This window comes from Drosophila nasuta, chromosome X (genome assembly GCF_023558535.2).
Source record: "Drosophila nasuta strain 15112-1781.00 chromosome X, ASM2355853v1, whole genome shotgun sequence".
In the NCBI taxonomy this organism is placed as follows: domain Eukaryota; kingdom Metazoa; phylum Arthropoda; class Insecta; order Diptera; family Drosophilidae; genus Drosophila; species Drosophila nasuta.
Window position 1 is genome coordinate 19,035,557 of NC_083459.1, and position 252,821 is coordinate 19,288,377.

Below are 252,821 nucleotides of genomic sequence, written 5' to 3' on the forward strand. Positions count from 1 at the left end.
GAGGATGCTTTTTAAAGGATAGAAGGGGAAGGGGGGGAGTGTACTCTGTAACTGGGTGAATGTTTTGCATGACAACTTTTTGCTACTTACCGCATCGCGAGGCATGAAGGCAGAAGGCAACGACGACGACGACAGTCAACCAACTAACTACATAACTGCAGACAGAATATGTCGCGGTTAAGGTGAGCGAGTGACAGCCTGACAGGTGAGGTGTGTGCGGAGTGTTCGCCTTCCCCTTCTTCTTCTTCTTCATTTTCTTCTTCTTCGCTGCTCATCATCATTATCATTATCAACATCATCATCAGCGTCAGCGTCAGCGACAGCGACAGAGTTAGCAACATCATCAGAGTCATAGTCGTAGTCATCATCAGTGTCAGCGTCGTGTGCTCATTCCAAGTACTTAGGAAACTTTGCACTATATAAGCTTAACTTTTTTAACCACAACAGCGACGTGGAACGCAGCAAAAGCAAAAGCGAGGACGACGAAGAGTCACAGTCGCAGCTCTTTATAAGGCAATAATATGACAATAATGACGCTGTTGACAGTGCGACAACATGACGCACTGCCCGTCCCAAAAAAAAAGCAAAAAAATAAGAATAACTAAATGTGCTAACAAGCTAAGAACAGCGCGTGAGGACTTTGCTAAAAAAATAAGAGAAGAGAAGATAGAAAACTGTTGCATACTTTTGTGCGCATTTGAATAATTCGCAGTTGAAGTTGCAGTAAATGCAAATTGTTAAATAGCCGAGTTGAGTTGAGTTGAATTTAACATTTGGAGAGCTTAAGCAATGGACTCGATAGCTGACCAACAGGCCAAAGCAGCAACGGCAACGGCAAACAGTCTTATCAAAAGGAAATGAGAAAATTTTTGTTCATTTCCTTCAAATGTCACTACACCTACACTTTGACTTGTTGCCCTGAGACTGCTCTCGACTCTGACGCTGACTCTGACTCTCGACTCTCGACTCTTAGGCAAATCTCAGAGGACTAAACTCGACCCACTGGGGACGAGCACCCGAAAAAGCAAAGCAAACTAAACGAAACCAAACAAACCAAAACCAAAGACATGGCAAAACCAAACTAAACCAAACCAAACCAGACTAGACTAGACTAAACCAAACTAAACCAGAGTCAGAGAAAGAGAGAGAGAGTGCAAAAAAAAATAGAAGTGATAGAGACAGAGTGCAAGCCTCAATAGTTGGCATCATTTTGCTGTCACTTTGTTGGATTGTTTGTGGAAATACTTGTGCCAAGCATAAGCACTACTTATCTACTTAGTTATTAATCAATTTGACAGCTGCTTATGCATCGTGCATCCACACTCCACAACTCCAAGCACTCTACAAATATATGTATATAGTATGTACTTGTTAAGCAAAGTGAAGTTGTAACTATTTGCTTAGCAATGACACAGACACGATTAAATTAATTCGCACAGCATATTTGGTGGTACATTTTTTTATGCCCACTTTATACATCAGATATTTGTCTGAAGATACAAGATACTTCGAAGAAGGTAGATGATTATTTTTGTAGACCAGTATGAAGATACTTTGTATTCAATTGTGGTCTGCTGGTTCTTGGTTCAAATGAATCTTGACCAGCCGAGAATCGTTCAACTTGAAGCAGACATCATCTTATTTTAATTAGAATTTGAGTACTAATTCGAAATAAAAGATCTACTTTTGTTCTTTTTAAATTACAAAACAAAAATTGTGAGTTAAAGGCCTCGGTTAGAGATTGTTATAAAATATAATTTAGAAAATATATCAAAAGTGTTTGATTTTCTTGTTGATCAGCTCTTAAACTAACAAGTAAGAAAGCTCTAGTCAACTATACTCGACTGTGACTGATTTTGAATAGAAGCAAAATAAACCAAATAAAATATCACAAAAATCCTCAGCACATTTTTGGTGTATCGATGAAGTACTACATTCCAAATATATATATACCATAAAGGTCAATATAAACCAGATTGGGAAGGAAAGCAACTATGACCTGTATTAAGTAGGCGTAATTTACAATAAAAAAATAACTAAAATTATCATCCTTATTAACTCAGGAATCATAAATACTATAGCTATTATTGTTTTTAGCTTAAGGCGGGCATAAAAAGTGATGAATTTTTAAACAACTATGTTGATCGTGGCAACAAGTAAAGGCACCAAGTAGATTGTGTCTACCACAACGTCTGTGCTGCTCAGTTGCCAAATGGCCGTGGTAATAAGGAGACATCAGCTTAACAGCCTTAAAAGCTTTGCTCATGTTGGCCTTTTTTCCTCTCTTCTTTCTCTTTCTTATTGTTGGTTTTGTTTGATTCATTTTTAGGCAATCGCTAACTCAATTTTTCAATGCTATTTTCGATTTGTTTTTAGGGAGCAAATCTCCCCATATCATGCCCCAACCCCGTTCAGTTCAGTTCAGTTCGGTTCAGTTCGGTTGCGGCTCACTGATGAACGTACTGTGTTAGGCTGTGAAAATCCACATTATCTGATTTTCGTTTTCGCTTTGTTGTGCGACATTTTGTAATGCGTCGCAAATCGAAAGAAAATGAAAGCGACGTTGCGCAAACAGAAATCCTTTGTTAATTAGTAAAACGAGAACAAAAATGAACGAGAGGCAGAAGAACAAGACAAGACAAGACAACGAGAGGAGTAGGCGGCGTGTGGGCGTGGCCACCATTGTTATGGGCGTGACATTAGCATGTACTTATTTTTGGCAATTGTAAAAATTGCCACGACGCCGGCTTAACACAAGCCAAAGAACAAACAGACAGACAAACACACAAAATTTCAAGTTCGAGATGTAGATGAAGAACACGCCGCACACAAAAGCCAAAGAAGAGGGTTGAAAGGGGATGCAGGGAGGGGTGGAGGGATGGCAAGGGCGAACGGAAGAGGCAGACAAGAAAATGTTAGCTTGGCTTAGAATGTAATTAAAAATGGAGCACAAAAAAACAAAAAAAAAGAATATGAAAAAAGTTCAGCTGATTATTTGGTACAAATCTCCTGTCAACCCAGTGGATCCTCCTCCCTTCCCCCTAACCACGCCCCTTCAGTGCCTACCACATGTATTTAAAGCTATTTAGGTAAACGTTAGACACTCGCGCGTTGCACATCGAGAAGGTGCGATTTTGGAATTTTTACATGCGCTGCCTGCACGTGACATGGCTGCCAGGATACCGAGCTAAAAGGATACAAGAATATTTGGTACAGCCTCGCAATGAGCTGCGAGAATAAAATAACAAGCCCAAAGCGTTGCTAACCCAAAATTATCGACCAAAAGATATCTCTCAAAATGAAACAACAGATGCATTACATGGAAGCACATAGAGCTTAGATAAAGTATATACATTTATAAACATGATGTACTCTTAAATAGAAATAGCAATATTACAGATTTTTGTCATACAATTAAAATTAATTAGAATATATATTTTAATTGCTAATTATCTTATCAAAAAAAAAGAATTTGTGAAAAGCATTTCCAGCCTTAAAAGTATATTAAACAATAAACTTTAAAAAAATATGTTACTTCTCTAGTAAATCGAATTGATATATACGTTTCTTCAAATAATTTTGAGTGCAACTGAATGCAACTAATAATAATAAATCAATAAAACTCTGAATTAAACAAATTACTTCAATTACTTCAATTTACCATAAATTAAGCATTCCATAAAAAATAAAAACAAACAATGAAGATAATATTTTATGACAATTTAAAAAAGTCTGTTTTATTCATGACGTGTTTTGAAAATAAAATTGAAAATTAATAAACAAGCTAATGCGTATCTATTAGTAGAGAAAAGAAAAGTTTGAATGAAATACATTTCATATAAAATTGTTTTAAGAAATAATCTAGCTTCTGAGTATAAAATTTAAAGATTTATTAAAATGTTAAATTTATATTTATTTTTAAAAAGAGAAAACTATACTTTAAATTCTAAAAAAAATGAATAACCAAGTAGTTACATTTATTATTAAAAAGTTAAAGAAATTGAATTCATATTTAATATGAGTATCATAATTGAAAATTAATTAAAACACTGATATATTTATTTTTAATAGACAAAACAATACATAAAAAAATACTTAAGATAGAATACTTAAATAAAAATTGAAAACTTATGAAAGCTAAATTGACATTAGGATTTGTCTTCCCACTTCTTCAGCCCTTAAGCCAAGTCGTGCATACCCTATTTGAGTGCATTTAAATGGGAGGAAACAGAATGGGGATTTACATTCATGTACCGCGCAGCACGTTGTGCAGGACGTGAGCACGAATAGCCAAAAGGAATTGTGGTTGGGGCTCAAAAAGGGGAAAGCATATGTGGACCTACATATGTATGTGCTTGCCGTTTACATGTGTAGTTATGTGTGTGTGTGTGTGAGTGTGGCAATGCAAACACAAAAGCAAATCATTAAAGAAAAACTTGCAGAAAATTATGTTTATTCCTTGTTTGTCTTTCCATATGTATTTTTCATACACTACACAAAAGTCGATGACGTCGTCGATGCCGCAAGTCAAGTAAAATATTCGCAAATGAAAATAATAATTAAATGTTGACAAATCATTTCAATAGAGAAGATATTTACATACGCAAATCAAAATATTTGATTCTCTAATTTGAATTTGCAATTCCTAACAAATCGGATTAATATTTAACAATCATTTAAAGAGTATATATTATGTGAGCTTGCACAGCGCAAGTTTTCTATCTTGTTTGTTTTCTGTTTTTTTTCTTTCTCTTCTTTTCATTTTTTTTTTTGCTTGCTTTTTTTTGTTTTTTGGCTCGTCCCATTTTTCCGAGCCTTTTCAACTCTTGCGATTTTCGGTGTGTTCCGTGTTTTGTCTGCCTTTCGTCGTGTCTCATATTCTGAATTTTATGCGTTCTGTTTGTCGTCATTGCGTTTGTAGACAGAGGGGATCGAGGATAGATGAAAAGAGAATGTGAATACACTCATATGGCCGGATCTATGAGTGTATGAGTGTATGAGTGTGTGGGTGAGAACATGCTGCAAAGTCAACTAATTAAACATTTTAGACGAAATGAAAATTTTTCGTCTATGCGACGCAAGTTAAATATTATTTTTATGTTTCTGTTGAATTTTGGTGGTAAGAAGCTCTTAAATTTCATTTCGACGCATTTTCACTTGCCATTTCCATTCAACTCTTGTTCCCGTTATCCTTCGTTGTCCTTGCTGCGTGTTTATTTTGCACCAAGGCAAAGAAAATGATGCGCGTATTTCGCGTCGCGCCAACTTTTCAGCCATATCAAAGGGTTTTTATTTCTTTAGATTCTCCTCCGTCGACAGCAAAACATAAACACAAAACTTGCCATACTTTTGCCTTCGCTAAGGACACTCGTAAAGGTAATCGACTTGCCCACAGCAAACTTGTCAAAAGTTATTCAAATAATTATTTCATTTTAACTTTGACAGGTGCAAAAAAAAAGTACAAAAACAACAAATTGATTTCAACTTGAAGTAAATGTGAGTATTTAAAAGTATATAATTAAATACGAAATGTAAATATTTAAACTAAGTCTAAACAAGATATGTGAATTATGTTTTATTTGCTATAAAAAAATTCCTAGAAATATCTCGAAATTATCATAATATAAAAATGTATCTCAAGAGTCTAATGAAAATATTCACTGGGCGTAACAAAGTTACTTCTAGGAAACGGAAAAGAATACGTGCTAATGCTAATGTCGATAAAAATTGAAGAAAGCCGATTGCTAATGAATTCAGCAATGAATTTCAGCAAATAATTAAACGCTAAAAGTGTCAAATGAAATAAAATGCCCAAGTGACAAATGTAAACGCGAGTTGTTTGAGACACATACATACATACAACCTCGACACTCACACACACACACACACACACACACATTCATCTGGTAATTCAGCTGTCACGTGTAGGCCAAATAAAATTGAAATATTCAAGACGTTTCCCGCGACGCGATAAACTGCCAAGTGATTCTGTGTATTCGGTGCACTTCGCCGCATCGCATCGCATCGCTTCGCACCGTGACACGCCCTCTTCTCTTGCCGCCCACAGCTGACCTGGCTGCCTCTTTGCTTCCTTGGCAGCACAGCAACAACAAAAGGAAAAAAGAGCCGCTTAGCTGAAGCGGCGTTTCCGAGAGTTGATTCTTTCATGTTTACTCATCGTAGCTGCTGCATACACAACAAGCCGGAACGATACCGCCGAGCGTGCTCGTCTAGCGAATACCCTATGTAAATGACTGTCAGAACAAACGATAGATGGCGCCAGCCATTTAGCAATTCTCTTTGCTGTCTTTATGCTTGCTGCTGACTTATGTTCGCCTGCTACTTTATCGACTACCTTGGAACTTTTTAAGTATCTTCAAGTGGTTTAACAACATAAGTGTATTTTATCAGGAGGGGATTACTTTGAAGGGGATGAAATTGAATTATACATTTTATTTACAAACAAATTCTTATTATCTCTTGCAAATAGTAGTACAAAAACCTATTCGATACTGACCAGAAATTATGAATGCCGTGATAATGGTTTTCATTTAGTTCTGATCCAATCAAAAACTGAAAAGATACTTAAAAAGCATACCTCACATAAGTCAAAATTCTTATCTAATATTCCGTACAATGTTATTGCAAGTAAGCTCTTCCTTCAGTTGGAATAGTAAATGGAATAGAAACGTTCATATTACTTAAAAATTAGAGTGCTGTTCAATAATTGCACTAAATATTAAAATGTGGCCATTAAATTAAAATATCGTAGCTCAGCAACCGTGTGAATAGATATTTTATACATATGTGATTACTTTTCAGATGTTATCTTTCTATGCAAAGTAATAACACGCTTTGTGGTCTTTGGATGTATTGTAGAGTATACAAAATGAAGCCAAAAGAAATGATAAAATGAAACTGGGGTCGCTCTATTGACAAGGCTCGACGCTTGACGCGACTTTAAATTCAACAGCAACTGCGACAATGCAGAATACTTCGACTAAGATTGTGAAAATGGTGGAAGGGAAGGGAGGTTCACTGGCAGTGCATATTTAAAAATGTTTAAGTAGGAAGAAGACAGAGCAGAAGAGAGTGTGAAGCGATAACTGTGACGAACTCGTGCGCTAACTGATTAAAGTTAATATGCACTCATATTGGATTATGAGTGCTGTCAAATGGTTCTGCCAGGAGGTGAGGAGAGTGAGAGTGAGAGGGGAGCAACAATGTTAGGCACTCAACTTGAAAGCCAACGAAATAGACCAACAACAACAGCAAATGTGTCTCAAGTGTTAATGTTGTTGTTGTTGTTCTTGTTCATGTTCTCAGCGCTTCTTGTTGTTGGCAATGTTTTTCGTGGTTGACGCTGCTGCTTTGGCGCGCTTTGGTCTCATAATAGGCCTGGCCATGTGGCACACTCAAGCTGGGATGTCAAGTCAAGTTGCCACCCATTCCACTCGAAAGCTTAGACACTTCTTGTCGCTTAATCGGCGTACGTAGGGCGTATACGTAATATAAAGTACGTAGTGCGTAAAGAGCGTGAATGCGACTTTCGCATGTATTCTATATGTATTTATATTTATCTTTGTATAGTACACATATCAAACAACTCGTTAAAGACACATTTGCATAATGAGCGACGATCGAGGGCTGCTTTATTTTTATTATTACATCATATGCACGCTTTTAGGCTATTTCAATTGCTAACAGATGGAGGCAATAAAAGCACTAAGATAATACTATTTTTCATAAATGTTATAACACTTGAGAACCTAATGAAAAGTAATAAAAGTAGTAATAAAATGCAGGAAGATCTTGTCTTTTGTGCAACCAGAGCACAATCTTCTCTCCCCTTTTGAATTCATAGGAAGTAAAGTAAAACTTGTTAAAACTTTACAGTTTAGGCAAACCATAAACGTTTAAACTTTAAACGTTTTTGGCAAACACAACTTACAACAAACAAAAGGAAATTGATAATAGAAAATAATCGATATGCAAGTTTCTCTCTTTAAATTGTGCTGTGTAGAAACTTTAGGCGCATTTTATTTAAATTGATTTTCAATGTTAGTATGCAAAGTTTGTTAAAAAGACTGCTCGAAATATATTAAATAGAATTTTAAAATATTCAGCTGATCGACTGACTTTATCTTATTAGCCAAACAATTGTGGCCAAAAAAAGAAGCTGTTCTAAATTTGCAAGAGTTTGGCATGTGGTTGTGGCTAAAAGAGAGAGAGAGAGAGAGAGAGAGGGAGAAAGAGCGACAGCGCTGCGCTTTGGTCGAGACATCTTAAAGGCTTTGTGGCAATATTTGATTAAGCAAGTTGAAGATCAATATTTGCTATTGTCGGCAGCAGCAGCAGTTGGGATAAAGTAATTATTGATGTGGTTGATGGCTGTGGCTGCCATGCGCTTGTTTTAATTACAGCAACTTTTTGGCTCTCTGGCCAAAAGGCAATAAGCCAGTTTCAATGCCACATGCAGAGGCAAAGGCAGAGACAGAGACAGAAGCAGAGAAAGAGACAGAGAGAGAATGAGAATGAGAATGAGAATAAAGGAGCATAGTGGAAACTATGGTAAATGTCGTTTGTTTGGCTTGCACTCGACTGCAAGTTAAGTGAAATTGTTGCCACATGACGCTGGCAGCTGGCAGCTGCTTGCTTCCTCTTTTCTGTCAGCATTCAGCTGACTGTCGCCTGCCATTAGCCATTAGCTTTGCATTTAGTTATTTGCATATTTACGCTCACACACACGACGTGCGACGGTGATTAGAATAGCGAAAGAGAAGTGCGCTGCTTCCTTCTCCCAAAAAAAAACATTAGTCAGACTATAGAGAAAATTGCTGGCTCCTTGAGTGGCTGGCTGGCTGGTTGGCTGGCTGGCAACCTTGACCCAGGTGCGCTTAATAAACATCGCGCCTTTGGCCTTTGCCAGCTGCAAATTTCAGTTGTTTACCGTACTCGAGTATGTTGCACGTATGTATGTTGTGTGTGTTCTCGTGTTGCTTAACTCACCTTGTTGCACGCTAACCCAAAGCAAAGGCTAACTACTGTAACCCTGAGACGAAGACGAAGACGAAGACTGAGCGTCGTGTACAATGTTCGCCTAATGAGCGGCATAAATCAACGAGTCAGAGTTGCTTTCCCTTTCTTCTTGCCCCGCGAAAACTTCAGTTCCAATTCCAATGCCAACTCTGACCCCGACCCAGACTGAGACTGAGACCGAGACCTAAACCGAAACTGAAACCGAGACAGAGACAGAGACGAAGGCGGAGGCAGAGACGGTGCATCAGGCACGCATATGTCTGACTTCACTTTATCCTCACTCCTTGCCTCGTTCGTTCGCTGCATAACTGTGTGCTGTTAACAAAATACTATTTGATCGCGTGATGCGTCAAATGGCGAATAGCGAATGGCGGGCGCCAAAGTGTCGGACGTCGTCTACTAATCTCCATATTGAATTGCTTTAAATATTTCAAATGCGAGGGCACAACGCGGCGTATACGTAACGCAAACGTAACGTGACTTGTAATGAAAAATGAAAACTATTTGCATAGTTTAAGCGTACTTGTTGGTTCCCCTGCTTATTTATCGAGTTGTTGTTGCTGTTGTTGCGCCAAAGCAAGAATTAATATGGAAGCCAAAAGTCTGACAAGCGCGTAATGAGCCCAGCACTAAACTCAGACTGGGGAGCGCTTTCAGCGCTTTGGGAATTGCACACAGGTTAAACGCGTGTACAGTGGATAGAAGAGAAAGCGGGGGGCAGGGGTCAGGGGGCAGGGGCAAAAGGCAGCTAACAGGTAGCTGGTTCAATAAATTTATGGCATTCATTTCGTGATCAATCGCTTGTCATGGTTGCACAGCAAATGGGAATTTGCGGTTTGCAACACAGCACAACTGCAACTGCGTTATATAGTAAATGCAACATGCAGGCCCCTTTTTGGTAAATTGCTGTGGGCGTGGCCAGCCACACAGCCCCCTATGATGCCCCTATTCGCTTTGACAGCAACGTCGCGCCATTCGCATTTCAGTAACTTTTTGCCACTGACGCCTTATCTGTTTGAACTATTGTTAAAAACATGCTAGGCATTGTTCCTATTGTTGTTGTTGTTGTTGTTGTTGTTGTTGTTGTTGCTATGACATTTTAACCTGTGAAGTCAGCCACACACACACACACGCAGACAGAGACAATACACACGCATAAAACACTCTTGTGCATGCGTTGTGGCAGCTGTAAAAACGGCGGCTAATTGCTTTTTTTTACAGTTCAGAGATTTGCATAAAGCGCAGAACGTGTGTGTGCGTCTGTCTGTGTAATTTATATTTGTTTATATGCATATGAATACATTAAACGGACAGCCAGAATACACAAATTACATCCAAGCACACACACACACTGGCAATATACCTTTTGCATTTTGTGCCTTTTAATAAACCTGACAGCGGCAAACAGAGAACGTTGGCTCAACACATTCTACTACTATCTGCTTCTATTTGTATTTCAGCAGACACTCTCTCTCTCTCTGCCTCTCTCTCTCTCTCTCTCTCGCTGTCTCTCTTTCCCTCATCTTAACTGCAACACTATGGCACAACATTCATATCTACATACTTGCACTCACTCAACTTTTGTTGCTCTTGTTGTTTCGTGTTTGGCTGCCCGCAGGAGCCATAATAAATTTGTCAAACTCATACAGTTCCCTACAACAACAACAACAATAATCAACAAAACAAAACAACAACAACAACAAATGACGTCTGACTGCATTTGAATCATTGCCAGTTATTAGGATCAAAATCTCGCGTTTCATTCATTTATTTAAAACAAAATAGTTAAGGCCAATTCATACATATTTTATTTTTACGAAAAAGGGAATATTAATTCAGCAACTTAACAATATTTTTTCATTTTCTCATTTTCATTAGTTTTAAATGTGAAAAGATCTTATAAAATTATGCAAATAGTTTTTATGCATTTGTTTTTCTAGCTTAACATTCCCCAAAAGTACTTTCCACCTGCATTATTGTTTTTCAACAACTGCATTTGCTGGATGAAAATGTTTGCATGATTTATGTGACAAAAACAAAACATAAAAGTACATAAAATATATATTCGTATGTGTGGCTTAATTTTTAGCCAGTTGAGCTGCAAACTAAATAAATTGCTAGCTTTCATTCGATTTCGTATTTAAATGTGAATAATCTTCATATTTTATACGCATTGTGTGTGTTTATTCTTTTTTGTTTAGTAATCGACTTATTAATAATATAAATGTTATACTGAGCTGAAAGCAATTGTCATTACTTTAATAAATGCAACTTGGGTGCAAAACTATCCATGATATTTATCGATCAATACTTTAATATATTCTTTCGATAATTAAGTTATTGAATGAAAACTCAATTATTTATTTTATTAAAAAATACAACTAACTTAAGGAACATTTCTTACTTCAATGAAATGAAATTAATGGAATTTTAAAGTATTTAATGTTTAGAAGTCAGTTTATTTTTACAGAGTTAAGACTAATTGCCATCACTAAAATAGTACTAATGCCCATCTCTATAAATACAACTCCAGTTGAAAACTATCGATAGTCTTCATCAATATTTCGATAGTTAATTTTGAGCCACCGATAGTGTCGATTGTTTTTGACCCTTATTACAAATTATTTCATTGCATCCTTCGACATTCAAACAATTGATTTAAAAGTGAGGGAGCATAGCTTTTATGTCATGAATGTTTGCTTATTTTGAAAAATACCACCAACAATTTTTTGTGGACTTGCTTTTACCATATGACTAATAGTGTTTACTTTGCTCTCTGCAGTCTGGCAATTTGATAAACTAATTCAACTAATCAAATGGCCATCATCAGTCGGAGGCATTTGGCAAATTTTGTGGCGCAGTTTGAACCTCATGAACAGCAGAAGAGCAGAGGTAAGGTATAGTGCTTAATTCGCATGTGGTTTACTACTGATTAAATATGCTGGCTGTCAACGACAAAGCTGACTGGCTGGCTGGCTGGCTGGCAACACTTGCTGCTGTGGCAAGTGAAGTCGCTGCCACTTAGATGGCCAGTCAGCTGCCACAACAGCAGCAAAGTATGACTGACAAAGTACAAGGCTGACCAGTTTACCCTGATGTTGCGTTGTATTATATGTTGTCCGGCCTTGTCGACCTCAATGTGTGGGCACTTTGGGGCCTGTCCTTTGGCTCCTTTTGTCATGCAGACATCATGCAATGTTGGCACATGAATGCGAGCTAGTATTATGACTACAAATCTGAGTGCTAGTCACTGTGTGATTGCCTTAGCCTCAGCCTCAGCCTCAACCTCAGCTTCAGCCTCAGACTCAGCATAACAGTATATAGAGCACTTGTGGAGTGCTGCATAAAGTGCATAAAACATGTGCAGACGAGCATAATAAGTTTGTTGAGTCCAACTCAGTTCAGTCGAGTTCAGTTCAGCTGAGTTTTGGCGTCGAGAGAGAGAGAGAGATGAATGTCTGACAAATCATCCCAACACATTCAGTTGTGCTCAACTCTCAGTTTTCTGTGAGTGTGTGTGTGTGTGTGCATTCACAAAATAAATCTTGTTACCATTTCTTTCAACAGTTTAGCCTCAATGAGCCCTTTTATATAGTATTGCCATTGGCTTGTATCTCTTTTGAATTTGCAGTCCAATGATAGTTTAGCTCAACAATTTACTATCGATTGACGTCTTCCAATTGCATTTAATTGTAAATTAACCGAAATTACCAATGCAAGTTCCCTCATGTTTAGCATATTGTGTTGCATTCCGGCCAAAGGCTCCTCGACACAAATGCCCAAGGCATAAATTTATTTAATTGCTCGATGCAGCCTCGCATATAACAGCAACATTACAAATTACAATGGCAATTTGATATGCCAGATGCAATTACTTGCAACTGTCGCTCGTCCATATCTCTCTCTCTCTCTCTCTCTCTTTCTCTCTCTTTCTCTCTTGCTCTCGCTCCTGTTCTTAACTCGCAACTCTCATTACCCAACACAACATTCGATCCCAGTTGACGAAACTCGAAGGCATCATTAAACAGCAGCAATTTCGACTCCCATCCTGAAGTTCCAGTGAAAAATTTGCTATCGAAGGGAAAACAATTCCTTTATATATATAAACAAAAATTGTATTTAATATTAAAAAAGGTTAAATAAATAAAGCTGTCAAGTATTTGAAATAAACTTTTTTAATAGGAAACGTAAATTTGCGCTTGAATGCGACTCAACGAAAAAAGGAAAAATTATGTTTACAAATTTAGTTAAAAAGGATTAAATATTGTAATATAACATACATATGTATACTATATAATTTGTTCAAAAGGTATATAAAACTTGATCTATAATTTGAATAAAATAATGACAATAATAATAAATAATAAAACAAATGTAAATGTTCTACAGTTTGATTAAATTAATAAACATAATATATAAAGATAGATTTCACATTAAATAATTATTAAAACTGATTTTATAATGTGATTTCTTCAAAATGTAATTTTAGATTATTCTAAAATCGATATCAAATATTATATTAATAGTGCATTAACTTATAAAGCTGTAGAATATTTTAGACAAAAGAGTTTAAATGTGGATTGGCGAAAAGTAAATATCTGCATGAATTGAACTTAATGAAAAGTGGAAAATTTATGTTTTAAAAATGTATTTAAAATGATTTTAGAATGTATTTTTAAATGTTAAGAACATTACATTACAATTAACAAAAGTATCTTATATTGATTTTAGTATTAATTTTTAACATGAAATAAATGAAATAAAATGTTGGCAATAAAACAACATTCTGTTCACTTTACAACAATATGTAACTTCACTTATAGAGGACTACAATTTATATATTCTTCAGTTATGAATGTGTGTATTTTGAAACAGTTTGAATAGTCAGCAAAGGAGAAGCCATTGAATGTGTGTGCACATAAGTCTGCACTTATTATTAAAAGCATTGCGTTTCGACTGCTTAAAATTATAATTAAGCGGTAACCTGATTCGATGTGCTTCTCGTGCTGAAGGATTTGTGCATTTCTCTATTTCTCTGCACTTGTACATTTTCGGCAAGAGGCAAGAGTAGTGTGGCAAGTGGCATGAGGCATGAGGCATGAGGCACCAAGAGTCTGACTTTGTATAATTAAATGGAATTTCATAATGAATAGGCAGTCGAAAGCTGATGCTGCCACTGCCGCTGCTGTTGCAGTTGCAGCTGCTGCTGCTGTGGTGATGCAACTACGAGTTGCAATTGCTTTTGTCGAGTATCGCAGACAACAACTTAACCAGAACAGAACGTACTAATTCATTAAATTAATGAAATTGCAATGCATACACAATGCTGCTGCTTACACACACACACACACACACACATAACACACATTCTAGCCAAGAATATAGAGTAAGTCGACTGACAGTTTAGACTACATTCGTACATGGATAGTTTGGCTCAATCCAAATGAGATCTACTTTCCAGTTGCACTATTTGCCATGAGCCTTAAATCCCACTGCCAAAGCACACGGCAAACACACACACACACACACACACACACACACACACACACACACACACACACACACACACACACACACACACACACACACACACACACACACACACACACACACACACACACACACACACACACATTTAATAGTCTAATGCAGCTGGTGGAACAAATATTGCTTGTGCTGGGCATTTAATATATCACTCTTTGCCTTGTCAAATTAGATATGGCGATTGAATTTGAGCTTGAGCATTTGTTCGGCATCTTTCACCAAAATGTCTGCATTTCATTTTCAACTTGAATTTAAATTCAAATTCCTTAATTTTTTACACTAAAACATGCATGTTGATTTATTTTTCCTATGTATGTTTGATAATGAAAAAGTGTAAACTTAAGTTGAACATTTGAAGGTTTTCTTGGCTTGTGCATAGTTTTAAAAGGTTGGCAACGCATGAGAAAATTTGTTATTATTCTAATCATATTATAATCTATAGTATTGGCTGAAAATACGATTATAATGTTGTGTTAAGAAAAGTATATCGCACTTTAAGTCTTAAGTTGTTGCATTTCCATGAACAGCAACTTGGAACATACAGCAGCTACTGCAAGCAAATTGAAGTTCTCTCTAAATGGATTTGGCTTTAAAAATATATATCTTATATAAATATCTTATTACTTATTAGATATGCTTCTGGCAACCCTGCAATATTTATTGATAGTTCGATACACGTCTTTAAAGTTGTGCGAAGCAACATACAAAATTAATTGCAACTACTTTATATTCTTTGTGTTACATCAATAAAACTCTGAATTAACAAATTACATTAATACTATATGTACATATATAATCACTGGCATTTTCTTCTTCGCAGATATCGATATTGACTAGCTTTTGGAAAACCTTTTACGACACTTCGAATGCCATGCCGCACAGTCGCTTCAATTGCTTTGCGAATGTGATTGACATGTGACTTTCATTACTTGGCGACATCATCAAGTGCATCCTGAATGACATCCATATTTCTTGCTCTGTAGCCAAACTGCTGAATCCAAGATGTGCGCTTGCTTTTGGAAGATTTGGGCTAAGAAACTGTTGATTATTGGGAAACGCTTGACTAGCAATGACCTCATCAATTATTAACTGCAGCTGCATCATCATTTGCCCTAGATAAAGAAGCTTGCAACCTGGCATCAAATATGCGCTTAGCTTTGATATAGTGCCAGCTTAAACACCTTTGATGTGATCTTCGCGTGCTTTGAACTCCACAGTGACCTGGACTTTAAGAAGAATCTGCTGCCCGCTGATGCAATCTCAAATGGTGTTGCAGCTACGATTTCTGAAGCTGGTGCGATTAATCAGCGTGCATTGATGAATGAAAGTCAACTATGCTTTCATCTCAATGCATTCTTAAAAGTTCTTCGTAATTGGTTGTCATTTAATATGATTTAAATTAGGTACAGTGTGACACATTTTTTGTGTCTTTCACATTGTTCCAACAAGCTGCAAGGAGAATGCAATTGAACACTGAAGAAGTATTTGCTTGATTGTCCCTCTTTAATTTAACAAAGTTGAAAAACTCGAATTTAGTTATTACATTATTATGTTGAAGCTTAAATAGAAAGCTGCTTTAATAAGCTATTTGAATATTCTTGGCATTCTCGCTGCTGCTGGCAAATTCTAGTGAAAATAATATTATTTTTTTTGTGCCTTGGCACAGTTAATGAAATGATGAAATGAGCCGACAATTTTCATGGAACTGCGGCGAAATGTTGTTTAATGTTTATCCTGTTTTGCGGTTGAGATGTTGTCATGGCAAATGTGGCATAATGCAGATATAACTAACAATTAATTACTAATGAGTCATAATGCGTAAATTGACTTGGCAACTCGATTGCTTTTCCTCCCTGTCTTTCTACTCCCCCCCCATACACACACTAATCGGTCTAATTGTTTTCCCGAAAACAATGATAAATAAATAATTGGATTTGTGTGAGTGTGTGTATGTGTGTGTGTGTGTGTGTGACCGATGGCAGGTGTGGTTGCAAGTTTTTACTCAGTGTTGCACGCAAGTTGCACGCATCATCTGCTGCCGTTTGCTGCAATTCCATTCAATCGAACAGTCAATCAAACAAATTGCATTCGTTATGCTCAGAATTCAATATGTTCTCTGTGTGTGCCACAAGGGCATTGCAGCATGTTGCGTGGCAAGGGGCCATTGCTGCTGCTTGCCACACGTTGCGATGAATGTGAGTGCGAGTGAGTGAGAGTGCGGAGAGTGAGTCTAACCAAATTATCAGCAAACACGCGTTGTTGCAGTTGCACATGTTCAGTTTACCCTCTGCCCCTCTGCCTCTTCCCCTCTTCCCTCTTCCCTCCACAGCCAACAGTCTGGCAACTGCTTGCTCTCCCTTGTCTGTCTTGCTGTTTTGGCAAGCTTGCTTGCTGTAAAAGACGCCATTTGTTTTGCAACACCATTTTGTTTGAGTTTTGCGGGCAGCTTGCTTCTCTCTCTCTCTCTCTCTCTCTCTCTCTCTCCAGCAACTATCAAAATAAAATTGTTGGCAATAAAAATGTATACAAATGCGGATAGACAGGTGAGCAGCAGCGAAAGGTGCTTGAATACTCCCTCCGGCCTGCCCGCCTGCTCCATGTCTCCTGCCACCTGCTTGTCAGCAGCATCTGTCGGTAACCGGAAGAGTGGCAAGTGGCAAGTGGAAAGTGGCAGGCGGCTGATGCGAAGGGGATTTTCTTCTTTTTTTTTGGTTTTTCGGGTGGCAGCATGAAGTTTTGTATCTGCAAGTTTGCTATTCGTTTCATCGTTTCACTGCTAACATTATTTATTGGCTTTGCATGTGTGTGTTTGTGTTTGTGTGTGTGAATTGGAATTTATTTAAATATGTTTTTGTGCAACCCATACGTCGCCACCCCTTCTCCCCTTCCCTCGCTTTCCCTCGCCTTGTTGCTGTTTCTATTTCTGTTTTCCACCTTTTGCACCTTTTTCGCAAACATTTTTATGGCCTGCCATTTGCAGCTGCTGTAACGCAGCCTCCGCCTCAGCAAAGTGGCAACTGTCAAGCAGCCCGAGTGGCACTGCCCACAACGCAAACGCAACGCCAGGCAACGCCAGGCAACGCATCGACATTTTGTTTATGCGCTCGAGCATTTTATTGTCGTTGTTAAACAGCGGTAATAGATTTCGTTGGCAATCCTCTCCATTCCCCCCGCCAACAACCATCATGGACAGCCCAGCAAAACTCTCAGGATAAACACGTTCGACCTGCAACTGAAACTGGCAACTGGCAACTGAAAACTGAAAACAGCGACAGCAGCAACTTGTTCTAAGCAGGTGTGCAATGGATGCTGCCAAATGTATCACCTGGCACAAGTTGCAGCTTCTTCTGTGTTCTAAACTTGCTGCCCCGCAAGTGTCACGCTCCAATTTTTGAAGTACTCGCAAAACGTTTGCCTAAGTAGCATACAAGGAGTGTCGCTGCCAACTAAAAGGCTGGCTTAATGTGCTTCAATTTCGAGAAGCACTTTCTGAGGCACGAAAAAACATTTAAACAGAGTACTTAAAGTTGAAACTATTTAGCAGCGAAAGTTATCGAATATCAATAGGAAACATTGGCATTCTTTTAATAACTATAGTGCCAATGATTCATGAATTTGCTTCCGATTTAAAGAATAATTTTATTACACAAAAAAAACAGCTACTGCAGTTGAGTTGCTTTGGTTATAGAATATGCTCCATAGTATATTTTGAATGTAGTAGTTTATCGATTTACCAAAGAGAATCTTTGGTTTAATTTGGTATTTGTTCGGTATATTGGTATAGTTTAAATGTAGTAGTCTCTCAATATACCAAACATTACCTTCGGTATATTTAAGTATTCTCAGTCGAGTTTAAGTTTCTTTGGATGACAATCTGGTATATTTTATGCTCTATAGTATATTTTTAATGTAGTAGTATATCGATATACCAAATAGAACTGTTGATATATTTTAGTATTCTATTTATTCGGGATATTATTTTGGTGTGATAGTAGTATATTGATATACCAATTATAGCCTTTGGTATTCCTTAGTATTTGTTCGGTTAACTTGTTAACTTGGCGTGGTATATTTTGAATGTACAAGTCTATCAATATACCAAATATACCTTTTGGTATATTTGAGTAGGGTATAATAATTTGGTATATTTTAAGAATGATACCACATTGCTTAACATTTATTGAAAATCATTAGAAGGTTTCATCTACAAATTGAAGCCTTAAGCCTACAAAATGAAACTTTCCAGGTTTCATGAGTTAGTAGTATATATGTACAGTATATACAAATACAGTATTTGGTATATTTTAGTATTTATACGGTCTATGAATTTGGTATGTTTTGAAAATAATACCGCATTGCTTTGCATTTTTTTGAAAATGGCTAACGGATATCTCCTAGTCGAGCACACTCTACAAATTGAAGACTTCAAAAATGTATTGGCTTTCGTCAGTCATTCATTCAGTCAGTGCAAAGACTTGTGCTTAATATAAATTATAGATACACATGCTAGAAAATATGTATGTATGCAGGCAAGGCTATAAAAAGTTGAATTCAAGTTGAAGGCAAAGTTGTAGACGTCGCTTAAAGTGATGGCGTTAACTGCTGCTGCGCTTTTATGCTAACCGAGCTGTAGTCGAAATCGTAGTTAGGGTTGCCATCTTTGTGCACGAGTAGATAATGAGCGAAAGATAGAGTTTGTACTTAATGCTATACCTTTCTCTCATTCTCTCTCTCTCTCTTTTGCTCTGTCTCGTGACTCTAGTAGTGAGCAGAAGTGCTGCGGCTGCCGTTAGTCATTTTACATTTTATGACTTAACTGTCACTTTTAGTTTTAGGGTTGAACAGCAGCTGCTTTTGGCTTTGGCTTCCGCTTCCGCTTTCAGCTTTCTGCTTTCAGTTTTCAGTTTAGCTAGAGCTTCGTTCGGCCCATGGCCAAGTTTGATAATCGCTCATTTGATTACAAAAGTAGTGCGCTTAAAGTTTGTAATTGAGGTATTTTTCTTTTGAGTTATTTATCTTCATTATCGCTTAATACTTAACCAACTTGCTGCCACTGCTGCTGCTTTACACTGCGAGAAACTGTGGGCAGTTTAGCAACAATTCAATTTGCTATTCTTGCATAGAGCAAATCATTTTTTGTTGCAGTGCATGCAGCAAGTGGTGTCACATCCTTCTTTGCCTTGTTTTTTGTGCTTTGCACAACAAGTTTTGCACAGTTTTTGCTTGCTGTGTGTGTGTGTGTGTGTGTGTGTGTGTGTGTGTGTGGCACACAAATCATGCCCCAGCAAGTCAACAGCAGCAACAGCAACATCAGCAGCAGCCATCAGCGTCAGCGTCATCGTCACAAGCGGCAATCAAACGCAACAGCCAAAGAATGAACAGAAGAGACAGAGTGTAGAGCGAAGGTCCTGTCAGTGTCCTGACTACTGACTGGATCGCGGACTCGGACCCAAAAACTCCTCACACATAGTATATGTCTGTGTGTGTGTTTGTGTGTGTTTTCATAGGTTTGTTGTAATCAAGGCATGTCGCGAGCGTCAACTAGACAAAAGAAACTCAGCAGCAGCAGTGGCAAAAAGTTGAAAAGTTATTAAAGTTAAGCCAAACACGATTGGAATATCAACTAAGTTTCCTTCCTCTTCTTCATTTGCTGATTTCATTTTATTTGTTTTTTTTTTTTTACTGACCCAACAAAAACTGGCGACAACCGAAGTTGCCATTAATGAAATTTTTAACTTTTGGCCAGCAAGTGAAAACAGCAGTCGAGAGTGAACTAGACACTGAGACACTTGAAGAATATTGCTGGCTAATTTGCTGGCACAAGCTTTTAATACTCACTGAGCACAGCACAGCAGACAATAGCAAAGATCATGTGACAATTTATATGATTTGTATTTCTCCGATCTGCATTGAGAGCATCTAAAGTCCATTAAAAGTAGTTCTCTTTTCGCAGTGATGGAAATACCTAAGTTTATAACATCGATAATGCTTTCAAGTACATTATTTAGCTGCCTGGTAATAAGGCTGATTAATTTAAACAATTTTCAAAATCTAACACTTCATTTCACTAGTCAATTGGCGTTTGTCTGATTTTGGGCTGGAAAAGTGCTGCAAATGATTGCAGAAGGTATCTTTAGTGTGTCTTAAAGCCAGTTGCAAAAATTTCCATTTCGAAATGATGCATAAACTATGCCCAGATGGCAACTTATTCAATTCAATATACTTGGGGATTACAGCCGCACACGCACACTCACACACACACACACACACACACACGCACACAGACATACATACAGTGAGCCCTCCCACAAAACATATTATAAAATGGTGTGCCTAATGAAGTGTGCAAGTTTTTCGAAAGTTTTCTATGCTTTTGCAATTGATACGCATTTGAAGTCCTCTCCATGGCCATGGCCACACACACACACACTCACACACACAGACAGAGCAGGCAAGAGTGGGAGTGTGTGTGTGTGTGTGAGGCAAATGGTGACTTTGAAGTGCTCTTTTCGGCCGTTGATGCCTCTGCACCGAGCATGAAATATTGAAAAGCTAAGCTTGGGACCACAGGACACAGCCAGCTAGCCTCTCTCTCTCTCTCTCTCTCTCTCTCTCTCTCTCTCTCTCTCTCTCTCTCTGTATGTGAACTGAGACAGCAGACCGTCGCTCGCACATTTCGAAATCTTTAATCCCAAAATAATTGGCTGGACATTTTATGGCCACGTGTGTGTGGGTGTTTGTGTGTGTGTGCAGTGTCCATAGTCCACTTTAGTAGCCTAAGGACGAAGTGAAAGGAGACGACAGTCAGTCCCTAGTCCTACTCTTGTGTGTATGAGTTCAATTTCATTTTATTACATTGCGTATACGCCATATTAATTTCGGTGTAATAAAATCAACAACAAACTGCACAAACTTTAAACTATGCCCGTCCAATGCAAGCGACCAACATTTGAAAACTGTAACAAACTAAAACGCAAAACTGTGAACCCCCAAAAAAAAAAAAAACTGAAACTTCTCCAAGATTTTATTCGGTTTTTACTTTTGTTTTTGCGCCTGTAAACTGTAAACTTAGTTAGGCCATTCAGCATTGACTTTTACATCCGAAACCGAATGCGAATCCTCATCCAAAATTCGAATCTACATCTGGTACAACATCTGCAGCGTAAGCTTCGCTTTTCACATTTTTTGTTTTTGGTTTTACTCTATGGAAACTTTTTGGCCAAAGTGCAAATCTTTTTCCAATGTCTGCACAGAGTGTGCACATGTATGTGTGAAAGTGTGTGTGTGTGTGTGTATGTGTGAGATATGTTTGTATCTCTATCTCGACTCTTGGGTGCGTCTAATATTTGTTGAATTTAATTACTCAATGCCACAAATTTTCATTTCATTTCATTGCACACACTCTCTCTCTCTTACTCGCTCTCTCTCTCTCTCTCTCTCTCTCTCTCTCTCTCTCTCGCTCTTTCTCTCTCAGGTCTGACCTTTGGCCATGCGAAGTTAAAACTGCTTTAGCTCTAATGTGTGTGTGTTTATGAGTTTTATGCAATTTGTGGCATTGACACTTATTAGGGTTCAGCTACAACTTTCACCAAAAAAAAGGCTAGCAACCTCTGCTATAACTATAACAATAATCTGCCAATATTTACGAAGCATTTGCTTTTGACTCTTAAAGCAATTTACAGCATCGCATTGATGTTTATAGGACTTAAGCTAAACTACTTTAAGTAGAAACTGCTAAAAGGCTGGGTTTAGTATACAATAAAATATAATATTTCAAACAGATTCAAATGAAAACTTGTTTAAATTTTAGTTCGTTCTCTCGACAATTTGTTTTGTTTGTGAAGCGTTTTTAAGTAAAGTAGTTTTTAGTTCCAGTTTTTAATAATAATAAGAAAGAAAGAGCTTTGACCAAATAAAAACTTGTTAAATTTTAGTTCGTTTTTTTACGGCATTTTATGAAGCAGCTATTTAAGCAGCTCGTTTGTTTATAATACATTTTTAAATGGAGGTAACTTTAATTGCCTTTCTGTTTACTATAATGAAAACTATAATCAATTTCTTTAATATAAATTTAAATAGTCTAAAAAACTATTTTTAAATTTTAGTTGGTTTTTTTGGACATTTTCTTAAGCAGCTCTTTAAGCAAATGCCGCCGGACATCGAACAACTTGCCGGCTGATATCTTTGAACTTTTGTGGACATTGTCAAAGTAGAAGTCTGCTATCTGCTATCGAGATGCTGCCATGTAATGTAATGTGTGTGTGATCAGCTGTCCGACTGCTTGACCAGAGTTTGGCATTTGTTTTCTCGTCCCTTTTGTTTTCATTCCTTTACAGCGTTCTTTCAAGCCATTTGGACATCCGCTGATTGGGTTGCGTTCTCAAACAAACTACTTCTTATTGTTATTGCTTGAAATTTGCTGCAATTCAAACAAACAGATTCCCCAGATAATAATTGCATTTTCACTAAGAAAATAATAAAATGTGTCTAAAATTTGTATTTTTTAAACACTTAAACAGCCGCAAATTGATTATACCCATTTATATTCGAACTCGCACACATTTCTAATTTAAATCGATCTGAGTTAGTGAAAAGAGTTGTCTAAAGATATGTCTCAAAGCGTGTCACTATTAATCAATCCGCATTTAATTAATTACTTTATTACAGAAGTAAAACTAAAATAGATAGAAGTAAACAGTTGGCTTTGTGACTTTGACAGCTCGACTAGCGAACCACAAAAGTATGCTACACATAAAGTTTGTGTTACTTTTGCAAACGCATTCAGACTATGGTCCAGCCGACCACTTTTGTTGGCATTAATCCATTTTTTAAAAGTTAATATATCATCGAGGTTTTGATCGCATTCTACAAGAAACAGACTGACCATCAATGTTGCATACCAAGAATTTGCATAGATAGCGCCACTTTCGCGAAATCAGCTGTTGAAGTAAGCGGTTTGTCAACAAAAGCACGTGCAGTGGAAAAGTGCATTTCTACGTGCAATTTTCAATATTCAATAATTTCAAAGAAAACATTAATTTGACTAAAATTTGTGATGAATTCAAATAATTGGGGTTTGTACTACGTGTTTTGTAATGTGAAATGTCTCAAGTCGTTGTGATGTCTTAGTAGTGATGTGTAAAAGTTTGTCTTCAAGCAAGTGCAAATTTGCACTTAAGTCTCATTTTCCAGAAGCTGAACAAAGTGTCTTTCGACTTCATTTGACCTTTAAACGTATTGTGTGTCGTAGATAAATTAATTCTTGATCAATTGTATATAGTCTCCACATCCATAAATGACCACAATTTTTTTAATTTGTATTTATAGACCATAACCTCAATTGCAAAAATTCAGAGTTAAAGGTTATATAAAATTAATGTTGAGAAAAAAATGCAAAGTTGATTTTTTTTGTTAAGTATTATGGAATGGCTATAGGTAGTAATTGATATGAGTACGTAAACAGCAATTTTACCTAATAAAAATGGAAAATATTGGTCAAATCGTACAACAAATTGTATGAAATGTTAGACATCTTAAGTCGGTTTCAATGAGCAAAATATGGCTCTGCTGATATTAGCGATCTTGAATGGGAACTCTATATAGTAAAGCAAATGAAATTAAACATGCCAAGTGGAATTTAAGAGTTGGCGAGAGGATTTTTGGCTATGTAAGGCGACCGCAGAGAATGTGTTTAGTTTTGCTGAGCATGATAATGCTGAAAATTATAATAATTTTGATTTTACAGATGTATATAGCCTTATAATCAATAAATATATTTTAATTAGAGGTAAACGCTTAACAAAAAATGATTTTCCACTGTGTCTTAACCTTTTAATAATATGGAGCGTATGTCAATGAGCAATTTTTTTAAGCCAGCAAAAAACTCTATTTTTTATGATCTGAAGTTAAAATAATGAAAAGTTAATGGAATAACACCACAAATCTATGTCAGAGTTAATCAAATTCTTAATTTTTTTAATAATCCGCATATGAAAAAAAAATTTTCTTAAAAAAAAAATATTTCTCGTAGGCGTGGACACGCCTACTTTTCCAAATTTATTCTAAGGACCTTCCTTAGTTAAAATAAAAAAACCGCATTTAAAAATCTTATCTAGTTCAGGAGTTATTAATAAATGCCACAAAAAGTGGTCTCCTGGACCATGCATTGACACACACACACATGCAAAGATAACCCAGCGAGCTAAGTTTGGATGCACGATATGCTTTAGAGTAAAAATTATTTGCTTGAGATACATTTTTAAATGTATGGATTTTTTGTATTTCATTCCATGGAAAAATAAAACGTATTTTTTTTTAATATTATATAAAGCGAAAATTAAAAAAATTAAATTAAAAATTAAATTTAAATTTAAAAATTAAAAATTAAATTTGTCTGTAATTATTATATTAAAAAAAGATGCTCTGTCTAAATGAACTAGAATAATAAACACAGCTATTTACAACGGTCGGAATTAAAATATAACATAATAAATAATAAATGCATAAATTTAAAATAAATTTGTACTTAATATTAATAAGTAATAAATTGAGTATAATATAAAAATTTAAGCAGCTTAATACTTAAAATAACATTATAAAAAAAACATAATAACGTAAAAATAATTTCATAAATAAATCTATATAAATAATATTTCTATAGAAGAAGTTTGAAATTTCTCGCTGGGTAGACACAGACACAGACACAGCCACAGACAACGACACAAAGACAGAGACGGAGACAGAGACAGAGACAGAGACGAAGACTGTCATTGAATTGACGCTCATGATTATTTACGCAAAGTGGATTAGAAATTTTTTATGGTTTCGATAAGCCGCAAATTAATTTTGCGCAGCAAGACATCAATAGGGGAATAAGAAATAAGGCGTGGCATTGGACTATGGCATAAATCAGCATATATGCCAACACTTTTAGCCAACAGCTCGACTTAAGTAGGATAGTTATAAATTATATTCAACGTAAGTTTCGCTGCCAACCAACTGTTAGTTAAAGGTGCATTCTGTATATAAAGTCTTCGTAATCAACTATAAATTTTTGTGAAGTATGTTGTTAAAGTTAGCATTCGATCCACAGCAAAGAGTTTTATGTATGCAAAGATACACAATCTATGAGATACAGTTAAGGATAGCTGAAGTGGAAAATACATGGAAAAGAAAAGAGATGCAGAAAATGGAAATAAGCATAAAGTTGTAATTTTATCTATTTATTTCAGTTTGATATTTAAGAAATGAAATAAAGCCAAAACATTTAAGAATCATAATAATAATATAAGTAAATTGGATGTATAGAAAACTTCCTTGTCTGAAAGTTTACTTTAAATGTTTTCGCTGAGAATTTTGATTGCTTTTATATATCTTTATGATAGAGAAGCAGAGAACGAAAGAAAAAAGAAGAGAAGAGAAACGCAATGCTCGCAAAATTCAGTGTTTAATTTATTGGCACTCATTGAAGCAACAAGAACGGCAAACATGCAACATCAAGTTGAACGAAGTACAATACAGAAGGAGCAAAAGAACAGAAGCAACTACATCAACAACAACAACAACAACAACAATAACGAATGCCTTACAACACCTAAACGTTCCATTAAATTTACGTTTTACAGTTTTAAATTACCTGCTACATAAAACCAGAGAGTTACAAGGCAGCAAGCAAAACAGTAGCAAGAGGAAAGGGGGGGTTGGGTGTTAGGGTTGCCACCTGCTTGGCAGCTGGTAATCGTGCTGCGCAGAGGTGTGGCAGCAACAACTTTATTGCAGCAAACTTGCCAAAGTTTTGTATTTGAAAATGATTTGTAAGCCAAAAAGGGGGGCAAACAACTGCGACTGCGACTGGAAATAAGAATGAGAATGAGACTGAGAACTTGCTGGTGGGTGGGTGAAAGAGAGGGAAGGGGAGAGGGCTTGCTGGGTGGTTCCGATGTGTGCGACATGGCGGAAAACTTTGTTGCCAAATAGAGCAACAACAGGAACAACAAGAAGAGCAATAACATGCATAACAACTGCAGCAACAAATTAAACAAATCGAAACTTTTTTGGTATAGCGAAGTCAGCGAACAACAACAGAAGCGAGTGCGACAAGGAGAATGCAAAGCAAACAGAGAAACAGAGAAAAAGCGAATGGCTGAGATGGTGAAATGCAACTATAAAACACACATAAAATCCGGAAAAGGTAATTGTGCAAAAACAACGTTGTTAACATATAAACTTAATTGCTCGAAGAAGTTATTTCAATTTTATATTGAATCCCGTCGTTGTGCATGAGAAATTCATTTTTTGCCACTTATTAATGGCTTATTGAATTTTAATCTGCGATCTTTTGTGGTTATTAATATATTAAATATGTTAATTATTATTAATATTCAAGTACATATATAATATGTTTATATATTATATACAGACTCTAAATAGAGTAAATCTATATGTTTTTATACCCGCTACCCATAGGGTAGAAGGGTATTATAACTTTGTGCCGACAGGAAATGTATGTAACAGGTAGGAGGCATCTCCGACCCTATGAAGTATATATATTCTTGATCTGCGTCAACAGCCGAGACGATATAGCCATGTCCGTCTGTCCGTCTGTCCGTCCGTATGAAACACTAGATCTCAGAGACTATAAGAGTTAGAGCTATAATTTTTTTCGACAGCATTTGTTATGTTTGCACGCAGATCAAGTTTGTTTCAAACTTTTGCCACGCCCACTTCCGCCCCCGCAAATCAAAAAAAATCGAATAACAAGCCTAATTTTAAAGCTAGAGTTACGAATTATGATTCCTGAAAATTTGGGATCAGATAAAAATTGTGGAAGTTATTAAAGAAATACTTTTGTATGGACAAAAAAGTAAGCAGGCGTTTTTGTCTGAGTTGCTTTGGGTGACAATCTGGTATATTGTGCCGTCTATGGTATAGTTTCAATGCGAAACTATATCGATATACCAAATATACCATTTGGTATATTTTTAGTATTTTTGCAGCATATTCGGTGTATTTTGAGAAAAATACCGCAAAATATATTTCTTTTATTATTATTTCTTTTATTATTATTATTATTATTATTATTATTATTATTATTATTATTATTATTATTATTATTATTATTATTATTATTATTATTATTATTATTATTATTATTATTATTATTATTATTATTATTATTATTATTATTATTATTATTATTATTATTATTATTATTATTATTATTATTATTATTATTATTATTATTATTATTATTATTATTATTATTATTATTATTATATTATTATTATTATTATTATTATTATTATTATTATTATTATTATTATTATTATTATTATTATTATTATTATTATTATTATTATTATTATTATTATTATTATTATTATTATTATTATTATTATTATTATTATTATTATTATTATTATTATTATTATTATTATTATTATTATTATTATTATTATTATTATTATTATTATTATTATTATTATTATTATTATTATTATTATTATTATTATTATTATTATTATTATTATTATTATTATTATTATTATTATTATTATTATTATTATTATTATTATTATTATTATTATTATTATTATTATTATTATTATTATTCTTATTATTCTTATTATTATTATTAGTGCTTTTCACCCATGCAAAGGGGCGCTTAAAGTATCACTTTCAACACATAGTTGCACCCTGAGATGGGTGGGGATATGAAGTGTTTTTGGGTCACACAAGTTGACCAACTTAATGGGCAGCCCGACGAAGATAAAGCAGACGGAGAAGAAGGAGAAGGAAAGCAAAAGTAAAAACAGTAAACTAGTTTAAATAAATACAGACTGGGTGCGTAATAATATATGTATACTTAGATGTATTTGGGCAGACGGACAGACAAATAGTCTGAAAGAGAGATGATTGCGGAAAGAGGCGGAAAGGGGCGGGCGGCGGAAAGGGACGGAAAGGGGCAGAAAGGCAACGCTGGCGTTTTGTTTGACCCGCATTAATCACATGAGTCCGTCTATCCCAAGTCGATAGCCTTTGACGTAGCCCCGACCCAAAAGCAAAAAATATGTATCCAACTCGATCCGAAGGCACCCAAAAAAAAGAGAACGGAATGAAGCAGCATAAAAGGGAACACAATGCGATAGCATCGGCTCGCTGGGTGTGAGAGTTGGGCAAGAGGAGCTCAGATGTCGCACCATTACATCCAATAACAAATCGCAACTAAATCGCAACGAATCGAATTTAAAAGCGAATTACAATCAAATGTATTTAAGCACTAAGCCGACCAAAAATTTAACCTCTCCACCAACATGACAGAAACACCCACAATCACACACACACACATACGGGAACACACACATGTAGAGCTCTCAATCAGAGATACACACGCCCCAAAAGCCGAAAGAGAGACGCCACCCAATTGACTTTCGTTACACCGAAAATAAAAAAAAAGAGACAACAACCAACAGACACTGACTGTGTGTGTGCTCCAATTGTTGACTGACTCGATTGAACTTTATCCATGTGTGTGTGTGTTGTTTTTTCTGCTTTGGCCCCATTATGTGCATGTGTGTGTGTGTGTGTGTGTGGTTTGGCTGCTGAGTGGCAAAGGGAACGGGGTTTGTTTTTATATAGTGCTGCTAGCGTCAATCCGTTGTCGTTGACGCCGCCGGAAGCCGTAAAAATCCCCAATCCACACAAACAACAACAAGAACAACACACACACATATAGAAATACACACACACACAGACACAAACACAGTCACCCACAAAACTGTGTACAAAGAGTGAGCCTCGAATAGGCCGTTACGAGAAATTGCCACAAAAAACGCAGCCACAAAGCCGACATTGCATTGCCGAAATGGCAACAGCGAAACAGAGAGAAAGAGAGAGAGAGAGTGGAAGTGAGAGTGAGAGGGAAAATAACCCGGCTCAACCCAAATGGCATCATTGAAATTACCTCTCTCTGATGGACTTAAATAAGTTTTCAGGTATTCGATGGGATCGCCAGCTGTTGCCATTTCTTTATTCCAGATTGTCACAATCAGAGCCATCATCATCATCATCATCATCATCATCATTATCATCAAGCGAGAAATGAATAATGTTACGCGTTATGTTAAACTCGGTGAATTTAAAGTCGAAATGATCATCATATTGATTACCGCTTTACTGCCACAAGCATCGATTGATATGTACGCGTCAACTGACAGTTTACGCTTCGACTCATCGCCCTCACTGCGCTCTCACTTTGCGGCAGTAGCCGACGCCAAAATACCCGAACCACACAACGTAAAATACCTCAAGTGGTCCAATTAGGACAAGAAGTACTCCTCCTCGTATTCAGCCCCGAGTTGATGTCAAGTACACAAAACGTTAAGTGCTCTTGGTTAGCAAGAAAACACAGCTAATTTGTGAGACACTCAACTCAACGCAACGCAACGCAACGCAACTCAAGTCAACTCAACTCGACACACTTCACGAATTGTTCTCAACTTAATTAAATGCGATTAGAATGTAAAGTTTAAGCAAAGCATGTGTTAATTATCACGGCAATTACAAACCACAAATTTCGACATTTCGATTGCACACTTCAAACTAAAGAAGCGCAAAAACAATTCAGTAATCAGCTACTCATGAAAATTATAAATTTTAAATATTTACCAAAATTAATGTTTTATTATCCAAAATTGAAAACAACAATATAATAAAAGTTAATTTAGATTGCACACTTGAAACTGAAGAATAACCAAACAACAATTCAACTTTTAATTACTGAAGAAAACTACAATATAAATTTTAAATAGTTGTCAAAACATAAAGAAAAGAGACACAATTTCTACGTTTTCTGTTGTTTAAATAAATATTAAATATTTCTATAACAAAGTTTTTATATATAATTTTGTTAATGGCTAAAATGTTGTTTTTTTTTTTAATGTTTTTTTTTTTAGCTCTAATTAAAGTGCTAATCAAACGCTAAAAGTTGTATCTTTACTTAAAATAAAAATATTAAAGTTTAGTATATGTTTTTGATATGGTGATTTATGTTTTAATTTAACAACATCACGACACCAAAGGATTCGCTATATCATATTATTCAGTGTTGTTGGCCTTTAACCAACGGTTGAGTGTGTGTGTGTGGACACGAGTATGTACATTGCTTATGTTTGAGTTTGTATGTTGATTGGCACTACCAACCCGGATGCTCGGACTATAGACACCCAACCACACATCCACACAGACACACTGAGAGATAGCTACACCCACACACACACACACAGAGACACACACACCGAAACGTGTGTAGTACAATCAGCAAAGAAGCAGAGCCATCGACATGGACAGGCGCATGAAAACCAATAAATATTGTTCATCCACTCGAATGCTTTTTAACTGAAAACCGTTGAACCCTTGCCTCAGCCTAAAAGTGTGCTACGAACACAACACACAACACACTACACCATGTTCCATGTCCATGTTCAAGTGTGCGCTTGTATGTGTGCGTGTGTGTGTGTGTGGCATAAACATAGAGCAACATCCGCTAAATGCGGCGCAATGGAACTGAGCTGAGCTGAGATACCAGACTGCTTTCAAACAGATCGATGCTTAGCAAAACCCAACAGCAAAATCGGGCAATAAAAAAAAGAACGAGAGACAACAACGCATTTTAGATGGGGTAAAACAAAAAGAAATAAGAAAATACAAATGGGGCAAAACTGAAAACATTTTCATCAGATGTATTTCATCTGGTATCAAATATTATATCGCTATGCATTATACCTGGCTGCTTAAAGTCGTGCTAAGCTACTGCCCTCTGTCCTTTGCCCCTTGCTCCATTCTCCTTTCTCCTTTCTTCTTGCCCCTTGCACCCACCCCTTCCTTGGCTTGCGTTGCAAACTCGTTTTTCACATTAGTCTACTCAGTAAGGGATTCCTTCAACCTAAGCAATGCTCAAGTAATTAATCATGGTGACAAAAAACGGCAACGCAACATACTCGTATAAAAGCGTTGAGTTTTAAAGTGTTTGGCGCGCAGATACCCTGTAAAAGACGGGCAGAAGTACAACGAAATTTGAAAATATTATATAAAACAAAATGAGTTATTCTTAATAAAAAAATGCATTGTATTGTTATCAATTTGGCGTTTGTTCAAACGAAAAAGGAGGAATTATTATCTTAAGATAGATAAAGTATATATTAAAATAAAAATAATTACAAATTCTATTCTTATATTATATTAATATATTCTTCTAATTTCAAAAGTTCAAGTGTTATATAAAACAAAAAAATTGTTATTCTTTAAGTTTGAATAAGGCTCTACAAAACGCATTGTTATATTCTTATTAATTCTTCTAAATAAAGTATACCTTAAGGAAAATAATAAAAATTATATTCTTATGATTTATTTTGTAAAATACCTTATTGTATATTTTATATTACTATATTATGCACTGCAAATTTTATTCTTTACATTTTTTTGTTTAATAACTTTATATTATTCTTCTGATAATATTTCTATAATATTCTTACAAATAAAGTATACCTCAAAAAATTAATAAAAATTCTTATGATTTTGTAAAATTACTTATGATGAAAATATTTTTATGTTATTCTTCTAAATAAAGTATACCTCAAAAAAAATAATATAAATTCTAAATTATATAAATCATTCCTATGATTTATTTTCTAAAATTATTTAATATATTATAATATAATATATTTGTATATTATTGCACAATTTCATAGAATCAATGAAATTTTTATATACCAGAGACAAGCTTTTGTTGTTCTACTTGCAGGGTATAATAAAATAAAGTAAAAACAAAATGTCAACAAAAAATGATTTTAAAATGCCCCTCGGTGATAATTTAGCTGATGCTTGAAAATAAATTATAGCTAGGGGAATGGCTAAAGCGTGACAAGCCGTGATTTCAACTGGAAGCATGGGGAGTCTGATATACTATATACTATATATGTAGGTGGGTAGATTTGGGGGAGGAACACACAAATGGATGGCTGGTGAAAATTTGACTGTCAGTTTGGAGGATGCTGCGATTGGCGATGCTTTGTTTGTTTGTTTGTTTTGTTTTGTTATGCGACATTGCAATGGCAATTGCATAATAAATGAGCCACTTCAAAGGGTTTCACACACAGCAGCAGCAGCAGCAGCAGCAGGAGCTGCAATACTTGTTAAATTTATAGCCTTATTGAAAATTCCAACAATTTTCAAACGGAGCTCAAGCAAATGGTCGGAGAAATCAAGAGAAAGGGGAGAAAGGTGATGCAGCGCGACGTCATTGTGGCGGCAACAGCAATAATAAATTTTGTAAAAGTCATTAATCTTTTTTGCAGTTAAGGGCCCCTGTGCTGAGCTGAGCTGAGCTGAGCTCCGTTGTGTTGTGTTGATCTGGACTGCCGAGGAGAAAGGAGTGGAAAGAAGTGAAGAAGAGGAGACTGAGGGCGGGAATCTGCTTAGCTGCCACTTCCGTTGCCGCTTGATTTCTTAGTTGGCAATAAAACAACGTAATAAGATGTCTCGACACTGCACCGCCCCGCTGTCACGCTCATGAAGCGCGTCTGTGTCTGAAAATCTTTGCTGCTGCAATTTGATATATGCACGTGCCTGTGTGCGTGTGTGTGTGTGTGTGTGTGTAGGTGTGGGTGTGTCCCCTGTCAAGAGGAGTGTGTGTGTGTGTGTGCATCAACATTTTTGCGTTTGCACTCGGAACTTTTTAATATGGCTTGTTAGACGAGGATTTTGCAAGCGTGTTTCATCGCTATGCAGCAAGTCCTGGCTGCGGCTTGAGGCACATGGGGCATAGAGCTGGGGGCATGAGGCAAGCAACAAGCAAGGAAATCGCTCTGCCGAGAACGTCAACATGTTTTGCCGCTCCTACAAAGTGCAGGCGATCCATCAACGTTGCCAAGTTGAAAGCGAAACTTTCGCTTCCACATATACACACACACACACACACTCACAACTTGCAGCTCTTTTTCCAGTCGGGGTCATTTGGAGCGGCAAACACTTTAAACTATATCCCCAGCTGCAACTTCAACTCCATCTCCATCTCCAACTGCAACTCATTCTCGGTTTCATTCACTTTTGCTTGTCAGCTTTCAATGCTGCACTTTTTTCGCAGATTGATAAATTATTTATACTTAGCTCTTGACATCGACATATAGATATATTTTATACAAACTTAACTCAATCAGAGCATAAGCATATACAATTTATTAATCGCATACCACACATAAATAAAACTACCCTTTAAACTTAAAAGAACATCCGTATTGTGTTAAAGTTTTAATTATGGAATACTTGACATAAAGAGTAGGTAAACCCTCTACGTCCCCACACCACCATGCATATTCGTTTGACTTGCCAATTTCTACATTTCCCATCACTATCTCGTTCACAAAGCCAAAGCAGACTAAGCGCAGTGTTGTATTTTACACTTTTCAACCTTTTTCTGTTCCGTGTACCAAGTGAAATACCAGGCGAACAAAAGTAAGCTGCATGTAGAATCATCTGATATTCAGTTAATCATTACATATATAGGTAATTGTAGTTTTTGATCACTGCAAGCTATCATCAACGCATAAAATGTAGCAAGTCAGCTGGTAAAATACCAAGCGAACATAAGCGAGCAACAAGCAGAAATACTGCAAGTCACTTAATTGCTGCCCATAAAAGTGTGCTACAAAAATTGCAATAAGGCTGATGGAATATACATATACTAATATTCCATCAGCCTTTGCGAAACACTTTAAAATTTAGTATTAAAAAAATATTTTTGAGCGTCAGTTTGAAATGCGTTGCTGACAGAAAAGTAAAATCCTAAACGCCTGAAAAGTGTACTTTTTTATATATTGTTCAACAAGTGTTCTTACACCTAATGAGCGATAGACGGCACAACTCAGTGAGAAAGTTAATTGCTGTATTTCTGTTTACTACTTAGTTCTGTTCGCCTGATGCTTTCCATGACAACCTTCTTTAGACATTATTTGTATAATTGTATTGGCCAGCAATTTGCATCTAAAGTACCAAAATGAAATCATTTCTAAACAAGATTAAGGCGTTTCTTTATTTGGTCTATTTTTGGTATAGATAGATTGATAGATAGAAAGATAAATAGATAGATTGGTAGATTGGTAGATTGATAGATTGATAGATAGATAGATAGATAGATAGTAGATAGATAGATTGATAGATTGATAGATTGATAGATTGATAGATTGATAGATTGATAGATTGATAGATTGATAGATTGATAGATTGATAGATTGATAGATTGATAGATTGATAGATTGATAGATTGATAGATTGATAGATTGATAGATTGATAGATTGATAGATTGATAGATTGATAGATTGATAGATTGATAGATTGATAGATTGATAGATAGATAGATAGATTGATAGATTGATAGATTGATAGATTGATAGATTGATAGATTGATAGATTGATAGATTGATAGATTGATAGATTGATAGATTGATAGATAGATAGATAGATAGATAGATAGATAGATAGATAGATAGATAGATAGATAGATAGATAGATAGATAGATAGATAGATAGATAGATAGATAGATAGATAGATAGATAGATAGATAGATAGATAGATAGATAGATAGATAGATAGATAGATAGATAGATAGATAGATAGATAGATAGATAGATAGATAGATAGATAGATAGATAGATAGATAGATAGATAGATAGATAGATAGATAGATAGATAGATAGATAGATAGATAGATAGATAGATAGATTGGTAGATTGATAGATTGATAGATAGATAGATAGATAGATAGATAGATAGATAGATAGATAGATAGATAGATAGATAGATAGATAGATAGATAGATAGATAGATAGATAGATAGATAGATAGATAGATAGATAGATAGATAGATAGATAGATAGATAGATAGATAGATAGATAGATAGATAGATAGATAGATAGATAGATAGATAGATAGATAGATAGATAGATAGATAGATAGATAGATAGATAGATAGATAGATAGATAGATAGATAGATAGATAGATAGATAGATAGATAGATAGATAGATAGATAGATAGATAGATAGATAGATAGATAGATAGATAGATAGATAGATAGATAGATAGATAGATAGATAGATAGATAGATAGATAGATAGATAGATAGATAGATAGATAGATAGATAGATAGATAGATAGATAGATAGATAGATAGATAGATAGATAGATAGATAGATAGATAGATAGATAGATAGATAGATAGATAGATAGATAGATAGATAGATAGATAGATAGATAGATAGATAGATAGATAGATAGATAGATAGATAGATAGATAGATAGATAGATAGATAGATAGATAGATAGATAGATAGATAGATAGATAGATAGATAGATAGATAGATAGATAGATAGATAGATAGATAGATAGATAGATAGATAGATAGATAGATAGATAGATAGATAGATAGATAGATAGATAGATAGATAGATAGATAGATAGATAGATAGATAGATAGATAGATAGATAGATAGATAGATAGATAGATAGATAGATAGATAGATAGATAGATAGATAGATAGATAGATAGATAGATAGATAGATAGATAGATAGATAGATAGATAGATAGATAGATAGATAGATAGATAGATAGATAGATAGATAGATAGATAGATAGATAGATAGATAGATAGATAGATAGATAGATAGATAGATAGATAGATAGATAGATAGATAGATAGATAGATAGATAGATAGATAGATAGATAGATAGATAGATAGATAGATAGATAGATAGATAGATAGATAGATAGATAGATAGATAGATAGATAGATAGATAGATAGATAGATAGATAGATAGATAGATAGATAGATAGATAGATAGATAGATAGATAGATAGATACATAGATAGATAGATAGATAGATAGATAGATAGATAGATACATAGATAGATAGATAGATAGATAGATAGATAGATAGATAGATACATAGATAGATAGATAGATAGATTGATTGATTGATTGATTGATTGATTGATTGATTGATTGATTGATTGATTGATAGATAGATATTTGGATATATGTATATATAGAGAGATAGAAATGGATTTTAATACAAATGTTAGTCTACTTATTATGATTTTATTTATCAGTTTAAAATATGCCTATATAAAAACCTACTTTATTTAAACAAATTTTTTGTAGACTATTTATATTTATTTGTTAATTTACATATATAATTATTATTTATAACTATTATCGACAAATTTTAAATTCCAATTAAGAAAATATAAAAGCAATTTGTATTGTGTTTACCTATCAGCAAAAATATGAACTGCACTAAATGAAACAATAAAAATACGCCTTCGATTGTGTTTAACAACATGTCATAACCGAGCTGTCATTAAATTAATTGGTTGTGTGTGATGGCAGTTTTAATCCATCTAACAGCTACTCTTCACTGCGATTATGCATATTCCAATCATCAAGTGTGCAACGCAGAGAACAAAAATTGAAGCTGGCAAATAAATTGCAAATAAATGAGAATCAATAGCTTTCGCTTTTAAAGTCAATTTGCTTTGCACATCTAATGAATTTCTTAATTGCTAAATGAAAAGTTAATATGCATTTGCCGGGGAGAAGAAGTGTCAAATGTTGTGTGTGCGCTTGTATTTTATTATGATATTTGGGTAGACGAATAATGAATGTAATGAATATTAATTATTCTGTGTAGTTGTCATTCACATCATGCTCTGTTGTCTTTCCGCTGTCACACAGAACACACACACAAGCCAACAGACAGACAGACAAGCAAATATACATATTTAGATATGTAGACAACATCGTCAGCATTTTGTTCATATTTAATTTGAATGTCTAACCATAAAACCGCAAAAGTGTAATGCAATTAGTCTGATAAATAACTGAACTGAACTGAACTGAACGCACAAGTCCTGCTAACCCAGAGAGCTTTTGCTGCCCTCCCTTGGGCCACACCTCAACTAAATGGCATTTTAATTATTTACAAAATTGATTTCAATGAATACTCTCCCCCGTCCACCCAAATACAAAAAGACTCGCATTCAAAAATATGTCACAGCAACAGTCGCCGTTTCCCTTTTCGCATTTCCCAACTGTTATTCCTGTCCTGTTGTCCTACAGAGTTTCCTGACCCAGCCCAACCTCAGACTAATTAACACTTCATTAGCTTGATTTAGCGTGGCAGCTCGGACCCAAAATTGAATGCCATTAGAGCCTACACAAACCCCAAATGATAGCCTCTCTGATTATCTGGAGGGTAGAGGTATAGTTAAAGGTATATATGGTATTGCCGAAGGAGAACAATAACAATAAATCGGACCATATTGATTTTGTTAGCACTATTTTTGGGGATATACATTTCTAGAAGGTTTGTTATTACCGACGGCTTGAATAGTTTCTAAATTATTCATTTGAATTGAAATTTGTAACACTAACTTAAATTAAAAATCATATCATGGCTATTTAAGTTGAAATTTTAAAATGCATACTTTATTATTAATGAGGAATTTAAATAATACAAAAATCTAGGTACTATAAAATCAGCAAAAGATGCACTTCATGTGGATTTTTAATGTGATAGGAGAACATTTGATAAGTAAACACCAAGTAATAAGTTAACTCATTTAATTACATGAATTATACCTAAAGCTATTTACACTTTAATTCTTACATGTATTGTCAACTTTTTAATTAAATGCAAACCTTTTTGAAATTAAATGAAATATGATTTGAAGACCATTTGCATAGTGAACAACAGTTAATAGATTCATTTATTTAAATATAAAAGCTGCGCAATAAAATCTTGAAATTATATATTTACAATAAATAATTTAAATTGCGAAATTAAATAGAAATCTATTTGAAATACAAAAAAAAACAATTCATGTGGATTTTCTAATGTGATTGGACGCACATTTCTTGTATCTAAAGATAATACATTACATTATTTCAGCTTTAAAATGAGCAGCGGTTAAATAAAGTGATGGCAAAGCGGGGCGAAGTGAGATGGAAGCAATAATTGTCCAGTTGTGAAGTTGGCAACATTTTGGGTTCCCTTGATAATTGCGGAGCTGCAAATCTGTAAAAGCCTATTGAAGGTCACTTCAATGCTGGAAAATGCCCATGGCACTCACACACACACACACACACACACATAGAGAAACACATTTCCTTTCATATTGTATACGAAAAGAGAAAGAAAAGAAAGTAGAATAAAATGAAATGTAAGCTAAATGTTAGAGGAGCAGGCAACAGTCTTAGGATCTGTCCGTCTGTCTGTCCGTCCATCTGTCCGTCTGTCTGTCTGTCAGGTGGGCTTTCATAGTGGGCTTCAAATTGTTTGAAGTTTTTGATGAACAAAATATTTGTACAATTGATTTTTATTGAATGAGAAAATACAATTTCGAGGCCAGATGAAATCTTGCGTCAATTATGTTGAAGCTGCCCCATTGTGTGGCACACAAAGTGTGGCATTTGTAACTGATTAGTGTGCGGGCTGCAAGTCGGGAGAGGGAAGGAGAGACTTTGAAAAGTACAGCACAACTCTTAATCAAAAATGCATTGCATTCAATTTGAGTTAATGCCAGAGCCTAAGCCGCACTCACGTCTAAATTAAACGATGTCTTTCACTTGAAATGCATTTCAATTGCCAACCACCAGGCAACTGGACAGTGGAAAGTGCAACAGGCTCTGCTCCGCGACATTGCCAGAAGCCCAAGCAATTCAACCAGTTGACATGCTACAGCAGCTTAGACTAAAGACTAACCTTCAGCTTCAATCCACTCTCGACTTAAGCAGCATAAAAAATTGTATGGCACTCTTGTTCATAATGCAGGCGCAACAGGCAACAGAACAAGAAGAAGAACAAGAACGAGTTCGTTTCACAAAAGCGACTACAAAAGCCGAAGAAGAAGCTAACCGCGCGCCAAGGAAAGCTGCTTATAAAGGCAGCTATACCCGGATCATGGCCTAATCTGCCGCTTGCCACAACTTGTGTTCAATGTTTTTTTTTTTGCCATCCGTCTGTTTTGCAGGTTGTGGCAACTGCATTTTAAATTAGCCACAATCGTGCCCAAATCAAGAGGCAAACAGCCAAAAAAAGCATTATTGATATACTTAATACCTTTCAACTTTACATACACAGCAACAGCTTCTTAGCACTTTAAATTGCCTCTCTTTGAAGTTCGTAAGAAGGCTACTTAAAGTAAAATGAGCTCGACATTCACAGCACTCAAAATCGCAAAAATATTATCATCTTCTGAAATATGTTGCGAGTTACAATTTTTGCTGAACGACAACAAAAACTGAACGACAACATCAACAGCCAACAAAAACACATATTTTTTAATTTTTTTGTCTCTAAATAGTATTTTATATGACAATCTTGTATATTTTGTGCTTTATGGTATATTTCGAATTTAATAGTATATTGGTATACCAAATGTAGTTTTTGGAATTTTGTACTTAATGGTATATTTCGAGATTATTAGTATGTTGATATACCAAATGTAGTTTATGGTATGCTTTAGTATTTTTTGGTATATTAATGCTGAATTTAATTTTCTGAGTTTTAATAATAATATGTATCGGGTATCTAAAAAAATACTAAAATATACTGAAAACTATATTTGGTATAGCGACATACCATCGATCTAGAAACGGTCAAGCACACTCGAGTGTAGCTTTCTGACTTGTTTGCTTGCTATGTTGTTATTTTCCACACTTAAAATTAAGATTTGTCGTTGATGATCAGTTTTAAATAAGATGAACGAAATTTAATAAATACCTTTACAATCGAAAGAAATTTCTTATATATTAGCTAAATGTAAATGTTCATAATAATGACTCTTTACTTTTATAAAATAGTATATATTAAAGATATTTAAATATGCAATTATTAAAACAGTTTTAAACGTGTGTGTACTTAATCCTTTTGCAATCTTTTTTGATCAAATTTATAGAACTTAGTTAGCTGTAAATGTTCATTACAGGAAATTATCTAAGATGAAATAAATTTGCTAAATTCATAGTTCCTCAAAAGTCCTTTGACCCACACCAAAACAAAATAACTGAACACATGCTTAACAAGCACTAGGCTGAATACTAAAAATTAAATCAAAATAGTGACTGGCATTCTGGGAGAGTTTGAATGCAACAACAGGATTTTGCACTCAGCTCTCGCGAATACTCGTTTGGTAGTTGGTAGTTGGTAGTGGGTAATTCAGACAACCCATTTGCTTCGCATACACACGGTATAATGGCATAACGTTATAAAGGTATAACGTATGAGAGTACATAAATATGCGTGTGTTGAGTATGTAGAAACTGTATATAAATATCGCATGACTTTGGTGTAAGTTGCGATGTGCACTCAAGTTCACACACACACACCCATACACCCACATACCAAATGAAAAGTGTACGTAAAATATTTTCACGCGCCCCAGTGAATAATTCAACATCTGATGGTTGCCGACGCCATCGCCTTCGCCATCGCCATCGCTGTTCGTCGAGGCCATCATCAAGTGCCGAGCCGAAAATGAGTTACTTTACATAACTAAGTAATTGGCGGGCCTCGGTGACAGCGGCTCAAACGTGAAATTATTATAAACAAACCATTCGACAGTCGTAAAAAAAAAAGAAGCAAAAAACCAAAAACGAGAAGTAAATTTGCTGGATGACATAAAAACGGTGGGAAATTTCTTCATTATGCAAAGGCTCGTCCGCAGAAAAAAGCTGAAAAAAAAAATCATACAAAAATGCGCCAGAAGTGCCAAAGGGAGCAGCCAAAGTATAAAATATATATAACATATTTAAATGCAATAAAGTAGCAACAGACACACACACACACTCACACACACACACAATTGAGTCATAAATGTGTGTATGTATATGTGCAATGCGTCAATATAATTACGCTCTGTGCTCGATAAGTATAAGAGTATAATCACTTAGCAGCAATTTACGCGACAGAGATAAACCACATTAAGCTGATGCTTTATCTCTACAAATACATTAAAAAATTGTAAAATCAATATATGTAAATAATATGAAAAATGTATATAAAAAGAATTAATAAAAACATTTTTCCCAAGATTTCTACTTTAACTGTTTTAAATCAGAAGAACTCTAAGATGTAGCCCAATAAAAAAAAAACTTGACATTTTCAAATGAAATAATAAAAACTAGTACTTGAATGTTGTAATTTAAAAGGCAATTTTCTGAAAACTATATTAACTTATTCAGTACTTTACTTAATAAATCTTTTATATTTTCATCTATTAGGTAACTTATTTTCTTAGGTTTAATTTAATACAGAATATTTGCGACTAAAGAAATTAAATCAGAATGCAGAGTAAAAGCAAGCAGTAAAACACTTTAATATTGTCTTATAATATTTCCATTTCATGTTTATAATTTGTACTTAAACATACAAAATAATAATAATAGTAGAAGCTAATCGAATTTCGAAGTATCCTATAGCAGTCTCCTGGCTCTAAGCTACCTCCCTACCAATTTTCACTCACATCTGTTCTGCCGTTCTTGATTTATAAGTGGTGAAACTTTATAGACTTTCTTTTATATATATTTAGATTAGGCTTCCTTTTTATGAATTACACTTCTATCATATTTATTTTCATATAATTAACAATTTTTCTATGCTTATAAGACATTAATATATAATAAAGATGCTCTGCCATCAAACAGTTGTAAGCAGGTAAAATTGGACGATGTCATTTTGAAATATTTGAATATCTTAAAAGCCATAAAATGAGTTAAACATCTTTGATTCCATAGCCATAGAATGAGTTAAACATCTTTGATTCACTTCGATCTTATTTCATTTCACAAAATAAGCAAGATTTTTGTGGCTTTAAGAAACGAATCTTTCTTACGGATAAATACAATATTTAATATACAATTATTACTTTAAAGTTGCTTTGCCATCAAACAGCTGAAAGCAGGTAAAATTGGACGATATCATTTTGAAATATTTGAATATCTTAACAGCCATAGACCATTTACTTCAATTAAGATATTTAAATTATTTCATTAATTTGCGGGGGGAAACAAATGCTAAACACAAACGCGAACGCGCCGAGCGAACTTTCAAATAAAAATCAACAATGCTCGAACGGCGCAAATTTCTCCCAACGGATGTCTGGGACAATGCGAATGGACAGGGGGCAGGGGGTAGGGGGCAGGAAGTGTGCCTTCTCAGAGCTCTTTTTTGGTAGGTCAAAATAAAGTGCGTTTGCCTCTGTTTTTTTTTGTTATTGTTGTTGTACATTGTTGTCGGTTTGACTCGCTTTTGGTTTGGTTCGAGTGCGCTCTCCCTCTCGCTCTCTGGTCGCCATCTCTCTCTCTTTCTCTCTCTCTCTTTCGATTCTATCTCCGATTCCATCTCCATCTGCCACGCACTCACATCTCACGCCTTTACCGCGGAACGGCCGCGGCTTGCGTTGATTGTTATTTTATTGCCAAGCGCTCATGGAGCGAGCGTCACGGACCAAAGCAGAAATTGTTTGCTGCTGTTTGCGGTTGAAATCTCATTTCATCGTGCAAGCCTCGACACCACAATATACCACCACAGCAGCAGCAACAGCAACAACAGCAACATCCCCATCTCCAAACTATGTCTGTCTTTGCCTCGAAAATTGGCGAACAATTTTGCAATTAAAATGTGAACACAAAAGTTGCGCCAGATATACAATTTGTAACCATTTTCTGCTAATTATATAAGTAGTCACCACCCACCACCCCTAATAAAATGATAGTCTGCCGAAGCAAATGACTTTCAATTGCACTTGTATATATTTTTGGGACTTTTCCCTAAACACCATTCGCAAAATTCAATAGACAATTGTCACAACACATTAATGCAACCTAATAAGCTTTCGAGTTTCCGCTGAGTATACGCTGCTAATTGAAAGCATAAAACTGCAAATGGCGTTGCACAAAGGACTGACTAACATATTATATAAATAAAATTTAAAATTTAAAAAGTTTAAAGAAATATTTATAATTTAATACTTTAAATATACATTTTTTATTTGATACAAGAATGAATACAATACAAGAAACGTTTTTATAATAAATATAATACTAAAATTAACGAAAACTATATTGAAATTTCATTCACTTCTTAAGGATAGAAAGCAAATTTAACACCTTCAACTTACCAAAGTCTTCCTATGCACAATTCAAACTAAAGCACTTAATTCACTTTATAAAACAATGGCATTATTCATTAGCGTAATTAACAGTTCGGCTGTTAAAACAAAACTCAATGTTATTCGACATCTAAAGCTTTGTTCAATGAAAAAGATTTTTAGTAATTATGTTTATTTACTAAAAATCTATTTTATTAAGTAAATACACAAAAATGAAGTTTTACAATGGCGGTTGTCGTTCTTTCAACAAAACCTTCTCTGTATGGTCTATAAAACAACAAAAGAAACTAAATCAAATTCTGACTTGGGGCAATCGATAAGCTTTCACCCACACATTTAGCAATCTATTTTAATATATATACATATATACACATATACATATATTATTATTACACTTCCACCTTTGATTTGAAGTCGCTTTAAATTTAAAGTATTTAAGCAATCAATTAGTTTTTTTTCAAGTTAAGCTCAACAAGTTAAAAGTACTTACACTGTAAAAAAAAAACCAAAAATTAGCTCTTCTAATTAACATCAGTGTTTTATTCAATATTTCAGCTCACAGTTTTTGTCGTGTTTATCGATCCTTTCAGCGCCTCAAACTCAATGCAATTATGTATAAACGTAAATATCACACTTGAAAATATGAACTAAAAATCAATATATGTAAATAAGTTTTTGTGTGCGGCTTTGTGTGAACTAAACAAATGGACAGCAAATAAATTTCATTGTTTGCCACATTTAAATGTTAATTGAAAATTTTTACTAATAAGAATAGAGTGAATCCCATCTTTTGACAGCTCTAAACATTGAGTTTCCTATGTGTGTATGTGTGTGTGTTAGAAAGGCGTGTGGGCGTGACAGTGGGCTAATGAGCGTGTCAACAGCAATTTGAGAGTCCGCACGGACAAGTGGCTCAAAAATGTTTGAGGGGCACTTTATAATAACTTGTTGACAATTCAAATTATGCAGATAAGTTCGAGGCATCCGCAAGCTTCAAATGTGTTTCTAAATGCGGCTTAAATATGCATATGTCCAGCACGCACACACACACACACCATCACACACATATACAACACTCTTACACATTGAGTTTATATACACTTAAACAGTGGTAATTCGTTAATTAAGGCGCTTTAGAGTAAAGCTAAATTAAATACATCTTTCCGAAAAAAATATTTTTTAAAAATATGAAAAAATTATTCAATTAATATGAATATTTAGTATGTAAAATGTGCGATTTGTTAAACTTTACTCAAAAGAAAAATTGCCTAAAGTAATCCAGAGTTTTCGTCTTGACTTAAGCAAGAAATTTTGAGTTTATACTCTTAATTATATTCATAAATTAATCTTCTTTGCGGCTTCAAATTACAAAATATACCTAAACTACTATATTTTGGCTACAAAATTCTCGAATCTAATCTAATCCAACATAACAATTTTAATCTACTCATTAGTGATCTGTTGCTAATCATTCTTCATGTAGTTTGAGATTCTGGGTTCTCAAATGCAGCTCGATGCTAAGTATTTCACATTCAGTACGTTAAAATGATTATATAATGTCAATTTAAACAAATAAATATTGAAATCTAGATTAAAATTCTGCAATAATTCGAGATTGGCCATCCTCATCATTCAAGAGTACATTTTTAATTCAAAATTGTAAGATAGCTTTGAAAGCTTTTTCAACTTAAATAAATATTGTATTAATCACAAAATGATAATTTTAAGAGAGAAATCATATTTTAACAATTTTTTAAATTTGAGATTTTTGTTTAAAATTTTTCTTAAAGATCGAAAAGTTTTGGAAATTAAAAGTTTACAATCTGTATTTGATTTTTTTCAGTGGATAGTATTCAACAAATAAGTGTAACTAAACTTCTTATAAATAAGTGTGTAAAATAATATTAATATTCATATTTGATATTCACTAATTTGTATAACTTGTTAAGCTGATATTAAATTGAAATTATTAATTGGATCATTTTGTGTTCTAAAAAAAATCGATTGTCTTCAAGTCAAATGCATATTGAGATCGCTTTATTTATCCCAAATTTTTTCTGTGCATCAAAATGAATAATTACAAAATTTTGACAAACTTTAAAGCTGCTAGCAGCCACTGTGCGAATATAAATTTACCCATATGAGCATATATATTTATGTACACATATGTATGAAGAGCATTAGAAAGAGAACGAGAGTGCGAGGGATAAGGAGAAAGAGAGACAAAGTCCGTTTATTTATGTTAATTTAAATCAACATGCAAAAATTAGCGCTTGACATGACAAGCAGACAGATGTACAGATAGACAGATGGACAGACAATTAGACAGCCAGCAGTTAGAGCGAGATGGGAGAGAGAGAATGAGAGAGCGAGAGAGGGAAGTTTTGTGCATTGCGGCAGGCTGAAACCATTTAATTTAGTTAATTACTTGGCCCTTGATTAACATATTTAAATGAAATGCCGCAACGCTGGCAAATTATTTCACTTAGCCAGGTGTTTGGGTTTGGGTTTGGGGCTGCAAAAACTGGATGCGGGCGGGGCAGCTGAAGGATAAAGCATCAAGGAGGCGAAACACTTTGTTTTGCTTGGATGGTGGTGTGGGGAAGAGGGGAGTAGGGGGCGAGACCGTTCACAACCTGATGACACGAACTGGGCGTTAGGGGGCGTGTCAACATAATGCACGCTTGATTGCCGCTTGGCACGGTTAAACAGACTGACCCAAGCATTGCCCCAATGCCACTGACTCAGCACTTTTGCAAATGGCCCATAACTGGATTTGTGTTTGGTTTGGTTTTGCATTCGGATTTCAGACTTTTGCACTACGAATTCCCTACATAGTTGTGTTGACCTTCAGCGTGTGCAATTTGTTGCGGCTGCTGCTGCTCTTAGTCTAGTCTGACCGCAAATAATTTTGATTGAATTTGCATTAATTAGCTGCGCATTGTGCAATGTGCCTTGGCAAATGTTTAGCTAATATTTCCCATTTAACTCGGAGCTGATTTCCCCGTCATTTACACTGCAATTTGTAATTTGCATAAACTTCCTTCACATTTTCAATCCAAACTCTTTAATGCGCTGCTTAAGCTATTATTATTAAGAAGTCAATGATTATCGGAAGCACATCGATTTGATATAATCGCTGTCATCGTGTGTTTCGTCATAAGTTTATTGTTCTTGCAAACAAATTTATCCAGTCAGCTTTAAAATAGGTTTTAAATTATAAATAAATTGTATTTACAATTTGTTTTTCGAAATTCAGTTTGATATATTCTTTTTCTAGTTAATATAATTCTCTTTGTTGTCGATAACAAAGAAAAAGAAGTTCTAAAATCAAGATTTTCGTCTCAAAATTGGGTCAAGAACATGAAAATCTTGAAGTTAGCAATCAGTAAAATATTACCCTATTTTTAATTGTTTTTTTTCTCTTATTATTTATTTATCATTTTACTATATTTTGTAGTATAAAGAATTCGTTTTTAAAGTGAACTCATTTAAAGAACACAATATTTAAGACACGACTTCTTGGTTTGAGAAAATTGTCTTTTTTTCTGTGAACAAAAATAAAAATCTATCTATTCATTTTAATGTTTAATAGAGTGGCAAAAATTGTGAGGAAATGCAATACTTAAATTATCAAGCAATAAGAGTTTGGATGTCCAAATGATTACCAAACTGATTTCTTTGTTAATATCCTTAATAACTTATTAATGTTTAAGATTAATGTTTTAAGTTTAAAATAACCTAAGAAAGAAACCAACTTTAAAATACTGTAAATACAAATTACCATACGCATTAAATAGTTCTAATATTTCGTACCGACACACAAAAGATGCCGCATTTTGATGAACTAAAAGCTATTTCAGTGCCTTGACCTTTAAATATATAACGAAGACAAAAAGTAGACTAAGCCCAAGTCAAACGCTGACTAATTCTCAGAAAAGCAAATCAAATACAAATCAAATGCAAATGCAGGCGAATGCTCCCAAGTGAATGCGAAATAAATGTAAGCAAATTGGCAATTGGTTGCTTAACAATGACATCATGAAATGAGGAGCGAGGAAGTTTAATGCTGTGTGCCTTTCCCTTATAATTACCATTTGAGTTGACAGCGAAACCAGCGAAACCCCAAGCACCCCAAGCACCCCCCCTTCTTAACCACCTCCTGACCTGACCACGACGACCACTTAGAGCAACAACTAGGAGTAGTAAATGCGATAAGACAGGTCGAGGACACGCGGTGGCAAGTGTATGAACAGAGGCAGTAGAGAACAGGGTCGCCTTTCTGGCTAAGCAGATTAAATGCTTTATGCGCAGGTTGCCTGGCGACCGACCAGGATCAGCCGCAAATGATAAAAAATAGAAAGTCCGCCAGGACGATGTCGATGTCTGTGTCGATGTCGATGTCGCAAATGGTGTCGCTATCGTTGTCGTTGTCACAGTCGAACTGAAAGTCGTTGTCGGTTGTCGTTGTCGGTTGTCGATGTCGCTGCCAGGTGAAACAAGTACATAACTGGATGTGTCTATGTGTGTGTGTGTGTGTTTGTTGCGGCTGTATGACGCATGCCACGTCTAAGCTGTCGATAGCCGGAAGCATGGCCAAAGGACACAGGAGGAGACGGAGGCGGAAGGCTGGCAAACAACATGCGAACAACGGGGCAACCGAACAAGCGCCATAAATAAATTTAAATTGCGCCAAAAATCGCACGCTATTATTATTATTTATTATGTAAGCAATTTGCTGGCATTTGTGCGTATATACTATATATATACGCTTGTGCTTCTCTCTCCCCCTCTCTCTCTCTCTTTCTCTCGCTTTGTCTGTGTGTGTGTGCGTGCTTGGCAGCGAACAAAGTTTATTAGAACTTTTGTCACAAAATCAACGCCGAACAACTTTAAGGAATTTAATGTCCCCGCAATTTACCATTTGGCTGCCAATTGCTCCTACTCTCTCTCTCTCTCTCTCTCTCTCTCTCTCTCTCTCTCTCTCTGTCTCTCTCTCTCTCTTTCTTTCTCTCTCTGTGTTTCTGCCAACACAGCAAATAAATCTTGGAGACGCGAAGCGAGGCGAAGAGACATTGGCGGAGTGGATATTCTGAACAGCGCTCCTTTTCGCATTCAACTAATTATTATAGCAGCGACAGTGGAACATGCATACAATCAACAATTTGATGGGCAGACTAACGTGATACCCATTAAATAATATTTTCCTTTGCTTTTTATTTATTAAGTAGTTAAACTAGTACAGCAATAAAGTGCCATAAGAACACATTTTTGGGAAAACTCATTCAGGCCAAACCTCATTCTAATTATTCTACAATTTCTATTAATTATTCGTAAGTATCTCTCTTTTCTATCCTTATCAATTTAAAAGCTATTCTTTGTATAATTAAATTTAATAAATTCGCAACTAAACTTCAATTAAGTTAACAAGCATAGAATATAATAGCCTACAAACATTTGTCGCTCTAACTCAGTTCATTGCAATTAGGAAAAGAATAATAATAATTATCTAATCTAAGCCATATAACCTTTCTATTTTGTTGTCATCATTAAAGGCTATATACTCTTAAAAAAATATATCAACTATAAAATAAAAAAAAACCTCCTTCTTTTATTTAAATGAGTTCATAATTCAGCTGAACACCAAAATAACGTAATTTATTCTTAATTTGATCAATAATATGTAAATTAATAGCTCAACAATTTGAATAGTTTTCTCCGAAATGCTTCAAAAATATAAAAATAAATGTTGTTCCATAAATTACAATAAAAATACAAATGCATAATTTATTTATATTAATTACTTATTTTATTTAAAAATCTAAATTTAATGGCAGCAAAATTTACATTTAATTACATCTAATGAAAATTATATTTATTTAATTAATTTTATTGAAATTAATTTGGAAATGTAATAAGTAGCCAACACACTCTCTAGCCGATCATACCCGCCTTTGCCTGCACACTTCAATGTGGCCAGTCGGCGGCCTAAAAGTATGCATTAAAACTAATTAACTTTTCGCTCAGTCACCGGGGAATGCCGCAAGCTTAGTTTCATGCACTCGAATTCATGGATGGTAGTTCAAGCTGGTTCCAGACTGTTGCCCCAAAATGAAATTATGAAAATTTCAAGCTCTGACGCTTTCGCCAAGAAAATACACCACAATGCGTTGTACACTCAGTTATTGAATTTATTTCATTTTCATATGTATACAATGTTTTAGTTGCTGTTGTTTCGCTTTTGTTGTTGTTGTTGTTGTTGTTGTTGCTGTCGACAATAAAAATAATTTGTGTAGCTTGACATACGCGTTGTTGTAAGTATGTAAGTAAGTATATAGTATATATATTATAGTATATATAGTAATGATGTTCATCTATGTATTTACTTATTCATAATTGTATATGTATATGCATGTATATTTATCATATTTATTCATATTCATTATACTTATATTGTTGGACTCGAAGACCGTTTAGCCATAGTTTGTTATATCATAAATGAATTTCGACAATCAAATGACAAACTTAAATGCAATTGGTTTAGTTACTTATCAAGTTAATTTATATAGTATGGAAAAAACAACCACAAAAAAAAACATTATCGATATCTAATTTGTGCATTTGTCAGAGATACATAGGTTTAATTATTCGCTTCGAGTGGATGAAGGAATTGCTAATGTTTTGTGCTTTCTTTTCATTTAAATTGCTATGTATATAACCTTTGAAGTAGATATGAACTTTGGTACAATTGAGCATAATCTTTGTTGTTGTGGAAACTTTTTCAGTGCCCTGAAAAGTATGCTTTACTATTTGTTCTCCACATTTATATTCGACTAGTTTCGTTATTTGATTTTTTGTTGTATTCAGTATGCTACACACACACATATCATTGTACGTATTCATTAAACTTGATATGTGCCAAATGCTTAGTACTATAGACATGATTTTTTTTTGTTTTGTTTTTTGCGCTTTGGTCTCTCTCTATCATTTAAAATTCTTTGTTTTTAAGGGATAGCTGTTGCAATTTTCTTCTTTCTTTTTGATTGGTGTTTTGTCTCTTTTTCTATGGTCAAGTTTATATATAATAATCGTACACACGCATACACACGCAAGTGGGGAAAAAAGAAAATTTAAATACAGACCTACTTTGATTTTGTTTAAATTTCACTTAACTAGCGACAATCGAAAAGTGTTTTTAGTTTTTGCTTCTGATTAACTAAGTTTACATACTATAAAAAACATACAAAATTATGCTTCATATATAATTCGCACTTTGGAGTTTGGCAACGAAAAGGCAGAAGAAACTGCAACTCTCTTTCTCTCTCTCTCTCTCTCTCTCGTTCCATTTGTCTCATTTATCTGTCTATCTCATTCGTTTCCATACACACACTTAAGCTTAGGACAAAGAAAATGTGTTTTCCTTAGTTTTTTTTTATATATTTTTGGAAATTGAAATTTGCGAAAATTCTCTTTTCAATATTGTGTTCTATTATTATTTTTTTTTTGTTTGTTGTTTATACATTCAATATACATACATAAATAGTTATACAAATAGCTAGTTACACAGTTATCTAGGAGCTGACCCATTGAGGTCTGCCGCTTACAATTACAAATTGTTTATATCTACTAAATACATACACAGCTATTACACGCACACACACACGCGATCTGGTTCATATAAATGAAACTTTCTATTATTGTAATTATTATTATTAGAGATACTTTTGTTTGGTTGTGTTAACACTTTCGATTTCAAGTTGTTTCGAAGTTGTATTTCTTTTTGTGTTTTTTTTCTTTTTACTGTTGTTGTTGTTGCGCTAGTTGCTTTGGTGTTTTGCTGTTGTTTAAGTCTCGGCTTTTTGGTAAATTATGGCCCAGGCTAATCGGCTTATAGTCGGTGAATGCCCGTGCCCAAAAAATAAACTATGCAATCGGTTTATCGTCAGATATTCTTTTTTTTTCATAGGCACAATGACTGACGTTCTCTCAAAATACTAAATATATATTAAATGAATTATTTACTCGCAGAATTCATTGCGTATGCTTAATAATACGTTAATTTCTTTGGTAGTTTTCAAATAGTTTTTTGGTTGTGTTGTGTGCACTGGAATATAATTATTACAGACTATAAATTTTGTAAATCATTTTTTGTTTTTTTTCGATTATTTTTTTTCTTATTTTTTGTGTTACACTTGTAATTAATTCAAGTCGTTTGACAAATATTTAAGTCATTTGAGATATTTTCAATTGGTATAAAAAATTAAACTCTCTCTTAAAAAAAAAATTGATCGACTCTGCAAGAAAACAAACGACAATGCAAACATATAGCACATGACAAACTGTGAGCTCTATAAGCACTAAAGACAATCATCATCTTCCATAGAGGTGAAGTTATTCCTTTAGATATATTTTCTTTGTTTGTTTCTTGTGCTTTAGTTACTGAGATCTTTTCCGTTTCGATTCTGTTTACCAGACTTCGCATTTCTTGGTCGGATTCATGCGTTTGTCGGGCTTACACTGGAATACCTCGGCAAATTCCTTCATATTCGACAGCGTGCCAATAACGCGAAATTGCGACGGTGAATGCGGATCCTTTTCCATTTGCAGCAGATTTGTCTCATCCGTTGTGCTGGAGCACCAAACCTGCAAAGCATTAATTCACATTTAAATAATGATATCAAATGTTGCAACACTTTCAAGCTCACCTGGGCAAAGGACACAAAGAAGAGCTGTTCATGCGTTAAATTCAAGCCGGGCAGCCTAAGGACATCTGCATCCTTTTCGGGCTTAGTGCGCAAATAGGCATGATACGCAGCCTTCAGGCCGCCATTGTCAGCAATGTTCTCGCCTACAGAATGTACATGAAATTTCATATTAAATACTAACCTAAATAAAATCACTTCTTAAAACTAATTTCCAAACTCAAAAAAAACCTGAATTTTGCAATTCAATTGGGTTCCAGAATGTTTGCTTTTGTTTGAGCAATTCGTTACAGAATAGTCAAAAAAGAAATATATATATATATATATGGTATATCTCCCCAACTTCAATACAAATCATATCATATATTTTTTCCTCTTTATCTCTCATCACTCACCCAATGTCTGTTTGCCATTTAGATTGCGTCCGTTGAGCTTAAAGCCGCTGTATTGTCGAGCTATGCACTCGGATTTCTCATTGAAACGTTCGATACTCTTGGCATCCCACCAACGATTAATATTGCCATATTTGTCATACTCCCGTCCCTGATCATCGAAGGCATGCGTCAGCTCGTGGCCCATCACAACGCCCATGGCACCGAAATTGAGACTCTTGGGATTGTTGATGTCGAAGAACGGTGTCTGCAGGATGCCGGCGGGGAAAACAATTTGATTTTTGGTCGGCGTATAATAAGCGTTCACTGTTTGCGGTGTCATGCCCCAATTCGTCTTATTCACTGGCTGATCCAACTTCTTCAGATTGCTCTTCAAATTGTAAATGGCCACTTGAATGTTATTCTCGAAATACGCATCAGCTGTGATATTCAGTTCAGCGTATTTCTTATCCAACTCAATCGGATCGAGTATGTAGTCGGGGAAACCGATCATATCTGAGATCTCATTGGCCTTCTCAATGGCGCGCTCACGCGTCTGCTTGTCTACCCAGCTGAGATTTTGTAAATTCATTTTAAAGGCTTCGCGTATCTCGCCGATCATTTGCTCCGCCGCTGGCTTGGATTCGCCATGGAAGGCCTGCCGCACAAATATCGCACCGACTGCAAAGCCAACCACATTGTTCGTATCGGAGACGCAATAGCGCCACACCTCCTCGCCGCCATCGGAGCCCATCAACGCCTTACGCACGCCCTTATACGCATCCCTGAAGGGCTTGGACAAGCAGCTGGTCAGCGTGCGCACTGCCTGCCACGTCAGATAGTTGTTCAGAGTGCTGTGAATGGGTAGAGTGTGGATCAATTATTAAGAAAGTTATAATAAAAGTTAAAATAATGCAATAATAATGATATAATAATGTAGTGATAATATAAAAAATATTTAAAATACTCTAGTTCAAAGCGATGCTGAACTCTACTCCTATTCACTCTTTAATATGTATCTTTGATTAGCTAAAATTCCTAATACATTTATTTTTCAATATCTATTTGGTGCAACTCAATATTGGAGTACCTTAAACTTAGCCTAGAAGTTAGTATAAAAGCTAAATATTTATTGATACTATAAAAAATCACAATGAAAGACTAGCATAAAATGAACAATTTATACTTATTAAAACCACTTAATTCTCTCATGCCAAAGACAACTTGAGCTTGAGGCACTCTTCACATAAATTGTTTTATCCAAAATACGAGAGGTTCTTAAGTGATTTGTCAGTTAGCAATAATCAAATATAATATGTTATTCAATAAAAACTACAGTACTTATGATTCCTGATAATTTGCGTGCGATCAGATAAAAGTTCTCGAAGGTTTTAAAAAAAATACTTGTGTATGAGCAATCTGGTATATTTTGTATAATATGGTATATTTTGTACCGTATGGTATATTATGAACTTATTCCTGTATCAATATACCACATATAACTTTTGGTATACTTTCAGAATTTTTGTGGTATCTCAATTTGGTGTATTTCAAGCATATTACCGCACTGTTTTGATTTTATTCAAAATGAGGAGCGAGTATTTGACAGACGAGCATACTTGTTTTTAACTTTCTCATCAAAAAATGTGAGGAAGGTAAAGAAAACTTCCCTTGTTAAAAAAGTAAGACAAAATGATAGTCAAGAAGGACCACAAAGTATTTGTACCTTACAAATGAATTCGTTTGTTTACTAACCACAAGTTTTAAGACATCTTCTACTTTAAATAAAACAATTATCTCGGCACTTACTAAACTTATCATTGTATAATAAGCAGCTAGCACTTACATTTTGCCAGCTTCCGTTTGCTGCATGCTCATTATGATGTTGGAGAGATTCTTGAGAAAGTCGGGCGCATAGACGACGACAACTTCGTCGTCGGTGACGCGTCTGTTCACCAACTGCATGGCATTATCGAAGTGATCGGTCCAGTTGAGAAATGGAGCAAGCACATTGAGTTCCTTCAGTTTCATGGGATGATACATTGCCTCCTCGTTGCGTCGATCCTCCATCGGGATGGTGATGTTGGCAAGTTTCTTCTCAAAATTGATGACGCCCTCCATCTGGGCCCGCGCATCCGTCTCATTGGCACCCAAAAGCACACAGATCTTGGTCATGTATTCGATATACTCGCTGAGCACCTTGCGATGAATATCCGTCTTATTGTTGTAATAATCCGCAGTGGGCAACGTGAGGCCACCCTGATCAATCTGTATAACGTGGCGAGTGGAGTTCTTGTCATCTTCGCCAATGGCCCAACCAAACAAACAGTTGAAATTGTATCTGCAATTGGCAGTAATAAATATTAATAAAATATAGAAAAACATTTATGTATCCACTCTCACTTGTTGTGCAATATTTTGAGTGCACTGCCCAGTTTCCATTTGGTCACATTGTAGCCACTCTGCGTCACATTCCAGCCTCCGATTTTGGTTAGCAAATCATTCATTGGCTTCGCGCCCAACTTCTCCATGTGCTCATCCACATCCAGGCAGGACTCGTAGTAGACTTTTGCCTTGCGCTCTGCGTTCGATTTGAAACTCTTGGCCGGCTTGTCCAGCACATTGCGTATGATCAGCTGATTCATCTGCTCCAGCTTACCGAAAGTGCCCCACGTTGATTTGCCTTCGGGTATGGGATTGTTTTTGATCCACTGATTGCTGCAAAGTAACAAACGATAACGATGTGAACAATTTGTAATAGCCAAAAGGTTAGTTACTCGTTAGTTAACAATATTTTAAGTATTTAAAAAAAAAAAAAAAACATAATCTTGTAAATAAAAAAAGGTAATAGAAGAAGTTAGCTTCAGACTAGGCCAAGGCCAATAAAATGGAACGTAAATAATATTTTCATTATAAGTAAAATGGTATTTAAAGATTTCTTGTAAAATGTTAATATTGTACCCTCTATTAAACTTATAACAAGAACTCAAACTGAGGCTGTTCTGATACTACAAAGGTGCTATCTCTGATTTATTCTTACATTTTACAATAGTTTAAATAAACTTTAATTTTGTTGGCTACTTTTTGATGGTTGCAACACAGTTTTTTTTTATAAAATCTTTAGTTTTTAAGTAAGCATAATTTTGCAAATATTTAAATAAAGTTAACAGATGAAATTGATTTAAAACTTGGCAAGAACCAATAACAAATAAGAAATTTAAATCGGTATTTATTATAACTAAAATGGTATTTTACGTTTTTAATACTGTTTTTATATTATAAAAGTGCCATATATTATATAGTTTTTATAATAGTTATGTAATAATAATAAAACTTAAATTTTAAACACTTTTTGATGGTATAAAAGTGTTTCAACTACTAACATTTTAGTAATGTCAAATGTTTATTTTAATTAGTCTCTTAAATTGCATTTCCTTATCTTTCTTTCAGTCTCTTTCGTTGTAATTATTAGATAGATTTATTTTCCTATTTATTTCTTACCATGCATATCCATAGAAATCATCGCAGGGATCCACAGTGACATCAATCGACCTTAGAATCTCGCTAGACGCAAATATGCAGTGCTCATTGAGGCAGGGCAACTCATTGGCCGAGAGGCAATCTGCAATGTGATTGAATTGATTAAGGTGATGCCAATTAATTTGATTGTGCGCTTACCTTTCTTGTGTGGCTGCACATGCAGCACATGCTTTGTGTTGTCATTTGAGTTATTGGAGAATAAAACACAGAACTGTGTTAAAATCACAATTGCCATCACAAATGTGACAATCAGTAAGAGTTTTTCGGTTTTGTTTCGTGATCGCCAGTTCCATGTTGCCTGTTAATAACAAAAAAGTATTATTACAATTATTACAGTGCACTAACTAAGCAAAAGCAGCACATTATATTTAAAAGGAGATTACAGATGGACAGAAAAAACTTGAACAAAAATCCTAAAATTGAGAACTTTTTGATCTTGAAAAAAAAATATTGTCAACAAAAAGTCTTGAACAGGATTCTTAAATAGGATCTTATCGTTTAAATTTCGTTTTTGATATCGAAAAACACCTAAAGTCAAAAAATTTGGTCTTGTTTCTTAATTGTTGTAATTTTCTTTCTCTAAAATATAACCTAGATACTGATGTTGTTGCTGTTAGTTCTACATTTTTTGCTCTGGATTTCATATTAACTTTAATAATCTTGAAATTAGAGTATAGTCTTAAATTTCTTGAATTATCAATAAAGAATTGTTGCATAAGTTTAATCTTGATTTAAGAATTCATTTTCTGCCTTCAATTTTGACATCATATTACTATGATTTTGCTATTTACTCAAGAAGTTATTCAACTTTTTGTATTCAAAAGATACAATTTAGTTATGAAAAAAATGAGGGTCAATATTTATACTATTGTGCGTCTTAATTAATTAAAAAAAATGTAGGCTACCCTTAACTAATGCCCCTAAAGTAAAAATTACTTATTTATTTTATGTTGCATTATAAGACCACCACACAGACTTTATGTAGATTATATAAACAGGAACTTGCATAAAACGATTTATTTATGCTCTCTCTCATACTTAGGTAAAAAAAAAAAAATGAGAATTTGCCTAAATTTAAGTTTACTCTTCAATATTACAAGACACGAATCTCATCACAAATTATTTATTTAACAAAATGAAATCTTAAATAAGCGAGTGAAAAATCATATCTATCGATAAAGTCTTTAATATATCAACCTAATTTATATTACAATGTCGCACTCTTTAGCACAACATCTGTAACTCAGAGTGCTGCTATGTGGTTATGTTCTGGTTTTATCTGTATGTGGTTCTGTATCTGCAACTGAGTCTGTATCTTTATCTTCATCTGTTTATTTTGTGCGGCTTCTGCTGCTGTAACTGTCATTGTACTCACCCGCGCCGTATGATAGCGTATCTGCATGCCTGGATGTCCCGACGCCTCGTTCAGCTGAATGCCGCCAATTGAACTTGAATCATCTTCCGTAAATTCGGTCTGTTTGTAGCGTGTCATCTATGTGGAGAGGCAAAAGATACAGATTGAGATTCAGATTTATGATTCAATGTCAGTCGGTTAGTCGGTTACAATCTGCATTCTGTTAGTCGAGATGCGCAATGATCCAGATTAACATCTGGCAAATACATGTATCTACTTTATACGAGATACATTTTTGTATCTGTAGCTACAAATGCATGTGTGTAGTTGGAGGGCGACCTTAATTAAGTCGATTATTATCAGCGTCTCAGTTTCGACTGGCCAGCTATTGTTGTTGAGCCTTATGTGCACATAAGTAAATCGCAAGTAAGCAAAAACACCAACAAATTTCCATAACAAACAGACGCTTACATTCATTTCTCATTTCTATAGGTATACCTCAAGTATTCTTCTCAGAAAACAACAGAAAAAAATATTAAAATTCTGTTATCTATTAGAAAAATAAGATATTCTAATTAAAATAAGTTTAAAACGAATTTCATTAGATTTGAGTTGTGTCAAAGTTTAATTAATTCAAATATTCTCAATTGAATTAAATATTAAAATCAAATTAGGTTTAATACTTAATTTTATACATGTTCATACACGGATTCAATTATTTGGCATTTTATTAAAGCAATTATCTTTAATCTTTCATTCTTCAAAACGTTCGCACCTTATTTTTGGATTGCTTTTATTCACATGGCGAGTGCTGTAAGTGCCTTGCTTATTTGTTTATTGTGGATCTGATAAAAGAGTGAAAGACACAGACTTCTCCACAAAACGCACACATTCGCATATGCGGGAGAATATCAATTTGTAAGTATTATTTGGGCTTTTGTCGGCTAAAGCTTTTTGTTTTGTTTTTTTTTTTTTTTTGTTTTGAGGCCCTCCACTCGGTTGTGTCTCTTTGTTTGTCTCTCTCTCTCTCAGGGCCTCAGGGCTAGCGTCTCTACAGCTTGTGTTTTTTCTCACATTTTGTGTTTGCCAGCCCCCTGCTCCCCTTCTCTAACTCATTACTTATTGAATGTGCAGTCTATTCTCCATATGCCGGTCAGCTTTTTTCGGATTTCGCATTTGCTCAGGTCAAATATGTGTACGTATTGTTAACGCATTGTTTTTAAAAATTTACTGATCTGTAAGTTGATCAGAGAATGCACTTTTATATATATATATATATATATATATATATATATATATATATATATATATATATATATATATATATATATATATATATATGTATATATATATATATATATATATATATATATATATATATATATATATATATATATATATATATATATATATATATATATATATATATATATATATATTATATATATATATTATTATTATTATTATGTATATATTATTATTATTATTATTATTATTATTATATTATTATTATTATTATTATTATTATTATTATTATTATTATTATTATTATTATTATTATTATTATTATTATTATTATTATTATTATTATTATTATTATTATTATTATTATTATTATTATTATTATTATTATTATTATTACTATTGTTCTAATTATTCTTATTATATTCTTATTGAAACCAAGGTTTTCATTACTAATATTTATAAAAACATACACACATCTTTCGTGGTCTCTTTGTTTACATAAACAACAACTTAAATTCTTCTACAGCTAGAAAATGTTTATACATTGTAGACTCTTGCAAACGCAGACCAAGAAGTATGAGCAATCGAAACTTTTAATCTCAAAACTATGAAAACTCTAATAATACACATGTGAATAATATTGCATCTTTGATTATGATTAATAAATATGTTATACATATGCGAGCACTTTTCAATACACATATTTATATACATACATATATATTTAAATACATATATTTATTACTCGTGCCATGTAAATTTTGTATAGAACTAGATAGAAACAGAGATATTGCTGACGATTTTATCGCTGTTTGCCAATTAAAATCTGTATGCAAACTGTGCTCGGTTTGATAAGCCAAATATCCAGACACACCCAGACATAGCCACACCACAAACACACACACCGCACACCCACAATACACACAGACACACACACCTACCGTGCGACAATCGGTGAGCCACATTTTCAGCAATTAGGCGACAGCTACAACAGAATCAACAATGAAAAACGAGCTCGATCAAAAAAATATATATGCACGATATATATATATTCTCAGTTTATAATGTTTATTTATTGCTGTTGTTGTTGTTGTTGATGATGTTTTCCTTCTTTTTTTGGGTGCAAATGTTTGGCGCGCGTTTTGCGAATTAGATCTTGGGAGTGAACTGAAACTGAAGGGAAGCGAACCAGAGATAAAGCGTTGAACACACAATATCCGATGTTCATCCCATGACCGTTGAATGTGCACTGAATGGGCGCCACGACGATACCGCGTTGTTGCTTCGATACCGATGCTGATGACGCTGATGTCGATGTCGATGCCGATGCCGATGCCGATGGCGATGCCTTTGGATACTCGCAAACGAAACGAAGTCCGAAACTATGTATGTATTTATATTTATATTGTAACACATGGTACAAACACGCATACATAACATATACATATGCATGTATTTGTATATTAGCCTCCTGCTTTCGGTTTTCCCGCATTCTAATAGTTCTGCACCATAAGCAAATTAATTGACTCAATTGTGTGGCTGTGTTTGAGCTTCGGTATATACATATACATACATACATATAGATATTGTTATTATTGCTTGCGCCTCCTTGAACTTCAATAAATACTCTCGTAACGCAAAAGAATTGTCATGTCGAATGATCATCATAATATTTGATAAAGCTGCCATTATATTAATTGATGCACCGTAAATCATCTCAACTTTCAATGTGACAGTTAGTGAGCGTCTTTAGTATATACACACATACATATTCAGTATATCTATATACTATTAGCATAGGCTGGCAGTAAAAGCAGCAGGATACTAAATAATGATGTAAGCATATTCAGGCCTCTATTCAATGTACTCAATGAATAAAAATGAAATTGACTGCCCTCACATTTGCAGGCTTAAACCACAAAACATCAGCAAAATAGTTTCGATATAATATTTAAAAATGCTGGTTTATTAATTGATTCATTGATTAATAATTCAATTATAAAATATTGTGACAAATTTAATTTATGACTAATTGAGTGATTTTTCGATGGCAGATTGATTGAGAAGTTGCTTTATGAAGTTGATTGTGTAAGGAAGTGTGGTTGATCTGTAGATCAATTATGCATCGATTTTGGTGGTTAAATTATAATTAAGATAAAACAATAAAATAGTAAATTATAATAATATGAAAAACTAAGTATTTGATTATCCGTTTCCGAAATAAAACACACAAGATCGGATTAGTTTTAAACACACTTAGCTTGAATTACGATTGATGTAAAACAAAAAGTAAAAAACTCCAAATTCAAATGTTTCATTTTAAACTATTTGAATAGATTATTATAAATATTAATATAAATAAATATTATAGTTATTAGATCGTAATCCAAGTCAAGTTTTTCATATTATTGTATATTTTTATTTTTGTTATATTTATTTTCATATAGACTTATAATTTAGTCGCCAAGTTGAACGTCTTCATTCAAATATGCACTGAATTTTATTAATATTTATATTTGTTTGCTTAAAATGGTGCTCATCCCCACCGTCTCGCTTAGCCAGTGAGCACTGTATTTATTTTGTATTGACTCTTACAATATGCTTGCAATGCGCACCATTTATCGCCCATCGACCGCATATTTCGAGTAAAGATGAAAACTGTTGCGCAGTTCGTTTTCGTTTTCGTATCATTTTTTGTTTCTGTTTTTGCGTTCTTCTTTTCGCTGCCAATTCGCTTGTGTGTTTTGTTGGCCACACGGGGTTGCAAGGGCAATAATATTTGCCCAAAAAATTTAGCGCCGACATGCAGCAGCAGAAATGTTTTGAAGCCATGTAAACACACGCGAATCATTTGCCACCCCATCCAATGTAAACAGATATTAAATCGCATTTGGCCGCCCATAAGGCATTCTTTAGACTCTCGATGGGTAAACACACACACACACACACACACACACTCAAGCTCCATCGAGTGGCATGCAACATGAAAGACAACGGAAATGAATAATTTAAGTTGCAGCACTTGAATGTGATCTGCAGTTGCTCTTAAAGTAGCATTAAGTTATCAATTTGAAATCGAGGAGAGTGTCACAACAAATCGGTGGCGTATACGCAATATTTCATATAAACAAAAGCAAAGATATAAACATATTGCTAGCTAGTTTCGCACATCGTTAATAGAACAAATAAGTTTTGTGTTTAATTTTATAATTTATTGGAATTCTTATACTCGATCGATAAAACTTGAGAGCTGTTACTAAAAGGCTAGAAAGTAACAAAAAACTTTTCACAAACAATATTATAAATGTCACAATACGGAAAAGGAAATATTATAATTCAAATAACACAATAAATATACAAATCATTTAAACATCAAAATAAACATACAAAAAACGGAAATACTGTATTTAAATCATTATTTAAACATCCGTGTATACACTATATTTGGATATTATCTTAAAGCAGATTGTAATTGAAAACATACGTAAAAAACATAAACCAAAGTGTATTATAGTTTCAAAACATTAAAAAAAAAGAAACATAAACTTGATGGCAACTTAAAAGCCTTCGAAATTATGGTTCATGTTAATAAAAAAATATTAAATTATAAAGATCGATATGTTATTGTAATTTAATATTTATTTAATCACATGGAACTTCATTTTGAATGTTTTCAAATTGATTTTTTATATCTAAATTATTACAGAAAAATAAGTTTAAATTCGCAATTAAAATGTTTTCCATTAATACAAATTGACGCAGTGAATATTTTCGACTATAAATTTGTACTTCAATTATTAAAAAGTAATAAATTGAAATTTGTAATTAATACAAATTGAAGCGGTGAATATTTTTGAGAATACGTAAATCACGCCAATTTGTAACTCAATAGGCATTCAAATTTAATACAAAACTGCGCACTTAAATTGTAATGAGAAAGTCTCTAATGGAAATAGAATTTGTGAAATATTGTATTTCATGAATTTGATAGCTTTCACATCAAACAAACAAATTAGCAGTCCGTCCATAGGTTTTTGGCAAACTGCGCATATTTATCAAAATAGCTGTAAGTATACACAAACTGTGGCGAGCTGCGAACGGGGATGGATGGATTTATGCTGCTGGGGATTATATAGAGGAGGGGAGGAGGAATGAGGGAAGGGGGGGAGGAGAGTTTGTTGCCAGGGAATAGAAGTGAAAAATGCAATTTGCAGCACAGCAACAGCAACAGCAGCAGCTGTTCATGCGCCAAATTGCATTTGAGACAAGTTCAACTTTGGTTGCTATCGCATAATTGTAATCGAATCCGCACGCACACAAACACCCCAAACTTATGTTGCTATCTCTCTCCCGTACACACACACACTCTCTCGGTTAACTGTGGTTGGCTTTTGTGACATATGTTAGACATATGTCTTGGATTCGAAATGGCTGCAGGCTTCATTTACAGTGCAGTCCAAGTAACTTGCCTACAATATATGTAGACCAAACGCACTTTAAATCGTGAAGGGAAGGAGATGTGTGTGTGTGGGGGGGGGGAGGTGAGGCTGGGAATATGAGCTGATTAAATTGCGATGCCAATTAAAAATTTCATTTACTGTAAAACTCATTTGCGATATGGGGAGAAAAGGCAACAGCAGTCGATGGCCTGCAGCATTGTTGATATCGCAGTCAACACACACACACACACACACGCATACGCACATAAAAGAGAGTGAGAGAGAGAGAGAGAGAGAAAGAAAGCGAGAGAGAGCGAGCGCTCTTTGCCTACCTTTGCGCTCATTTTCTTTATGCGCCTGAATAGATGCAATAAACTTTTTTCCCAGCTCGCTGTTGCTGCTTCTCGTCGTTGCTATTGTTGTTGTTTGTCGCCTCTTGTTGTTGTTCTTCAACTACTTCTTCTTCTTCTTCTATTTACTATTGTTTAATGTTGATTATTTGCTGATATACACACACATGTATTTGTGTACATTTTTTGGGAGTTTGGCTTTAACCACTTTTCCGACACTTATTTGTTGCTTTCCATTTTCATTTTCGTGTTTATTTTGTTGTGTTTTTGTGCCAAAAGCTGGCCAAAGCACTAATTTAACCTTAGCCACATTCTTGTTTTCTATTATGTTTATAATTTAGCGAATTCGCGTTGGGATCGGAAAAACGAAAATGAAAATTAATCTATTTTCTTATTTTATTTTTGGCAACTGCTTTTTGGCTGCCGCTGTTGGCGCTTGTGCTGCAACTGAAAATTCCACCACCAGAGCCAGCAGATTCAAGCCGCCAGAAGCGAAGTTAGCAGCGGACCGAGCCGAACAATGTCACTATCAAGCCAAAAAGCAATAACACACACACACACACACACACACACACACACGCACACACTCAGATAATGACGGACTGAGTGCGACGATGCTGTGCGAAAAGCTATTGCCATCCGTTGGAAAACCGCAGCATAGAAGAACACAACAAATAAACACACGAACGTAGTAAAAGTCCAAAACACACGACACTCTCTCACACACACACACACACTCTGTCTCTCTCTCTCACACACACACACACACCCCTTGACTTTGTTCTGGGAATCGCGCTTGAGGGGGATAAACTTTTCTAGTGGAGTGCTCAAATCGTCACTGCGTTTCTATTGCGCAGCTGCAGTAAAGTGGCAACGCTTAACAGCGCTGCCATATCTATGCTAACAATCTCAACGCCAGATGGCGCCACAGTATTAACTTGCATTTCTTACCCATTTTACAAAGTGCTACTGCATTTTAATGCATTCTTGTGGAAGTAGGCAAATTCGAATCGGAAAATAAAGTCTTCCATAAAGGAAATTCAAGTTACAAAATTTATAAAATATTGTTTCGTTTATTTAGTTTAAGTAAAATATGGCAAATATACCATGTGCGTTTTCTTAAACGATTCTTTAAAAAATACTTTTGAATATAGAAACAACGCCTACTGTAATCGGGTCTTATTTATTTATGCTAACAATCTATATATACATATATATATATTTATTTTTGTATACAAAATGTTGTATAGTTTTAAAATATGGTTTTCCTGAAAATGATAATAATACTATCTCAATATACCAAATAAAGACTTTGGTATATTTTGTATATTTTATGAATTAGGCTATAAATAAAGTGAAGACTTAAAATTTGGAATGTTTTCAATTTATTATATACTTAAGTTTATTGCAAAGCGTCGAACAGAACAAGTTCCTAAAATCAATCTTAGCTCTAAATATAGTGGTAATCCAAAGCTTTATGAATAAGCTTCACTTATTTTTAAAATTGTTTTAGTTCATGTTTTTTTCACTGTAAAAACTGTCGCACATATTTTTATTATTTTATTACTTTCAATCAGAATCAATCAAATATATAATTTCTATTAATTACAAAATTCATTCTTACATTTGTAAACAAAATTAATCTTAAATATTCTACAAAGAGTTCATAAGAACATTCAAATAGACACTCAAAAATACTGAAATATTTCCAATAATCTCCATTGAAAGTAAAACTAAATTTATGTGTTCAATATTAAATGAAAAAGTCGATCAGCATAAATTTTAATAGATGCATTTCTCATCCTTATTGACAAAACAGAATATTTGTTGTAGTATAATATTAACTTTGAAAACTAAATGCAAAAATGTTGTTTAATATTAAGTAAAATCAATATCGTTGGAAAAACACTTCAACACATATTGTAACTTACGTTCGTAGGCAGGTAAATAAAAGTCGACCTATTTATTACGCATCTACGAAAACAGCTCAAATGCTGTCATACAATAAACAAATGCATACACATATGTAAATATGGTCGCGACTGTGGCGAAGAAAGCAAACAACATTTTCGTGACCCGTCGACAATTGTTGCATGTGAGTAAAGCCGCAAATATTTGGCTTTTGCTTCGCTTACAACAACGCGAGTGCATTGTCTGAGTCTCAGACTCAATTTCGATTTCGATTTGTTGAGTGTTGAGTGTGTTGAGCCCAGTCATAAACGAAAAGTGTTAAAAAGTGTTACCCAAAATAAAAGTAAAAGTAATGCTTAATATCAGCTGCCAAAATTAACTGATCTTTTATATATGAATTTCAAGTAGAGGATCAGAAGCCAAACTTGAGAAGTCTCTACAGACGCCTGTTCGAACGCTTCGTCATGCATATCATTAATGAGCCAACAAATTAACGTGTTCTATACCGGAAAAAAACGCTTGTGCTTCTTCACGTAAATTCGTGCAAATTACAAAAAAACACCAACAACAACAACAACAGCAACAGTAGCGTCTTACACAAATTTGCGTGTTCTGTATTGCAATAATGCGAATCAACCTCAACAACAACGAAAAAGTGCTTAAAACAATTTGTAAAAAATCTGACAATTAATCGTCAAGCCGCCGTTTAAATACTCTACAACTTGAATTATTTGCTAAAGTATAATATTTATTTAGATGTTAGTAGCGCACATTTGACTTGAGTAATTCAGAATTTATTCCTTAAATTTTCAATGCTGTTAAATATTTTTAAGCACTTTCATTTACTTCTAAGTTTAGCATCTAGCTCCTCACTTTTGTACTTAGTAATTCATGATTTTTTCGATCAGCTGATAAATGTTTTAACATACTTTAGTTTAATTTTTAATGCAGCACTTAAATGAGTACATTTCAGTTTAGTAATTCATAATTTAAATACTTTATGGTGCTTTACTCTACTTTACTTCCTTATTTACTTCATTTTTATCAGTGATCAGCAAACAAAAACTTTATAAACTTTAATTGCTGTTTATTGATAAATTGAAGTATTAAACCTAAAGAAGTTTCAATGCTGTTAAATATTTTTAAACACTTTCATTATACCCGCTACCCATAGGGTAGAAGGGTATTATAACTTTGTGCCGGCAGGAAATGTATGTAACAGGTAGAAGGAGGCATCTCCGACCCTATAAAGTATATATATTCTTGATCAGCGTCAACAGCCGAGACGATATAGCCATGTCCGTCTGTCCGTCTGTCCGTCTGTGTGTCTGTCCGTCTGTCCGTCCGTCCGTATGAAACACTGGATCTCAGAGACTATAAGAGATAGAGCTATAATTTTTTTTCGACAGCATTTGTTATGTTTGCACGCAGATCAAGTTTGTTTCAAATTTTTGCCACGCCCACTTCCGCCCCCGAAAATCAAAAAAAATCGAATAACAAGTGTAATTTTAAAGCTAGAGTTACGAATTTTGGTATATACAATAATTACTATAGTAGTTATGATTCCTGAAAAATTTGTTGCGATCAGAAGAAAATTGTGGAAGTTATTAAAGAAATACTTTTGTATGGGCAAAAACGCCTACTTACTATGGGTCTGAGTTGCTTTGGCCGACAATCTGGTACATTGTGCCGTCTATGGTATATTTTGAATGGTGTACTATATCGATATACCAAATATACCATTTGGTATATTTTTAGTATTTTTTAGTATTTTCGGTATATTTTGAAAATGATACCGCAATATTTTGCCTTTATTAAAAATGGGTAGCGGGTATCTCACAGTCGAGCACACTCGACTGTAACTTTCTTACTTGTTTACTTCTAAGTTTAGCACCTAGGTCCCTACATTTGTAGTTAGTAATTCATGATTTTTTCTCTTAGGTATTAAATATTTTAATATACTTTAGTTCACATTTGAAATTAGTGATTCATATTTTAAATACTTTATAATGCCCTAATCTACTTTACTTCCTTATTTACTTCATTTTATAAGAGAACAGCAAACAAATTTATAAAGAAGTAAAATAATGTCAAATATTTGACTGCTTTATAAACTTTAGTTGCTGTTTATTGATAAAATGAAGTATAAGCATAATTAATTGATTCTATTTTTTTTTATATTTTCCCTAACTTTTTATTGAAATTTGTTGGCAAACTCCACGAGATTTATCAAATACCCAAAGTAAGGGCGCCATCAGGAGGTAAACAATTAAAAGCAACAAAAGTGATGATGACTCGCTGACAACAACAAACTCAACAGATCGAGCAAGAGAGAGAAAGAGAGAGAGAGAGAGAGAGTGCGAAGAAGCGAGAGAGCACCAAGTCGAGATTTGGGAGGGAAGGGGAGAACTCAGGGCTGACTGTGGTGGGAACCAGTTTAAAACCGTTGACGTGATGCCGCCAGCGAATTAGTTGCAGCTAGTCGGCCAAACCTTAAACATGTCTCAAAGCGATCGTCGGAATTGTGTTGTTGTGATTTGCCTTTTGGCCACACTCTCCCTGGGTGAGTGAGCTCCTTGGATTACCAGTGAACAAACAAAAAAAAAAAAAACCGAAATAGCAACAAAAAGAAAACAAACGAAATTCAAACAAAATGCACATTATGTATCCGCAGTGTATGCCCAGGGCACTTGGGGCGGCGGCAACGCAGCCGGCGCTGGCGCCTGGTCCAATTCACAGCCCGGCGGCGCAGCTGGAATGCATCCACCCGGCAGCCTCGGTGGCCAGGATCCACAGATAAGCTACGGCTATGCGGGCGTCGATTCCCGAGGTGGCGCCTACGGCGGAGCTGCCGGCAATGGGGGATACTATGTGAGCGGCACCGACGAGCATGGACGTCCCTTCTCCTACAACGGCGGCGTCGGAGCTGGCGGACAACCTCTGCCCGGACAGCCAGGATATCGCAACTATGGATACTATAACGGAGCTGGAGCTTTGGCCGCATCTCTGAGCATGGCTTTGGCCATGGCTTTGCTTGCCTCCAGATCGTAGAAGCATCAACAATCATTATATATTTTTTTTTATAGTGTTTCTAAGTTTAATTTATACAAATGAGATACCAAAATTTATTGTGAGTTCTGCAGCAATAAAAACTGAGTTTGTATTAGGCGCTAAGCAAATCGTAAGTTGATTTTATTTGAGCTGCTGCATCATCATTTTTGTTTTTTTTTAATACGCAATAGAAGCGTTGGGCTTTTAGAATTTAATTTGTAATGAAGCCAGGCGTGTAATTACAAAGTAATTAATGAAACTGCGAAACTCACTTGGAAGCAAACCTCACGACTATTTTTTTTTTATTTTGAATACATTAAATTGCAAATCTTTGGGAAGCATATTGCGTTTCTACATTTCCATTAATTCCGAAATGAGTGGCCATTAATTAACGTCAATTTACGAGCACTGCAATAACAATGTGAAACAATTAATGAATAAGAGAATATTTCTACCAGATCATTTGATAAACTCACTAAAATCAAGCTTGAACTTGAACTCTCTACAAAATATAAATTCAGTATTCGCAAACATATAAAAAGTTAACTCGATCACAAGAAAAATCATAGAAAAAACAATATTTTATTTAAAATATGAAAAAGAAATTTATTTAAATTAAGCTAACGACATTAATATTTTTAATATATATGAATAAATGTGTTACAAAAATGGAAGTTAAAACAATAACAAAAATATTTGAATATATAAAACAACTTCTAAAATTTACGTACCATTAAACCGAAATTAAAGCAATAAAAATAATATTTTAAATACATAATAAAGCTGCTAAAATATTTGTAAAAAAAAATGTACATTAAAATAAAATTAAAACCATTACAAAAATATTTCTAATGTATAACACAGCAAAAAAATTGAAAATTTAATAAAGCTCAATTACATTCATCTGAAAATCAATAACAAATTTAAATATAAATAAATGTGTTACATTAAATTGAAGTTAAAATAATGATAAAATATTTGTTATATATAATACAGCATATATTCAATAAAAACAATAAAATAAATAGTATTTTTATAATATAATAAGCATTTAAAATAATTTTTCTTTCTTTCTTTTTAAATTTGCCACATTACAAATAACAAATAACATTTTAAATATACATACAATAGAGCTCTTAAAATATATAAATAAAAGTGTTCAATTACAATGAAAACAATAATATTTTTAATGAATAATAAAGATTGTAAACCTCCTAAAATATTTTTATAAAACGCTCATTAATCGTATTGAATTAACATCTTCAAGTAAATGTATTTATGACAACACTAATCTTTAAATAGAGAAAATATATATGCATAATTATTAAAAACACCAAATTCTTCAGAAATTTGTATTTCATGTCTTTCTGGCTTCCGTTTCAATGCTCGCATTTAAACGCTTTCTTGCCACTTTCCATTGCCATAACCGTTTTGTTTCGTTTTAGAACCTGTTTCATTTCCAGTTAGCACAATACTCAAATTTCTTCATAAACAAGTTAAAAGCCGCTACAAGTACTGTTTAACAGTTTCGTCTCTAAGCTTTTCTCTTTAGTACACTGACTTCAAATCGCTTTAAAACTTCCCATTTAACCTTGAATATTTAGTGAATTTCAGCTGCATAGCTTCAACATTTTGCTGACTTATAAATAGTTTGTAACGCAGTAATTTCCCACGCAGTTGCACAACATAATCGACTGTCAACCACATGAGCGAGTTCGTCATGAGCAACGCCCATTTACAATTGTTATTAGCCCAAAACATGGAAAACACATAAAAAACAAACATTCTAATGTGGCCCAAAGCGTAACTTGTAAACTGTAGCAAACACCTGTAGATTGAGCACGAGCTATATCATCTGACTCACTGGCTGCAGGTTATGAGCTCATCGTAACGAAAATGAAAACAAACGCCCAAAAAATTACTGATACGTTGATTCTCCGTCAGATATACGAGAGTATTTATTTATTCAGATACTAATTGGTGGGCACATCTACTACTCACCTCAATGCGAATACGTAAATGAATCCAAATACGTATGCGAATACGAATACGAATACGACACTGAGTGCTCTAAGTGATTCTGCATACAGTGGGGCAAAACGTTCAAACAACATATAAATAAATCATAGGTGCTAACTTATTGCCTGATCTAATTGGGTTTTCCCAAACTTTTGCTGTGTTTGCTAAAATAGATTAATTATAGATTAATACAACTTAAATTTCAAATTTAAAGTCTAGAACTTTAATATTAATATTCAATACTTTATCATTTTTATTTTTTTATACCCGCTACCCATAGGGTAGAAGGGTATTATAACTTTGTGCCGGCAGGAAATGTATGTAATAGGTAGAACGAGGCATCTCCGACCCTATAAAGTATATATATTCTTGATCAGCGTCAACAGCCGAGACGATATAGCCATGTCCGTCTGTCCGTCTGTGTGTCTGTCCGTCTGTCCGTATGAACACCTAGATCTCAGAGACTATAAGAGATAGAGCTATAAATTTTTTTCGACAGCATTTGTTATGCTTGCACGCAGATCAAGTTTGTTTCAAATTTTTGCCACGCCCACTTCCGCCCCCGCAAATCAAAAAAAAAACGAATAACAATCGTAATTTAAAAGCTAGAGTTGCGAATTTTGGTATATACAATAATAGCTCTATGAATTGTGATTCCTGAAAATTTGCTTACGATCAGATAAAAATTAAAGTTATCAAAGAAATACTTACTAAGTGTCTTAGTTGCTTTGACTGACAATCTGGTATATTGTGCCGTCTATGGTATATTTTGAATACGGTACTACACCGATATAACACATATACCATTTAGTATATTTTTAGTATTTTGCAGTATATTTTGAGAATGATACCGAAAAATATATTGCTCTTTACAAAATGGGTATCTCACAGTCGAGCACACTCGACTGTAGCTTTCTTACTTATTTTTTATTCGTTAGCTTCCCTTCAATAAAATTAAAGTACCCCCGCAATTTATAATTTACAATTTACATTCTATAATTTAAATGTTTAATTACACCTCATTAGTTTTCATTATTTTACTATTAAAGTTTAACTAAATGCACTTTTTTGTCGACTGTTAAAGTGTACTAACAACAACTCGCATAATATATTAAGCTTGATTGGCAGATCGTTTCTATAATAACTAATAAGAATCGAGCTTACTTATCTAGTTCATTTCGCTTGCACTCTATTTGCATTGCTATAGCGAGTATCATAAATAAAGACTCAAAAGTGCGAGGCTAGTTAGACAATAAAATAAACAAAGGTTCTAGAAAACATTGAAATACATTTTTATTATCATTCATTTCAAATTTATGAAATTTTATTTTAATGTTTAATGTTAGCAGCTTGAAATGTAATTTTATTCAAATTTGTAATAACATCTCTAAATACCAGAAATGATTTTTTTTATTGATTTAGATTTATAAAGTAGATAAACCAGTACTGCAATAAAGTACCATAACAACACATTTTAGGGGAAATAAATAATTTTATTTTACCCCACTATTTGGAGACCACTGTACGTACTTGCATAGAACTTGACAAAGCCTGTCGGGGGTAATTGGCCTGCTGTTGTTTGTTGTGAGAACATGAAAATGAATTGTTGACTTTCTTTAAATATGAATAAGTAATTTGCCTAAGCATGAGAACATGCCACCAAGTAGCAACAACAACAACAACAGCAAACAACAAATGCTGATGCGATTAACTTAATTGCGGTCGCAGCTAATTTCAGTTAAGAGACTCGCAAAAGATTTTGTGGTTTCGCTATGCGTCAGTCGACCCGAGCTCATCAATGTCAAGTTATGCCACGCCCCGCTCCGCCCCCACTACACCATAGATACATACGTGCAACAAGTTCAGATCTACGTGTACTGGATGTTTATCAAGCCTTCAAGCTAGACCGCCGCGGAACTTTGTTGTGGGCGTGCGTGACTGACGATGTGTTAATTCACTTGCAGCTGAAACTCCAAGCTCCAACTGCGACTGCGATTGCGGTTGTGGCCAAATACAAATAGATTCCCTAGGTCGTGTGAACTTGACTTGGCTGCCAACTGCACTCAAGGTTGTGTGTTTCATGTCTATCACATCGAAACAGATTACGAGCTCTACTCGAAATTGCTGCTAATCAATTTGCCAACGCTATTGAGATAAACACTTCAAACTGATTTAATTCGAAATTCATTGCATAAATAATTGAAATTACTATTAGATCATGTTTTGTATCATGCTCAAATTTGCATTGCACACGCTGTAAAATTTTATAAATTCAACAAAGTTCATTTAGCTATTAAATTTGCAATTAATTATTCATTATTGTTGGCATTAACTTGGGTTCCTTTCTTTCTCTCTTACCCACAATCATCTCACCTTTTTGTTGTAACTTGTTTAACGAAATGTGGAATACAGCGAACAGATGATGAACGATATTATACTATACAACTTGATGTTTAGAGTCCTGTTTGAATGAGTGAGTGTAGAGGCAAGCAAGTTTATAAAAAAACTATTATAAAGAGCCTTTTATTTCCACAGGTTTGAAATCTATGGATTGGCGACAAAAAAAAAAGATATGAAGTTAGCAAATTCAAAACATGTCAAATTTTAGCTTCAGAGCAAAGGGAAACGATAAAGGCTAAATTCTGATTGTATCGAATAGTAACAAGACGATTTGAATCTTATTTTCGCCAGTTGATAACCCTTTTAAAAGTAAATTGATTAAACTTAAGCTTGGGCAAAAACTTCTGCCACAAATCCAGTAACTTATTTACTAATTTAGTGGCGCCATCTATCGTTCATTCAGTATCACAAAATATTCATTTTTTGTGGCATACTTCAAGGCTGGCATAATTTACATCTTCGGTCTTTCTGCTTTCTGCTCACTTCTGTTCACCTGGTATTTCAACTACTTCACGTGTCAGTTTCTAAGCAAAAATATTTCCGATGGTTCTACAAGTTGCTTAGTAGCGCCATCTATGGACAAGTTGCGTTCTCTAGTATTGTGTACTTGGGCAAAAAAATACAATTATTTGTCTAATAAACAATATTTTGATTTTTATTGACCATTTTGCGTGTTATGATTTTTGTTAATTGCTAAATGTGTTACTTTTCGCTTTTCAGCATATGTAAAAAACATTTCATTGCTGAAGACATTACCGAAAAAAAAAACATTGTTGTGTGTGATTTGAACAGAATATCGCTTTTGAACTCATTGTGTTAAATTGGGTAATTTGGGGTGAGTTTCAAGATACCCCGTCGTAAATGGGCAGCATAAAAATTCAACTTGATTACATACATAATATAATAATTATACAATAATATAGAATTTGCAGCAGTATATATACTTTCTATATACTAGAATATGCATTTAACTACTATTCTATTCTTTCTCTTGTTTTTTTTTGTTTCATGTTGGGGGAAATTGGAAACAAATTACACAGAAAAGTGTTGAACATTTATTCTTCGTTAATGTTAATGACAATGGAAAAGGGGAGAGTAAAGGAGAGGGGCGGGGCGGGGTGCGGGCTGTTTGTGGGGAAACAAACATTTGATTTTAGTTTCATTTTGGCTACATGCTAGTACAATTAATTAATTGATAACATTCGTTTCAAAAACCATAAAATTTTGTTCATTTACTCATTTGTTGTTGTTACGTTACATTTTGTAGATTGGTATTTTCTTTGTTTTTTTTATTTATTTTTCATATTACTTTTGTTCAGGCATCCTTTGTGTGTGTGTGTGTGTGTGAGTGTGTGTTGTAGTGTATATTCTTTGTATGTTGAATGTATCCAGCTTGTGGCGTTCGTTATTCATTTGCAGATCAAACGAAACATTATCAAAAAAAATACATCTGAATATTATACAAATATATGTATGTGTTTTTTTACTCTTTTACTGTTTACTGTTGCTGTTGTTGTTGTTGTTCCATCGTCTATAGAAATATATATGTGTATGTGTATATAGTGTTGTATATGTATGCATATGTATTGTAGACTTGTCCAGCATGCTACTCTGGCCCAATATATGTTGCAAGTGTTTCTCTGTGTGTGTGTGTGTGTGTATGTATAGTATATACATATATACCTATGTATATGTATATGGGGTATACGATGTCGTACAAATATAATTCGTGATTTATTATTTTACTTGTATTTTATATCTTTTCTTATTTTTGTTTCTTAGTTTTTGTTTTTGGCTAGTTTCTTGCTCTCTGTATACCACCTCTCAATGTTGTAATTGAATTGTTTTTATCCTGCATCTGTGTTTGCGCATACATTCCCGTTTATCCCCCAAATCCCCCCCACCGACAAACCTATCGCATTACCCATTACCATTCCCTATATATGGTCCGAGTTGTAAACTGTCTTTTTATTTCGTTTTTTTTTTTTTTTTGATTTTGATATATAAGTTTTGTTTGTATTTTTGGTATACATGTTTCATATGTTTCTGCTATGCTCCCTATATACTTACTTATGTATACTTTATATGTACGTATGTATGTATGTATGTATGTATGTATGTGTGTATTTGTCTGTGTGAGTGTGTGTGTGTGTGAACGTGTTTAATTTGCTTCTTCTTCGGTTGTTCCTCTTTCACACATACACACACACTCGATTATTCGAGTATTCGCTTCACTACGCTCTCTAACGCTCTACATATAGCACTTGACACGCCTACTTTAGCCCCCTACATGCTTATATGTAATATGTACGTGTATATGTTTGCTTGTCTTTTTTTTATTTTTTATTATGCTTCCTACTAAGTTTCTTGGCACACCTTCAACTAGCTCAAATCGTATACAATCGAAATAAAATAAGCAGCCCAAAAGTATGCAACACAATTTTACATAAAAAAAATTCCAGTTATGAGAAGACTTCGTTGATATTCCTGAACAGTATTAATTTAGCAATTTAACACGATCTATGAAATATTATTAAAACAAAAAAAAGGATTTATATTTCTGAACTGCAATCATTAATCAACCTACAATTCAATTTACTGGAAGTTTCAAAATTTATAACATTTCTTGTGATATTTGTGTTCGGCTCAAAGTTAAAAAAATAAAAGAGAAAAATCTTTTTTGTTTTCTCTTTACCAAAAAAAATAAATCATTTAAAAAAAAAGAGTCTGTAAGAGTGTTCGATTAAAATGGATTTTTATTATGGGCTTTTCTTTTAATATCATAAAAAAAGAATTTAGTAAAAAATAATAATGATCATATTAATAATAATAATAATAATAATATATATAATATATAGATAATACACTGTATATATGTATGTGTTGGTTGTGTTCTGTGTGTGTGTGTGTGTGTGTGTGTTTTTGTTTTGTGTTTTTAAATTAAGTGCATAAATTAATTTGTATTTGGTATAAAACAAATGATTCTCAATTGCTTACTAACTAAAAACGCTAAGCATTACAATTAAATAATATAGTTAAAGTACTTCTTGTTAATGTATGTGACTTGTAGTTGTTGTTGTTTTGTTTTCTTTTGTTTATCTCTCGATTGTTTATTAAGGATTTTTGTTATGCAACTTAAAGATAGTGCTTCAATTATGTTAAGAATATATATGTATATATATTTATATTTATATATGTATTTATACATAATTATATATATAAAAACTGTTTAGTATATGTACTTAATTTGGTCTAAATCATATGTGTGTATAAAAAAAAAACTATGAATAATTTGTTGCAGAAATCAAATTTCTCAAAGTATTTTGCTCAACATAAACTAAAAATAAAAAAAAAAAAAACAGGAAAAAAATTAAATATATTTTGCAAACATGCTTAAGGTTTTTCTTCTTTTCTCTTCTTTCTCTATCTCTCTTCTGTCTCTTTCTCTATTCCGTTCTATTATTTCTTTCTTTTTTCACTTGCGTGGTTTTTCTTTTACTTTTATTTATTTATTTTTTTTTTTGCTTACAAAAACTAACAACAAAAAAACCAACAGCGCGTAGAATTGTGTTAAGTTTTTTCTTTTTCTCTTCTATTTTTCCTCCTCCTCTTTCTTTTTCCCTCTCTTTCTGTGGATTTTAACAACGATTTGTTGATTCTCCAATTTTAGCAGAGCGTATGCGCAAAGTTGATTTGCCTGAGCATTAATTTTGTGGAGTAGTATTCAGTTGAAATTGAAATTCAAATTGAAGTTGAAATGAAATCGAATTGAAACTAAGAATAACAAACAAAAAAAAAGGTAGAATAAAATAATTGAGAGATGAAACTTAAGATTGTTGACTAAACTCAATAATAAATACATTTAACTTAATAACAAATTATGCGTGTGTGTGTGTGTGTGTGTGTTGGGGTGTATTTTGTTTTGTTTTTTTTTTTTGGGTGTGCGTTGGGCGCATAATAAATAATAAATTATGTAAATTACAATTAGTACATATACAATGTAAATCCGTTTCTTGCATTTCCTTAACTATCATTTCGCATTTTCTTTTGCCCTCTTCCCATTTTGGTCGTGTGTGTGTGTGTGTGTGTGAGTGTGTGTTTGTGTGTGTAGGTGTTGCTTTTGTCTTTGTTGGTTTAGCATCGATTGATCTAATCCTCTGTCGCCTCTTAAAAGCTAATGAAGCATACGTATCCTAAGTTTTCCATTTTGTTTTTCTGCTTCCACTTTTCTTGCCTCGTCATCGTCTTCGTCATGATCGTCATCATCATCTCTTGTTATCTCAATCTCCAGTTGCATTTCCGTTCCCATTCCCATTCCTATACCCAATCCAATTTCTTTGTGCTGTTGCTGCGGTTGTTGTTGTTGTTGCAATTGTTGTTTGGCTCGGCGCTAGCTGCACACGAGCGCATTCTTTTGGGGCAACTTGAGCAGGCGACGCGTCCGGAACTCGTAGGCACGACGACAGAACATCACCAGCTCCGGATTGGTGTGATCGGGCACGGTGCGCACCGTGTAACAATTTGCCGTATTGCTGCGACGCGGCACAATACTCACATCCTCCACATCCTCTTCGGCCGCTCGCAGACGTCGACGATATCTAGATTGAAAGTACATTTTAGATTTGATATGCATTCCATTTTTAAATTGCCATCTTCACTCACCTGCAGTACTCGCTAAAGGTCAGCACGTAGCACTTATCCTCGATGCAGGCCACCGAATTGTGATCCCGATGCCGTGAGGCGTACACCTCATCGGGGCAATCGTTACGCTGTCGTCCCTGATCCGTGTGCTCTGGTCGATAGTACCACAGCAGCGACATCATCATCTCGCCTGCAAAATGGAGATGGCATGATTAGAAAACAATTACAACAACTTAATAACAATTTAAGCAATGATTTAAGCTAACGGCTTAGTAACAATTGAAATACTTAAAACTATTAACATACAAACTATACAACTATACAAAAACAAGTAAAAAAGTCGACTGTGAGATAACCGCTACCCATTTTGATTAAAAGCAAAATATTACGGTATTATTTTTAAAATATACCGAAAATACTACAAAAATACTAAAAACTATACCGAGCAGTATATTTGGTATATCGATATGGTACCACATTCAAAATATACCATAGACGGCACAATATATCAGATTGTCAGCCAAAGCAACCCCCAGTAAGAAGCCGTTTTTACCCATACAAAAGTATTTATTTAATACCTTCCACAATTTTTATCTGGAATCACAACTAATATAGTTGTTATTGTATATACAAAAATTCGCAGCTCTAGCTTTAAAATAACACTTGCTATTCTATTTTGTTGATTTGCGGGGGCGAAAAGGGGCGTGGCAAAAATTTAAAACAAACTTGATCTGCGTGCAAACATAACAAATGCTGTCGAAAAAAAATTATAGCTTTATCTCTTATAGTCTCTGAGATCCAGTGTTTCACACGGACAGACGGACATGGCTATATCGTCTCGGCTGTTGACGCTGATCAAGAATATATATACTTTATAGGATCGGAGATGCCTCCTTCTACCTGTTACATACATTTCCTGCCGGCACAAAGTTATAATACCCTTCTACCCTATGGGTAGCGGGTATAAAAAGTGGAATATATTCATTAAGTTACTTTTCAATTTATGCCTTAAAAATAAGTTTTTCAATAAATCGAATAATACTAATCTGAGCTGAAAGCCCTTCATCGTTTCCTTTCTGTACCTTTAATTACAACTATAAGAATGCAGCACATATGTATGTATGTAAAATAAAGAATTTGAACTTGCAAGACAAATCAACAAACATACAACAAAGATTAGGCACCCTACAGAATAGCGAATACAAGAAATTTATTTAGTTTTAAGTTTCATAAAACTTGGGCTAATAAATATACGAATTTTAAATATTCATTACAACAATTGCAACATAATAAAGTGTTTCAGCTGACTACAATAATGACAATACTGGAAAATCTGCGTAAACAAAATATGTTGAACCCGAAATATTTGTATTTGTTCTAAGAAACTATTATTTACATGTTAATTATTATACAAAATAATATAATAACTAAAAGAAGGGAGTGCTAGCAACTAAGGCCATCGACTCGACAGTTGTTCTAAGAAACTATCACTGACCAATACAATATAAATATAAGATTTTGAATTAGAATTTAGAGAGTCTAGTTTGCATAGGTTCTGGCAGAACAGCAAAAAGAATTGACTTATTATCTGGGAGCTTAGCACTAAATTTAAAATCCCTGAAATAGTAATTCGTGTTGCAATTTATCGCACGATGTTGTTCAATTTTTGATTTCTTCTTTTCAACATACTTTAGTTAACTATGCTTGGCAAATTATTAAATATTAGCATGTGTTTTCATATTATTTATAATACAACCTCAAAAATGTCTTAAAGTGCCGAAATTTAAGTCGTTCCCGGAAGGGTTAATAAGCAGATAAGCGGACAGACAGACAATAGTAATTGTTGCTGCTGTAGAGCAGCTTTTAACTTTAGCTTTTAAAATAGATTTGCTGATGATGTGATGTGTGGCACAGTACAGTACACGGCAGCTTACCATCCTCGGGATTCTGCCAGAGATGCGCCACCTTGGCGACATAGGGCAGCTCGTTGTCCTCGTTCGCCTTGAGCAGCACACAATCGCGGGTCCTGATGATGTCGCCCTCCACATGTCGCATCGCTGGATAACAAGTGCGCAACACCAAAGGATCATCGCTCTAAAATAGAGAGACAGAGAGAGAGAGTAAAGCAATTAGTATGCAAAATTCAAATTCAAATTGACATTGGGATGAACTTACATTGAGAAAGACGGCGCCTTGGAACGCTTTGCCCTCCCACATCCAGCCGTTGTTCCACTTGGGCACCACATTCGCCCGCGTCGCCGGCGGCTGCGTCTCGTCTAGCTCGTTGCTGACGCCTCCGGGTCGCTGTCGCTGCTTCTTGCGATTGCCAAATTTGCAACGCGAACGCGCGCGTTTTGTGTGCGTTGTTGCATGCGCTTGACGTGCTGTTGTTGCTGTTGCTGTTGCAGCTGTTGATGTGGGCGTTGGCGTGGTTGTGGGCATGGTCGCATTTGTTAACATGGACTCGAGCGGCGTTTGAGGCACCAGGAACTTGTGTTGCTCATCGGAATGTTGCTGAGGCGGCGTGTTTGCTGCTGTGGTTGCTGTTGTTGCTGCTGTTGCAGTTCTCGTTGTTGTTGTTGCATCAGCTACTGGCACTGTGGGCGTGGCACTGCCTTTTTGCGACTGCAAATCGGCCGTTTGATACTCATTGTTGTTGGTCTCAGCAGCAGTTATTGTTGCTGTCGCTGCTGTGCTGATAGCAACTGTTGTTGCTGCTGCTGTTGCTGCTGCAGACTTGCGGCCCTTGGCTGTTGTAGGTTTGCTCTTCGCCTTGACCTTTGCTGGCTGCTTACGCGCCTTCTTGGCCGGCGGCGCTTCCGCGCCAGCTGAGGTAGTAGACTGTTGCTGTTGTTGCTGCTGAGTGGTTGCTGCTGCTGTTGCTGTTGCCTGCAGCGTTGCTAACGTCACGCTTGCCAGCGGCTTTTTCGTCTCCGACTTGGAACGTTTCTCGGCCAGCGGCAACGTTGCTGTCGTCGTCACCGCCAACAATGGCGATGGTGTTGCTGGCGCATAAAGTTGCTTGTTGGCTGCGCCGCTGCTGCCGCTGACATTGCCACTGCTGCTGCTGCTGGTGCTGTTCAACTCGGGATCACTGAAGTAGCCACGCGTCAGCTGCGTGTCCAGACTGCCCAGCAGATGCAGCGATGCAATCGCCTGCTTACGTGGTCGCACACGCTTCGGCGACGCACTCGGCGAACAGCCGCTGGGCAGCCCCAATGTCGAGGTTGATTGCTCGCAGATGTCGCTGGTGCCAATGGCCACCGTTGCCATCGTTGTTGCCGTCGTCTGTTGTGCCGCATGTGTTGCCTGCTGCTGCTGCTGCTGTTGTTGCTGCTGTTGCTGCAAGTGTTGCTCGCGTCGCTGAGCGCGTAGTCGCTGCTGTTGTCGCTGTGTTAGCACCAATTGGCGACGCTTCACATACTTGGCTTGCGTGCGTCCGTAGCGACGCACAAATTTGCGACCTGGACACAAATAATTCTTTGGCTCCGCCTGCTTGATGAGACTCTTGTAGCTGTGCGTTTTGCTTTTGGTTGCTCCCGTTGCTGTCGCTGTTGCTGCTGTTGTCGACGTTGATGACAGCAAATTGAGACGCTGCTTAACAATGCCATTGTTGTTGGTGTTGTTGCCGTTGCTGTTGTCGTCGGTCGCATTGCTGTTGCTGCTGGCAACTGTTGCTTCCAGCTCCGCTTCGGGTTCGGTTTTGATTGTTGGCTTCAGATCGTGCAGCTTGCTGATATGTGTGTTGCATGTTGCTGTTGTCTCAGCTACTGCTGCTGCTGCCGCTATGGCTGCTGTTGCTGCCGCTGCTGTGGCTGTTGCTGCTGCTCCTGCTGCTGCTGTTGCATCTTCGTGCTCGATTTTGATTTTGGTCTCTGGTTTTGTTTCCGTTTCCGCTTTGATTTCCGCTTTAAGTACAAAAGGCAATTGTGGCTCTGCTTCTGCTTGTTTCGTCAGTTGCAATTGCAGCTGCAACAGTTGCTGCTGTTGCTGTTGTTGCTGCTGCTGCTGCTGGGCTGCATAGACCATCTCTCTGGCCATGCTTTTGCCAATACGCGCTTTACGTGGCATCACGCTTGCCACCATCGGCGGCGGCGGCGTGCTGCCCGTTAAATCATACGATTCAATATCTTTGGCAACGCGTTGCTCTCGCTCCGCTTCCAGATCCAGAGGTTCTGTGTCCTGCTCCTCCAGCAACTTGTCATCGCTGGCGCAATAGCTTTCGGGCGGCGTTGGCGGCGGCATCACGTGTGCCTCGTATTGCATTTTGGTCGTGTGATTGTTGCTGTTGCCATTGCCATTGCCGTTGCCGTTGCCGTTGTCGACGTCGCTCGACGTTTTCAGCTCGGTTTTCACCAGCATTTGGCACTGTGTGCCAATGTTGTTCGTTGCTGTTGGTGTTGTTGTTGTGCCAGCTGTTGCCGTTGTTGTTGTTGTTTTTGTTGTTGTCGCCAGTGTGGCGAACGTTGTTGTCGTGTTGCTTGCAACACGCACATTCATGTTGCTGTTGTTCACCTTTGTGTTGTTGTTATCAGTGTCGTTGTTGTTGTTGTTGTTGTTTATGATATTATTGTTGTTGTTGGTGCCATTTTTAACTGGGCCCCTACTGGTAGTCAGCGTTGTTGATGTCGTCGACGATGTTGCTGCTGCTGTTGTTGCTGTTGCTGCTGTAATGTGGCTGGTGGCTGTCAATGTGTTGCTGCTCTCGCTGCTCGTATTGCTGCCAAACACAGGCATGTTGCTGCTGTTGCTGCTGCTGCTGTTGCTCGTAGTACTCAGCATCAAACTGTTGCTCGTCTTGTGTGAGAAACTGTTGCTGTTGTTGCTGTTGCTGCTGTTGCTGCTGCTGTTGCTACCAATATGAGGCCCAGTATGGACGTTTTTTGGACACGACTGTTGCATTGGACATGGGCACTGTGGCGGATATTCTGGAAAACAAACCAAAAATGTGAAAGAATATTTAATAACTTGTTGCAATTCGATGATTGAAATGTGTACGAGTATTTTCAGTCACGCGATTAGATTATACTCTATACGTCTAGATCCGATCCGATATTCGGAAAGTTATCTTAACAAACAAACCAAAAACCAACTGGCGTGATACTTTCTAATCACTTAAAGCCGCGCGTATCTTAATCAAATTCTCAAATAATACTTTTGCTGTCTTACTTTATTATATATAATATTTTTATTCCTTTTAAGTCAAAAAGGAAAATAAGCACTTTAAAGCTATAAATTTGGAATTACCAAATCTGCATATTTGTGAACAATCAACGTTTAAGTGAAATATTTTTAATATGTTCGAAATTACTCGTCAATCGATGTCTCTATTCAACTGAAGTGCTCACTTATTCAAATGCTTATCGCTGGCAAATAATAAAGTTTATGAAACTTGCTATCAACAACTCAGTGCATAGAATAAACACACACACACAAACAAATAAATAAAGCACAAATGTGGCGCTAAGATAAGTTCATTGTAGTATTACCAGTCAATATTTGCAATATCAAAAAAAATGGTTTGTTAATATTTGGAAATTTACTTCAGTTGCAACAAAATTACAAATTACAATGCCTAATTGCTTCAAATAAAAGCTATAGTGGAGTTTCAATAAAAGCGAAACAGCGTGGTATTTTTTTAAATATACCAAAAAATTTACTAGCATATAAAAATGACTATATTTGGTATATGGATATACTAATACATTCAAAATATACAATGTCAAATTAATATTCCTTAAAAATAATTCAATATACAAAAGGCTATATTTGGTATATCAATAAACTACTATATTTTAAATATACCGCAGCAAATCTACCTAAAGAATACTAAAATATACTAAAGATTTATTTGGTATATCTATATATTATATACCATATACTACTACATTCAAAATATAGCATGCCAAATTAATCTTTCTAAAAATACTAAATTATACCAAAGGCATAATTTGGTATATTGATAAACTACCACATTCAAAATATACCACAGCATATCAATGTACCTAAAAAATATTAAATTATACGAATGTCATTATTTTGTACTACATTAAAAATATACCATCCCAAATTAATCGTTCTAAAAATACTAAATTATATATTCAAAATATACCACAGCATATCAATGTACCTAAAAATGTCATTATTTGGTATATCGATATACTGTACTGTCAATTAATATTCCTGCAAAATACTAAAATGTACCAATAGCTATACATATTTGGTATTTGGATACACTACGACAATTTAAAATATACTGTAACAAATTAATATACCTAAAATATACCAAAGTCTATATTTAGTATATCAATATACTACCTATCAATCTCAAAATATACCATAGGATACAAAATACACCAGATTGTCAACTTTACAACTTAAAACATTTACTGGCTAGTGTGTGCATGAGACATGGATCCGACTGGGGGAGTAAGAACCATACTTTTGCTTACCCATATAAAGGTAAATTAATATTCCCACAAAATTCTAAAATGTACCAATAGCTATATTTGGTATATCGATGTACTACTCAATTTACTACTACATTCATAATATACCATACCATATCAATGTACCCGAATATATTAAATTATACGAATGTCATTATTTGGTATATCGATATATAATACATACTGCACTGTAAAATACTAAAATGTACAAATAGCTACATTTGGTATATCGATATACTACATTACATACCATACCAAATTAATCCACCTAAATAATACCTAAAATATACCAAAGTCTATATTTAGTATATCAATATACTACCAATCTCAAAATATACCATAGGATAAAAAATAAACCAGATTGTCAAATTGTCAACTTAAAACATTAACTGACTAGTGTGAGTGTGAGACATGGATCCGACTGGGGGAGTAAGAACCATACTTTTGCTTACCCATATAAGGGTAAATTAATATTCCTACAAAATACTAAAATGTACCAATAGCTGTATTTGGTATATCGATATACTAATACATTCATAATATACCATAACAAATTAATCCACCTAAATAATACCTAAAATATACCAAGGTCTATATTTAGTATATCAATATCCTACCAATCTCAAAATATATTGTAACATAGGATAAAAAATATACCAGATTGTCAACTTATCAACTTAAAACATTTACTGGCTAGTGTGTGCATGAGACATGGATCCGACTGGGGGAGTAAGAACCATACTTTTGCTTACCCATATAAGGACCCTGCAGTCCTCGCGTGTAGCACTGACCGGCGGCACTGCCGCCCCCCGGACTGTAGCCGGCGTAGTAGCTGGGCGGTCCGGGATAATGCTCCAGATGCTGGGGCTGTGGCTGATGCGCTGGCACCAATTGTGTGCCCGCTGGCGCTGATGTTGCCCCAGCTGCGGCTGCTGCTGCTGCTGCGGCGGCAGCGGCTGCCGCGGCGGCTGCAACCGAAACGGGTTGCTGCTGCTGCGATTGCTGTTGCGTTGGCACACCGCTGCCTGGTTGCTGCTGCGATGATGGCGGCTGTTGTTGCTGCTGCTGTGGCGGCGGCTGTTGATCGTAGAGATCGGGTGGCGGCGGATGGCCGGGCGGTGGCGCAGCGTGCTGATAGTAGGGATAGCGACGATAGGCGCCCGGCGGTGGCGGCGGCGGCGGATGGGCAGCCGGATGGCCTTGTGGCGGCGGCGGTCCGCTCTGATACACCTTGCTGGAGAAATAGGGCTGATAGGCGGGCGGCGAATAGCACATGACCTCGCCCGGATACGGTGTATAATAGTTGGGCGGATACGCTGTCGAATAGTGCATCTGTGCTGCGTGCATCGAGCGTGGATACGGCACGCCCGGATGTGCGGCTGCCGCAGCTGCTGCAGCTGCAGCCACAGCGCTGGCACCGGAATAAGCTTGTTGCTGCTGCTGCTGCTGCTGTTGCTGATGTTGCTGTTGTGCTGCCGCTGCTGCTGCTGCTGCCGCTGTGGCTGGATCAACTTCAGCACTGGCTGCTGCTGCGACGTCTGTGGCAGCGTCTTCAGCTAGCTTCTTAATTGGCTGCTGCTGTTGCTGTTGTTGTTGCGCTGCTGCTGCGGCTGCTGCGGCCGCTGCTGCTGCTGCTGCTGCCGCGGCTGCTGCGGCGGCTGAACCTGCTGGCGGTGGCGGCGGTGGCGCAATAACATGCGGCGAGATCAGCGGACCCGCCGGCTGATAATAGCCTGCAATTAGACAAATCACAAAAAGGATAAATGATTAATATTGTGCTTGCAACTTCTTCAGTAAATTTCAGGTTTTTTTTCATTTTTGTGGTTGCTTGTGCCAAGTGAAATGCGGCAACGAAGCATAAAGTGAAAGTTGGTTGGTTGGTTGGTTGGCCAAAAAATAAAATACAAAAAAATGTATGTAAGACACCGAAAAAAAAACCAGTTGAGCGAGCCGCAGCAAGCAGCTGGTCGTGCAACAATCTCAGCCTATCAAACCCTGCGCGAGGCAACCCCCCAAAAAAAGCTCTCCCCTCTGCCCTCGCCACCCGCTCGTGGTTTACCTCGTCCAAGCATGTGGGCCGCATACAGAATGTCGCGAAAATGATGCGCCGCATGTTGTTGCAAGAATGTAAACGACTCGGCAATGTTTGCCGCCAGCGCCTCAGCAGCAGCTGCCTCATCCATGTTCGCCGGCAATGTGGGCATTGCAGCCAGCGGCGATAACGACGATGACGATGAGGAGGATGATGATGATGATGATGAGGACGATGATGATAATAATGATGAGGCGGATAATGTTGAACGTTCCGTTTCGCAGGTGCCGCTGCTGCTGGTGCTGCCAACACTTGAGCAACGCTGCTGCAGATATTGTTGCTGCTGCTGCTGCTGCTGGTGTTGCTGCTGTGTAATTGTTGGCGGCGAGTGGCGCAGCGTTTTCAGCAATTCACCCGACAGCAGCGTCGGCAGCGACGTCGTCTTTTTTGTGGTTTCTTTTAGGCGCATCGCGTGTATGTGTTTTTTTTTTTGTTTCTTTTCTTTTGTTTTTTTGGTTCTCTTACTTTAATGTTGTATTAAAAATATAGTTTTTTTTATATGTATATACATATATAATGTTATTGCTTATGTTATGTGTATATATTCCTTGTATATAAGTGTGTATATTTGTTGTATATATGTTTGTTTGTTTTTTTTTTTTTTTTTTTTTTTTAGATTATGTCAACAGGGAAGTTTCATTGTTAAGGCAACTCTTTTTTAGTATATTATTATGTTTTTTACACTCTTTCATTTTCAATTTGATTATAGCATGTTTCTCATTTCATTTCATTTCTTCCATTTGCTGCAAAGTAAACAATTTTCTTCGATAAGTTGAGATGTCACACACACACTAACACACACTTGCACACACACACACAGACGACGAGAGCCGCTCGTAAAAGTTGCAACATGCTTGTAAAATATTTTCATTTTCGTTTCGAGTTTTTTTTTTTGTTTTTTTTGTTGGTTGTTTGTTGTTTGTTTGTTGTCGTAACGCGTTTCACGCGCGTTTCGCGCGCGGTTTTCAATGTGGTTTTGTAGCGTTTTTAAAGCCCGTTTCTCTCGCGAATTTTTGCTGTTGACCTTTTGTTAAAGTGTTTGTTGTTGTGTATGTGTGTGCTATGTTGTATATACAAAACCCTCCCGTCGCACCTTCCCCACTCCCGTCAACGTCTTTGTCAACATTGGCAAAATGAATTTTCCGCAACTGGTAAACGAGTGTAAAAGTCACCTGGTTGTCAAATATTTGATCAGCTCACAAAAAGGAAAGAATGCTCTCGATGCTGTTGCTGCCGCTGCACAAAAGACATGGAGCACAAACAGCAAGGGAACAAAAGGGGGCGACAGAGTGTCGGTCAAAGGTTTGGCAAATACATGGAAAGCATATCGGAAAACCACTTGCCGACAGGTGGCGCTACAGTGATGGAGGGGGAGAGCAACTGTAATGCAAGTCCCCTCCTGCATAAACACATCTACGTACATACATACATACGTACACGAGTGCATAGATGTGTGCGTGTGTGTATGTATGTATTTGTGCCATTGACTGGCTTCGCACTCGTCCAACAGCAACAAACAGCTGTCGACTTTTCAGCTCAACCAACTCACTGTTCTCTCTCACTCTCTTTCTCTTTCGTTCGCTCACTTGCTGTTGCTCTCTGCATGGAAAAATCGAGAAGTCAAAAAACGCACAAGCAGAGAGTGGGGGCAGAACTCCTCCACAAAACAAAAACAACAAAAAGAAACAACAACGTGTCTGTGTTGAAGCGTGTGAACATTGACGCCAAACGCACATCGAACAGTGGATCATTTACGTCATTAAACACAACAATATTTTTGTATTTTAGAATTCGAATTTTATTTTAATTAGCATGCTTTTTTTTTAGTTAGACAAATTCAGCAAATTTATATCAATTTTAAAACTGATCAATTTAAAATATGCCTCCAAGTATCTTTCTTTTGCTGTTCGATTTTTCAAATTTTTTAAAACCAAAACAGAAAAAAATATACATATGTGTGCGCTTATGTATAAAATGTCAAGCTTTTTTAAATTGAAGCAAGTAAGCTAAATATGTAAATGTAGTAACAAAAAAAAGAACCTTGTTTATCAGCATAACAAAAAATTCAACAACATTTTATTGGCGTCCCCTTTTTAACAACATTATTTATCAGCAATAGTTTTCAATCAACTATGTTATTTTGTTGTATTTCGTTCTACATTTACAAGTGCTAAATTTTAACGCGCATATAAAAAAATGTATTTATAATTTATATTCAGCGTAGTTTCTCAAGAGTGCTTTTCAAAATTTCACTTATTCAGCAAAGTTTATGTCAATTTTGAAAGTACACTTATTTATAATGTTTATCAGCAATAGTTTGCAATCAACTAGTTTCTTTTTTTATTGTTGATTTCGTTCGCATTTTATAAACTGTCGAGTTCAGCATTAAATATTCCAATAATAGCACATTTCCTTTATAATTTGTCAACATTTAAAACAAAGTTAAACCAACTTGTGAGTGACCAATATAAATAAAAAAAAAAGTTGGCACTGTTTTATTTCATTTATAATTGATAAATGCGATAATTTGTTGGGTATGCAGATTTCATAATTGTTTGCAAAGTGCGTAATAATTATTCCAAGTACTATTATCAAACATTTGCGAATAAATTACTTGGATATCTTAACTGTTGTAGATAAGCTTGGTGTGTTCTATGTTCTGCCAATGACTGCATTTCAATAGAATGTCGAGACACTGTGCAATGGCATGCCTAGCAGCACGTAGACAAGCGCAGACGAAAGAAGCCAGCAACAACAACAACAAGCAGAATAGGAAGAAGAAGAAGTGAGTGCAATGATGACAGCAACAAAAACGTACGCTCACAATTCCTTACTCTCTCGCTTTCTCTCTGAATCTCCGCTCTCCACTCTCTTTGCTCTGACGTCACTGAACCGATGACATTCGAAATGACAATGATGCTGGCTGGCTGGCTCTGCTGTTGATGCTAATGATGACGTTCTGTCATCAGCGTGTGTTTTATAGACAGAAAAGCTTTTGACGTTTCGAAGCGCATTTACTTAGTTCGCCAAGCTCAGTCAAAGGGCAGAGAATGGGAAAGTGTGTGAGAGAGAGAGAGAGAGAGTAGAATAACTGTAACAGACAAGGAGAGAACATTTTGGTGGTGGTGGTGATGGTGGATAGGGTGAGCTTGTCCTCTGTGGTGGGTTGCTGTTGGGCTGTTGGGTTGTTGGGTTGTTGCTGAGTGTTGCTGTCAGGTGTTATTATTTAATGTCGGCGCCTGTCAAATGCAACAAAATTGTATAAGACGCATATAGACAAACAATTTGTCAGAGCTTGCACTTGACCTACAATGCGAACAGACTTCTAAGTATGTTTGTGTGTGTGTGTCTCTGTGTGTGTGCGTAGGAAAGAGAAATAGCCAGCAGAGCAGAAGTGAAAGAGTACTACGTGTGGTATACTTGATGTTGTGCGTTGACAACTAGTCGTATGTATAATCGTTGAAGTTTTATCCCTTCTTTTTGTATTTAATCAAATTGAGTGGCAACATTATGGCAAATGATTTCAGCGCACGATTTTAATTTAATTGAAGTCTATTTTATTCACCATACGCTATTTTGCATATAATCGATTCTTGGCTATTAAAAGGTTTGCCAATGCAAATGCCAGTGTTGCGCAACGTTTCATAATAAATGTGATTGGATGAGCCAACATAAAGTGAAGAATTCAAATTTAAATCAAATTTAATTTAAATATATTCTTCTCTTTTAATCTTTTCTTTCTTACTGAGCTCTAAATTATTAACTCTTAACAACATTTAACATTATATTAAGAAAGTTATCAAATAGTTTTCAAAGATTATTATTATTAAAATAATTTCTAGCCAACATCACTTTTTTAAAATCTAGTGAATACTATGAAACTTTGTTCAAAGTTGTATTATTAAACATATGTTGTTTAATTTCTAAATCCTTGAACTATATTTTTTGTCGATTTCAGAAGTGAATTTTATCAATTTTTAAATCACTTTAAATTTAACTTTCATGGTAAATCATTGAGCTAAGTTTTCTAGACACTTTCGTTTTTCTAATATCACTTAAAATTCAACTTTTTAAATCATTGTTTCAAATAAAATTTGTATAGCATTAAAATGTACTTAATTTTCATATAATTTCATAGCAGTAAATGATTTCATTTTCCAAAAATTTAAGCATTACAAATGTAGTCAACTATATAAATCAAAGTTTAATATAAAATGAATTTTTCATTTTTATCGTTCTCAATAGTAAAAGATTTCTTTTTCCAAAAATTTAAGTTTAAAATCGATTTGATATTTATAGTTGACTATATAACATTTTATTTGAACGATATTTCTATTAAGGCACAATGCGTGCCTATCAATAATATAACTAAAAACGTTTTCCACAATGCATTTAACAAAAATAATTTAATAATGAATAAAAATAATAATAATCTCCTTAGCCATATTCTCGGTTACTCCAATAATTCACCCAGATCGAGCTACATAATTAAATTGCAGTTGAGTGTTAATAATTGCTGCGAAAACACTCTGTAGCATTTTGTAAAGATGTGCTTGCTTGATTCTAATGTGCCTAGTTAGTTATCGCTAATGGGCCGATTATGAATCACGTGAGAACAACACTGCATAACAACAAGAGTAAAAAAAATGCAAACTGAAAGCAAACAACAACGACGACGACACGTAAAGACACCTTCTGGGGATGGGGATGGGGATGGGGGGATTAGACCGCTGAAAACTGGATGCGGATCGGGGTGACCATGAGGCAATTAGCAGGCGGCGACGGTGGCGACGACAACGGAGGCGGAGGTGGAGGAGGCGACTTCGGTGGCTGTGGCAATTAAGAGTTGTGATGAGACGACGGCAAAAATAAAGGGCCCGACGTTGTGTTGGCATAACAACCAAAGTAAATAATTACGCACAATTAAATGCACGCAACAACAACGTGACACGCCTCCTCCACCCAGGTGCACGCCCCTCGCCCTTTTGCACATGTTGCTGCCTAATCCCACGCACCTGTTGCATCAATGGGCAACGCTGCAACTTGGCAACTTGGCAACTGCAACTTGAGCGTGTGAAAGTCGCCGCCATCTCTGGTTGCATCCGCACTGCATTCCTGCAGCGTGTGGCATCAGCGTGTGGCAGCCCAACAACAACAACAACTACAACAGCCAGCCAGCCAGCCACAACTTTCTCCTTTCACAACAGAAAAAAAAACATGGACAAGCCAATGGAATTTATAGCATGTATCGATCGGTTGGGTGAAAGGTAAAAAGGGGGTCGCCATCGACTTCGTCTTCGTCTTCGATTGCGACTGCAAGCAACTCCAATTACATTTCGGGCAACACGAAAATCGAATACTCATCCCGTTTGAGTGGCCCACAGCAACAACAAATTATGAGCACAACAACCGAAAGCCGACAATCAATGGGATAAAAGATTCCTCTCTCTCTCTCTCTCTGCCCGAAAACGATTCGAATATAATTTTGTGATAAAAAAAAAAAAACAAAAACTAAAAATGAAGAAAACTCTTTTCATTTCCGACTGAATGCAAGTCTCAATTGTTGTTGCATTTATCTGATCAACTACTCGATAAGAAATCATAGAAATGGTTTGAAAAAAAACAGCAAACAATTTGCTTTGTCATCGGCAATTATATGGAAATTATGTTGCATTCAAAATTAATTACATATATTTGCTTAGTATTTAACTAATTAATTGAATAAATATTTGTTTTCCGCTAACTACGATCAACTAATTGATAGCACAATTTTGTTTGCCTTCGATAATTATATTAAAAATTTGATTATAAAAATCATTTCATATTTTTGCTAACTAAATTTGTAGTTCCTTCTAGTATTTAACTAATTTATTGAATAAATATTTGTATTCCGCTAACTACTATCATTTAATTGATAACACAATTTGGTTTGAAAAACGTAGCAAACAATTTTCTTTGCCATCGATAATTATATTGAAAATTTTATTATAAAAATCATTACATATTTTTGCTAAATAAATTTGTAGTTTTCTAATTTTTATTTAACTAATTTATTGAATAAGTATTTCTTTATTTTGTATTTCTTGTCAAAACTTCTGCGTCTAATTTATTGCATAAGTATTTCGCATAGTTAATTTGTTTTTAGTGTACATATATTTAACTAATGTAATGAATACATATATTTATTTCGCTCACTACATTTTGTGTTTCCTTTATGAACTTCTTCTTCTTTAATAAACATTTCTTTATTGGCATGAGACAATAATTGAATCATTTATTTACTAAATTCAAATTTTCCTAACTAAATTATAGTAACATCAACGTTTACTAAATTTATCTATAATTTTGGAATAATTGTCAAAGCTTCAACCTCAGCTGCTTTCTCAATTGAGGCTGTTTAAATAAAGTAAGAAACCTAAAACAATTCAACTAAGTTGAGCGCCCTTTTTCAAGCATATTTTGCGATAAATACAATTAACAGCAAATAATCCTTTAAGCCAGTTTTGCTAAACTGAACTCATTCCCATTCCCATTCCCATTTGCAATGCTATTCACATTTAAATTCGCATTGTATTGTTGGAAGGCACTTTTAAGTAGGTATTAACAGCAGTTGGCATTGCGAATTTCTTAAGCAAATTAGGCACTAATACAGAAACAACAATACGAACAACATTCAGCGCAATTCATAAAGAAGATAAATGAACGGAAGCCGCAGTCAACAAGAAAAAAGGCAGAAAAAACAAAAGGAAAAACTTCTTTCTACCACCGCGCAGTGAAAAGTGGCAACAGCAGGCAGAGCTCTCGCACTTCACCTTGCCACCAGATGAGTCCTCATCTCCCTCTCCTCTCTCTCTCTCTTTCGGACTCTGTGGTCGTTGGCGTGCAGTCAACAGTAAAAGTCAAATATTGTAATTATGCAAAATACATAATTTACTTTGAATTAACAGCTGAAAACGAAGGAAGCAGCAGCAGCAAAAAAAAAATACAAAAGGAGAATGAGAAGACAGAACGAAGAACCGCCGCATAAAATGATATTGAAATTGCCCAAGAGATAAGACTCTGTGGCAGCAGCAACAGCAACAGCATGGGGCACAAGCAGCAATCGAGGCGTTGCCCAAATGCCGCTCGAGAAACTGAAATAAAATTCAATTAAATTGCAAGCGGGCCGCAACGCTTCGTCGGTCAACAGGTAACAGGTACAAAAGGTGAACGGCGTCGTCTGCTTTAGTTTTGCGGTTTTTCCTTTTTTTGTGTTGTTGTCTTCTCTCTGTGTTGTGGCACCTGCCACAAGCCACAAACAGTCGAGAGTCGCAGTCGCAGTCAGAGTCGAAGACAAGAGTCGGAGTCAGCTGTGCCGGCTGAAACATGTGCGAGGATCGGGCGGGCATTGCCCAGAGCCAAATATATCAGCAGCAACAGCCACAGCAACAACAACAGCAACAACAACAGCAACAACAAGAGCAACAGCAACATCATCAGACAGCTGCGATTGCAAGAAAGGAAAACAAAACAAAAGTGGTAGAAGGGGCGTGTCTCGCTTCATTATTCACTTGCCCCAAAAATACAAAAATGTGAATGACTTAAGTACAAGTGGCACATCAACAACACCAACAACAACAACAGCAGCAGCAACAAATGTCATACAAGCAATGCGTTTGATAATGCCAAATGCAAAGCGAATTAATCTGCTAATTTTGCTCATCATTTTTGTAACAACTTCACAATAAATATGGGTTTGTATTCTATACTTTGTTTCAGAGATAAGATAGTACCTAAAAGTTTATGCTTACTATATATTGGAACTAATCTTCTACTCCTAGTACTTAATCCCATATTAAATAAGATAAAAATCAAATAAATTAAGCATTAAGCTTGACATAATTCGTTAAAGTTCCAAGCAAAGTAAACACTTTAATTTTATTAAACAAAATTATAGTTTCTTTTATGAAATTCTTTAGCCAATTTAGTATGCTCAATATATAGTATTTAATTTTTTATATGTACCAATAAATATTCATACATAATACATTTTATTGCTATATTTATTGATATTTAATCTATTACATTAAATTTGCTATAAACTCACATTTTTTGTGTAGCAGCAAATTTTGCTAAGATTCAATGAAATTCACTTTTAAAAAAATGAAAGAGAAGTTTGCCTAAGAATCTTGCTATAACATCAGCTCATTCAAAATTATTGATAAGAGCGTTATATTTCATCACAAAAATAATCAAGAAGAATTTCAGATTTGAATATTCATTTAATCGCAAATCGAACAACATCTTAGAATGAAGCTTAAATTATTGATTGATACTTTGTTACAACAGAAATGAGTACTGAAAAGTTTGTGAAATCGAAGAACGAAAAGATCATTAAATAAATGTGTGTATTTAAAAGAAATTATTCGTCTATTAAAGTCAAAAGTTCAATAAGTAGATTGACAGACACAAAACATTGAATGGGAAAATTGAGTAATTAGTTAATGAGTGCATTCGATTGTAGAGTTAAGATAAGAAATTTGTCAAGCATAATTAAAAAGCAGTTTGGTTTTATAACAGCAATTGAATGTTGATTCAATACATATTATACAGCAATTATGTTTTTGAAAAGTTGCACTCAAAGGGCACTTTTAATGCCACATGAATGTGGCAATCTGTTTCCTCTTCAGGTGCTCCTTCGTCCTGCCCCTGCATGACAGCAAATTAAATGATTGCGCTGCAAATCGAAGACAGGTGCAAAATTGTTGCCAAAAAAAAAAAAAGAAAAGAAAAAATGAGAAGAGAAGGCAGCGAGAGGAAAAAAAAGAAACAATTTGCCAAATGAATGCGGCGGTGATAAATGATGAGGAAATAAGCGACTTGTGGGCGTGTGAGCGTAAGTACAAAGGACGAACAGTTGGAGCAATGAATGAATGAATGCGTGAATGAATAAGTGAATGAATGAGTGAATGAATATAGTTTAAAACGAGACAACAACAACGTGATTATGTTAAATTGAAAGAAACAACAACAAGAACAATCAGTAGAAGAACACAGAGAGACAGAAGACGAGCAAAACATTTGAAACGTTGACCAAAATACTCACACAGCAGCCGTCTCTCTCTCTCGCGTCTTCTCTGTCTCTTTCTATCACACGCCTACACTCCCACTCTTTCTCTTTCCCTGCTCTCTCTCTGTCAATGAGATTTTTGTTGCTCGCAGTCGCGAATTTTGTTTAATTTTATTTGATTTGATTTTTTTTGTTCACTTTTTTGTTTGTTTAAAATTTGATTTGATTTTGGTTTTATAATTTTTGTAGCTGCTAAAAGTATTTGAACGATTGAGTATGAGTATGAGTATGAGTGTCTATGTGTGTGTATGTGTGCGACTTTTAGGCCAAGTAAAAACCGCATGCAAAAAGACAAAAACAATAAACACAAAACACAAAACAACAACCAAATTGTTGCCCATTTCGATGCGCGCTTTTTTATTGCCTTTTGTCTCTTTTTTTCCATTTTGGTTTTAAACATTTTTTGTTTTTTTTTTTAGTTTCTGCTGTCGCTTGGTTTTGTTGCTAGTATTTATTATTGCTGCCCGTTTATGGCTCATATTTATTCATTAGCTTTGCCGTCGCTTTAAGTTATTTAATGTGCTCTGAACTATGCCAAAAATTAAAAAAACAAACGACAAAAAAAAAGAACAGCAACAAAAACACGAATTCACAAAAATTAAATAAATACCAAAGAAAACAAAAAGACAAATACAAAATAAAAGGTGTCGCCGGCTCGCATGAACTAAAAAGCCAAAACGAAAAAACAAAAAAAAAAAGCTGCAGCACTCAAATTCAAAATCAACTGCCTGCCAATCAAATTAACACATTCCAATTAGCATTTTGCACGCAACACACACACACAGACACACAGACATACATTTATTTTCAGCCTCTTTCTCTGTCTTGTACACAAAAAAGGTTTTGCCACTGATGCAAAGTAATCGATCGTGTTATCACAAATTATCGATCATTTATTGTACAGTTACTTTTCGCAGATGATCCATTTTTTTGCATTTGCATTTATGATTCACAGATTCTTGACATTTTACTGAATTCCAAATTCCATTTGATACGGTCCAAAATGTACTTTCTTTCTTCTTCAATGTAATCGATAGTATTCAATAGTATATAAAGGAAAGGAAGCTTTAACTTAGCTACAGATTAACTTAAAAAAGTTAACACTATTAAGCTGACTACAAATTTGCAAAAAGTTCTACTTGAGGATAATGATAGCAGCGTGTTCTTTTATTAAATGTTATCGATAGTATTCGATAATATTTGATGAGCTTAGAGCTTCAACTTAACTGCCGCTTAATTTTAATTGTTAACATTCATTAGATGAAATAAATTTGGAAGGAATTCGAGTTCCTTTCAACTATAGTAAAGTTTCTTCTTCAATGTAATCGATAGTATTCAATAGTATTTAATGGAAAGAAAGCTTTAACGTAGCTGAAGCTTAACTTAAAAATGTTAACACTATTTAGCTGACAAATTCGCAATGAATTCGAATTCCGATCAACTAAAGTTCCACATTGAGGATAACAGCAGCGTGTTCTTTTATTAAATGTTATCGATAGTATTCGATAGCTTCAATTTATCTGCCGCTTAACCTAAATTGTTAACATTCATTAGATGAAATAAATTTGGAAGGAATTCGAGTTCCGTTCAACTAAAGTTTATTATGAGCGGAATGTTTTTTCATCGCACTTAAATCATATCGATTGTATTTGACGGATCCCATTTTTAGCAAAGTTTTCATTCACTCCATCTCAATTTGATCGATAGTATTTTAAGTTTCAAGCGTGTTTTCTGCTTTACATCAAGTTTAAATTAAATTTCTTTAAACTAATCTCCGAGGATATTCATTCTGTTAGTGAAAAGTAATTTCTATACATGCAAATGTTATCGATAGTATTTCATGAATTTTAAGTTTGAACTTGTTTTTGCAGCTTATGCAGAAATTTGCATCACTTATTTGGGAAAAACTGAATTTGCAATTCGAATTGCGTTGAACTAAAGTCGTATTTTGGGGAACACCCTATAAACACACACACACACACACACACACACACACACACACACACACACACACACACACACGTAGATTATTGCGGCAATAACATAGTAACTATTTATGGTCATGTATACATAATAGTTGTGCACTTTAAATCTGTTGTTGACTTTATGTTTTGGCTGTGGTTCAGTTTGTCGTTGAATTTTTATGAAATATTCGCAAGGTTATTCCACACGCGATTTTAATGACTCGCGCTGGGGGCATAAGTATTTGCTTAGGTGTTTTATGAGCCACCAAAAACAGCAGCAGCAACAACAACATTAACAACACAAACAACAACAACAACAACGCCAAGAACAAGCGTAAAAACAAAACTAATAAACATAAAAGCAACAAAATACAAAAATTGGAGGAAAAACCTCGAGGAAAAACTATGTGAAAATTACTATTAATAATTAATAAAAATAAGGAAAATAATGATAATAAAATGAAAGAAAAGAAATTGGCAAAAACCAAAAAAAAACAAGTACAAACATTTAAAAAAGGGCAATCCAAAGTTAATCCACATGGTAAAATGTTCGTGCATTGTTGGGCGTGGCAAATTTTTGTTTTTGTGTTGTTGTTGTTATTGTAGTTGTTGCCGCTGTTGTTGTTGTTGTTGCTGTTGCTGTTTGTTGCACACGTTTTGTCGTCGTTGTCGTTTTAAGTTTGCTTTTGGTTTTGTTTTGTTTAGCTGTAGTTGTTGTTGTTATTATTGTTATTATCACATTGTTGTTTTGTTGATTGTTTTGCTAGCTGTTAAGTGTAGTTGTTATTACCATTGTTGTTGTTGCTATTGTTGTTGTTATCGTCACTTGAGCCCTTAGAGAACTCGACTAGGCATCCAAAATAAACCCCAAGCAAGCATTTAAACAATAAACAAACTCTGAGCAGCGCATGCAGGCAATCAAGACGACAGGCAACAGGCATCAATCCATAAGATACTTTTACAACTTGGAAGCAGCAGCAGCAGCAACAACAACAACAAATAAAACTTCAAATTGAAAATGACGCCGTTGCCGTCATGTCTGGCAGTGTGACGACAATTTGTGCATAAATCAAATTAGGCTGTCAATCTGACGTTGCTGTTGCTTCTGCTTCTGCTTCCACTTCGAATGTATCTGTATCTGTATCTCTGGCTTGTAGCTTGTATCTTGTGTGCGTAAATGTATCTTCGAAATAACTTCATTAGCATTTCAGCTGACTTACTGACTGACGTGCAGTAGTTTTATTTTGTTTTTATACACTTGTAATAAACGCGACTCAACGCTACAGTCAAGCCACGCAGCGACAAACTCGAAAACTTGAGCTACACGGGATTATCGATTTATTATCGATACCATATTATTGGTAGGCAACTCATTGGTGCAAATTTTAAGCATTCAATTGATCTAAAATATATCGTTGCGTAGCGATAACATGTCGATTATTTATCGATAACATGTATACACATTTCTGTGCAATTTTCAAAACACATCGAAGTTATCGAAACATAATAAATCGATTTATTATCGACATATCAATTTATCGATATAAAACACAAAAGATTATTTGGGCTTATTTCTAACAATTTGTGAAAGAATGAATTGATCGATAACACATCAATGTATTATCGATTTCAAAATTGTACAAAATGTTGTGCCTTCAGTAATCGATAATATATCGCTGTGTATATAGAAGATATTTATAATACGAAATCATATTTAACTATCGATAAATTATCGATAGTATTGATTATATTGTTTTCCACACAACACGCAACAAATATACTTGTTAAAGTTGATTGTTCTGTTCCCTCAGTAATCGATAATATATCGCTGCCATACTGATATGTGTACTTAGAAGATATAGGCAATACGAAATCATATTTAACTATCGATAAATTCTCGATAGTATTGATTATATTGTTTTCCACACAACACGCAACAAATATACTTGTTAAAAGCTGCCCTCAGTAATCGATAATATATCGCTGCCATACTGATATGTGTATATAGAAGATATAGACAATACGAAATCATATTTTACTATCGATAAATTCTGGATAGTCTCAGTTCCCCACAACAGGCAACAAGTATATTTGTTACAAGCTGCCTGCTCATTGCCCATCGATTGCTTCAGCTAATGGTTCACTGTGTGACAACTTCACCGTACACACATATATCGACTTCTAAGTGGCATTTTAGCCAGACATTAGGCGCTGGCGAAATTTACGATGATATTTCTCAATAGCACTTCACATTTTTTCCCCATTTTTTTTTTTTTTTTTGGTTTTCAGCTTTTTTGAAGATAGCAGCGAGCAAACGCTGCTGAGAGCTGAGAGCTGAGAAGCGGCCGCTCACTTAAAGCGAGTGACTTTCTATGGGCTGAGGCAAAGAAGAAGAAGAAGAAGAGGAGGTTACGAGGCCAGGAGGCGGGAGGCGAACGAGGAGACGGAAAAACATGTTTGGGTCGCCGTTCGACTCTTTTCTGTTTCTGTTTGTTGTTGTTGTTGTTGCTGCTGGTATTTTTTCGATGTTGTTGTTGCTTTTGCGCTGGCTTCCGGTTTCGCAGCGAGTGCCGGCGAGTGGTTCATTATATTGTGGCTCATAGACTAAAGTAGCATTTGACGAATGCGACGACGACGCTGTCGCCGTCGCCGACTGTAAACGAATTAACATATGGAACTATGCGATAAAGCGTGGACTTGCTTCGATAGCACTCGCAATGCGATACACTCCAAAAAAACGAAAACAAAAACAATATAATAAAATACACAAAAGAGCTAAACGTGTTCTAAGCGGATTGGCTATTTCAGTTACAGCTGACTGTCAACTATACAGCTGAATGCTAGCAAAGCGACAATTTATGTTAACAGCAAGAAAACTTAACAGTTCTTTGTAATGTTAACTGTAATTGAAAGCTAAAACTATTTGCAAATCAAATATATTTAGTAGTAAACACATTGACAGTAAATTAACTAAATATACGAATGTTACGAGAAATAAAGTGTAAAATCTAAACAGTGCGAAACTATTTAGAATCTCTTACATTTGCATAGTTTCAAGTAGTTAACAGATGTAAGCTACATAACACTTAACAGCTGCTTATAAGCAACATAGACATTTAGTGGGTAGTAACAGAAACAAGTAATGTTAATCACATAAAAGTTTAACAGAGGTATGTAATGTTACACATTTAACCGCTGCTTGTAAATTTAACATTGTTAACAGTGCAACAGTTTAACAGTTGTCTGTAACGAAACAAGTTACAATTATTTTTGTGGCTGATTTGTAGATTACGCACTTAACAGCACACTTGTGGACATGTGCATGTTAGGAAAAGTAACAGATAATTTGAACAGCATAAATATTCAACACAGGTCTGTAATGAATTGCAAGCAAATACATTTACAAGTTACAGCTGCTTTTAAATTTAACATTTGAATGTTAGGAAAAGCCACAAGTAATGTTAACAGCGCAACAGTTTAACAGTTGTCTGTAACGAAACAAGCTACAAAACTATTTGTAAACAGTTACACACTTAACAGCACACTTGATAACATTTGCAACTATATATATATATATATATTTTGATAGTTAAAAGTGAATAAAAACTACAACTGTTTGCAAATTTAACATTTAAATGTTAGGATAAGCAACAAGATAACAAGGAAATCATTTGTTAACAGTTACAGACTTAACAGCACACTCCATAACATTAGCATGTTAGCATAAGCAACAGGTAATGTTAACAGTTGCCTGACGTGTTAAAGACGATCGCGAGAAATGATTAAGAGGAAATTATAACGCTTTGTTATTCGCGCAGTGTAATGCTCATAATAAGCAACGCTGGCGACGACGCGCTGCTATGCGAAGGTCACACACCATCGGCAACAGCAACAACAGCAACAACAGCAGCAACTGTTGTTGCCGTGTCTGCCCAGTTGGCGATAGTTGGGGGGAGGGAGAAGGGAGGGAACGTGGGCGGAGTTGAGCGATGAAGGCGCTAAACAAAATGTGAAGCCGGAGAATGCGAGAGTTGATTTGCATTCCATTGTGGAAAATTTGTCATCAGCCAAAGAGAGAGAGAGAGAGAGAAAGATACACTCAACGAGAGCGAGAGAACGTAAGAAAGAAAGAGAAAGGCAGCAGAGAAAGGAGTGGGAGTCGAAACAGAAGAAAATAGGGAGGCAAGTGAATGTTAAGTCGAAGAATTCACAAGTACTCACAACACAAGTGAATACACATGCGAGTATTCACGCGTTAAGTGCGCACATAATCCATGATAATTCACTTGCAACAGCTTCGAGTTATTCGAGTACCCAAAAAAAACAGTCAAATATTCACAGTATTCACAGTTTAACAAATGCCGCCATCGACTTGTGTCAATTCAAGTGTCTCTCAAGAGAGACTTCGACTTCGAATTGAATACTGAACTCAACTCTGAGCGCATGATTTATTCAACTGTGAATAAATATTCATTCGATTTTTCGCCCAGATATGATCAAATAATACGTTTATTATTCAATTAGTCCTTGCTATGGATGTTTATTTGTATTTAACCAATCACATCGAATCACATTCACTTTGCATACGCATTCTAAACAATTAATTTGGTGGCAACAGTTTGAAATCATTTAATTAACAATGAGAACTAACATAAATATTTTTGTGTATATTCAAAAATAGATAATATGTCTGTATATTGTTGCTTCAATTGAGCAAATTTTAGTCTGAGACACATTTTGAAAAAAATAAGAAAACTTAATGCATTTAAGTTAAATACAAAAAAAAAATTCACAAATTTAGTATTTAATTTCATTAAAAATGTCACTCGAATGTAAATATTTCTGATTTGCTTAAGTTGCCCAGTTAGGTAACATATCATTTCGTTATTATTTTAATAAAAAAAAAAGAATTTATATCACTTTAAATACCCTAAAACTTAAATATTCAATATATATAAATATTTAGAAATATTTACTAAAAATCAGAAAATATTTATAAAAGCAAATGTCTGAAAATTTTATTTAAATTGAATTAATTTTTTTAGTACTCTTAACTCATTTCTTCGTACTCTTAAAAATATTTAGAAATGTTTACTGAAAACCAGCAAATGTTACTTTAAGTATTGAAATTTCGAAATATTTCCTAAAAATCAAAAAATATTGATAAGAGCAAATATTCACTGTCTTTAAAATTGTTACTTAAATTGAATTCATTTCTTAGTACCCTCAAAAATAATTTTAAAAAATATTTTTTAAAAGAGTCGTAAATGTTACTTTAAGTATTGAAATTTGAAATACCCTAAAATTTAAATAATATTGTCATTTTAAATACTCTAAAATTTCCTAAAAATCAGAACATATTTATAAGAGCAAGTATTCAATGCTTAAAAAAATGTTACTTATATTGAATTCATTTCTTAGTACCCTAAAAAATAATTAAAAAATATTTTTTAAAAGAGTCGTAAATGTTACTTTAAGTATTGTCATTTTAAATACCCTAAAATTGAAATAATCGACCTATATAAATATGGGTAATTCCATGAGGGATTAAAATTGTTTCAGTTGATGTTATTTTCACTGTAAAGAGTCTCGAACGAAACAAATTCCGTCCTGGAATTACCCATGTTTTAAAATATTTACCAAAAATCAGAAAACTTAAAGAAATATTTAATTTCTTTAGAATTTGACATTCTTATCAGAATGTTTGGTTCTTAATTTATTATTATTTTTTTTATTGAAATAACGAACACAATTCCTTATTGAAATGCGATGAACGAAAGCGACTAAGTTTGATCAATTTAAATACTTTAAAATGGTATCATATTATTAATTAAGAGCAAATATTGTACTGCAAATGAACATTTTGTATAGATTTCTTATTCCAAAAATGATTTTAATTGCAAAATATTGAAAAATACTTCAAAATTCGAAATTGGAAATTCTTAGAACTTTGATGATTCAATTAACTCACAAAAAGAGTGAAAAAATGAACTATCCACATTTTGAGCAGCGTATTCGCAACTGGTTAACAAAATGTACTTGTAATACTATTCATAACGCTTTCAATATCGCCAATATCGGCAGCCAGCGTGTGTATCTCTCTCTCGATAAATCGAAGTGCGAGCAGGCCACAAGCTTTGGAGCTTACCAATGGCTTTAACGACTCCCGATAATATCTAAATATATGCCCACATGCCCCTATAAAGAGTTAACGATTTTATACTCTCGACTGAGACATACTTATGTCTGTAGTTGTGGGGGTGACAGAGGGAGGGGGGATAAACTGACATTGCCGTGCAATTGCAATTGCGCAGCTAAAAAGCGAGAGAGGCAAAACAAAAAGGAAAACACAACAGCACAAAATTGCAAGCAGCAACGGTTTAATTGCATTTCCAGCATTGCCACAGATATGTCGGAGTCGGATCTGAATGGCTGCATGTTTATTTATGAGTCGATGCGATTCGATTCGATTCGACTCGACTCGACTCGACTCGACTTCGAGTATATATGTATATGTATATATATATCGACGGGGGCCACTCAGAGAGTGTGTGTGTTGCGTTTGCGATTTGCGTTTTGGCTGGCAAAATGCAAATTTGTTTGCCAACAGTTTTCCCATAGAGCGCAAAGCACTAAAAACAAAAACAAGAATGCAAAAATGAAAAAAAAAAAAACAACACGGAGTCGCAGACAAAAACAAAACAACATTTATAAGTCGGCCTAGGGGCTGAGCCACAAGACAAGCGCAACTAGCAACAACTACGACAACAACAACAACAACAACTGTTTGTCGCTCAAGGACATTTTCAAAGTACGTCGCAAAATGTGAGCGAGGCGAAGAAAACGAGTTTCAAATGCCATCCATCGAAAAGAAATGCAAAAGAAGCCTGAGCAAAACCCTAAACACCAGCTGACAGCTGACTCTATGAGTGTATTTGAGTGTGTCAGTATGTGAGTGTGTGAGTGTATTTGAGTGTATGAGTGTATTCGAATAACAATACAATAACGCAATGCCGCGTTCAACGGGACAACCCTTAATTTCAATACGTTTCCCAAAAACTTGCCAAAAAAAAAAACAAACAAGAGAAAAAGAAGTGGAATAAAACTGATGAACCTTCTTCTTCTTCTTCTTCTTCTTGCTACCCAAAACGTGAACCTAAAAAGCCAAAATTGAAAAGCCAACTTTGTGACAAGGGATGAGCACGATTCACAAATTTCTTCAGCTATTGTATTTTTACATATGTTGATTAGTTGATACCCTGTAATAAGTGATATCTAGAGCGAAATTATTGTTTGGAGAAAATTCAAATTATGGAACTACGTTTTCCATAAATTTTCGATCATAGCAAAGTCAAAATTTTTTTTAATAAAGCACATGAGATATAAAGATAACATAATTATTGTAGAAATAATTATGAGAAATAAAGATAACATAATTATTGAAGAAATAATTTGAATTTTCTTTAATATCGAATTTAAATTCCTATTGCAGTAAAATAATATTGGCATTGTTTATCAACCCTTTATTTTGAATTCTATTTATTTATAGAAATAATTTAACTACTTACTATACATAAATAACAATAATAGCATTGATTTAGCATAATTTATCATACATTTTTTGAATTATGAAGTTCTAATTTGAATTGATTTGTAGCCGATTTATTGAAATTTTGAACACGATTTAAAGTGAATAATAGTGAACTATTATAAACGTAGTTCAAAATAGAAGAATGATAGAACCCATTAAAATCATTTTAAATTAAGAAACGAATTTCTTAAGAAATTCAAAAGATTGCTGATGACAACAATGTTATTCTAAATTTTGGCTCTAAGAAGCGTGGGCTTTCTTAAACTAGATCAAAATTAAGACATTATAGATGAATTTCATATTAAATATTGTAGATTAAGTATTTAACGTTTTTTTATAGTTTCTATTCAAAAAGATTCTAGAAGAAGTCAAGCTTCATAATGGGAAATTAACTGCGCTATAAAAGAAACTAAATTTTTTATACAGAACTTTCATAGTAATCATCTGAATTTCATAATAGATATCGAAAATTGTGTATTTAACTGTTTTGTATAGTTTCCAAACCAAAGACTCTAGAAAGATTCTTCATAAAGAGAAAATAAATTCTTTATACAGAACTTATCATCTAAATTTCATATTAAATATGATGAATTATATATTTGTCTTCTATTTTAACTTCTATTCGAAGTATTCTAGAAAACACTCTGAATTTCAAATATAGTTTCCAAACGAAAGATTCGAGAAGAAGACACTCTATTCATAAAAGGAAATTAAATGCGCTTTAAAAGAAAATAAATTCTTTAGACAGAACTTTAATAGTAATCATCTGAATTTCATAATAGATTTATTTAACTGTTTCTTATAGTTTCCAAACGAAAGATTCTATAAGAAGATTCTTCTAAATTGCATATTAAATATGGTGAATTATATATTTGTCTTCTATTTTAACTTCTATTCGAAGTATTCTAGAAAACACTCTGAATTTCATATTAAATATAGTTTCCAAACGAAATATTCTAGAAGTCATTCTCTTCATAAAAGGAAATTAAATGCGCGTTAAAAGAAAATAAATTTTGTATACAGAACTTTAATAGTAATTATCTAAATTTCATAATAGATATCGAAAATTCTGTATTTCAACTGTTTTTTATAGTTTCCAAACAAAAGATTTCAGAAAATAAATTCTTTATACGGAACTAATCATCTAAATTTCATATTAAGTAAGGTTAACTATGCATTTCATTTATATTTTAACTTTTATTCGAATTATTCTAGAAAACACTCTGAATTTCATATTAAATATAGTTTCCAAACGAAAGATTTCAGAAGAAGACACTCTATTCATAAAAGGAAATTAAATGCGCTTTAAAAGAAAATAAATTCTTTAGACAGAACTTTAATAGTAATTATCTGAAGTTCATAATAGATTTATTTAACTGTTTCTTATAGTTTCCAAACGAAAGATTCTATAAGAAGATTCTTCTAAATTGCATATTAAATATGGTGAATTATATATTTGTCTTCTATTTTAACTTCTATTCGAAGTATTCTAGAAAACACTCTGAATTTCATATGAAATATAGTTTCCAAACGAAATATTCTAGAAGTCATTCTCTTCATGAAAGGAAATTAAATGCGCGTTAAAAGAAAATAAATTCTTCATCAAGTATTTTAATTTACTGTCCATATTGACGGGATAGCCTTAACTTTTTTGGGGATATGTTACTCAATCAACACAGGGACCAACAGCAGCAGCAATAATAATAGCAATAATAATCATAAGCGCTATTATCATCATCATCATCATCATCATCGTCATCATCATCATCATCAGTCGTAGTAAGCATAATGATGATATCAACAATGTGCGCTGCGTCATAGGTCGCAGAAAACACACACAAACAACGGTGGATGATGAGGGAAGCAACAGCTTTTGGCTGCTTCTCGATTACGCATACGCCGCATGTAAGCGACAACAACAACAACAACAAACCGAATGAGAACAGCAACAAGAAGAAGAAGAAGCAAGGCAAGCAGGTAGCAAGGAACGAAGGCAACGGTGAACGGTAAACGGCTGCCTGCCAAGCATATTAGCGGCCGGCTTAAGTGCAATCCATTCATGAGCGGGCAACTGAAACGGATAAGCGGCGTGCGAGCGAGATGGCATGCGGATGACAGCAAGAATGGGAACAGAAACGTGAATGGGAATGGGGAATGGGAACAGCAGCAAAGGATGAGAACGCTCTGTTGCTGTTGCTGTTGTTGCTTGTGTTTTCCTTGCTGACCCTACAAAGTGTTTTACGCTCTCTCGCTCTCTCTCACTCGCTCGCTCGCTTGTAAGCGTCTGTGTGTGTGTGTGTTTTCTTCTTCTTTTCTTTTGCTTCGCTGTGCACGTCCTGCGCGCGTGCACAGGCAACAACAACAACTGAAGTGAGTGGCAACAACTGCTGCCGCTGCTTATTGACATTGGAGGCTTCGTGGCTCGAGTAACACCCGGCGCAGATGCTAAATAAGAAGCAGGAATTAAAGTGCAAAGGTGTACGCCGACAACAACAACAACAACAACAGCAACAGTGTGAGACAGAGAGAGAGAGAGAGAGAGAGGGAGAGAGAGAAGTGAAGTACGAGTTGTGTTGAGCGTATTTGTGTGCTGAGTACTTAGCGAACTAACAATGCCAGGATACGAGTCAATATACACACACTGGCGAATGCATTATGAAATATCCTCACACACACACACACACACACACACACACACACACACTATAAGGAAACATTAAAACATTAGAAACTGCGTCACAAAGTTAGACTGCGTTAATTATTAACCAGACAGCAAATTTGCATAGAGATCAACATTCTCCTGATCCTCTTTTAAACATACGAAACTAAGCTGTAAGTCAACTACAGTGCACTCTCGAATTACGCAAGTTTTGCATAAGAAAAAGTGCAGCCTAGAAATTTATATATAAACAAATTTGCATACTATATGCCAACTATAAATATGATGTCGTCATGAATACAGTTCAACTGCGATAAGAAAGCGTTCTTCAAAGTTTTATCAAGCTATCTTGAAAAAATGAGAGAATACTTTGCATAGCAACAGACTATATTGATATCTTTAATCTATTTTCGCACTTTTTACAATACCAAAGACCTCACTTTTATAGGTTTAATTTTTATATATTTTGAATATATTTCAAGAAAATTTATTTAATGTCTAAAGAATACTATAATTCTTATATATTTTTAATTGATTTGAAGATTATTTATTTTGTGTCTAAATATAATATAAAAAAAAGTAAAAATATAATTCTTATGTATACATTTATTAGATTAAATGAAATATTCCAAAAATTCTTCCCTACAAAATTTAATTGCAAAGTGACTATAAAAACTTTCTAGAAAATTCTTCTTACGAAAAACGTAATATTTATTATATTTAATCCTTTTCCCATAACATTTTAATTCAAATTTCATTTTAGTTTTGTGTGAGTAAAGAAAAAGATTTGAAAATATCAATTTGCTTTTAAAGTTGTTTACAAAAATACTTCATTCAAATGCAAAGTGATTATTAGAAAGAATGCTCTAGAAAAATCTAAGAATGAAAGATGTAATATATGCTTGAAAGTCTTTATTTATTCCTTATTCCATCAAATCTCAAATCAATTGTTACTATTGTTTTTTTCGAGTATATAAAAAGAATTGCTTTAATTAAAATTCTTTTAATAATCCTCGATATTAAAGTAAATGAAGAACTTCTGTACAAAATATTTGATTTAATTTCAAAGTGATAATCTCTGTAAAATTCTGCGTAATATCTGTTAACAATATTTATACCTTATACTATGTATTATCTTTTGTGTAAATCATTTCAATTTGTAGTTCTTTTTATAGTTCTTAAATTGATGGCAAAAGAAACTGAAAAAGTGCATAAGAAATGCGCAATAATTGTTAACCGCATATTTGTTTATGATGTCAACATTGTTTTGGCCTAAAAGAAAATGTTCTTACACAGTTTGTTTTTTTTTTTTGTTTTGTTATGAAATATGAAGCATTCGCATTCACGCTTTGATGTGATAAACAAAAAGCGCACTTGTTGCTTGTTGCTGCATATAAACAATCGACGACGAAAAAGTCATATGATCTAATTGGAAATACCCCGAGAATATATACGTAACAAATACATATACATATATTCATATTCTCATATGAATCGATCGACTATTAAAACATCAGTTTTTCCGCGTATGTAATTTGAAATTGGGCAACTAAAAGTTCTGCGGAAAATCGATGGATTGCCAAAAGGCTCAGTGACAAAAACAACAACAACAACAACAACAAAAACGAAATCAATTCCAACTAAATGTGGCTTAGATTGTTTAAACAATATGCATAAATAAATTGCATGAACTTTTAGGTCTAAATTAAACCAAAAACAACAAAAAAAAACTCTATTCAAATTTCGCCGACGTTTTGGAATTTGCTGTTTGCTGATATCTCGGCAAATTTAGCGGGAAAAAAACTATATGAAAAAGAGAGAGAGAAACAACAAAAACAAATCAACTGAAATTCCATTCATTATCAGAAGGCGCGCACACAAATACATTAACATATATACATATATATATATACGTATTTATGTACATTAATAATTCGTATGTCTGGCTGTCAGATTTCGAGTAATTTCTCGTTGAAATTGTTGTTGTTGTTGTTGTTGTTGTTGTGGTTTTGTGTCGTTTGTCGTTGCTTAGTTGCTGCTCTCGTTGCTCGTGTTGCACGTTGTTTGCTGCAACAACAACAACAACAACAAACTTGTTGCTTCTTTCACGTTGTTGTTGTTGTTGTTGTTGTTGCAGCCAGCGAATAAAATTGCCAAATAAGCGATGAACATTTTTTATCAGCCACAAAACTTGTTGCTCCGCATATGAGAGTGTGAATTCTTGCAAGTGTGTGTGTGTGTGTGTATGACTTTATGCATGTGCAGCTGAGTGTGTGTGTGTGTGTAGGCTTACTTTTAATTATTAATTATTTGTGTATTTTTTTTCTTTTAGATTTTCGCCGTCGTTGTTGTTGTTTATTTGTATTAATGCACAATTGCTTGGAGCATTTTCAAATTTCCATTTGCTTTCGCATTTGTTGCGCACTTTTCACCAAGACCAAAAAAAAAGCACAAAACAAAAACAAACTTTTTTTTTCTTCTTCTCACTGCTTTTTGTTGTTGTTGTTGTTGGAATTTTTTTTCGTCTTATTCGCGATCGAAATGAATTTGCACGTCAAAGTCGAAACAACTACATATGCACACACACACACATATGTGCCTGTGCTCGCGAGCGTGTGTGGGTGTGTGTGTGTGTGAGTGTAGTCTCTCCTATGTGTGTGAATGTGTGTGCGACGGGGCGTATGAGCAACGGCCGAGGCGAAAACTTTGCCACTTTGTTGCGTTGCCGTTTTGTTGTCTGCGCAAAAACACATAAAAACCAAAAACAGCAGAAAAACACAAATCAAATGAAACGAAAACAAAACAGCAACAAAAACAAAAACACAAACACAATAAAAAAAAAACGTAAACGCAAAGCCAAAAGCAAAACGTCAAAGTAACGCGCAAAACTTTACTTTATTTTACTTTACACACACAACTGACGTTCGTTCGTCGTTCGCTGCTGCTGTTGCTGCTGCGACCGCGGCGGCGTCGTCCGTCGTCGTCGTCGCGTTTTAATGCGGTCTCCGCGCGTTGTAAGCGAGTCGACAGGTAAAGCAGCACTGAATTCGTTCGCGTTGAGCACACCAACTAAAAAACGCCGCGACACAATGTCAAGCATGTGAGTAGGAGAGTAGGAGAGCGAGAGCGCTCGCAATCGCGTTCGCTCTCTCACCAGCCTCTCTCTTGGTAGCCTTTTACACTCAGAGAGGGTGAGAGCGCAACAGCAGCATTGTTGTTGTTGCCTTTTGCAATACCATTTACATTGTGTGGTCCACTGCTAGTCGACATCGTTGTCGCCGCCGTCGCCGTCGTCGGGCAGGCAACTGTAAATATTGCTGGCGTTATGCAACAACAGCGACAAACGAATGATTCTGATTGGTCGCAGGATGTGCAGCCGAATGCCAAAACGAATGCCGAACGTAACATCGGCTCGCGAGCCGAGCTCACACACTCGCGCTCTCACACCACACACTCACCCGAAAGCAATGCTGACCGCTCTCGTTTGGTCAAGCAATTGAGCGTAAAAAGAGCGACTGAGACTGAGACTGAGACTAAGACTAAAGCCAGTGTTTGTTGCTGCTGCTGTGGCGAAGCTCTCTTTGTTTTTTTGTTGTTGTTTTTCTTATGTTTTGCCGCTCGCGGTTGCCAAGAGGAAGGAAACGTTTCACTCGCAGTCGCCTTGTGACATGGCAACTTAAATGTCATCGTTATCGTGATCACTATCAGCAACGATTGAGAGAGAAACGGAAAGAGAGAGCGGGTGGGGGGAGAAAGAGAGAGTTTTTGATCGCAACCAAAAGGATTTTGGGAAAGCTTTAAAAACTTCAGAAGCTTTTGTGCTAATTCCCTACATATTGTTCACTTCAAATTAAGTTAAGATTTCAAATTCCTGAAATTCGAAATTTTATTATTTTTAATTTCAACTTATTTATTTTATTTTAAAATAGTTTTTAAACATAAAGCTTTGTGCTAATTCCCTACAAATTGTTCACTTCATATTGATGAAAATAAGTTAAGATTTCAATTCTCATAATTTCAAAAATTACTTATTTTTAATCACTACTTATTTATTTTGTTTTAAGTTTTCTTCAAATTCAAAACAAATCAAAAAATAAAATAGTACTTAAATATAAAGTTTTCCCAAATTAGCATTACGTTAAACACAAAGTATTTCCAAATTGCGATTGTCTAACATATTGTCATGAATTACGCATTTGTATAAAAACCAACAAAAATAAATAGCTAATCCCCAATTTCAATTTTCAGTTCGTACAATTAATTGACTTAAATTAAATGTTTATTTCAATTGTTGATTACGCTTCATTTTCGTGAAATTTGAATAATTCGCTAGTTATGGTTTTTTCTTTTTTATTTACAAAAAAAAAAAACATTATTAATTTTCAAATGTCATTATATGTTAAACACCAAACTCATTTCACAGTCTATGTTTTTATTTGTAGAATTTTAAATTTCATAAACTTAAATTATAAATAATTGATCAATACTTTGATATTAATATTCTTGCATGTATAGAATTAGTCATATATGACAGATCATTTCCTTTGTGCAATTCTTGATTTCATCACTGCTATGAGAACACGATAAAATAGTTTCACAATTCAAGTAAATGCAGAAAACAGTCATTTTAATCGTTCTATTTCAGTAAAGAATCGAAATAAACTACAAAGAGCTCAACAACAAAACGTTTTACATACTATATATATGTATGTATATATATTTGCTATTTTCGCATGCAAATTGTGAGCGTGTTTCTCTGAGCACAAGTATTTCCATTTAAAGAGCTGACTTTTTAACTAGCCATAAAATTGCTGGATAATTGCATTTAATTTCGCAATTCGCCAAAATACGCTTGGGCAATAAATAAACATTGCAATTTCAAAATGATGCACAATGAGTTATTTAACTTTAGGTGAAATACCATTTCACAAAAATCTCTAAAAACGTATCTGTTTAATATCACACACACACACACACACACACACACACAGGCGACAAAAACAACAAAACAAACAACAAGAAAAATCCAGACAGCAATTAGCGATAAAGCATTCAAATTGTTTTTTTGAGTTTTCACCGATTGTTTTGCTTCTTGTTTATTATTTTGTTTGTGTTTTTTTTTTCTTTTATTTATTTTTTATTTGCCAGCTTTGTCACAAAAGCAGCACAAAATATTTGATTGTTGTTGATAGTGATAAACTGCGAATCTGCTGCTTTTGCTTTGCTTTGCTTTAGTTTTGGTTTTGGTTGCTTTAGTTTTTGGTTGTCTCCCTTTCTTTCTATTATTTTTGTTCCCCATTTTTGTTTTTTTTGCACATTTTGTTGATAAGATAAGACGCGAGAAGCCATAGCCATATACAAAATACGAAATACAAAAACAGAGTAGAGAGCTGTATATAAAGTGCAAAATTGAGCGCTCGTGTCACATTTTGCCCCCTTTGATAAGGTGACAGAAAGGAAGGAAGGCGAAAGGTGGCTTAACTTATATAGTACATATGAGTCATGCATATGGCAAAGTCCATTAAAGGTGAATCATTCATGCCTCACCCCCCCTCTTGGTGATTAAATAGCGCCCTTGACCCGCCATCGCCATCGTTGCATTGCATTTGCCAGATACATTTTCGGGCTCGCTTGTATCTTTGTGTATCTCGGACATTAAGGGCAGCTCCATACAAAATGTATGGTGAAAGTCGTCGCCTGTGAAAATGCTGCTGGCCCCAACTTGGTTTTCCGCTTGTAATTTGCCAAAAGGGGGGAAAAGCGAGCCAACAAGAGAAACAGCAAAAGAGAGAAAGAGAGAGAGAGCGAGAGAGAGGCAGGGGCAGAGGAAACTAACTCGTACATCAGCGCATGCTGCTTATGTTTAATTTCTTTTCTATTTTCTATTATTTTTTTTTGTACAAAAGTTTTTTTTTTTTGAAGTTTCGTTGTTAGTTTGGCGCACGTTTTGTGCGCCAAATTTCTTCGTGCTCTTGACCATGCTAGCACAGCAAACTTGTTTGAAAGCCTACACGCGACAGTTACCCCTCTTTCTCCTCCTCCCCGTTCACCGTTTCCCCTTCAGCCTTCCGCTCGCCTCGAAAGTGTCGCCGTCCTCACAACAATAAATGTTGCCAGCCAGCCACAAGCTACAACTATGCATAGAGAGTCACAAATACAGACACAGATACAGATACATTTACATTCGCATTCGCATTCGCAGATGCAGATACAGTTGCAAGCACAACGAATTCAATGGACAATGGATACTTTGTGAACTGCAATTGAAATTGGACTTGAACGCTCTGAAGACAAAGAAATACTGAGAGAGAGAAAAGAGATTTGTCTGTATTTGTTATAACAACACTAACCTAGAGTATTATCATTTTCTGACTGAAGTGAAAGACTAGAAAAACTAAAGGCAGCAAATTTTGTGATAATATTCAGTATTTAAAAACGTTACAATACATTTTGAAATATAGTAAATTATTCTCCAATTGATACTAACAAGTTCAAAAGGTTTATTGAGAAACAATTTGATGGGCATTTTTAATTTGAAATGTAGTAGCTTAAAAACCTACGATTACACAATAACTAAAGTGTATTAAGCTGCACTTATTTCATATAGAATATAACATATTTCAAAAATAACGGTCTGGTCACACTAAATGTTTTAGTTTGTAGATAATTTTAGGAATATTTTTATAAGTAGAAAGATTAAAATTCAGTTGTCAGCTACATTTAAGTTTAGATTTCTCTTGTTATAAAACAAAAAATGTGTGTTAAACTACACTTACTATAAATAAAATCTATAAAAATAAACTGCTCTGGTCACACTAAATATTTCTGTATTCTATAAAAGACTATTTAAGAAACAATTTTAGCGGAACGTGTAAAATTCAATTGAATTTTTTTAGACTTAACGATGTACTTTAAAACATTGACTATGGAAATAGATTAAATGTAAAAAAAAACTTTGGTCACACTAATTATTTTTATTTATATTATTATTTACTTATTATTATTATTATATTATTTATTTATTATTTTTATTTATTTTTGCCTTGTATTAAAAGTTAGTTATTTGCTTAAACTTAATTGAATTTAATCCACAGCACAATAGAAAAGCTGCTGGTAAAACTTCGACTATTGAATTGAACATTTTGTAAGAAGACTTTGGTCACACTAAAAATGTGCAGCAGTAGTAATTCACAGTCGAGTATGCTCAGCTGTAACTTTCCACAGCAAAGTAGAAAAGCTGCTTGTAAAGCTTCGACTATTGAATTGAACATTTTGTAAGAAAAAATGTGACTTTGGTCACACAAAAAATGTGCAGCAGAAGTAACTCACAGTCGAGCATGCTCAGCTGTAACTTTCTTAGTGTTTTTGGCCCACATGTGTCTAGAAGAAAGGCAACAAGGAGAACGGAAATCAAAATTTGAACGCACACGAAGCCCACAACAACTTGAGAGCAGCAAAAGCACAAGATAAACGCCTGGCGAAAGGCAGACAGAGAAAGAGAGAGAGAGAGAGAGAGAGCGAAAATGGGAGAGGAGTAATAATGTCAAAATGGTCACGCTTACTTGCACATGGGCAGAAAATTGTGACCGTCACAAAAGTAGGAGAGAAGAAAGATGAAGATGAAGAAGCGACGCGACGCGTCGTGAGAACGAAAGCCTCTTTCAGGGACACAAAGAGCAGCGAATGAAGTCAAGAAGCGTCCAAGCGTGCAACGGCTGCCCATGACGATCACACTGAGTGTGAATGCGAATGTGAGTGCAAGGGAGAGGCAGAGAGAGAGAGAGAGAGAGAGAGAGAAGGGAGAGAGAGAGAGCCAGGAGTGAGGTAATGAATGATTAAGTGTTGTGATAATCAAAACTGTAGACAACTGCAACGAGACTGAAAAACTCGTATGTTCACTCATTCTTTCATTCACTTATTCACTCTTATTCACACCAAAAAATGAATGAATGACAAGTTGCTACAAAAAAAAAATAAAACATTAAACTTATTTGAACACTGCTGCACAAGTTAATTGCTTGATGACCAAATTTTATTACACTTCCAAGTGTGAAAAGATAAAACAACGAACAAAGGTAACATTTTTGATTAAAGAATTGATTGCATTGAAAAAGATACGAAAAAGTTTTAAAAAAATACATTTTCATTTCGAGCAAAATAATATTAATATGCATGTTATGTAATTGCAATTTCAGCAGAACAAATCAACAAAAAAAGTAAAAAAATAGAATATATGAATATATACATATATGAAATCAATAAAATTTGAAAAGATATTCTATGGAATTGTGTATAGAGAAAATAAGTAAATTCTATGCACTTTAAGCAATTTGAATTGCAGAAGAAAGATGAGGAAAACGTTTACGAAAAGAAGAAAGCTTTTAAAAGGATAACAGCATAAAAATATTCAATAACATTTAAAATATTCGATAAGAAACAATTTGATGTTGAAATAATAAAATGAACTTTAAATGACAGTCTCTTTAAAATACTGAAATAAATTTTATTGAATATACTAAAAATTACAAAGAACTTTCATTTCGTGTCTCAACTCTTCAGATTGCAACTAACCTTATCACCTTATAGTAAACCGAACAATGGGAAACTTTTCTTTTCTGTTCATGCAATCATTACAGTCACACTTATTCAGCTAATACAGTGAAGCATCGCTTGAAGTAACTATTATATTAAATTGAACAAATTGTTATTCAAAGCATAAATAAGATTAAGTAAACTTAATGCAATGGTCGACTGTAAATTTCACAGAAATTGAATAACAAACTGATTAAGCTGATATTATTTAATCAACAGCTGTCAAAGCGACACGTACTTTATGGTATATTAATTGTTGTATTTGTTTTCATTTTGATAACATGGCAATTAATCAGTTTGTAGCGAAGTGAAGTGAAATCAAGTTTGCATTTCAGTCTGTTGCAGTTGCAGTTAATAATTTTAAGGGCAGCCAGAAGCAACCTTGACACACTAAAGCAGCTGCAAGGACTTGCAACAAGGACATAGCTTGTGTTCCCTTCCCTGTCTCCCTCTCTCTCTCTCTCCGAGCTGAACTCATTTGCCTAATAGAACAATTATCGACGCCCACTTCGAAAAAAGGCGTTGCATAAACATCACACGCGCTCACGATGATTACGATGATGTTGCCTATGATGATGATGATGATGATGATGACGGTAATGATGATGGGCAGCAGCACAGCAATAACCACAACAAGCAACGCGCAACGTTGCAACAACAGGTTACTTCAAACAGCAGCAGCAACAGAGACAGAGACAAAAGCCAGAGGCGGCGTGGCAACATCATCAAATGGGCATCGAGAAATTATGCCATTATTTAAATGGATACAAACGTGGAATCAATATCAATATGTTAATACGATTCTTTATGGTAATTGACACCCCTCACTCCTTTCCCCTTTCCCTTCCCCCTTCTCTATCGTTCCGACTACGCCCCTGCTGTTAAGCTTAATGCGTGGCCATAAGCATTAAGGTGAAAGGAAAACACGTTCCGTTTCAGGCTTTTGCTCATCAGCATTAAACCACATACCGAACGAATACTACTTCTTTTGCATATACATATTGTATATATATATGTATGTATATGTTATGTGTACAAATTGGGAAGTCGTCGAACATGACACGGAACATAACAACAATGCTGAAAGTGCTCAGGAATTAAGCTTTAGAATTTATGGTTTGCCGCATGGCTTAAAGCCAAAAACCAAAAACACGAAAACTCTATTTAAATACAGTTAAGACTATTTGTTGTACATATCCTGGCAGAGCGTAACATAAATTGTTGTTTATCAATGGTTTTTGTTTAATTAGGAAACTGTTTAAATGACGATTTTTTGCAATCGTCGAATCTTTATTTAAATATTTGTATTTAAGGAAGCTTTCATACCAAGTTTAGTTGATAGTTGAAATATAAATTCCTATTTCTATTTTAGTATTGTTTTCTTAATTTCATTTGCAACTAGATTTACTTGCTAATTTAAATATTTACTATATACAATGGGCGTTTTAAGTTGGGAATTATAAACTGTAAAATGTGAGTGTGTAAAGATGGCAGCCTCTTAGCATTTATCAATTTATCGGAACTAACTATTTTAGCAATAAATATTTTAGTTTACTTATTCAGTAAAAAAAAACAAATAAGAAAGCTACAGTCGAGTGTTCTCGACTGTGAGATACCCGCTACCCCCTTTTAATAAAGGCAAAATATTGCGGTACCATTTTCAAAATATACCGAAAATACTTTTAAAAATATACCAAATGATATATTTGGCATATCGATAAAAGGACCGCATTCAAAATATACCATAGACGGTACAATATACCAGATTGTCAGCCAAAGCAACTAAGACCCCTAGTAAGTAGGCGTTTTTGCCCATACAAAAGTATTTCTTTAATAACTTCGACAATTTTTATCTGATCGCAACCAAATTTTCAGGAATCATAAATACTATAGTTATTATTGTATATACCAAAATTCCAAAACCAAAACTCTAGCTTTAAAATTACGCTTGTTATTCGATTTTTTTCATTTGCGGGGGCGGAAGTGGGCGTGGCATAAATTTGAAACAAACTTGATCTGCGCACAAACATAACAAATGCTGTCGAAAAAAAATTATATCTCTATCTCTTATAGTCTCTGAGATCTAGGTGTTCATACGGACGGACGGACAGACACACAGACGGAGAAAAAACGGACGGACATGGCTAGATCGTTTCGGCTGTTGATGCTGATCAAGAATATATATACTTTATAGGGTCGGAGATGCCTCCTTCTACCTGTTACATACATTTCCTGCCGGCACAAAGTTATAATACCCTTCTACCCTATGGGTAGCGGGTATAAAAATGTGTTGTCTGAAGAAAATGTAAACAAATACATTAAATTACAGCCTGAAAGCCTTTGTTGCTCTGGCTTATCTCATTGCAATAGGGAATTGTATTCGTTATTACAATAAAATAATAACTTTTAATTACAAATTAAATGTAAAGTAAATATTAAATATTAACTCTCAAAAAAATACATAAATAAAATTAATATTTACATTAGTATACAAATGCCGTTTTCCAGTTTATTATTGTTTTGCTTTGAAAGTTGTAATGAAATAAATAATATTTTTTACCTAATTAACATATAGTTTTTATATTAATATGTTCAGTCACATATATGTAAATGTATTTCACAATAGTCTTTTATGCTTACGAAAGTATGAAACATGAATTTGCTACACAATCCACAAATATATTTCATTTTAAAATGAATAAGAAATAGGAAATTAAAGCATCACGATAACAAAATATATATATTTATATATACTTATATAAAATAAAGTATAAAGTAAACTTCAATCCTTCAATCCTTATTCCCAACTCTACACAAATCTTGATACAAATCTGTTGTAATTCATATAATCTGCACAGTCTTGAAACAGTTTGAAGAAATCAACTTGAAGACCACAGCGATGCATACACTGAATGTAAGAATGTGACATCAATTTGCATACATATAAAGTACTTTAGGTTATGCTGTGTTTATTGCACAACGCGAAAATTGCAAAAAAAAAGTCAGTTTTGAAAGGTGAATTTCGCTGGCTCGCTGGCTCAAAGCATTTGCCTTAACAAGCTGCATATGACAATGGCTCTTAATGGCTGCCAGAAGTGGGATAATGGCGGCAAAGATGAGCTTAGCGGAGAGAGGGGAAGGAAAAGGAGAAGAGATGCCAACAGATGCCACATGCCAAAAAAAAACACACACACAGAGAAAAGGGAAGCGAGGAAAGCGTGGAAAATGCGGCGCATTGCATTGCAATGAGAAGGAAAAACAAAAAAGAAGAAAAAGAAAGAAAGCAAACGCAAATAACGCGACAAGGACGATGCATGAAAATGGCAACGAGGCCATCGGGGCTCAAAAATGTCAAGGCCCTTGGGTTCGGTAGTCCTGGCAACCCTTTTGCCAAACGCCAACAAGGACAATGACAATCCAGTTAACAGTCTCTGGCAACAAACAACAACAACAACAACAAAATGTGGGGAAAAAACCGATTGGCGCTGTCATTTTATACTTGGCTAAAAAAAAAACGAAATTCATTGAATAACAAATTCAAATTCATCAGATTTGCATATTAAAAACACATAAAATGTTTTAAACGCCGCTTGAAATGTGATTCCTCCAAATGAAATCAAATCGAGAGAAAACATTAAAAGTATTTCTCTTTATTTTTTTGTTACTTAATAATTTTGAAAAGCTGCGCAATGAAATTCGAGACACATTTTGGAAATTCGATATAAACTAGCGACATCCAAATGCGATATTAATGCGTTTAAATTGAGCTTTCAAATCGAAAAGTAGCATAAACTACTTTCGCTTTGTTTTCAAATGAGAAATTAAAAGAAATTCACAGTATAAAGTATATATTTTAAAGTATAAAAAATAACAATGAAATATTGTTTAATAATTTGAAGCCTTGCTATTGAAAAAGTTCTCAAAAGTTAAATTTAAAAGTGGTTTATATATTTTTCTTCAAATTTTACTATCTAAATTGAAAATATGAAATTAATCAAAATATACAGAATAGTCAAAAATTATTGGCGCCTCACTCACTAAAATAAAGTTTAAATAGTTCTAAAAACTTCCATTAAACACAATAAAACACTTTATTGTATTTGAATGTTAAATACGTATGCAAATAAAGATCATTTATTACATTTTTAAATACAAATCATTTTCCACAATTTTTACTCTAATATCAAATATTATGAAATTTATTTTAAAAGCCAAAAGAAATTTAAGAAATTATTGCTCAAAACATAAAGAATCATTAAACACAATAAAATAGTAATATGCTTTAATATAATATGCTTTTAATCATCAATAACCAATTTTTGCTAGGATCAAAAGATAATTGATTTAACGCAAGCTGGTCACACTAAAAGTATTTTGCTCTTCTCTTTTAACTTTTCCTCATTCCTTTGACTTTCTCATAGAACAGGACGGGCAATTGTTTAAACAAGTGAATATTAATCGAAGATTTTATAGCTTATTTAATTGTGATACCTTTTTATAATTAGAGGCTTCACTCACAAAAAGAAAGTGCACATCATTTGATTAATTTTAATTTGCATTTAGTAAACATAATTGATATGTTGAATATGTATGCAAACATATATTGATCAAGTACAATATTTAAAAATATATATTTTTAAAATTTTTAAATATACAATACTTTATAACATTTGCAGTTTGTTGAGACTTTAATGAGTAAGAACTGATTTTGAACTCGTTGCGAACCAGTTGCGAAAGCTCAGCTCAAAAGCAACATGGCAAATTATTGAATTATTTGCAGAACTTTTTGCAATTGATTTGGAAAATGAGCAGTGGAAAATGTGTAGCGGGAAAACTGAGTGTGTGTGTGTGTGTGTGTGTGGATTAAGCATCGTTGTTGTTGTTGCTTTTGTTGTTGCAGCTGCCGCTTAATCGTGTTCCAGCAAAACACTTTGGCCAATCTTCATCGCAATGTTCGTCTAGATTCTAGAATATTTACACGCCAATCAATGCACTAAAACCCTCTCCTGTCCCCTCTTCCCCTCTCTCACTCTCTTAAACCCATTTAGCTAGCTGGACATGGATGAATGTTGGTTGCCTGCCTGCAGCATTTGCTTTGCGTGTCAAATCAGATTTTGTAATTTTGTGTTGTTGCTGCTGCTTGCCACACACAAAACGCTTTGTACACAATTCTTTTTGGCGGCTGCTCTGCCTTCAACCTGTTCACTTTGACGCCTCACTGGGGTGTGCGGAAGAGGGAGGGGGCAGAGAGAGGGGAGTGTGAATGTGAGTGCGAGTCTGAATGCCATTGCGATGTTTATCGAGAGCAATAATGTAAATGCTGGTAGCACTCGCAAATGGCCTGTTAATTGCTCACGGTTGCTGCACACACACACACACACCCACACACACACACACACGCGCATAGCCAAAAAGTGGGTGTGGCACAGAAAACGCTAAACAATCGCGCCACACACAAGTAGAAGCCACAATTTGCAAACACAGCTGAATAGCTGAATGAATGAATGAATGCAAATCCATTCGCCTCGATGTCGACGGAATCAAACAGGTGCACAGCACACAAAATGGCCAACGCAGGAAACGGAAACGGAAAGAAGAGGAAAGGCGAAACGTAAACGAAAACGAAAACGACGCAGCAGCAGCTTCTGCTACTCACCGCTGGCGGCGCCAGTGCCATAAACCACAAAATTGAAACGTGCGTGCAGCGAAATTGCGTTTGCAGGGGCTAACCGAGCATACACACACACACACACACACATAGGCAACCCTAACACACCAACACACACACAGCACACACACACATTTGCCTGACCCAATTAATGCAGTGCGTGTCCTTGGTGTCCCGTTGGAACGTTGACCAAAGGTCAGCTGCCATTTTACTGCCTTTGCCTGCGTTTAACCCACAACAACAACAACAACAACATCATCATCATCATCATCATCAACATAGTGCCGCATGAAGGCTGTTTGGTGGGCGGTGGGCGGTGGGTGAATCTTGGTTGTCGTTTGGCTGCCAGGCACGTTCCTAAATGGATGATGGATGCAAATTCGATTTCATTGTTTTTGCATGCATCCAATCGAGCAGCGTCCCTCTCTCTCTCTCTCTCTCTCTCTTTCACACTCTCTCTCTCTCTTTTTGCAAATGCAGACTTTGAGAGGATTGCTTCCCAATTGCATTTTGTGGGTCGAGTGCGTTAATGATTGCATTGCAATCGAATGCGTATGAGCAAAAGTACAATCCAAAACGGGTAAAGTGAAGTAAAGGAATTAAAGATTACAATAAAATAGAATAGGTGATTAAAGAAAACATGTAAAACAACAAAAAATTTTATATAGAGTTAAAAAATTATCAATAAGATGATAAATAATCTAAATAGCTACAATTTTCTATAAAATACAAATAAAATAGAAGTGAAATATATAAAAATAAAATAAAAATAAAATAAAATAAAAATAAAATAAAAATAAAATATAAATGAAAATAAAATAAAACAAAATAAAAAATAAAAATAAAATAAAAATAATATATAAATAAAAATAAAATAAAATAAAATAAAACAAAATAAAAAATAAAAATAAAATAAAATAAAAATAAAATAAAAGTTAAATAAAAATAAAATAAAAATAAAAATAAAAATAAAATAAAAATAAAAATAAAAAAAAAAAATAAAAATAAAAATAAAATAAAAATAAAATAAAAATAAAATAAAAATAAAATAAAATAAAATAAAAATAAAATAAAAATAAAATAAAAATAAAATAAAATAAAATAAAAATAAAATAAAAATAAAAATAAAATAAAAATAAAATAAAATAAAATAAAATAAAATAAAATAAAATAAAAATAAAATAAAAATAAAATAAAAATAAAATAAAAATAAAATAAAAATAATATAAAATTGGTCACATGCCAAATTTTTAAGTACACAAATGAAAAGATAAGTTTAAATAATTAAATTAAACACCTAAATATTTTGAATAGAAAAAAATAATGAAAATATACTAAATAAAAGAAAGTGCAAATAAACGAAATACAAAAAAGGAAATAAAATTAGGTGTCGAATAAAAGAGGTAAATAAAATAAAGTAGAATCAAAAGAAACAACTAATTATAGATTATTATTTATTATATTATAATATTCAGTGAACGCAATTCGAAGTTTATGTCTTCAAATACAAAATATAAACATTAATAGAAAAGCTTTGTCATAAAGAAGTGCTTAAAAACTGGTAAGTAAAATGGAATAAAATTAAAGTATAAACAAAAATAAAAAAAACTATTTAAAAAAAAAAACAATTTCTATGTGGTCAATTAAAGAAACTAAAATATAGTGAAATGTAAACAATAAAACGAAAAAATAAATAATTATTTAGTAAACAAATAAATTTTCAGTTTATTAAACTACTTTAAAACTGAAATTATGCACTAAATAAGTTTAGCGCATTTCAGACCTTAAGAAGAAGGGAATTATCCTCAATTCATCGCAACAAACCAAATAAAAACCAAAAAACCAAAAAAAAAAATAAAACTGATTTGCTATTAAAAATAATTGGTTTTGCGAATATTTCCATTGTATTTTACATAAGCTACACATTACTATTATCCAGTCAATCAATATTAATTGCAATTAATCACATCCTCTAGGAGTAAGCATAGAATAACATTAACAATTACCATTTCAAATAATTGTTCTTTGTTATAAGAAAAGTCAGTCTTAGTAATTTTTAACATATTTCTTATGGAGAAAACACTTTGAAAATGAGCAAATCTTGCGAAATGCACGCCAAATAAGCTGTCAATAGTAATAGTAGATATTTAGTAGTGCTGCCCACTTGCTGATGCAGCGCTGCCACTTTGCAGTTGAGTGTGAATTTTGTTGTTCAATGCTTTTAGCATGTGCATGATAAATACGCATAAAGAATTTGAAATTGCGCATTGCTAAATTATGATTATCTTCTCTATTTATGCAACTGCATCAAATCGCAATGGTGTTTGGGTGTGTGTGTGTGTGTGTGTATTTATCTGTCAGTGTGGAGAACTTAATAAACTGCCAGAGCTAATCATTGTGTCAGTTGCTAAACTCGACATGGGACATGGGACACACATAGGAGAGATGGGAGATGGAAGATGGGAGCAGGTCACGTACGGCTGTTGGCCAAGCTATCATGTCTACTAAATTTCTCCCCAGCTGCATGGATAAATCCCCCTCCCTCTCCTCTCACCCCTTTCCCTATCGCTCTGTCTCGCTTGCTCTGACACACTGCAAATCCACACTCACTTTTTTATGTGTCACGTTGAGTTATTTTCAACGCGAATTTTCGAAATTTATTTGTCGAACATTGGCTACGCCAGAGGGATCTCATGTGTGTGTGTGTGTGTGTGTGTGCAGGGAACAGGGAGGAAGGTTAAGTGGGCAGCAGAGAACGTGGCGAGAAGAGTGGCGAGGAAGTGCGGGATAGCAAGAGGGGAGATCATTTCGGTTTTTGTATTTTTCAATATGCATTCCCCTCATTCGCATGCACATTCTTCTGACGCAGCTTTTCTGTTGTCCCCCTTCCCCAACCCTCTCTCACTCACTCTCTCTCTCTCTCTCTTTCGCTCTTGCATACGCGTTGCTTTTTATTATTATTTGCTGCTTCTGTTGCTTTGTCGTTGTTTTTGTTTTCATTTTATTCTGATGCTGATTTTGAATTTGCTTTTTGTTTTTGTTTGCTCGGTTTTCTTTTTTATTTTGGACATTGCCAGCGATGGCATTTTTGTGGCCTAAATGCAGGCGACTGTTGGCATGGTAAAAGGGGAAAGGGGGGGGAAGGGGAGGCATCGGCTGCAATGTGTCAGCGCCAGTTGCCTCAATGAATCTGTTTACATTTTCCACTCGATTGTCGCCGTCTCGCTTGCACTGCAGGACATCATCCAAACGGTTCGATGTTCAGCTCAGCAGCACATGCCACATAAATGTTGCACGTTCATTGCTGGTGTATGTGTGTGTGTGTGGCTTCTGCTGATAGCTGATAACAGTTAGCAGCTAACGGCTACAAAAAAAAAATGAAGCAAAGCAAAGCAAAGAGAGAAACAGGCAAAAGCCACCGCCCACTGGCTAAACTTTTTCCTTTTTTTTTTTGCACACTTGCAAGCGATTCTCTAACACACACACATACATACACACACACACACACGTGCTTGACCGAAAAGCACCGTTAAACGGTGACAGACTCAGCACAAAAAGCAGTTGCAAGCAACCAACAACAATGTCAAACAAAAACTCGAACGAGTTGCCTTCGCTGCCGCTGCCGCAGTCGACGTCGACGTCGCCACCACGACAGCAACTTCTAATAAAAACCGGGACAGCAACAACGCAAAAAGCAACGCAGCAGGAAAATCGTTCAAGAAAATTCCTATAAGAAATTAGCAAACAAAAAAAACAACAAGGCAACGAAAAAAACACCAGAAGTTTAAGAAGAAGAAGCAGCAGCACAAGCACAAGCAGAAGCAAAGGAACAACAACAAAAACTAAAACAAACGACGACGTCAGCGATGCGATTTTCTGCCGTTAGCTTTTTATGCGGCGCACAGAGCAAAGCTCCCAGAGAAAACTGCAAGATAAAGAGAGCGCACAAAATTGCAAACTATACTGTGTGCAATAAGACTGCGAGAGAGCGCCGCATTGAGAGCAGCAGCAGCAGCAGCAGCAGAACAAGCACAAGCACAAGACACAGTGAGAGAGCACGCGGTCTAAAGAGCGCAGCTAAAGGCGCGACTTGACTCGCTGTCGTCGTCGGTGTCGACGTCGCTGCTGCTGCTGCTGCTGCTGTTGACGTTGACGTTGCAGCCGCTGCCCAAAGAAGACAACTGCAGTGCACACAAGTCAAAATAACAACCGACAAAGGCGTCGCTAACGATTTCGATGCCTGGTTAAATGAAATTGAATAGTTTTGAATTACAACTTGCAATTTTCATTTAATGCACTTATAATTTTTATTAGATTAATGTAAAAACATTTAATTAATTATAATGAAATGTAAATTTAAAAACTGTAGAAATATTAAAAAAAAATAAGAATATATAAAAAACGTAATAAAAAAATAATATTTCAAATGTGTAAATAAAAATAAAAATAATATCAACATAACTGTTTTTTAATTGATTATTTGCTAGTATAATAATTAATAAATTTATTATAATATAATTAATAAAAAAATCAAAAATCTTAGTATTGATTATTTATTTCTTCATTTTTCTCTCAGACAGAAACTAAGTTTTGCAAACCTACGATTGCTTTTAGAAATTGATACGAAAAAGTAATAATAATATATTATATTTTTACATACATACGTACAAATGTTATGATAATATATCCTTAAGTCATAGTACATTACATATTTGTAATAATTTCTTGGAAAAAATTGTGATAATGATTAAATCTAATGCTCGATTTGTGTCAAACAACAACACTTATAAGTTTAAATTAGCACTTAAATTTGATGATTATATTCTCATGTTATAAGGTTAAACTTTATAATACTCCGATTTTTTTTTTCGATTTCCTTGAAATATTTTGAAACACATTAAATTCGTCACTTGAAAAAAAAAATATGCAAAACATAGTGATGATTTCACAAATTCTTAAAACGTTTGTCACATTTTTGTCGCCTGCACTTGAGCACGAAGAGCACTTTTCAGTCAGCAAAGGCTGTAACGTCGCCAGCCGGATGCTTTGCTAGTAGCTTTTTTCTCAATCAAATAAAAGCAACAGCAAAAAATAAAAATGAGAAATAACAAAACAAATGAATGCAAAGCGAGAGACAGTGTGCTATAGATAGAGAGAGCGAGAGAGAGACAGGGAGAGAGAGAGAAAAGTGGTTGGCGGCGCAGTTAAAAAATTGCGTTGTTCATAAATCAGATGCAATTAAAATTAACTGGAAAATGCAATGCTAATTAGATCTGCGGTCTGCGACGGCGACGTCGGCTTGTGTCTCGATATTTTGCAAGTGGCAAGTTTTGCTAACCGCGCCTGGACCTTGTGCATTGCACATTTGCTGGCAAAAGCCAAACAACAACACGGAACTCGGAACACGGAACCGGCAACCGGCAAAAAAAGAAGCGAAACAGACACAATTGGGCGGGGCGACGCGGCGTATGCGAAATACGAAATGTAAAATGCGATATACAACACTAAAAAAAAAAATAGAAAACAAACAATGCGTCATTTGTTTAATAACAATAATAGCAAGAAGAATTGCAATAACAATAACAACAACAACGAGTCGACAATAATTGCCAGTTGTTGTTCACTGTGTGCCGACAATAACAACAACGAGACACGACAACAGCAAAAAAAAACAACAACAAAAAAAAGACAAACACAATTATTATCTATCAACACAGCACGCGCGATTCACATTACGTATACGCAATACGATTCACACGACAAAAGCGTCGTCGCCCACTTCACATCATCATTAACATCATCATCATCATGATGTTCGTATTCTAACCACAAAACGTCGTCGGCATTCTCGTTGGCGTCGTCGTTACGTTAACGTTACGTTGTCGTCCCGACGTCTAAATGAGCACTAAAAACGTAACTCGCTGTCAGACGCCGGCCAGCCGGCAAAGTCAAAGCGCAAAAACGAAAAAAAAGAATAACATACGAAAAAAAAAGTAAACTAAAATACAAAAAGAATAACAACAACGAGGAGAAGAAGCAGAAGAAGAAGCACATTGTATAACGCTATCCTTACACTCGCTCTCGCTCTCACTCTCTTAGGAAGCGTTGGCTCTCTCAGTTTGTGTTGCCATCTCGCTCGCACTCCGCTCTCGCAGAGCGAAGTGTTATCAGCAGTTTGTAACAGAGACGCAGCAGCCAAAGTAGCAGTAAATGCATCTGCTGCAGGACAAAAGCAAAGCTACTCTCTTCACACACACACACATACGAATATATATACATATATATGTGTGTGTGTGTTGGCTGAAACATGGATGAACGAACGTCAAATAGAACATGTGCTAATGAATTATCAACTGTCAGCATAGCGTAAAGTGCAAACACTCACGCGGACAACGAAGGATGAATGAATGGATGAGCACAAGAACAACAGCAACAACAACACAAAAAAATGCAAGCAATATATGTTTGCCTATGCATTGGTGTGTGTGTGTGTGTGTGTGTGGATGTAGGACAATCCAAGTGGTAGCCTACTTAATAGAGACAGTTTTAGACACTGTGCAATCAACGACGGGCGAATGAATAACAGCTTAATGAATGAGTGCAGTCAAACTGAACGAACGAACGAATGAATGACTGGGCAAACTTATTGTGAATCATCGCATAAGCCGATTGTCCACCCCACACTTCTCAACTAACACCTACCTCCCTTCCCCTCCACTCCTCTCATCAAAAGTCAAGCAGGACCAACGCTGATAAAAATTTCAATTCAATATAAAAGCTTAGAAATTAAAGTGGCAAAAAAATATTTAAATAAATGACAAGAAAAATATATATAAAAAATATATATGAGATAAGCTCATTCAATATATAATATATTATATATTTAATTCAATTAGAGTGTAGAAAACACAATTGCAATAAATTGAATAACGAAATTATTACTACAAAATAAAAAAAAATATATTTGCTAAGAAATTAAAGTGGAAAAAATATTTAAAAAAAATGAAAAATTAAGAAATTTTGATAAGCTTATTCAATTTAATTCAAACTGACTGTAAGAAATGCTATTTTGATAAAATTTAATAAATAAATCATTATAAAAAAATAATAAAAATAGTTGCTTAGAAATTAAAGTAGAAGAATAACATATAATTTAATAAGATTTTTGCATTTAAATTATAGTATTCTCATATAAATTCAAGTATTTTCATTATTAGAAAAAAAATCATAAATTCAATTTAAACTCTTACAAAATAAAATCAAAATTAAAGATAGAAGAAAGAAGAAAACAAAATATTTTCCCTATAATACTCCCAATATTTAACAATCTAAAGAAATCACAAAATCAAAAAAAAATTCAATGCAAAGAATTTCTTAAAAAAATCTAGACAAAATTCTATTCAAAATTGTATATTATATTTATATAATATTTCAGATGTATTTAAAATTTTTTAAATTCTACATATTAATTAGTATTGAATACATTTAAATTGAAAAAAATGAATGAAATGAAAAATAAACTGTTTGAAGAAATCTAATCGAAAATAAAGTTGCAGATATTATTTAAAGACATTTTAGAATGGAAAATTTTAGATTGGAAAATTTGTTTTCTGAACACAGTTCTTAAATAATAAAATTTAAAAATGCAATTCAAAGTATTTCTCAAGAAATCTAGATAAAATTGTATCGCGAATTAAGAAATTTATTAAATTTCGTAAAGCATTTAAATACGTTTACATTTGAAATCTATTTTAGAATTTAAATTTTCATATTTGAATTCGTATTAAATACTTTAAGACTGAAAAATCTTTTACTAAACCAAATTCTATAAATTAACTTGTCCATTGATACCTTTCACAAAATATTTTTTAACAAATCTAGACAAAAAAAAAACGATTATAAATATTTTAAGATATTTACATTTATCAAATATTTTAGAATTGCAGTATTAAATACTTTTAAATTACAAAATATTTTGCGAAAATACTTTAAATCTTTGGCAAAATAAATCAATTAATCAATCACCAAATATATTGCAACTGCAGCAATAAATTGAAAACTAAAGTTTGTCATAGAGAAGAATTGATGACACAAAAAAATGAAGCGCAGATATGATTTAGTCAAAGTTATCGATAAACAGGGCAGAGGATGTGTCGGTCTATTGTTAACCTTGGGGCGGAATTGCCATTACTTATCCCATTCACAAGCACACACACACACACACTCCGCACTCACACACCCATAAATACACAAGCATATGCAGCCTCAGCAGCCACAGAAAGTTATGTAGCACACTTTCAGGCGCTTTGCGAACGCAACTTTCTGAAACACGCATTTGTGTTGAGTCTCTCTGTGTGTGTGTTTGGCACGCCTGTCTGCGTCTGCATATATACAGATACATATATATGTGTGTGTATATATATATACATATATTTATAGCAAAAGGTAAATGACATCAATGGAGGTTGGCTGGCTGCTCAGTCGCTGAAACTGAAGCTGAAGCTGAAGCTGACGTTGACGCTGCTCCTGACTCGACTCGCCTCGACTCGACGACTGCCGACGGCGGCGACAGCGGCAGCGGCAGCGAGTGCATCATGTTTACTGTTATTTTTTTTTGTGTTGTATTTGGCTTGCTTGCATTCTCTTCTGCTGGTCTCGGTCTCGGTTTCCGTTTGCTGCTTGCCTGCTTACAGTTTCCGGCTTTGGCCCAACACTCGCACACACACACACACACACACACACATACACAAAGCAAAGAGTTTTCCATGCGCGCGCCTAAATGTATGCAATCTTTTTTTCACAAAGTAAAACACATCTTGAAGCTGAAGCACAAGGCTCTTTAATAACTAATCAGAGACCAAAATGTGGGCAAAATGTCTGCAGGGCATTTGCCAAGTTATTGGGGATGCGTTGAAAAGTTTTCGGTTTACGGGAAATGCGAGGAAAGAGAGGTAAAGGGAGAGGGAAAAGGAGGGATAGAAACTAGAAATTGCCGCTCATTGTTTGCTGATAACTGAAATCAAAGCACGGCGTGTGGCAAGTGGCAGGCGTTGCACTGTTCAGGTTACTTTGGCTGTGGCTCTGACTCTTGCTCTGGCCGTATGCCAAAAATTGGAAATCATTACGTTATGCACGATGGATCACCCCGAACACACAGATGCTCTTTTCAAATCGATGAAAATTATTTAATGGTAGATTTCAACACTACCACAAATCATTTCATAAGTTTTATATATATATATATATGTTACTTCAAAAATATATTTGAATTTTATACAAATAAGTCAGTTAAGTATTCAGAATAATGATAGAGGTTTAACTATATAATTTATCTCAGAAGTTCTTCTCCAGAATATTATTAAAAAAGTTACAACAGAAATATTGATCTTCACTATTCAAAATATTCCTAAATTATTATTGTTTAGCAATGAAATGCAACAAACTCAAATATTATACACAAAAATAGCTTTTTAAAGCTATTGTGCACTTAAATGCAAATTGCTTTTCAGATAACTGCCTAGTTTATGGAATGCAAAATTGTTTTCGATTTAATCAAATCAAATAGAATAACTTTCTATATATAAATTGATATTAGTGTTATTGCATTGATTTATCAAATAATAATATCTTCAGCTGTGAACTTTGAAATAGCAGTGCGTCAGAAACAAAAATGTATAACGGCTGTTTTTATTTATTCTTGTTAGTTGATCGCTAGAGATAAGTAACAAGCTAAAACCCCAATAGAATTGTTCTCATTTACTAACACAAAAGTTGGAAATGCACATTAATTGCATATTTCGGATAACTTACTAATTTAATATAGCTATAAAATGTTTAATTTTATTTGCATTTTTGGATAATTGCCTAATTTATTATTTAATTATATTCTTACGTTCCGCAGTTGTTCAGAAATACAAAATTACGCATTGCATTAACACTTTCAAGATAAGTGCTCAAGTTTTTTTTAATGAAATTTCCAACTGATTTACTTTAATTGCATTTTAAGGATAATTGCCTAATGTTTTATTACACTTAGATATTAATAATTTTAGCTTTTGACAACGTTTGATAGATGCACAAAAATAAAGTATACACAATGCAAGATGACATTCAAGATAACTGCCTATTTACATATTACGAATAGCATTTATCGGATAACTGCCTAACTTAGATTTCTCAGTGGATATTGTATCACATTTCGCACGTTCAGAGGGTGCTTAAAAATAAAGTAATAAAGCACTGAAAATTTAAAATTTTGTACAATGAAATTCTCTCAGATTTAAGCCACTTATATTGTACATTATTCGGATAACTGCCAAATTTTATGCTGCAAATAAATTAAACGCATTGGGATTCTAAAAAACCTTTTGTATATGCACAAAAATAAAGTATACGCAATGCAACATGACATTCAAGATAACAGCCTATTTACATATTACGAACAGCATTTATCGGATAACTGCCTATCTTAGGTTATTCATAGGATATTGTATCAGATTTCGCACGTTCAGAGGGTGCTTAAAAACAAAGTAATAAAGCACTGAAAATATAAAATTTTGTGCAATGAAACTCTTTCAGATTTAATCAACAATTATTCGGATAACTGCCAAATTTGATGTTGCAAATAAATGAGGCGCATTAGGCAGCCATTAATTTTCATTAACCAGAGTTGCCACCTTAATCCCTCAGCTGATGGATCCATTCGACAAAAATACTCTGCGCTTATTAGGAGGAATCACAACAAAGGCAAAAATCAATTTCGTTGGCCAAACCAAAAAAGTGGAGAAAGTTTATTATGCAAAATACTTTGGTCGCTAACTTACCGCTGGGATCGTGATGCGGCTGCTGCTGCGACTGTTGCTGCTGCTGCTGCTGCTGATGATGATGATGATGCGGATTCGGAGCACAAAACGCACTCGAACCGCCTCCCAAAGTGGGCGGTGGCCCAGCAGCCGGAGGCGGTGGATAGGCGCTCGCCCGATACGATGGCGGCGGTGAGCCGACATCACAGCGATCCGGTGGCACCGGGGGCGGACCAACGGGCGGCGGCGGGGGACCGCCATAGTGATGAGCCTGCGGCGGTGGTCCGCCATAATGATGCGGTGGCGGCGGCGGTGGCGGCAATCCACCATGATACTCGGCAGCCTGCTGATAGTGATGAGCGTGCGCCGCATGCGCCGCATGAGCAGCCGCATATTGATGCTGATGATGCATGTGCAAGACGCCGCCGCCAGAGGGCGCCAGCTGATGCGCATGATAAGCGGCGGCAGCGGCCGCTGCTGCTGCGGCTGCCGCTGCATACGACGGCGGCGGTGGCCCATGATGATCCGGCGGAGCGTGCTCCGTGTGCAGACCCAGATCGGGGGCGTGGTACATCCCCGCACTGAGCGGCTCGCCGGGCAGCAGAACGTGCGGCGCCGGCGGTTGCACGGGCAGCGGCGGCGAGCTGTGAGCTGCGAAAACACAAAGAAATTAAACAGAATTGTAGGAAAGGCAGTTAGTGAAAAAGTCGAATATAAAAAATATAAAATTTCAAAGATATAAATTTAAATGGAATATATAATATAACATAACTAACTTTTTACTATCACAAATAAGTGTTTCAATAATTCATTTAAATCAAATTTGTCAACAAATACATGGTGCGTTCCAAAGTAAACAGGACTTTTTGAATCTAGCGCCCTCTGGTGGCGCCATATTTATGTCAACTGGTGCGTTAGAATCTGCTATCCTTTATCGACTTCCAGTAAAAATTTCATGACATTTCATCTATTGGAAGTGAAGTTATTGCCTTTTAAGTGTCAGTATGTTTTTGTCATCGGTGCGAGAATGAGCTTCGAACAAAAAACCCAACACTAAATTTTGTTTTAAAACTTTTACCGAAACGTTTCAATTGATGAAAAAAGTTTATGGCGATGGTTGCCTATCCCGTAGCAGAGTGCACGAGTGGTTTCAACGTTTTCAAAGTGATCGTGAGGACATAAATGACGATGAACATGTGGGCCAACCAAAATCCGTGATCACAGAAAATTCCATCGAAACTGTACGTGAATTCATAAAAAATCAGACGAAATCATCATTGAAATTAATGGAAATAGAATTGAACATCTCCAAAACATCGATTTATCGCATTTTGACCGAACATTTGGGTGTGTGCACGGTTTGTTCCGCAGAAATTGACTGACGTCCAAAAATTGCTCAGAATTAAACATTCGAAGGACCGACTATTTGACCAAAAATCACATTTTAACCATCAACCACTCCCCGTATTCAACTGATATTGCACCGTGCGACTTCTACCTTTTCGGACAAATGCATTTGCCGATGAAAGGAAAGCGTTATGCAGACGTCGAGGCCATTCAAAAGGCTTGCACCGGCATACTGGAGGCCATACCGGGCAACGAGCTAAAACACTCGTTCGACTTGCTTTTGGACCGTGCAAAAAAGCTGTATTAAAGCAGAAGGAGACTATTTTGAATAATATAAATAGATTTTGCCGAAAAAGCTATTTGTTCTGTCTTTTTGTTAAAAGTCCTGTTTACTTTGGAACGCACCTTGTATATAAATATAATTGGGTAATTCTCTGACTTAATTTGTCTTGTCTTTAAAGTGAAAAAAACATAAACTAAAACAATGTTAAAAATAAGTGAAGGGTATTCTTAAAGGTTTAGATTAGCACTATATTTAGAGCTAAGATTGATTTTGAGAACTTGTTCTATTTTACCAAAAACAAAAAATATATAAATTCGTTCATTTTTTTGGTTTGCGTACGAATATGTTTATTTTTGCAATTATCAGAACAGAAAACAAAACAGAAAAAAAAAACATTCCAAAACCATTCTTAGCTCTAATTAAAGTACTAATCTAGAGTTAAAAGAATAACCTTGTCTTATTTTTTGAAAATTGTTTCAGTTTATGTTTTCTTTCACTTTACAGTACAAGACAAATTCCATCAGATAATTACCCATTTATATTTATATATTTATTGACAAATTTGATTTAAATGACTTATTCAAACTGTTATTTCTGATAGTCAAAAATTAGTAGTGTTATATATTCCATTTACATGTATATCTTTGAATTTTGACGATTTGTATTTAAATGAATTATTGAAACAATAATTTCTGGTATTTAAAAGTTAGTTGTGTTATATTTTAAATTTATACAATATATTTGAAATTATATGTAATATTGACAATTTTGATTTAAATGAATTATTGAAACAATTTTGTCTGATAGCTAAAAGTTAGTTGCGAAAATTGTAACTTTGACAACCTCCACAAAATAGTAAAATACTTTCTTTAGGAGATCGCAATTTTTATCATTGCTATATGTATGTTCTTTATTTATATATTTTTTTTATTTTATTTACCCCCAAACGATTTAATGTTGAAATTAACAAACTTCGCTTAGTGGCCTCAAGTGACACCGTGAAAAGAGGCGATTATCAATATAACTTTTCTGTTTGCAATGCAACTTTTGTTAGGTTTATTGATCAATGTGGCCATTAAGCGAGAAAACAGCAAGTTTTTTCTTGTAATATGAATGTGGCTTTATAGATTAATTTGGCCGTTAAGTGAATAATATATGTCACTAACCGAAGTTTTGATTGTAATTACAATGTGGCCATTAAGCGGATCACATACAGCGGCCGTTGAGAGTTATGAATGTATGAATATCACATTTTGTCTACAACACTTTAAAAATAATGCAATAAACATATCGAATATATATCGATAGCTGTTCTAATCTTTGTACTACTCACTTTTATTAGGGTTATTGATAAATATGGCCGATAAATGAATAACTAAGCGAATTTTTGATTGTAATTACAATGTGGCCATTAAGCGAGCTATGAATTGTATGTATTGAATGCAAAGTCTCCTCATTAAAAATAATAAATATAAATAAGGAAATATAATCGATAACTTTAGTAAAGTTCTCAAAACGTACAACTCACTTTTATTACGCTTATTGATTGATGTGGCCGTTAAGTGAATAATATATGCCACTAAACGAATTTTTGATTGTGATTACAATGTGGCCATTAAGTGAGCTTTGAGCTTTTTTAGTAAAATTGTCGACTATATTTCATTAAAAAAATGAATATAAATAATGAGATATAATCGATAACTTTACATACAATTGCAATATCTCATCATTAAAAATAATGAATATAAATAATAATAATAATCGATAACTTTACGCGCAACTCATTTTTATTACGTTTACTGATTGATGTGGCCGTTAAGTGAAAAATACGTGTAACTTTTGATGAAAATTATAATGCAATAAACATATAGAACATATATTCGATAATTGTTCAAGTTTTCAGAATGCGTGAGTTGTGCATTCAGAAAACTTATTAGGTTTATTGTTTAATGTGGCCATTAAGCGAGATATAAGTTATATGCATTGAATTTAAATTAAATATTATATCTTCAATAATGAATATTCATTATATTATATTATTATATTTTATTATTATATTATTATTCAATAATGAATAACATATTCGATAACTTCAACTCACCTTCACTAAGTCCTGAACTGGCTCCCGGTGGCAACATACTCGATAGGGCGCTGAGCGGCGTGTAGGATTTCGGAGGTTCCACCGAGCCGGGACGCAAGAGACGCTCCTCGGTGACGCTGGACTGGACACGATACTGCATCTTGCAATAGGCCTCCTGGGCAGCACCGTTGCTGGCATTCACATAGACACCGGTGATGGTTACGTCGGTGTCCTGGACGATGACGACACTCGAGGAGGTGGGGCGACTGCAGTCCTTGGCATCCTTGGCGCTGCTCGAATCGCCGCGATAACCGGTCGTCGTGATTGTGGTGTCCGTGTTCGTCTCCTTGGTCTCCTTGGAGTACTTGGAATCGTTGCTCTCCTCAATCATGTTGCTCTGCGGTTTCGCAGCGGCCTCACGTTGCTCTTTCAGCTCCTTGCTCTCACGTTCCCTCTCGCGTTCTCTTTCCCTTTCTCGTTCCCGTTCCCGTTCGCGTTCCCGTTCACGCTCCTTGCTCGAACCATCCTTGGGCTCCTTTTTGATGTGGAGTTCGGCTTGCTGCTTGGCCGCCTTGGCTGCGGTTGTTTTGCTGATCGCCTTGGCCGTCTCCAGCTCATCGTAGCTCTCGAAGCTGCTGCAATCGCTGGCCAAATTCTTGTCCAGATGTCGCTCCACCTCGTAGGTGGCCGCAACAATGGCGCTGGCATTCAGGCTGGCCATGCGCTTGCGTGCCAGAATGCCTTTGTAGTCGCCAATTAGTTCCTCGGTGAAGGCGCTTTTACGTTTCTTCGGAAGCTGTTTGGGCGTCGCCTTCACTTTGTCCTTATCCTTCTCCTTATCCTTGTCCTTTTCCTTGTCTTTATCCTTCTCCCTGCCCTTGTCCTTATCTCTGTCTTTGTCTTTGTCCTTCTTTTCGGGAGGTTCCTTGTCGTGTTCGTCATCGTCGTCGGTGTCCTCGACCAGCGTTGCTTTCTTTTGCGCCTTCGGACCGCGTTTCGCTTCCGTTTCCTGCTTCTTGGCCGGTGTTTTCTTCTGCAGCTTCTTCTTCTTCTGCTGCACAATACGCTGCAGCTGCAGCTCCTCCGCCTCGCTGTCGCTGTCGAATTCCCAATGCTTGCCCACACCACGTCCGCCGGTCACGTTCCTCAACTCGCGACGCGGCTCCAACTCTTTCACCGGCGGCGTCTCGTTGCGTTCGTTGCGCTCCTTCTCCCTCTCCTTCTCCACATCCTTTTCCTTCTCCTTATCGCGCTCTTTTTCCTTGTCCTTCTCTTTGTCTTTGTCCCTTTCCCTGTCCTTGTCGGGTGGCTGCAACTCCGACTTGTTGTTGTCATCGTCGCTGCCATCGAGCGTTCGTATTCGAGGCGGTTGTTGCGTTGCCTTCGACAATCCCAACTCGTGTGCGGTCCGCGATTCATTCTCATAGAGGCACTGCACCTTGGCCAGGGCATTCAGCGATGCCATGCGATGCCGCTTGGCCCCGTAGCTGCTCAGCTTCTTCTCGAACTCCGAGTCGCTGCTCTCCGTATGCGAACTGTCGCTCGGCGGCGGTTGCAACACTTTTGATTTCCCGCCCGCTGGCTTCTTTTTGGCCGCTGTTGTTGTGGTTGTTGTTGTTGTTGTTGGTGCAGCAGTTGCTACTGTTGTGTGGCAGCTAGTTGTTGTTGTACAAGTTGCTGTTACTGATGTGGTTGCTGCTGTTGCTGTTGTTGTTGCTGTTGTGGGTGTTGGTGTTTGCAGCTTGCGTTTTGTTTGCTTCTTGTTTGCACCTTTAGCGGTTGTTATAGTTGTTGTTGTTGTTGTGGTTGCTGACGTCTCACTTGCAACACTTGCTGCGGCAGCAGTCTCTTCTTTTGTTGCTGCTGCTGTTGTTGTTAATGTTCCTGCTGTGGTTGTCGCTGTTGTTGTGGCTGCTGCTGTTGTTGCCACGGCTGTTGCTGTTGTTGTGGTTGCTGCTGTTGCAGCTACTGTTGTTGCTGTCTCCTCTTTGATCTCCTTTTTATCCAACAACTTTTGCTGCTGCTTCAGCAACTCGAGCAGCTTCAGCGGCTTGTTGTCCTCATCGGAAAACTCACGCAACTCCTTCAGCGTTGGCAGCACCATTTTGATGGGCTCCTCATCGTCGGAGCCCGATTTGAAATCGTAAATATCCTTGGCCGCATTTAGCGCACTTAACGAACTTTTACTGCAGGCCTGCTGCAGTCGCGCTTTGCTCGCTGTTGTTTTACTGTACTTGATCTTTGGCCGCTGCTTCGTTGTTGCTGCTGTTGTTGTTGTTGCTGTTGGTGTTGCTGATGTGGCTGCTGTTGTTTCCACTGGCGTCGATATGCAGCCAATCTCTTCAAGTTCCATTTGCACTGATTCCGTATTCGAATCGAGTTGCGCACGCGTTTTATTTGCTTCTTTTACTGCCCCAGAAGTTGTTGTGGTTGCTGATGTGGTTGCTGTTGTGGCTGCTGTTGCAGTTGCTGCTGCTGTTGCACTTGCAGTTGCTGCTGAACTGGCTGCTGCTGTTTCTGCTGTTGCTGCTGTTGTTGCTGCTGTCTTTTTGCTCGCTTTGTTGCTGCTTTGACGCGCTGTTGTCGCCTTCTCCTTTTTCGTTTCGGTTGTTGTTGGCTTCTTGCTTGAGGCTTTGCTCACTTTACTGGGCGGCGTCGTCGTCTGTGGCTGTGGCGCCTCCAATTTGGCCTTTTTCGCCGAGGAGTGCTTGCTGCTAGTCTTGAGAGATTCTTGATCCTTGCCCTCGCCTAATACTGTCTCCTTTACTTTGTCCTTGTCCTTGTCCTTTTCTTTGTCTTTGTCCTTTTCTTTGACTGTCTCTTTGTCTTTGCTATTATCCTTCTCCTTGTCTAGGTCCTTTTCCTTCTCCTTCTCCTTTTCCTTTTCTTTTTCCTTTTCTTTTTCTTTCTCCTTCTCCCTTTCTTTTTCCTTTTCCTTTTCCTTCTCCTTTTCTTTCTCTTTCTCTCTCTCATGCTCACGCTTTCGCTCCTTTTCCTTCTCCTTCTCCGCCTTGCTGCTATCGTGCTCCACTCGCTGTCGCTTCACATTTATCGGCTTGCCGGGATTGAGGCTGGCAATCACTTTCACCGCAGCTGCACGGGATTTGGTCTTCACATTCTCCGATATGGAGGACTTGAGACCTTCGCTCATGCGCTCCTCACCGCTGGGCAGCAGATTGTCGAAGCCATGGATCTTGATGTCCAGACTCTTGAGCATTTTGTTGATGGCCCGCGCTTTGCCATCTTCCTGACGCTCCTCGGCCGTTAGCTTAAGCTGCGACGAGCTACTCGCCTTATCCGACTTATCCGCTTTATCCGACTTATCCGTGCTGCCAGCTGTGGGTGCTGCTCGCTTTGTCGCTGCCTCCGATTTGCCACTCGGCTTTTTATTGTCGTCGGCATCATCTGTTGTCAACTTCTGCTGCTTGCCGCCGTGACGCTTCTTCGACACTGATGTCGACGTCGACGTCGATGATGTCGTCGTGGAAGCACCTGACGTCGTCGTCGTCGTCGACGTTGCTGTCGCTGGTGACGTTGCTGTTGTCGTTGACGTTGACGTCGCCGTCGCGCTTGCGGTTGCCGTTGATGTGGAGCGCTGCTGTCGCTCGGCGACGCTCGAACGCTTCTTTGGACCCATCGCTGTGCGCTGGCCAAGCAAGAGACTGCATGGGATGAGATGGGAGATGGGAAAAATGCAGTGACTTAGACAAAGTTGACAAAGTGTTCGACTGTGAGATACCCGCTACCCATTTTGAATGAAAGCAAAAAAATATACTAAGTAGTATATTTGGTATATCGATATAATACCGCATTCAAAATAAATTGTCAACCAAAGCAACTAAGACCCCTAGTAAGTAGGCATTTTTGCCCATACAAAATCGCTTTAAAATTACGCTTGTTATTCAATTTACGGGGGCGGAAGTGGGCGTGGTAAAAATTTGAAACAAACTTGATCTGCGTGCAAACATAATAAGTGCTGTTGGCAAAAATTATAGCTCTATCTCTTATAGTCTCTGAGATCTAGGTGTTCATACGGACAGACGGACAGACAGACAGACAGACAGACGGACATGGCTAGATCGTCTCGGCTGTTGACACTGATCAAGAATATATATACTTTATAGGGTCGGAGATGCCTCCTTCCACCTGTTTCATACATTTCCTGCCGGCACAAAGTTATAATACCCTTCTACCCTATGGGTAGCGGGTATAAAAAGTTGCCCTCAAGCTTTGACTGCATTAGACCCTTTAGTGGATTACTTTCAATCTTTGTAACTCGAATTCATTTCGTGTATGCATAATACATTGCAGCTTGCCGCAGCGGGTATTACTGTTAAGCGGCCCCCTTTAAGTGGACATTTTTGAGCGATAACAAAGCGGACCCCCTTTAAGCGGACACTTTTTGAGCGATACTTCGGCGGACGCTCCTTGTGGCGTACACTTTTTTTGCTCTTTTCGGTGATCTTTTTTTTATAAATATAGAAATCTTTTAAGCGACACCCTGTTGGCCGGACACTATTTGTTAAATAATTATGTATGTGAAAGAAGTCTGTGGTCGCTGTTAAGGAAAACTATTGTATTTTTTATAGTGACTTTTCTTTGTTTTAGGGACTTCAACTAAACATTGGTCAGAAAATTGTAATTTTATGAAAGTAGTTATAATTTGCGAGCGTCTAACTTATTGTTTAAAATAGCTTTAAGCTTAAGTTAGTTTATCTTTTTAATTATAATACATTAAAATTTAGAATACGATCTCTTATCTAAAGGCAAAATTATACTTTTAGAGGGGGAAAAGACAATCTCACTACTTTTAATGTTTTCTATAATCAGAAATCGTGTTTAACCCTCTAGTGCCCAAGACCGCCTCTAGACGGGTAATGATAAAAGTACCGTTATTTTATTCTTTTCATTCCTTTTGACTCGGTTTTGCGTTTTTTCTAATTCGGGGAAGTCCAAAAATTAAGTTGGTTGCGTTTGGTATACATACTAGAGCTTGCGCAAGCTGCTGTATTCATTTGAAGTAGAAAATTTGTGCAACTCGGACGAAGTAATTATTTTGTAAGAAGTGCATAATGTAAATATTTTTTTAAAATATTATAAATAGTTTGCTGCTGGAAAAAAAAATTGTACCGTGTTGCTGATAGTCTCAAGGACGCAAAAAACGCAACCCACACTAAAAATAAGTTTTCGTTAGCTTTTTATTGCATTTATAAAGTAGCCCGTCTAGAGGCGGTCTTGGGACAATTCGGGAAAAAAAAATGTATGAGGTAAGTTTGAAAGGGAAACAATCTATGACATATTTAAGTACAAATAATTGCTTCTGTAGACATGGAACGACGACAAGTGAATAAGCTATCAGCTCTTTCCGACGTGGAGATTGAAAAATTTTTAAATTCTATTGATTTTGATATTGATACGGATGGAGAAGAAGAGTTGGAGGACGATTTGACTAATGATGTTTGCGAGGCAGCACTTCCTGTCAATGAGGAAGATGAAGAAGCGATTGAAAGAGTGCTACATATGTCGGATTCTTTGTTGGCTAGAGATTTGTGTAACTTCACGCGGAAGTCCTACTCCTTTTGCAAAATTATTGTCACCCTCAAGTTCGATTGCGTCCAATTCACCTCAAGCACAGAAACGCAAACGTAAAGCGGCTGCTGAGCATAATACTGCTCATGTTAAAGAAAGCACAATAGTTGAATGTGGATCTGTTTTAACTATCGACCCAAAATCACCGCTTTTCAAAAGATGTTGTGGCGCCAAACGAACCTAGTCATGGATAAATCTGCAATATCCTTTATTGAGCCTGACCTCGGAGAACTTAAAAATCTGGATACGCCATTCAAGTGTTTTCAATTTTTTTTGAATGATGCTATTATTGAACATATCACCCAGCAAACAAATTTATATGCTACCCAAAAGGATGTCAATACTTCGTTTTCCACAACAAATTTAGAAATTCGACAATTTATTGGCATTCTATTTTTGATGCCAGTTTTTCGCTACCCAAATGTTCGTTCATATTGGGGGGAGTACGCATTTGGAACAATACAAAACACAATGTCAAGAAATCGCTTTGAAAAATAAGAGGAAATTTGCATTTTAATGATAACTGTAAGTTGCCCTCCAAGGATTCTGCCGACCACGATCCTTTATACAAAATACGGCCGCTCGTAAATCATTTCAATGACAAGTTTCAATTAGTTCCGATGCGCCAACGCTTATCTGTGGATGAACAAATGTGTGCAACGAAGATGAAGACCTTTTTAAGACAACACTTACCAGACAAACCACACAAGTGGGGAGTGAAATTCTTCAATTTGTGTGATTCTTCTGGCTTTAGCTATAATTTCGAGATATATTGTGGAGCAGGTGACAACGTTGTTCAAACAGGCTCACCAGATCTTGGTGCGACAGCAAATGTAGTTGTTCGATTGTCTCGAAATGTTCCGGATTTCAAAAATCAGATAATCTACTTTGACAATTATTATACTTCGTTGCCGCTTCTTGTATATCTCAAGTCCGGGGAATATTTTCTTTGGGAACTATTCGCTCGAATCGCATTCCAAATTGTAAGCTGCCAACTGACAGCGACCTCAAAAAACAATTGCGTGGATATTCTACAGAATTTTGTGAATCTATATCAGGAGTCGAACTGTCTTTGACGATTTGGAAGGACAATAAGGCAGTCCGACTTGCTTCGACTTACGCGGGCATAAAGCCTTTCCTGAATGAAACGAATCCAAAAAGTCAGGTTTCACGTTTTGTTCGTTCCGAAAAAAAGTACGTTGACATAAATTGCCCAAATGTTATCCACGAATACAACAGCCACATGGGCGGTGTCGACTTAATGGACGGACTTATAGGTCGATATAAAATTCCCGTAAAGAGCAACAAGTATACAAATCGACTATTTACGCATATGCTTGATTTGGCCATGGTAAACGCTTACATTTTGTTCCACCGAATAAACCAGCCAGACGCTAATAACGCAAAATACCAATTGCCAAACTTTCGATCAGAGTTTCGCATATGTGCTTTGTATGCTACAAACTCCTAATCTGCCAAAAGGACCCGGGCGCCCTCGACAAGTTGATGGAAAGGAAAATAAATGCACAGGGAGGAAAACTTTCCTTCCGATTAATAATGTACGTTATGATGCCGTCGAGCATTTTCCAATGTTTTTATCACGCGCTGACAAAAAAACTTGTAAGCTTCCTGGTTGTACTTCCGAAACTCAAATTGTCTGCCGTAAATGTAATATAAACCTGTGCTTTTCCCAAAAAAAAGACTGTTTCTATGATTTTCATCACAAATAAGTAAACGAACTTTTTGTACACAAATATTTGAAGCTTTGTGAATTTAAGTAACTTTAGTTTTAATTGTTATTTTATTTGTTTTTGGTGCTCATCTTAATATCATTTATAATAAAACATGTGAACAAAAGAATTGATTACCTAATTTTTTGTTGGCCTAGCTTCCCAAAGCCGCCTCTAGGCGGTCCAAGGTTATAGTCATATAAAACTCGATCCGAGCAAAAATAATTTTTTTTTTTTAAACAAACATTCACTTTTGATACATACTGAATCCAAAAATAATTTTTTTTGGAAAAGAAAATTTGGGCACTAGAGGGTTAATCTAGCATATAAAACACCCTTTTAGTGAAAGCCTAAAGAAACAATCCTACATAATTATTCCTACAGAATTGTGAATAGTTATCCAGTGTCAACTTAATATTATTGAAAAAGCAAAGGAATTAAGTCAATAAGCACTCTTTAAATGTGAATTCTTGATTTAAATATTGTTTTTTTTTTGTATACCAGAATCTTTGTGTGTATGTAAATATATGTACATATATTTATGTCAAAGCGAGCAGCTGGATAAGGCAAATTTCCACTTCACTTTTGTTTTACTTTACTATTTCTCAGTTGCCTTGTCTCGCTTTTTGTTCAAGTGGCGGCACGTGACGAGCAATAAGAATTTTAGTTGAAGAAGTTTCTTCACAGTGTTTTCTCTTCTTTTACTCTTCGTCAAATCTCTTCTCTCACACCATTAAATCCTGGAGCAGCGACTTTAACAATTGTGTGAAATTTCGCGAAACTGTCGCTCTTTAAAGGGTGTGGCAATATGTTCCAAGATTAGATCTGGCATTTCGCTAATTTTATTATGATTTTTTTGTATTGGAGAGCATATTAAAACATTGATTTGCTAATAATGATGAATTCGAGAGCAATTCTAAATTCGATTATAAAGTAAACTCTTCATAAAATGCATAAATCATTTGAATAATTTTCTATTTGACGGTTTTCCACTTGATGCGAATAACTTTGTATTGGAATTACGTAAAGTATAACAGATTGCTATTGGCTTAATAAAACATCGATCGACAATAATGTTGTCGGTATCAAAAAGCTCAGGAAATTAAATGGTAGCAGTTTCTACAAAGTAGACCCACTAATTCTACCTTTATTACCATTTCGTTATTATTTCAAAATAAAAAAAAAAAATAAAAGACCCACTATATATAACGCATTATACAGATAATGCAAGGTAATTCGTATCAAAATCGTACTATCTGAAATGTTTTAAAAACAAAAATATGAGTCTATAGTAAAAGGTATTTCTTCATAAAATCTTCAAACTATAAAATGTTTTTTTTTTTAAGTTGAACAATGGAATTATTCTTCTTTAAATCCTTACTGAAATATTAAAATATACGTACAATACTATTTGAATATCTATTTCAGTAGAAATTGACAATACAGTGAAAATTACCTTAATAAACAGCTCTATTACCGTTAGACACCCCCCTTGGGCGGACACTTTTACCCATGACGTTTCTAGCTAAACAATCTGACTAAACCCTCTCTTTGAAGCACGTAAATTTTAAGCATGGAAAATTGCATTTTAAAATATGGAAAAAAAAACATTTTTTGTTTAATACAAATTCATTTTATCTGTAAATAAAGCAATAAGAGGTAATCTTCTCATAGTGGACATTACTATTAAACGGACCCCATTTCAAGCAATCTGTTATTGTGCGATACTAGTTGCAGTTTTCATACAGAGATTTTAGCTGCTCTCACATTCTCTCGCTCTCTCTATCTCTTTCACATTCCCCGCATCACAAGGATCGCAATGCAACAACCACTTTTCAAAACTTAAATGCAAACAAACAAAATGCAAATTCAAATACAAATACAGCTGCAAAATGTAAACACACACACATTCGCACATTTGTTTGGGATGTATTAGTGAGTCAAAGTCGAGCTCCAAATTCAAGTAGCAGCTTAAAAACTTAGTATATTTACCTCACTCTCTTGCCCCGCTCTCTCTTTGGCTTTGGCACTCGCTCGCTCTCTAGCGCGCGCTCTCACTCTCTCGCTCGCTCTCTCAGTTTAGGTGGCTTTAGGTGAGCTGGGAATACCAGTAACAGTTCAAGCCAAAGCCATTGCTGGGCATTGGCAGCAGCGGCGCCATGCTGTGCTCTTTCTTATTAGGATTCAATTTTGTTAATGCTTCTTTCACTTATTTGTTTTTTATTGTTTATTATTTAATGTCTGTATTTTGTTTTTTGGGGGGGAGGAGTGAGGCGGTGTTCGTTATCGTTGTTGTTGCGCCTTTTTAGCCTATTGAAAATATAAAATTCTGTTGTTGATTGCTGTTGTCAACATAAACAAAACGGCAAACACACGCATCTTAAGCAGATTTCGTCGAATTATTTATGCATTGCATTTTATGCAAATGCGCCAACACTCACGTAGACACACACACACATACACATTTACATGCATACACATACACTTCAGTTGTAAGCCAAAAAGTTACAAGACACATTTGTTTACGTTCGCTCAAACGCGACGATATGGCAACGCTCTTCTTCGTAGTTTTGCTCACGTATACATACACACACTCACACTCATATACGCACACACTTGGAAACATTGCTAAATCAACATCAACAATCGAAAAATCAAATATGAAAACACAACATTTCGCTTGGCAATTTTCAACTCATTTATTAAATGTAGTGTTAGTTTCATTTTGTATTTTCCCTTGCAATATATTACTACAGCAGCAGCAACAACAACAACACGCACGCACACACACACACACACACGACCACCATTGGGGAGAACGCCCGCCCGCTGGTGAGAGATGACAATATTGATGCAGTTGTTGGCTCTTATTGGAAATAGTCGAAAATTGCATCGCAGACCTAGCTGCTGGCCATTCAAATATTCAGCAATTATAGCAAATGAAAGAACAATAAAAAAAACAACAAAATAATGGATTAACAGCAGAGCAGTAGCAGCTGCTGCTGCTGCTGGTGTTGCTTAGTTTTTAGGCACACGCACACGCAGCGAAAAAAATCGTTTCAACACGGACGCTCGACACACACGCTCACGAGCATCTTATCAGACTGGCGCTCTCCATGAGACACAGGGTGGCCGCGAGTGTCACTTTAAAATATACTATTTAATGTCACCAAATATACCGAAAAATGTATATAATATACTATTATTGGTCATACTCGTGGCGCTGTTCCTGTTAAGTTCACAGTGTAAACATATAAAAGTAGTATTCCTAAACCGTTTCGTTTAAAAATAAATAATTAAAAAAATAGTCAACAAAACTAAATAAATAAATTATGGAATTAGGGCTAACAAATTTGTATATACCGTGCAGTAACAGTAAACAAATTTCAATGAATTGATGAGTCTTATTTTACATGAACATTAAAGAATTATCATCAGAAATTGAAAAATATATTATACACACGATAAATATTGCTATAAAGCTATGAAATAAAAATAAAATAATGTATTCTAATAATAATATTTAAATAATTCGAATTTTTTAAAAATTACTCAATTCAAAATATAAATAATGGTAAAGAATATATATATTTTTTAAGTTTCTAACAACAAATAATAATTATAAAATAAATAATATTAAAAAATGTATTATTATTATTATTATCTGAAGTTAATTTAAAAAATTCGTTTCCAATTTTTTTTATTTAGGTCTTTAATTAGCTTTGTGGTTATTTAAATAAAATGTGGATAAGTTAAAACAAAAATCCTAGAATGGAATTTTATATTATATTAAATTTACAACATATTTGGAAATTGGAATTTATGAGTTTAATCCATATTAAAAACTCATCTTTTATTGTGATAATTAATTCAAATTTATTAAACTATTTTCAACACAAACATTAAAAAATGATATTTAAAGTATAAATAATAGTTCAATTTGTTTTTGAAATTTTTTATATTCTGTAAAAATTGAATCTTTAAAAGAAATGCAATAATGATTTAGTATAAATGAAATGACTCAGAATATTTAAAACTTGGTTTCAGTTTTTATTGATAATCAAAGTAAGGCAACAATCTTTGAATAACAAGTTTTAAGTCCGCCTTTGATGGACCTGGGATATAGCAATGTGTAATGTATTTTTTAATTGTTTTTATTATTTTTTGGGTAACCCATAGACAAGGGATGGCAATTTTTCAATTTGCCAATTGTACAATATGGGTGAAGCCTCTTTGTAGCTCTCTCCTTGAGGTATATTTTGACTGGGTGTGATTAAGATTACGTTGAAACCTGTGGAATATACGGCGTAATATTTGTGCCCACGCACATGGTGAGCTTATCGAGGGCATCGAAAGCGCAAATCAATTCCTTATTCTGACCAAATACGACACGGAAATTATTACAGATGACCGAAGCAACACGGAGTCCCTCACAATAGATGTTCGGATCCTGTTTATCAAACACTTCGCTATCCTCCATCGTTTCCGAAATCTTCTCCTCCGGCTCATCCTTGTGGAAACGGCCATCCAAGAATTGTGCGCTCACAAATGGCTCGACGGCCGTGGTGAATATGCCGATTAGGAAGGTGCCATCGTTCTCAAATCGCTTCAGACTATGCAGCACATGTTTCAGAAAATAGATTTCCGCTGTCGTTGGCAGCATGGCGAATGTGGCAACAGGTTGATCCGACTCCCCGCAACTACTGGCGACCATTTCGGCAGCACAATTTCGCACCAGATCAGACTCATCCACCAGCAGCTGGAGCACCAGTCGGACATAGTTGCCCACAATTTGGACATTGCCCGTGGGGAACAATTGTCGAATGTGTATCCCAATGCGATCGGTCAGTTGGGCAGCCTTATAGCGCAGATATGGCTTCTGCTTGGGATCACTGATGTCCAGTGCATAGTGTAAAATGTTAAGCCAAAATTGCTGATACTCTTCCCCCTCCAGCGTTCGTATATTCTCCAACATAACCTGACGCGTCACGCACAACACCAAACCGGGTTCAATGTCGCAGTTGCGACGCTCCAACAGCTCAGTGATTGGCAGCTCCAGTTCGTCGCCCAATAGCGAGAGCAACGTGTAAACTGTGCTCCCCAATTGCGGACAATGTCCGCGCTCCGTCACCACATCGTTGGCCAGCTGCAGCACAAAGTCGATGAGCTCGCGACGCTGACGCAATTGCCCGATAAGCACATTGAGTCCGACACGCACCTTGAGTCCGAGTGCCTTGCAATAGGCCACAATATCGGGATCGAATTGAAAGTTCTTCAACTCAAAGCTTTCGATTATGCCGCGAGTGCTGCACACATTGTTCGCCTGATCGAAGAGTAGATGCAAAAACAGATCGATGGCGAATTGTTGCATCTCTGGACGTTGCTGCTCCTTGGGCTTGATCAGCGCCCTAACCATGTGCTCGAGTATGACGTTCGCATTCTGTGTGATCCGATGCAAATGGAGGCCATAGACCTCAAAGAACTTCGGTGATATCGTGTAACTATTGCAGCGTTCATAAACTGTTGCATGATCCAGTGCATAAATGCGCTGCAACAGTGCCAACAATTTATCATTGATGGCCATCCCATCGCTGGCATCCTGTAGTATGGCAATCAGTACATTCAAGGCGGCGTTGAACAGATAAATATCCTCATCGAATACGGTGAGCGCCAATTGGGCAACTGTGTGCAGCATGGCGGACATCAGTTTAGTGTCCTTCCAGTGCACAATCCAATACAGTTCCAGCAACTGCAGCAGATGGCCATGAAGTGCATTCAAGTCCTTCGCATAGAGTGTCGTGTCCTGCGGAAGTGAGAAAACTAGAATATTAGTAAGGTGCTGGAATTAGAAATGTACCCCGAAAATTGCAAGTGAAAAACTCCTACAAATAAAGCTAAATTACGTTGAATGACAAAAACCTTGCAGAATTTTAAGCAATTTATGCAAAAAGCCTCTTCTTTGTATTTGAACTGACTTTTTAAAAAGAATTCCCTTCTCAGCGATTCTTAAATTGTTAATCTAACCAGTTGTTAATCTTAGCTGCTTCTTTTTAAATAAAAAACAAACATATAAACCATAAAATCCTATAGCAAAGTATTCTTTCCGTTGTCGAATTATAATGTAAAAAGTTTGCCTTATTGCAAAATACATTTTAGAAGATAAGCACATAAACGAAGTCAAGTTCGTGTAGATGTGGATGCTGAACATAAGTTTAAATATCATCATAGGAAAAACCTTACTGCATTTATAAGATTCATTTGTTGACTGAACTAACATTGCCGAACCCAAACGGTAAGAGCTAGAAGGCTGAAACATAGTGAGTTCTTTAAAATTCCTACTTTATCTTAAAAAAAACATTGCTTTAAAGGTAAGTATTCTAATAAATATAAACAAAATAAGTAATTTGGCAATAGATAGAACAATAAAGACATTGTTGCTACACAAGCTCAGAAAAATTGCATAAACTAAACTAACATTGCGCAGCCCGAACGGTAATAGCTGGGAGACTGAAAACTATTTTACACAACTTGAACGTGAATTCTTTAAGATTTTGTACTTAACTTTTAAATAAACATTGCTTTGGAAATTGACATTTTAATAAATATTAATACAACACGTTAATTGACGGTATATATGAAGAGAGACCTAGAATAAACGTTGATGCGAGACAAGCTCATAAAAATGGCATAATAAAATAATATTTTATAGACCGAGCGATACAAGCTGGGAGGCTGAAACCTAGTTAACATAATTTAAATGCCAATTCTTTAAGATTTCCTACTTAAATTTGAAATAAACATTGCTTTAGAAGTTGGCAGTATAAACTAACAAACGGTACGAGCTGAGAGGCTGAAATCTTTAAACGTTAATTCTTTAAGATTCCTTTCTCTAACTCCAAAAAAAACTGCTGTGAATGAAGGCATTAGAATAATTATTAACAGAAAATGTTATATGGAGTCATGCATACAAGATAAGCTCACAAAAATTGCATAATGAACTAAAACTTCACAATAATAAGAAGGCTGAAACCTAATTTGCGTAATTTCATTGCGAGTTCTTAAAAATTGATTACTCTACATTGCGTTGAAAGTAAGCAATAGAATAATTGTATCGAAATAAATGAATATAGTTAGTGACAGACATGGAATATATACAAAAGATGCCATGAAATAGAAAGAGACATAGTAGAGAGAAAGAGAAGGAGACAGCGTCTTACCGGCTTGTGCTTGAAATGCTTCAAGTTGAGCACCATAAGAATATGCGCAATTCGCTCCTTGGCCGTCTTGATGCTGGTAAAATTGGCCAACACCTGGCTGGCTCTCACACGTGTCATATAATCGTGCACACAACAGATGCGCTGCAGGAAGGGCACAAATTCATTAAGCTGCAAACAAAAGTCAGAATACATATTTGTAGAAAATTGAAATACACACAAGATAAACGAAGCACTTACATTCAGCGTATTCTCGATGCCCTCCAGCGCCGAGGGATAGAGTCGACTGAGGAACTGCAGCATGGCCTCCAGCTGGACAGTTTGACCGCCAGTCGATTGGACGAATTGCCGCGATGCTGCCTGACCCAGCACCGTGTGAAAGTAATCAAAGAGCGCCGGATAGCGAGTGAAGAAAATGCGTCCAGTCATGCGATTGCGCAAATGCAAATCGCCAACTTCGTTGCGTGCCCGCTCCACGCCAAAGATGCGCACAATCAGGGCGGACAGCAGCAACGTGGCGCAATTGCGTTCGGCCCATTCGCTGGCCACGAGACTCTCCAACGCACATCTGACGCCGCGGCCAATGAACTCGCCCACCAGCTCCGACAATTCGCTGCAACGGAACAGCGCACGCATAATGTTCAGTGCATGACTGCGAGCCGTGGACGCAGCGGAGCCGGATTCACGGCGTTCACACACCTCGAGAAGGAGTTTCATGCTACGACTGAAGGTGTTGTGCGTGCCCAGCTTCAGTTCGGTGCAGATCAGTGCCTGCAGCATGTAGGGAACGCCAGCGCTGCGTCGTGTGGGGCAAATCTTGTTGCCGCCGGCGCCTTCGCTGCCCGCCACCAAGGCCATTGCCTCGTCCAGCCATTGTTGTGGCAGCTGATTCAATGCCGGCTCATCGCTGTGCCAGAAGCGGCGACAGAGTAGCGTGAATCCCACATAGGCCTGCTCGAAGGCGCCGCGATGCTTGATCTCCGAGAGCAGCAGCAGAAAGTGTTCGCCAATTTGTGCCACCTGCTGTTGGCTGAGCAGATGTTGTGGTTGCTTCTGTTGCTGCTGCTCCTGCTGCAGTGGCGCATTGTGCACGAGTTCGCCGGTGATGAGTGACACCTCCTTGATGCTGCGCCAGGCGCACAACAGCACCAACTGTGAGGTCAACGTGTGAGCAGCGGCAGCGGCCTCTGCAGCAGCCTTTGCTTGCTCTGTGTCTTCCACTTGTTGCTCCTCCTCCTCTGCTTGTTGCTCCTCCTCCTCTGCTTCCTCCTCCTCCTCCTCAGCAGTCTCTGCAGTCGGCACATGTCCCTCGGGTGACTCGCTCGCCACCACAGTCAGCATCAGTTCGCTGACTTCCATGCTGGCCTCGAGCAACTCGTTGATATATTGACGCCACAACGCCTCCTCGGCCAGCTCCGTCAGCTTCAACTGCTGCAGCAAATGCCGGCTGGCAAAGAGCAGTCCATACATCGGATTGTGTCGCGCCGCCTGCGTCAGATCCACCTCAGCCATCGCAATGCCTGCGCGCAACTCGCGCAGACACCATTGCAACACCAGATAGTAACGTGGCTGCACCTCGGGCAATTCGCTAACGTGCTGCAACAGCTCCTCGGGCAACTCCACAGCCACTTGGTGGGCCTGGCAATAGACCTGCAGCTGATACGCACCCGTCACCGAATCGGGCGGACGTTGCGACACCAAATGTTGCATTATGTCCAACGGTTTCAGTTGTATGCATGGCTGCAATTTGGCCAAAATCCCGGCAGCCAACAACTTGTTGTGCTCGTAGCTGTCGCGCAGACAATGCTCCAGATAGGTCAATGCAATCGCTGGCAATTGATAGAATTCTCGCAGACGCAGACGTTCGAGCATATCCAATAGATCGCCAATCAATTGCATCGATATCCAACGCCGTCCGTAGTTGGCAGTGGGAAATAGATTCAGCGAGAGAAGAGTTAGTAAATCGTTGACGAACTTGCTGAGCATATGAGTGTGTGGCTGTTGCTGCAGCTGCTCCGCACCGCCCTTCTCCTTCAGCTGCTGCGCCAGATTCAATTCGAGCCGCTTGAAACCCTTCTGCAGCAGACCGCGTGCAATTTGCCGGACGTGAGCGTTCGGCGTGTTGCAATTGTGATGCAGAAAACACATGATGGCATCGATCTCGAATTGTGTAAACGGTTCACTAAGACGCGGCGTCTCCACCACAAATGCCAAGGCCATCAGACGTGTGTTATCGTTGAAGCCCATCATTGCCTGATTGATCTGTATCGAGAGTTCACCGAGCAGCTGCTTAACCGCTTGCTGTTGGCCATGACGACGTGCTGTCGACATCGCTGCCAGTTTAGTGCTGAGCGTCAGATTCTTGTACTGACACAGTTCGCCGAGCACTTGACCGTCCAGCTCCACGGTGCTCTTGATGAGGCGTTCAATTACCGCGAGACGTTCGTTATACGGTTGAGCCTGACGCAGCAGCGTCACGACCCAAATGTTGTACCAGTCCTTGAAGTTCTCCTCCTTGTGGGCGACCGTCATCATAGCTACAAGAGAGATGCATTCGAAGAATCAAAGTACAAATGATGTTTGCTCCACTTACACTTGTACAATGCGTTGACATTGTCATCGAGGCCCAGGTAGAAGACAAAGATCTTTTGAAACACGGCCGGGCAATGGAATAGCACATCTCTGGTGCCCATTATCTCCACCAGCTGCTGCACAATGAGGCACAACGAGGTCAGCGGTATATGCTCGCGTCCCAGCTGCGCGAACACCTGTTGCTTGATGCTCGTCTGTCCCGTCGCCTTGGCATGGATCAGCACCTGTTGCAACAGACTGGCGGCCATGTGGCGTATGGACTCCACGCTGCTGCCAATGTGCTGCAGAGCAAATTTCAACAGCTGCACGAGTATCAGATTGTAAATGACCAGCGGACGATCCTGCAGCACAATGCCCGACAAAGATTTCGAATAGGTGTGCAAATGCTTGGACATATAGACGAGCAGATTGGTCACATCACCGGCTGCATTGACCTGGTCGATGATGCTCTTCAAAATCTCCAATGCCTGCACAGCACGCTCGACATAATCGGTCTTCTGCAGCACCAGCAATGAGGCCGCTTTGATGGGCAGCTCCTCAAAAGCGTTGATCGCATGACAACTGCGCATATACTCGTCGAAATCGTTGAAGAATCGCGCATTGTGTCCAATGGCTAAGCCGGCAATGGAACGCACATCCCACGGCGTGTCCAAGTGACGTGCCACGCTTGCGGCCAGCTCGCTAATGAGACGCAACGGTTCGCACTGCTGTGGCACAAGAAACTGTTTGAGGTCCACCATAAAGTTGACATAGAATCGCAACAGGTTCTGTATAAACAAATAGAATTCGTTACGTCGCGTTGGCGACAACTCCACAGTTGCCTCGCTGCAGAAGAGAACATGTTATATATTACCTTATCTATGATATATGAACATATTTTTGTCAATCATACCTAATCGAAGTCCAGTAGCGTCCCAAGACGCGGGGCAGCAAGGGAATAAACGCGTGAATCTCCTTGGCCAACGCATCGCGGCCAAAGGCAAAACTATGCAGACAAGCTCCAACAGAGACAAGGACATCATTCAGCATATCAATGTTTATATTGCTGTCGGCAATTTGCTCCGCCAGCTGCTGCAGTGCATCGCGTAGCACTCGTAGCATGGCATCCTTGGTGTGTGTGGCATTATTGCATTTGTTCACCTCGTTGCTCGAGAAAAGTCTGCAATGCAAAATGCAAATTCAAATTGCAGTCAATCGATAACTTCGGGCGATAACTTTGTGCGCTCACCTGTTTAGAATGCCACGCACTGGATGCTTTAGGGGACAAACAAATAGCAAATCGGCAAGAAATGCAAATGCTTCAGCATTCCCAAAGATCACCTTGACTACCGTAATCTGCTCGTTGCATGTGTTGGCTGCCGCAAATTGCTGCACATAATCCTCCTGAGCTGCGGCGCAACACACAATTGGAAATTCATAAAATTCGATAACACAATAATATTGTTTGAGGTACTTACAATTTTGCCATTTTATTGGCATGCGCACGGGCGCCGAACGCATTTCGGCAAAACGTTTTGGATGTGCGCATAATTTAAGCGCAGTTACGCGCAAACTCAAGTCATTCATTTTATTTCGGCAAGTTCCAAATTAAAATAACAAAAAGCCGGCACACTAGCCGCGTGTTGACAACTTTTCACATATGTGTGTGATAACGATAGACCTCGCGAAAAGTATCGGTGCCTGCGATAGCGCAAATTTATCGTACAATCGATAACATTAGCCATGGTACGCTGTAAACATGCAAAAAGCGTGCGAAAAAAGCAATTTCAAAATATGGCGCTGATAATACAATTTCAGGAAACAATTTAAATATTCCAAAATGCAGAGACCCTATGCTTATATCATATTTAAAAAAAATAAAAACAAAGTCTTGTTTTAATTTAACGTATGTAATCAGCGCATTTACATCTTGTGTGTTGTTCCGTTATTTATTACAAACAATATACAGACAGATGAAAAAAATGCAATTGATGCGCGTCGCTGCTGCTGCTTTTGTTGTTGGTATTTACAGACGGCGACCACGACGACCGCCCTTCCTGCGTGTGGAATCGGATGGAATAGGAGTCACATCCTCGATGCGACCGATTTTCATCGATGAACGAGCCAAAGCGCGCAGAGCAGATTGGGCACCGGGTCCGGGTGTCTTGGTCTTGTTGCCACCAGTGGCACGCAACTTGATGTGCAGAGCCGTAATGCCGAGCACCTTGCACCTCTCAGCAACATCCTGTAATGGATACAACGAAGAAAATGTTTACATCAATGTTTGTTTATCGATAACAATGCCACTGAAGTCGTACCTGAGCAGCCAACATGGCGGCGTAGGGAGAAGCCTCATCACGATCAGCCTTGACCTTCATGCCGCCGGTGACACGTGCGATGGTTTCACGACCGGACAGATCGGTAACATGCACGAAAGTATCGTTGAAGCTGGCATAGATGTGTGCAACGCCGAAAACGTTCTCGCCGTCACGAACCTGGGGTCCGAGCGAGACCTGCACTTCCTCCTTCTGAACTTTAGCCTTTCTGGGTGCCATGATGCTCTAGCTGTTTATTGACGATCAGCAAACTGTGTGAATAAGAAAGAAATGCGTTGTTCAAACAATTTGTTTTCCACATTATGCTACTGCACATGGCAGCTTCGTACACACAACACACATACACACACACACACTTGCAAAAAAAACAAAACAAAATAAAAGAGGTGTGCACTGCTCACAAACAGAAAATTATGCTGCAATTGCAATATATATACAATTTGCTTAATGCATTTTATGCGTTTCATGTTTTTGTTTTGGTTTTTTTGGCGTAAAAACGTATTTTTATTTCAAAAATCACAAGAGACTGTCAAAACACGAACCAATTGCGTGAACCGGATATTAAAAAAGAAGGCTATGTAGCAGCTGTCAGAGGAGGGTTGCCACTCCTATTCACAATAGTTACACGAGCTGTCATGTTAAGCCCATGGCTGCAATACAGGGCTGCAGAATTCGTTGCACGGCTATCGATAATAAATTTATTTGAAAATTTTGTAGTAAACAATAATACATTTTCTTTGTGCAATCCAATAAACTTTATACCCTATGTCTATCTACTTTACACTGATTATTATTATAAATTATGTGCTTATAAAATAATTTCTTTTAGCACATCTTAAAAATTGTTTTTTAAGCAAACAAAAACTGATTAAGGAAATTGTTGTAGTAGTTGCTCATAGGTTAAAGTTAAAGTTTTTTAAACTTATATGTGCAATATGTCATTACATGAATATTATTAGTGTTGCATTGCCGTTTTTATGATGCAATATGAGCCACGTAACAATTCCCTAGTTATCGATATATTCCAACAGTCAGAATTGCGCTGAATTCGAATTGACTTCTTAGATCGAAATCTTTATTAAAATGTAATCCGAACTAAATAAAGTTAATATATAGGAAAGCTACTTTTTTAAGAATTATAAATTCACAATTCATTTAAAGGACTAATTGCAATAGTACTATAATTAATTATATTGCAAAACAAAAACATCGATGTTTTTAAACTTGTAAAATAATCGATTCATCGATGTGTGAGGATGCCACTGTGCCAGTACTCACTAGTCACAAGACAAGAAGCGAGCACCACAACAACGCAGCAATCGAACAACCTGAGAACCCAACAAACTAACAACCAAACAAGGAATCATGTCGTGGGTCTCCGACTATCAATATACGTGGCTGCAGAAGCTAGCACTCAATGCCCTGCAAATCTCCGGCCACATACCCCATCACATTGCCTTCGTAATGGACGGCAACCGGAGATTCGCACGCTCCAAGCAATTGGATAAGATCGAGGGCCATTCACGGGGCTTTGCCAAGCTGGCGGATGTGCTGCGATGGTGCTTGGACATGGGCATACGTGAGGTGACCACGTTTGCCTTTAGCATTGAGAACTTTAAACGTTCCCGCGATGAGGTCGAGGGTCTCTTCAACTTGGCACGCGATAAATTTGCCAAACTACTGGCGGAGATCGAGCGACTGGATGAGCATGGCATACGGATACGTGTGCTGGGCAACATTGAGTTACTGCCGGCAGATTTGCAGCGTTTGATTGCCAGCGCCATGTTACGTACGGAACACAATGATAAACTCTTCCTGAATGTCGCCTTTGCCTACACATCGCGGGATGAGATTACACAGGCGGTGGAGTCAGTGTTGCAGGCAGAGGAGAATCCCGACAGTGAGGATGCGCTGCTGCCCACCGATATAAATGAGCGCCTGTTGGAGGCATGTCTCTACACTCGCCATTCGCCACCACCGGATTTGGTCTTTCGGACCTCGGGCGAGACGCGACTCAGTGACTTTATGATGTGGCAGGTAAAGTAGTTGAGAAAAGCATCTTGTTTAACATATTCTCATTGTCATTTCTCTCTTGCTCGCTTCAGATCAAATCTTCCGTGCTCTACTTTACCCAAGTGCTGTGGCCACAGATCACCATTTGGAACTTTATGGCCGGCATCATTGCCTATCAGCGGGATCGGAGTCGCATCGAGGACTTTAGAAGTGAGCAGCGTTTGCACAGCGCTCAATTGGCCAAATCCAGTGATTTCTATAGTCTGCGCGTACAAAAGTTTCTGCACAAATTGGATGCGAATCGGCGAAAATTACTTATTGCCTTGGCCTCCAATTGATTGAGTATTCAGATTGATTGATAGAGATTGATGTCAAGCCAACTGTTAATAATTGCATGTTCAATGTTGTGATAGGGAAAATAAATTAAATGTATGTAAATAATGCCATTAATCATCAGCATTAGATCGCTTTTATTCTATAGCAGTACATTCCGTCCGGCTTTCTGTCTGTCCGCTTGTATTCACAGTTACATATAACTCGTCAATCGTTCTACTCTTTGCTATCTTAAGAGTCTAATTTGTAGATTTTAAATTCCTTTACACCATTCCATAATAAAATCAAAAACGAAAAACTCGCTATTGTACCTTAAAAAGTGTTTTGGAATGAATCCCCAAAAAGCTTGGGTGTTTTCCTCTTACATTAATTTATTTTACCAATCTCCTAGTGACACGTCAATCAGACTTTGTACATCATTAACTATAAATATAATTTAAAAAATTAATTGAATTGAGATGGAAAGTAAATTCCCCAGCTAAATTGAAAAATTAAAGTTAAATCTAAAACTCGAAAAAAATAACAAAAAATAAAAATTTCTATTAAGAAATTGTTAATACAAAAAATAAAAAAAGATGGAAATACCATTTAATAATAATTAAATACGTAATATAAAAAATACTCTTTTTTCAATTATGTTTTTATTAGCATACGATTCTTAAAAACATATTTTAATTATATTTTTGAATATCAAATTCTAATAATATCAGTATGGTATAGGGTTGCCAGATCAATAAGAGAACACAATCGTAGTCGAGAGTTGTTAAAATAATACGATAACACAAAGTGTGACTGTCTGTGATATATAATTAATATTTTTATTTTAAAATACCGAAATTGCAAGCAAAGGTTAATTTATGGCCCATTTTCCAATGCTTATTGCTGTCACTTGACAAATTTTCAAAGCAAGTTCAGCTATATTTGTTTCTTATGTGAAAACTAAAATCATATAAATTATATTAGCCGGTCTCCCAACACAAAAAGAATATTCAAAATGTTGCGCCATGTGTCACGCAGCACTAATCGAATAATGTGACCGTACTTGCGATTCGGAAGCGGTATATTTCAGCTCTGTTCTGTATATTTCGTGTTGCAAATACGGTATATTTTGGAATTGAACGTGCGGTCACGCTGCTCTCTTCTCACATTGGTGGGTAATTGCTGAAATTACCATCTGCAAAACTTTTTTTGTTGTAAAAATATATATACAAATACACAAGAAAAGTAATAGAAAATAGTTTTTCATAAAATAGTGTAAAACAAAGTACACTTTTAGTTAGCTTTAAAGTTAGTTTTCAGTGTTAAAAGCAATTAATTTGAAGCTCTAGCTCTAGTTTTTCTTACACTAGGCGTGACGACGAAAAAATCGACAAAAAGAAAAAAAGCAGAAAAAAAACAAATTTCACTCGAAATCCGCAAATAAGATTTACACACGCGACCGCATCAAATTCGACACAAAATCAAAAAAAAAAAAAAAAAACCGACAAATATTTTGTGAAACGTTTCAAAAAGTAGCTCAAAATTATACAAAGTCAACAACTAACACGAAAATAAAGGGTAAGTAAATGTGCTACAATACATACATATGTACTTTCATACGAACGAACATATCTATAACGTGTGTGTGTGTGTATGTTCGCTTTGAGTGTGTGCGTGTGTGTGTTTGCTTGTATCGTTCTGCATGTTGCTCTCTTTCTGTTCTTTTTTTTTTTTACTTCCCTTTTGCTTGGCCCGCTGGCGATGCTGTATTGATTTTTTTGCGCGAACTCTGTGCCGCTTGCTGCCGCGCTAGAAAGAGAGAGAACATGCGAGAGCGCACGCTAGTGTGAGATAGTGCAAGAGCTATAGAGAGAGAGGGGCTGCACCCGCTGTTATGGTACATTTTATATGCACTTTATGGAATAGAAAGAATTAAGCAATAGAAATTGTACACACACAGACAGCCAAAGTGCATGTGTGTGCATATGTGTGAGCATTGCGGCGTGCGTAACTGAACAAATCAACGCTCAATTGCAATTTTCAACGCGAAACCAAAAAGATTTGCGCTTATTTATCAACACACACACACACACACATACACCGTCCAGTCTCCATGAGGTGCGGCAACGCTCTCGCTCTTCTTCACACACTCTCTCTCTCGCTCTCTTTATCGCACCGGCTCCCGAATGGCCTGCGACCCGCATTGCGGTCTCGCTTCATGTCAAAACTATAAAAATAATCACAAAAAAAAAGTAAAAAAAAAACAAGAAATCGTATTGCTTAGAAATAATTTATCTCCAGTTCATGTCACGTGCTCAAAAAAAAAAAAAGAAAAACATCTCTGCAAGTAAATTACACAATAAGAAAACGAAAAAACCAAAAAAACAAATAGCAGTGAATTAACCCCATAAAGTGTGCAAAATTGAATTGGTTTATTTAATTGCTGCACAGGGTATTTCCTAGTCGAGCATACGTATGTTGTAAAGTGTAATAAATTGCATTTTCGCCGGCAGGGTATTTTTTAACTATTTCAAGGCAAATATTTTTTGTATATTGTGTAATTATTTATTTATGCAGAGTATTTTCTAGTTAAAATTCAATGGTTTACTTGATACTTGATTTTGTATGCAGTGCATTAGTGAATTACTAATAGTTAAAAAGACTACTTTTTATTAAGTTTTAGTTTAAAGTCGACTCAGACAGCAAACTTAAGGTGCAGGATATTTTCTAGTCGAGCTAACATGTGTTCAAACTAGACTGTTACGTCTATGCTAATGCTAAACTGTTAAAGATTCAAAGCCATGTTAATGTTAAACTTTAGAATGTTATGTTAAAGTGCTGTTAATGTTAAAGTGCAATGTTCCACAACATGTTTTCAATAATCGATTCGCTCTTCATTTCTATTTGTCATCCCATTTAGGCGGACTTTGAAGGCAAATCCCGCTATCAGCTACACATAGACAGAGGAGTGTGTGTGATAGAGAGAGACAGACAGACAGCAAGAGCGAGTGAGAGAACGAAACGCGAAGCATAACAATGTACGCTGGAGCATATGCACCCAACGCCGGCGGCGTGCAACAACAGCACACGGGCGGCTATTATGGCAACGGTGGTGGCGGCGCAGCTGCTGGCGGCGGCAATGGACCACGTCACGAACGTCCCTATTATCCGCGCAACAATTTCGCCGGCGCCGCTGGGAATGCGGCCTCATTGAATGGCGCTGGCGGCGGTGCCGCTGCCGCTGCAGCCGCTGGTGGCATGCACTTTGGCCAGCCATACGGTGTGATGACCTACGGCATACAGAACAGCATCAGCATGGGCGCTGGCGGTAATCCGTATCGTGGCGGTGGCGGCGCCAATGCTGCCATGCAAAACGGCGCCTTTGCTGGCGCCAATGGCATCGCCTTCCAGGGTGGACCCCGGGCCAAGAATCCCAATTACGCTCAACGCTATCAGAAGCCACACAATGGCATGGGCAACGGCGGCGGTGGCTATCAAGGCGGTGGCAGTGCCAACTACAATGCGGCCGCATTGGGCATGCTCTCCAAAGAGGAACGCGCCGAATTGCAACGCGAGAAGGCCAAGAATCCGGGACGCAATCTGGTCAAGCCGCATTGGGAGAACTTGCCGCCATTCCAAAAGGATTTCTACATTATGCATCCCAATATGCAGAATCGCAGCGAACAGGCTGTCGCCGAGATGCGTCACGAACTCGAGATTACGGTGTCGGGCAACGAGCTGCCACATCCGGTGGCCAATTTCGAGGAATGCTCGTTGCCGCCGCACATCATCGACGAGATGAAGCGTCAGGGTTTCACCAAACCCACCGCCATCCAATCCCAGGGCTGGCCAATTGCGTTGAGCGGACGCGATCTTGTGGGCATCGCCCAAACCGGATCGGGCAAGACATTGGCCTACATGCTGCCCGCCATTGTGCACATTGGCAACCAGCCGCCGATAATGCGCGGCGATGGACCCATCGCCTTGGTGTTGGCGCCCACACGTGAGCTGGCCCAGCAGATTCAGTCGGTGGTGCGGGATTATGGGCATTTGTGCAAGCCCGAGATACGTCACACTTGCATCTTTGGCGGGTCATCGAAGGTGCCGCAAGCACGCGACTTGGAGCGTGGCGTCGAGGTCATAATTGCCACACCGGGACGTCTGATTGATTTCCTCGAGAATCGCAATACGAATTTGCAGCGTTGCACATATCTCGTCTTGGATGAGGCCGATCGCATGCTCGACATGGGCTTTGAGCCGCAAATACGCAAGATTATCGAACAGATTCGTCCGGATCGTCAGGTTGTCATGTGGTCGGCCACATGGCCCAAGGAGGTGCAGGCACTGGCTGGCGATTTCCTCAACGATTACATACAGATCAACATTGGCTCGATGAATCTGTCGGCCAATCACAATATCCGACAGATTGTCGAGATTTGCAATGAGAACGAGAAGCCGCAGCGCATGGTGCGATTGCTCAAGGAGATTGCGCCGACCACGAACAATGCGGCCAACAATGGCAACAAAATCATCATATTTGTGGAGACCAAAATTAAGGTAAGCCATGAATGAGTTGTATAACTGATGAATTTCGAGAATGTAGATAGATAAAAGACTTCCAATTTATATTATTATCTACATCGTTTGTTCTCCTCTTTACACTCTACTCTAGGTGGAGGACATCCTGCAGATAATTCGCAGCGAGGGCTACACAGCCACCTCCATACACGGCGACAAGTCGCAGAGTGAACGCGATTCGGTGCTGAAGGATTTCCGGAATGGTAAATCAAACATTTTGATTGCCACCGATGTGGCATCGCGTGGCCTCGATGTGGAGGATCTGCAGTATGTGATTAACTACGATTATCCAAATTCATCCGAGAACTATGTGCATCGCATTGGACGCACCGGACGCTGCCAGCAACTGGGCACCGCCTACACATTCTTCACCCCCGACAATGCCAAGCAGGCCCGTGAATTGATCTCCGTGCTCGAGGAGGCTGGCCAGACGCCATCGCAGGCGCTGCTCGATTTGGCCCGTGCCATGCCCAATTCGGCAAACTATCGCGGCAACAAGCGTTGGAATAACAATGGCGGCAACGGTGGCGGCAATGCCTCCGGTGTCTATCAGCAGCGCAGCAATCCGCTCAACTATCAGGCCGGCGGCAATGGCAATGTTGGCGGCAACAATGGTTACAACAATCGCGCCAACTATCAGCAGCAATACGCTGCTGGCGGCAACAGTTATCAGCCCAATGGCGCCGGCGGCGGCGGCGGTGTTGGCAATTGGAATCGTGGCGGCGGCGCTGGCGCTGCACTCAATCAACAAACGGGTCCCGATGGCGGCAATCGCAACGGCAATGCCACCTATCGCCCTCGGGCTCCCTTCAACAATGGCGGACCACGTGCCATCATGGGACACAATGGCGCAGGCGGCGCTGCTGGCGGTGCGGCTGGTGCCCACAATGCTGGGCAACCGCATTTGGGTCAACAGGGCGGCGCATTCATGCAACCGAACTATCGTGGACGGCAATTTGTGCCACCGAATGCGGCAGCCGCTGGCAGTGGAATGCCACGTTTCCAGCAGTATCCCAAGCGTGACTATCAACAGCAGCAGCAGCAACAACAACAGCAGCAGCAACAGCCACAACAGCAGCAACAACAGCCGCCGCAACACTACACACAACAGCAGCAGCAGCAACAACAGCAGCAGCAGCAACAGAAGCCAAAGCATGCGATGGTGGGCGATGATAAGACTTTCAAAGAGTATGCACCGACTGTGGTCAGCACACCGCTTGTCCACTACACGCCAGCCAATTCGCCACCGATTGCCGCCGTTGCGGCAGCCGCAGCTGTGGCTGGCGGCGCTGGTCGGGCACCGGTTGCCGCCGCACCAGGTGCTGCCTATATGTACGATGCGGCCGGTGTGTTGACCACAACGGCGGCACCCGGCACAAATCCGTATGCCAGCCAATTCAATATGCCGCCCGCCTATTATGCGGCTCAGCATCATCAATTTGCACCCGCTGTGGCTGGTCCTGGACCCGGTGCTGCCATCGAGCAGGCAGGACAGCATTAAGTGCTGCAAAGGAAGAGAAGAACTTACTGCAACCAACTATACTAAACAACAACAAACAACAGCAAAGAGAAGCAAGCACTACTCCACCCAGACAAAAACACACAAGAAAAACATACACACACAAACATTTTGACACGAATGAAATGTAGTAAACATTGAATCAAACGAGTTTACACATTTGCCGCATACGCTAAACAAACAAAAGAAATCGAGAAAGAAAAAAAAAACACAAAAATAACAAAAATGAAACCCTGCAATTTGTCTATTAAACCAATGAATGCCAGGTGTATGGGGTAAATGATGTAAGCTAGTGTGATTCTTGGTCGATCGGATCCGGATTCCAACATCAAACAACAACAACAACAATCAGAGCGTCTCAACAAGAACAACGCAACAACAAATGGCAACTATTAACGATGATAAAAACAAATGAAAGATTGAGAAAAAAAAGAGAACATTTTTTGCACAAGTTTAACTCCGTTTTTATTTATATCTCGATGTGGATATATGCACGCATAGTTTCTCATTTATATCTATGATTTTTCTGCTACACAAAACACACACACACACATTATGCACTCATATATTATTAACACATGGACAAATTTGAGTTATGCGCTTGGCGGCTGCAGCAGCAACAACAAAACACAACAAAACGGCAATTTAACAACAAATCGTTAGGGTAAGCAACAACAAATTGCAAATATTCTTTTATGTGATTCGATTTTGTTTCTCTTTCTATTTGGCTTTCGCAACGCAGGAAAAAATCGATTCCCGATAACTGCAGCCGACAACAAACACAACAACATCTCGCTGGGTAAATGAAACAACATGAAAACAACAAGAACAACAACAACCACTACGACTATAACTAGCAACAGGCAACATCAACTAACTACTGTTACACATTATTAACTAATATATACATACATATATATATATCTATCTACATAGTTGTTAAGCATTCTTTATCGCGAACAGAAATCGCATGTTCTTCGAATGTTTACAACTTAGTTCTTCTTAGTTTCTAATCGATTCAATATTATTTTTTTTTTCGAGTGCTAAATATTATCTTAATATAAACACAAACACACACGCAGAGGCACACACACATACACATACATACTGATCCTATAGATATTTCGAGACAATTTTGTTAAAATTACGTTTAAGTGCTATACAAACACACACCGTACACACTGCGTATACATAATAATAACAAAGCAACAACTACGAAATCAAATATATTCAGCAATTTGTTAAACACACATCTACACACAGAGTCCCACAAACACACACATACACAACACACACACGTACAAAATTGTAAGAAAAATGAGAAAAGAAATTTTGTAAAACCTTTTCACTAACTTGGTTGGTATGAAATTAACGGTTTGCTTGTATAATATATTCAACAAATTATAAAACGTGAACAAACAATTCCATAATAACAAAACTAAACTAAATAATATTTATAAACTGAATAATATACAAAAACACGCACACTCACACACACAAATACACAGACACACACACACACACTCATACACTGAGAGAAAAATGCAGCTAATCGTGAAAGTGAACAAAAATTGCTAAATACCAAAACGAACTGAAAAACAAAATCAAGTTGAAGTAAAACTACAAACACTAAACACTACAAAAAAACACACAAAACAAAAATATTTAGAAATTTGTAAACTTCAAAAATGAAAAGTATCATCGCCCCTCCCCCTCCTCCAGCGGGTGGGGTGTTATGAAAACAAAAAGCAGCGCTGCTTTGGTAGAAGTATGTAAAAACGAATCTGAAGAAAACCATGAAATATGTATTGGAACAAAACAAACGAAACACTTTAAAGTTCGAGTAATATATATATATATCGTATATATAGTTTATTATCATTATTTTTGTTTGTTTTTTTTTTTATATAATTTTCATATTTGCATATCTTGAAGTTGAAACGCAATCTAATTTATTTATCTATATGTCTATTTAAAAACATATAAATATATAATTATGTGCTTTTTTTTTGAGTAGCTAATTTCCTATAGGCTTTAATGGAAACTCTAATAAGTACATGCAAAACATTTTTGATCTATTTATAACTTTTTGATATATAATTCACATTCGCAAAACAGAAAAAAACAAAAACATGATGTATTTTTCAAAAGTGCAAATACTTGAAAAAATCAAATTTAACACAAATTTAATTTAACGAAAATTAAAAGAGAACATGAACTAAAACGGAAGAAAAAAAAAAAAAAGAAAAAACGCCACATTCATCCATAACAACAAAAAAGATAATTGAAAGTGCAAAGCAGAACAGAATACAGCAAACAAAATACAACAAAAAGGAAAAACAAGAAAAGGAGAAGAAAAACTAAAAAACAATTGCCACACACACACATACACACACAAAGAAAGAAAACAATTATAATGATAATACAGTTAAAGAGCAATGCATATATATGCATATACATGTCTGTATATGGATATATATGTATGTTTATTATAGAGAAGAACAAGAACCAGAACAACAATAACAACATATATATACATATAACAAATTATTTGTTTTGTTGAGTGTCGTAGCAGAGGTTTCACATTCTTTCATTTTGTCGTAATCATCATCCAAAACATCATCGAACATCGATCATCACATTCTTCACATACATAAGGGATAAAACATCGGATAAAGCCTCCTCTCTGGCCTCCCTCATTCCTACACACAATATAAGATTATTAGTTAGTAACATTTCTGTTGGTCAAAAAAAAAAAACGTTGTTGCCCAGTGTTGAGAATAGGGTTTGATTTCGCTTGTTTCTCTTAACAATAAAAAAAAAACAAAAACTAAACTGATAACTGAAAGCAAATACCATATTTAGAGTTAGACAATTTTCTAAGTTCATCCTCAAAACGGAAAAGCAGTACAAAGCCATTTAGCAAAAGAATGAAAAGAGAATAGAAAAGAAAAAGTAACAGTAAAGAGACAGAACAAAAGGGGGTAAGAAAGAATCAAGCAAACAAGAAAAGAAGAGAAAAGAATTGAAAAAACGTAGAATATGTTTAGCAACAGCAATTTACAATTATATTATGGAAAGATTAGAACAAAAAGGGTAAAAAAAAACAAAACACTTGTATATATTTCTATATATACTACACCACATGGATCTCCTTGTAACAAAAACTACATTTAACGATAGATGACGGTGAATAAGAAGAAGAAGAGAAAGAATAAAATACATATACAAACAAGAAAAGAATAGAAAAGAAATGAAATGAATAGAAAAGAAAAGAAAAGAATTACACCATAAAAGAAGTGGAAGAAGAGACATTGTTTATGATTATTGTTTTGTTTTGTTTTGATTTGGTTTTCTGTTTGTTAATCTCTCATACGCTTAAATTAATATATATATATATTTTTTTTTTGTTTTAGAAACTGAAAACTGAATACTATATTATTTTTTATATGTATATGTATACACAATGTTACTATGTGAAAAAATGAACCCAGACATTGCTGGCGTCGGCGGTTCGGCGGATTATATCTTCAGTTATTACATCGATCAGTCAGTCAGTCAGTCAATCAATCAATCAGTCAGTCAGTCATATTCAGTTAGTCGATCTAATAAAATCAAACCACCCACCGCCCCGCCCGCTGTCTAGGCATTTTTTTATGCAACCGAATTGTGATGATGTGATAGACTTATAAAAAATACTAATTAATAACCAATTTAAAGAAAACGAAAAATGAAAAAAATACATAAAATTATGTAACAGCCGATTATATATATATATATATATATATACGTACATATATGCATGTTTACATGTATGTATGTCTATCAATATATATATATATATAAATATGTTATGTATATTTGTATTATTGTCGTGTATATGTATATATATACTACTATCTCTCTCTCAATATATATATATATATATATATATATATATATATACATATATATATATATATGTAGACAATGTCTGATGGCTATGCCAATGCCAAAATTGCGATGATATATGGCTATAAAGAAAATATGTATTATGGATGACATGAGGCACACATTCTTTTTTTTAAGAAATAAAACCTATAGAACGCGATATTTGTATTGTATTACCTATAAGTTGTTGTGAACAAAACAAAGACAGACACAAAAGTAACACTAACACATACACACACACACATACACAGACAGTTATACGAAACAAATGAAATGAAAAACAAAAATGCAAAAAAAAGAGAAAAACAATTTGAAACTGAAAACTGAAACTGAAACTGATAAAATTTAAGCGTAACTAACTGAAAAGATGCAACGAAAAAAAAACCTAAAACAAAAACAACAAAAAAAAAACTACAAAAAAATTGAAAAACAAGTTTTATGAAATTATTCAGTGCAATTTGTATAAAGTTGAGGCAAACTTTTTGCCATCCTTTATTCAGTATCTCTCGATTTCTCAACAACAACACCAAAAACAACAAAACTGTGTCTGTCTCAGTAACTTTCTCTCTCACACACACTCTCTCTTTATCTATATACAGATATATTTATATATATGTATATATATTTTTACAAATATATATATGTACATACATATATACAACGATGATATATAGAACAACAAACATATATATTTTTGAAAGTATGAAAAAAATGCAACTTTTGAAAAATCCAAAAGCAAAAACGAAAAAGTAAAAAAAAAATACGTTAACAAGACAAAATGTAATACGCAACGTAACGCAACGTAACGTAACGTATCGTAATGCAACGTTAACGTAATGTAAGACAAAACGTTTCGTTTCGTGTTTGTTGTTTTTTTTTTTTTAGAATATTATAATAATGATGAACAACAACAAACAAAGAAATATAAAACGCGCAACACAAGCAGCAAAAGCCAAAAACAAAAACAAAAAAAAAAAAAGAAACGAAAACAACAAAGAAAAACAAAAGAACGAAAACGAAACACGAAACAAAGTGAGAAATGCCGTTATCCAATTAAAAATTTAAAATATATATATATTTTTTGATATGAATGAATTTTTCTGTAAATGTTTTTTGTGTGTATTACTTTGCTTCAAGCGTATATCTTATGTTTAAAATCATTCATTTTGTTTATATATATATATACCTCTATACCAGATATGTATACATATATATGAAGAATATATTATATATACATGCCAGATGTATGTATATGTATAGAATCTATTAACTACCATACAATACAATACAATACAATACATTATTTTACATACTACATACATTTATCAAAAGCCAGTCGCTGGTTACGTAACGAAAATGAAAATGAAAACGAAGAAGAAGACGAAGTGAGTGAAGACAAAATGCATTTAACAAATAAATACAGTGCTGGCCGCAATTACGTTGACAGCGCGTCGAGTCCGCACAATTGCCAAAATGCACACACACACACATACACAAACACACACACACACATACAGATACACATAGCATACTTTTAAGCGCCAAAGTTAGAAGCAGCAAACAAAACAAAACAAAAAAAAAATGAGATGATGAGAACAGTTTACACATAGAAAAATTGGCAAATTTACAAAAAAAAAATAAAAATGCTGAACAAGACAATTTGTTTACACAAAATTAAGAAATACGTTATGATTAAAAATATACAAAAAATGAAAAAAATAAATGCAGCATTGTAAGTGATAAGCAAAATTTTTTGGATATTTTGGCCTCCAGTCTACTAGCTAAAATGGAATGCAAAAAAGAAAACGAAGAAGAGGAAGCAGAAGAAGACGAAGAAGTAGAAGAAAACAAAATAAATAAGAACACAGAATGAAAGGAGAATTGTTAGAGAAAGCGCGCATTGAGAAAGCGACAAACCCCATTGTGATACAGTTACATAATAATACAAATTAAAAAAAAAACAAAAACGAAAAGAAAACAAAAAAGGAATGTGTAGAAATACGTAGATACATACGTTAAATGTTAGCATTGCTCGTAAACAATGAAATACATATGCATACATACATTGATGTACATATATATGTACATACATACATCTGCATATGCATATGCATTTATCTAGGGTATACACAATATACATCGGCAATGACATTTGACGATAACAATAATTTGACAAGAATTTATTTATTGTCAATGCTTGTATTTCGACAACAAACAAAATGTGCAACTAACTAACAATGATAATGAAAACCAACAACAAACAAAACAAACAAACAAACATACAAAAAAAAAAACGAATACATAATGCATAATATTAAAAAGCAAGCCAACAATTTATACAAACTAGTTTTTAAATGCTCACATTAACACACACACACACACACCAACACTAATACACTTACACACACACACACACACACACAACCCCAATCACATGTATAAGCTATTTGGTTAATTTGAAACGGGAAACAAACCAATGAATAACAAAACACACACACACACACATAAGAAATTGTCTTAATTTTTTATATTTATTGTGTTAGCAAAGCAAAAACTAAATGAAACAACAAAAACAAAAACAAATATGCAAATTCTAGCCATTTCGAATGAGCGTGCATTTAGACATACAAATACATACATACAATACACACACACACATGTAATATACATATATATATATAAATAATTATATATATATATATTTGAAAATGTATGCGCAAGGATCCATGAATTGTATGATTTTAAGACAAGATGAATTTGAATTTTTTTTTTAAACACGACGAAGAAAATCGTCGAAAGAAAAGTGCGAAAACAAATTGCAGTGGACAAAATCTAATTTAAAAATTGAATGAATTGAAATCAATTTAATGACAACTTACTAATTTAAATTTAAAAACCAAAAAAGAAAATGAAAGAAACAAAAAAACAACAAAATGTTTAGAGCTTAAGTCAAGAACCCAACAAGAAGCACACACATTCAAACCTTATTATAATATGAAATATATATACATATATATATATATATATTTAAATAAATAAATATACATACATATACATATGTATATGTATACAAAATACAAATACAAATACATACAATTACAAATTATGTATTCTACACACATACATATACATATATATACAATACATATACACGAGCATGTGTATGTTTAATTCAAGAAATTCGATTCGATTTCGAAACTCGAAGTCGTCTTCATCATATGCAACAAGTAATTGAAGTAAAAACTAAATGTAATCAATTTATCTTATGTATATTAAGCAACCACACACCTCTCCCCCCCTCTCCCAAAAAAAACCCCTTTTCAGACCCTTGAAACAATTCCCAACCCTACCCAAAAAAAAAAAGATTAAAAAAACAGCACCCCTAGCCCCTAATATTATTAGTAATGGTCTGAAGAAAATGTTCGAGGAATCATAACTTTATTGGGCAAAAAACACCTAAAAAAAAATAATAATTAATTAATTACATACAACACACAAATACATAATTATGTACGAGTATGTTTACAATGCGAATGATATCTATGTAATTAAACAAAAACACTTTTAAACAATCAACAGCGTTTTATTGTTTTTCCTCTTAGTAAATGTAAAAAAAGTTGGATGTGCATCTGCAAAAATATGGTCTACAAATTATCATTAACTTGATTGACATTTAAAAATAAATTGGAAGTAAGAAAATGTTTTATACATATAATGCAATTTCAAATTATTTGAATTTCACGTTGCGCGCCTTATCAATTACGTCAATCGATACAAACTACGTAAAGCTTGTAGCGAATTAAATACCAACAATACGAATATTAGGGCAAATTGTTGACGTACCAGTAAATCTACTGCAGTATTTATTTCAGCATAAAACTTGAATGCGTATGAAAGCGTATATATTTTATGAAATTTGATCAGAGAATAAACAAACGACAACAACTATACTTGACAAATATAAACGCAAATAAAAAGCTTTTTAAATTGGCGCCAATTTTGAAATCCCTACTAAATAGTGGCAATTTTCTGTATATTTCTTTTTCTCGTATAAAAAGTATATTTTGGTAAATGTTGCTTATGGTCACACTGCGACAAATAAAACAGCCGTAAGAAAGCTCTCTTTTTTAAGAAACAAAAGTCTGAATCCAACTCAAAACGAAAAAGTTTGCTTAAGAAAATTTTAAAAAAAATGCGTAATTAATATTATTTGCTTGCAAGCAATAATAATGTTTGTTTGGTGCAAAAAGTTTGCCACCTCTAGTTGTGCAGGTTGCATGTGGTCGTGTGTGTGACCGAAACATTGTTGTTGCAATCTTTCGTAATACGCGAATTATGTTGTTGATAGTATATAAAAATAAATAAATAATAACGCGTCAACGGTGAAAAGCGAAGGACAAACAAAATAGAAGCGCGCGCAACTTCTGCAGTTATTTCGGGAGTGATTGAAAAAGCAAAATTCACATAACAAATAAATTGAACACATTTATTTCAAGTGCCCTCGTTCCCGGTATCCCAATAAATAGCCCCGTGTCCGTGTGTGTGTGTTTCTGTTCGTGTAATCATAATGTAAAAATATAATCGTCGCTTGCTAAATTCCATTTTGTTTTTTTATTATTTTGCATTAACCCAGCAAAACAAAACTAACAAAAACCCACGCAAAAGAAAAAAAAAAACCAAACTACGCATCGGCATGTCGTACACAGAGCTGGAGTCGGGATATCAGGACTTGCGTCAATCAACGCAGAGCAGCGTCGGCGCTTCCCAACTGCAGCAGCAGCAGCAGCATCATCATCAGCATACGCAGCAGCAGCCGTTGACGGCGCACTCGCATCGCGTGGGCTTCTATTTGGGCCACGATGGCAATGTATGCAATAGCACATCAATTATTAATACATACATATGTACATACATTAATACATACATATACTTACATTTGACGCCTCCTCAAAACATAATTTTAACTCTTTGCCTTACATTGCTGTCTCTCTCTCTCTCTCGCTTTTGCTCGTTCTGCTTTTAGAGGACGACGCTGTTCAAAATCAATATATTTCATACGGTTGGTTTGTTGTTGTTTTTGTGCGGTTGACCCTGACTTTGTGTCGTTTTCGCTGCTCTCCCAGAACAGCTGACTACAACATGCACTCTTTCGCTCTCCTGCTCTCTTGCAATTTTTGAGCTTTTGCTTGAGCTTTTTGTTGTTGTTATTGCTGTGCTTATGCTTGCCAAAGAGAGTCAAAGCATTGAGTCAAAGTTGTTGTTGTTGCTGCGACAAATTGGGCAACTCATAAAAACTTGCACAAAAAGTTTTCGCGGCTGATTCCAGGCGTCAATCAACAAACAACATTCTGTTCTCACTGTTGAACGCGCGCGCTCTCTCTTTTATTTTTATTTTTATTTTGTGTGTGGCGCTCTCCCCCAAAAAAAAATACTAATAACAAAATTAAACGCGTGCAGCGACGGTTCCCAATAACCAAACAATATGTTTGCAATGTTTAGAGAGGTATATTACATTTAGTACCACATAAAAAGTAATAATGGGCAATAGTTTTGACAAATTCGCGGGTGGCAACAATTACAATACTAATGCCAACACGTGTCGCGGCTGGAGCAGACGTCGGCGACGTCGCCTCACAGCAGCAGCAACACCATCAGCAGTAGCAGCAGCAGCAGCGTCATCAGCTGCTACCTCGCTCCCCTCATCGGTGTTGGCGCCCACGGACGTTGCATTGGGCTGCAATGCGAACAACAACTCACGACGCTGTCTGCTGACACATGTCAGCTCAACTCCCAATTTGGGTGGTGCGTGAGTGTGCTATGTGTGTGTGTGTGTGTGTGCGAGAGAGCTTAAGTGCGTGCGTGTGTGTGTGTGCGTGTGCGTGTGATTGCCAGCTGTGTTGCTCACTCATTTCGCACCGTTCGCTCTCTCTCTCTCTCTCTCTCTATCTGACTCTCTCTGTTCTTCCCGCAGAGACAACAACTTCCAATGACGCACTGGAGCCGCGCTCATCATCATTCTCTTATGCGGTGAACACTTTTTTGAACTGAATATTTACGTTGCGTTTATTGTTTAATTACGGATTGAGATTATTGGCTGCGTTGCTTACCGTTTTGTTATTGTTTTTTTGGTTCTTCTTTTTTTTACCTTTTTTTGATTGTGCATTTTTTCTACACATTTTAATTGCTTGCGCATTTGTTTGCTCATTTGGCGCAACGCCTAATTAATTTTTTTCGGCTCGATGTCGCTTGATTATCTTGTTTGCTTACAATTAGGGCTCAGAATGTCCGGCCAAGCATTTTCGCTCTCTCACGTTACTAAATTCAGTTGCCAAATTGCCGTTGTTCGACTTGCTTCACATTCTATATATATATATATAAATGTATATATATGGTTCCTCAGCTCATTTCGATATTTGCGGTAAGCTTAAGCAGTTGCATTTCGCTCTAGGACTTGAATATCCTGCTAACGTAACTTCTTACGTCATATAACGTAACGCTGTGAATTGCATTTAAAGTTCCTTTAAGTCAGCAAAAAAGTGTTGCATACTTTTCAGTGCCGTGCATAAATCAAGTATACGTCGTTTGACTGTTGAACTCTCTTTTTTTTTAGTACACAAAAAATCCAAATTTACTATTTGGCAGTTTTAAAAATATATTTAACGTGTTTTTTTTTGGATTGTGTAAATATTTTTATGCTTTTTTGTTAATTTATAATTTGTGAAAAGTGCTTCAACTAAAAAATGATCATTGGCTGTGTTCATGTTTGTTTTCTGAAAGCAAAGTTCGAAACAATTTGAAAATTCAGGCACTTAATAAATAAAACATTTTGTTTACATCTATTAAATTCATCAGCTTTTTGCTTTAAAGGTTTATTTAAATAGCATAAATTTTGATTTCATTATATGACATTTGAAATGTACTTTTTTTAAGTTTTTAAATCGATTCGAAATTTTGTATCGATGAAAAACATAACTGAAAGTAGTTCAATTTTATGCTTCTTATTCCAACTATCTGATTAATAATTTATTTGAAGGTCAGCTGAGTTTTTGATTTACTCTGAAAAAACTTAATTTGTAATTGTAATAATGGCATTTATGCACTCTAATTAAAAATTTGTCGAGTTAGGGTGCGTGTTCATTGTATCAGGTGTGCACTGTACCTGCATTGGGCAATTGGTGTTGCACCTGTTGAATTTGGCATGCGTCAGGAATGTGACAAACTGTTTCGGCTCCCTTGAGATTATTCCCTTAAAGCTATTTCAGCTGGAATGCTTATCGTAATGAGCAATGTTCTGTAATGATTTACGTTCTTAATTACTCCACTGTTCCATCTCTATTATTAGTTGTTCTCTCGCTCTCTTTGTCTCTCTCTCTCTCTCTTGCTCTTGCTCTCTGGTGGCAACCGGACGTATATGTTACGCGTATTTAAGTTGTCGGCGTCGGCGTCGTAGTCTTTGTCGTTGTCGTTGTCGCTGTCAACAAAGATAACGTATTTAAACAATTGCAAACAAAGAGTACAATAAGCAATCCCAACAACAACAACAGCAAGTGCTGTTGCGCCTTTGGCTTTGTCTTCAGACCAGATGAGAGCGAGCAAGAAAAAGAGAGAGAGAGAGAAGGGTAGAGCAAGAGTAATTAGCATGATCTACACTGAGAAGACTAGACCGATTGGCGAGTGTTCAAAGCGACGCAGCTCGCTCCAATGACGTTGACGCTACGCTTCGATTCGGCTCGCTATCGCTTGAGATGGCAGCGTGACACGTTTCTCAATACTATCGTATTGTGTACTATCGTTTAAATGCTGTCCATTTAGTACTATCGTTTAATTTAGTGATGAAACTACGTTTTAACTCTATTTTGCTAAATGAAATCGAGATATTTATAGGATATGTTTGATGATCTTAAATTGAAATTTTATAAACTGCTAATTTATTTGGTGTATGTTGTGTATATGGGTTTACTTAACAGCTGTTGAAATACTTTCAAAGTTTTCATATTTTGTTGTTAAAACTCCTTTGAAGTTTCCATATTTTATTGTTGCCATTTTTTCACAGTTTCCATACTTTGAGCTTAAATATTTCAGAGACTTATTGAAATTGTTGAAAATTCTGACAATTTAAAACAAATTGCATCTTTTTTAAATGAAGTATTGGAACTTATGTTTATTTGTTATTATTTTACTCTCAAAATTTTCATATTTTGTTGTTAAAATTCCTTTTAAGTTTCCATACTTTATTGTTGACATTTTTTCAAAGTTTTCACATATTTGAGCTTAAATATTTCAGAGACTTATTGAAATTGTTAAAAATTCTGACAATTTAGAACAAATTGCATCTTTTGAAATGTTCTATTGGAACTTATGTTTATTTGTTATTATTTTTACTCTGCACTGATGACAAATAAACATAGCACAAATTATTTAATATTTCGACTATACAATTATTGAAATTTGATGCGATATATTTGTCGTGTCGTGTCTTGGATCGTGCCTCAACCTCTTGCACATCTCTAATGCGGATCGGAGCATGGCTGATAGCCGATAGCCCCGTAGTCACAGTCGCTGCCGTGCCGTGTCGTGGCTCACTCGTGTGTTCAGTTTAGTTTGTGTTGCGGTGCTACCCAAAAATAATAACAAAATAAAAACAAAACAATAAAACAACAACAACAACAGCAAGCACAACACAACAATTATAGAAGCGCAATTGTTGTTATTGGAATTTATGCATGTGCTATTAAGCGCAAATAACAACGAAAATAAATTGTGTAAAAAATTTGTGCATTACGATAACAACTCAAAAGTCTTAAAGACTTTTTTGTTTTCTGTTTTGTGCATGGAGTGGACATGGTTCAAGGACTGGTGGCGTCTCAAAAAGCTCCGTTCGCGCCATCAGCGACACAAAAAGAAACTCGAAGCAGCTGCTGCTGCTGCTGCAGCCAGCAGCAACAACGATGCCACACACGAGCAGCCAGAGCAGCAAAATTCATTGGCCATCGGCAAGGAAGAGCGTCGTCATAGTTTGGATGCGCATACGCCGAGTAGACGGCGAGGACGCGATCGTCAAGTTCGCAATCGGTTGAGACAACGACGCGCGCAAAGTGTCGATGCTAAGGAACAATTGCCAACACCTGTGGGGGGCAGAAGAATGTCAGGGCAGGATGAAGGGGAGGATGAAGAGGAGGGGGGATGATGGCGAGTATGGGCCATTCAATGTTAGCGATTATATGGATTATGATTATCGCAATGCCAACGGCGATGGCAACAACGACGGCGACGACGATGAGAGCGACGATTTTTGCTTCTGTGACGAGTGTCTCAATGTAAGGTGGTCGTCAGCTTCTTATCGTGTTCTCTCTCTCCCTCTCTCTCTCTCTCTCTCTGTATGTGTGTGTGTGTGTTTGTGTGTGGGGGAGGAGCTGTGACTATGGCCTAAAATAAGTATTACCTGTTAATCGTTTGTGTCAACGACGTCAAACAACAAACAACAAAAATTGTATATTGCATATACGACGACAGTTGCTAATTGAAATGTCAAATGAACCGAAAATCGTAACGTTTTTGTGAGCTACGCTTGAGCTGCTTTTTGAACCAGCAAATGGATCGATTTTTTGTTTAGCTTTAACCGTTTCGAGCCGGTTCGAGTTTCAGCAACTGTTTCAAACAACTTCAAAATTCAATTGTCAATTTCAAATTCACTTTTTGTTAGTTTCTATTGCCTTTGAGTTAACAGATTTATTATTTGTAAATGTTCAAATCATATCGATTTTTTTAGCTTTAACCGTTTCGAACCGCTTCGAAATGTTTCAAAATTCTTCAATATTCAATTGTCAATTTCAAAATCACTTTTTATTAGTTTCTATTGGTTTTTAATTTAGGATTGTTAAAGTTTGCTTAACAGATTTCTATTTTACTATATTTTTAAATGTTCAAATCATATCGATTTTGTTAGCTTTAACCGTTTCGAACCGTTTCGAGTTTCAGCAACCGTTTTAAACTGCTTTAATATTCAATTTTCAATTTCAAATTCAATTTCTATTAGCTTCTATTCCATTTAAAGTTGCGATTGTTTAAATTTGTTTAACAGCCTACTATTTTACTATATTTGTAAATGTTCAAATCAGATCGATTTCGCTAGCTTTAACCGGTTCGAATTTCAGAAACCGTTTCAAACTACTTCAAAATTCAATTAGCAAATTCAAATTAACTTTTTATTGGTTTCCCTTGCCTATTAATTTACAATTGTTTAAACTGTTTCAAACCTGTTTAAAATTCTGCTATTTTACTATATTTATAAATGTTCAACTCTGACTTTGAGTTACTGCCAACTAAATTATTTTAGAACTCTGTTTCATCGTTGCAATTTCATTTCTTTAACTACTATTTGCTGAACTCGCTCCAAACCAGTTTTAGTGGAAAATCAATTTCAACAGACAGGAAATTTAAATAATTTTATAATTGATTTCAATTGTGTTAACTCAAGTATGCAATTGAATGCGGGAAATACAATTTCATTTTGCATTTAGATTCACAAAGTCTTTTACCAATTTAAACTCGATTCAATCAGGCAATGGGAAATTCTCTTTTCCGTTACAAAACAAAACCGTTTCAAATGGGTTTTTACTAACTGCCAGTTGATTATTTAATATCGTATTTTATTTCGTTACTTTAGCTAAATAAAATTTAAACTTAATACTCTAATAAAAATGGCAAATCTTTAATTCAATTTGTTCGCTTTATAATTGCTTCAAATAATTATCTGACATATAGACAAATCTGCACTTAAAAAGCATTTTTGTCAATAATTTGTTTATACGATTATTGCTACTGACAGCCTCAAATTGATTTATTTCTCATTCAAGTTGTTGTTTTTTTTGAATAATTGTTTAACTTAATAACATTTGTTCTACATTTTTCATCGACAGACTTTGCATTTGATGTTCACATTATTTAGAGATGCAATTAATATAAAGATATTAATAACATTCGTTTATAATAACAGCGCGAAAGCAAAGTTTACGTTGTATTTAATTTAAATGGCAAACTTTAGGATTTATGCAATGTTTGCTCGAAGGTGTGAGAAGAGTTTTAATGAAGTTCAAGGGAAATGAAATATTATTTCCCTACTGGGTATAGATCTTTTGGTTTACTGACATTCCCAAGGCACTCGACAAATCAAACATCAATTTCGACTAACACAAATTGTTCAAAATTTGATATTGATATTTATACAGTTGTCTTAAATTTGATTATTATTAATTGAGAGTATCGCAAAAACCAAAAACCATTTGCTTATTTAAAGGGTGACACGGACTTTGGCGATAGCAATGACGGAATGGATTCGGATACGAGCACATCGTCCAGCAACAGCAAACAAGTCGTTGTTGGCATCTGTGCGATGGCCAAAAAGACACAATCGAAGCCAATGAAGGAGATCCTCACACGGCTCGGCGAATTCGAATTCATCAAACTGGTGACATTCGAGGAGAATGTGATATTGCGTGAACCGGTTCAAAATTGGCCCATCTGCGATTGCCTCGTCTCGTTCCACTCAAAGGGATTCCCCCTGGAGAAGGCCATCGAGTATGCGCAGCTTCGCAATCCGTTTGTGTTGAACAATCTGCATATGCAGTACGATATTCAGGACAGAAGACGCGTCTATGCCATACTGGAGAAGGAGGGCATTGAGATACCTCGCTATGCTGTCCTCGATCGTGATTCACCCGATCCAAAGCGTGAGTTGATCTCGAAATTATTTGAAAGTTAAAGTTGTAAGTTAATGTGTTTTCATATCGGTTTAGATCATGAACTCATCGAGTCGGAGGATCATGTGGAGGTCAATGGCATCACGTTCAATAAGCCATTTGTGGAGAAACCCGTTTCGGCCGAGGATCACAATATCTACATCTATTATCCGACATCCGCCGGTGGCGGCAGTCAGCGTTTGTTTCGCAAAATCGGTAGTCGGAGTAGCGTCTATTCGCCGGAGTCGCGGGTACGCAAAACGGGCTCGTTCATCTATGAGGACTTTATGCCCACCGATGGTATGCTTACAACTTGTTGCTCCTCTCTCTCTCTCTCCCTCCCTCCTCATTATGCTCTCCCGCCGCCACTCTTTCGTTCTCGTTCTCGCTCTCGTCACTGCTCTTTTTTTTTGCACTGCGCTCTCTTTATCAGCTCCAGTTACCTGGACTAAGTAATCCTGCAATTCCCCCTCCCCAAAGAACTTCCAACCCCTTTCCCAGTTTCCCTATCACGTACTGCGCTCAAAATGTGTGTTGTTATAGTGTATATATATCGGTTATCGGTGCAAAAGTGCAACAAATTAATGCTTTAGCTTTTTCTGAAACTGTTGCTCAATTACTTAAATTTAATTTACATAAAATGTATTGCATAGTTGTTCACTTTATTGTTAAATGAAAAGTTTTTAGCTTTCTTTGAAATATGTAAAATGTGATTTATGTACGTATTTCACAATACGAAACTTAAGCGTAATTGTGTAAAATGCAAACTTGAATCAATTGCTTAAATCAATGAAGAAATAGTTGCTTAAAGTTTGAATGTAATTTACAGTTTTGCAAAATAGTTTCTTAGTAGCTTCTCAAGCATTTCACTTGCAATTCCTTTAGCTTCAAATGGCTAAATAAATTTTTTTTAAATAATCGAAATATAGTTTTGTAAATGCATAATACAAAGTCGTATCAAATAATTGAGATCAATATTGCGAACACTTAAAGCCAACAGTTTGTAAACAACAGTTGCGTATAATATAATAATATATTTGTTATTACCATTTTCTATTTTATTTGTAAAATGCAAAACTACTTATTTGGAAAATATTTTATGAGAAGTCTTTTATGCAGCTTCATATTGCTTATAACATTGTACAAAATGTGTTTAGATCTGTTTGACACAATTTTGTACAAACACAGCCTTTAGTTTGCTTTTGAAATACACTTCCTTGAGCTTCTTTTAATTGCTTATAAAATGAAAAACAAAGTTGGTTAATTAACTCGTTCTTTACATTTCTGCAATACATATTTTGCACTTAACATCCTTAAATTCTTGCTACACTCATGCACCTAACCGACATATGAACTACAGCTACATATGTTTATTGGAAATATCCCAAGCATAAGCCATAATCTGTATATATATATATATTCGTTTAACCATTATGAACATTGTCTTGCGTCTCGCCCGCCCGCCCGATCGTTGCTCGCTGCTCGCCGCTCTCTCTCTCATCTTACCCAAAAAAAAAAAAAAAAAAAGAAAACTAGAAAAGAAAAAAAGACAAACAAAAGCAAACAGTGGCCGCCAGTCGAACGCACTGAATCCAGCATTACCTTTACAACTTAGTATACTTTTCAGGCACGGACGTGAAGGTCTACACCGTGGGACCCGATTATGCACACGCCGAGGCTCGCAAGAGTCCCGCTCTGGATGGCAAGGTGGAACGCGACAGCGAGGGCAAAGAGATACGCTATCCGGTTATATTGAATCACTCGGAGAAGCTGATATCGCGCAAAGTGTGCTTGGCATTTAAGCAAACCGTTTGCGGCTTCGATTTGCTGCGTGCCAATGGCAAGAGTTATGTCTGCGATGTGAATGGCTTCAGTTTTGTGAAGAACTCGAACAAGTATTACGATGATTGCGCCAAGATCTTGGGCAACATGATACTCCGCGAATTGACACCGACATTGCACATTCCGTGGTCGGTGCCATTCCAGCTCGATGATCCGCCCATTGTGCCAACCACGTTTGGCAAAATGATGGAACTGCGTTGCGTTGTCGCCGTCATCCGGCATGGCGATCGCACGCCCAAGCAGAAGATGAAGGTTGAGGTGCGACATCCCAAGTGAGTAGTAATGCGTGCAAAGCAACTTGAAAACGGTGCATGCATCAGCTTACCAAGCTTAATAACATCAAGTTTTAGTGGGCTGAGTTTGTTCTCTTCGTACCCCAAATTGCGCTTAGCGGCCACACGGTACTCGCTTAGCGGCCATAAGTTACTTGCTTAAAGGATCTATTATTCAGATAAAGTGAAAACGGTGCATGCATCAGCTTACCAAGCTTAATAACATCAAGTTTTAGTGGGCTGTGTTTGTTCTCTTCGTACCCCAAATTGCGCTTAGCGGCCACACTTTACTCGCTTAGCGGCCATAAGTTATTTACTTAAAGGCTATATTATTGAGACAAATTTAAAGCTGTTTGCATGAGCTTACCAAGCTTAATAACATCAAGTTTTAGTGGGCTGAGTTTGTTCTCTTCGTACCCCAAATTGCGCTTAGCGGCCACACGGTACTCGCTTAGCGGCCATAAGTTACTTGCTTAAGGGCTCTATTATTCAGATAAATTGAAAGCTCTTTTGCATGAGCTTACCAAGCTTAATTACATAAAGTTTTAGTGGGCTGAGTTTGTTCTCTTCGTACCCCAAATTGCGCTTAGCGGCCACACGTTACTCGCTTAGCGGCCATAAGTTATTTACTTAACGGCTATATTATTGAGACAAATTTAAAGCTGTTTGCATGAGCTTATCAAGCGTAATAACGTCAACTTTTAGTGGGCTGAGTTTGTTTTCGTCGTATTTATTACCCAAATTGCGCTTAGCGGCCGCACGTTACTCGCTTAGCAGCCTTAAGTTACTTGCTTAAAGTATCTATTATTCAGATTAAGTGAAAAAGGTTTTGCATGAGCATACTAAGCTTAATAACATCAACTTTTAGTAGGCTGTTATTGTTTTCGTCGTATTTATTACCCAAATTGCGCTTAGCGGTCACACTTTACTCGCTTAGCCGCCATAAGTTACTTGCTTAAAGGTCACTCTCCAAATACAAATTAACGCAAGCTAAGAATTGGCAACTTAATTGACGTTGCTTCACTTTTAACATTCTTTCGCTTAGTTGCCACTCCTTTATCCGTCTCAAGTTGTGGTCGTTAAGCGAGGTATTACTACATTATTGAGACACAAATTGAACAAGTTTTAAAAGGCTGTTATTGTTTTCGTCGTATTTATTACCAAAATTGCGCTTAGCGGCATCCTTGCTCACTTAGTGGCCAAACCTGAAAAGAAAAAGCAATAAATTTAAGCATTGATATTCTTGATGCTTCATAGTAAATTAAGGTTGCTTCATTTGACATACTTTCTTATAGCATTCAATTTTTCGATGGGTTTTATTAGTTGTCGCTAAGCGAGACATTGTTGTATTATTAATAATCTGCTTTAATTGCCTTGACTGTGTGTCTGGCTGTCTGTCCGAGAAGTTATCGCCATAAATTAGATTGAAGTGTGTTATTAATATCAAAAATTGTTTTAGAATAAAAAAAGTTATATTCATAGAAAATTAAATAATAAACCTTTAATTATTTACAAAGTTTTTATGTAATTAATAATAATGAACAAACGAGGATATAAAACAATAGGATTAACCCTTTTTTCAAGCAATTTGCAATATTTTTAGAAACTTGCACACCAAATATGTGAACAACTTATTTTCTTTTGTCAACATTTCTAAAACTTATTTTTAATGATCTATTTATCGAGGATATAAGATAATTGGCTGTTAATATTTTAATTGCAATTCATTTATAATATTTTCAGAACTTTGCATGTTGAGCAACGAAAATTATAAACTATGGTTTATTTTTATTGCAAACTTTTTAAATAACTTTAGAGAATATATAATATAATCACACTTAAATATATTGTTTATTATATTTATAGAATGTTTTGTATATTTACAATTATTTTATTTTGAAATGGTGTTTTTAACTTTGCAGATTCTTCGAAATCTTTGAGAAATACGATGGCTACAAGCTCGGCCACGTGAAGCTGAAGCGACCAAAGCAACTGCAAGAGATACTCGACATAGCGCGTTTTCTGCTCAGCGAGATCCATACGAAGGCGCATGCGGAGATCGAGGAGAAGGAGAGCAAGCTGGAGCAGCTGAAGAATGTGCTCGAGATGTATGGACACTTTTCGGGAATCAATCGCAAGGTGCAAATGAAATATCAGCCAAAGGGGCGACCACGTGGCTCCAGCTCCGATGATGGTGAGTAGTTGTGCATTGCTTTAACGAAGCTAACCACACGCTAAGTCCTATCCGTTTCAGTTGAGACGCCAGCGGAGCCATCGCTCGTCCTCATCCTCAAGTGGGGCGGCGAATTGACGCCGGCGGGTCGCATTCAGGCCGAGGAACTGGGTCGCATCTTTCGCTGCATGTATCCGGGCGGTCAAGGACGCTCCGATTATTCGGGCACTCAAGGCTTGGGACTGCTGCGGTGCGTAGTTGACTTTCTGTCAAACACTGTACTCCATTTCATATTCATTACTATTTTCTCCATTCCAGTTTGCACTCGACATTTCGACACGACCTTAAGATTTATGCGTCGGACGAGGGCCGAGTGCAAATGACAGCCGCTGCCTTTGCCAAGGGTTTGCTCGCCTTGGAGGGCGAATTGACCCCCATTCTGGTGCAGATGGTCAAGAGCGCCAACACGAATGGACTGCTGGACAACGATTGCGATTCCAGCAAGTATCAAAATCTGTGAGTAACTTCATTCCATTCAATAATAGAGTAATTATTGTTCAAGAATTTACGGGGGCATCTAAACAACTTATTAGTAAATAAATTGACAATTTAAAGATTCCTGAGAATTTCATTGTAATCGGATACAAGTTGTAAAAGTTATTTAAGGAAAACTTACGCCTACTGCAATGTGATCTGTTTTAGCTGACAATCTGGTATATTTTGACCTTTGTGGTATATTTTTAATGTAGTACTTCAACGATATGCCAAATATATAATATTTAGTATTATTACAGTGCATTATTTGGTATATTTTTAGAATAATACCGCATTGTGAGGCTTTACTTACTTTACAATTTTTCATAATTGAAGTTCATTGGGCCAAATAATGCTAGAAAAGTAACTTTCAATCAGAGAACTGAATAAAGGTTTTATGCATTTACTGTAAAGCAAATAATAATTTATGGTATATATACAATTGAAAAGTTGAAGGGATAATATTTTACATTAAATATTCAGTATTTTGTATTATAGATACGCCACTGGAAAGTTTCCTTTTTTGTTATTAAATTAAGCTACTATAAAATATGCACAAATTATGTTTTTCAAATGAAGCTTAAGTTGTAATTTTTAATCTACACTTTATATTTAGCGAATTTAGTGAACAATAAATAATTGATTATATTATTAGATTCACATTTATTAAATGAATTTCACATTTACAATGTTTAGCAATGTGTTGGCAATAATCTTAAGCATTTTTATACTTTATAAGATTACAAAAATGTTGAAATTGGATATATGTTTCTGTAAATCAATTGTAATTTGTTTTTTCTTCAAAAATGCAATACTAATTTTGTTTTCTTCTCCTTTTTGCAGTGCCAAGGGTCGGCTGCACGAGCTGATGCAGAACGATCGCGAGTTTACGCCCGAGGATCGCGAGCTGATCAATCCATGCAAAAGTAAATCGATAACCCAGGCGCTGGACTTTGTGAAGAATCCGGTGGACTGTTGCCATCATGTGCATCTGTTGATACGCGAGCTGCTACACATAATCAGCATTAAAAAGGACGATCCGAAGACCAAGGATGCGATATTGTATCACGGCGAGACATGGGATCTGATGCGATGCCGTTGGGAGAAGATCGAAAAGGATTTCAGCACAAAATCAAAACTATTCGATATCTCGAAGATACCCGATATCTATGATTGCATCAAATACGATCTGCAGCACAATCAGCATACGCTGCAATACGATCAGGCCGAGGAGCTCTATATCTATGCGAAGAATCTGGCCGATATAGTTATACCCCAGGAGTACGGTCTAACGCCACAGGAGAAACTGGCCATTGGCCAGGGCATTTGTTCGCCGCTGTTGCGCAAAATCAAAGGCGATCTGCAGCGCAACATCGATGAGGTCGAGGATGAGTTTATGAATCGCTTGAATCCGCATTACAGTCACGGCGTCGCCAGTCCGCAGCGACATGTCCGCACTCGTCTCTACTTCACCAGCGAATCGCATGTGCATTCGCTGTTGACGGTGCTGCGCTATGGGGGATTGTTGAATGTGGTCACCGATGAGCAGTGGCGTCGGGCCATGGACTACATCTCGATGGTGTCGGAGCTGAATTATATGTCACAGATTGTCATTATGCTGTACGAGGATCCCACCAAGGATCCCAGCTCCGAGGAGCGCTTCCATGTCGAGCTCCACTTCAGTCCGGGCGTCAATTGTTGTGTGCAAAAGAATCTGCCACCGGGTCCAGGCTTTCGGCCCCATTCGCATGGCGACAACTCGTGCAGCGTCAGCTTGCAGTCCAGCGACGAGACGAATCCGTCGCGCATCGAGGAGGAGAACGATTATGGGTCAAACGATGAGCAGCAGAGCAAGAAACGCGCCGTAAACTTGAATAATATTTCTAATTGATTTGAATGTTAACATTCTATCATCTCTATCTCTCTTTGTTGTAGTGCAATCAACGGAATTCGTCGGGCAACTCGTTTGGCTTCAATCGCTTGGAGTTGCGCAGCAAACAGCTCAAATCGAAACCAATTCCAATTGGTGCTCATCACACGGTTAGTGGCCATGAGGCAATGGATTTGGCCAAGCGCCTCAACGAGGAACTTGCCTCGCAGCAGCAGCAGCAGCAACAGCAACTGCAACTGCAACAAAATAACCAACAGCTGCAACACCATCAGCATCAACAGCAACATCAGCAGCAGCAACAGTCATCCCAATTGCGTCCCATCAGTCCGGATATGCGTTCTGTGAGTCCGGATTGTGAGCCGCGTTCGCGGAGCTTTGAGCAGCGTGGATCACCGTCGGCCAATCGGGGCAAGGAGGCGGGTATGTATGGCTTGTGGCTGCAACGTCTGTGCCATCAACAACAACAACAACATCTACTACTACTACTACTACTATTACTACTGATAGCATCATCAGTTCAACTGATGGCGGCTAAGTTAGCCAACAATTTTCTCTCCCAATTTCAATTTCAAAACGAAACTCTTTTTACTATTTAATTGTTGATTTTGCTGCTATACTCGTATATATTTATATCATTATTTTTTTTCTTGATCGTTATTTTATCGATTCAATTCCGTTCACCTAAGTTTCTTTTTATTTTTTTTGTTATTGTCGCAAATCTCGAATTGGTTTTAACAAATCACACACAAAACACTCTCACACACACACATGCTCAACAACTCAACAAAAATTGGCTTATCAAAACTAACTTGGCTATCTGTTATAATCATTGTGCGTTTCTCTCACATCTTTTATTAAATTTACACACCCTTTTTTTTGTTTTTTTCTTTATGATTTGTTCTTGATTTTGTTCTTGCATGCGAATATTGTGTGCGAGTTTTACCATAAACAAAGTATATAAGCGAAAACTCTTTTTCTAACTCCTCCAAAGCGAAACGCCTGTAACAAGAGAAGCCACAGCTCCAAAAAAAAAAAAAGAAAAAAACATTCCTTGAATATTCTCCACCTCAAAGAACGTCTCCCAACGACCAACCTTAGACTTTTTGTTAGTTTCTTCATTAAATTTTCTTTTGTTGTTCATTTATTTCTTTTGATTTTTGACATTTTTTTCTTTAAAATTTGCATTATTTTTTAATTAAGTTGTTATATTTCGTTTTTTTTTTCGGTTATTTTGATTATGTCTCTAATCTGCTCAGCGCTAAATTCAAAGTACTCTATATTTTTATTCCATTTACAAGAAAATCGTTACAACAACCACAAAATAAAACTGAGCCCAACATTTTTGATTTTCATTCTTTCCACACCAACAAGAAATAAGAAAAAAAAAGAAAAGAAAAACTCAATCCGAATTTTTTTTGTATGCGCTTTGTAGCTCATTCGAGGGCTTTCAAAAACGCTGTGATATATGTACATATATAAATATAAGGTTTTTGTTTGTTTTTTTTTTGGGAAATTCATGAAAATCGATAGGCATCTGGCCGCGGAATCCCGTGTACTTGGCAATGCAATGCAGCCCCTTCTCTATTCTTTGAGCACCCAACCATCAACCAACCTCCCCCCCCTTTGAAAATGCCGAAATACCTTCCTTGAGAATAAGAATAAAACCGAAATATCAGCTCAACAGCTGATCGTTAGCAAATGTTGCCACGCCTCCCAAAAGGCGTTCGATTAATTGTTGTTGAGACATTTGCTGACGTTCAGCTGTTGTTGGTTTAACTTCCTTCTCTCTCTCTCTCTCTGTCTCTCTTGCTCTGTCTGTCTCTGTGTGTGTCTCTTTCTATTTGTTTGTCTATCTCTCTCTCTCTGGACTCTGTTTTGCTGCGTCTGTCTCTCTCTCACTCTTTCTATCAAAATATATGTTTAATGCATGTGAAAAAGAAGGAAAAAAAGGAAAAAACAACACAATTGTTAACATAATTTGTTTGTTTTTGGTTTTTTTTTTTTTATCTATATATATTGAGCAAATTTGTGTGAACATTGTTAACTGCCTAAAAAAAAGTGTTCATTGTTTCTTGTTTGTTGTTCGTTCCGTTGTGTTGTTGTTTGTTTTTGTTGTGTGCGCTCCAAAAATGTTTTTCCCTCACGAGAACCAAGACTAACTATAACTATAACTATAACTATAATAATTCTACTTAACAATTACCGAGTATTATTATTATTAGTATTAATTGCCTTCAACGCCGCGACACTAACTTGAAACGCCAAAAACTAACTGGACCAATTGTTTTGCCTGCCTGCTGTGTTTATTCTCAATCGCCGCCGACGCTCGACACAATCTTCGCAACGCTCCAACAACGCATTATCTTGTCTATATACATATACTATATCATTTATAAAGTACTACATTAAATATGTACAGAAAGTTGGCATAGTTCTGCTTAAATGAATCGCTTGAAATGATTCGAATCATTTCATTAGTTAGTTTACTTAAATTAGAGTCCATAGAACAATTGTTTATTAATTCTTGCAGTGTTTTAATTGAATTCTCTCCTGAAGTTAACAAAATAATAATAATGAATTCCCCTATTAACCCAGAAAATAGTAAAACAAATCTCATCCAATTCGAAATCGAATCTAAAAAAAAAAGATAGGAAGTTAACTTACAATATAATATGATTTGATTTTTCATTCAAAATAATTTACGTAAATTACATTATATCAAAAAAGAATTGCTTACAAAATCTCGCAATGATCTCATTGGATTTTCACTTGAGGAATCGATTATAGGAATTCACTTAAGCAATAGCGAATTTAATAAAATAAAAAGAAAAACAACTTTTTAAATAAGTTTTGGCATCTTTGAAATTGCTATTAGATAGTTTTCTTCAATTATTTAATATTTTTTAAAGTTCTGAAGTTTACCAAATAAAGATAAGAAACTTTCCCATTAACCCAAGAAATAGAAAAGAAAAATGTAATAATTCTAAAATAAATTTCCAAATAGACATCTAACTAATATAAAAATGTCATTTGGCATCATCATTTTTATTATTAGGCACTTTATTTGATCAGTTCCTTAAATAATTTTAGACAGTGATTGAATTTTTCAATTGCTTAAAATTAACAAAAATAGCAAACGCGAATTTATTTAATCTAAAATGAACTGAGGTATATGTAGCTACAAATTTTATTATCATAGTAAAGCTATTCATACAAAAACATGCAAGAGGATTTTAGACTAATTTTGTTAAAATTTGAATAAGCTAATGTAATTTTCTAAAATGTGTAAACAGAATGCATGTGTGAAGTTGCTTTTAATATCGACTAATTTAGACAATACTGAAGTTTAAGAACGTGACGTTGTGACTGTCATGTGTTTAAATTATGTTAATAATTTGTATTGAGGATTCAATATTTTGAAAATATTAACAATAATGTTGAATAGAGAAAATATCCAAAGGCTGTAGTAGATTTATTTTGGAAACAACGAAAGCTTAACATGGTTGTATTGGAAGAGCAACGATTACAAGACATTCAGCTCTGAATGCAAGAAAAGATTATTTAAAAATTACTTTAAATTAATATAAAATTAGGTATGAATGTATGTACTATATAGATGTATGTATGTATGTATGTGTGCAGGATGCTTGCAGGATGCGTTCAGTTTTCGGCTTGAGCCGAAGACACCGTGTTTCTCCACTTTCATTTTCTCAACTTTCCAACTTTTTATATGAGTATTTTTTCGGCTAATTAGTTTTCTGTTTGTATACTCTACGACCGTACACACACCTACACACACACACACACTTGCACACACACACTACTGCACACACACACGCACATTCGATTGGCTGATCTCGGACGGAAATCAAAATCATACACGAATTTGTTCCTCCCTCCATTTGTGTTTGCGCTTAACTAACTCCAAAACGCGTTCAGCGACGGCGGCCACAACCTTCGATGAGATAGCCAATGCGCGTGTGGGCCTGGGCGTGGGCGTGGCCAGGGGCAAGAGGGGCGGCATCGATAGCAGCAGTCAACGCGCCTCGCTGCAAATACGCGTCACCGATCGCTTGTCCTTCTTCAAAATCGATTCGTCCACCAACGAATTGCCACTGTCCGACATTGATTTCTCCCTCACCCCCGGCACACCCGGACAATGTGCCACAGCAAGTGGCTCACCGTTGGCGCAATGTGGCACGGCACGTTCATCGGCGGGTCACAAGCGTCACACGATGCTGAGCATGCGTCGCATGATCAGCGGTGAGGAGGGTGAATTTGAGGGTTTGCCACCGTTGCAACAGTTGCAACAAATCTCACCGATGGCCACGAACGAGCGACCGATGAGCTGCAATTGCAGCAACAGTTTGTCCTTTCCGCTGGCCACTGCGCATGCGCACTCTAAGAGTCTCATGCAGCTGACGCCGCCGCCAGCGACAACAGCAACAACAACAACAACAACGGTTGAAGTTGCCTCTTCGGTCAATCGCAGTTCAGCGATTGCTGTGCGCATGGCGAGCAGTTTCGATGATGATTTTCAGCTGTCAAGCTCAGCGCCCGCGTTGCTTTTGAGCGGCGAGTTCGGTCAGCGTTCGACGTCGTTCAACAACAACAGCAACCGGGAGCAACCACGCACGTTGCAACCACAAAATAAGAGCAGCAACAGTGCGAACAATTCGCCCACAGCGTCAACGCTGCGGCTGTGCATGGACATGGAGACGCGTCAGCTGGAGCGCGGACAGCAGCGCAAGGCGACAAGTCATTCGTGTGGTCAGCTATCGATAGCGATTGCCGCCACGTCATCGTTATCGGCGCCGGTGCAATGCGAGAATCCGTTTCGCTTTGGTTTTGCATCATCAGCAGCGGCAACAACTTGTGTGGCTGCAGCTGCAACTGTTGCTGCTGGCAACACATTTGTCAGCTGCTTTGCTCCAATAGCAGAACATGTGCCAGCCACGCCCACGCCGGTAGCGACGCCCACATTGGTGTACAACATACCGACAGTGTTGATAACAGCAACAGCCGCAACAGTGACGAGCAATGCGGCAGCGAGTGCAGCAATTGCAACTGACACAACTGACGCAACTGACAGCAACAGCAAGGCAACAACAGCAATCACAACAGCAACCACAACAACAACAACAACAATTGTAGCTTTGTCTTCTATCACAACAACAATCACAACAACAACAACAACAGCAACAGCAATGTCTCCTAATCAACCTTGTACTAACCAATTCAAACCAATTGATCCTTCCTCAATTGACGCACAACAACAACCACAACACGATATCATCGACAACATTATACAAACGAACAATACGAATACCACAAAAACAAACACTACTATGAACAACAACAACAACAACTACTACAACAACAACAACATCACAACAACAACGACAACAACAACAACCACAACCCCGTCTTGTTGTTGTACCAATACAATCGCCACAGATAGCAACGTTTCGGTGTCGGTATCGGCATCGGTAGTATCATCATCGGCCAATTCGTCCACATCGTCGCGTCGCCAAAGACACAGTATTGCCGGCCAGATGTCCTATATGAAAATGTTGGGTTTCGGTGGTTTTAGCAAAAAGATGGCGACCAGCGCGAATAGCCTTTTCAGCACAGCGGTCATCAGCGGCAGCTCATCGGCGCCCAATCTACGCGACATGATACCGGTATCATCATCCGGTGAGTACACAACACACACTTTCACACACTTTCACACACCCCCCACACTCCCCACACTCCCCATACTCCCACACACACACACAACCCAACAACAAAACACACAACTACAATCAAACCAAATACAACAAATCGATTCCCAAACCTCATACAGCTGCAAATATTGGGGAAGTGTTGAACATGCACTTCGATTCCCCAAATGCTGACCAAGTTCCAAGATTCAAATCCTAACTCTTGTGTTTCACTTTTCAAATACTAAGCAACTAGCGAGCAGTAAGCTTAAATACATTTGCAGAGATATTAGCAAAGAATAGCACTTTCATTTGGCATTTAGAAATTTGTATTTAATGGTTAGATTCGAGATTTTTACTTACTCATGTAAGCAATTAAGATTTAAGCAAATATACCTCAACATTTTTCAGTATTTTTTAGTATATTGGCTTAGTATATTTAAATTATAATACCGCACACTGTTTTGCATATCTTGAGACCGGACAACGGTATTTATCAGTATTTACGGTATATTATTTCGGTATATTAATATACCGAAAATGCTGATAAATACTATTCTCAAGAAAAGATAAACAGTGTGGGGTTTTATAATTTAAATAAACCAATATACTAAAAAAATACTGAAAAATGTAATTGTATATTTGGTATATGTATATTTGGTATATTGATATTACAAATACTCAATGTCGCGTATAAATAGCAAAACAAGCAAAAAACAACATTAATAATCATAAATTTATAAAGTAGTTAAAGATTTAATTAAAATTGGAATAAAATCTCCGACATTCTTTCAATTCATTTTCAACAGTTAAGTTCCTTTTTTGTTGTCATTATTTGATCAATTTAGCTTGTTTTATAAATATACCAAATCAATATACCAATAAAATGCTAAACAACGTTTCTGAGAGCAATTGACATTGTAAGTTCGTTGCCTAAGTCTTTTGTTTAGTTCATTTCGAACTCTAAAATCAAAAAGAACATTTTTCTCGGTAAACTTTCATATTTATAAAGTGTGTAAATAACTAAAATCTCTGCAAACGTTTAACATAAATCCCAAATTTCAGATACGCTATAAACTTTTAAATTTCTTAACAATTGCTGCCAAAGCCAATATGTAGAAGGAAACTGAAAAAGAGTAGAATAATATTTAGTTACGTGAATGAAGAAAACTATTTTTCCCATCGCATAAAAGAATGTTTGAAATCAAAAGTGAAAAAGTGTAGAGTAATAGTTATGTGAATCAACAAAATAGTTTTTAGTGTAAAGTAATGCTCGCATTCGCAAAATCGATTGCTATAGTAAAAGACTAATTAATGTATCACAAATCAGTTTTGACATTAAAGTGGTTTGCGAGTCGTTAAAGTTAATTCAAACTAAAAAGATAAGTATATAATGAAATTTAATTGATTTTAAAATTTGTTGTATGTGTGACAATTAAACTAACTAAATATGTATGTAGAGTAATGGAAAAACAAGTAATTTAAATATTAAAATGAAAATAGTAGTTAAAAAAGTTTAAGCAAATAACGTTACGATGAAAATTGATAGAAAGTTAGATAGTTTGTGAACATTTGTTAATTGAATTAACATTCTTACATGTGCATAGTCTAAACTTAAAAAATTGTTAACAATACATATATGTAGCTAGTTGTTCATTGAATTTAAAATGTATACGAAAAAATGATTAAATAACCTAAAGGGAAATTTTATAAAATATCTGTATTTATGCACAATATGAGATAAAAAGATTGAAATGCAATTTATAACCCAACATTTTTAGAAAAAATCCAAAAATATGTTAATGAACATTAAAAAATACTAGTGACACTTGTAGTTTCAGCACAGTTGTAGATTACTTTTATAGATTCTGTGTTACATCACCAAAAGTCCAAAAAGTTCGAAATAGAAAAATGAAAAATTCTTCTTCAAAGCACTGCAGTCAATAACCAATAAATAGAATGTGGCGCTGTGTATTTAACTGTGAAACGATTTCCAACTACCATTTTCCATGCTCCAATATCTCCACTTTCCACTCTCTCCACTCTCCACTCTTCATTAATCCACACGCTCTTCTTCCTTACTCTGTTTTTTTCTTTAACTTACAAATAAATGCATTTATTTCACGACTTTTTTGTTCTCTTAACTTATGTGTGTCTCTCTGTGTGTGTGTGTGTGCGCGTATGTGTGTGCATCGTTGCCACTGCACACCGCCTGCAACGTTTTTAGGATTCGGTGATGTGCCGCCGATACGACCACTGGAGACTCTGCACAATGCGCTGTCGCTGCGCAAGCTGGACAGCTTTCTGCAGGACATGATCCTTGCGCAGATCTTTAAGACGCCGACGGGCTCACCGCCACGCGTCCACGATGCCACTGGCGCCAATGCATCCTCATCGCTGGCCACAACAACGAGCAACACACCATCCGTCGACAACATGACGGCTGTCTCCTCAATGATTGTGCGTCACGATCAGCATCAGCAGCAGCATCAACAAGTTGCAGGTCGTCGTGCAGAGTTGCAAACGACTGGCGGCAGTGAGACGCATGCCACACGTCGCAAGATGGTCTCCTTGTGTGAGAATGCCATGGAAGAGAATGTCCACGAAGTGAAGCTGGAGGATGAAGTGCAGAAGTTGCAACAGCAACAGCAACAGCAATCGTCGAAGAAAGAGCGTAAGTTGCAAAAGCGTAAGTCATTTGTCGCTTGGCGCAGCTGAATATTTTGAATCTCCACCGCCTCCGCTCTTAACACGCCCCCCCACCACCCCCCACAACTAAGATCATCTTCCATCGAACTGCATGCAGCATAAAAATTCCAAATTTCATTTTCTAATTGTTGATTTGATTTCCGTTGTTTTCTTTTTTTCTTTCTTTAATTTGCAGTGAATTAAATCATCAGTTGTGTTTGCATCATATACTATATACTATATATATTTCTATAGCGTCAATTGATTTAAGAGATATGAGTTTATCAGTTTTTGCTTCGAGAAAGAAACAAATTTTGTAATTTACTTAAGCATATATCGGAATAAAGAAATTACTTGAATACACTTGCGCACATTCACGCGTGTTCTCTCTCTCTCTCAGTCTCAGTCTCTGTCTCTCTCTTTCTATTTCTCTCACTATGTTGTTGCTCTCTCTTTCTTTTTGTATATATATCGCACGCATCTCTATTTCTATGGCTCTCTATTTTATGGTTTTTGCCTATTTTGGCTGCTGACAAGAAGCTTCAGCTTCAGCTTGTCTATCTCTCTCTCTTCATCCATTCAATACTTTAAACTAATCGAAATCGAAATCGAATAACAAACTAACAATCTGAACAATCTGAACCATCTGAACTACTAAACAAATTGCAAACAAGTTTGGCAAGTGCAACAGGATTACGATGAGGACAACGACGATGAACCGCTCGAGAATGCAGCTAAACTAAGCAGGTAATACAAATAAATAAATTCAATTCAATTTCTCACTTGCTAAATTCTGTCTTATTTTTCTTAGCCTTGCTGTCGACATTGTCATGATCGAGGAGACGGATGTGGACGAGCAGCGCACAGCGTTTGAGCCCATGAATCAGGATACGTTGCAAACGGATGCAGCTGCCGTGGCTCCCAATGCCAACGCCAACATCTTTCTCAGCGTCTGCGATGAGCCAGAGCCCACAAGCAGCGCTTGCCTCACGCCCGTCAGCTGTGGCATGGATCTCGATCTCGATCTGAGCATGGTGGCCAACAAGGGCTCCATGACGCTGTCCGTGGATGTGAGTGATTGGTTTAGCATTCAGATATTTCATTCGACTAGGAAACAAAGCAGACCCAAGGGTGTCGCTGGCTTACAAAATTATGTTGATCCAAATTTATGGTTATTATACTTTTTTTTATTCTCGAGGAATCTCTTAAACTTCTTTCTATTAACAGCTTTCCCACACACACATTTTTAGACTAGAACTTTATACTATAAATATACGCAAATATCCTTCGGTATATTTTAGTATTTTGTTAGTATACTAAAAGCTTTCTCACACATACGTGTTTAGTCTACAACTTTTACTATACAGATTGGTAGTTAAAAAGCGTTCGGTATTTTTTTGATATTTTTTGTAGTATGTTAAATGCTTTTCCACACACTAGTCTACAACTTTATATTATAGATATACATAGGTAGTTAAGTAGCCTTCGGTAAATTTTAGTATTTTTTCACTATAGTAAAAGCTAAAATTTTACAGACTACAATTTTATGCTATACATATACAATACCGTTTTACAATAATAAGCTTTTGTAAAGATAGCTTAAAGGGTGTTCTATTCAAGTTCGATATATTTTACTATTTCTCCAGTATATTAACACACATTTTTAGTCTACAACTTTATACTATATATAAAGTCAGTTATAGACAGTCAAAAATCATTTAGAAATTTGGTATATTGTATGAATAATATCGCACTGTTTTGCTTTCATTGAAAATATAGGCAATATACATATAATATATGTACATATATAGCCTTCAGAATATTTTAAATTTTTTCAGAATATATATTAATATATATGTATATATATATATATATATATATATATATATATATATATATATATATGTATATATGTATATGTAGGCAGCTTAATAACCTTCAGTATATTTTAGTATTATTTTCGGTATATTGACTTGGTATATTTTATGAATAATATCGCATTGTTTTGTTTATATTGAAAAAAAAATATATAGGCAGTTAAATAAACTTTAGTATATTTTAGTATTTTTTGGTATATTGATTTGGTATATTTTATGAATTATACCGCACTGTTTTGCTTCTATTAAATATAGGCCGTTAAATAGACTTAAGTATATGTTAGTATTATTTTTGGTATATTTATTTGGTATATTTTATGATTGATACATCACCTTACCATATTTGCTTCTATTGGAAATGAGTAGCGTTGCTTTCACAGCTAAACGCATATCTAGATATTATGTACGCAGCTATTATATAAAACAATTGCAAGGTATTGAAAGCGCTAACGAATTGTTGTTTAATTCATTAAACGCGTTTAAACAAGTCAAATTTGATTTAATCTTAATAAATTTCAAATAGGCAGTTCAAGTTCAGGCAAACTTTTTGTAAATACATACTTTAATTTGAAATTCACAGTTTTGTAACCCTAAAATTCACTTACATTCCGCTTCGTTCGCAGGGCTTCGATGACGATGAGGAGGCGACTCTGTCGGCGGCAACGACGCCCTCGCTGCCACCGGATGCAACGGAGCCGAAGCTGGAGATGTGCTACTGCTGTCCGACGCACGCCGAACAACCGCCGGAGGTGGCCAGCGATGATCCCAAATACTGCTTTGCGCTGCCCGTGCACATCACCCAAGCATCGCCTGAGCACACACGGCCGAGTGTGCGACGCGCCCACGATCCGATCTCGCCACGGATGCAGAAGCAGATCAGTTTGTTCGAATGCGGGGGCGGCGGAGGGGCAGAAGCGCTGCGTGCCTCAATCAATTTGCCAGCGGCAGCGCAGCAGCTGCGACAGGATGCGCGTTTGCGTAAATTCGAGAATCTCACTCAATCCACGTCGAATTCGAATTTCCCCTTCGAGAGTAATACGCTGAAGCGTGTGCCGTTGGTCAGCACCAAGGATGACTATGCGAATGTTTCGCACACACAGAGTTGCATCAATCTGAAGAGCAGCGGTGCTGGTTCCGGTTCCGGTTCACTAGGCTACGGTTCACCGCAGCATCAACGCGAGAGCAAGGACAAGGATAAGGAGAAGGAACGTTTGCCCACAACGCTGGCAAACACACCGAACTACAATCGTTTGCCCAATGCTTTGTCCGTTTGCTGTTCGCTGGACATCGATGCTGGCTGCAGCAGCACAGCAACATCAACAGCAGCAGGAGGAGGAGGCGGAGGCGGAGGAGCTGCTCCCACACAAACTGTGCCATCTGCTTCATCTGCTTCACCTGCTGCACCGCATCCGGGGGCACTCATTGTGAAGGAGCGTTTCATTGAGCCACCGAAGCGTGGCATTGTGCGTGGCTATCATGGGAAAACGCAATCGATGGATGCCGATTTTCTGTTCAACGAGTTTCTATTGCTGCCGGCCATGGCGCCGCAGCTGGACGATGATCTCGATGTGGAGCAGATGGAACAAGCCACGGATGCTGCATTGCCATCGCCCAAATAAATGTTGTTTAATCTATCCCTAATAACACGTATACGGTTACTAAACAAACTCAATATGTACATTTCTTATTGAAATCTGTCTTAAGCTCATCACTTGCAAACAATTTCCTCGTTGTTGTTTTCTGAAATAAAGATCTCTATTTTTCTGTCTTATGCAAACGTATTTTAAAAAGTTGTTTTGTAATTGAAAAGGATCAATGAGAATCATCACGATGAGGATGATGATAAAACTCATCACTTGAAAGTTAAAAGTTGTTCTGCTAGAAAACGAATTTCTAGTTAAAATCGATTTCTCAATGATCATGAAGCACATCATTTGAATAATTCTGAAATAAAAGTTTCTATTCTGGTGGAATACGGATTTGTCGTTAAAATTGATTACTCAAAAATTGATGATGTTGAGGCTGATCGCTTGAAGTTCTATCCTATGCAAAAGTCTACTAAAATTGTTCTATAATTGAAATGGATTACTTATCATGCTGTTGATGATGAAGCTGATCACTTGAAAGTATATTTCAAAGTTGTTCAGCTAGATTACTCAATGATGATCATCATGATGTTGAAGTAAAGATCTCTATTTCTCTGTCTTATGCAAAAGTGTATCCAATTTGTTTTATTCTTGAAATGGATTACTCAATAAGGATCATTATGCTAGTGATTATAAATTTCATCACTTTGAGGTATATTTAAAAGTTGTTCTGATAGAAAACGAATTTATAGTTGAAATTTGAAAAATTCTGAAATAAGGATTTCTACTCTTCTGCCAGAATTTGAATTTGTAGTAATCAATGATTGATGATGATGATAAAATTCTGTATTATTCAAAACTATATCAAAATTGTTATATAGGTGAAATGGATCACTCAATGAGGCTCATCATGATCATCATGAACTTATCACTTGAAATTTTGTTTCATGCAAAAGTATATTTTAAAGTTGTTCTGAGAGAAAACGAATGATGATGATAAAACTTATTATTTGAAATTCTTATGCTATGTCTACTAAAATTGTTCTATAATTGAAATGGATTACTTATCATGCAGTTGATCATGAAGCTGATCACTTGAAAGTATATTTCAAAGTTGTTCAGCTAGATTACTCAATGATGATCATTATGATGTTGAAGCAAAGATCTTTATTTTTCTGTCTTATGCTACAGAATTTTTGTTTAAATTGTTATGTACATAGTTCAAATGGATTACTCAATGAGGATCCTCGTGATCTTTATTTTTATACCCGCTACCCATAGGGTAGAAGGGTATTATAACTTTGTGCCGGCAGGAAATGTATGTAACAGGTAGAAGGAGGCATCTCCGACCCTATAAAGTATATATATTCTTGATCAGCGTCAACAGCCGAGACGATATAGCCATGTCCGTCTGTCCGTCCGTCCGTCTGTCCGTCCGTCCGTCTGTCCGTCTGTCCGTCTGTCCGTATGAACACCTAGATCTCAGAGACTATAAGAGATAGAGCTATAATTTTTTTCGACAGCATTTATTATGTTTGCACGCAGATCAAGTTTGTTTCAAATTTTTGCCACGCCCACTTCCGCCCCTGCAAATCAAAAAAATCGAATAACAAGCGTAATTTTAAAGCTAGAGTTACGAATTTTGATATATACAGTAATAACTATAGTAGTTATGATCCCTGAAAATTTGGTTGCGATCAAATAGAAATTGTCGAAGTTATTAAAGAAATACTTTTGTATGGGCAAAAGCGCCTTCTTACTAGGGGTCTGAGTTGCTTTGGCTGACAATCTGGTATATTGTGCCGTCTATGGTATATTTTGAATGCGGTACTATATCGATATACCACATATAGTATTTGGTATATTTTTAGTATTTTTGCAGTATATTTGGTATATTTTGAGAATAATACCGCAAAATATATTGTTTTTATTCAAAATGGGTAGCGGGTATTTCACAGTCGAGCACACTCGACTGTAGCTTTCTTACTTGTTCTGTTTTACGCTAATGTATATTTTAAAGTTGGATTACATGGATTACTCAATGAGGATCGTCATGATGATCATCATGCAGCTCATCACTTTGAAATTCTGTTATATGCAAAAGTATATTTAAGAGTCGTTCTGCTAGAAAAGGAATTGATCATGATGACTCTTGGTTTTTTTCCGAAATATAGATCTTTATTATTCTGTCTTATGCAAAAGTATCTTTAAAAGTTCTATAGTTTAAATGGATTGCACAATGAGGATCATCTTGATGATCATCATGCAGCTCATCACATTGAAATTGTGTTTTATGCAAAAGTATATATAAAAGTTATTCTGCTAGTTCAAATTGATCACTCAATGATAATGATCATGATGATTCGTCGATGCTTTCCGGAATAAAGATCTCAATTCTTTTGTCTTATGCAAAAGTATATATTCAAGTTGTTCTGCTAGAATACGGATTACTCAACGTTAATCATGATCAACATGATCAATGATGATGAAGCCAAGTGAAAGTGCTGTCAACGACCGTCGTCGCAGCCCAGACCCAATTTGGGAACTGTGGGAGTTGGAGACACTCGTCGAGACGCAGTCAGAATGAGTGAGAGACGCAGCCGGTTTTTGTTTTATTTCTGTATTTCGTTTGAACGTTTTCACTTGTCAGCTGTACGATACGATTTTGATATGAGAGACAGAGACTATACTATATACATAGCATGCATTAACCTCGATCCACATTCGATTGCAAATTTTCAATTCGTGTTTGGCATTCGTTTCTGTTTCTGTATTCTAAAATTGCGTATGCAAGGCATGCACGGAGCAACAACAACAACAACGACAACAACAACATCAACATCACCCACTATCTGTGTTGTGGCCCTCAGACTACACTCACTTGTCTACGAATATGAATACGATTGTGACTGCGACTGTGAATGGGAGTAAGGCGAGTAATGAACTGCAACAGCGCTGATGGCGCGGCAAAGATAACTTAGTACTTAGCTGCAATTACGAGTACAACAAGTCTTGACTCGACGACTCTGCGTACCTCATGATAATCGTAGAGCAAAACACTCATGCATACCCAAACACCCGTACATGACTAACTTGGAGGCACTTTCAATTTGTCGTCGGCTAGACTAAAAGTTAACACGCTCAGTTTATTATTATGGCATTAAGGCCATAAGCAGAGTAGCTAAGTAATTCGATGGAAGCATCTCCTTGACAATTTTATTTACAAAATGGGAAAAGTAAATATAATAATATAACTGAAATAATATTTAAAAAATATAAAATAAATGCTAATGAATATAAATATGCAGCAAAATAGAAGAATAAATAGAATTGTATAACTGAAATTATATTTATAAAATAGGAATATAAATATAAACAAATATGAATATGATATAAAATAGAATAATAAATAAAACAATTAGCTGAAATTATATTTATAAAATAATTAAACAAATATAAATGAATATAAATATACCAATTTGAACTCAATATCACAAAAAAAACAAACAGTAAAATAAATATAAAACAAAATAAAAAATTTTGAAAAATTCGGAAATAAAAGTAAAATATAAAAAGCACAATAAATTAGAAACTAATTCTATGCAACTCAAATTATAAATTTACAAAAAAATTAAAATAAAAGTAAGATATAAAAACAAATTAAAAAAATAAAAATTTGAAAATGTCAATATAAATGAAAATTGAGAAATAAATTAAATTAATTAAATATAAAAACAAGTAGCCAGATAAATAAAGAAAACAAATGCAGATTTAGTTAGTTTTTTTTATCAGTGTTCTACGAAATCATTTGAATTGATAAGTTAAATTCATTCTTTCGCTCTTAATTTGATAAAAAAAAAATCCGCAAGCTGAATTGACATTATTATTTTGAAGCTATGGCTAATTTATAGTTCAAGTTTAATATTACATTTATTTTGCAAATTCTTTAAATTTCTTCTATCTTTTTTGACAACTCTTTTAATAAATTTTGAACTCAACTCACTTTCTATTAGCATAGTTCTGTGTTGTGTTTGCTTTAGTGATGATCTACTGTGTGCAAAGCTTGCAACATTTGCTTGGGCTTGGACACTCAGCAAGTTCGTTGCCTAAGTCTTTTGTATTGCTCGATGCTGCAGAACGCAGTTTAGACGCTCTTGCTCTCGTTTTCCGTTTCTTACTGTTTCTCTTGTTGTTGTTGTTGATGTTGTTGGTGATTTTCATTTGCATCAGCAATTTTCATTTTTGGTGCGCACCTTTAACAACTGTAATTAGCATTTTTTCCTAAGTTGGCCGCATATGGAAAAAGTTTCCACTCAATTTAGTTTTTTAGTTTTGCTTAATTTTGCCCGCGCGCCAAGTGAAAAGAAAGAAAGAGACGCAGTTCAGCTGTAACAAGAGTAGAAGTGTGCCCATCACACACACACACACACACACACACACACACACACACACACACACACACACACACACACACACACACACACACACACACACAGACACGTGTATGTAAATGTGTGTTATATGGATATGCATTAGCTGTGCGCTGTTTGGCATTTGGTTGCTTTTGCTTTTGCTTTTGGGTGCGGGTGTTTGTTGTGTTTGTTGTGATGTGTTGTGCCCGAAAGTTTCGCCATGGGGAAAGTTCTAGCTTTAAGCTATTCGAGACTTTGCCAATTTATGCAAATGCGCGAACAGCATATCAACAACACAACCCACACACACACTCACATGCATATTCACACCATGTGGTAATACAAGTATATAGATTTCGTTTCGAAAAGAGAGCTGAATATTTGCCTTTGAAATCATCTAATAATAGAAATGCCTGAATCCCAATTAGCAATCCAATATGTTCACGATCGAAATGATGCTTCTCACTACAATAAGATCAACAGCTAAATATTCCATATTTGTGTTAAATCGCTTATTGTTTAATTATTATAATATAATACTAAAGATACCTTTTGGCATATAATTCAGTTATTAGTGTTATTCAATGATGTCTTTCGCTTGTTTGTAATCATTTTTTGCATGTTAGAAAGCTCTCCTAAAAATGTTTCGTAAATCGCTTTTATTTTATATATTTTTACTTATTAGGTCAATTTAATTTGCTTGCTCGTATTTTGAATTTATTTCAAGATCTATTTGAAGGAATTATATGTGAAATTAAATGCTAAATAAATTTTATTGATTGTATTTTATAGTTTTTTTTTTTTTACTTATTTCTTAGCTGTTTTGCTTAACTTTATTTCTGTTAATTACAATTTTAACGTATTTACTTATCTTATTTTTAATTTGGTAGTTTTTCTGCTATTCAATACTTATTAAGACTCTTAAATATTTATTTATTTAAAAAGGTTACACATAATTATAATTGATCCTAACGTTTATGGCTTATCTTTCTCTTTTAAGGGCAGCGAATAAATCGCGAGGGCAGCGAATAAATCTTTCTCTTATTATTTTTATTTAATTTTATTCTTTATTTGTACTTAATTATTTCTTTTAACTTTTACCTTAAAATAGATTTTTAATAATTAATCTGAAATTATTTATATTAAATTTTATTTTTTTTTTGTTGCACTCATTTTGTGCATTTAATTTGCTTGATTTTTTTTTTTTTTTGATTGCATTAGTTTCACGATTATTTGATTTTGAAAATTAAATTTCGTTTGCAACTCTGCTTAAATTTTTGTTCAGAAAGTGATTATATGTATTTTGTATTCCTTTCTTTCCAAATGTTTGTTATGGCATACTTTTAATATTTATTTGCAGTTTCTTTCTTTTTCTGGGTTCTTTTTATGCATTTATGTCATGTTCTAATTAAAATTTTAGCTGCTTCACTTAAGTTTCTCTCTACAATTTCTTCATTATAAAAACTTCGTGAACTTCTCTTTCTTCTGTCTGAAAATTGAATATTAAAAATCTCCTTGCTTTATTATGTTTGAAGCGAACATTTGAACAGCCACAATACGAGTATGCATTGATTACTTGAAATCATCAGCCTGATCTCTCCTTCAATAAGTCCAATGGCAATGGCATAATATGGAGTGCAATATTTGAACATAAACAGCGCAAATAACTATTTGCCAGCAGTTGTTATAGACATTCAATACATGCCATGAATATCAGACAATCAGAGTTTTTGGCCAATTCGATTTGCATAATAGAAAATCATAGAAAAATCTGTTAACATCTTGTGTTGTGTTGATGGCAGAAATTACAACAAAACAAAAGTCCGAAACCAAAAAAAAAAAATAAAATTGAAATTGAATTTCAGCTCGAATTCGACATCGACAACAAGTCGACAACAGTTGTTGTTGTTTTTTTTGTTGTTGTTGTTGTTGTTGACCAGCTGCCTTCAGTTGGCAGCTTCACTTTCTTTTTCACTCGAAAATTTGACTGAAAAATCGATGAGTGCTGATAGCAGTAGTTTTTGTTGTTGTTGTTGTTACGATTGCTTGGCTGTTGTTATGGATGCTATGCATATTTAATAGATTCCATTGTTGTTGTTGTTGTTGTTAGCTCAGCACCCGCGCCACGCTGTGGGAAAGCAGCTCAAGTGGTCAAGCTCTTGATGATTGCCCTCAACGAAAGAGAGAGTGAGTGAGAGCAAAGAGCGAGAGCGATAGTCAGAGAGAGAGAGAAGAGCTTTACAATTGACATATTGCAGCTGCTGTGGCTGCTCGTATCCTGTTTTCCAATTTTCGCAAACAAGCTCGATATGTGGTCGGCACATAATTACTTCTGCCGGACAATTGGCAAGCGGTTAAGTTCATTAATCATCACAAAACTGACCAGTCGGGTTTCGCTTCTCTAGCTGTCCGTCTGTCTGTCTGTCTGTCTCTCGTTGTCAATTGCACGCTAATTACGCACAAGAAGAAGGCGCTATGCGGACATGGCAAATTGCGCATACGCGCCGTGTGCCGTGTGCCACGCCAACTTGTCTTCGCTCTCTCTCTCTCTGTCTCTTACTCTATCTGTCTCTCTGCTTTGTTGCGTCTTTCGTACATTTCTCCCAAAAGTCTCATGCTAAATAAACAGCGTCGTCGTCTACCTGTTGTGCGAGCGAGTTCAATTTATGAAAGAATCCAATGAAGAGTGAAAGCAGTCAAACGTAGCCGGTAAAAAGTGTAAGTTTGCTGCCGGTTTAACATTCGTTCGTTCGTTTCTTCGTTCGTTTTGCTGGCGAAAGATCATTGGCATATTTACATGGATTACCAACGCTTTGTCTCTTTTTCTTTCTCTCTCTCTCTCTCTTGCTGTCTGCGTCACTTTGGCATTTTTGAGGCTTGGCTGCAACGAATTGCCAGGCGATTAATCAACATCAACTGAACTTGGCACTTGCCACTTACTGGCGCACTCATGATATCATAGCCATACATAGTTATCAACAGCAACCAGCAGCAGCAACCAGCAGCAGCAACCTTTAAACAAAATCTCATTTACTCGCATTTGTTGTTAGCTCACTTTATTTTTTTCTTCTTTTCAATCTTTTGTGCGATTTGATTTACTGTTAGAATTTAGTGGCAAATTTCAATGTGAATGATATAATCAAGAATGAATTAGCTCTTGAGTTAGATGTAATACTAAAAGTTGACTTTCGAGTTTGGTGAAAAGCTTTCACAACTTAAACATAATAGAAATCATTAAGCGATTTCTTAACGCTATCTTCTCAGCTTATGCAATTATTTGCTTTTAACGCTACTATATTATATGAATTACTTTAAACTTCAATTCGTATAATTCAAATAATAATTCAATTCAAAATTCTTTTCTAATTCAATTTATTATAAGTATATTATATAATAACTTTTTAATTTAAAGTTTATTTAAAAATTAATATATAATATTTTTACTTTGAAATTCTTATTAATTGTTGTAATATTATAATTAAGTTAACACATTTTTATCTAGTAAATTACCACACTTCTTTGTGAGTTATTGTTAACAATAATTGTTAAAGATAGCAGTTTAATGTTGCTCATGGTAAAATATTCATTTCATTCTTAGAGTTGAACAAGCTTTATATTATTTTTCATTATTTTCGCTTCATTTTATTTAATTTACATAGAATTTACTTATTATCTTTAGATAGATAGATTGTAAATAAATAAAGAATATATATAAAAAAAAATTTAATTTAATTTCCATTAATTTCATTTTATTTATTATTTATTCTATTTAAACTAAATATGTATAAAAATTATATACTTGTATGTTATACAAAGTTGAACATTATTAAATACACAACAACAACAATAAATTTCTGAATACTTTACTTTACTAAGACCATTTAAGATCGTTGCTAATTAATCTGTTAAAGCTTAAAGCACATATCTGCATTAAAATTTGTTTCAAATTAATTCAACTTCATAAATATGCATTGAAAACCCGAAATGACGTTCTACAAATATTTTTAAAGTAAACTAAAGTAAAGTAAAGTAAAGTAAAATGATTGCAGCTGATTTGGCGTTGTTATAAGTTAAAGCATTGTTTGGGTTGCTTAACTCGCTTGAATATTCATTGCTTTTGTTTTTTGTTTTTTTTTTTGGTGTGTGTGCGAGCATTTATTATTATTAATTGGTTGTTGGCTATCGTGTAAGTTGCAGCAGCTTGTTGCAACGACGACGGCGACGGCGACAGAAATGTGCAATTTCAATGCATCGATTTGATTATTTATTCTGCTTATCATGCTGCGGCCTTTCGCAATGCGGCAGGCACAAAAAAAATTTATATATATGTGTGAGCGTCAAAAACGAAAGACTTAAGACACAAACTTGTCGCTTGCAATCGTTGCAGCAGCTTACATAAATAACCCAAGCTCACTCGCTTAGGATAAGCAGGCAAACAGTAAAGAAACAACAACAACAACAACAACAAATAAACAAAAACCAGTCGTGTTGGCCACTTGTTGCCGTCTGGCCAGGAGGAGGGTTTTTTTTTGTTTAGTTTTTAAAACACTTGCTATTTTTTTGTTGTTGTTGTTTGCTGCACTTGCGTAAATTTCCACTTTCGATGCAGCTTGTCCAGCATTCTTCCCAGTTGCGAAATATATTTGTGCATACAAATATTTTATATTCATTTTTTTGAGGCTGACGACGCGTGCCACACATTGTTGCAAGCTGTCTGTATTGTGTTGTGTCTGTGTGTGTGTGTGTGCTTTCACATAACCCACACACTAATGAAGTTGAACGCGCTCTACTTAAGGTGCCGCTGGCTGCCCACAGCTGGTTACATTCGTAGTACTCGCATTTAATTACTCAATTTTCAGTCGAAATGGTTTATAATAAGGGGAAGATAGTTTTCTTCAGCTTTGTTTATGAGGCTTGAAAATTCCGTTTAACGTTTCGCGCATTGCAACAGTTACTATCATCGTCTACTAAATGATGAATGAATAGTATAACGAACTCTGACCTGCATAATTCTTATATAATCCAACTGACAACTAACAACTGACGCCATCAAGTTCACCTCAAATGTAGCGAAACAGACACAACCAGAACACTCGGAACAATCACATCTCAAATTCAATTAACATAAAGTCAAACATTACAACAAGAAAACAAGCAAAACGCGATTTAAGCTAAACTTAAACGGGTTTCAGTTTCGCACTGAAAATACTTTCAATTTGCTGTACACAAAACGTGAAGTGGAACCCAAAAAAAAAAAATTAAAGCAAATATCATCAAACATGAGAAATATATTCTGATCAGACTCGCTATAAAATGTATGACAACAAATGGTCAAAGTTATTATCAAAAATAATATATATGTATGTGTATAAATGTTTGTTCAATTAATTAACATAATCGTAATATATTTCTGATATGTTGTATCCAAAAATTTCACACTTTACTTCTTTAATATCTAAAATTAAATTTTTTACTTTAAAGATTATTATATTTTTTTTCTGGATTTTAAAAATCCATTTTATGCACTATTTAATATTTTTGTATTTTTTATATGATTTTATATTGTATTATAAAAAGTTTTGAATCTCTTTCTTTTTCGTCTGCGATGATGATAATCATAATAAATTTAAGTTTTCAAAATGTTTTCTCTTAAACAGCATTCATTATGTTGTTGTTGCATTTCATCACATCGCTGCGAGAGAGAAAATTACAAAAACAATTTAAATGGTTTTAAGGGAACGCCCCCTAATTGTTTATTACACACAACTCTTTTTATACCCGCTACCCATAGGGTAGAAGGGTATTATAACTTTGTGCCGGCAGGAAATGTATGTAACAGATAGAAGGAGGCATCTCCGACCCTATAAAGTATATATATTATTGATCAGCGTCAACAGCCGAGACGATATAGCCATGTCCGTCTGTCCGTCTGTGTGTCTGTCCGTCTGTCCGTCCGTCCGTATGAAACACTGGATCTCAGAGACTATAAGAGATAGAGCTATAATTTTTTTTCGACAGCATTTCTTATGTTTGCACGCAAATCTAGTTTGTTTCAAATTTTTGCCACGCCCACTTCCGCCCCCGAAAATAAAAAAAAAACGAATAGCAGCCGTTATTTTAAAGCTAGAGCTGCGAATTTTGGTATATACAATAACAACTATAGTGGTTGTGATTTCTAAAAATTTTCTTGCGATTAGATAAAAATTGTGGAAGGTATTAAATAAATACTTTTGTATGGGCAAAAACGCCTTCTTACTGGGGGTCTGAGTTGCTTTATCCGACAATCTGGTATATTGTGCCGTCTACCAAATATACCGCTCGGTATATTTTTAGTATTTTTTAGTATTTTCGGTATAGTTTGAAAATGATAACGCAATATTTTGCCTTTATTAAAAATGGGTAGCGGGTATCTCACAGTCGAGCACACTCGACTGTAACTTTCTTACTTGTTCTTCTTCTATTACTCAATTGTTGTTGTGAATATAATTTAAAATATACATATGTGTGATATTAGACAGAATTTAAGAAGTGGAATAACTTGAATTCTGATTAAACATATAAAAAGATGCAAAGTCGAATATTTATTGAGATATTATTCCATTGATATCGCAGATGAGACCGACACACATCTGACATCTGACTGTAGACACAGACTCTCGACACTCTCTCGAGATATGGAGCTGTAGATAAACACACAAGGTGTGAGAAGAGTGCAAAGAGACTCGAAAAATAAATTTGAAGAAAACGAACGCATCGCACTTAAGCTTTCAATTGGTTTCACATTTCGTCTTAAGAATGTTTTGCTGACGTCACAGCTGCACAGCTGTGGATCACACACACAGCATGATTACGATTATGAAGACGAAGAAGAAGATGCGAGGCAAGGCGAGGCTAAAAAGTTCAATTCGAAAGCAGACGTCGCGACGTCGTCGTCGTCGTTGTTGTCTTCGATGCTGTTGCTGTTGCTGTGCGCATGCGCTGCACGCTCATTACCGTTTGTTGTCGGCACTTCTTTAAACGCAGATTTACGCGAACAGGTTGTAAAGTTAGCAGCAGCAGCAGCCGCAGCAGCCACAACAACAACAACAACGACAACGACAATGCCTTGGCATACCAAAGCACAAGCACAAAGCTTAAAGCGCAGCTTTGGCAGCGACGTCGAACGAACCGACAAAAAAAAATAGTTACGTTCGCGCAGTCGCAGTCGCCGTCTCAGCTCAGTCAGTGACGAACGCGCTAAGCGAACGCAACGCAAAACGCAAAGCGAAAACCAAAGCGAGCCAACAGCGGCAAACAACAACAACAATACAGATAACGACTAAAAGGAAGAGCGAACCGAAACGAAACGAACAAGTGTCGTGTGCTTTGGCAGTCAGTGCAGCTAAAACTTTGCGGTTTAACGGTAGTGTGTGTGTGTGTGTGTGTGAGTGTGAGCTTCTCTCTCCTTCTCACTCCCCAGCTTCAGCTGCGTTTTCGTTTATCTTCGCTTTTTTTTTTCTTGATTTTTTGACTGTTCGCGTTTCATTGATCACACCACGCAGCATCTGCGCATGTATTAGTGTGAGTGTGTCGCTCTGTGTGTGAGATTACTCGTACTTATTATTATTAGTTTTTTTTTCTGTATTTATTTTGGTTGATGTGCTTGTGTGTGTGTTGAAGTGAAATGGAATTTGTTGAATTTTAATTGCACGCAGCAGCAGCAACAGCTTCAAGAGCTGAGAGATCAACGGAGCAACAGTGAAACAGAAACAGAGACATTTCATTCAACTTGCTAATGAAAAAACAACAACAACAACAACAACAACAGCATCAACGAAGACCAAGTGAAAATTGCTGATAAATAACAATAACAACAACAACAAGAAGAAGAAAATCATCACCACCGGCAAATATAATTTCAACAAAGGAAAACCTCAGTTGCTCTTCAATTAACGTAAGTTGCGAAACAATTGAATTGAATAAATATCAAATAGTAAACCTTTAGCACTCCAATGGCTGCCAAACTGCGCAGCCGGCTTAAGTCGAAAGCTGTGAAAACACAAGTATTTTTTTTTTTTAAGATTAAACGACACACTTAAAACAAGTGTAGAATTTAACTCATTTTACACAGATCTTAAACGTTCTTAAGTGACGGCATACTTAGAAAACTAGTGCAGACAAACGTTCGTTTAATAAAATGAAAATAAATTCTCAAGTTAAGATAACAAAAATGCTTCATCTTGATGGGGGGGAAAAGTGAGTTGACAATGTCATTAGATATTTTTTATGACAACAAATGGAAGTTTCTTTTTTTTCGAGAGCATAATTGTTTATTTAAGTATACAAGCAACAAATTATTTAGTTCAATTATTAAGGTTTTTTTTTCTTCAAGATTTCCTATCAATATAATTGTTTCCTCAAATATTTATGAACTGGGTCAGTTGCAAGGTAAAATTATTTATGTTTTAGGTCAGTTTACTGATTTCTTAATTAAATGTAAATATTATATATATTATTTAATTGCTTAAAGATTCTTTGATAATCAATTTTGGATATTTCGCAAACTAAACTTCTATGCTTTATGCTTTGAGATGGTTGTGAAATCAGCATTCAACATTCTTTAATAAAAAACGTGATTTTAAGCATCAAAGCTCGATGATCTTGAAGGCAACTTAAATCTTTGGGGCAAAAAAACATAAAAAAAACCATAAACCAATGCGATTAGTTATATCAGTTACTGAGAGCCACTGTTATTGAGATTTCAACTGTCTGACTCAAACAAAAGGGAAGGGCAAATGGTTCTTCAACGCTCTGCTTATATCGATACTAATGCATGTCTGTATTTGTGTCGATGTCGATCAATAACGATCATCGATCATTTAGTTGTACTTCAAGTTCCAGTTTCTTTCTGCTCTCAGCTTTAAACGCGACTGTTTGTCTGCCACTTGTCTGGTGTACACTGCAATGTTTTACAGTCTCGTTTTAAGACTCTAGCTTTTTTTTCTTTCAATCTCAATCTAAGTCCAAGTCGATGGACTTGGGCTGTGGCTGTTGCTGTGACTGTTGCTGTGGTTGGGCTGGGCACACACCAAAATTTAGGCCAACAACGACGAAACAGACAAACTTCCAAGCTGGCCACTAAACGAGCGAATAACAACCCAAAAACATAACCAACAAAAAGTCTCACAAACTCTAAAGAAACACAACAACAACAACAACGACAACAACAACAAAAACCAGTGCAGTTTCTTTCAAAAGTCATGTCAATTTTTTTGGTACTGTTTTTTTTGGCCATAAAGCACAACAATTATTAGAGTAGTACATTGTTGTATAGCAACAAAAACAATTTCGAGCACATGCCACATAAAGTAAGTTGTTTAGAGTTTCAGATTGTAAGCTACCAAAAAAAAAAAAAAATGGAAAGTACTCGTATTTATGAACAATTGCTTTAATAACAATACTTTTCAGTTTTAGCCTTGCACCGATCTGAATAACTTTATCTTTGACTTCTACGATAACAAATTCCTGCTCGTGAGATATGCCAAATTAGCTTTAATTGCGCTTTAGCGGAAACAAGCTAAACTGATAAGCAGCTCAATTTATACTTTCCCAATTTCGAGTTGTTCACTTTGGTCAACGAAAATGTTACAAATGAAAATGTGTTCTAAATAAAATATTAAAAGTATTGTTATTTAGTTTAGTTTAGTTATTTCTGTCTACATTAAAATACAACGAGCGCGAAAGTAAAAATATAGTCTTTAAATAAAACAAGGAAATGTGTGGACATTATTATTATTTAGTTTATAACTTTTCAAATATTAAATTGTCTTATATTTTTGTGTCTACATTAAACACAAATGGAGAATGAAAAAGGAAAAATTTTTTGAATAGAAGAAATTGATTCAAATCCAAATAGCAATAGAATATATAAAGCAAAAATATAGAAATATTACAAAAAAAATGTGTAATATTTTAAAATTGTTATTTAGTTTTTTTGCTCAAATTTCAAACATCAATATCATAAAACATTCTACAATTTGCGATAAAAATTTCAATGAAGAATGGAAATATTTTCTGAATAAATTTTATAGGTCATTAGACATTTTTTCTATTATTTTATATATTTTTTATTTTCAAGCATCAAGTTGTGTCAACACTCTTTAAGTATTCTGTCTAAGTGACAAACATATAAAGCACAAAAAAAAGAGATTTTCCAAAAGTAATTATTAAACAGTATTATTTAAATTTGAAAACATCAAAATCATTCGTAAATTTTGCGTCTATATTTAATATTCCAATGAAAACACAAAAATTTCTTCAAAATAGTAAATTGTGTAAGTTACAAAAAAGGAAAGAAATAATAAAATTTACTTCTTTTTTTTTAAATTCAAATTTACAAAACATCTTTAAATTTGAAAATTCATTAGCTTGATGGCCTTAGTTGAATGGTATTCGTTATTTCAATAAACTAACTAATAATAATGTTAAATTAGAATTAAGGTAAAATAGGTATAAAATTCGAAAATAATTATTCGTACATAATATGTAATAACAAGTCTATTAAAATTGAAATTCATCATTGAATATTCACTATTAATAGCAATAGTATTTTAACAAGCATAATAATTTGATGAGATTTCCTTCAAGTCGCCTCTTATTGATCCCATTGAAAATTGCCAGCCTAATAGGATTTATTTTCAACGTATTTTCAAAGTCATCAATTGTCAATTGTCGATTGTTGATTGTTGATTGGCTTTCTTGCCTATTTTTTCTTTCTGCAATTTATTGTCGCCCTTGTTGTTGTTGTTTGGCTTCAACAACAACACAACAAAAAAAAGTGCATAAATTTGATTCCCCAATTACCCAGAAATTACATAATTCACGTGTTTTTGTCTGCGTATGAGAGACTCTCGCACTTATTATCAAAAGCAATTTCATATTTTTTTTCGTGTTTTCGTTTTTGAATTTTTGATTTTTTGATTTTTTTTTCTCTGCTGTATTTATTAGGTCTGTGTTAATGGACAGGAAATGCTGCAGAAATTGCATGCAGCGAAAGTTTTTCCTTGAAGTGCGCAATAATAAATACAAAAAACAAAAATGCGAAGAAGAAAAACTAGAAAAGCAAAGGAAAATCGAGACATACGCGGAACAAATCGTTGAACTGCCCACTGGGCAAAATTGAAAGTGAAAGGGGCAACAGCAAGGGGCGGTGTAAGGGAGGTGTAAGGTGCACAAAATATAACTGACAAGTGCAGGCCAATTTAATGATATGCAGTCAACGCCAGAAGGAGGAGAAGAAGGAGGAGGCAGTTGCCTCCATTTGGTCAGACCGCTAAAAATTGAGATTGCTGTTTACCAGTTTTCTCAGTGCGTTGCACTCAACTCAACTTAAATCAACTCAACTCGAGTCGAGTCGACTTGATTTTCATTTTCATCGTGCGTGTGTGTGGCAGCTGCAACTGCCACAGTTGAAGCAGCTTCAACTCCATTTTCTATGGCAATTAAATTGTATTAAGTCATTGCAAATGTTAATTTCATTCAACCGCCGGCGACGACCTTGCCTCGCCTTTAATTGTAATTGTTCACAGATCTAAAAAGAAAAACAAAAAACAACAACAAGTTAGAAAGCTGCGTGTCGAGTGTGCTCGACTGTGAGATACCTGCTACACATTGTGAATATAAGCAAAAAAGTGTGGTATTAATTTTAAAATATATACCAATTTCATATACCACAAAAATACTGAAAATATACCCTGCTATATATGGTATATTGACAGTGTGGTATTAATTTTAAAATATACACCAATTTCATATACCACAAAAATACTAAAAATATACCAATAGCTATATTTGGTATATTGATATAATGCTAAGGAAACTTAAGAATTGGCACACATTAATCAATAACAATATGCATACATATAAATAATGTTTAACATTATTTTTGTAATTGTATTTTTGATTAAAAAAAAACAGATTAAAAATATACCAGATTGTAGTATGTAGGCGTTTTTACCTATAACTTAAATAACTTCTACAACTTTTATCTGATTGCAACCAAATTCTCAGGAATTTTAAATACTATAGTTATTATTGTATGTATCAAAAATCTTAGCTCTAGGTACAAAATTGCGCTTGTTATTCGTGTTTTATCGATTTGCGGGTGCAAAAGTAGGCGTGGCAAAAATTTTAAACAAACTTGATCTGTGTGCAAACATAAAAAGTGCTGTCGAAAAAGAAATATAACTTTATCTCGTATAGTTTCTGAGATCTAAGTGTTTATACAGACGGACAGACAGACAGACAGACGTTTTTATATCGTCTCGATTGTTGATGCTGATTAAGAATTTCTTCCTTCTGTCTGGCACAAAGTTATAATACCCTTCTACCCTTTGAGTAGCGGGTATAAAAACAAAAAAGACTCTGCGAATAGTGAGTGTGAATAGTGAGTGCGAATTGCGAGTACTCGTTTGAATGCGTGCAATGATTGTTGTTTAACCAGATAATTCAGGCGCGGCTATAATCTAAATATAGTATGCACAACAAATTCAAATTCAAATCGAGTTAGTGTCGCAGCACAGTTTGAGAGTCACTGACAGCAAAACTGAGCCACACACAATTTGCGATAAATTGCATAATTCCATTCGAAGTCAACTAACTCTCTCTCTCTATCTCTTTCTCTCTCTCTCTCTATCTCTTTCTCTATCTCTGTTTCAAATCCCAAGTCAATGTAATGCAAAGTCTCTGTTAATTAATTACTCACGTACCAGCATTCCATCAAAGCAAGTTCAAACGTTTATTTCGAGTGCTGACAATTAATCAATTTACTGATTGCATTTTAATAACATAATTTATTGTGCATACTTATTATATAACTGGTTGGGTTCGCTTGTTGCGTGGGTCGTTAATACATTAAACAAAATATACATTAAATAAAGCCCTGCAGCAAAAAAAAGTGGAATTTTTCATTTCATCAACAAAATATATATTTTTAATTTGTGCAGCGAATTAATTATTTAATTGCTTACAACATTTTAAAGAGGAATTTTCCATTTGAAGTTTTTGCTCAGCTTTAAATTTAAATAGCAAAATATAGTCAAAATGATCTGCAGAAAATATTTGAAGAAGAATATATTTTTAATTTTTTCAGCTGTTTAGTTTTTTTTTGTTATCCGAAAATGTATAAGAGGAATTTTTTATTTGAATTATTTTCTAAGCTTTATTCAAATGCTCATTAAGTTTCATTAACACAATAAATTCTTTTGATTAAATGGGAAATTTTTCATCTCATTTAGTAACAAAATATATTTAAAAGAAAACTACAATAAATCAATCATTTTATTGTACAAAAACTTTAGAAGCTTCATTGTATTCCATGAACAAAATACATTTTATACACATATTTATAAGAGGAAACTTTTATTTTAATCATTTTGTATGCCTTAAAAACCTTTTCTTTTTAATTTAATTTCATCAGCAAGCTATATTAAAAAAGAAACACTGCAATGAATTAATTTTTGTGTAAAATTTTAAAAGAGAATTTTGCATTTTACTTCATTAGCAAAATACATTTTATAAGCTCTGCAGCAAATTAATTCTTTTGAGAAGAGAAAAACTTTGCATTTCACTTATTTAAAGCTTTAAGAAAGGGGTAATTTAATTTCACATTAATAACAAAATATATTTAAAAATCAATGCAGTAGATTAGTTTATTTATTATATAAATATTTAAAAGAGAAGAATTGTTCATTTGAATTATTTGTAGAGCTTTGCAAAAATAATGATTGATTCACATTATTTTTGCTGTTCTATATTTTTCTATATTCACATCGAATAAAAGCAATGCTTAATCCTTTTTATAGAATACCTGCTGTATTTTGATTGATTATCGCGTTAATGCGCTGATCCTATTGCCGATCTATATGGGTGCATTATCTCCAATTACGATGGCAATCAATAACAGCGACAGCAACAAGTTTTGTTCGGTTTGTTGTTGTCGCTGTTGTTGTTGTTGTTGTTGCCCCCTCTCAAAGTTGTTGTTAATTGTTGAGTGGAACATGCGTTGATTTATAAAACCGTCTCGAATTATTAAGTGCAACAAATTAAGGCAGAAACCATTTGAGAGTTCGAGTTTGAGTTCGAGTGTCTGACACTTTGTGTTTATATAATCGCAGTAAATAATTGTCATTGGCTACGCCTTAAAGATAACAAAAATCCCCAAGCTAAACAGACAAAAAAAGGAAAAGAAACAACAACATGTTGACCAGATACCACAAAGTGTGTCGTTGCCATTGGCCAAAATTAACAGCCACATACTAAATTCCTAAAGAAAACACATCAAAAACAACAACAACAACAACGATGACAACGTCGACAAATTGGAAATAAAATACAAAAAAAAATCTGTGCCCAAAAAACAGACGCACGTTTTCAATTGAAGGCTGCTGCTGGGGCAGCGCTTAACCCATTGTTGCCGCAACAAAAAATTGCTGAACAGCTGTGACATAATTGACAACAGCAACAACAGCAATTACAATACAGCAACGACAACCAGAAATCCAAAAATCTACCAACAACAAAAAAGAAAAACAACGCAGACAATGCAAATTGTCAGCGACTGCATTTTGGGACTTAAATGTTTTGACATTTCAACTTCTAGCAACAGCGGCAAACGCACGTGTGTGTGAGTGTGTGTGTGTGTGTGTTTGTGTGGAGCACATATGCGAGTGTGTGTGTGTGTGTTAGCCTCTTGTCAGTCAGTCAACTTCATCAGCAATTCATTTGTCTGCATGAAATTAACATTCAAGCGAAGCGAACGCGACCAGTTTCAAGCTCTTCAGATTCCACAAAAGCGCTGACAATGGGGGTGCAGCAACAACAACAGCAACAACAACAACTTCGACAACAACAACAGCAACTTAAAGAACAACAATAACAGTAAAACTGTTAGAACCTGCCATGCAAATAGTAAATCAAATAAACAGCATTGCAATTAATTGCAAGGGCCAAGCGAAACGAATGACTTAGACAACGAACTTGACAAACTCGATTGCCAATTGGAATTTAGTGTTCGCTCGCTGTTCTTATTGGCAAACAGAGCGAGCGCCAACAACAGCAAGAACAACAAATTACCGTCTGCAGTTAGTGGACAATTTGTGCAGTCAGTTAGTTGACAGTTAACTGGCTTGACACGCCCTCCGCCTACGCATTCCTCAGCTTGTGATGCAGTTGCAGTTGGCTGGTGATGCAACCAACGAATGCAACTCAAGTGTTGCTGTTGTAGTGTCACATTTCACAGTTATTTGTTTGTTGTTGTTGTTGTTGATGCTACACGTGCTTCTGATATTTTAATTTAACACAGTGGCTGTCACGGCAGGCGACGTTTTAATTACCCTCACAGCGTATGTGGCTTCAACTGCAACTGCAACTTCAACTGCATAATATACTTACATATTGGGAGTGCTGCTGTTGCCACAATTATAATGGCAACATTGCAAATGTTGTGGGTGCACATGCAGGAAATCAACTTGGCTGCAAGTCACACTCATTCATTCACTCACTCACTCACTCACTCACTCATTCACTCACTCATTCACTCATTCACTCTGCCAGTCTGCCAGTCTGTCACTCTATCAGTCTGTCAGTCAGTTAGCGCCTGGGAATTTTCACAAGCCTATTGACAAATTCTATGTTGTTAACAATATGCGCTATGCCACAACTCAAACAGCTGCCACAGCCACAGCCACAGCCACAGCCACATTATGCAACGCCAAGAGGATGCAGCTATCAAGTCAAAGCTGTTAACTTAATTTGTATTTAGAATTACTATGAACCCAATTAATATTTTTATTCACTTAGTATTGCTTTGAAATAAAATAGATTTTATGAAATTACTATTTATTTCTTCAACAAAGATTTCATTTATTTAACATTTTTATGTATATGGCTTATAAAGATTTCTTTTATTTTATATGACATACAATAAATAAATAAATATTTCATTAGTATATTTCTTTTAGTTATTTATGTTCATTATTTCGTTTTCTTTGGCATGAAACTCTTGAGCAACAAAAATATATTATAATAATAATTATAGTCATATAATTAATGATCTACTATTCAACTAAAAAGAATAAAACCAATGCGATTAGCTTCGCTCTGCACTGCAATAACTTAATCTTCGCTTGCCTTCATTTGATGGGAAGCTTTAATAATTAATTCAGAATACTCATAACAAGCATCAAGCATTTCGGCAATCTATTGTCTTTGCATGTACAATACAAAATAAACACATTAAAGATTAAAGCAAATGCCATGACCTCTGGTGTGATTTTTAAAGTATCAACACTTGTAGCACATTGATAAATTTAAGGCAATCAAATCTCATGTTGAAACTTGTTGTTTGAGAGTGTTTTTCGAAATGCATTTCAAATGAAAACTCATTAATTATTGCGCGATGAGTGAATGTAGAGTAGATGATTACATAACCAAAAGGAGTATAAATATAAATTGAGAACAGAAGGTTATGAGTATTTAAAATAAAAGAAGACGCAAGCAACTGAATTCAAATACAAACAAGTAAGAAAGCTGCATACGCAAACAGAAGTGAAACAGTGCAGTATTATTCCAAAAATATACCAAATTAATATAAAAAATATACGAAACTATACCGAAGTCTAAAATTTGTACATCTATATACTAATGCATGCAAAATATACCATAAAGTATATACCACAATAAAGAAAATATCGAAAATTTACTGAATTCTACAATTGATATATAAATTAAATCAAAATGGACCACAAAGTATATACCACATTAATATACCAAAAATAGAAAATATGCTGAAGACTACAATTAGTATATATAGTATAATATAAATGCGTTCAAAATAGACCACAAATATAATATACCACATAATTTTAAATATACTGAAAACAACAATTGGTATATTAATACACTTAAAATATACCATAAAGTTACAAAGTACACAAAATTAAAATATACCACACAATATAACAAACAAATATATACCAAAAAAATATAATTGGTATATCGTTATAATAACATATTTAATATATACCAAAACATATATACTGAAGACAACAATTGGAATATCGATATATTAATATAGTTAAAATATACCACAAAGTTACACAGTACACCAAATTAAAATGTGCCACACAACATAACAAAAAAATACATATATACCAAAAAATACAATTGGTATATCGTTATAAAAACATATTTAATATATACCAAGACATATATACTGAAGACAACAATTGGAATATCGATATACTAATGAATTCAAAATATACATACCATAAGTACCATAAAGTACTAAAAGCAGTTTTAAGAATAAGTGCATACAATAATATCATTGTAGTAAAGAAAACCTGTTTAATTTAATATATTCTTAAACTATTATTAAAGATTCACAAATTTAGCAAATCTTTCGCTATAAATTATCAGATGTTTGCATACTCTAATGAAGTTAACATAAAACTCTTTTATTTAACAATTTTCCCAAATTACCAAGCTTATTCATTTCTGATCCATTTGAAGCTGGTTTCTCTAATATACCTTAAAATAGCTCCAAGTTTTGTGCAATGCATAATTAGTTAATTAATCAGAGTGTCGACAATCTAATCTGCAATCAGAAGTGACACACAAAATGACAATTTATTTGATTGGAAGTCAGTCAGAGATCTCCATACTTGGAGCTGGGCATCAGTCTGTAGACACAGTTGGATGCAGTTGCGCAATGTTTGGCAACCAAAAATAACAACAACAGCAACAACAACAACAACTGTGCATTTAATTGCCAAGTTGTAGCGTGCAGCTGGCCAAACAGATTGTGGATGGATTATGCTAAAAGAGTGAAGGGTTAGGAGCAAGGAGGGAGGGGGGAGAGATGACTGTTGCGTGGGCTCAACTATATGCGGAGCTACACAATTTGCGACACTTGCATTTTGGTTGCTCTGCCCATTGATTCAATGCATAATTTAAGCCAACACACACACACAAACACACACACACACACACATGTGAGCTGTCAAAATTTGGGCAGCCAATTTACAATTTCAATTTCCATGCCCATTTATGTGTGAGCGAGGGCGGTCGGCAAGGGGGCGTGGCAGTTGCTAAATTCAAGCACAACACCAACACACAAACACACACACACGCACACTTGTACAATTAAACATGGCACAATTAGGCAGCGAGTTCGTTGCCTAAGTCTTTCGTTGCAAGTCGATCCACAGAAATATTATTATTTGTAGTAGTTTTCGAAAGTGTTTTTGCGGTTATTGCAGTTGCTATTTATATTTTAGTTTAGTGCTTTATTTATGTACTTTTTGTTGTTGTTGTTTTTGGTTTGGTTCCGCTGCAAAAGGCAGGCGCCAATCGATATATGAGGAAATCCTACGATTCGACTTGAAAATAGTTTTGTAAATTAATTGCAGCAAATTACGCGCAGAAATTCGATTTTTTCCTACAGCTGCTTTACACATACATATCTAGGTTTTTTTTTTGGCGTGCAGCGACAAGTGAAAGTGACGTCGACGCAGCAGCAACAGCAACAGCAACAGCAGCAGCCAAGCCACTTGGGTCCAGTTTTGCGGATGAAGCTGTTGACTTTGTTTGACTCTCGTTGCTGCCGCTGTTATTGTTATTGTTGTTGTTGTTGTTGTTTGTTTTGTTGTCGGGTCGCAATTTTACTTTCAGGAAAAACTCATCGACAACTTGCATTCAACATCGATGTGCCGCTTCTTCCCTCACCTCCCCTCCACTCTCTTCTCTGTCCATGTCAATTTCCATTTTGCTGCTGCGGTTTCCGTTTTCTTATCTGGCGGCTGCCCTTTCGTTGCGGCTGCTGCCGAAAAAAAAAGTGAAGCCACAAACAACACAATAACTAGAAAACTTTGTTAAACCTGTTGCTGCTTGCTGCTGCTTGGCATTTTTCCTTTTTGTTGCCTCAGATATTTTCATTTCTCATACCCTCGCATAAGCAATGCAAGCTCATGAATTTGACTCGCAATGAAAATCTGCATTGAATCATTTAAATTATTAATTGTAAAAACTGTTTTTTATTGTAGATATGAAAATTGCCTGACTTTTGTCTCTTATGTATTTAATGAGAAACTTTTAATACACAATAATTGCTTGAGTATTCAGAAGCAAGGAGTATCTTTCAGTCTGTCACTTGCATCTTTAATTTTCTTGGCGATTTATCGACATTTTGAATGCTGCATTTTTTCCAGCGGTTTTTGTGGTTTGTCTTTAGCCGCTTGGGCGGCTTTTAAGCGCAGCCACAGCCACCGCAATGAGCAACAACAACAGCAACAACAACAAATAACAACAACAACAAATAACAACAACGACAGCTGCTGTTCACAGTTTAGGCAGCGAGTGTGGGAAATGTGGCGGGGCACTCTCAAGCGACATGCCCCAAAATCAAAAGTGACAACAACTGTTTTGTCTATGCTAATTGACAACTTACACACACACATACACAAAGATAAAAGCACACACACTCGCATAAATACGTGAGTCGAGTCAATTACACCCAGTTGCTGTCAAGGCGACAATAACAACCAATAATAAGAGAACAGACATTGGAAAGTGTTTTTTCTGCTGTTGCTATTGCTGTTGCTGCTGCCATATGACAGTTAATTGTCAGCATAAACTCAACTGGGAAAAATACCAACTAAATGCCAGCCTAAACACTCAATGATATGACAAGCATTTTATTTATTCCATGCATGGGTTTTTTTGGGGTTTTAAACAGCCTTGAAAGGCACTATGAAAATAATATGGAGTTCTTTACTTAACTTGATTGCTAGACTGGAATATTGCCGATTCAGATAAAATAAACACATATATACATTTAATAAGAATTGTAATTGAATTTAAACTTGTTTACAAATTTGCTGTTTATATGACAAGCATTTTATTTATTACATGTATTTGTTTTTACTCGATGTTTTTTGGGGTTTTAAACAGCCTTGAAAGGCACTAAGAAAATAATATGGATTTCTTTACTTTACTTAATTGCTAGCCTTAGATAAAATAAACATGTGAATTTAATAAGAATTGTAATTGAATGTAAGCTCTTTTACAAATTTGTTGACTTTCCTCAAAAACCTAATTCAGGTTTCAGTTGATAATTATGTATATGACAAGCATTTTATTTATTGTATGCATTTAACAAGATTTTTTCGGGGTTTCGAATTTAACAGCCTTGAAAGGCGCTAAGAAAATAAAAGGTTCTTTACTTCACTTGATTGCCAGCTAGAAATATTCTCGCTTCAGATAAAATAAACATGTTAATTTCATAGGAATTGTAATTGAATTTAATCTTTTTTACAAATTTGCTGTTTATTGACTTTTATATGACAAGCATTTTATTTGTTACATGTATTTCAAAAGATTTTTTTAATAATAAAATAAACTTCAGTTGCTTTGTATCTAACTAGAAATATTCTTCTGCATTGAAGCAGATGGACTTAATATTAAATATATAAAGTTTCTTACAAGCTTATTAGCTTTTTTTTTCAAAACTTATCTCGTCTTTTGTCAGTAATATTCAATAAAAAAAACACTATAATTTATTTGCTTATGTTATGTGAAAATGTAATTTTAATTGAGAATCTTCTTTTAATTTTCTTCACTTATTTACATTACATTATGTATTTACACTTTACATTATCCTCACATATTTGATTCACAGATAGACCAAATCTCTATGCAAATCAAATTTAAAAAATAAATAAGCATTAACTTCTTAATTAAAGCAGGCATTTTGTATACAAGCTTATAGATAAATAAAATTGAAATTTAAGAATTACAACATAAGCTCCAAAATGCGCCTAAACAGCGCTAAATAATTTATTTAAAGAAATACATATGTATGTGTAGAAATCAATTATATTAAAGACTAAAAATAATGAAGTATAGCTAAACGTAAAATACTCCAATTGACTTAATTATAGCACAGTAAACACACAAGATTGGTGTTTTCTATGGCATTTTTGATTGTTCGACAGCAGGTGGCATATAAAACAAGCAGCATATGGCAGCCAGCAATGGCTGGTATGCAGCTTAGACTGGGGCACGGGGCAGCTCATGTGACCTCCCATGCTAAGCGGCAGCTTACTCCACTCCCCTCCCGCCTCTGCCAAACGCCGCCCCAACTCACATCATACGAGTGGCAACTGTCGCGTTTAATTCAGAGTCGTAGTTTCAGTTTCACTTGGCTTTTTATACCCTGTAAAAGTTACGATAAGGCAGCATCGATTTAATGTACATTTATGATTTTTTTGTGTGTTCTTTATATATACAGCTGTAAGCTTTGAAAAAGCAGTGCTTACAATCTTCACTTTTAAAATTGAAAAGTAATATTTTAAATACATTTTCCATACAAAATTTAGTTATGACAGCTTAATGTATTTATTTTGGAATAATTTCACAAATTTGTTCATTTTGAGTAGCTCAATTTCTTAGCAAATATGGATAATAACAAAAACAATAGAATGAATTATGATTTTCATTGAAATAGATTAGGATTGGGTAATTCTCTGATACGACATTGAAAAAACAAATCAAGTGAAACAATTTTAAAAATGAGCAAAAATTATTTTTATATCTCTGGATTATCACCACATTTGGAGCTAAGATTGGTTTGTGGAACTTTTTCTGTTTTACAATTAAATATATAAATTCTTAGCTTTCATTAAAGAGCTATAAGATTCAAATTTACTTAAAATAAAAAAAAATGTTTTAATGTATTTTTTCACTTAAAATTTATGAACATAGATTTCATGCTAATTCATTAAATCAATATATAATACATTTAATACATCTATTTAAAATGCTACAAGTCATGTCATCTTAATTATTATTGGGTATTTTTCACCTTCGCTCACAGGGTATCTCAACGTCATTCACTTCCGTTTAAAGCGCTTTTGCTTGTTGCTTTTCTTGTAGTATTTTATTTTTTTGTGCTTTTGTTTAATTGCCAACAAAGTGCGAACCGGTTGCTCAGAACACACTGCAAATCTGGGAGGCTTGCAAATGTCAAGGCAGTAAAAAAATCCACAGCAACAACAACAACAATAACAATATAGACAACATCAACAATATATGTACGTAAATGCGAACAGCAACCCATAAACTATCACAATGTGAACGAGTTGACAAATGTTTTTTTTTTTGGTTGCGTTGCGTTTCTTTTCAATTTCAATTGAAAACGGAGCACATGAGTTTTTTGTTGTATTTTCAATTTTTTATTCAATTGCTACTTGAGTAGCAAAATGAACTGATTGATGGGCTTCTTGGTGTGATTATTGAGCAAATTATCTGTTCAATTGACAAAATATATCCATAGATCAAGCGGCGCTCAACGCATTCCAAATTCTATTCAAAAATAATGAGAAACATTATTGGAAACACTGCTAACAAATACCCTAAGTATACTTTTAAATGTATGCTAATAAATTTTTTAGTAATTTTATAAATAATATATAATGAACTTTGCTTGAAAATTAATTAATTTGATGAAAACATATTTTACTTTACGTTTGAATCATTTATTTATTTAGTAGAAAAGTTGAATATGAAATAAAATATATAAATCTATCTTTTTATTGACTACCTGTAATACTTAATAAATTTAAAATTGTATAGCTAACTTAACAATATTTTATGCTAAAAATTCAATATTCAAATAATATGTTTATTGGGAAATTGAATATAAAAAAGAAATTAAATGAAAAATCTATGTTAAATTTGGTTGAAGTAAATTTTATTGAAGCAATATTTTGGTTGTATTAAAACTGAATTTTAAATTTAAATTTGGTTAATCACCATTTGATTATTATTATTATTATTATTATGGTAATAGCGAATACAATTCCTTATTACAATAATGATGAGCTAGGTTAATTATTAAATACAACACGTAATATTACAGTCCAAGTATAAATAGCTTTTGCTACCTTTCTTTTAGCAGAGTGTCGAGTATATAAGCTTATGTTGAGGAACATAATCGAACGATAAAGACTTGGGCAACAAACATTTGATTTGGCCAACGGCATTTTTGCTGGTGCGCTAATCTATTGTGTGTAGTGTTGTGTTTGGCAATTGTTAAATCATTTTCGGTGTATTAGCTCTAACCTCCACTTTCCGTTTTATTTTGCCTCTAACATCATTACAGCAGCCTCCTCACCAATCTCCAATCTCCATTCTCCTCGCCAATGAGCCAGTGACCAGTGACATCAGCAAAATGGCAGCAATCGGTAATCCAGCGAACAACAACGCTAATGAATTCAATGGCAGACACTCGGCATCGCCAGCACGCACCATCGATTCGCATGACTCCACCACGGGCAGCATGGACACAATTGTCGATCGCAGTCTGAATCGCGAGGAACTGCTGCAGGTGGCCAACACCATTGAGCAGAGCACTAATGCCACAAATGCTGGCAATGGTGGCAGTTTGACCAATTCACAAATTGCCATGCTGCAGTCGGACAACGAGCAACAGCAACGCAATCATCAGCAACAGCAACAACTGCAGCAACAGGAGCATGAGGCACGCCAGCAATTGGATGCACAAAGTCATATCTATTCGAGTCCCGTTTACGATGAGAAACCAATGCCGCCATTGAAGTTAACAGCGGCCACGCTGCTGGCCAACGTCGATGACAACGCAAAGAAACCGAAACTGATCAGCCACGAGGAGTTCAAGCAACAACTGGAGGAGGCCATGGCCACTCGCAATCAACAGGCACCAACAGCAGCAGCAGCAGCGTCTGCGAAGAGCATCAGCAACACCATCGATTCGCGCATCAGCAAGAAGCAACGTTGTCCGCCGGAGTTTATCAAATACAAGGGCGGCAGCGGCAGTGGCAGTGGGAGTGGCAGCGATGCGGCCGGCTCCACCATGTCGGCGAAGGTGCGACGCAAGCGTCGGGCGAGCAATGAATGCTGTTCGGCGTTTCCATTGCAGATTGTGCTGGGCACGTTGCAACTGGTTTTGGCCATTTCACTGGTGGCACTTGGATCGCTGTTGATTGTCCGTGACGCGGCCTTGTCAATGGCCGGCTGTGGCATTTGGACGGGCCTCATTGCGGCCGTTACGGGCTCCTTGGGCGTGGTCAGCATGCGCAAAACGCAAACGGCCTTTCTGGCTCTCAGTTTGGTGTGCATTGCCAGCAGCACGCTGGCGTTGGCCATTTCTGGTGTGGGACTGTCGCGTGACCTCAATCGCTTGGCCGAACAAAAGGGTGAACAGGTAAGAGTCGCTGGCTGAGCTGGCTGAGATTGCTTTTCACTTTAACTACATAGTTACTTACCTATTGTTATTATTTTTTTATATTGCTTTTGCGGCACAGTTTGACCTGATGAATGCCAATAGCGAAGTTTCAGCTGCTTGCGGTTTAATATTTGCCCTATTTTTGCACTTTGTGGTCAGCATTGTTTCGGTTTATCGCTGCGCCCTCCAGATTTGCACAAAGTGAGTACATGATTTTATTACACATATCCAACAATTCAAATTTTGCGCGCAACCCAAAACGATACATTTTTTCTAATGCTCGGTAAGCGATAATTACGAGTGTTTGCTAGTTGTGGCCGCTAGTTAGCGCCAGTGTTGACTGTTAGTTAACATAGAGCGCGTTGTGCTAGCTTACCACTATAATCGATATGTGTGCGCGATAATTATCGTATGCAAGCTTGCTTGGCCAATTGGCAATATTTGCAAATTAGAATGTAAAATTTGTGAAAACTAGTTTTAAATACAAGTTTTAAACGTGTGTTTAATCATAGCTGTGTGCGCAGCAATAGGTAGTAACACAAGTATGGCTTTATGTAGCCGCTATATGCCGTGTTATACAGCGCAGGGGCCATGCAACAAGTTTAAATCCATGGCCTAACAGTCGTGCGGTTTTGCACATCGATAAAACGCAAATAGATTTGCAAATATGCGATACATTTGCTACGATGTTATTGCACATCGCTAGCACGCACTAACTAAAAACCAAAAGAAAAAAAATAAAACACTAAAAAAATTATTAAAAAAAAAAGAGAAATAAAGTGAAAAGCATAAAAAAAAGCGAAAGCACAAGCAACAGCAGAAGCAGCAGCAGCAGCGGGCAGCAAGCAGCGAGCAGCGCAAAGCTCACACAACACCACCTACGCTGTTTTGGGCCAGTTGAATGCGCTTCTCGTTCTGCCAAAGACGCGACAACATTAACAGTAATAGGAGAAGAAGCAGAGCGAACGCCCACGAAACAAACGTACGTGTGTGTGTGTTTGTGTGTGTGTGTGTGTGTCTGTGCCTGTCTGTTGCTGCGTGTGTGTGAGTGTAGTACGTGTGTGCAGCCAACAGGGCAGCGATAGCAACAGTCATGCCACTGGCTGACTCCAATAAGGATCAACGACAGCAGCAACAACAACTCCAATTGGACGCCAACAATAGCAGCAGCAGCAGTAGCAACAACAACAATGCAGCCGCAGAGCAAGCGCAGCTGGACAATGCAACCACAGGAGCAGCAGCAGCACCAACAGCGACAACATCCTCAGCACCAGCAGCAGCAGCAACAACAACAGCAGCTCACACAATGGGACTGCAGCTGCGTCAACGCATGCAGATTACTTCGTCCGGATGCAGCAGCTTGGCGGTGACACCCATGGAGCACACGCCCACCGACGAGGAAAGCGGTGCTGTGACCACAGTGACGTCATCTCAACGCCGCCAACAGCAGCAGCAACAACAACAGCAGCAACAACAACTGCAAACCGCCCTCGAACAACATCACATAACACCGAGCAGCAGCAAAACGCCCGAGCAAATGGAGTTAAGCGATTCGGAATCGTACGGCGCCGCCAGTTACGATGAATTCGAATTGCGTGAGGTGGTCAAGGAGGGTCACGACAAGGCGGATCCATCACAATTCGAACTGTTGCGTGTGCTGGGCGAAGGCAGCTTTGGCAAAGTGTTTCTGGTGCGCAAAATTCTCGGCAAAGATGCGGGCACACTGTACGCGATGAAGGTGCTAAAGAAGGCCACACTTAAGGTCAAGGATCGTGTGCGTAGCACCAACGAACGCAAGATATTGGCGGATGTGGGACACGCGTTCATTGTGCGCTTGCATTATGCATTCCAAACCCCAGGCAAATTGTATTTGATATTGGATTTCTTACGTGGCGGCGATCTCTTTACCCGCCTCTCCAAGGAGGTCATGTTCACCGAGGAGGATGTGAAATTCTATTTGGCCGAATTGGCATTGGCACTGAATCATTTGCATACGCTTGGCATTATCTATCGCGATCTGAAGCCCGAAAACATCCTATTGGACGAGCATGGACACATTGCGTTAACCGATTTTGGCTTGAGCAAACAACCACTGGATGGCTCGAAGACATACAGTTTTTGTGGCACTGTCGAGTACATGGCACCGGAGATCGTTAATCGCAAGGGACACGATTTCGCCGCAGATTGGTGGTCATTTGGTGTACTCATGTACGAGATGTTGACGGGGAATTTGCCGTTTCATGGCCAAACCCGACAGGAGACAATGAATCAAATACTACGCTCCAAGCTCGGCATGCCCGAGAATCTGTCGCCCGAGGCGCAATCGCTGTTGCGGGCGCTCTTCAAACGCAATCCGCTGAATCGCTTGGGCGCCGGTGCACAGGGCATCCTGGACATTAAGGCGCATTGTTTCTTTGCGACCATCGATTGGGTGCGTTTGGAGCGCAAATTGGTGCGTCCACCGTTCATACCGGCCGTGAGCCGAGACGATGCCTTCTACTTCGATGTGGAGTACACATCAAAGTCACCCCGTGATTCACCCGGTGGTCCCATCTCTGCTTCGGCTCACGAAATCTTTCGGGGCTTTAGTTTTGTGGCGCCCGTGCTACTGGAGAATGCGAGTGCCAGCGCTACGAATAGCAGCAGCTCGAATAATGTCAGTCCACTGCATGCGATTGCAGTGCCCAGTTGCTCCTCATCCTCATCGCAATCGGCTGCCGCCGCTGCTGTGGCAGTGGCATCGTCTGCTACGGCTGCTGGTGCTGCTGCTGGAGGTGCTGTGGTGCCTGGGCCACGCAGTTTACCGGGCGTGTTGCCGGGCAATTTCCTCGCCGAATACAATGTGCTGCAGGAGCTGGGACGCGGCACATTCTCCGTGTGTCGCCTCTGCGAGCATCGCTCCACCAAGAAACACTATGCGGTGAAGATCATCGAGAAGGCCGCAGTGGCTGCGGCATCATCGGCCAGCGCTGATTGCTGGGAGGAGGTGGAAATAATGCTGCGCTATGGCAACCATCCCAATATTGTCACATTGTATTCTGTTTACGAGGACACAAGCTCAGCGTATCTGGTGATGGAGCTGCTCAAGGGCGGCGAGCTGCTCGATCGCATCCTGGCCGTGGGCCAAATGTGCGAGAGCGAGGCGAGCGCTGTGCTCCGGACGATCGCCGCGGCTGTTGCCTATCTCCATGAGCACGGCGTTGTGCATCGCGATCTGAAGCCGTCGAACATGATCTATGCGAGCATGCGACAAACGCCCGAGACGCTCAAACTCTGCGATTTAGGTGAGCGCATATTTTTGTGATACACAAGTAGAGTATAATGTCGATAATTGTAGTTATCTGCAACTCATTTTTGGGTTTATTTTCCGCATCACCAATGCAGTTATCTGCAACTCTTTTATGAGTTTATTTTGCTATTTCAATGAATTTACAAAGAATATGTCTCAATGGACATACAATTTCATTGGTGCAGTTAACTGCTCTTGTGCGTTTAAATGCATATTTTGTATTCATTAATGAGATTTGCAGTTATCTGCAAAAAAAACTTTGTTGAGGTAATTATAGCAGTATTTGCTTTAATTGTATAAATGATGCATTAATTCAAGTTCAAAGTTTTCGTACAAATAGTGAATTTTTAAATATAGTGCAATTATCTGAATTACACTTAACTGCAATTATCGACATTAATACTGTATTTCCCTTTTAACATAAGTCCACAATCGACAACAAGAAGAACGTTTTTTCATGCCCAAAAATGTAATTCCAATTCAATTTCAACATTATAATGAGTTCTTGGTGTCTTCTGCTGGTGTTTATCTAGCTTTTAAATTGACATCCATCATTTATCTTATCAAGTTTCTAGCATTTGTGTCACTTGTCACTCAATTCGTCTATAATTACTCTACGCTAACATGGCTAAATAATGAGTAGAATGATAGCAAAGAGTCTACTTGAGTGATTGTGCACTATCGTTTACACCTTTGATTGTGTTATAGTTCCAAAAATAATCAAAAATATCTTGAAGAGAAGAACGTATTATCTGAAATTTATGAAATGAAATGTGCAATTTAATATTCAGCCTTGTCTTGAAACTTGGAACTTCATTCATCCATCGTGCTCAATACAATTGTAGTGTAGTTTCCCATCAGCATCTTCCACTTAGTTGTCAAATTGGACTTGTGTCAAAAGGGGATTCACAATTTGTTGCATCATGTTCTCACATAAACCCGACTCTGATTGCAGGCTTCGCGAAGCAACTGCGCGCCGACAACGGACTCCTGATGACGCCCTGCTACACGGCGAACTTTGTGGCACCGGAAGTGCTGAAGCGACAGGGCTACGATCTGGCCTGCGACATTTGGTCGCTGGGTGTGCTGTTGTACATCATGTTGTCGGGTCGAACGCCATTTGCCAGCACACCGAACGATTCGCCGGACGTGATACTGAAACGCATTGGATCCGGCCACATTGATTTCACGAGCAGCCGCTGGTCGTTGATCAGTGCGCCGGTGAAGGAGCTGTTGCGTCAAATGCTGCACATTGTGCCCGAGAATCGTCCGACTTGCGCTCAAATACTGGAGCACAGTTGGGTGCGCGATCAGTTTGCCGGCAATGTGCAGTTAACGGAGTATGCGATACATCCAAGCGGAATCGGTGGCGGTGGCAATAGCCAAGGTGGCCAGGCGATGTCGATTGGCGCCCAGCAGCAGCAACAGAATCACATCTCGATGGCGTTGCGCGGCGCTGTGGATGCGACATTTCGTGCCATCGCAATACCGCAGGCTGCCAACGTGGGACCCGTGGAGTTGTCAATGCTGGCCAAGCGTCGGGCCAAAGATCGCGCCAATCTGCATTCCTAATTGTGGGCAGTGTTATGCCCGCGACGTCAGGTCAAAAGGCAGCTAATTCAATTAGTTTATAAACTCTATAGTATTCTAATGCATTGCTGTGCATTTCCGCAACGCCTTTGGGAGTGGCATGCCGCCATCAATCCACGCCAACGCCAACATCAACATCCACATCATCACCAACAGCAGCAGCAGCAGCAGCAGCAACTTAAATACCACAACAACAATTGTCGCTCAAAGCGTCAACGATGTCGCAGCGCCAAGTTGCGTTTGGTTTAAAACCAAAAAAAAAACAACTGAAAAGGATTTTCGAATTGGATGCGGAGATTGAGGTTGAGTTGCAGCTTCCGGGCAGCGCGACAACTTTCTAGTATTTGATGTGTTAGTTATTTATTTTATAATAATACCCAAAAACTACAAAAACAAAACAAAACCGATGCGAATACAATGATACGATATATACAATATAAAAAACGCAAAATCAAACAAACAAAAAAAAAAAAAACAAAACATAAAAAAAGGCAAAGCGGCAGCTTATAGCGTATGCTTATTTACAAACATATATACCTTAAACTATACATACATATTAAAACGATATAAAACAAAAAGAAAACCAATATACATATATATATAGATATATATATTGACAATGCCTATGTAAATGTGTGCGATCTTCCTGAAGACCTTGAGCCCCCAGATATCGAATCTCAGCTGGCTTACCAGTCGGGAATCGAAATGAAAACCGAATTATCTTAAAGCAACTTTTAATGTTGGCCAAAACCCGTGCTAAAACCATATATAAAACAAAATATTATAATATACAAAAACACACACACGCATAAGTATAAATATATATATATTTAAAGATGAAGAAGAGAAAAACAAAAAATGCGTGAGAATATTTTAATTATCCTAGCTAAATTTTTTGACATCACGTGTTATTGTTGTTAAATTAATTAATAATTAAATTAAATGAATAATTAATGAAGCATACCAAAATAATCAAATCCGAAAATTATATTATTATATATAAATTACAAACAAAAAAACAAAAACAAAAAAGAAAACTTAAGCGAAGCGAAAAGGAAACCTTTTAAATCTGTGCGACTCATAAATGTTTTTTTTTTTTTTTTTGCATTAATTTGCTTTTTAGTTTGCTGTTGTTAAACTTTTGCTATGGGCACTTCCAAAAAAAAAAAAACAAAAATTCTATATGTCAATTTGCAAAACTAACAAAAAAAAAAAAATGAATAACTATAATGATGTTGTATTTTGGTAACAAATTGCATTTATGTTTCTTACCATCTGTAAATATCTATATAGGATATATGCATATTTATCTATAAATCTGAACATAAACATATAAAAACTATGTGTGATAACGCATTGCTACTCGTATGATGTATTTACTCTTAACAAGCAAAACGCAACTGATACTTCCAAATTCTTAATTTACAAAAGAAAAACAAAATAACAAAAAGCAAAAAAACAACAAAAAAAAATGAAATCAGCATTCGACATAACTGAAAGCATTTCAATCGATTTTTGTGCACTCGTTTAATCGCTACATACAAATTAATTGTCGTTGTCAATGTCGAAAATTATAAATGTTGTTGCCGCCTCAACAAAAACTGGCATTAACCCCCTGCCCTGCCCTGGCCTGCCTTTCTGCATGTTTCTTGGTTTATTAAAAGAATTAAAAAAAAAAAAGAATAATAGTAATAATAATATGTGAAACGTTTGGAAATCCCTCGGAATGCGATGGATATATGTTGCTTATATGAATGTAACTTTGAGCACAATTAATTTGGAATGTCAGAACAATTACGAGAAGACAAAAACAAATGTGATTTTATATGCAAGTACCGCTAAGAACTAAAACAAAAAACAAAATGAGAAGACAAAAAAACAATATATGAACATAGCTGATCTTTCGAACTAAAAACGATAATAATGCAGTAAATACATACAAGAGACTCAGTAATAGTAGTCACGATCATTCACCAATGTACTTCCCCTAGTTGTATACCATACATATATGTACTATATCGTAACTCCGCTGTACTATAAAATAGAGTGAAAAGGTTTAAAATGCAAAGTAAATCAGCAAATTAATTAACGAACAAAACAAAAGCACATTTCTCAAAAAAGAGACGCAAAAGACAAATGTAAATGCAGATTTAAAAACAAACAAAAAAAATGACAATTCCTTAAATGTTGTTGTATCGTGTTTGTAGCCTGAGAAAAAAAAAGAATGGTTGATAATGATAATGATATCATGCTAAGTGATTTTTTTTTTTTTAATGTGCGTGTCGTCTTTTAAGAATTTTGTTATGCGTTCAGCTTTTCAATTTCTTTTTAATTGTTATAGAACAAAAATCGTATAAAATGTAATTTTTGGAATTTTTAATGATCGTTGATTGAATGTTTTGCGTGTTGTGTGTAAACATTTTGCGCTGTGCTAACGAACTTATGCTAACAAACAAACAACAATAATAAATGTTAGTTAAAAAATTGCAAATTTTATGACAGCCCAAAGAAAAACCAAAAAATGAAAAAGAAAAACCAAAATTGATGCGGTTGTGGTTGCGGTTGCTGTTGCGGGGTTCTGTCTCCTTATATACTAAATACTTACATATACATTTACTGATACGTATACATCAAACAACCACACACACACATCCAAATGTATTTAAGTATGTTAGTTAGCTGATTCTCAAAATAAACGAACGGTTTGTTACAAATGCTGTGCACACAGACACACACACACACATACCTACGGTTATCGCGATTATGTCGAAAAAGAAAAGAAAAAAACATAAATTCAACGCGCACAAATACATATACAACCACACAACATACACATACGGATGCTATATATATTTTCTTAGTAGGTTTTTACAGCTTCCAAAACAAAAAAAAAAATAACAAAAAATAAAATACAAAAAACCAAATGAAAAGCTACACACGATAAATGCAAAAGAGAAACTCACTTTTAATGTAATTAATTGATTCTAAATTATTGTAAAATTAATTGAATAAATTATGAAATGAAAATTAACCTCATCAAAATGCAAACCAAACTCTCGCGACATTTCCACGACTTTTCTCGATTCGATGGATGGGAAATAACTTTGTCAAAATCGATTTTATATCATGTATGTAAATATTACTCATAGAACAATGATTTTAATTTATTTTGCCCAGCTAAGAATTGTTGCAAACAAAATTCGTATCACACAATTGTTGTTCGATCGATCCTTCATAAAGAAAGCATATATATGGGTAATTCTATAGCGGAATTTTGTGATTTTGGAAAGTGAAAAAAACATATACCAAAACATTTTTTTTTTATTTCGATTAAAGTTAAATCTTTTAGCTTAAATTTGTTTAGTACTTTAATTTGAGCTATGAATGATTTTAAAAATAATTTTTCGGTTTTAGAAAAACAAAAATATGAATAAATTTGTATACTTTTTCGTAAAACAGAAAAGTTCCTAAAATCAATCTTATCTCTAAATATACTTATAATCCAAAGCTATTAGAATAACATTTACATATTCCTGAAACTGTTTCAGTTTATGTTTTTTTCGCACTGTTAATAGTTTTCGCAAAAGAATAACCCAAAGCTAACAAAAAAAAAAAAAAACTATATTTTTTCTATTCTAAACCTCTTTATATGACGAACGTGAAATGCACTTTTTATTATGGCTTTTATATTCCTTATAAATGATGACCTGTCTCCCTCTTATCGTCCATTCTTCAAAGCGGTTTATAGTCTTTAGATTAATATATAAATTTTGTTGATAGTTACGGGTTCTTCGTTATCAGCGCCCTGAGCTATCAAGCTGGTTATGTGTCACACTTACGTGCGTATGATGAAACGGATTTAAAAGCATTTATATTTCTCTATTTAACAATCGTCGATTTTATTAATCAGCTTAAATAACTACTTAGTTAATTTACTTTTGTTTGGAATCATTTCTCATTTCATTTGTGTTTTGTATGTAGTTTAATTGCAATTGGTTTTGTCTTAACTCGCATCTTGGTTTACTGATTACCATAATAATCATGTTGAATACATTTGCAGTAATATTTATTTTGAGATATTTAAACAAAAAAGCGTGACGAATGAAAGGTTCTTCCTTTTGCCGCCTTTGATCTGGCTCAGATCGGCGTAAAAATCCTTTTCTTATGAGTATATTAATTAACAAAAAAAAAAATATATATATATATTTATTTATATATAAAATAAAAGTTAAACATTGAATAAATACACATAGTAAATTATTATTGTACAATGCATGTTCTTTGATTCTTGATCATCGTTTTCATCATTTTGCATTCGTTCCCAAGAAACGAAATGCATTCTCATTCTCATCTTTTCTGTACATAACTGACGATAGATTTTGCATATACTGAAAGTACTTTAAGAGTATATGCCGAAGTTTCTGTATCATTTCGTTCGACACTTTTTGTTTCGTTTAGTGTGTGTGTGTGTGTGTGTATGTGTATGTGTAGTCTGAGCGCCTCAGCAATATAAAAAAAAAATATATGTATATTTAGAGTTATTGTTTAGATGTATGTATATCTGTTATAATTATTTAAATGTGTTCTATGTAGCATTTCATTGTAGTAAGGACACGCCGCTCATCTTCTGCATTCCTACTTCTTTTTGTTGTTGTTTCGTTGCTTTGCTGGCATCGCATTTGTTGTTCCACCCTTTGTCGGTCCATTTCCATTGTCAGCTGCTGTTCCAGTTGTTGTTCCTGTTGCTTTGCCAGCAGTTGTTGTTGCTGATGTCTCTGCTGCGCTGCTGTTGTTCTCTTTGTCTAATTCTTGGATGATATACAAATTATGATTCAAGTTGTTTTGTGCAAAACTTATTCTACTTACTTTCTGGCTCGCCACTCGCCTCCAATTGCACCTGTTGCAGCGTTTCGCTGACGCTCTCAACATGCGCCTCCAGCGGCGTCTTTTCATCGACCTCCACAACAATTGACTCTTCCACCTCGACGATAGCTTCATTCGGCACCTGCTGCTCTACCTCCACCTTCTTTTGTGTATTGTTTTGCTGCGCCAATTTGCGCTGTGCACAAGTTTGCGTCCATTCGACGTGCTCTTTGTAATACTGATAGACTGGTATCACAATCACTGAGATATCGTCCACTGTTGCTGCCGCCTTGCTATCAGCGAGTCGCCAATGACCCGAATCATTGACTTTGCCACGGGCACGCGCCACCAGCTCTTGTGCGGCCATAGTATAGCGATGCTTCTCCTGCGGATAGCGTGTCAAGGTTTGGAAGACGGTACGTGCAACCGCCTCATTCTCGGAAACATCCCATAAACCATCGGTGGCCATCACGAGGACTCCATAATCGCCATCCTCGTTGTGCTCATCGGGTATGCTAACCACTTGGCTGAGATCACGAATTCGCACATCGGGATGTGGTGTTAAAAATGGTTTAATCGGTATTTGTCTATTGATCGCCTTCAAACGATGATCGCCAAAGCCACGTGTAACGCCCAGTGTGCCCAATAGACGGCTACGTTTACCCTCGCCATTCACCACCGGCATGGCCAGATCTCGACTGGTCACCGTCTTATAGGTCCAGCCCTTCATGGTGCCCTTGCGGCACAGCACACGCTGTCCCAGATTCTTCTCTTGCGGCCGTTTCGCATACTCCATGGCCACGTAGTACGATTCAATTAACTCCGGCCTCAAACGTGCCACATTCTCCAAACGTATACGCTCCGTTTCGGGTGTGTGATCAAACGAAAATGGTGTCGCATAGCTGAGCGTATCATCCACTGGATCCGTTTCAATTTTCTCAGTTTTCTCATTGCCATTGCCATCACCATCAGCCACTGTGCTGTTTGGGTTCTTCGGTGCCGCCGATCGTCGCTGGCAAAGCACAGCACGACTGTCGCCAGCATTGGCCACATACATTTTGCCATTGATGAACAGCACAACACAAGCGGTGCAGCCGCCGGCATCGCGATAACGTGAATTGTCATGATCGACCAGTTCGTCCATGTCGAAGAAGGCTGCCTCCAATGCACCAATGATCAGTTCATCCTTTGTGACGCTGCGCTCAAAGATCTTGGGATGTGGGAATGCCGGATTTATGGCAGCCACCCTTTCATCGCCATTGACAGCATCGCGTGGCAGCAGCAGCTCAATGCAATCCACAAGTTTCTCGTGCAATATCAGCGACAGTTGATATGAGGCAGCTAAGGCGGCGCCGTAGCCAGCGTGTCCATCGAATATCCCAAAATACGTGTACGGTAGATCGGGATGAATCCGATTGGGATCCGAAAGCACTTGCCTGCAAAACAAAATTCGATTGTTTGTTAATTTTCAGAACTTTTATAGATCAGGTTTTGATTTTTGTTCATAATTAGGGAATTAAACAGTTAGTGCATAATATGATAGTATAAGTTGTTCATGATTGTTACTATATTGGTCTTGAAGAAAAAACATACAATACTATTTGAAAATGTCATGGTGTCATTTCGTTTCTAGGAATTTAACTTTTTCTTAAAAAAATAATAAATACTAATCAGTATTTACTTTGGTGCCTGATTAGCGTGGTTGTGAAATTGTCTAGTTGTCTTGCATATCACAATATGAGGTTATCGATTACTTACCGACGAAAAGCCGCCTGATCTTCGTTACGCCTGGACTTGCCCGAATTGACGCACTCGGCATAGCCGGTGCCCCAGGGCAACAAACTGATATCGCGCGGCACGATTATCGGTCGGATATTGTGATCGCTCGAGGCGCGCAATTCGTCCTCACTCAACAGTTCCAGGAATAGCGGTCGCGAATAGCGAAACTTTTCACCGTTGCGTCCGTTTGGCGGTGGCGGCAAATCCGGCGAAATTGCCGACATTATGCTCGCCTTGAACGAGGTCAGCATGTTGGAGCTGGAGCGTTTTTTGCTGGGCAACAGCAGCAGTTTGTTGCTGTGAAACGATCCGCGGCTCCGTCGATAAAAAAGAAACTGCTGCAGTCGTCTTCTCGCACTCCTCGCTGCACCACCGGCCTTCTCACTCACTCCCACTGACGTGGCGACCTAAGCTCAGCACTCTCAGTCAGAACTTGTGCTTTTCTCTATTGCGTTGCGTCCTTCGCTCTTATCACACCACTGCGGTGCACAAGTAGGCCGTATAAAGCACAATGTACAAAAAACAAACAAAACAAAACAAAAAACAAATAAACGCAAGCTGTTGGATTTTTGGTTTATCACTCCCTCTCTTTCTAACTTCTTTGTGTTGACTGTGATTAGGAATCGATTGCACCGATTTTCATATTATCGATTGCTCACTATCGCCTACTGGTCGTTCAGGTTTTTTTTTTTTGTATAGCACGCACAAATGGTTTCTTGTTTTGTTAATTACGCATGAAATCACTAACTAAAATAGCTGTTATTTACATGAACCAGCAACCGAACCAGGTTACGTTCAATTTTTTTGTTTGCTTGCTCCACCGACTAAGCAAACATCAACAACAACAAACACCCCGTTTACAGTGTTTGTCATCAAAGTTTGTAAAAATCAATATTTCATCTTACAGTTAGCAGTAGTTTGTGCACGGCACGCAGTAACTTTTGGTTTTTTAGAATTCGTTTTGATATGAGTCTTTAGCACTGGTCGCGTAATTTAGAATTTTGCTTTTGTAAAAGTCTGTTTAATATTTTCGCTTGCTGACGACTTCGTGTGGAAAAACAACAGAAGAAGAAGAGCAGACAGCTGCTTGAGCACTTAGCGCAGCGTGACTGCAATTTTCAATTCCAAATATACCAAAAGTGTGTGGTATTTTTGTAATAATGAATTCGATTATTGGTCACACTGCTCACTCAGCAATATTTATCGCACATCTAGCGATAGGCTATTTAAATGTATATATTAAAAGATAGATGGCGCTAGTAGTGCTGATGTGCACAAACATGCTTTAATGAGAAATGCTGTTATTTTTAAATGTTGTCATATTTTTTTGTTTCCAGATCGCAACACAGTGAACTGCGCGATGTGATCATTAAGTCAAATGGATCGGGCATGGTTTTGGATCAGCAAAAAGTGGATCAATACATCAAGGCGATGTCATTAAATGGCAGTGAGAAGGTAAATCAACAAATAGCATATTGATAAAATTCTAATCGAAAGCCTTCGCTCCACATGCTAGGTGAACAATGAAAAACTTGCTGCCATGTGGATGTATGCCGCACATATGGGCAGCCTTCCGCCACCCACTGTGCGCAAACTGACGCCGCCATCACGCTCCATAATGCTTATTCCAGCCACAGCCGCCGCTGGCAATGGGGTAAGTGTGCCTGCACTCTATGAATTGATAAACGATACAAGTGTGATCGATTATTGTGCGTTTTGTTAGATGCCACCCCCGCCGCCCACACGTTTGCCTCCTGCACCGCCGGGCATGGGAGCTGGCATGCTGCTGCCAGTGCCGCCGCCTCCACAATATCGTGGCATGACACTGCCTCCGTACATGCGACCCAGCTCGATGCTCTATGCACATCCGGCCAGTTTAACGGGCACGTATCGCACACACAAAAGCACCAAGTCAGCGGAGATGAATGGCCAGCGTCGACGTCGTCGTGCCGGCAAATCGGATGCAAATCGCCGTCAGCGTCGCAAATCCGAGGCGGATGTGCTCGATGGTGCGCCAAATTTCCAATACACGGGTCTGGATCGCGCCATTGCCGACAGTTTCTTGGCACGCCAGGAACAGTCGCAGGCGGGCAGTCACATCGATTACTCGTCCTCGACATCATCAGCCAACAGTGATGCCTACGGCAACCAGACAGCTGCCGGTTCGCGTCCATCGTCCAAGTCGAAGATTGTGTGCCGCGATGTGGTTATGTGAGCTCACAGTGCTTGACACAATCGACTTTTGTAAATAGTTTACCATTTCCGTTTCCCCTCTATTTTTTTTAATATACCATATACAACATAATCGTATTACATTCATGAAGTATTAATGAATGTACAGTTTGTTATGCATGCCGACAGACATATTCGAGATATCTGTGTGTGTGTGTGAGCATACAATAAGAATATATAGTTTTAGTCATTTTCATTGCTTATGAAACGAATAAAGTAAAGCATACGCTCGTATAAACATAGAAAATTGATTGCAAATCTTTTAGCTTGTTATCGATGCCTTGTCGTATGATCAGTTCTATGTACTTGTCATCGATGCCGATGTCGATAACATCCACTTAAAAGTCCTCATCGCTGTGATGCTCCTGTTTATTGGCCGTCTTCGGACGCAGTGGCAACTCTCCCGTCAGCTTCGATATGCTGATGTCATCGATGGAATTGAGATCAACTGAAAGTAAAAGTGAAATGTAATTTGCAAGTTAATTTTGATATGTGTGTGTGTTGTGCATTTGGTCTACGCACAGTCATCGTCACCGGTGCCCGCATTTCCGCTTAGTCCGCTCAAGCCCATAATATCGCCCACATCCAGTTCGCTATCGGAGCTGCCAAAGCTGCTGTCGTCGGCGTCGCGTCTGTTCAGCATGCTGCTGCCGGGTCCATCGCGTCCATTGCGTGTCGGCGGCACGTTGCTGTTGTTGTTGCTATTGCTGCCGCTGGCAGTTGCAGCTGTTGCACGACGACTGCGACCGGTGGTGGGGCGTATACGTGATGTGGCAGTTCCGGGACGCTTGCCAGCTGCATTCGCCGCCTTGCTGCGTCGCAGCATCAAGTCCTCGTCCCGTATATCAGGTATTTCCGCATCAAGACCAAAGTTGCCGCCACCGTGACGTGCCACATCGCCATCGTTGTCGACATCGTCGTCATCGTCATCATCATCATCGTCCTCGATCAGGCCCTCGGGTATGAAGGGCATCGAGTTCTCAGCGGGCTTCTGCAGCAACGGCGACGCAATGGGCGTGGCCGAGCGTTTGGTGCGCGCCTCCAGCTGTGTGCGCAACGCATCGCGCACATGCAGCCGCAGAAAGTAACGCTGAAACAGTTGCTGCAGTTCCTTCTCGCACTCCTCGAACTCGGCCATATGCGCGGGTCGTATCTTCTGCAATGCCTCCAGCCGCTGCTTGGTGCGTTCCAATTCTGCACGCTTGCGCTGCAGCTTCGAATTCAGGGCATTCAGTTCGATGCGAGCATTCTCCAGCTGTGCACGACTCGACTGCAACTTCAGTTGGCTGGCCTGGATGGCATTCTTCATGGTACGCTCCACACTCAGCAGTTCCATGGGTCGTTGCGCTTGTGCCAGACGCGCCTCCTTGTTGAGCAACTCCTGCGACAGCAGATCAAACAGCGATGCGCCGCGTTGCGTCAGATCGGTGGAGAGTTCACGTGCCCGTCGCAAGTCATCCATTTTATCACCGATGTCCACCTGATTGAGACTGCGATACTGTTCACGTTCCTCGTCCCGTTCCTCGGCCTCCGTCTGACCAGGTGCAATCAGCAGACGTGTAATCTTCTGCAGCTCCATCGCACTGACAGCGGCGGCCGCATACAGTTTGCGTGGATTGAGACGAATCGCCGATTTGGTCACAAAGAATTCCGTTGCGGAGCGTATGAGCAGCACACGTTGCTCCTCCGTTTCGACGCCACCGGCGAGCACAGCGCCCGGCTCAAGGAGACCGGCGAGCCACTGCAGCAGCTCGGCGACAATGTGAAAGCTGGCGAGGCTGCCGTGATGCGTGGCCAGCGATTGCAGCGGAAAGACTCGTGGAAAGCCCAGCAGCTTGAGATGTTCGCCCAAATCTTTGAAAACCATTTAAAATATTACTTTTGTAGTTTTCTTTTTTTAGTTTTTGGCCACTTACCTCGCACATCCTTAAAGGACATTCTGCACACAATGCCAGCTGCGCACTCGACAATGTCGCCTCCAATATTATGTGCATTTCTTTCTTTTTCAATTGAGGAAAAAACCTATTTGTTGTGGTTCCTCCGGTTGGCTTCGCTTTTGTTTACGCCAGCGACCTGACCACCGCGTTGCCAGGCAACCCTTACCAAAACCAACCAACCAACCAACTAACTAAGAAACCAGCCAACCACCACCATAAAGCCGCCTGGAAACCACCTCAGCAACACCACCTCTTGGCTGCTTGGCCTGGTCAGCAATTAGGCTGCACGACAACAGAGCCACATTTCAATATAAATAAACAATTAATATTCGCATCGAATGGAAATGTGTTTTTAAATCCTGTGGACTGCATCAAACTAGTCGTGGCTGTCAGCTACAGTGTTCGCTGCCTAAATCAAACCAAGCTAATTACGAATATATATATACATTTTTATTTAATAATTCGTAAAATATATATTTTGAATTTGTAATACATTTCGTTTTTAACTAAAAAGAACACAACAGTATCAAATACCATAATTACAATAATAATTAGCTTTCTACAAGATTTTTGTAAAATCTAATAATAAATTATTATAGTTAATCCTTAGTTATAGATTAAATATTATTAATCAATTAGCTTGAACGAAATCAATTCATAAATGAATCAATCAAATAAGCACATTATTATATATGCAGTTCTTTATAATCAGCAAATAAACTACATAAATATTAATTAGTAAATCTGTTGAATACTGTTCCTTTTTTTTTTTTAATTTGTTATATAAGTATTCTAATTTATTTTATATTTGACGTGTTTTTTTAAATTATGAACTTTTAATTGAGCGCAGCCTAAAAGTATGCCACAAAAAATATTTTCTGCACCATTTACAAACTATATAAAATGATCCTAGCTCGGCCATATCTTTGCGCATTTTCACCGGACTTGTTGCATTCGATCTGTGGCATCGAAATTTATCGATTGGCATCAAAAAAATAGAGTGTCATCTAAGGATCCAACACTTGTAATTTTTCAGTCCTGGGCCCAAGAGAAACTGGCTAAAATCACAAATTTCAGGATAACTCAAGAACCACAAGGACGATTGGAATGTCCTTTGGCACGATAATAGCTCTCATTAATAAACTTCGTTGGACACAGGACCCGCAAGGATCTGACAGGATATGTCAAAGATATACGCAATTTTCTGTATACAAAAAGGTCCTTTTATCTCGGCTCCTGTAAGGATATTCGACCTCGGACTTTTGCCAAACGGTTTCTATTAATTAGTAGTATCTTTGTGCCAAAGGACATCCTGATTGTTCTTCAAATGGCTGAGATACGGCAGACTTAATTAAATTTTGGCATTTTTCCTTGAAAAATTTTCAAGTGATATTTTTCGTAATATTCTTAAAATCGTTGAATGCCAACCGATAGTGCTGCTTACCCTGATTACAAAAACGTATATCCTTGCCGTATCCTTAAGGATTTACTAGAGTTATGGCTTGAAAACATATGTTAAAGAAATTAACATTTTGCGTTTGCATTGCATACTTTTAGGGGCTCCCAACAAAGCATTTAAGCCAAATGAAAATCAGTTATAACTTGGCCATATCTTGACACGTACTCAAAGAATATATATTGCTAGGATCGCAAACGTAAGCTCTAGCGATTGGCATTCTTCTAAGAATCCAACACTTGTCATTTTTTTCAATGCGGTTGCCAAACAAAAATCGCCTTTTTCAGAACATCTAGAAAGCTTTTAATGATATCTGGCACGCTGGAAGTCCAGTTAAAAATGGTTTTTAAAAATAATTTGACACCATTTGATTCTGCCAAGTAGAAGATAAGTAGAAAAGTCTCACTTTCTATTATATTTTTATTTCGGACATATCTTTGCCCATTTTGTAAACATAAATAAAGTTTGATTAGCAACAAAACATTATAATAACCTAAAGGGTTATACTGTTATTCATAAAATTGAATAGAACGCGTTTTTTTTTAAATGATTTAACTAATAAGCGTAAATATGCAAATCTTGTTCATAAACAAACAAAATGGAAATGAGTTATTAAATCTGTTACGTTGGTTTTTTTTAAATGGCTGAGTTAATTACAGAAATTCTTTTTTTTTTCACTTAATTATTATTGTAAGCAATCTCTTGTGGAATCTAAAGTATATATCAACATTATCGATGCCAATGTTTGCATTATGCTAATGTGCTTTTTACTGACATCAACTTTTTATGGAATCAAATTTGAAGATAGTTAGCTATCATATCTGAATTATGTTGAGATTTCTACGAAATATTGTAAAATTTATAACGAAAATAGTTGAACAATTTTGCATTTAGATTTCTTGTAAAAATAGTTGAATAATTTCACGAAGCCAAGTTGTAATAATTTGAAATAAAAAGAATGCAGCTCAGACAGTGAAGGACATTTAAATGGATGATTTCTGAGGAATTTGCGCTCTAATTTCTCGCGCTCTTTTCTCTGCTCACTTGCTCACTTGCTTTGAACGTAATTAATTCGCATTGTTTTTGGTTTTTTCTCTCCTTTTTTCTGTTGCTGCTGCTGTTTTCTAAGTGTGCGTTAAAAAATGCCCAGACATGTATACGCAATTTTATGAAGGACGAGAAGGAGGAGGAGGAGAACACAAGGACTCATTCATTTGTTTGCTTGTGTGTTTCAGAATTAATTAAAATTGTTAACAGCACGCAAAACAAGCTGCCAGGCAAAACAGTCACAGTCACACTCACAGTCGCAGTCGCAGTCACAGCTCCAATTACAGTTCCCAGTTCCAGTTTCAGTTCCAGTTCCAGTTTCTGTTCAGAGTCCCTCAGCGACCGCAGAGTACACAAACATTTCGAATGTAGACGACATTACAAGTGGCCTCCGCTTTAGCCAATATTTACTTTACCAACCCAAACGAAACTTTCCAAACTGCGGGGCGGGTGAAAGAGCGTCGCATTTTGTTGGCCATTGCAACCATCAATTAAACATTATGCACATGTTCACTTTTTCTGTTTCTCTTTTTTTTTTTGCGCTCTGTGCTAACATGACATTAATAATATCGACAAAGTCTGCGGTCGGTTTGTTGGTCAAAATTCATGTAACCAGAAAGTGCAGTCAACTATTTCCCTTTTTATTGCGCACAGAATATATTTGACTTTATAATGCAATATTGCAATTAAATTTAAATTACATTTTATTTTAATTAAAACTCAATAAATATTTTCATTTCAAAATGGATTTGTATTTAACTTTAGTGTCGATAAGCTGCCAAATAGCGCGACTTTCAAAAATTCTTCCTCTAAAAAAGATGCTCTATCTTAATTTAACTTTTATTACATTAAGAATAAACGAAATTTTATGTATAAAATTAGTTTTAGATTAGTACAATACAACATTTATTCATTGTGTTTGGGTAGTTCGAAATGCTTTACATAAAGTAAATCGTTGGTTCTTAAACTAGCACAGAATGTTAAACTGATTGATTGACAGTTGGAAGGGAACACAGAACAGAGAACAGACAATGGATAATGGATAATGGAGCATTGGATGCCGTTGGCATCATCAATGGTTAGTCGATAGTCGACCAGTCAGTTAGTCAGTTGGATGATTTGGCAGAATGAACGATTAATTGATATATTCGGCAATTGTATTAGCTGTCTAACTATGTGCAACGAGACAGCAATAATGGCAACATTGCGTATACGACTAGTAGGGAGCAAGCAATAAAAGCGATAGCCGACCACAAATGAACAGACAAATGTCAACACACACATGGATGAGTTGGGATGTCTGTGTGTGTGTGTGTGTGTAAATAACTGAACAATTATGACCTTGGTATGTCAGCGTATTGAACAAATAGAAAGAATAATCATATATAGTATAGATATTCATAGATAGTGTGGCACGTCAAAGTTCAATGTCCAAAAGACGCAGCAGGGAGTTACCAACACCATCAACAACAACAACAACAATAACGCCTTCTAAGCGCTGCCGCTGATGATGATGATGAGCAATTAAAGAGAGCGAGCGAACGTTCGCTTCAACAGTGCTGCCAATGTAATGATTGAATGACCTCTGCACAGTGCTGCCCATTATTGTGAAGCGACAGCGAAAGCAGCTGCGCGCAGCAATTAATAATCATTTCGCTTAGAGATGCGGCCAAGTGATAACGCTGCGTATACTTAATATTTAACTCGCCAAAGGTAATTTGAGAATTTGGTGCTAATGCTAAAGGCGCGTATACGTAATATGCTGTGTGCAACTTATTGCATTTTAAATTTATTAAAAATAAAAATAAAATAAAATAAATAATTTGATATTTTATTTTCGTACTTATATATTTATAATTTATACATTCACAAATTCATTTTAATATATAGTAAATACAAAAAATACATAATCTACATAAAATAATTAATTTTCAATTTATTGTAAAATTGTAAAATTAAATAAATAAGTTAATATTTTTATTTTTTACTTGTATAAATTAATTTAAAACTTTTCAAATAAATTTAAAATGTTCTAATTATTACTTATACTTATTTTTCATTGTAAAATTGTAAGTACACAAAAAAAATAAAATAAATAATTTTATATTTTAGTACTTATATATTTATAATGTATACTTTCACAAATTCATTTTAATATATATTGTAAATACAAAAATAATAAATAATTTATTGTAAAATTGTAAAATTAAATAAATAATTTAATATTTTTATTTTTTACTTGTATAAAATAATGTAAAACTTTTCAAATAAATTTAAAATTCTCTACCTTTACTTATTTCTCATTGTAAAATTGTAAATACACAAAAAAATAAAATAAATCATTTTATATTTTATTTGATTGCTTTGCGAATACGAGAATTTGCCCCTAAAAGCAGCTCAGCTCAGCTGAGTTTATTAAATGGAGCAGCGAGAGAGCAAAACGCACGTTGCCTTTAGCTTTTATGGCCAAATAAAGAATTCGTGTCAGCCAAATAATTTGTGCTGCGTCTCATCATCAAACAAGCATCTTATAACAAAATACACTGTGAGAAAAACACGTTGCCTACATTTTGAAACTAAAATTGTTCTACTAAGAGATAAATAATATTTTAAAGAAAATATATATATTTATTATTTGAGATATATCTCATATGTCTTACTCAAATGCAGGCATCTATTTCTCTGAGTGTATTTTCAGAGTTCAGAGTTTTGGGGCCAAAGAAAACGAACGAAAATTATTATAAATCAAAACGTCACAAATTGTTTACGAGCCAAATGGCGTCGCCCTTTGATGACCCTTTGGGGACTTGAACTCTTTACTAAAAATAAATAAAAAAAAAGCCAAACAGCCAACGGCAGAAGTTGAGGCGTTTTATATTGCATCTTCATATCAATTTAATTGGGCATGAAATTTGTGCCGCAAAGCAAAGCAAAGAGAAGCGAAAGAAAAAAACAATTTACTCAAATCATAATTCAAAGTGTGTTGCGTTATCCTCAAAGCCAATGTCCACTGCAATACGCCCATTTATTCACGCCTCACACGTACACACCAATACACACCCCCTTGCACACACACACACACACATACACAATAGTCGCTGCCCTGGAGAATTGTGGCTAAATTTAGATGCCAGCTGCCCCTTTGGTCGTTAACAGTTGCCCACTTTATTTGCCAACGAAATCAATTTTATTTCACTACCAAGTCTCAATTTCGGTCTAGATAAATATATACATATAATATATGAAGACATAACAGCAACTGTGAGCTCTTAAAGAAATAACCCAACAACTATTTATGTCTAGTATGGAACGTTTAATTTAAGGCACGATTTATTATTTATTAATTTATAATAGTTCGATTTCATTTAAATTATGGTAACATATTTCTAATCTCTAATTTATTAGTATGTAAAAAGTATAGAAATATGTATTAATATATTTCCATCAGAATATCGTTAGAATCTAAATACTTACATAAATTAAAACCTAACGGAAATGTGGTTAATTATATTCTTAAGCATTCAAATAACAGAAAGTGCTAGAGTAATAATTTTAGCAACTTAATTTAAAAAGTTTCATCTGTGTTTAGTTTCCAAATTTATTAGGATTTTATAAACATACAAAATAAAAGCTTCAAAAATCTTAAAACTTAGTATGTCTTCATTTGAAATTACAAATATAAAACTGAGTTTCTTTTTAGGTGAATATAATTGCTATTTATATTTAATACATAATTTAAAGAGTAATAAGCTTAGTAAATTTATTAAACTTCAAAAATAAAAAATAATTCAATATGAAAGTTGCACAAAACTTAAATTTTTTTATAATTTTATATTGAGTTACTCATATAAAACTGATTTCCTTTAGACAAATATAATTGTGGTATTTGAATAATTAATAATAATTATTTCTGGAGTAATAATTTTAGTCATTTGCTTTAAAAGTTTCATTAATGGTGACTTCAAAATTTATTATTATTTAATTTGATGAGATAAAATAATAAAACATGCACAAATTTAACTGATTTAGGTTTCTTCCTTAAACTTAACTTAAACTCAATTATATAAAATGTGATTTATTTAATACATTAACGGCATTTCTTAAAGATATGTTTTTATGTTAACATTTTCAGATTGTTCTCTTTTTTTTTTATTTTAAATACAATTTAGTTGATAATGTTAGAGAGTGAGCAATTAAATCGATTCACAACTGATTTGAATGTGGGTCGAGAAATGTGCCAAGATATAAGGAGACAACTAGCAATAAAGTAAGAGAGAAAGTAAGAGAAAGAACTGAAGAGAAAGGAGATAGGGAAAGAGATATTGTAATGGTGTTTATAGGGTATCGGAAGACGTGTGTGCTTGCCGCAATTGTTATTGGTGCTGGTAATTGCAGCTCAGTCATCCAATGGCAACAATGGGAAGCAAGCAACACAATGATGACAGCTTCAGTCGCCTTTTGTTATGGCTTAGACACGGACACTCAATGTGGCCAACTGACTGACTAAATGACTGACTGACTGACTGGGAGGTCAGGTGGAAATCATAGAGAGATATCTGTGGTGCACCGCCCTCAAGTGGCAGACAACTTATTGATGCCACACAACGTAGCACTTAAACGGAAACCGGATAATTTGCTGTCAGGATGATGCTGTTGATGCTGTTGATGCTGCTGTGTTCGTGTTAGTGTTGCAGTTGTTGCTCTATCCTAAGTTGTTGTTATTCTTGTCGCTCTTGCTGCCATTCACTTGGCATCCCTTTAGCCTTCTCCTGCCAACTTCGGCCAACTGATTTATCCACATCCTGTGTGCAACGACCAACGAGCAACGAGCAAAGTGGCCTCGCTGCGTAATTTGCGTTTCATTTCATGCCATTTTGGCATCTCGCATCAAGTGCACATTTTCTAATTAAACAACCAATGGCTGAACTAATGAGCATATCCTTTACACTTTATATGAGTTTATTCATTTATTCATTAACACTTGAAACAATGTTCAACAAAGTTTTAAACGTTTTAATAAAAACACTGATTAAACTATAAAGTTAGTGAAGTTTGAAACAAATCACAACGAAATTCATGAATTTATATTATAATTTTTGAATTTAGCATTTTGGCTTCACTCTTGTTACTTTTTTTGTTCATCACACTCATTAAGCAACTATTATAACATTTCAGATTCCGATTTTTTAAGATTTTCTTCAACTTTTAAATGTTTTTTTTTTATAAGAAGAAAACTTTTTTTTTGATTTATGTGCGAATTATAAATTAACTATAAGAACTTCGTCTTTTGATTTCTTGTGTTGTTTTCTTCTCTAATATTTTTCGTTGTGATGAAGCCAAACACTCGAAATTTTAAAAGAGATTTTTGTTTATCTTTATATATTTAGAATTAAGTTTAAGATTTTAGACTTCAAGTTTTAAATGTTTCTTATTCGATGAAAATATTCTTGATTTGCGAATTATAAATCGATAATTTTTTGTAAAATGCTGCTTTACATTTATGACAACTTTTTGTTGTATTTTAGAAAAAGATTTATAAGGTTTTTATATTAAAATATATAAAACTTATTTATTTTTATTAGTTTATTCAAAACACTTATATAATACTATGCTTTTTACATTTCTATGAACTAATTTCATTAAGTCAAAAATGCCAAATTTTATTGAACTTCTTGTTTGTCATATATACAATGTTCCCTTGTAAAATTAATTTGTCGTATTACTTAAAACAAAGTGTTCTAAATATGAAATAGATTTTTGTATTTACATTACTTTGAATCTTCAAAATGAAGCTGTATGAAAATTACGTATACGTCGTGGTGTATCACTCTCGTCTAGCTTATTGGCAAGCACTTATTCGGCACTTTAACTTTTAGGAACGCACAGTTTAATGGCTCTTCAGTAGTTCAGTGCTGTTGTTAATTATGTGGCCAAGTCATAAAGCCGAAAGCAGAAGAGACGCCGTGTCCTCCCATCTATTAACTATCGATTACTTGGACTTTTGGTCATTGCTCTCAATGCTTCCATCGGTGGCAGCACTTAAAGATTCCAGTCGCGTCCATTTCTCACTGTTGTTGCTGTTGTTGTTGTTGTGGCAAATTGAATTGCCAGCGAGGTCATTGTGGTCGCTTGCTCCTTGCTTTCCTTTGGCAACGTTTTTTTTTTTCGTTTGGACGCTGCTTGGCTTTGATTTAAGTTGATTTTGTTTGTTTGGGGTTTTTGGGTTTTTGTTCTTAGCCTGCTAAGGCAGCAACGTCACAGTCACTTGAAAATTAATTTCCAGCTGAACCGCAGGCAATTGGCGAGAAGTGCGATAAATGAAGCGCAGCGAATGAGAGAATTTTGTAGTCGCCTCAATGGCAAATAATTGAATTTATCAACATCATTATCATTATGAACATTATCAACTTGCTTTTGCTTTGTTTTCCACTCGTTGTTGTTCGCTTTGCTCTGCCCAAATTGTGCGTTATAATTTAATTTTGAACACCTCCAACACACACCGCACTTGTCTGTCACAAGCACTTAAAATGCGTTACTGGGCGTGGCAGTGGCAAGTACTATTTGAATGCTGCAGCAGCATTCAACAGTTTCCAAATTGTCGACAACTTTGCTGTGCAACCGAGAGGCAGCAACTTTTTCAATTGTTGTTTGCACAATGCTCCAAACAACCCAAACAACAACAACACCAGCAATGACAGCAACAGCAACAGCAGCAAGGACAACTTTCAGAAAACCGCTTCATTTTGACATGATGAAGCAAATTGCAATTAACACACACACATAGAGCATTCAAGTTGTGTCCTTGCTGGGTCAGAACTTTCCATTGTTTCATTTCCTTCCTTTTTTTTGGCTAAGCGGAGAAATCGCCACAGTCGAAGCCGAAGCCGAATCCTCGATCTCTGGCTGCCATCGAGCGAAACTTTTTGCTGCCGTTTGCCTAATTCAATTTTAATCTACTTGCTTGGATAAACACTCCATCTCCATCTCCATATACATCTCCTTCCCCATTTCCATTCATCTCCCCAGCTCTCCTCCTTCTTCTCCCCCATCGCCATATGCATTCTCATCAGCATTCTCAATCATCCGTGCCACAAATCGCAGCACGCACGCAGCTGCCAACTGAAAATGTCTCTCTTCAATTTTCGTCAGCAATTTTCGCTCTGGGTGTGTGTGTGTGTGTGTTTTTTGTGTTAAAGTATTTGCCTACGTTTAAAGTGTACACACTCACCCACACACACACTCACCGCACACACACACTCGTGATGATACCTTGAATGTGAGTGATGGGCACACATCAATTTCACTGCTAATTGGTTTCGTTTTTAGCGTTGCCTGCAACCCAAAACCG

General features: G+C 36.1%; 12 protein-coding genes across 23 annotated transcripts; 6 read left to right on the forward strand and 6 right to left on the reverse strand.

Annotated features, from left to right (window-relative positions):
- Positions 1–50,649: 50,649 nt before the first annotated feature.
- On the reverse strand, positions 50,650–64,257 carry LOC132796154 (neprilysin-3). Of its 2 annotated transcripts, none has more exons than XM_060807217.1 (9): positions 63,797–64,257; positions 57,802–57,918; positions 56,565–56,724; positions 56,388–56,508; positions 55,290–55,604; positions 54,733–55,227; positions 52,911–53,740; positions 52,519–52,661; positions 50,650–52,456 (listed from the first exon to the last, which is right to left on the reverse strand). In XM_060807217.1, exons 1-9 carry the CDS (start codon positions 63,806–63,808, stop codon positions 52,280–52,282), a joined length of 2,370 nt encoding a protein of 789 aa, XP_060663200.1. In that variant the 5' UTR covers positions 63,809–64,257; the 3' UTR covers positions 50,650–52,279. The 2 variants fall into 2 exon arrangements, with proteins under 2 accessions (XP_060663200.1, XP_060663199.1); XM_060807216.1 differs by lacking the exon at positions 63,797–64,257 and adding an exon at positions 59,967–60,054.
- A 3,875-nt stretch (positions 64,258–68,132) lies between these two features.
- LOC132796777 (uncharacterized) lies at positions 68,133–69,374 on the forward strand. The gene is made up of 2 exons (XM_060808055.1): positions 68,133–68,288; positions 68,400–69,374. Exons 1-2 carry the CDS (start codon positions 68,225–68,227, stop codon positions 68,774–68,776), a joined length of 441 nt encoding a protein of 146 aa, XP_060664038.1. The 5' UTR covers positions 68,133–68,224; the 3' UTR covers positions 68,777–69,374.
- Positions 69,375–76,621: 7,247 nt separating this feature from the next.
- On the reverse strand, positions 76,622–146,901 carry LOC132797115 (AF4/FMR2 family member lilli). 5 transcript variants are annotated; one of them, XM_060808630.1, is made up of 9 exons: positions 146,831–146,901; positions 145,784–146,101; positions 136,494–140,134; positions 132,784–133,413; positions 85,038–86,018; positions 80,012–82,764; positions 79,771–79,930; positions 77,858–78,026; positions 76,622–77,793 (listed from the first exon to the last, which is right to left on the reverse strand). In XM_060808630.1, exons 3-9 carry the CDS (start codon positions 140,107–140,109, stop codon positions 77,586–77,588), a joined length of 8,517 nt encoding a protein of 2,838 aa, XP_060664613.1. In that variant the 5' UTR covers positions 140,110–140,134; positions 145,784–146,101; positions 146,831–146,901; the 3' UTR covers positions 76,622–77,585. The 5 variants fall into 5 exon arrangements, with proteins under 5 accessions (XP_060664613.1, XP_060664616.1, XP_060664614.1 ...); XM_060808633.1 differs by lacking the exons at positions 132,784–133,413; positions 136,494–140,134; positions 145,784–146,101; positions 146,831–146,901 and adding exons at positions 86,345–87,120; positions 110,623–110,731; XM_060808631.1 differs by lacking the exons at positions 132,784–133,413; positions 136,494–140,134; positions 145,784–146,101; positions 146,831–146,901 and adding exons at positions 86,345–87,120; positions 110,595–110,719.
- Positions 146,902–147,837: 936 nt separating this feature from the next.
- LOC132795443 (tRNA (32-2'-O)-methyltransferase regulator THADA) lies at positions 147,838–155,256 on the reverse strand. Its single transcript, XM_060806147.1, has 7 exons — positions 155,055–155,256; positions 154,826–154,985; positions 154,490–154,756; positions 153,599–154,422; positions 151,246–153,542; positions 151,009–151,176; positions 147,838–149,594 (listed from the first exon to the last, which is right to left on the reverse strand). Exons 1-7 carry the CDS (start codon positions 155,161–155,163, stop codon positions 148,071–148,073), a joined length of 5,349 nt encoding a protein of 1,782 aa, XP_060662130.1. The 5' UTR covers positions 155,164–155,256; the 3' UTR covers positions 147,838–148,070.
- A 211-nt stretch (positions 155,257–155,467) lies between these two features.
- On the reverse strand, positions 155,468–156,478 carry LOC132795444 (small ribosomal subunit protein uS11A-like). Its single transcript, XM_060806148.1, has 3 exons — positions 156,455–156,478; positions 155,895–156,163; positions 155,468–155,821 (listed from the first exon to the last, which is right to left on the reverse strand). Exons 2-3 carry the CDS (start codon positions 156,129–156,131, stop codon positions 155,603–155,605), a joined length of 456 nt encoding a protein of 151 aa, XP_060662131.1. The 5' UTR covers positions 156,132–156,163; positions 156,455–156,478; the 3' UTR covers positions 155,468–155,602.
- Positions 156,479–157,168: 690 nt separating this feature from the next.
- Positions 157,169–158,743, forward strand: LOC132796659 (dehydrodolichyl diphosphate synthase complex subunit DHDDS). The gene is made up of 2 exons (XM_060807906.1): positions 157,169–157,949; positions 158,018–158,743. The coding sequence occupies exons 1-2, from the start codon at positions 157,278–157,280 to the stop codon at positions 158,261–158,263; spliced, it is 918 nt and encodes a 305-aa protein (XP_060663889.1). The 5' UTR covers positions 157,169–157,277; the 3' UTR covers positions 158,264–158,743.
- Positions 158,744–159,418: 675 nt separating this feature from the next.
- Positions 159,419–164,998, forward strand: LOC132795789 (uncharacterized). Its single transcript, XM_060806685.1, has 3 exons — positions 159,419–159,815; positions 161,158–162,794; positions 162,910–164,998. The coding sequence occupies exons 2-3, from the start codon at positions 161,274–161,276 to the stop codon at positions 164,314–164,316; spliced, it is 2,928 nt and encodes a 975-aa protein (XP_060662668.1). The 5' UTR covers positions 159,419–159,815; positions 161,158–161,273; the 3' UTR covers positions 164,317–164,998.
- A 7,407-nt stretch (positions 164,999–172,405) lies between these two features.
- LOC132795788 (inositol hexakisphosphate and diphosphoinositol-pentakisphosphate kinase) lies at positions 172,406–198,765 on the forward strand. 6 transcript variants are annotated; one of them, XM_060806678.1, is made up of 15 exons: positions 173,774–174,066; positions 174,236–174,291; positions 179,561–179,993; positions 180,060–180,302; positions 181,618–182,116; positions 184,039–184,310; positions 184,356–184,539; positions 184,608–184,805; positions 185,667–186,687; positions 186,759–187,134; positions 190,654–192,411; positions 194,647–195,108; positions 195,782–195,854; positions 195,919–196,177; positions 197,608–198,765. In XM_060806678.1, exons 1-15 carry the CDS (start codon positions 173,802–173,804, stop codon positions 198,601–198,603), a joined length of 7,095 nt encoding a protein of 2,364 aa, XP_060662661.1. In that variant the 5' UTR covers positions 173,774–173,801; the 3' UTR covers positions 198,604–198,765. The 6 variants fall into 6 exon arrangements, with proteins under 6 accessions (XP_060662663.1, XP_060662664.1, XP_060662665.1 ...); XM_060806679.1 differs by having other exon boundaries at positions 184,371–184,539; XM_060806680.1 differs by lacking the exons at positions 173,774–174,066; positions 174,236–174,291 and adding an exon at positions 172,406–173,131.
- An 11,425-nt stretch (positions 198,766–210,190) lies between these two features.
- LOC132797238 (uncharacterized) lies at positions 210,191–241,083 on the forward strand. 2 transcript variants are annotated; one of them, XM_060808853.1, is made up of 6 exons: positions 210,191–210,915; positions 226,180–227,259; positions 227,360–227,481; positions 240,139–240,256; positions 240,318–240,455; positions 240,525–241,083. In XM_060808853.1, the coding sequence occupies exons 2-6, from the start codon at positions 226,249–226,251 to the stop codon at positions 241,014–241,016; spliced, it is 1,881 nt and encodes a 626-aa protein (XP_060664836.1). In that variant the 5' UTR covers positions 210,191–210,915; positions 226,180–226,248; the 3' UTR covers positions 241,017–241,083. The 2 variants fall into 2 exon arrangements, with proteins under 2 accessions (XP_060664836.1, XP_060664837.1); XM_060808854.1 differs by lacking the exon at positions 210,191–210,915 and adding an exon at positions 219,526–219,539.
- On the forward strand, positions 227,935–235,011 carry LOC132797237 (ribosomal protein S6 kinase 2 beta). Its single transcript, XM_060808852.1, has 2 exons — positions 227,935–230,564; positions 231,525–235,011. Exons 1-2 carry the CDS (start codon positions 228,374–228,376, stop codon positions 232,139–232,141), a joined length of 2,808 nt encoding a protein of 935 aa, XP_060664835.1. The 5' UTR covers positions 227,935–228,373; the 3' UTR covers positions 232,142–235,011.
- On the reverse strand, positions 236,024–239,877 carry LOC132797239 (protein phosphatase 1H). The gene is made up of 3 exons (XM_060808855.1): positions 238,781–239,877; positions 237,026–238,458; positions 236,024–236,967 (listed from the first exon to the last, which is right to left on the reverse strand). The coding sequence occupies exons 1-3, from the start codon at positions 239,050–239,052 to the stop codon at positions 236,795–236,797; spliced, it is 1,878 nt and encodes a 625-aa protein (XP_060664838.1). The 5' UTR covers positions 239,053–239,877; the 3' UTR covers positions 236,024–236,794.
- A 240-nt stretch (positions 241,084–241,323) lies between the features above and the next one.
- Positions 241,324–243,121, reverse strand: LOC132797240 (clusterin-associated protein 1). The gene is made up of 3 exons (XM_060808856.1): positions 242,950–243,121; positions 241,556–242,887; positions 241,324–241,481 (listed from the first exon to the last, which is right to left on the reverse strand). The coding sequence occupies exons 1-3, from the start codon at positions 242,969–242,971 to the stop codon at positions 241,372–241,374; spliced, it is 1,464 nt and encodes a 487-aa protein (XP_060664839.1). The 5' UTR covers positions 242,972–243,121; the 3' UTR covers positions 241,324–241,371.
- Between the last annotated feature and the right edge of the window lie 9,700 nt (positions 243,122–252,821).

What these genes read in the sequence shown, in the direction of transcription:
- LOC132797240 (XM_060808856.1), bottom strand. Translation starts at nt 242,971, where the DNA reads ATGTCCTTTAAGGATGTGCGAG. An exon ending in GTCCTTTAAGGATGTGCGAG is followed by an intron (nt 242,888 to 242,949) that starts GTAAGTGGCCAA and finishes TGGTTTTCAAAG; the next exon opens with ATTTGGGCGAACATCTCAAG. An exon ending in GGGCACCGGTGACGATGACT is followed by an intron (nt 241,482 to 241,555) that starts GTGCGTAGACCA and finishes TTTTACTTTCAG; the next exon opens with TTGATCTCAATTCCATCGAT.
- LOC132797237 (XM_060808852.1), top strand. Translation starts at nt 228,374, where the DNA reads ATGCCACTGGCTGACTCCAATAAGGATCAACGACAGCAGCAACAACAA. An exon ending in GCTCAAACTCTGCGATTTAG is followed by an intron (nt 230,565 to 231,524) that starts GTGAGCGCATAT and finishes CTCTGATTGCAG; the next exon opens with GCTTCGCGAAGCAACTGCGC.
- LOC132797239 (XM_060808855.1), bottom strand. Translation starts at nt 239,052, where the DNA reads ATGCTGACCTCGTTCAAGGCGAGCATAATGTCGGCAATTTCGCCGGAT. An exon ending in GATCAGGCGGCTTTTCGTCG is followed by an intron (nt 238,459 to 238,780) that starts GTAAGTAATCGA and finishes TTTGTTTTGCAG; the next exon opens with GCAAGTGCTTTCGGATCCCA. An exon ending in GGCGAGTGGCGAGCCAGAAA is followed by an intron (nt 236,968 to 237,025) that starts GTAAGTAGAATA and finishes ATATCATCCAAG; the next exon opens with AATTAGACAAAGAGAACAAC.
- LOC132795789 (XM_060806685.1), top strand. Translation starts at nt 161,274, where the DNA reads ATGTACGCTGGAGCATATGCACCCAACGCCGGCGGCGTGCAACAACAG. An exon ending in TTGTGGAGACCAAAATTAAG is followed by an intron (nt 162,795 to 162,909) that starts GTAAGCCATGAA and finishes ACTCTACTCTAG; the next exon opens with GTGGAGGACATCCTGCAGAT.
- LOC132795444 (XM_060806148.1), bottom strand. Translation starts at nt 156,131, where the DNA reads ATGGCACCCAGAAAGGCTAAAGTTCAGAAGGAGGAAGTGCAGGTCTCG. An exon ending in CCGCCATGTTGGCTGCTCAG is followed by an intron (nt 155,822 to 155,894) that starts GTACGACTTCAG and finishes TATCCATTACAG; the next exon opens with GATGTTGCTGAGAGGTGCAA.
- LOC132795443 (XM_060806147.1), bottom strand. Translation starts at nt 155,163, where the DNA reads ATGAATGACTTGAGTTTGCGCGTAACTGCGCTTAAATTATGCGCACAT. An exon ending in GCCAATAAAATGGCAAAATT is followed by an intron (nt 154,986 to 155,054) that starts GTAAGTACCTCA and finishes GTTGCGCCGCAG; the next exon opens with CTCAGGAGGATTATGTGCAG. An exon ending in TGTCAACGCATTGTACAAGT is followed by an intron (nt 153,543 to 153,598) that starts GTAAGTGGAGCA and finishes TCTCTCTTGTAG; the next exon opens with CTATGATGACGGTCGCCCAC.
- LOC132796154 (XM_060807216.1), bottom strand. Translation starts at nt 59,990, where the DNA reads ATGTGGCTCACCGATTGTCGCACG. An exon ending in TACGCTATCATACGGCGCGG is followed by an intron (nt 56,725 to 57,801) that starts GTGAGTACAATG and finishes TGTTATTAACAG; the next exon opens with GCAACATGGAACTGGCGATC. An exon ending in GATTTCTATGGATATGCATG is followed by an intron (nt 55,605 to 56,387) that starts GTAAGAAATAAA and finishes GTTACTTTGCAG; the next exon opens with CAATCAGTGGATCAAAAACA.
- LOC132795788 (XM_060806678.1), top strand. Translation starts at nt 173,802, where the DNA reads ATGGGCAATAGTTTTGACAAATTCGCGGGTGGCAACAATTACAATACT. An exon ending in GGACTTTATGCCCACCGATG is followed by an intron (nt 180,303 to 181,617) that starts GTATGCTTACAA and finishes TTTACAACTTAG; the next exon opens with TATACTTTTCAGGCACGGAC. An exon ending in AATGCAGCTAAACTAAGCAG is followed by an intron (nt 195,855 to 195,918) that starts GTAATACAAATA and finishes TATTTTTCTTAG; the next exon opens with CCTTGCTGTCGACATTGTCA.
- LOC132797115 (XM_060808630.1), bottom strand. Translation starts at nt 140,109, where the DNA reads ATGGGTCCAAAGAAGCGTTCGAGCGTCGCCGAGCGACAGCAGCGCTCC. An exon ending in ACTGCAGGGTCCTTATATGG is followed by an intron (nt 82,765 to 85,037) that starts GTAAGCAAAAGT and finishes TTTGTTTTCCAG; the next exon opens with AATATCCGCCACAGTGCCCA. An exon ending in AAGGCGCCGTCTTTCTCAAT is followed by an intron (nt 79,931 to 80,011) that starts GTAAGTTCATCC and finishes TCTCTATTTTAG; the next exon opens with AGCGATGATCCTTTGGTGTT.
- LOC132797238 (XM_060808853.1), top strand. Translation starts at nt 226,249, where the DNA reads ATGGCAGCAATCGGTAATCCAGCGAACAACAACGCTAATGAATTCAAT. An exon ending in CATTAAATGGCAGTGAGAAG is followed by an intron (nt 240,257 to 240,317) that starts GTAAATCAACAA and finishes TCCACATGCTAG; the next exon opens with GTGAACAATGAAAAACTTGC. An exon ending in CAGCCGCCGCTGGCAATGGG is followed by an intron (nt 240,456 to 240,524) that starts GTAAGTGTGCCT and finishes GCGTTTTGTTAG; the next exon opens with ATGCCACCCCCGCCGCCCAC.
- LOC132796777 (XM_060808055.1), top strand. Translation starts at nt 68,225, where the DNA reads ATGTCTCAAAGCGATCGTCGGAATTGTGTTGTTGTGATTTGCCTTTTG. An exon ending in TTTGGCCACACTCTCCCTGG is followed by an intron (nt 68,289 to 68,399) that starts GTGAGTGAGCTC and finishes ATGTATCCGCAG; the next exon opens with TGTATGCCCAGGGCACTTGG.
- LOC132796659 (XM_060807906.1), top strand. Translation starts at nt 157,278, where the DNA reads ATGTCGTGGGTCTCCGACTATCAATATACGTGGCTGCAGAAGCTAGCA. An exon ending in GTGACTTTATGATGTGGCAG is followed by an intron (nt 157,950 to 158,017) that starts GTAAAGTAGTTG and finishes TGCTCGCTTCAG; the next exon opens with ATCAAATCTTCCGTGCTCTA.